Raw genomic sequence first — 288,358 nt, forward strand, 5'->3', positions numbered from 1 at the left:
TGGAATGACAATTATCGCAAGTAGCGATTACATTCAGAAATAGGATTTACTGTCTTTAAAGTTTGATTTATTGGAATCTAGTGTCATTTTAGAAAAAAAAAAATAGTGCTCAGTCAGCAAAATGCTTATAATACAAAAGAAAAAAAAATTATATATATATATATATATATATATATATATATATATATATATATATACACACACACACATCCCCTGTATATACTCGACTATAAGCCCTCGGTGCAGCGTCAAAGTCCTTGTCTTCCCTGCACGGCCAGGCTCTGCAGATACTTGAGCCATGCTGCAGGAAGTTGGAGAAGTCTCACGGGACTCAAAACTGCAAGACTTCACCAACTTCCTGCAGTAATTCCCCTCCTATGTGTCCTGTCAGTCTTGATTAGATTGGAAGCTCTGTAGAGCAGGGACTCTCTTTTACATATTTAGTGTACGGTGCTGTGTACATCTAGTAGCACTATAGAAATGATTAATAGTAGTAAAGTATGGGGGAGGGGCATGTTCTCACAAAGTGTTCCCCCGGCTTATACTTGAGTTAACAGGTTCCCCCTCTTTTTGGGGGGGAACACTTAACTCGGCTTCTACTCAAATAGGCTTATATTCAAGTATATACGGTGTGTGTGTGTGTATATATATATATATATATACATACATACACACACACACAGTTATTTGTTGACCCAAAGGAACCATCACTTTGCTTTCGTTGAATTAAAGCAAAGTTTTCACTTTAAATACAAAAGGCACAAAGGAATTAAAAAAAACAAAACAAAACTGATCACTGGTATTTTGGGCAACAGCAGCAGCATCATAATCATAAGAAACCCACCCACTGAATTTCCCAAATATTAAAACATCAATATAATCCAAAATAAATCATCCCCTACTCACAACTTTGCATTTTGCAATAGCAGAAGACATCACAAAGTTCTATTTTTCTTTGTTTAAAAACTGACTGCCTCATTTTTTTTTACAGCTTCTATTATAAAATAAAGTAGAAAAGAAACATAGCAAGAGGGCCTGCCCTAGGATAGGTCATTGTGAATCTAAACAAGAATATTTACAGAAAGTTGACAGAACAATTTATAAATACAATTTTATGTATACATGACAGCGTGTACAAAGAACAGTAACATTTTAATTTTCAACTTTGAAACTCCTCAGACTAGAAAGATTTACATTTCATATTTGGTCAAAGCATGGGAGCCATAGCAATCCAAAGTTCTGAAAACATTCTTTTTATTACATGCAAAAATAGATAGGTGTTGCCTCTGACAAATTGTTATAATATTTCCTATTTTATGTACTTTTAAGCACAGAACTGTAAAAAGTTCATAATTTATATTTTTCCTTCTATAACCAGTCTACAAACTACTGATTTAATTATGCTAGAATAAATTAACAGGTTGCAAAGGATTTCCCTCCTCTCTTTGGGGAAAAGTAAATAAGAAAAGAATAAAAAAAAGGATCTCCTTCTTTAAAAACATTTTTTTTGTTTGCATAAGTTTAAAATCCTGTAGACAGCAGGCAGATCATCTTGATTTTTGACAACAGGACTAAGCCTGGGTTTCACCCCCAACCTCTTAAACATACACCAAATCTTTGCTTTGAACACGTTTGTTTGTGTGCTGATTCTCTTCTTCATCTGACTGCTGGAGCTCCAAGTTCTCTGGATTATGATAGTCATATTCAATGGGCTTAGGGTAGTTGTAAGGGTAACCATTGTCATCAAAGAACCTGCGGAATGTGAACTCATAGAAAGCATGCTCTGGGTGCTTCCCATTTCTGTACCACCCATTTAGTGTGTCATTCACATTGTCCTCCTTATCTTCACTCCATAGCTTATCTGGATCCACAGGATCAAAGTTTGAGGTGTCCGTGGGGTGTGTTATCTTGGGTACATACACAGCTGGCTGCTGGCGGAGATCACTGGAGAAATCGATGCTTTTAAAAAAGGGGTGGGCTTTTATCTCATCTGCACCATTCTTCCCCAAGCGGTCATCAGGCCCTCGGCAGAGTTTAATAATGAGATCAGAGGCCTCAGGTGTAAGCTTTGATAGGGGTGGGATGTGAAGAGATGTTTGCCAATTAATAACCTTAAAAGACAAACAAGCGAAAGTTACATAAGAACATGAACACTCTGGAATCTGATTTTTCCCTGCTTTTCTTCAGTGGCTCAAAACTACTGTCTTTGCATAAAATAGTTTGTGAAATAAAATTTGTAATGTTACATACATATAACAAAAAGATTCTCCATTAGCGAATTGCAGAACTTTGCCCTCTAGGAAAGCCAAATATTCTATCTCAGGAGGGAAAAAAGCCTCAATTTATATAAGTACTACTCTTACAATTGTGCTCATCACATTCAATCATTGTCAAAAATATTGGATATTGATTTCTCCATTCCTCCCTTTGTTTATATTTGTAAGTTACACACATATTCATTTCTAGGCATACCCCTACAAACTAATTTCTTATACAAGTATAAAACTTTACTAGGCTAGTTTGCCCCTCAGAATGTACAAGTAAGAACCTGTGAAAAACCAGAGCAGACAAAAAAATAGATCCATGTACATTAATCTCCTGACCATACAGAACACATTCCTGGTCTTGTGCTATCTCTGCACCAAAGGCCCAGGCAGATGATTCCTGGTTCACACTCTCCCACCTTATGGGAGAGAGAGGATCCTGACTCCCAACCCCATATGCATATACACATCCTCTGGAAGGGATCCCCAGCCTGCAGTGATCACACGCTGAAGTCATCATTAAATGTCACTACACAAAATCATTTTTATCCTCTTTAGAAATCATATTTTAAATCATGTGCAGGAAACACTCAGCCTTAATTGTTTCAAAACACATCTTGATCATGTGTACAGTGCAAAGGGAAGTGTCCTAACAGAATCTGGACAGAGTAAGTTACTTATTAGAACAGGGTTAGGCAACCGCAGTCCTCAAGGGCCACAACCCAGTTGGGTTTTCAGGATTTCCACAATGAATGTGCAAGAGGAGATCTTGGAAGAAGAAAGTAGCAAACAAAAAAAAAAAAAGTCAGAATGATGATGGGGGCCATACCAGAGGTCCCACTGCAGAGCTGCCAGGTTACCTGGTTCCTGGAAGGAGACTTTTTGGCCAATCCTGGTTTTAAACTTTCATCCCACAGCAGCGTGGAATTTGTAGTCCCTCATTCACTGAAATCAGTGCCGCAGGTCCCATAGTGCATCAGGTTTAGGTTGACAGAAATCCAGGAGCAGCCTAAAATGTCCCTCCTGGAAATGGATAATTTGGAAGCTCTGTCATTGGTCCCTAGGCCTTGCAGTGAAGAAGAACACTGCGCTAAGTAAATTCTTCAAGTAGATTTCCTTTTGCCAACACTCAGGCTGGGAATGCAACAAAATTTGCCCACCCATCATGCTGGACATTTTTATTATTTCCAACCAACCGTAAGTAGGATACAATTATATAAAAGGTGTCTGTCCATCTGGGGGACAAAATAGCTCTCCAAAAATGAAACAGAATGGGATGAAACTTGGCACTGGGATAATACCAGTGAAGAGAAGTTGAGTTCAAAAGTGGACTAGATCAGTCTAGGGATTCCAGAAAAATAAGCTCCCCAAAAATTTCCAAATGCATTTCTATGACCATAACCATAACCATTAGCGAGGTGCTCTTTTCAAACTGCCTCTCTCCTGTTCTCAGCTCAACTCCCAACTGCCCTCCAATCTGAAACTACTCTCCCCCTCCCCAAATATACTCGCCCCTCAAAACTACTCGCTGAACAGCCCCATTCCCCAAAACTACCCCTCCTGCAACTGTCACCACATCCTTAAGTGACCCCATTCTCAAAACCAGCTCCTCACAACTATTCTTAACAACCCTGACAACTGCCCGAACTGACAACACTCCCCAAAACTGCCCCAACTTCTCTTAATCCTTCCTAAATTGTTCCCACTACCCCCAAACTGCTTCAATCTCCCTCCTTAACTACAGTGGAATGCAAATGTTTGGAATAGGTTGTTTGCAATGTGGAATTTCAGTATTATTGGCATTTGTTTCATTTCCATTTTTAAAAATGAGCACTTTTTAGTGTTATTCTTCTTCCTGCATGATGGTTCTGTAATGCGGTTTCAGTCATAAATGCATGTTACACATGTGAAACAGTGTAAAATGCAGGTACTGATCTACGTGTTGCAATTTCAGTGTGGCATATGATTAAAATAAAGGTATTTAAAATTAATTTTTTTTTTAATGTGGCAAGAAAATGGCCATCTGGGTGTGTATTACTGATGATTAGTATTTGGTAGGTCTGTCTTTACTCTTCAGATGGCCTTGCACTGCCCTGACATTGAATGAACCAAATGTATAAGATGGTGGCTATCAACTACTTGATCCAAGGCTGCAGCGAATGCCCGTCAGCTCTTTTATACAGGATGCCGTTTGGATATTTCCAGTGCTATTTCATGCCAAAAATTCTCGACTGGATTCAAGTCTGGTGACTGGGTTGGCCAATCAAGGGAATAGATATTCTTGAATTTCTTCTAGTCAATAACCGCTTATGCTTGATGGCATGAGGCATGGTTTTCCTGGCATATGTAGTCACCAAGAAGACATTTCTCTGTTGATGGAATCATACATCACATTGTATTCCTTGGTGTTTACCATGCTGTTGACAATTTGTAGACATCCCAACATCACTTGTAGATCTTATTTTTTTGTCTGGTAAGACGTTCCCTTCTTTGATTCCAGAAACCTTTGTATTCGATTATTTGAAAATTCCCATTGTGCGGAGCTTAAAGTATCTTTGGGGTTTGATTGGATTCCAGTTTGTCATTTTCAACTCAGATACGTGCATCTATTCAGAAAGTTTTTTTCAAATTACATCTGATTAGGCAACTGAAGCAGTTGTTGCCCACTAACTTTAGGTCTGTACTACAGTATGTGATCACTCCCTTGTTTGATTACTGTAACAAATTATACTCAGGGTTACCTCTAGGTAAAATCTGTCCTTTACAAATTGCTGAAAAAGATGCTGCTCGTTTGCTCACTGATAACTCTTGCTTGGGTCATATCACGCTAGTACTTAAGGAGTTGTACTGGTTACCCATCCAGTGGAGAATCAGGTTTAAAATCCTGCTGGTAATTTTTAAGGCTTTAAGTAATGATGTGCCAGTTTCTGTGGCTAGTTTTTTTGAAGTTATATCAGCCTGCTCGTGCACTGCGTTCTTCAGACAAACTTTTGCTTGATATTCCTTCCTTCCTTTTTTTTTTTATATTGAGGGTGTGAGGCAGTAGAAATTGTTGCCCTTTAATTTAAGGGGTATAACTTCACTTTTTCAGTTCCATAAACATTTGAAGGCTTTCCTTTTTGCCCAAGCTTTTACGGTGGTTTAAAGCTGGGTGTTTAAGCTCCATATTATTTTAGTGACAGTCAAGAATCTTATTGTGGGTGTGTGTGTCTTCTTCTAAAATTATATTATGTATGTTATGCTATGATCTGCCAAGAGCTGTAGAACCACGTGAAATAGAAAGAATTTTTAAATAAATATTGAGGAGAAAGAGGGTCCAAGAGGACTCCTACATCTCTCAAAGCAGAGTCTGCCCCCACTGGAACCTCTGTGGGGATCCAGCACCCCCCCCCCCCCCCCCCGTGTTATTTGGCTTCCTCCAAGGGCTGAGAAGCTACTCCTCCACCATCCTCCTCAAGTGGAAGGAATCCAGCCTTTGCGGCTCAGGCCTGTTTAACCAGCAGAACAAGATGCTAGAGCCAAACTGAGGTGAGATGGCAGACACCAGTCCTTAACCCCCAAGCCCCAATATGGGCTGTGCAGGCTCCTGCTGCAGAAATGTTGCAGCAGGACACACACTGCCTTCACTCAAAATGGCCGCCATTTCCACCAAAGACAACGCCAAAGGTCCCACTGTCCTTGAAGAGGGAGTCTCTACAGACATCCGAGTTCTCCCCCTGGGACAGTTTCCAGTCAGAACAATATTTCACAGGGGCACAGGGAACCACAAGCTGTACTGAGATGTTTGGCTCTTGCAGGTTGTGCAGTGCTGGCTGGCTGGCATGCTTGCCGGTGTGTTGGAGACCTACTGTTGTATGGACTTGACCACAGCTCTGGATTCCAGTGTTCTCGCTATACCCCCGCTTGCTCCTCTGGGTATGCTGTCATTAAGGTTGCAAAGGTGGCTTCTGTTATTTTATTTATTTACTTTTTTAACAGCTTAACTGTCTTTGCAGGGATAAGTTAAACAAGGCAAACCCATCCAATCTGACTAGAGCCACAGGGGCACACCCAAGAAAGTGCAAAAGGGGATGGGGGGGGGGACCTCCACCTCTTATGGCAGGGCCTCTTCAGATCATGCCATAAGCCTCACTCAATGGCACCCACAGGAAATGACTGGGTGTAGTGGAGACAAACTCCTCAACTGACCAGGTCTAGAAACCTAGGAGCTGGGTGTTAGGTTCAATCAAACTGTAATGCAAAGGCCTGTACTACTGACAGCTAGGCCAGGGACCAGGAGCACCAACCTGCACAACCTACCCTCTGCTGGAGGTAGAGAAATACTAGAACTTTCCTATGACCACCAGCAGGTTATACCGGTGATGTCAGTAGGAAAAATCAGTTTCTCTACCTCCCTCTACTGGCAGGAAGTAACACCACCTCAGTAGGGATGATGATTCAGCCTAGAACGATATGGAACTGCTGTTAAGATAAGTACTATTTAGTTTTATTCTATTTTACTGTTTTATACTGTTTGTGAATATGTTGTAAGCATTGCTAACCTCTCTGTCCTGTGCAGGCTTATTAATCTTGCAAAATTAAATAAAATTAAATTGGTGAGATTCTGAACAGTAGTGGTGGATAGGGTTAACTGCAGACGTGCTCCATTTTACTTATGGTAGGAGAGGATCAGCAGAGAAACCCAATACTAACATCTTCATCTGTTCTTTCATTAAAGTAAAAAACCAAAAAACCAAATTGAATTGTTTTCCCTGTCATTTGAATCAAGCAGAGATCACCTAAACTTTGTGGGCCTAAAAACAGATGCCATTCTTGCCTAAAGGCCTGAGTAAAACTGCTTCTGTCTGGGGGGAAGGGAAGGTGTAGAAATATACTATCACTTGCTCTCAGTGAAATACAGGCCAATGGCTCAGGTTAAGAGCTAGGCCTCTTAAAATCAAAAATCATCTCTGATACAAAATATATTTCACTGCAGCTCAAGCTGAAGTGAGTTCTCAGAGAGCTGGCAAGGGAGGGGGCATTTGCTCTTGTCAACAATGCTGGGACTGGCACCTGCGAGAAGTCATGAGCTAAGATGTTTTGATTAAAATTAAAACTCGTAGTGGGCCAGATGCAAGTAGAGGGAGGGGGAGCTGAGGAGGGCAAAATGACCTGTGACGTTATTTCTTTGCAGATGTTGTCCTAAACATAATTTGTTTAAACTTAGGGCTTGAGAATATGTGAAGTCATTCTTATCAACTGATAAGGGCCAAGAGCTCTGGTGAGAAAGCTAGGGTCCATTGGAATGAATAGGGTCACAATGGTATAAAAAGGGCAGTCAGAAGGGTATTAGATTCAGAAGACTCTAGAAGGCTGGAGAGAGACGTGTCATGAAGTGCTGTTCCACCATATGAATGCCTGAACTGCTTGCATTGTCTTTGGGTAAGATACCTTTAGATTGTAAGCTCCTTGGAGCAGGGACTGTCCTTTACGTCAATTTATGTTAATCTGTACAGCGCTGCGTAACCCTAGTAGCGCTCTAGAAATGTTAAGTAGTAGTAGTAGTAGTAGTAGATACAAATGCTAATAAATTATATTATTATATCTACTGACTACTGGGTTTCTTTCTAATCAGGGAACCTGCTACTGCCCAGACCGTGTAACACTGTCATGAGCAGACACAAGGTTGGGGTAATTAAGTATTTGGAGGGAACATGGAATCCTTTACAGGACAGTAGAAAACCTATGGCTTCTGCTGCGCAACAGAGGTGGCAGACCTAATTATTATTCAAAGGAGAGTAAAGAGTTGGAAAACAGAACGGGTGGTATGTGCAGGGAAGAGACTGTGCTTGGAAGGAATGGTGGAGGGGGGGGGGCAGAGATGAGAAGTGCAGAGTAGGGGTGTGTGCTGGTATGCATGAGATTAGAGTGGGTTTGTTGAACGTACGTTCAGTCAGGAATAAAATTATTCTCATTAATGATTTGATTTTTGAAGGAAAGTATGACGTGTTTTGTATAACAGAGTCATGTCATGGTTGTTGAAATCAGATTAAGTCATTATGAGACTGTTTACTGAAAGGTTTTGGGTGGGAATGGTCCTGTAAAGGTTATAAAAGAGGGGGAAGGGGAGGGGTAGTGATTAAAAAAAATCTTTAGGTTTCAGGTTGATTGTTGCTGAATCTACAGAGTTTGCAGATTTCCTGGTGGTTGAAATAACATCTTATGTACTTTGTCTTGTTTATTGTCCACCAGGAAAATTTCTTGTAGACTGTTCTTCATTCATAGAATTTTTGACTGCTTTAAATATTGACTTTCCTAAATTGTGCATTCTTGGGGACTTTAATTTGACTTTTACTTGTAGGCAGCAACATAGTTTGATTTGGTTAAATATTTTAAAAGATCATATGTTTAAACAAGTAGTGGACGGAGTAACCCACCAAGCTGGAAATATGTTAGATTTAATATTTTTATCTCAGAAACTGTTTTGATGCTTGGTGGCTACACCAGAAATTAAAGAAGTGAGATGGACAGATCATTATTTGCTCACTTTTAAAAAGACAAATCCCCTTTGTTCTCTATAATATTGGGAAGGACCCAGAAGGACAATGGCTCTGGGTTACTGGGCGCATAGATGTTGCTGAGCTCTCCCTTCTTAATATTTATGCTCCTACAGGACATAAGACTCAATTATTTCAGTTGCTCCTGCAACCTGTTGCCTCAGTTTGTGGGTACTTACATTATTGGAGGTGATATGAATTGTTGTTTAGATGGGTAGATCCAGCACTGGGGCCTGTTTACATCTGTTGGAGGGCAAGGACCTAGGAACAAGCTTGCAGGCTTGGAATCTTGCAGATGGTTGGAGGGCCTCTAATTCTGGAGTTCGGTATTATTCTTACTACTCTTCTAGACATCAAACTTACTCTAGGTTAGACTGTCTTTTTAGCCTGGCAGACCAGGATCCATATTTCGCCTATCTGCATTTCAGATCATGTTTTAGTGTCACAGTATTCAACATTGGATTGAGTGGACACCAGTTGCCAGCTTCTATGTATAGGGCACAGGTGGTTGTGTTACTGAAACCTGTTCATTGTTCTAGTTATAGGCCTATTGCCCTGTTGAAAGCTGATATGAAGTTGTTTGCTAAGATTCTAGCCTCCCGATGCGAGACCTTGTTGCCTGCATTAGTGGGTGCTGACCAAACAGGATTCATGAAGGGCCGGTTATTGGAAGACAATGTTTGTAGAGCCATTGATATAATAGATTATCTCCAGTGGACTAAGATCCCAGTGGCTGCAGTGGCCGTAGATGCAGAAAATGCTTTTGACCGCGTGGAATGGCCTTTTCTTTTCCAGATGGATGATAGGTTTGGGTGGTGGGTTAGGAGCCTCTATAGGAGGCTTAATAGCCAGATTGTAGTGAATGGAGATCAGTCTAATGATTTTTTTCTTGCGCAGGGGTGTGCAACAGGGCTGCCCCACATCTCCCTTCCTGTTTGTCCTAGCCTTCGGCTATGGCCATTTGCAGAAACTCGAACATCACCCCTATTTCGGTGGGTAACAGTGTTCACAAAATCTTGCTTTATGCTGATGATACTCTTCTGTTTCTCAGAGACCCTAAGGTATCTCTCCATCCTCTCTTAGCGGAGGTATCTCGCTTTGCCTTCCGCTCTGGTTTTAAAATGAATGCAGACAAGACTGAGGCTTTGTTGTTTAATACCACGGTTGAGGAATTAGGTTTCCCCTTCCCTTTTCAGTTGGCCCACAAGGGTTTTTGATACCTAGGCATTAAGTTGTCAGCTAAGGTGGAGGATTGGAATATGCTCAATTACGCTCCGTTGCTGGGAAACATACAGAGGAATTTGGAGCAGTGGGGTGGGATCGAGTGGCAGCAGTTAAAATGATGACCCTCCCCAAATTTCTTTTTGCTCAGTTGTCTATAGCACTTCCATGTGGCTTTTTTGCAAAGTGGAACCTAGTATTTCTCAAATTTTTATCGCAGGGGAAATGTTTCAAGGTAGGCTTGCATAGACTAATGCAACCTGTGGCACAAGGGGAGTTGGCCTCCTTAATTTAAAACTTTATTATCAAGCTGCAGCCCTTTGGGCCCTGTAAGACTATTCTGCTTGTCCAGTCCACCGTGGAGAAATTTCAGGTAGCGGAGGGAGGATGCCATCTGTTCCAGCAGCCCTTACGGAAGGAATGGCATATGTGCCAAAAAGATCTGGGGGCTTACTGGCCTGTTTCATCTGTATAGCAGGCTGCGGTAACATAGTCCCTTTTCTATGTTCTATTTTCAGACTTTGTTACAGATACTGGAATCTTTGGGTTTTGTCCAATGTACGGATTTGTTTGTACAGGGAGTGTTACTTTCCCATAAATAGCTTCAAGAGGTTTTAGCTTATAGAATTCCTTTTTCAGTATTTCTAATTAAGAGAGAGTCCTTGCAGGGGGCACGAGGTGTTAATAAATTTCCATTGTTTACTTTCTGAATTGAAAGTGACCCTCTTTAAAACTCAGCACAACAGGAAGTTACTTTCTAAGATATATGTTATTCTGCTCCCACTGCGATGTCCTGCTAGTTCATCTCATGTAGCTGTATGGGAAGCTTGGTTTGGGGAGGTTAAGGGAGAAGATTTCTGGCTCAGAGCACATTTATATAATACTAAATGTTCCCCGGTGGCTGCATATAAACAGATGCAATACCAGCTAACTCAGCATTTATACTGGACTCCTTTTCACCAGGCGAGACTCTCTCAGGGGGCTATTTGCTGGTGAGAATGTGGTATGTGTGGTGACTACAAGCATATGTGGTGGCACTGTCCTCATATTAAGTTATTTTGGGACACCATTTGAGGTTATGACACCGAGTGGACTGGCCTGAACTAGAGGGATAATGTAGAGATCTGTTTGCTGGGGGTACTCAACGCTGACCTTCCGTCTCTGGAGGCGGGTCACCTTGTGTAGATGTTGCTTTTGGCAGCTATGACGACACTGGTCCGCTTTTGGAAGGCGACTGTGGTCCCTTCCGTGTGAAGTTGGTTTGCAGTCTGTGGGGAGTTGAGGTGTTATGGTAAGATTTTGTTTGCTCGGAAAGGACAAAACACACCAATATGAACAGCGGTGGTAGCTCATGAGACCTGATAGGGATGTATTTCCTTCCCTCTTTTGCTGGTTTCTATTCTCCTTCCTTTTAGGTACCCTTTTCCTAGGTATGGCTAGTGGTTACTTCTTCTTGAAATGTAAGTTTTTTGTGGGTTGGGTGGGTGGGAGGAGCTGGGCAGCTTGTGGGGTGGAAAGATTGTGTATTTTTGCATAGTTGCATTTATATGATTACTAGTAAAAGAGGCCCGTTTCTGAGCAAATGAAACGGGTGCTAGCAAGGTTTTCGTCGGCAACACCCCCCCGCCAACCCCTTGGTTGTTGTGGCATTGCTCCGCCCTCAACATCATGACGTTTGACGCGAGGGCGGGGCCCGTAGCGATTTCCCACCCCCGGCCTCCCTGCCAACCCCATGGTTGTTCTGCCATTGCTCTGCCCTCGAAGGCGGGGCCTGTAGCGATTCCCCCCCCCCCGCCTCCCTCCCTGCCAACCCCTTCGTTGTTCTGCCTTTGCTCCTCCCTCGAGGGCGGGGCCCGGAGCGATTTTGGTGGCTTCACCACCACGACCCTTCGAACCTTTTTGAAGGAAGTCAGAGCGAGTTTTATATATATAGATATTTGTTTGGTTGGCTTTTTTTTTTCTATTGACTAATGAATAAAGATGACAGTTTAAAAAATATATATTTGCTCACTTTTGATCTTCATTTCCAATTAAATGATGAATTAATGAAGCGGGAAAGAGAGTGTGAAGGTACGACCCCAGTTTGATTTGTGTCTTTTAAGAGATGAATGGAAACAGATTCTCAATTAAAGATGATATGTTTGTTGATATGATTAATGATTGGAATACTTCTTTTACTTTGTAAAATATTTTTTTTGATGGATAAAATTGAGTTTATTTGACAGTTTCCCATGTTTTTGCCCATGTTTTATTTATATTGAATGAGATTTATGATTTTGATTGTTTTGTGTGTTGTGTTTTTGATATTATGTATGTTTTATACTGTAACCCGCTTTGATTTTAAAGCAGGATATAAAATTTAGAAAATAAAGCAAATGAATACCTAGTGTACCTGAATGTAACTCACCTTGAGCTACTACTGAAAAAGGTTTGAGCTAAACCCACATAAACAAAATAAAGCCAATGAAGAGAAAAAAATAATAAAAGGAGAAAGTATTTTCTCCTAATTCTAAAAACTGTTTAAGTACATTTCAAATCAGAGATAGAAAATATAAAGTTAATTCCTAGTACCACTGTTTTACACATGTCTTTTATGTACTTTTAACATATTAAAAGTTTTTCTGGATTACCTTTATTTGCGTTTCTAATGGTGTCTGTGCAAGAAAAGGAGGTTGTCCTACTAACATCTCATAAAGAATGACACCTACACTCCACCAGTCACAAAGCTGCGTATACCCTAAAACAAAAAGTTGAACATTGTTTTCAATGAAAAATGAACAGTATTTAGTAATTATTCTCTTGATTTTTAAGCGTACAATTCATATCATCTGCTACAAATCCCTTTCACTACCAAGTATGTCTTAAGCTGAGGTGCTGTGGACATGGTTCACAATATCAGTAATTCTCACAATTAATCCCCACACCTCTGTTGTGCAGGTCAAACATCACTCTTCTGACCAAGGGACAAGGAAGGCAGCACTTTTCTTGAGCCTTTCACAACATTAGTGTGTATGGTAATGTATTACTACAGAAAGGTATCTGGACCTCCTTCCTTCATGGAGATTTGTGAACACTAACTTTATAGCAATCAGTCCTGGAAAGCACAAACAAGGGGAGTATTGATTGGGCTGGCAGGACATCACTATCCCGAACCAACAGGTTCTCAATGTACTGTTCTCACATCAGTATCTGATAACCCTGCAGCTATTTTTTCTGCTGTCTGTGCTAGTATGGAGAAACTGCAAACATATACAAAAGAAATTTGCCTCTGTACCACCACACCTAATCATTCTATGCTCAATGCAAATGAAATTCCAAAAGCAAAGCCTCTCACAGGAATACTTAAAGAAAAAGAATGTCTGCTCGTGATGTTAAGTTGAAAAAGCTTTCACTCTATAACCAGGGCTGGAAATAACCTAACATTTAGGATTTGCTGTGTGCTGCCAAGAGAAGCAGCCAGTACTAGGGCTGTAAGGTGGGAGGGGTGATCTCAAGGGTCTAGCAGCAGTAATATCTGGGGCTGTAAGGTGGACATGTGCTGGCAAGGGCCAGTATGACAGCAGGGGTTCTACAGCTGGGAAAGTATAGCAATGGCAGCAGAACCCAGAAGGTGCAGGAAGAAAAGAGGAACTGGAGGGAGAAAAGCTTCAGGGAAAAGGAGAGCAAAATTAACACCACTCCTCCCCAAAACAAGTGTTAAAAAAAAAAAAAAAAGAAAGGCTATGAAATAGAAGCCAGGGGATAAACTAGGTTTGAAAAAAAATAAAAAAAAACCCCAAAAACCCAAACCATTTTCTATGTCCGTTAAGGAGTCAATACTATGTACAGTTTCCCACACTTTCAAACATTACACTTGCTTCATAATGGCACAATCTATTCACAAAGGTGAATGGGGTGAATGTGATGAGAAAAAGGAAATAAATACTAGACAAAAGTGCTGCTTTTAAAGAAAAACAAAACACAACAACAACTTTGGGGAAGGCCCAAAAATTGATAAGAGATACCTACAGCAGCATACAGATTCTGTGTCATGTTCAGGTTCTGAGATGAACTGAGGCAAAAAAACTTCACTTGAGACTTGGCACTTACTGCCTTTGAATTATGGTGCAAGTCATTAGAGCCACTGCTCAAGAATCAACTGAAGAGATCAAGACTTGGCTTGACTTCATCCTATTCTGAAAGTGAGGTGCCAGTAAGACTGAAGCTCTCTTTGATGATACCTAGCACTGTGGTTGGCCTCCCAGGCAGTGTGTCAAGCTTTCTAAATTACTAGCAAAGAAGGAAGAGCCTACCCTTTTGGGACCAAACCATTCTGAGTGACATCCTGGAACAGATTTCACAGTCACCAGCATTATGGTTTTCACCAAGGTGTATATAGTATACTTTGTGATAGCCCATAATAGGTATAGTTAATATGTACTTCGGAAGATTTTGAAGTTGCTGGTCTGCTTTTCTGACAAGGTGAGAAAACCTAACAAAAACAAAATGTTTTTCTTCAGTGTTTAGTGCATGCTAAAAACGCTAGTGTGCCTTTGTAAAAGAGGCCCTTAATGCAAAATGGTTAAAAGGAAAATAAGATTTGCCATTTTACAAATGATTAAGATTCGGCAACAAGGAAGGCACTCAGAAGGAACTCTAAATTCAGTAATTTAAGAAGTTTAAGGCAACTTCAAGACAACTAAGACTTAAAGAAGAAAGAGTTGTGTACAGAAATTCAAGAGCTGTACAAAATAGGAGGGGAAGCACAGATGTACACAAAGCAAGAGAAAGATATATCTAAGGATCTCAAGATTATTAACTACGTAAGAAAGCAGTGGCAAAAGTCAGAAGAATGCTAGTGTTCAAAAGAGAGAAATAAGTAGCAATGTGTCTGTAGAAATCAGTGGCAAAACATCTGGAAATGAATGCCTGTTTGTGGAAATCACAGGGAAATTTTATAAAGTTTTTCCACAAGTAAAATGTTTTAAATGCAGAAAATGGCTTATATAAAATAAGTGCTCAAATAATACAATAGGGGACCAACTGGTAATTCATGCAAAACTACTAATATTTGTTAATATGTGTCCCAGCTTGAGACCCATCCACTGGAATAGTGGAGGGCCGAGTTATATGACAAACTGCAGAAAAGCACTGACTAGGCCTGAAAAATCAGAAAATCTGATGATGGCCTTGTAGCTGAACGCCTGCAGAAGTAGGGCTGCTTGGTAAACCTTATTAGAATTTAGTGTGACATTCAAAAGCAGTGTAAAAGCCAAGATCAAGGAATTAATGGCTAAAATCCTAAAAAGTTTGGTTCAGAAAATGGAGTCTGCTGCAGTTAAGATGGCACCTAGAATCACAAGATATAAAACTGATCTCTCTATATTAGGAAAGATGTTTACAAGTCCGGAAATTTATGTTATTAAGAAATATCAGAAAGGAGGGGTAGGTGGGCACCTGACCTGCGGTTGAGTATGATTCACAGATGAAAAAAAAAAAAAAAAAAGGAAAAAAAAAGTGTCTCTCCATTGAATTGTATGGGCAGCAAAAACTATATAAGAAATGTAAATCTGGGTTGAAACCAGAGTCCTTCCCCAACGCCAGTCTGAGGGCGAAGCTACGATCGGTTGAACTGAGATCTGACTGATGTGTGTACCAGCTTGAAGTTTCAATTGGTGAGAATATTTCTATCACTACCCTTCTCTAGTCTGAGTTTCAATCTTTTGATTGTCTGTTTCTTTGAACAGTCTCACACAAATAGTATGCACACAAGTAAATTATCTTTTACTCATCTATACATTATGTGGGAAAATAAATGGCCAAAGATTCACCTAGACCCCAGAGGCCAGAAAGCCGAGGTCCTGGGGCTTAAATTTGAACTGCGCCTTCTGTCACCCCCTCTGTGCCTCCGTGTCAAAACTCTGCCCCCGTGGAGAGGGGTTCCCCAACACCCCAGAGGGGTTCCCTGGAGGTCTAGAGAGGGGTGATTTAAACATATTCTAAACCAGTTTGGACTTGGGCTATTTCTCCCACAGTGTGAAAAAAAGCAAAATTACTTAACAACGGACCTCAAAGCTTCCAAGTAAGGCTATTCCAACTTGAACAATTGCTCCCATAAAGAGAGTGCCTTTACTATATTTGGAGCAAATTGCCTGAGAGGATAGAAGGCAGCCGGCGGAAGTAGTTCAACGGCCGTTGACTACAAAAGAAGGACTGCAGCAGCCATGTGATATGGATACCATAACCTAGGATTTGAAGAGATAAATGGATTGGTATACCATTTGGTAGAGGGTTGTTATCTAGATATATTTTCAAATTCAGGCTTGCTTGGGGTTGTTAATTTGAATTGGATTACAAGAAGTTGTTTTTTGAGTAAAATATTGGGCACTTTTTCTCACAGTAGTTGAATGCATTTATTTAAATTTTTTTTTTTTTTTTGAAAAATTATTTCTCTCCATAAAGGGAGTTTTTTTTTTTACAATGGTCTGGTTTTTTTTGCCTGGTTTAATAAGATTATATGGACCAATAATATGATTTGCTCCAAATATAGTGAAGGCGCTCTCTTTATGGGAGCAATTATTCAATATTGTGTTCTATTCTGGTCGCTGTATCTCAAAAAAGATATAGTGGAATTAGAAAAGGTGCAGAGAAGGGCGACGAAATGATAAAGGGGATGGGACGACTTCCCTATGAGGAAAGGCTAAAGCAGCTAGGGCTCTTCAGCTTGGAGAAAAGGCAGTTGAGGGGGAGATATGATAGAGGTCTATAAAATAATGAGTGGAGTTGAACGGGTAGATGTGAAGTGTCTGTTTACGCTTTCCAAAAATACTAGGACTAGGGGCATGCAATGAAGCTGCAATGTAGTAAATTTAAAACGAATCGGAGAAAATGTTTCTTCACTCAACGTGTAATTAAACTCTGGAATTCGTTGCCAGAGAATGTGGTAAAGGCGGTTAACTTAGCGGAGTTTAAAAAAAGGTTTGGATGGCTTCCTAAAGGAAAAGTCCATAGACCGTTATTAAATGGACTTGGGGAAAATCCACTATTTCTGAGATAAGCAGTATAGAATGTCTTGTACTTTTTTGGGATCGTGCTAGGTATTTGTGATCTGGATTGGCCACTGTTGGAAACAGGATGCTGGGCTTGATGGACCTTTGGTCTTTCCCAGTATGGCAATACTTATGTACTTATGTAGCCTTACTTGGAAGCTTTGAGGTTTGTTGTTAAGTAATTTGCTTTTTTCACACTGTGGGAGAAATAGCTCAAGTCCAAACTGGCTTAGAATATTAGTTATAAAATAAGTGCACCATAATATTTCATGCGATCTGTGCTTAGGCATTCCTGGGGACATAGCTGAGAAGTGCATGTGTTATCAAAAGGAAAAAAAAAAATGAATGCATAACAAGTGGAGTACATGCTTATATTTATATCTGCTCTGGAGCAGATGCGTTCACTGGGTGTTGTTTTATGAGCCTATTTTATAAAGGCACACAAGGAGGGGAGTGCCAATTTTCTACTAGGATGCTTATGTCCAGAAGCATATACATAGCATAGGCATTTCAAAGAAGGGGATATAAAAATGATTCTGTGTGTGCATCACAAGACCTATGAAATAAGAATCCAGGACCTAAAGACACATCTGCAAGGAAAGTAGTAATAATACCTCAACAGAAAAGAGGTTCTATAAGAAGTCCTCATATGAAACTTCAAGGGTTTAGACTAAAATACATGGAAATACTTCTTCACAGACAGGATTGGTGATGAAAGCAGAAAGTTTTAGAATTCAAGAAAGTACAGAAGGTGCTTAGTTGAGAGAAAGTGAAAGTCAGACACTAAATATACTCTACACAGTGCTGCGACGGGAAGACTACATAGGTCTATCTGCCATTGTACTCTGTCTCTCTGTAAAACATTGCTATAATACTTATTTGCCATGCTCACAAATTTGACGTTTCCCCACTATTGCAAAAATTTAATTTGCTTCCAATCGAAAAACGCATTCTGTTCAAGTTACTTGTCCTCACTTTTAAAGCCCTTTGAATTGATCTCCTCCAGTATCTGGCAGATCTTACCATCCCTTATTACCTCGACTGTCCTCTCCACTCCATCAACGATCACAGGTTAGTCCTATCTAAACCAATCCAAAAAGTGCCCAGCTCGAATTTACTCATCACCACTCCTTTTTCTTCGCTAGCGCTTTCCAGTGGAGCTCTCTCTCTCAGCCTATTCGATCAGAATAGTCTTTTAAAATCGTCAAGAAAGCACTGAAAGCCTGGTTCTTCGAACAACCATACAACTCTATATATGAAGGTTAGGGTTTGGAATTAGATTCTCTGACTTTTTCCTCCATTACTATTATCTGCTCTTGTTTTATTTTGCCCCACCCCCTTTTCCTTCCCCCTACTCTCCCTCTCTTTGTCCTTGTTTCCTGCCCTACCGTTAGCTTGATTGAATGGATATGTCTATTGTGACTCTTTCCTATCAGAATTTTGTAGTTCCTCTTCCTACTTTTGATTGTGTGATTAGTTTTGTAAACAGCCCAGATCTGCAAGTCAGCTTGGGCAGTATAGCAAGTTTTATTAAACTATAAACTACTAAACTATCCAATTAGTTTACGATACAAGAGTATCTGTAACTCTGAACAAAAAAGTTATTTCATTACAAGAAACAAACTTTATTTTCATAAAGTGCAAGTCCAATATAGATTATTTTTACCTGTTCTTAGCAATACTTCTGGTGCAATATAGTTAGGAGTGCCAACTAGCGAGTGTGCCAAGCAACGTTGGTGCTGCCGCACTGCCCTTCGTTCCAGTGGCTTCAGTCGATCTCCACACCTGCAGTTGGCAGGGTCTCCCCACTCACTGCTGAAATCCATGCTGTCTTGGCGTGGGTGGTCACCTAAGAAACAACCACATTCATAAATCCATGTGAATTTACTAAACTGTCAAAGCTAACATGTGCTGCATTTAAATATTATTTTAAAATATCCCCCCGTTAAAACAAAAACATGTATCATTAATAAAATTTTCCATTTTCACAATTAGAAATGTGAATCTACTTTTCAGTATTTCTTGTATTATTTGTGGTTTAAGAGCTGTTGGTTTATCTCTAATTTTATAGCTGGTTTAGTGGCACCTGAAAGATTATGCACTATCACAGTGCATACACACCAGGGGTGTGCATGGCTATAAAAAACAAAGCAAAGCAAAATAAAAACCCAAAACCATTCCAAAAAGTTTGACTCTTGCTCATTTAAAACCAATTTCTAACGATTTTCATAATGTTTGTCTGACCTATTTGTTTGGTTGGATATACACTATGTATGCAAGAACTTAAGAAGCATACAATTGACAGTAAGCATATTAATTCATAAATATAAATGTACAAGTAATTTGCAAGCATTTTAAAAATTGTAGTGTGCGCTAAAAATTAGCGCATGCTAACGTCACACACCCACAGGAATATATGGGTGTCTCTAGCATTAGTGTGTGCTAAAAACACTAGTGCGCCAATAGCGCAGATTAGTAAACAGGGCTTTTGGTGTCCAAATGAATGCATTCTCATGAATACACATCCCCTAGTATACAACAATTAGTAAAAATAAAGACAAATAGTGAGAGGTGGGCTTTCACACAGCACCATCATGCCTTTATCAAACTACGCTGAGATTTTAAAAGTTAACATTAAAATCTTGTCTCTTATTTACAAAGGTGGAACCAGGCACTAAACAATATGTTTTTTTATTTAGAATTTATTCTTTGCTTTTTCATCTTTTCAAAACAACAGAATTTAGGAAGAATTCTACACAAAAGGGGTTGAGAATGTCTGTTCATCTGTCTGGGGACAAAATAACACTGCAAAAAAACAAAAACAAAAACCCAGAATGGGACAAAACTTGGCATAAAGGAAACATTGAATTTAGTTAAAAAAAAAAAAAAAAAAAAAAAGACAAATCAGATTTGTTTGGCACAACTTACCCTTTGGTAGAACCATGCTGTCTAGGATCTTTTAACCTAATAGATTCCAGGAAATCCATTGTTCATTTCCTTCAGGCTGGAAACCAATAGGTTACACGATCTGAGGCAAAACGGTTTTATCAAAGGTAAATCATGCCAAACGAATCTGACAATCTGGGTGACCAGAGAATTGGATCGAGGGCTTGCGCTAGTTGTAATCTACTTAGATTTCAGCAAAGTTTTGACATGGTTCCTCATAGAAGGCTCTTAAATAAACTAGACAGGTTGAAGTTAGGACACAAAGTGGTGAACTGGATTAGGAACTGGTTGATAGACAGAGAGACACCAGAGGGTGGTGGTTAATGGAATACACTTAGAGGAAAGAATGGTGAGTGGTGGAGTGCCTCAAGGATTGTTGCTGGGGCCAATTCTGTTCAATACATGTGTGAGTGACATTGACGAAAGGTTAGAAGGTAAAGTTTGCCTTTCTGTGGATGATACTGAATGGCCTAGTGGTTAGGCTGGTGGACTTTGGTCCTGGGGAACTGAGGAACTGAGTTCGATTCCCACTTCAGGCACAGGCAGCTCCTTGTGACTCTGGGCAAGTCACTTAACCCTCCATTGCCCCATGTAAGCCGCATTGAGCCTGCCATGAGTGGGAAAGTGCGGGGTACAAATGTAACAAAAATAACAAAAATAAAATAAAATACTAAGATTTACAACCGAGTGGACACCCCGGAGGGAGTGGAAAACATGAAAAAGGATCTGCAAAAGTCAGAAGAACAAATTTTAATTGCCAAGCATTAGACCAATACAAAGACTTGCAAATGCACTTAAGGAGGGAGAAATCCAAGGGAGCCATATGTGCTAGTAGGTGAGAGGCTGATATGAACAGACACAGAGACTTTGGACAGATAGAATCTCAGGATCTGAAGGCGACAAGATGGTGGCCGCCACAGCCAGAAGGATGCTAGGCTGTATAGAGAGTGGTGGAACCATCAGAAGAAAGAAGGTGTTAATGCCCATGTACAATCGCTGGTGAGGCCCCACATAGAGTATTGTGCTCAGTTTTGGAGACCTTATCTTGCAAAGGATGTAAAAAGGCTTGAAGCAGTCCAAAGGAAGGTAACAAAAATGGTATGGGGCTTGCACCAAAAGACATATGAGAAGAGACCGGAAGACCTGAACACGTATACCCTATAGGAAAGGAGGGACAGGGGAGATATGATTAAACCTCTGTGTACTTGAAAGGCATTAATTAATATAGAAACAAATATTTTCCAGAGAAGGAAAACGGTAAAACTAGAGGACATGAATTGAGGTTGCAGGGTGGTTGACTTAGGAGTAATACCAGGAAATTCTTTTTCATGGAGAAGTTGGTTGATGCCTGGAATGCCCTCCCAAGGAAGGTGGTGGAGAGATCTCTAATTAGAAAATGAATGGTATAAAAAACAAAACTTAAATGGCTGTTTGGTGTTTGAATGTTGAGTGGCACTTAGTTGGTGTGACAGAACAGTGCATTCTAAGCCTGTAAAATGTATTAGGTATTTCCTGAAGTGTATTCCTCTAGTTTGGCTGGCTGGTAGTGCATGTTTATGTTTTGAAACTGCTGCAGAACCAAGGCTGTTTTCTTTGTTTAAGCCTTTTGGAAAGGCAGTTTGCAGTATACTTTCAAAGATTGTTGTTTTGGGCTCTGATTGGCCCAGAGAGCTCAATTTCATTTGGATTTTACTGGCTTTTTTCCCCAATCTTAGCCAGGAAGAAAAGAGAGTAGGATCTCTTTGTTGAGGCTCTGTGAACAGTTATATATCTTGATCTTCCCAGGTACTTTTTAGAAAGTAAACAAATGTCTAGATAGTTTTATAATTGATACATATTTCAGTTAATTGTTATTGTTTGCTGATTGTACTTTTTCTGTTTATTGTTTAATATTTTAAAGGCAATATTCAGTTTATTGCCTCTGCTGTCTGGACTGATAAAGAATCCTGGCGGGTTTGTGAGCGCTTTCTGGGGAACTGTGGGATCACTGGGAGTGTGGCCTCCGGTAACCTAGAAATCACTGGTGATAATTTGAGAGTGGGAGACTCGCTCAGAGATTGTAAGCTCTTTGAGCAGGGACTGTCTTTCTTCTATGTTTGTGCAGCGCTGCGTATGCCTTGTAGCGCTATAGAAATGCTAAATAGTAGTAGTAGGTGGTTGTGACCCAGTTGGTTGGAGGAGGGTAATAGTGTAGAGCATAAGTGGCAGGTGCAGGCAGACCTGAGCTGTGCTGGGGATAGACCCTCTAAGTGGCCGCGGAGTAGCCAGGTGTTTCTGGCTATGAGGACCTAAGGCCGGTGCTGGGCAAGCTTGTATGGTCTGGGTCTTGTATATAGCAAACTGGTTTAGGATGGGCTGGAGGGGGCTTTGATGGAGAACTCCAGTAATTTGGAACAAGAGGACAGTGCCAGGCATGCAAATGACAAGATGGATTTGGATACGCTGGAGTGGGCTTCGATGGCAGCTTCAGTAGTTGGAACCTAAGGACAGGGCCAGGCGGACTGCTATGGTCTATGTCCAGAAATGCCATACAGACACAATGATAAAGTATTTTATATCGCATTCATTGTTGGTATAATCATAACTTGATAATGTTCGTGACTGTTGGGCACACTAGATGCACTGTTCAGGTCTTTATCTGTCGTTATTTACTATGTTACTATGAATTTGAAAATGTAACAAATTAGACTGGTGGGGGGGGGGGGGGGGGGGGGGTTCCCAGAGAAATATGCCTAATTTCCCCCAAAACTGCCTGATACATTTCTATAGGAGATGGAAACTCAGCTTCTGTAGCACAGAAACAGAATAAAATGGAGCAGTCAGAGGGCAGGGCAAGGCAGTTTAATAGGTGGAATTCCCCCATTTTCAAAAGTCCCAAACTGCCCCTAGTCTCACAACTGTCCCAAATTGCTTCGAAAGCCCAAAAACTACACCCCACAACTGCCCCACCTCCCAAAAAATATCCTCTGCATCTGCTGCTCCACCCCCTAAAACTACCTTCTGCAAACTGTCTTACTCCAAACAAAACACATCAAACCTACTTCCAACTGCCCCACCACCCCGTAAAGTGTTCCATCTAGCCAAACTACTCCTGCAACTGATAATACCCCCAACCAAATATATCCCAAGCAACTGCCCCACCCTCAAAACTAGTCCCCTAAAAAAACTTTGCACATACATTGTGACCAGATATTTAGGACTGATCCTATGAGAAGTGCTCAGGTTTAGGCTTATCAACTGTCTGGCTATTTCCCAGAAGTCATCAGAATTTTACATTAATGGCAAGAAGGTAGAAAAGGGTGTGAATCTGGACATTTTTCTGAGTGTAAATCCTCTATCTACAGTTCTCTAATTTCCCCTTCCCACCTCTCTCCCCAATACTCCATGTGAGTGAGATTGCCCTGCCTGCTTCTATTTTAACTAGCAGTAGAAAGTATAGATTGATCCAACCAATATGAATGCAGTGGGGGTGGAGAACTGGAAGGTAGCTTAGTCACAGAAGGGAGGTGGTGATCTGGAGGTTTTATGACAAGAGATGGCATGACGTCAAAAAGTTGAAGCCGTCTCCCCCATGCAGCCACCATATTGGTGTACCCAGTGCACTTTTTCTAGTGAAAAAGGTGCCGGTACTCAAATGCTAGGCCACCCTTCAGGGGTGGGGTAATCACTGAGGGACCCTCCCCACAATAGCCAGGCCACCTGCAACCAGTCCCAGAACCTATGACAAGGCAGAATTGGTGTGTAGAGACTGAGCTCTTTCATTAAAACTTGGGGACCATGGGTCAATTTTAGCAGCCAATGGAAAAGGTGCCGGTACTCAGTACCCCCAAGTACCCCCTCAAAAAAAGCCCTGGGTGTACCCTAAACAAACTATCAGCAGTCTCGGCTCTGCGTGAGCATCGGGGCCGAGTTGTAGGGACTCCCATGGCTCCAAAAACAAAGTCTGCTGTTCCAGAGCACCAGCACTCATGGTGGGACAGTGGCTCATGCCCCAGGACCCCCTCCCCTATACAGAGTGGTTAAAAAAAACCCATCAGGAAACAGGATATACTCACTGAAACAGAACAGTGTAGAAAAACGAGCACACAATACAGTGTGGTAACTACTGCTGTTTCTACCAGCTACAATAAAATTTTTATGCTGTCATGTTTGGAGAATTGGGCTTTGTTATCAAAATTAAAGCTGAATCCTGGAAAAACTAAATTTTTGTTGATTAGTCATTTGCACAGGCCACATTCTGAAGATGAGGTTTTAGTTAATGGTCTAAGATACAAATTGGAACACAAATTAAGGATTTGGGGGCTATACCTGGATAAAAACCTCACCTTTGAATACCATATGACTTTGTTAGTCTCTTAAAGTATTCAGGTTTCTTTGGAAGATGAGACGAGTAAGGTCTTGTTTTGAATTGAATGTTTTCAAATTAATTGTTCAGACATTAGTCTTAGGACATCTAGACTGTTGTAATGTTATTTATGCCAAATGTAATGCATCTATTCATCAGTTACTTCAGAATATGGTGGCAAGACATACTTAGATCCTCAAGGTTTGAAAGTGCTAAACCACTCTTAAGTAAATTACATTGGCTACAAGTGGCAGCCTGCTCAGTTTTCAAGCTAGGTCTCCTAGTATTTTTAATCTTATACGGGCAAGCACCTATATACATGTCATCCTTGATTAGTGGGCGTTTCCCATGAAGTAAAGCTGAGTTGGCGCTTATGACGACTATAGGGGACAGTCCTTGAGACAGCCTGTGGAGGTGAAAAGCATATTGGACGCTGTGTCCCTCATCTGTCAATACTTAAGATGAGTACTAAATAGTCTAATTGCTTTAAATCAAATTTAAGTCTGTTAAATCAGGTGTACCAATGAGGAGGTGGGTGCAGATTATCTTGCAATAATGTGAAGACACAGGCAAGAGGCATCACTAAGGTCACCAGGTTTTTTGAAAACCATCTTATAAAAAATATTTTGATTGAAGGTTCATTTGCATTACTAATGTTTAGGCAACTATAAGCTTGTTTATATTGATGATATAGTGGGAATTAAGGGACTATCCTTGAGTAGTGTGCATAAGAAGAATTAAGATATTGGTTCAAGACACTTTCTGTCCATTCAGTACCTCTTAACCTCAGGATATGATTTATAAGACCAAATATTTTCTGACTTTTTCATACTTTGTGGCAACCTGGTGCAATAAATTACCCAGGAACTTGTGTGTCAAAACTAATTACCCTAACTTTTTGCGAAAGGCTGAAAACTTGGCTATTTCATAAATTTTTAAGTTGTTAAGAACTAGTATTGCATAGCTGGTTAATGTTTGATTGTACCTAACTCTGGGGTATGCCCTACTGTAATTGTTAGCCACTTATTTCGGTATGAGCAACATATAAGGGAAAATTAGGTTCTTACCTTGGTAATTTTCTTTCCTTTAGTCATAGCAGATGAAGCCATTACGTATGGGTTATGTCCATCAACCAGCAGGGGAGATAGAGAGCATTCAAACTTTCACAGTGCCCTCTTGGCCAGCTAGCTCCACTGCCTCTTCAGTATTTGAAGCTTCCAAAGCAGTATGGCAAACCGCAATGGGAATCACAAGAGCTTTCCTCACAGCGAACGATGGCCCATCACAAGGGCATGAACTCATAAAGGAGGGAATGCACATCCTCCTGGAGGGAATAAACTCATCCTCCTTATTGTATAAGTGGAGGGGAACACACGCGCCTCCTGGAGGGAATCACACATCCTCCCAACACACTGGAGGGAATGAACTCATCCTCCTATTTATAGAACTGGAGGGGAACACACGCGCCTCCTGGAGAGAATCAACACATCCTCCAAAAAAAACATGCTGGAGGGAATGAACACATCCTCCTAAATTTAAACTGAACATGAATCTTGAAGATTGTTTTCTAACTTTCTCCCAAGGAAGGAACTTCAGGAAATTAGAACAGAACCTGAAAAACAGATTCACAGCATACAGACAATCATACAGGGAGGGCTCATGGCTTCATCTGCTATGACTAAAGGAAAGAAAATTACCAAGGTAAGAACCTAATTTTCCCTTCCTTGTCATCAAGCAGATGAAGCCATTACGTATGGGATGTAACAAAGCAATCCCTAGATAGGGTGGGAACAAGCCACACCACGCGCTAGCACTTGTGCTCCAAAACGCGCATCCCTCCTGGCAGCCACATCCAGCCTGTAATGTCGGGCAAAGGAGAGCTTAGAAGCCCATGTTGCTGCACTGCATATCTCTTGAAGAGAGAGTGCTCCAGTTTCAGCCCAAGAGGAAGAAATCGCTCTAGTAGAATGTGCCTTAAAGGCTACAGGCGGAACCTTGCCGGCCAGCAGATAAGCTGAAAAGATAGTTTCTTTGAGCCAACGGGCAATAGTGGCTTTAGACGCTGGAGACCCTCTGCGAGAACCGGATAGCAAAACAAACAGATGATCAGAAGTCCTGAAAGAGTTAGTAACTCGCAGATACTGCAGCAGAGTCCTGCGCACATCCAAAAGGTGCAGCTGCCCAAAAGATTCTGGAAACTCTTCCTCTGAAAAAGAGGGCAAGAAAATAGGCTGGTTTAGGTGAAAGGCTGAAACCACCTTAGGCATAAAGGAAGGCATGGTCCGAACCATGACTCCGGACTCTGAAAATTGCAGAAATGGGTCTCTACAGGACAGCGCCTGGAGCTCTGACACCCGTCTCGCCGAGGTAATGGCCACCAGAAAAACGGCCTTCAGTGTCAAATCTTTCTCCGATGCTCGCCGAAGCGGCTCAAAAGGAGATGCCTGCAGGGTTTTCAAAACTAGCCCCAGGTTCCAAGCTGGACAGGATGCACGCACTAGAGGTCGGAGCCGAAGCACCCCTCTAAGAAACCGTGCCACATCTGGGTGAGCAGCCAAAGACACGCCTTCCACCTTACCACGAAGGGAGGCCAACGCTGCCACCTGCACCCACAGGGAATTATAGGCCAAGCCTTTTTGTACACCTTCCTGCAAAAAGTCCAGAATCGGCGAGACAGGAGCCCGCATTGGAGCAATGGCTCTGGAAGCACACCAAGACTCAAACAGGCACCAAATCCTGGCATAAGCCACGGAAGTGGACCGCTTGCGGGCTTGCAGGAGAGTGGAAATAACTTTATTGGAATAACCTTTATCCCTCAATTGCGCCCTCTCAATAGCCATGCCGTAAGACCAAAGCGGCTGGCGTCCTCCATGGCTACCGGTCCCTGAGTCAACAGGTTCGGTACCAGAGGTAACGGCAGAGGAGCCTCCAGGAGCATCTGTCGGAGGTCTGCATACCAAGGTCTCCTTGGCCAATCCGGGGCGATGAGGACCACTTCTCCTGGGTGCAGCCGAATCCACAAGAGCAGGCGCCCTATCAAGGGCCATGGGGGAAACACATAAAGTAGACCCGGAGGCCAGGGTTGAGCCAAGGCATCCAACCCCGCCGAGCGAGGATCTCTCCGTCTGCTGAAGAAGCACGGGGCTTTGGTATTGGCACTTGTCGCCATTAGATCCATCACGGGCTTGCCCCATTTGGCACAGATCTGCAGGAAAACTTCGTCTGCCAGATTCCATTCTGCTGGATCGATCTGATGCCTGCTCAGATAATCGGCCTGCACATTGCTCTGACCTGCAATATGAGCTGCCGACAGACACTGAAGATGCAGCTCGGCCCAGTGGCAAATCAGTTCGGCCTGCGCGGCTAGTGCTCTGCACCTTGTTCCGCCTTGTCGATTTATATAGGCCACCGTTGTCGTGTTGTCCGACATCACTCTGACAGCCAATCCTTCCAGGGTCACTTGAAAGGCCAGAAGCGCCTGAAACACCGCTTTCAACTCTAGGCGGTTGATGGACCACTCCGACTCCTCGGGTGTCCATAGACCCTGGGCATGCTTCCCCTTGCAGTGTGCGCCCCAGCCCTTCAGGCTGGCATCTGTTACCACTAGGCACCAATCGGGGAGCGTCAGCGGCATTCCTCGCCGCAGCATGCTGTCCGAGAGCCACCACTCCATGCTGAGACGGGCCGCAGGGAGCCAAGTAAGTCTGCATTGGTAATCCTGAGAAATAGGAGACCATCTCCGGAGTAGGGAATACTGTAGAGGTCTCAGGTGCGCTCTCGCCCAGGGTACCACTTCCATCGTGGCTGTCATCGATCCCAGCAGCTGGACAATGTCCCAAGCTCGCGGGCGGGGCATCCTCAGGAGCAGACGGACCTGATTCTGAAGCTTGCACCGCCTTAGCTCGGGTAGGAACACATAGCCCGAGACTGTGTCGAACCTGGCCCCCAAAAACTCTAGAGATTGTGAAGGGGAAAGGTGACTTTTGGCCATATTGACGACCCAGCCTAGAGATTGCAGTACTGAGACCACTCTGGCTGTAGCTTGTAAGCTCTCTGTTGCAGAGTCTGCTCTGATGAGCCAGTCGTCTAGGTACGGGTGAACCCTGATACCTTCTCGCCTGAGAAAAGCAGCTACTACCATCATTACCTTCGAAAAGGTTCGGGGAGCTGTGGCGAGGCCAAAAGGCAAGGCCCTGAACTGGAAATGTTTTCCCAACACCGCAAACCTCAGAAACTTCTGGTGCGGGGGCCAAATCGGTGTGTGCAAGTAAGCTTCTTTCAGGTCTAGAGACGTGAGAAACTCTCCCGGCTGAACCGCCGCAATGACGGAGTGCAGGGATTCCATGTGGAAATGCCGCATTCTCAGGGACTTGTTCACTTCTTTTAAGTCCAGAATAGGGCGAAAGGACCCACCTTTTCGCGGCACCACAAAGTAGATGGAGTATCGGCTGCAGCCTTGCTCGGCGGGAGGCACCGGGGTCACTGCCCCTAACTGAATCAGACCGTGTAAAGTCTCCTCCACCGCCGCCCGTTTGACGGCAGAACCGCATCGGGACTCCACAAACACGTCTCTTACCGGGGCATTGAATTCTGTATCCATCTCTGATCAGGTCCAGAACCCACTGATCTGAGGAAATCTTGGCCCACTCCTCGACAAAGAGGGAAAGCCGTCCTCCGATGACAGGCATCGAGGAGAGGGCCGGCGCACCATCATTGAGAGGGTCGCCCCTGAACTCCTGGTCTTGAGCCACCGGCTGCGAAACGCTTGTCCGAGCGAAAGGAGTTCCTCTGCTGACCACGGGCACGTGAAGTGAACCCAGCAGAATGCCCCGGGCGGTACCTTCTAGCTTCACGGAAGCGAGGTCTGTACGAGGAGTGGACTGCCTGGCCCTTAGAGGAAGGCCTCTGCCTATCTTCAGGCAAGCGCTGGGGTTTTGGATCACCCACGCCTTTCACAATTTTCTCCAACTCCTCACCAAATAGGAGAAGTCCTTGAAAAGGCAACTTCACCAACCTTTGCTTAGAGGCCATGTCCGCTGCCCAGTGTCGCAGCCACAGACGACGGCGAGCCGCCACTGCTACTGCCATTTGTTTAGCCGAAGCTCTGACAAGGTCATAAAGGGCATCAGCCAGAAAGGACAAGGCCACCTCCATCCGCGGAGCCACATCCAAGAAGGGCTCCGCTCCATCTCCGGGCTGAGCCACTGCCTGTTGCAGCCATGTTAGGCAGGCTCTCACAGCATAACAGCTGCATGCAGACGCCCGAACAGTGAGACCTGCAATTTCAAAGGACCGTTTCAATGCTGTTTCCAGCCTATGGTCTTGAACATCCTTCAGGGCAACACCTCCTTCAACAGGGAGGGTAGTTCTCTTTGTCACCGCAGTGACTAGGGCATCCACTGTAGGCATTTGAAAACGAGCCATATGTCCCTCACGCAGAGGGTATAACTGCCCCATAGCCCTGGAAACTCTCAAAGGTCCCTCGGGGTCAGCCCACTGAGCCGAAACAAGCTCTAGGATGGAGTCATGCAAAGGGAAGGCCCGAGCAGCTTTCTTGGTACTAGCCATCCTGGGATTACCCGAGGAGGCCATGCCACTGTCAGGATCTTCAATCGAGAGGGCCTGCAGGGTATCTGAAATAAGCGCTGGCAGCTCATCACGGTGGAAAATCCTCACCGCGGAGGGATTATCCAGATCCTGTGGTAAATCCGCACCTGACTCTGGTTCCTCAGACCAAGAACGTCTGTCAGAGTTCTCCGAATCCTCACACCCCGACCACGGGGGGGGGGGGGGGGGGGGGGGGGGGGGGTGTGTGGCTCTTTTCATCATGTATGCTTTATGCAGCAAAAGCACAAAATCCGGGGAGAAAATCTCACCCTAGGCACCCAAATCCTGTCCGGTGCTAGCCACTCCTGAAATAACCTCATCTCGAGGTGCCCCACCTGGCTCAGGTCTCTCCATGTCCACGGAGGCCGCGCCATGCGGTGTAAGCAAAATGGTGCCCGCTGCCAGCTCAGAGCGGGAAGAAACATCGCTCGCCATGCTCGGGCCGGCTCCTACGCCAGTACAGCACGATTTACAGAGCCCTGCTGCTGATTTGCGCTTGCCACAAGTGGTACAGCGCTTTACATTGTCCGCAGCCATCGCCGAAAAACGGTGGTAAAATCCAAAATGGCGGTTTCGCGCCAAAATCGCCCCGATCGCGGGCCCACCCCGGAGGAGTTGGAAAACACTCTTACCTCAAAGGATCTAGTGTACAACTACGATCCTGCTGAAAATCAGGTCAAAAACCTCTGTTCCAGCGTCTCTGCGTTTAAAAACGCGACGCGACTTCTTCTTTTTTTTTTTTTTAAGCTGTGAGGAAAGCAGAGGTATTGAAGACTCCGGAGGCTCAGATGAGTGGGAAAGGCAGGGAAAGGGCGAACCTATATGCCTGCATCCACTGTTGGTGGGTAAGGACAGGTAAAGCAAGGCAATATGTCCACATCCACAGAGGTATGGGTAAGGCAGGGAAAGGGCTAACCTATGTGCCTTTAAAGTGAAGCTGCTATAGCCTCCAACACCCCGGTTAACAACTGGCAAGCCAGGAACCACCTCCCGGCAGATTTTTCTGGAGCTCGAACAAGCTGCAGCCACCCTGCTAGGGGAGATAGAGAATACTGAAGAGGCAGTGGAGCTAGCTGGCCAAGAGGGCACTGTGAAAGTTTGAGTGCTCTCTATCTCCCCTGCTGGTTGATGGACATAACCCATACGTAATGGCTTCATCTGCTTGATGACAAGGAAAAGCTATCTGTAATGTAATCTAATGTATTTCATATCATAATATTAATAATAATAATATCTACATATGGGAAGCTTTCAAATAAATAAAAAAGCTGTCAAATTAAAAAAAACAAAGAAACCAAAAAAAAAACCACACACTGGCAGTCAAACCTCATAAGTTTGCTATTGTTTTCAATAGTGTCTGCGAATGTTTGGAGTCACTAAATATGGCGGCAAGCTGAACTCACTGGCTTCAGCCCACAGAATGGGCCAGATAGGCTCATGCCATCTCCTGTCATAAAACCTCCTTGGTAGACGTGATGTCCCTGCATATGGTGGGGGTAGAAAACATATAAACCCCTTCCAAAAATGCCTCAATACTTCTCTAAGGAAGAAACAATTCCAATAGCTGTAGTATACATACTAGGGTTGGGCTGTCTGCCAATAATAGCATGCACTCTTCTTAGAGTGTGGGAAAAAAGAGCGCACTTTTTTTTTTTTTTTTTAAAGAATGTGTGCGCTCTTTCATGATAGCAGGCACATGCACGAACCATCATGCATGTGTGCGCTACTGGGGAATAGTGTGCTCTCTTTGCATATACCCTCGGATTCTATATAGCGCGCCTAGAGATCTGTGCCAAAATCCAAGCAGATTCTATAAAAATGTGTATAACAAGCCTAACAAGCTAATGGTTGCTAATAACAGCACTTAACAAGCAATAATGAGCATTAATTGGCACTATTAGAAGTTAGGCGTACACCTTGCTAAGCGTATTCTGTAACGAAGTGCGCCAAACTTCTAACGTGTGCTGGCAAAACGGGGTGTGGTTATGGGTTTAGAAATGGGTGTTCTGAAATTTATGCACGTACTGAATATGGCCCAGTGCGCTTAGCGAGTTTTGCACGCAAATCTTAATGTCAATTAGTGTTGCTTAACATCCAATTAACAGCTCTGATTAGCTTGTTAACCAACTAAGTAATGCACGTTGTTATAGAATACGGTTCGGTTTCCGCATGGAAATTAAGGCGTCATATACAGAATCCCGGAGTCAATCTGAAAACATGGTAGACCAGAATAGGACTGGCCTAGTGGTTAGGGTGGTGGACTTTGGTCCTGAGGAACTGAGTTCGATTCCCACTTCAGGCACAGGCAGCTCCTTGTGACTCTGGGCAAGTCACTTAACCCTCCATTGCCCCATGTAAGCCATATTGAGCCTGCCATGAGTGGGAAAGCGCGGGGTACAAATGTAACAAAACAAATACACAGAATTACAGTAATCTAAACATGAAGCTAAAGAAGTGTGGCAACCTGAATACAGTGAAGGGAAATCTAATAACGAAGAGTGGCAAAAACCAGCTCTAATAACTCCAGAAACTTGTTTCTTAAAAGATAAATGAGAATCAAACCAGACACCTACATATTTAAACTCTGTGACTGCAGGTGTAGGAATGCCAAAGAAAACTGGAATGACATCAGGTTGGGATACTGTGCCATTGATCCAACAACTAGTTGTCTTAGGCACTGTGCAGTGCAGGAACTTGCTTTTTGGGGAACCTGCCAGGTACTCGTAACCTGAATTGTCCATTGTAGGACAAAAGATACTGGACCTTTATGAAATATATTTATTTCCCCTTTAATGGTTAACACTTGGTTTACCGAAATGATGTGAACTATGATAAGTCTACAAATTTAGAAAGATACCTGCAGAAATACTAATCTAATACCATTAAAATACAATTTTCTAAAATAAGAACATAAGCGTTGCCATACTAGGCCAGACCAAAGGTCCATCAAGCCCAGTATCCTGTTCCCAAAAGTGGCCAATCCAGGTCACAAGTAACTGGTAAGATCCCAGAAGAGTAAAACAGATTTTATGCTGCTTATCCAAGACACAAGCAGTGGATTTTCCCCAAGCCCATCTTAATAATGGCTTATGGACTTTTCTTTTAGGAAATTATCCAAACCTTTTATAAAACCTAAGCTAACTGCTTTTACCACATTCTCTGGCAACAAATTCCAGAGTTTAATTACATGCTGAGTGAAGACATATTTTCTTCAGTTTATGTTAAAGTTACTACTTAGTAGCTTCATTTCATACCTTCTAGTCCTAGAATTTTTGGAAAGAGTAAATAAGCAATTTATCTCTACCAGTTCCACTCCACTAAGTATTTTATAGACTTCTATCATATCTCCCCTCAACCAACTCTAAAGAGCTGAACAGCCCTAGGCTCTTTAGCCTTTCCTCATAGGGAAATCGTTCCATTCCCTTTATCATTTTTGTTGCCCTTCTTTGTACCTATTCTAATTCCGTTATATCTCTTTTGAGATGCGGTGACCATAATTGCACACAGTATTCAAGGTGCGGTCACACCATGGAGCAATACAAAGGCAATATAACATTCTCATTGTTTTCCATTCCTTTCCTAATTAATTCCTAACATTCTATCTGCTTTCTTAGTCACTACAGCACACTGAGAAAAAGGTTTCAACTTATCATCAATGATGACACCTAGATCCTTTTCCTGGGCGGAAGCTTTCCACTCAAACCACCCTGTGAATCCTCTGCCTACAGAGAGTACATTAAAATAAGCCACATATCCCTAACCTGAAGGGACTTTCTTTAGATCCCAATCACTCCATTACTTTTATATAGGCATTAAACCTCTATTAATGGGTAAACTCACTGGATAGGTATTTTCTCTAGAAGTGCATCAACTGCATACATTTTTAGATCTGTAATTTTATTATGCACCTTTGTTGATCAGGATTCTGAATGGGCTTCAGTGCAGTGTAGTGCAAAGACCGCACTAATAGCTTTAATCAGTGGTTTTAAGGAGACTTGGACATGGGTGCTAACATGTTAATGCCCCATTTCTGTTTTTGATTTAGAAAACGCTACCCCCTACTGAGATTGTGTTTGGAGGGTCATATTATGGTTTCTTTGTGTCTCTTTATACACACGTGTCAGGGGCGTAGCCAGACAACAGATTTTGGGTGGGCCTAGGCAAGAATTGGGTGGGCACCAAGTTTTCTACCCCCCCCCCCCCCCCCACAAAAAAAAAATATCTGAGCTGGTGGGAAAACGCTTCTTTCCACCTTGGCAGCAGGCATGCACTGAAAACTGAACATGCGCAGGTGCCGGTGTCATGGAGAGTAGCGCTTTCGTTACCATCAAGGGAAAATCTTTAGCTAGCAAAGCTTGGGATTCCCTCCAGTTACCACTAAACATGTGCTACTGTTGGGTGGGCCTGAGCCATAAATGGGTGGGCCCTGGCCCACCCAAGCCTACCTGTGGCTACGCCACTGACATGCGTGCTGACGGATACTATTCACTTTTCTCCTGACGTATGCAACAGTCCCCCAAGTGCTATTCTGTGTCCTATTTACTGGCTATTGGATATCTAAGGCCTTATCGCCAGCCATTCCCAACCCAGTCCTTGGGGCATACCTAGTTCCATTGGGTTTTCAGGATATCCACAATGAATATTCATGAGTTAGATTTGCATGCAATGATGATTTGAGATGGATAACTCTTAGTAATCAAGTCAAGCTACTGCTGGAACATAACTGTCTCAGCTTATCCCAGAGAAACATTCCCATGAGTTAGCAGCACCCACTGTAGTCTAGAACACATCAGTCTAAGTTAAAAGGTTTATCATGAACATATACCAACTATCAGACTACTGCACTGGTTCCAACTGTTATCTTCTAAACATTTTTTCATTACTTGTACTTAACATTCCCTTAAGTTATCAGGCAATTTAATTTAAGCAAGCAGCTCTGTCATCTTTTTTTCTTACCGCTCTGGTAGTACTTGGAGTCATGGGTCCATCGGAAGCCTGTGCACAGACCAAAGTCCGTCAGTTTAATATGGCCATCGCGATCTATTAGAATGTTGTCAGGTTTGATGTCCCTATGAATAAAGCCCATTTTATGAACACTCTCAACAGCACAGGTCAATTCTGCTATGTAAAAGTGTGCCATGTCCTCTGGGAAGATGCCCATTCTGATCAACAAGCTCATCATGTCACCCCCAGGAATATAGTCCATTACAAAGTACAAGTTGTCTTTATCTTGGAATGAATAGTAAAGACGAACCACCCACTCATTGTCAGCCTCAGCAAGGATGTCTCGTTCAGCCTTCACATGAGCTACCTGATTACGCAGCAGCACATCTTTTTTCCTCAAGGTTTTTGTTGCATATAAAGCATTTGTATCCACTTTCCTTGCTAGGCACACTTCTCCAAAAGCCCCAATACCCAGGGTCTTAATCTTCACAAACATTGACTTATCCATTTTAGCCCTTCGGAGGCGAATGTAATTTGACTCTTTCTGGCACAACATCTTTCTCATTTGATCACGGGCTTCTTGGGATAACCCCACCTAAGGGAACAAATCCAACATTAAACTCTGAAAATCATCCTTCAGTTATTCTGGGTCAAGTTCACAAATTACTTGGCTTATACGAACAATAAAGACACCTAAATTGAACAGGGGACCAATATGCTAAATCAAATGCACTATTTTGGGAAAAAAACCAAACCAAATGTTCACCGAAATTTAAAATGTAAAATAAAATCTAAAAGGGAGTTGGTAAAATGTGTTAAAAAAAGAAAAATCACTCGGTAAAACAAATATGCAAGTTCAGGGTCAATTACAAGAATAAATTATTACAAATAAGAAAAGGACAGTGAAATTTAACTCAAAACTGGTTAGTATTTGTATTTAAATATAAATGAAGCATGAAAACTATCAATCTCATGCTAGTTATAATACAGGTATGCATGCAAAGTCCTTGGAAGGATTTCATGCTATTCTTATATAGTACTTTTGCTTCAAAGTTTTACTTGCCTAAACAGTAATGAAGGCTACACAGGTCAGCAAAGCTTCCAACACTTTAACAGTATAAATCCTCTGTTAGTGAAAGTGAAAAGGAAAAAGAAGAATGAGACTAAAAGAGTGGATCTAGACAGAATTACAGAATAAGAAGTCCTATTTACTTAACATGTCAAGATTAATAAAAGCTTCCAATTAACATAAAATATCTTTCAGTTTACAGCATGAAGAAATCCTGAAATGACAAGACTATGCATTTCCAAAGGATATTAAAGAAAAAAAATTCAAGGATAGGTATTAAACGCTTTAACACATTTTCATATTCATGCCTAGGATGTGCATTTTCAGAACTACGATTTGACAGAGAAGGCACTTTAATGGCAATACACACTTAATGTGTGCATTTTCTTTTGTTAAACAAAAACTGGAGGTGGTCTCCCAATTAATGTAAACAAATTTATAGACGATGGGGAGATCTCAATAAACTCAGCATGACTATCAGGCTCATTTTCAAAACACTTAGCCTCCCAAAGTTCCATAGAAACCTATGGAACTTAGCCTCCCAAAGTGCTTTGAAAATATGCCTATATGTCTGTATTTTTAGAGGAAAGGCCTCGAGAAGCCCCTAGCTTAACTCAGCTTCAGGGAACTCAGCTTCAGGGGCTGGACTTCTTCATCATTGGCCTAAAAACCTCTATTAGATCTGAACAATTGTGTATTCCAACACTTCACTTTCTTTGATTCATGCTGAGTTTATTGAGATCGTCTATAAATTTGTTTTCTTTTGTTAAGACTTCAACTTTTCTTTTTTTTAAATTCTGTTTCAAGAGTTCAACATGGGTCACCTATTGCAGGGTACAATTTTCTGGTAGCCAGCACATCACTGGCAACTAGAAATTCACATCTGATATGTGACTCCCTAGAGGTGACTCTGCATAAAAAGTGGCAATTAAATTTAATTTCCTAAAAAAAATCCAAAACCCTAGCTTAAAGATATAATAATTGTAATTTCTGATTATATTCTGTGAAAATGATTGGTAATGGCAGCATACGGAGATCAAAGCTAATAGGACGTCATCAGCCCTGCAGGTAGTGTACATACATGAACAAAGAGTCAAGCCCTCATTCTAAAAATGCAAAGTGGTCAACAAATATAGGATTTTAAATGAGTAGACTTGACTTGCTTGGTCTGGATATAAATGCAAGAGACATGGGAAAAGGAGTAGAAAGCAAAAAAAAAATGAGCATCAGAACATATTCCTGCAGTCCTAAGGAATGAACTTCTGATTCTGAATGTATCCTATCAGTTTTGATATTTACTGAGCAAATTGTAGAAGGGAAAGCCTAGAATGGCAGCACATTGTGAGAGACCCAAATTGAGAATATCTTAATAAAGTTCCTTAATTTAGAAGTAAGATATTCACATGTGCAAAATACAAATAATGCACAAAAAGAAATACAAGGTCTGTTCACCCAAATGAAACCACATCAAAATAACCGCTTCAGCTTTAAAGACACTAAAGGGAACATTTCTGAACATGCTGGATCTTCAGATTAGTAATTATTCTTATCCCATACAATCCTTCTCTTAAGGAATGCCTGTCTTTCTGGCATAACATCAGAAGCCTACCCAAAAGCTACATTAATTCTCATGTTTGAACAAGAATACACTTATTTTATGATATTTCTTTCACACAGGTAAATTAACAGAGAGATATTTCTTTTAGAGTTTCACTTTTATCAGTGCAGAATCACCTTAATCACTCTATCATTTCGGAGTTATTAGATAGGAGTGTTCTAGCCATATCATGTACTGTATTATAAAGACCTAAAATATTCCCAGTAGCTGCTAAAAGAACATGAAAACTCCAGAAATAGGAATTAATAAATACCAGCAGATTAAAGCAACATGCAATTGATGAAAACATTGCTTGTTTATGCAAACTCTTTCTATATAGTTGAAAATACACATTTCATTGACATGGTTCAAGCCATGATACAGGCCACTTCATCTATGATACATTCCACCCAATAGAACAGATATTGCAGACATACTTTACCCAAAAATATGCAAAGAGAGAAACTAATGCATGTAAGTAACCTAGAGAACTGTTATCCCAAATTTGATGGTGGAGCAATATTTATAATGCCCAAATTATGTGTCTATCATGAAAAAACAGCAGCAGCATCCTTAGTGAAACAGCTGATATATTAGGAAATGCACATGTTGCTGAATATTGTAAAGAGTATGTAGGCAGCCCTGGGGAACAGAAAGAAAAGAGGAGAGAAAGGGACTACAAATTTCAGCATGCCCCAAAGGAACCCTGGGGTAAGCAAGAATACCCCAGGTACAGGCAGGCAATCCCCAGGGAAGAACCCGAAATAGGAAACTACAACTCCCAGCATGCCCCAAGGGAACCGGGGGATAAGAGAAACTATGTGCATTCCCGGGAGTCACCAGAGGAGGGCCGCAGGGGAAGGAGTAAGGCTGATTCTCCAACCTGGTGGAAGAGGTGGTGGAACAAGTGGGTGGAGAAAGAAGGGACTCCAAAGAACTTTAATGAAGAAAAGGGTGAGCAGCTGGGAGAGGGGCGGGGTGAAGAGAATATGGATTGGGCTCCTGAGGAGAGAGAGGCAGAGAGTGAGCCTTGCCCTATGGAGTTGACTGAACCGGAGAACACCCGGGAAGAGCCGATGGACTTTTCAGCTCTGGCTCAGCGAAAGTCAAGGAGGTAGCGGGGCCAAGCCGGGTCAAGCGGGAGGAGGTCAGGTAAGAGAGAGTGACTGACCAAGAGGGTGTGACCCTAGGCTTTGAGCCCGCGCAGAGCCATATTGTGTTTTAAAGCTGGAATTGAAAGTGGACTGTGTTTGAAGGCCAGGCTGGGGTTTTAAAAGCCTGGCTAAACTGAACTGTATTTTGAAAGCCTGGCTAACCTGAACTGTGTTTTGAAAGCCCGGCTGTGTTTTGAAAGCCAGGCTAACCTGAACTGTGTTTTGAAAGCCTGGCTAACCTGAACTGTATTTTGAAAGCCTGGCTAACCTGAACTGTGTTTTGAAAGCCCGGCTGTGTTTTGAAAGCCAGGCTAACCTGAACTGTGTTTTGAAAGCCTGGCTAACCTGAACTGTGTTTGAAGGCCAGGCTGGGGTTTTAAAGCCTGGCTAAACTGAACTGTATTTTGGTAAGCCTACCTAAACTGAACCAGGGTTTTTTTTTTTTTTGCTGTTAGCTGCTCCTCTCGAGGAGAGGAAGAAAGAGGAAGCAGCTGCTGAAGCCTGGCCTGTGTACCAAACCGGCTTGAGTAAGGTACATGGTAACAGGGATTTGTTTGGGGTTTTGGATCTGTACTTGAGAGAAGGAGGGACGCCCTTCCTATGCAATAAACAGCTTTATTTTGAGTTGGAGGTGAGCACGGCTGGAGAGTGTTCTTTTGTTTGGGGAGCTGCAACCTCGGAGTGAAGGGGAGCAACTTTACAATATGTACAACAGTAGTAAAAGATTTTAACAAACTGAAAATATGGTTGCAATGCTCATTTGATGAGCCTCCTAGCAAAATATTTTAATGCTCTAGATGTAAAAGCCAATGTTGAAATCCCAAACAACTTATGCAACAGAATTCCGGCATTTTTGCAGATGTGCTACGAGGTGGCCTGACAACGTGGGAAAATAACATGCTAAAAGTAGCGCATTTTTTTTTGGAGACATGGCTGAGAGACGCTGCAGTTACAATCAACAGTTCGGCCACTTTGTATTGAACGAGCCCACCACCTGGGTGTCCGAAGATCTCCTGCAGACTGTCCCTAGATAACAGCACTTAATAAGTAATAATGAGCACTAAGTGGCACCGATTAGAATTTAGGCACACAACTCACTAAGCATATTCTGTAATGATGTGCGCCAAACTTCTAACACACAGAGGCAAAAGGGGCGTGGTTATGGGTGAGGAAATGGGCGTTTCATGGGTGTTCTAAAATTTTGGTGCCTAATTATCGAATATGGCCCAGTACACCTAAATCTACAAGCTGAGATTTACACTACGTTTTCGTTGGCGTAAATTGATGTGCGCAGGTATCAGCAATGAAATATCAACTAAACGTATTATATAACTGGTGCCTAAATCTAGGTGCTGATCATAGAATACACTTAGTCGGCACTGATTTCAGCGCCAATTTTTTAGTTTGTAGGCGCCATATATAGAATCTCCTCCATGGCGTACACTCCATCCTGGGGACAAGAATTATATCCATGGTTCTCAGTCAAGACTTGATTATTGGTTGCTATCTCCATTTTCTTTGGTTCAAGATCCTGGCACAGGCCCTTATAGCGTCTCTGATCATGCCTTGATTTTGTTTTCTTTGGAGCTGGGGCTTCCTGGCTATCGACCCCGTCAATGGAGATTTCCTTTTTGGCTCTATTGGGTAATGGAGTTTCAGGATTACCTTTTACATCAGTGGTCTATCAACTCCATAAATAGCCTCATAGAGACAATCCCGTTCTTTATTGGGAGCTTTTAGAAGAAGGCCCATGACAGGGAGATCTTGCGTCTTCAGCATCAGGTTACTACGGAACATATTCAATATGGTCATCGTCCTATCCCCAGCAGAAGAGTTCTCTGTTGGCTCTTCAGGCTGAATAAGCTTCTTCACATTCTCGCAGTTAAATCCCTGCAAATAGTTCAATCTGCATGGGAAAAAGTATGGCTAACCTGGCTCAGCAGATAAAGGGACTGTGCCTTATTTCTCAGGTTGATAAAGGGTGAGGACACTTGGTGCGCACAGATCACAAGATTGCAGCAGTTTCTTGCGTGTACTATCAACAGCTTTATGCTTCTCTGAAGGGAGATGCTTTAGAAAATGATGTTTATTTAGATGCCCAGACTCTGCCAATGCTTTTGGCAAGTTTTAAAGCTAAACTTAATGCCCAGACTATGACAGAAAGCAGGGTGCTTTATATAAGGCTCCAGATAACGATGGATTTCATTTTGAATTTTAGAAGATTTTGAACCATACAATTGTACCTACTTTGCAATCTTTATTTACACAATTTGTGTTCAATAGGGAATTACCCGATTCTTTACACCTTGCACAGAAAGGACCTGACTCAGACTTCTTCTTACAGGCCTATTTCTCTTTCGAGTGTTGAAGTCAAATTGTTTGCTAACATCTTGGCTAACCATTTCGTGTAGGCTCTACCATCTACAGTGACCGACTCACAGGTGGAGCGATTGCAGATGCCATCTCTGTTGGTCAGCTTTGACACGGAGAAGGCATTTGATTGCGTGAACTTGGATTTTTTTTTATTTGCGACTATGCGTAAAAATGGTCTGGCAGGGTTCTTTTTGGATGCAGTACAAGCTCTTTATGTGTCCCCTATGGTTGTTTTATGGGTCAATGGTGTATTTTCAGAGTCTTTTCCTATTCAACGGGGAACCCATCAGGGTTGTCTGCTTTCCCCCTTGTTGTTTGTTCTCTCTTTAGATCCCCCTTTTTTGGGAAATTTTGGATAATCCGGATATCCAGGGGGTCCAGATGGGTGCTCACGAATTTAAACTTTCCGCTTTTGCAGACGACATCTTGGTTCATTTAGGAGAGCCCCATCTTTCTTTATCTGCTCTTATGGATAGTTTTATTGGATATGGTGATTTCCCTGGTTTCAAATTGAAATTAGATAAATCTTTGGTGATGCCCACCGTAGCTACAGTTAGGGCCAGTTGGGAAGGCCCTTTCCTTTCTGGTGGGAGCTTCAGTCCTTTCGCTGTCTTGGTATGTGGTTGACCTCTAAGACCTCCTTACCATTCATGGCTGGGTCCATCTCTTTAATATGGTTTTATTTCCCAGGTGGCATTACATGCTACAATTGTTACCTTTAAAATTGTTGGAACAGGATTTTGCAGAGGCTTGTCTCTAAATTTTGTTGGCGTGGCAGGAAGCCGAAGACTATTTATTTACTTGCAAGGTTCTTGCCGTTATGGGGGCTTTGGGTTCCCTGATTAGCGGCATATAATTTGGATCGTTCGCTTCATTATTTGGGAGACTGGATTCTGGAGGAACCTACTTATAAACCTAGATATTACGAACAGGCTTACTATCACCCTTACCATCTTTATTCTTTGTTGCATAGCCCTCTATGTGCTTTGGCCAGATACCCACAACAGAGTGTTCTGTTAAGGTCTCTTATGAGAGGCATGGAAGGCCCTTGTTTTACTCTGGGGGGGGGGGGGGGGGGGGAGGAGCAATCCTTGATTATCTGACCCTTTTAGCTCCAGGGCACAATAACATTAACTTTCGTTGGTGGCCGGCTAAGGGGTTACTCTATTTACAACACATTTTGCAGCCTGGGGGGTCAGCTGGCACGTTGGGAGGATTTGCTTGTTGGAGGGATGGTAGAACAGCAGGACATCTTTGCTTATCACCAAATACAGCATTATGTTGCTACTTTAGATTGCACAGGATTGGCCATTTCTCTATGTTCTTGCTTGTTGGACTTCTTTGAGCCTTTGCAGGATGGTAGCTTATCTGTCTCCTCTCTTCATCGAGCCCAATGGGTGCTCTCTTCAGTTCCCGGCTTTCTGGAGCTGTGCTAAAGTTCAGCATTTCTGGATGGGTTTGTTATTTGGGGAAACTGTTTGGTTGTTCTCTTTCAGCAAAGCCACAGGTTTTACTTTTAACAGATATGAGGATTTTTGTATTCCCACTCGGTTCCAGGTCCTCTTGTTCCGGAAGGCAGGGATATTTGGTAAAAGGGTCATTTTGGGGTTGTGGCTCAGTGCCGAGGCTCCATATTTTTGGACATGAGGAGTCATTTTCATGCTTTGATGCTCCTTGAACAGCGGCATGCTAAATATTCCTTTAAACAGAAACAGCTTTTTTTGAAGAGTTGGAATGTTTATATACTGTCCTTGTCTCACAGAGTCCGAAGTTTAATCCTTAAAGTGTTTTGATATTTTTCTCATTTTCCTGATTAGACTGGCTTTTTCCTGCCTCTTGAAAGAGAGAGGGGTCCTTGTGTGGCGTGCGCCATGGGTTGGCCCATCCCCTCCCTTGTTTTCCTCTCTTCTTTCTTTTCTCCCAATTGCATTTTTCTTGCCAGCAGTTCTAGGGTGCTAGTAAGAGTCAAGGCACTTCAGAAATTTGTTTAGATTACATGGTTAGCTTACTATGAGATGTTTTGCTGAGGGGAAACAAAGTGGGAAGTATTGAGTTGAGGGTGGAAAGAGTTAAACATGTTGACTGTTTGATGATGGGAAATTTGTTGTTCTGCTGTATTTATTTTGTTTTGCTCTTTGTACTCATGCGCTTTTATCTTGTTGGCTGTATTTTCTCTACATTGACATCAATAAAAATTGTTGAACCATGGATGCATCTGCTGTGTTTAGAATTGTGGAATTTGAAGGGGATGACTTGCCAGATCAAACTGTCCTTCAAAACTGTCCTTCATGTCAGAGGATCTTGGAGAGGTTTTGTGACAGATATGACATCCTCACAGTCTGAGTGGCCTGAGCAAGTCCACTGTATGCGTAAGACATGCCAGGATGTTACATATACTATTTAGGTCTTCTGGCAAAAAAATAACTCCTTTGTATTTCTACCACTATGGACACTAGATTTACTTCGGTAGAAAGGCTTTTGCCCGAGTCATGTCTTGCACAGCTCCAAAGAATTCCAATCACAGTAGTTTACGACAAACCCTAGAAATTCCAGCAACTGGATGGTTGTGAGCACTGATTCTTCTGCTTCTCGCGATGTGCAATGTGCTCTTTACCAACTAATCATCCAAAGAAGGAGAAATGTTCACTCCTAGTCTGCTTAGATACACTACGACCACAAGGTATTTTGTGAATATCCAAGGAGCTGACAAGTCCAAAAGGCAGTATGTGATACAGGAAGAGGCGTTTCCCTAAGACAACTCAGATACATCCCCATAAATAAGTATTGCCATACTGGGGCAGACCAAAGGTCCATCAAGCCCATCATCCTGTTTCCAACAGTGGTCAATCCAGGTTACAAGTACCTGGCAGGATCCCAAAACAGTATATTTTATGCTGCTTATCCTAAAAATAAGCAGTGGATTTTCAAGTTCATTTTAATAATGGCTCATGGACTTTTCTTTTAGGAAGATAGCCAAACCTTTTTTAAACCCCACTAAGCTACTTCTTTACCACATTCTCTGGCAACAAATTCCAGAGTTCAATTACATGTTGAGTGAAAAACTATTTTCTGCAATTCATTTTAAATTTACTACTTTATAGCTTCATTGTGTGCCCCTAGTCCTAGACTACTTAGCTCCGGCTGCTGCATGCAGCATGGGCCATATTTAAGCAGCATATAAAGATTTCATTGAGGCAGGAGAGGTAAACCAAGTTGTAACAGGAAGTGTGGCTACTACTCAACTGATGGTACAGAATGTTTATTGCATCAGGAGATGTGGCTTAAGCAGGAACTTTAAGTGTGGTTTGACTCAACTGAACTAAAGAAATCTCTCCGAGTCAGTAGATGCATTCTGACTTGTTACATGTAGTGTGGCCCATACTCAACTGATGTACAAATATGTCACTGTATCAGGAGAAGTGTCTGAGCTGCAACAAGAAATACGGCTTGATACAACTGACTGACAGACGTGCGACCGAGTCAAGAGATGCATTCTGACTTGTAACATGTAGTGTGGCCCAAACTCAACAGACATACAGATATTTCATTTTTGTCATGACATCAAAGAAAATGATTTGGTAAGCTGAAGGACATCCACACAAATGCAGGAGCTAAGCAAAAAACAAATAGGGAGGGTGTCTGGACTGGTCTGGCAGGACTAAAGGAAAGAAAGTTATCAGGCAAGACAATTTTTCCTTCCTTTTTGTATATACCTTCACAGAAAATAAGTATCCTTCAAGTCCAGACAATATAACCAGTCAGATAAAGCGGTATAGCAGGTTTTGAATGAACGAATAATACTCCAGTCTCTTTCCAAAGAAGAGGAATTATGATGCCCATAACTTATTAAAAATTTGTTCAGGGCCCTTTAGTTTGGGATGGGATAGAATGGACCCCCCCCCCCCCCAATGTCTTTATGACTGGCAAATACTCTGCATAAGATCCCTGTCCTTATATTGGAATGGGTTTGATCGTGTTTGTGTCTAAGAAAACAGAGCGCCTAGGTATTTCTTGATACTGAGATCTAGAGCATGATGTTCCTGGTGGATAATTTGCTGGTGTTCTGAATAGGTGCACAATATTGTAGGCAGACAATCTTTAGAACCCACTGATAGGAGTTTATACCTACACCATGGATCTCCTCTGCCTTCCATTCTGGAACCTCCTAGACAAGGAGGCCAGGTTGGAAGTAGGCTTGAAAAGTGTCACTATTCTGCTTAATAAGGGTAGTGACCTCCTGCATGTAATCTCCAAAAAGATTATCTCCATGGCACATTAGCAAGCTTCTCTTGCATATCATATCCTAGATTTGAAGCCAGGTGCCAGGCAAGTCTCCAGGTGTCACTACCCCATTGCAGAAGCTCTCAATGCCATATCAAAAATATCATGTCACTCATACTGTGTATTTTCTACACTCCTACTTTGCCCAGCCTTCTCCCAAGGAAGAGCATCTTCAAATGTCCCAACACTATGCACGTTTCCCAAGCAGAAAGAGCAGCAGACCCATGTGATGAAATAAATCAAAATTTATTCAACAGAGACACATAAAAACAGCATACAACTTCCATCTAACTGTCCAACATGGCCATGTTTTGCTCTCTCAAAAGCTGCACAGGGGCTTAACATGAAACTAGTAGGAGCAATCCAATGTTTACCGTCTGATTTGTGCAAAGCAGCACACAGGTTAGAGCTCACCGACAGTGAGCTGTCTTTCCCAAGCAGCTGCAGCCTGACACGAAATCTGCTCACAGATGCATCTATGTCAAGCTGCAGCTGCCTGGAAAAGACCGTTCACTGTCACTGAGCTCTAAGCTATGTGCTGCTTTGCACTAGCCAGACAGGGAAAACATTGGATTGCTCTTGCTGGTTTTATATTAAGCCCCTGCAAAGCCCTTAAGAGGGTGAAACATAGTCATATTGGACAGTTAGAGGAAAGTTGTATGCTGTTTTTATGTATCTGCATTGAATAAATTTTGTTTTATTTCATTACATGGGTCTGCTCTTTTTTTTTTCTGCTAATCTGAATCTTGCAGACCACTTGCATGTTTGCTTTTTGGGAAAAATGTTTCACAAGCCCATACAGAGCTGGTAAGAAGCTATGTGGGAAGTGAGTGCAGCATTCTGAAAATACTTTTCCTCAAAAAATTCCAATGTCTGAGTTTCTCTACATAGACACCCTGAGGAATGAGTCTTAGAACTTTCGGCTCTTTTGACAGTGAATGTGATCACTGTGGAATGGTGAGAAAGTTGGAGATTTTTCTGAATCCAGGAGCTTTCTGCCCTCGATACATAAAGTCAACCTTATTACTAGGTGCTATTGGAGGGGGGGGGGGGGGGGGGGGGGTCTCCCATATTCTTATCTGCACATCCTTCAGGATTCTGTGAATAAGCACCATTACAGCTTCCTTGAGAGGGGACTAAGTTGAAGAATTGGAGATTATCTAATGTTTTTGTCTAATGAATGACCTCAGGAGATCACGTGATGCAGTGAGCAGGGAAGCAGCCTTGAGTTGCAGCTCCGGGATCCCCGGCCGAGGACACATCACATAAATATAATTTTACAGCGCGTTCCTCACTGGGGAGCCTAGCATAGCAGTGCTAGCTTAATGGACAAATTTATAGAAAAAACCTCCCCCGCGAAGGCCCAGAAATCAACGAGGAGAGAAAAAGTGAAGACGGGGAGCAGCAATTCCAAGATGGTGGATACCCCTGCAACTTCGACTCTGATCTTTTCTATCAACTGGCACAACTCATACCAGCTATGACCAAAGCGTTAGAGCCACGCTGGGAAGCACTCACCTCACAATTAGAGAGTTTTCAGATGGGAATGGATGGCCCGGGAATCCACACTGGAGATTTGGAAGCAAAAGTATCAGCACTTGAAGATGTGGGACTCTCAGAACAAATACCAGACCAAAATTTGATGGTAGGGCTCGAGACCTGGCTGGCGAGAGAACTGGCGTTGTCAGACTCGATAGGCCCGGTGGTGGTGGAGAGAGCGTACCACGTGGGATGGAAAATTGAAAACCAAAACCACCCTAGGGTAGTAATAACAAAAATTCTAAATTACAGGCACAAGATCGAAATATTTCAAGGTTTTCGTTTGACGAGAGAAAATTTACACTGTGAAGGCCAGAGAGTTTTGATTTTTCAAGACTTTTCACAGGCATTGCAGGAGCAGCGCCGTCAATTCCACCCACTTTGTTCTATACTTGTGAGGAAAATAGTTAAATTTATGCTCTCCTACCCTGCACTATTGAAAATCTTGATTCAGGGCAACTGGCATAGCTTTAAAACTGCAACAGAAGCGAAGGCCTTCCTCACGGAAGGGGGACACTTAGATATATCTGATGGCAGTTAAGTGTGTTGTAAGGGCCATAGTACGGGATGCAGAGAATAAGCACTAAACAGTGGCAGAAGACTGAGTGAGTAAACTAAAAAGTGGCTGTTCGGGACCGGGGTCCCTAGCATCATAGATCTCTCACCTTCACGAGTATTTATTTCTTTGATGCTCGTGAAAGTGGAGCAGGGAATCAAAAGGGAGGGGGGAGATTGGGGTGGATGGGGGATTGAGAAGGGGAGCGCACAATCAACGCAAGATCTGACCACCACTGACACACAGGAAAAGACCCAAAGGAGTGATTATTGCAAAGCCCCCGAGTCTATGGAAGGGGTAGATAACCTGAGCAGGGAGAGAGGTTCCCAGCACAAAAGAGCAATTATGCCCTGAAAGAAGAAAATAGTGGTGGCGCCCTTGTTGTGTTTCCTATGCCATTCCGAATAGCAACTTAGAATGTGGGAGGCATTTCGTCCCCAATTAAAAGATCTAAGATTCTCTCCGCCCTACATAGGCATAAATAGATACTGCCTGTTTGCAGGAAACCCGGCTCACAGATTTAGAGCATCAGAAATTAAGCAAAGCCTGGGTAGGGGAGGTTTTTGCAAACTCCCCCCACGGAGGATGAAGAGGGGGAGTTGCAGTGCTATTCAGGAAAGGCCTGCCATATAAAGCATCGTTGGTAACCAAAGGTCCAAAGGGTAGGTTTTTATTGTTGCAGGTTTGGTTGCAAGGGCTAGAATTCTATTTACTAGTGGTGTATGGCCCTAACAAACAAGACCCACAATTTTACCAATCACTCGCACAGATCGGCTTACTAACAGGAAGGAAGCCTTTAGTGCTGACGGGAGACTTTAACTTAGTAATGGACCCAGGGCTTGACTGCACTAACCCAATCACCCAGCACTATATGGGACACAGGGCTGACACGTTACCCCTAACAGTACAAACACTGAATTTAATTGATGCGTGGTGAGTGTTGCATCCTACTGAAAAAGGACTTCTACACAGATCCAGGGCTCACGGGAAACAAGCAAGACTAGACTACATATTTGTAACCCGGGCAATGTTTACTAAGATACACTCTGCAGTAATCGGACCGGAGGAGGTCTCCGATCATGCCATGGTGCGGATAGACATTGAAAATGTGGTGATGATATAGGAGGGATGAACTGGAGGTTCCCATCTTATATGCATGGAGATCCATCCTTTCAAAAATATTTACATGAGAAAAGGAACAATTACACGTTAAATAATACAAGCCATACAAATCAGCCATCGCTATTCTGGTCAGCCTCTAAGGCAGTATTGAGGGGGGACATCATTGCCTACATCGGTGCAAAAAAGAAAAGAATGGCAACTAGTATACTGCTCATGGAGACAACTGAAAAAAGCGAAACAAAGACATATCAGATGTCCCTCTCACATTAACGTTAGAGAACTTAAAATCCACGCAAATAGCGCTTAACACATTACTCCATGAAAAAGAGTCCCACCCACAATTTTACCGTAAATATAAATTATACAGATATGGGAACTGATCGGGGCGGCTACTAGCGCGTACTATAAAGAGCTGGGGAGGACACGAACGATAGATACATTAAAGGAAACTTCTGGTACATTAACAAATAAACCAGAGAAAAATGCACATACTTACTACATTTTTCACTTCCCTGTACACAAAAGAGGCAGGCCCTGACCAAGAAGCGCTGCCCGAGTATTTGCAACAGGCAGGACCTCCCAAACTAAACGTATAAGAGCTAGATGTTCTTAACGCCCCGCTGCAAAGGACAGAACTACAAAAGGCAATACAATCATTGAAGCTATATTTTGCTCCTGGACCAGATGGATTTTCAGGAGAGTATTATAAATTGTTGCCATCTGCAGTGTGGGGAGAGTTACTAGAATATTATGAGGATAGTAACATAGTAGATGACGGCAGAAAAAGACCTGCACGGTCCATCCAGTCTGCCCAACAAGATAAACTCATATGTGCTACTTTTTGTGTATACCTTACCTTGATTTGTACCTGTCCTTTTCAGGGCACAGACCGTATAAGTCTGCCCAGCACTATCCCCGACTCCCAACCACCAGCCCCGCCTCCCACCACCGGTTCTGGCACAGACCGTATAAGTCTGCCCAGCACCATCCCCGCCTCCCGCCACCAGCTCTGCCACCCAATCTCGGCTAAGCTCCTTAGGATCCATTCCTTCTGAACAGGATTCCTTTATGTTTATCCCACGCATGTTTGAATTCCGTTACCGTTTTCATTTCCACCACCTCCCGCGGGAGGGCATTTCAAGCATCCACTACTCTCTCTGTGAAAAAATACTTCCTGACATTTTTCTTGAGTCTGCCCCCCTTCAATCTCATTTCATGTCCTCTCGTTCTACCGTCTTCGCATCTCCAGAAAAGGTTTGTTTGCGAATTAATACCTTTCAAATATTTGAACGTCTGTATCATATCACCTTTCCTCCAGAGTATATATGTTCAGATCAGCAAGTCTCTCCTCATACGTCTTGTAATGCAAATCCCATACCATTCTCGTAGCTTTTCTTTGCACCGCTTCAATTCTTTTTACATTCTTAGCAAGATACGGCCTCCAAAACTGAACACAATACTCCAGGTGGGGCCTCACCAACGATTTATACAGGGGCATCAACATTCCCTTTCTTCTGCTGGTCACACCTCTCTCTATACAGCCTAACAATCTTCTAGCTACGGCCACCGCCTTGTCACACTGTTTTGTCGCCTTCAAATCCTCAGATACTATCACCCCAAGATCCCTCTCCCCGTCCGTACTTATCAGACTCTCCCCGCCTAATACATACGTCTCCCGTGGATTTCTATTCCCTAAGTGCATCACTTTGCATTTCTTGGCATTGAATTTTAATTGCACCAAACGTAATTCTGGAACTTGGTCTATCATTTGTCCCAACTTCATGGTATGATAGTTTCAATAACCGTAAACAACTTTATAGATTTTTTCGTAAATTGAAACTCAGAGCATATTTTGGTCAACAAGAAAAAATTGATATTCAGGAAGAATCCCAAACTTTTATGTCATCTCATCGTTTACCTTCTTCTTGGCTGCCTCCAGGGCCGCCTGATGTATTATTGGAAGCATTTCAACGGCTAGTTTTGCGGGATCTTGATAATATGGAGAATAAATTGAATTTTGTACCCCCAAATTTAACGACATTACAAAAGAAAGCTATTAAAGAATTAAAATCAGATACTAGCATTAAGATAATGCGGGCTGATAAAGGAGGAGGGGTAGTGATTCAGAATACTACTGACTATTATGTTGAGGCATTCCGACAGTTGTCGGATACAAAGTTTTACCAACAGCTAGACCATGATCCAGGACCGTCATTTCAACAGTTAGTTAATGATATGCTATTGCAGTCTGCTCAAGCTGGAACCATAACGAACAAAGAACATCGATATTTATTCAAACAATATCCTCGTACACCTTTTATATATTTTCTACCGAAAATTCACAAAACGCTACGACAACCTCCGGGCCGCCCTATAGTCTCTGGATGTGGATCTCTTAATGAGCCTCTCTCTCAGTATTTGGACTATTACATACAACCTAGGGTGCTTCAAACCCTTTCCTATCTCAGAGATTCGGCTCATTTATTACAGATTCTGCAAAATATTGAACCTATAGAGACTCCTGCTATACTGGTATCACTAGATGTTATATCTCTTTACACCAGTATTCCACATACTGATGCTTGTGATTTGGTGAATTTTCATCTGGAACAACTTGAAATATCTTTGGATAAAATGACTCTTCTAAATCAAATGGCAGAAATTGTCATTAAGAAAAATTTTTTTCGATTTGGTGATCAATTTTTTCTTCAGACACACGGCATTGCGATGGGTGCTACTGTTGCACCTACCATCGCATGCCTCTATATGTCAGATTTTGAGCAGAAATTTCTATATCCATCAAGATTTGTTTCTAATATCAAACTATGGAAGCGTTTTATTGACGATGTGATTCTTATTTGGACTGGTGATCTGAGTGAGCTTCATTGCTTTTTGTCCTATTTAAATTCAGTAGATAGGAATATTAAATTTGAATCATCTATTGGAGGGCAATCGATTAACTTTCTTGACATGACCATCCGGATGCAAGAGGGGCGTCTCATTACAGAAATATATCGTAAAATCACTGACTCTAATACGCTACTCCACTATCAAAGTTTTCACCCAGCAGCATCAAAAAATGGAATTCCAGTGGGCCAATTTTTGCGTGTAAAGAAATTATCCACATCGCAAGAAAGTTTTAGGAGTTCGGCTATGGATTTATACAGCAGATTTAAAGCTCGTGCATACCCCAATAGGATTATCAAAAAAGCTTTTAAGAGAGCAATGAATGCTGACCGTCAGTGGTTGGTCAATCCACCATCTAAACTATGTTATACAAATGACAGAATAGTATGTGTGCTGCCTTATTCTCGCCAAACGAATGAAATAAAAAATATTATTAACAAACATTGGTCTATGTTGACCACCCTTGGATTTGACCAAACACCTACATTTGCCTATATGCGTGATCATAATTTAGGGGAGATATTGTCATCTGTTAATCCAGGATTGTGGACTGTCCCTGTCCCAGAGACAAAAGGTCACAAAAGCTGTGGTAGATGTGTCTATTGCCAGCATGTCTGGCAAACGATGAAAGTCATCAATCCCTGGACGAACAAACCATTTTTTTTTAATAAATCTACGGATTGTAATTCGTCACAAGTGGTCTATGGGATAGTATGCCCATGTAATAAATGGTACATTGGGCACACCACAAGACGGATTAAACAGCGGATTGGGGAACATTTGAGTAATTTAAGAAACAGCAAACATGAAGCTCCACTTGTAGATCATTGGCTACAGGCACATCATGACATCAAAGATTTGAAATTTGTTGTACTTTTCCAGATTGTTTTACCTCTGGGTGGAGATGTCCCTCGTTTGTTGCTTCAGAAAGAGCAAGAATTTATTTTTCGTTGGCGAACAGTGACCCCTAGTGGCCTGAATAGAGAAATAGAATGGCAAGCTCTCATTTAATTCTTTTTCGTTGGCAAACAGTGACCTCTAGTGGCCTGAATAGAGAAATAGAATGGCAAGCTCTCATTTAATGCTTTTTCCCGCCGTTTGAAAACAGCTGATGCCTGACATTTATACTGCGCATGTGTGGGCGTTCTCGAGTAGGTTTGTGAACCGGACAGAGTGGGGCTCCTCCCTGGTATTGCTGAACAGTGAGTTACATTTTGAATTTTTCACTATAATGGAATACACTCTAAGTTTTAAGTTTTGTGAGATTGTTTTGCACTTATTTTAGATATGGTAAAATGCTAGGTTTTATAAAATCTTTAACCTGCATTTCAGATCAGTTCCCCTGAAGACGCCATTAGTCTGGCGAAACATGGCCCATGTAGGGAATTGAAACTGCTGAACTGTGACCTTTATGGTCTTACATCTTGCACAGAGGGATTTTTTTGAAAAAAGCATTGCAGTGGACAAGAACTTGGCAGGAAGAAGATTTTTTTCTGCACATCTCTACTTAAGTTAAGTAATTGCTATTTATATATTTTTTGAACATCAAGTTTATTATATTCTTTTGGACTTTGCCCATCTATTGAACAATACTATTAGGATGGAGGTAGGATGTGCTATGATGTAAGGGTGGTGTTCCTGCTAAGCCTGGATTATCAGTCCACAGCAATACACCAAAAACTGAGCACAACATACTGTATAAAAAAATTTTTCTATAATTTATTGGATTTTATTTTAAAAAATAATTATATATATATGAATAATGAGAGTGATAATTTTTGTTTAAAATTGTTTTGAAGGTTTCTGTTATATTTATTAATTGAATTTTAATTGCCAAACCTTAGACCATTCTTCTAGCTTCCGTAGGTCCTTTTTCATGTTTTCCACTCCCTCCGAGGTGTCCACTCTGTTACAGATCTTAGTATCATCCGCAAATAGGCAAACTTTACCTTCTAACCCTTTGGCAATGTCACTCACAAATATATTGAACAGAATCGGCCCAAGCACCGATCCTTGAGGCACTCCAATACTCACCTTTCCCTCCTCCGAGTGAATTCCATTCACCACCACCCTCTGGCGTCTGTCCGTCAACCAGTTCCTAATCCAGTTCACCACTTCGGGTCCTATCTTCAGCCCATCCAGTTTATTTAAGAGCCTCCTGTGGGGAACCGTGTCAAAAGCTTTGCTGAAATCTAAGTAGATTACGTCCATAGCTCGTCCCTGATTCAATTCTCCTGTCACCCAATCAAAGAATTCAATGAGATTCGTTTGGCACGATTTCCCTTTGGTAAAACCATGTTGTCTCAGATCTTGCAACTTATTGGCTTCCAGGAAATTCACTATCCTTTCCTTCAGCATCGCTTCCATTACTTTTCCAATAACCGAAGTGAGGCTTACCGGCCTGTAGTTTCCAGCTTCTTCCCTATCAACACTTTTGTGAAGAGGGACCACCTCCGCCGTTCTCCAATCCCTCAGAACCGCTCCTGTCTGCAAGGATATATTAAACAAATCTTTAAGAGGGCCCGCCAGAACCTCTCTGAGCTCCCTCAATATCCTAGGGTGGATCCCATCCGGTCCCGTGGCTTTGTCCACCTTTAGCTTTTCAAGCTGTTCATACACACTCTCTTCCGTGAACGGTGCTCTATCCACTTCAATCTCATTAGTACTTTTTCCAGTCCATCGTGGTCCTTTTCCAGGATTTTCTTCTGTGAAAACAGAAGTATCTATTTAGCAAATTTGCTTTTTCCTCATCATTATCCACATAGCGGTTTGCAGTATCTTTTAGTCTCACAATTCCCTTTTTAGTCATTCTCCTTTCACTTATATACCTGAAGAAATTTTTGTCACCCCTCCTTACATTTCTAGCCATTTGTTCTTCCGCTTGCGCGTTCGCCAGACGTATCTCTCTCTTGGCTTCTTTCAGTTTCATCCGGTATTCCTCCTCGTGTTCCTTTTCTTGAGTTTTTTTGTATTTCTGGAATGCCAACTCTTTAGCCTTTATTTTCTCAGCCACTTGCTTGGAGAACCATATCGGTTTCCTTTTTCTCCCCCCCCCCCCCAATGCTACTACTGCGTTAATAACATTAATACCTAAGCCAGGTAGACTTTGAGAACAGGCAGAGTCGTACAGACCTCAATGTAGACACCAAGATACTGGCAAAAATCTTATCACAGCGGCTGGCTCCAACTCTCCCCAGATTGATAGGAAAGGAACAGGTTGGCTTTGTCAGAGGCCGACACTCGTCAGCCGATTACTACTAGCTATGGCTAAGTGTCAAGTTGAAAGGAATCCCTCCCTATTGTTGAGTTTGGACGCGGAAAAGGCTTTTGATAGGGTCAACTGGGAATACTTGTTCCATATGTTAGCATACGTGGGATTTCGGGGATGGTACTGGGAAGCACTGCAGACTCTGTACAATCACCCAAAAGCCGCGCTAATAGTTAATGGTGTTAGAGAGAAAGAATTTGCCATTGGACGGGGAACGCGACAGGGGTGCCCACTATCACCTATGTTGTTTATACTCTCTCTGGAGCCCCTGTTGTGCCATCTATGCTTGCTGGAGGGGGTGACAGGAGTGGAAATAGAAAGGCAGCACATCAAAGTGTTGGCCTACGCAGATGATTTGCTAGTGACAATAACCGCCCCCCCGGTTCGGTGGCAGTATTGCTGGGGAGCAAGGAGACCTATAACCGTTTATCAGGGTTCAAACTGAATTTAAATAAGTCACAGGGTTTGTCAGTGGTGGCAGATGAACGATTGCAAAGGCAGAGGGAATTCCCTTTTGAATAGGCGAAAGATACATTAAAGTATTTGGGGGTACTTATTCCCGCAGATCTCACACAACTGTATACGCAAAACATACAATGTTTATTAAGAGAGAGACAAATAAAGACTGCGCGCATGGGAATCCCTACCAATAACTTTGAAAGGAAGAATAGCCCTATATAACATGTTCATCATACCAAGATGGTTATATGTGTTCCAGCTGCTGCCACTATTCTTGAAAAAAGAGGATGAGCAAAAGTTGAACAAAATCTCTAGAGAGGAAAGAGAGTACGCCTCCCACTGCAGGTGCTACAAATACCTGTGGAATATGGCGGGCAAGGATTAATAAGCATGAGAAATATAACAGTAGCAAGTGGTATGCGACACATTAATGACTGGTTTCGGTCCAAATCTGATTACTCTAACACCTTGTTGGAACTACAACTCTTGCCAAAAATGCATTTCAGTAACCTCTTACATGTCTCTGGAGGTGCGATACCAAAAATATTGAAATTATCGAGTATCATGCCTACCGCCAAGGCGATATGGAAATGGGTGTGTCGGCTGCACAGTTTTTCACCAAAGGTGACACCGTACTTGTCAATTTGCAATAACCCTGAGTTTCAACCTGGCTGCCTGTACCCAGCCTTCCGCAGATGGGAGAGGAAAGGAATGAGATACTTGTTACAGGTGGTGACACGAGAAGGACAACTTAAACCTTTCCAGGATTTGCAGTCTGAATTCTCTGTCCCCTCCAAAGACGTTTTTCATTATGCACAGCTGAGACATTATGTCAATACTCTACCATGGAGGGATTTGACAGAGGATGTCCAGACAGAACTCCTGACAGCTTACTCACTAGAGGCACAGCAGAAAGTATCTCTATCCTTTCACCAATCAACACATCCGGGACACGATACCAGAATTAAACTATTCAAGGATTCTACATGCATGGAAAGATGACATACCGCTAACACTGACACAAGAACAGCTGAGAAGTCACGTGTTGTCCATCCGTAAACACTCTGTTCGCTGCGCTGGGAAACTATATAAATTTGTTCTACGAGCATTTATTGCTCCTTGATGGGCGTTTCACATGGGAATGTCACCGTTGGGAACATGTCCAAAGTGTGGCGCGGAGGGGGCTACTTTGGGACACACGTTTTAAAGTTGCACAGGGATTGTAACGTTTTGGAAGAATATAATGTTCCAAGTGTCCGGGATGTGGAAGGTGAGATGGCATTGTGACTCCGCGATCCTGTTCGGGATCCTAGTTGTCAGCACACCTCTCCCAAAAGGATTTACAAATTTCATACAGAAAGCTACTCTCGTGGCAAAGCAAGTTATACTGGCTTAATTACCCCACGCCACAACAATGGAGAACATGGATGATTATACTTTCAAGGATGGAGCGGATGGGAGTGCGAGACTTTTCGTCAGCATGAGGGGCAAGCCTGGAACAATGCTGGCGCCCATTTTGGAACACATTGACTCCAATAGCAAGAAGCCGATTATTAAACAGATAAACTCCTAAACTAATGGTCAAGCAAGTGTAATAAGAACTGAAGTGGTGTGCACAGAAGAGATAGGGAAAGAGGGATTTAGTTGCACTGTAAGCAATAAAAGAAAAGTAAGAATTTGAAGATATGTATGCTGATATGATGCTACCAATAAAAATGATTTAAACATAAATGAATGGCCTCAGCTATTTCCTTCACAGTTGATGAAAACGCCACTGTTTGGAAAAATTTTTAGAACAAGGAATTTGAATAACTGGTTTAGTGGCTGGGTTGGGAGGTATGCAGTTAGGGCTTGCTGGTGTATGTAGCTGTTTTTTTTCTTTCTTGATGTGGGCTTGTTAATGAAGTATGGTAACTTTGAGGATTGTTATTTTAAATTTCTGTTTTTCTTATACTGAATTTATTTTCTCCGCCCTTGTTTCTATTTAAGGAACTTGGTAAAATTGAAATTATTAAAAATGGGGGAAGAGTGAGCTCCTCCAGTGGGGATTTTTTTTCATGAGGGGGAGACAGGTCTGATGGTATCCTATGAAGAGGGTTCAGCTAACTTACATTTGGCTCATAACCAGGAACACTCAAGCTCAGATCCCAAAACATACTGAAAAGGAGAAGCCTGGGTCTCTTCTTGTCTCGCCTACTGACACTGGTGACTTGGGCATTGAGATACAGAGGATCTCCGATAACTCAGTGACCCCCCTCCCCCCCCCCAAAAAAAAAATCAGTGGAGATTTACAGTGGTGTGACAGATAGCAGCGATCTCGAAGCCCTTTAATATCTGTGTTGATGCCTCCCTTACAGGCAGTGCTCGAGTCTCAAAGACCAGCTGTCTCTCTATATCGACAGACTATGTCAAAGCTGCAGCATCACAACAAGCAAATAAGTATTCAGTTCACTCATCAAATCTTCTCTTGAAATGCTCCTTGAAAGCTGCTATCAACAAAGATGTAGGGAATGCAGTTGGAATGGTCATGCCCTCCTGAATTACCTGGGGAGTATGCAAGTTTTATGTCCTTAGAGGCTGTTCATCACCTTCAATACTGAAACTGTCCTCACACTGGAGACACTTTGAGGAAACTGGAGACCTCTATGTCTTGGCACTGCACTCAGATGAGATGTGATCAATGTGATCCAGCCTCCGTTGACATTCAGCATCACAAGGCCTCAGTGTCAAAGTCTGGGGTGAATCCGGTCCCAGTGGTCTGTATCAAGACTTGATGTCAAAGGTAAACAGTGCACTCTTGATACCAATGCAGCCCCAGAGTCTGAAGCAATTCCAGGACCCATAGGGTCAATGGACTAGAGTTCTCAAAGCCCAAAATACGTTTGTGCTTCTTTTCTCAACCATGCACATCTGTGAACAGAATTTACATTGAGAGGAATTGTATTTGGGCTACAGGCACTGGAGGGCACCAGTTATGTGTATCCATAAAAAGGTGAGCTCTGGTGACATGCATCCAACTGACTCTTCATAAAGTTAAAGACAGAGGCAGGCTGGAGAATTTTTCCTATGTGGGCTCAGAAAGTGATGCCACACACGCTGTGAGGACTTGCTATGATGCTTGTCCTTGGAAATTACAAAACTATCAAAGTGTTTGTAATAAGTCAAATGACTAGGACAGACATAATGGAAGAAAAACAAAATATAAGGTAAGGTTACAATATATTTTCTGCACCTGCCTTCTTCTAGAAAGTGAAAGAGAGACGGTGTAATGTTGCTCACCTGTAACTGAACTGGAATTCTTTTCCTGATTATATTTGTTGTAAACACTTGGATTTTTTTTTTTAATTAGACAGGCGGTATATCAAGTTTAATAAATTGTAACGAGAGTTTTCTTTAGACAGTAGGATTGGATTGATCGGGCACAAAAATGGATGAATGTCACAAACCTCCCAGAGCTCAGAACTTAGTGCAAGGTTCTAAGGAAGCACAGCCTTCCCAGAGCACAACAGTTTCCTCAGCTCCTTAGTTTCATGGCTCAACAATGAATGCAATTTTCAGAGAGGTGGGAGGGACTCTGTGGCTGATCAATCCTGAAGTCTACAGAAAACAAAAGTATGAAACAATGCTTCTTCCAACAAGCAGGATAGAGTTAGGCACACAAATGGGTGACTCCCAAGCTTGGGGCTACTCAACTGTTTTATGTGATGTAATTTTTCAGAAGCAGGCTACACATTAAAAAGGTGTGAGCTGCAATATTACACAGAGATTGGCTAGCACAAGTCAACCAAATTTACTGCCTCCTCCTGTGGACAGGTCCAAACAATAATGAGTTGTAAATGTATAAAAAAAAAGGAAGACGCTTTACAAATCGTATCCAGGGAAGCAGATTTCAGAAAAGCCACAGTGGCTCTGATATGATGAGATCACTTTAGAGGTGACAGTAACACCAGCTTTTTTATAACTGGATGCATGACATCAGCCAATTTGCTGATGCATGACAATCAGCCAAAGTTCTTCTGGTGACTGGAATGTCAGTTTTGTTAGGGTCAAAGGATACAAACAGCTGTGTAAGCTTTCTGATGTATTCAGTTCTTTTGAGATAGTCCAGAGTCCAGAGTGTGGAGGACTCTCTCGTGTGGATTCTTATGAGGCTTGTTAACATGAAAAGGCAGAGATGACGGTATCCTGTCCACCCCCCCCCCCCCCCAATCCCAAGATATAACATATGGCCACTTGATTGTCTCAATTAAGACCGAGCGGTTTCAAGGAGGACTGACCCCTATGAAAGGGAGTTCATTCATAGGGTTTAAGTAAGTTTGACTTCTGAAAGTTGATTACAAAGCTCAGCCTCTTGCGCAGATGAACTGTTTAATTCTCAAGAGTAACACAAGATGCTGCTAGAAGCCAATCATCAGGGTAGGGAAAAACCAGAAGATCTTTTATCTGTCAAGAGGTGTGGTTGTAATTTCAAGTCATTTTGTAAGAATGCTAGGGGCTGATGCAAAGCCAAAAGGGAGGACTTTTGTACTGACAGTAGTTCTTACAGAGATATCATCTACAGAGGAAGTCTGAGTTTCTGCATCTTTGAAACTCGTGCATAGTCAGTTCTTCCTTCTTTAGCAACATCAGAAGGGATTGGAGGGTGAAGGTCTCAGATCCGGGATGGGATAAAAGGTTTCCACTCCTCAGGAATCAAAGAAGTTTTGGTTTCTTCCATGGTGAGAAACTAATTCTATGGCAGCACACTGCAGGAGATGGACCTCTTCCTGTGAAAATTTGAAGGGGGCCTTGGGAACACTGTATCATTTTAAAGGTTCAGTGGGTATCTATATAAGAAGCCACGGTCTGTATCCTGTCCTTACTCTGCTGAGGTCCCAGAAATCCAGTTATTTGCTCCCACTGGCATAGTAAGAAGTAAACGACCCCGCTACAGGTAGGGCAGGCAGTAACTGTTGAAGCACTGGCTGCAACAGGGGACTGCAGTAAAAAAGATTATTTCAGTTAAGCAAATATGGGGACCAATGCACATAGCTCACATAGGCAGCAGTATTGGGTTAGGACCAGTTAGGGTGTTCTTTTACACACAGTAATATGAAATTCAACAACCAACTGGAAAAGAACGTACCACATTTTTATGGAACACGCTTATAAAGTTACTTACCTGCAGCAGGTGTTCTCCAAAGGACAGCAGGATATGAATCCTCACAACACAGGCAACACCATTCGATGGAGCCTCATGCTGGGGCCAGTTCATCCTCATGTGCACCATTCCTTTTTTGGTTTCATACACATACACAAGGAATGTGCATTAGTTTGAAATGACATTTGACATGTAATTTTATGTTTTCTGCCCAAAATGCCGGGGGGGGGGGGGGGGGGGGGGGGGAGGGGGGGGTGAAATTTCAGATTTATTGTGTGTCATCGGTGTGCACTGTGAGTGCACCCTCTTTTCCCAAGAATGTGCACTACTGATACTGCTCCCATAAAGAGAAATTGAAAAACAAAACAAACAAAAAAAAAAAACAACGAAATGAAAGCTCTGGTGAGTAATATAGGAAATGATACAAAACCTTCATAAACAAACTAGATCCGAACCCAAGGGAATACCCGGAAGACCATATTTGGAATAACTTTACTCATCTACGCACCGAAATAATAGCTCACACACTCAGAAAATTCTCCTCCGCCCCACTGCCAACTAGACACCTGCCCCAACTACATAATGAACCCCCCTCCCCTCAATCAATACATCACAGAACTCACAGACCACAATTATCTATTCAAAAAAGGCCTATTCCCACAGGACAGAGGAAATATCCTACTAACTCCCATCCAAAAGACACACAAAAAAAAAAAGCAGCAGAAGACACCTCGAATTATAGACCAATAGCATCCATACCCCTAACAACCAAATTGACAGAACGCATAGTCACCAAACAACTAACAGAATACCTCACTGACTTCAACATACTGCACGAATCTCAATCTGGTTTCAGACCTCAGCACAGTACAGAAACAATACTAACCACACTCCTGACCAGATTCAAGCAGGAAATAGCAAGGGGTAAAAACATCCTCCTACTCCAAATTGACCTATAACTGCATTCGATATGGTCGACCACCACATACTACTGAGAATCCTCGACAAGATAGGAATTACAGGAAAAGTACTCTCCTGGATCAAGGGATTTCTGACATCCAGAACATACCAAGTCAAATCAAACTCAGATATATCTCCACCTTGGAAAGCGGAATGTGGAGTACCACAAGAATCACAGCTCTCACCTATATTATTCAACCTAATGACACCAATGGCTAAATCTCTATCCAAACAAGGCCTCAATCCATTTCTCTAAGCAGATGACATCACCATCTATATTCCCTTCAAACAGAACCCCACCAAGGAAATAATAAACAGTATGACCATCATGGAATCCTGGGCATCGGCATTCAAGTTAAAACTCAATAGAGATGAAACCCAATGTCTCATTCTCTCATCCCAAAACAATAATGTTCGCCCCTCGGCAATTAACGCCAACCTCAGACCACTTGAAAATCTTAGGCATAACAACTGACAGCACCCTAACGCTAGAAAGCCAAGCTAAGAACACAACAAGAAAATGTTCCACACTATGTGGAAGCTCAAACGTATAAAACCCTACTTTCCCAAGGATTCATTCTGCAACATGATCCAAACCATGGTGCTCACCCATGTAGACTACTGCAATAGTATTTACGTAGGCTGCAAAGATCAAATCATAAGAAAACTAGACAGCACAAAACACAGCTGCCAGTCTCATCTTCAGAAAAAACATGCTTTGAAAGTGCGAAACCCCTCCTAAGAAGCTTACATTGGCTTCCTATTAACGTTCACATAACATTCAAAATATGCACAATAGTCCACAGAATCATCTAAGGACTCGCACCAGATTACATGGCAGAACTTTTATCTACCATTAAGAAACGTGACGAGAACAGCAAGAACCTACTTAATCCTTCACTACCCCAATTGCAAAGGTATAAAATACAAATCTTCACATGCCACCATCCTCTCAATTATAGGCAAACTTTGGAACTCACTACCCTAAGACCTGAAACTCACAGAAAACTACCTACAATTCCAAAAAAAAAACTGAAAACATATCTTTTCAAGAAGTCTTTCCCCTCTGGATCTGCCAAATCCCACACCACCATACATCACGAAAAGTTCAGAAATGGAAAACAATAATATTAACCTCTCTCACAATATGCTAATATATCAACCTAAACGTTTTTTGTACTTCTGTATTATGTACTAGACGTCTACAAATCTAAATTTTGTAACAGTCTTTTTAGCAATATGTAAGCCACATTGAACCTGCCATACGGTGGGAAAATGTGGGATAGAAATGCAACAAATAAATAAATAAATAAATAAACCAAAACTTTTAATAAAGCAGCCTGGAACTAAAATTTTAATGGGAGTACAAAAAGTTGGATTCTAATCCACAGATTCTGAAGGATTGCCTGGCCAAACCTAGATATTGGTTAGCATTTACACCATCCATAGGACAGGTGTAAGTTGATTGCACCTTAAATGAAGGCACATTTTCTGCTACATGTGCTAGTATTCAATTAAGAAAATTAGGCTTTATAAAATAGAACTACCCTCATAACGGGATTTCTCCAGTCCAATTTCTGGTACCATAAAATGTTGGTGACTTTCAGCCTAGCCTGTATTAGTTGGTGGTAACAGCAGGTGCTAGGAAAGGTACTGCTATAATCATATACATTGCATGTGCTTATTTTTTACAATAAAAAGTTTAAATATACAAATACATTTGTCACATCCAAATTAATCTCGCTGTGAACATGGCATCAGGCAGTTATAGTAATATTGCAAGCCCAAACCACAGTATATAGGCTGGTATTTCAGCACTACAAGAGCATTAGAGGGCACAAAAATGCATTTCATTCAAAGAGCTACCATGTGAATCAAAATTTCAAGCTGTTTGTAGAAAAGCAAACAAGGACCAGTAAAACCAGGAACATTTCATGGATTGTGACATCTTCCCAAGAATTTCCTTATAAGACATTCTATAGATGCATATGTATACATCTGACCCACAGCTCAATAAGGGTTTCAATGTTGTTTAGCGCTATGCCCATATCAAAAATGCTTTGCAAATTTTGAATTGTGATATAAGGTATGCCCTTTTAAAGAGAATGATAAAAATCCAGAGATCAAGGGCACCAATTAAAAAGTAATTTTTGCCATTATTTTTCATTAGCAGATACCGAAAAGGACAATTTTCAAAGACACTTATAATAGGTGTATAAACTGATCATCCAAAAAACTGCCCTCCTTCAATATGACAAAAAGCATGCTTTTTTTTTTTTTTTTTTTCTTGCAAAGCCACATTTAGATTTGGTGTTCAAGGTCATTTATTTTAGCTCAGGAAGGAACACACACACAGAATACATTTTCAAATTTACACAGTTTTTTTTTCTCCAAGAAAGATGTAACCACATAAAAACATTTGCAAATGTCTACAGGAGCTTTGCAACACAAACACAAAATGGGTTTTTGGTGTTCCTCCACTTTTGGTACACTTTGTCTACAGTAGCTTTAGACCAGTTTTCAAAGTGACAGTACGTATTTACTTTGGCTTTCAAACTTACCATGGGAACAAAGTCTGCAGGTGAAAGACCCTTGTGGACTTCATCCCAATGCAGACAGCTTGAGAACTGTGCCTTAACCCAGGGCTTCAAAAACCTGGGTACACCACAGACGGGAAAATTAGGTTCTTACCTTGATAATTTTCTTTCCTTTAGTCACAGCAGATGAATCCATTAACTGGTGGGTTGTATCCGCCTACCAGCAGGTGGAGATAGAGAACACTGAAAGCACATGGTGTTCCAGGACGCCCAACCCCCTCTGCCTTCAGTATATGAAATTTCCAAAGTACAGTGAATAAAAAAGGCAATATAACAAACTTTCCTCACAGAGAACAAATGCCCCAGAACCGGGGCAATAACCAAAGGAGGGACGTTATCAACCTCCCGCAATAAAAACAGCATGTAGAAACTCTTGTCTTCACTCCTGATGAGGCACAATGTCTGTATGCAACATCTGTACAAAAAGTAAAGTCAGTCAGGAAGGGATCATGGATTCATCTGCTGTGACTAAAGGAAAGAAAATTATCAAGGTAAGAACCTAATTTTCCCTTCCTTGTCATCAACAGCAGATGAATCTATTAACTGATGGGATGTACAAAAGCACTCCCTAAGCAGGGTGTGAACAGGCAACTCCGCGAGCAAGCACTTGCGCACCAAAATTCGCATCCTGCCGCACTGCCACATCCAGCCAGTAATTCCGCATGAAAGAGAGCTGAGAAGCCCAGGTAGCTGCACGACAGGTCTCCTGAAGAGAAAAAAACACCCGTTTCAGCCCACGAAGAGGACATTGCCCTCGTAGAGTGCGCTTTAAACGCTTCAGGCGGCGACCGCACTGAAAGCAGATAAGCTGAAAAAATGAGTTCCTTAAGCCATCGGGCTATAGTGGCCTTAGACGCCGGAAACCCCCGTCGGGGACCTGCCAACAGAACAAACAAATGATCAGAATTCCTAAACTCATTTGACATTGTAGATACTGCCACAGAGCCCTGCGGACATCCAAAAGGCGTAATTGCCCAAAGGAGTCCGGAAACTCCTCCTTAGAGAAGGAAAGAAGAAAGATGAGCTGGTTGAGGTGAAAAGCTGAAACCACCTTAGGCAGAAAAGAAGGAACCGTACGGTTACCCCAGATTCCGGGAACTGCAGAAAAGGATCCCGACAAGAAAGAGCCTGAAGCTCAGACACTCTTCTAGCCAACGTCATTGCCACTAAAAAAAACTGTCTTGAGAGTCACATCCTTCTCAGAAGCCCATTTAAGAGGCTCAAACGGAGATCGCTGGAGCGCCTTCAACACGAGCCCCAGGTTCCAAGCCGGACAAGGCGACCGCAAAGGAGAACGGAGACGAAGCGCCCCTCTCAGAAAACGGAGAATATCCGGATGAGCAGCAAGGGACAATCCAGAGACCTTCTCCCGGAAGCAGGCCAACGCTGCCACTTGAACGTGAAGGGAATTGTAGGCCAGGCCCTTTTGTAGCCCGTCCTGCAAAAAGTCCAGCAAGAGTGAGACTGTCGCCAGAGTCGGCGAGATAGACTTTGGCGTACACCACGCCTCAAAAGTGCACCAGATCCGAGCATAAGTCGCAGATGTAGACCGTGTGTGAGCCTGCAAGAGCGTGGCAATAACCTTATTAGAATAGCCCTTGTCCCTCAATTGTGCCCTCTAAAGAGCCAGGCTGTAAGACCAAAGCGGCAAGGATCTTCCATAGTCACCGGACCCTGAACTAACAGGTTCGGAACCCGAGGCAAAGGAAGAGGCGTGTCCACCAGCACCTGCCGGAGATCCGAGTACCATGGACACCTTAGCCAATCCGGGGCGATGAGAATCACCAATCCTCGGTGCAGACGAATCCGAAGTAGAACTCGCCCTATCAAGGGCCAAGGAGGGAACATATACAGGAGGCCCGAGGGCCAAGGCTGAGCCAGAGAATTCAACCCCGCAGAGCGAGGATCTCTCCTTCTGCTGAAAAAGCAAGGGACTTTGGCGTTTACGCCATGAGATCCAAGCCTGGAGTCCCCCATTTGGCACAAATCTGAAGAAAAACTTCGCCTGCCAGTTCCCATTCCGCCGGGTCGATTTGATGTCTGCTGAGGAAATCGGCTTGCACGTTGCTCTGACCGGCTATGTGAGCTGCAGACAGCAGTTCTAGATGGCGCTCGGCCCAGTCGCAGATCTGAGATGCCTCCACAGCCAGGTCCCTGCACTGAGTGCCGCCCTGGCGATTGATGTAGGCCACTGCTGTCATGTTATCCGACAGAACTCGGACAGGAAGACCCTTTAGCGTCCTGTGGAAGGCCAGAAGAGCCTGAAATATCGCTCTCAGTTCCAAGCGACTGACGGACCATCCCGCTTCCGCGGTGGACCACAGACCCTGAGCATAGCATCCCTGACAATGAGCTCCCCAGCCCGAAAGGCTGACATCCGTTATCACCAGACACCAAAAAGGAAGAGCCAGTGGCATCCCCTGCCGCAGCCTGCTGTCGGAAAGCTACCATTCATACTGCACTGGGCCGCAGGAAGCCACCGTAGTCTGCGTTGGTATTCCTGGGAAATTGGAGACCATTGCTGAAGCAGAGCAAGCTGCAGAGGTCTCATCTGAGCTCTCGCCCAGGGAACCACCTCTATGGTGGCCGTCATCGATCCCAGAAGCTGAACAAAGTCCCAAGCTCGAGGGCAAAGCATCCGCAGGAGCACCTGAAGCTTGAGCCGCTTGCTGTCGGGAAGAAAAATGAACCCCGAAGCTGTGTCGAACCGGACCCCCAAATACTCGAGAGACTGAGAGGTAATCAGGTGACTTTTGGGCATATTGACTACCCAGCCCAGAACTGTAACCACTCTGGCAAGTCGACTCTCGTCTGCCAAATCCACTCTGATGAGCCAGTCGTCGAAATAAGTGTGAACTCTTGATACTCTCTCGCCTGGGAAAGGCAGCCACTACCACCATGACCTTGGAGAAAGTCCGAGGGGCAGTTGCCAGGCCGAAAGGCACAGCGCGAAACTGGAAATGTTGGCTCAATACCGCAAACCGGAGAAACCGCTGATGCGGCGGCCAGATGGGAATATGCAAGTATGCTTCCTTGAGGTCCAGAGACGTGAGAAACTCTCCTGGCTGTACCGCCGCAATGATGGAGCTCAGGGTTTCCATGCGGAAGTGTCGCACTCCTAAGGCCTCGATGACTCTGCGTAAGTCGAGGATAGGTCTGAACGACCTGCCTTTTCGAGGCACCACAAAATAGATTGAGTAGAGACCGCAGCCGTGTTCTGTGGGAGAAACCGGAACCACCGCTCAGAGCTTCAGCAACACCTGCAATGTCTCGTATACTGCCGCCCGCTTGATGGCAGTGCCGCATCGGGACTCCAAAAATGAGTCTCCTACTGGGACGGCAAATTCTAGCCTTCTCTGATCAGGTCTAGGACCCACTGATCCGAAGTAATCTTGGTCCACTGCTCGAAAAAGAGGGAGAGACGACCCCTTACTGTGGGAACCGACGAGTGGACCAGCGCCCCATCATTGTGGAGGACGCCCCTGAAGTCCTGAGCATTGCCCAGATGCCGCCGCCACGTGTAAAGGAGTTCCTCTGCTGGAAACAGGTATGTTGACCAAACCATGCAGAGCGCCCCCACGATAGCTGTGAGCTTCGCAAAAACGTGGCCTGGAAGAGGAGGGAAAAGAAGGACTTTTGGAAGAAGGCCTCGGCCTATCCTCAGGCAACCGTTGGGACTTAGAGTCCCCTAGGTCCTTAACAATCTTCTCCAAATCCTCCCCAAATAGAAGAAGGCCCCGAAAGTGTAACCTAGCCAGCCTTTGTTTAGAGGCCGTGTCAGCCGCCCAATGCCTGAGCCAAAGAAGGCGGCGGGCAGCAACCGCCACAGACATCTGCTTAGCCGAAGCTCTGACCAGATCATAAAGGGCATCAGCCAAAAAAGACAGGGCAGACTCCATACGTGGGCCAACCTCAGCGAGGGAGCCCGCTCCATCAGCGGGCTGCTCAACCGCCTGCTGCAACCAGGAAAGGCAGGCCCGGGCTGCATAGGAACTGCAAATAGCCGCCCATAAGGAAAGGCCCGAGATATCAAAGGACCGCTTCAGCGTGGATTCCAGCCACCGGTCCTGCATATCTTTCAAAGCGACCCCTCCCTCCATCGGGAGAGTAGTCTTTTTAGTCACAGCTGTGACTAAAGCATCCACTTTAGTCATCCCAAAGAGGGTCAACTGACTTTCCCTCAGGGGGTAAAGGTGACACATAGCCCTAGCCACCTTCAAGGGACCCTCAGGGTCAAACCATTGAGCTGAAATAAGCTCTTGGATGGAAGCGTGCACGGGAAAAGCCCGAGAAGGCTTCTTAGTGCTAGCCATCCTAGGATTAATAGAAGAGGTAGCGCCCTGATCAGGATCTTACTACTACTACTACTACTACTATTTAGCATTTCTATAGCGCTACAAGGCGTACTCAGTGCTGCACAAACATAGAAGAAAGACAGTCCCTGCTCAAAGAGCTTACAATCTAATAGACAAAAAAATAAATAAAGTAAGCAAATCAATTAATGTGAACGGGAAGGAAGAGAGGAGGGTAGGTGGAGGCGAGTGGTTACAAGTGGTTATGAGTCAAAAGCAATGTTAAAGAGGTGGGCTTTCAGTCTAGATTTAAAGGTGGCCAAGGATGGGGCAAGACATAGGGGCTCAGGAAGTTTATTCCAGGCGTAGGATGCAGCGAGACAGAAGGCGCGAAGTCTGGAGTTGGCAGTAGTGGAGAAGGGAACAGATAAGAAGGATTTATCCATGGAGCGGAGTGCACGGGAAGGGGTGTAGGGAAGGACGAGTGTGGAGAGATACTGGGGAGCAGCAGAGTAAGTACATTTATAGGTTAGTAGAAGAAGTTTGAACAGGATGCGAAAACGGATAGGGAGCCAGTGAAGGGTCTTGAGGAGAGGGGTAGTATGAGTAAAGCGACCCTGGCGGAAGACGAGACAAGCAGCAGAGTTTTGAACCGACTGGAGAGGGGAGAGGTGACTAAGTGGGAGGCCAGCAAGAAGCAGATTGCAGTAGTCTAAACGAGAGGTGACAAGGGTGTGGATGAGGGTTTTGGTAGAGTGCTCGGAAAGAAAGGGGCGGATTTTACGGATGTTGTAAAGAAAGAAACGACAGGTCTTGGCAATCTGCTGGATATGAGTAGAGAAGGAGAGAGAAGAGTCAAAGATGACCCCAAGGTTTCGAGCTGAGAAGACAGGGAGAATGAGAGAGCCATCAACAGAAACAGAAAACGGGGGGAGCAGGGAGGTGGGTTTGGGGGGGAAAATGAGAAGCTCGGTTTTGGTCATATTTAATTTCAGGTGGCGTTGAGACATCCAGACAGCAATGTCAGACAAGCACGCTGAAACTTTGGTTTGGATGCAAGGTGAGATATCAGGGGTAGAAAGGTAGATTTGGGAGTCATCAGCATAGAGATGGTAGGAAAAGCCATGGGATGAGATTAATGAACCAAGGGAAGAAGTGTAGATAGAAAAGAGGAGGGGACCAAGAACAGAACCCTGAGGTACGCCGACAGGCAGAGGGATAGAAGTAGAAGAGGATCCACCCTTCAATACAAAGGGCATGTAAGGCATCAGAAATGCTTCGTCGCGGTGGAAAATCTGAACCGCTTTAGGGTAATCCAACTCCTGTGGCAAGCAGCCACCCTTATCTGGATCATCAGTCCCGTAAGGGCCTGCCAGACCCCTCAGACTCCCCGAAACTAGACCACGGGGGAGAACAAGGTGAAGAGTCCCCCTCAGACAAGGTATTCACTCGTCTACGCTTAGAGTCAGCCAAAAGCTCGGAGGAAGAAATAAAGTCTCCAGCAGACGCTGGGCTATCAAGAACTGGAGGCAACCCAGTCCAAAAGGAATTGTCAGGAGCCTCAGGCAGTGCTCTTTTTAACATAAAAGCCTTATGCATCAGCAGCACAAATTCAAGGGAGAAAAACTCACCCTGTACATCCGCCCCCACATTGGGGGATGCGGAGGCAAAAGCTCCTCTAGAAATCTCGAAACAAGGCGTCCCCCTGCACACTCAGACCCCTCCGCAACCACGAGGGTCGAGTCACGCGGCACCTCCAAAATGGCGGCCGCTGGCAACTCCGGCGGACGGGAAGAATCACCGCCTGCCATGCTCGTGCCAGCATTAGCATCTAGGCAGCATGTGCTGCAAAGCCCCACTGCTAATCTGCGTTTCCCACAGTGGGAGCAGCGCTTAACCCCTTCAGCAGCAATCAAATACAGAAAACAAAATGGCGCCTTCTTGCCAAAACTTACTCCGCACAGAGCGCTGTCAGCGGGAACCTGCCCGGAGGAGCTCGGCACCACTCTCACCTCAGGAGACCGAGTCAAACGAGCAGCGGTCAAGCTGCACCGAACCAGGAGCTCAGGAGAAAGCCTCTCTCTGTTTTTGGCTTTTTTTTTTTTTTTTTTTTTTAACTGTGAGGAAAGTTAGAGGCAGGCAGCCACTGATGAACTCCGGGAGGAGGGGGAATGGGGTAAGGCAGGGACAGGGAAAACCAAGTATGCCTTTAAAGTGGGAACCACCAGCCACAACAGCCCCTGCTCTACTGGCAAAGCACAGGAGCCACCCCAGGCAGAAATCCAGGAGCTGAGAAGCGACGTCCACACCTGCTGGGAGATAGAGTTATACTGAAGGCAGAGGGGGTTGGGCGTCCTGGAACACCATGTGCTTTCAGTGTTCTCTATCTCCACCTGCTGGTAGGTGGATACAACCCATCAGTTAATGGATTCATTCATCTGCTGTTGAAGACAAGGAAAGTCAGGTTTTCAGGATACTGAGAATGAATATGAGTTCAAACGGTATGCGTTAGAGACTCAGTATATTTAAACCAATTTCATGCATATTCATTGTGGATATCCTGAAAACCCACCTGGCTGGGGGGTTCCCAGACAGGTTTGGGAAGGCCTGCCATACATAATCACAAAGTCCAAGAAAGACTTTTTGATAGTCTGCCCAAAGCCTGTTGACTTTCTCACCGTGAAGCACTTCCCTTTTTTTTTTAAACACCAAAGATAAAAATGAAGTTATTTACCTGTAATAGCTGTTCTCCAAGCACAGCAGGCTATCAGATCTCATAAGTGGCTGATGTCATCTAATGGAGCCTAGGCTTGAAAATTCATTACAGTTCTCAAGAGTGCTCTATTGAGCACGTGCGAGAGTTCCTTCTCATCAGCACTGCTGCATGAGGCCTCCTTAGTTCTGTTCTTAGCTATGAGAAAGAGAATATCCTTGGGAAGGGGTATCCAACTTTTCTTGGAGACCACTTCTTTCAGGTAAGCAGCTTTGCTTTGAGGACAACTAGTATTTGTGCAGGACATGGTAAAAACACACACAAAAACTAACTGTACTTAGGAGTTTTCAAGGGCTGAAAATTGATAGTCCATGCAAAAAGCACTTTAAAAAATCCTCACATGACCCTAAAGCCCTAAACAAAGGGATGGGGGTAGTAGCCTGCACAGAGCAGCAGTTATAATCCTAACCACTTGGGCAGTCTAAATGGAGCACACTGGTCATTATCTGAAATCATTTAATGTTTCTATGCTATGACTTGCAGAAAAACTGACCACTAAACCACTGGAAACAAGAACTGAGGTGGCCCCATGTGATGAATTACCACGTATACTCGGTAGACCATTCTGAATGTCTCCTAGCTTTGTGAGAACCTTCCATCTTGTGCTCTAGCAGATCCTGTCTCCCCCTTGTGTGGATTATCATCTTTGAATAATATGATATATCCATTTTGTCTCCTTACTGGCTGTACAAGTCAGACTGCACTAAGTTGCTGGTATATAATAATGCAGAATAGGTGAAGTTGCATTAAAAAACTAAAAGCTAAAGAGGATCCATGTACGTGGAGAACTCAATAGATCCCACAGGGCAGCAAACCGAGATAAAAGAAGTGGGAAAAGTAAACCAGGCTTGTCCAAAGAACTGGGACCAAACAAATAATAATAAAATCAACTGATGGTCTAATTTTACATTTAGGTTGAAAAACAGAAGGCTTGAAATAGCAACATAAAGTTGGTCTTAAAAAAGCCCATTGTGTCAAAACGTAAGGCACTGGAGTAAGCACTGATGCAATAGTGAGGCCTCACTATTGCATCAGTACTTACTCCAGTGCCTTACGTTTTGACACAACGGGCTTTTTTAAGACCAACTTTATGTTGCTATTTCAAGCCTTCTGTTTTTCAACCTAAATGTAAAATTAGACCATCAGTCTTTCCTTAAGACATAAGACTCCTGATGCAGGCCACCAGGCCGAAACACAACGCTGTGTCGAGTCATTTCTAAGGAAACATTAATAAACTGTGTTGATTTTATTATTAATTATTTGTTTGGTCCCAGTTCTTTGGACAAGCCTGGTTTACTTTTCCCACTTCTTTTATCTCTATTAAAAAACTAAATACATTCCTTTCATAACATATTTACCATTTACTAGCTTGCCTTTGTTCATGTCACATTCTGTGAAACCAAGACCTAAAGAAAGAAAAGGTCAAGTTTTTCCTCCAACACACATCTTCTAAGCACTTGCAAAATCCATCTATGTGAATTTCACTTACCTGCAAAATGTTAGGTTTCAGTTTTTTCTCGTCAGATTTTAGCCAGGACCATTGCATAAGGGATAAAACACTAAACTGATGACCTACATACCATTTTTGACCTGTAAAACCATATTTTAAGTTCATCTGGGTCTCCAGGTTATCTTTAACCAAGAGGAAGATAATATTCCAGAATCACTATTGGTAAGAATGAACATAATTAGATTTTCTATGGCTAGGCTGGTTCTGTACATACTGGTGAGAAAAATGCATGATAATAAAAGACACAAAAGAAACACTAAGAGGCATATTTTCAAAGCCTTCCATATTTTTTTAGCCTTCCAAAGTTCCATAGAAACCTATGGAACTTTGGAAGGCTTTGAAAATATGCCTCTATATATACCATACAGTCTCCTTTAAAATCTGAATGGTTTAAAGTGAGATCAGAAGAGTAATCAGAAATAAAGCATGGTTTAAAAATAAGAGGAAGAAAAGAGTTTTACCCGCATCATCTCGTTCTCTAGTTGTTTCTTCCGATGTAGTCGCTGATGGTGACACTTTAGGATATTTTCAACATGCTGCTCCATATAAAATTTGAAAGCTTGTGGGGAGTAGCTCTGAATGCGAGACTCCCTCCGTTCTTCATCTCTTTTGTTTCTTCTCAGAGGCACTGGTGAAGTTGTTATTTTTTTCCTCTCTTTGTCTGTGCCATCAATACATTCATAGTTCTTTTCATTCTCATCTTCCTTACTTGGAACTGAAGATGCACTAGCCTGATCCTCTTTACCACTTCTAACTGTAGATTCACACTGAGGAACAGATTGGTTCTGTTGTAGTAGGTGCTTTGGATAAGGTGGCGGAGGACCCTGATAACTTGGAGCCTCAGTTACAGGCGACATAATGGTCATATTTGTGGGGTTCCCATCAGTGAATGGGCCAGACTGCACAGCCTGAGCTGTTTGAGGCATCCAGGAAGGGTGGGTAGGTGCTAAAGCAGTCTGGAGCTCTGGCTTGAGTACCCGCATGCTTTTCACTGGCTGCTGAATTGGAGCTGGTGTAATAGCAGTCACTGTGGTAGCTGAAGACTGAGCATTATTAGTATGATTTTGCCACGGTCCAAGAGGGTTGTTGAAAGAATTTGACCTCACAGGAATGTTTGGTTGCCAGACAGGCATCTCATGTCCAATCACAGGGGCTGACTGAGGAAGAGCAGATGTCTGTGGCCAGGATGTTGGCACTGCAGGCATATTAACATTATACAGCTCCATGTTGTGACTGTTTCGGTTGGGCACCATCATGGCCTGGGGAAGGCTACCATTAGAATATGTGGAGGTAGAAGCAGGCCCTCCTGCTTGCATCTGTAAAGCTGTGGGGCTCTGCCTGTTAGTTGGGTTCATATGGTATGGAGACAGAGGTTGGCGACTCACTGCATTACTAGATACATTCTGATGAACCATGAAATCTGTTCCATTACTGCCATTCTGCAAGCTAGCTCTTCCAGATAAGCTAAATTTGTTGTTAGTAGAGCTTTGCATAATGATGGGCTGTCTACCCACAGGCACAGCAGTGATTGTCCTTTGCCCCTGCACACCAGGATTCATGGTAGGTGGATCTGGCCACGCTGGAACTGGAGAAATGCGGGAGATCATGTATTCCATGCTGCCTGAATAACGTTTGGTCTGAGAATTTGAGTCCCAGGAAGGAGGTGGAGGGGTTGTTCCTCTTGGTGGAGGAGTCTGCCCTCTGGTGGGTGGAGGAGGGGGAGTGACACTTCTTACTTGTAGAGGAGGAGGAGGAGGAGGTGGGTTCACTCTCTGCCCATTGCTAGAATGAGCCTGAGCAAATGCTGCAACTCCCGATCCTGATAGAGGCCGTCCCAGTTCTGTTTGAGAGTTTGGACTTTCTGAACGGAACACTGGCCCTTCTGGCAGTGGAGGGCCATGTCTAGGAGGAACAAGGGATTCTTTTGAACCTTTCCAGCTTTGTCTGCGGTTAACTGATATCTGTGTGTTCCCTGCTTTTAAAACAAAAACAGAAAAAAAAATTGTACTGATATTTAAACATTTTTATACCACCTATATGATTGCCATAAATGCAATTATCAAAAATGGTTCATAAAAAGAAGAAAAAAAAATTAAAATAGGACAGGTTCAATTAATCAGCTGGCCTGACAACACAAGTGTGTTTGATTACAAAACAGAAAGAAAAGACATTTTTTTGTGTACACTGAACATCTTGGGGGAACAAGATGTGAAAGGAAAAAGTACTGCATATATTACAGAAGTAACCTCAGTAGTAGGAACAGACAAAGAAACTCAGGAGGAAATCTGGATCTCAGTAAACTGAAGAATATCGTTTTTCTGAGGGAAAATATAAATGTATCTAAAATGCCAAACCTGTAGATGCTTTGTTTATACTATCTGAGGGAAATACATATGATACTTGCTTCTAGTTCTGTATTATCTACAGGATGACACTATCATCCTACATTCTTGCAGTGAGCTCAATATTTATTCTTACCATAAAAAGAGTTTGTGAATACTCCTAAAAAAAGTGTGGTGGCTCTGAATGTTCTCTGATAGCAGTTGATTACATATTTAGGTAATGTATCTACACAACAGAGGAAGCTTCCAGATCTTTCTGGAAAGGCAAAAGCTTCTTTCTTTACTGATCAGTCCTCACATGCCCTCCAATATAGCTTTGGCTTGGATGAGGTACTGCGGTGGGGGACCCTAATGGAGAGTTGCTGAGGACACTACAATTGTTCTGGCTTCCTCAGCTGTGGACACTTAAGATTATCATGATTCACTGGTACATGGGTTTCGGCCACCTTGTACACCTTTGACCACTGGAACAGAAGATTCATGCATCATGCTGCACATAGAATTGACTCATTCCAGCTATGCAGAGTATTAACCAAAGAGAGATAGTAGCCTAGGTTATCAAGTAGTGAGCTGAGAACCAGAGAAGCCAGGGTTCAAATCCCATTTCTCTCACCCCTGATGATCTTTAACCCTCTTATTAACTTGCATACAAACTTAGGCTCTCATATAAACGTGTTTGCAGTTATACACTTACACTCTCATTCCCTGTATTTTCCCATTTTTGCTGAGATTTGGCTGCTCTGTCATGAGGGGTATTTTTACTTCTATATAATTGAAAGGGGCCATGGTGGTTAGGCTGTACTGCTATTCAATCTCTTCCTCAGTCCATCGTTTTACCCCATTGTCTCTTTGATGAGACGACACCTCTCAGCTGCCTGATAAATCCATTTCATCCTTCATCACTGACTCCTGGCTTTCCTTCTTTGAATCATTTTCTCATTCCCTTATTGTAGATTAACTTTCATTCTGACAACGCCTCTGTCTCAAAACTCCTTGCCTTAACCTCGTCATTTGAGTTCCAGCTATACTCTGTCCCTTATCGGCAAGATTGCAGCCTTGACAGTCTTTTCTTCAACTGCTTTTTCAGACTTTTGCACATCTGTTTTTACTGACTTTTATACTGAACCATCCTCTCACAACAGTCTCATCCAATGACTACAGATGCATTTAGGAATCTCCAGGCATTGACCCTTACATTCTCTCCATTACTGTCTGTCACAATGCTCTTCTCTTCCACAGCCTTGTAATCTAATGAGGAAGTTTCTTCTGCTCTGGACAGCCTTACACCACCCCACCATCATTTTGAAAGGCATAAAATCATCAACTGTGGATCACATTCAATTTGCTTTCTATGCTTTAGTGTGTGTGTTTTGCAAACATTCTGTTCCTATGACAATTTCATAAATTTTGAAATGTGTTCTTTCCAGTCTGCTATTCCAAATCAATCGGTAAGCAAACCAACCCTGACCAATTCTTCACTGCGTTCACCTTTCTTCTCAAATTGCCTCTGCCTCCCACCTCCTCTTCGTTCTCAGCCCAGAATATGGACAACCTTTTCCATCACAACATTAGACCCGAGTTCTCTACCAGCCCCCTTGACCCCTTCACTCCTAACAACATTTCTTCATCTTCTGAAATCACAGAGGGCACTGCTCATCTTCTCTTCTGCTCCAAATTTACCACCCTTTTCTTTGACCTCATTCCCATCCAGCTTCTCAGGTTTTTAAATAGTTTTTTTTTTGAGGGGAGGGGTATTAGTTCCTCTCTTCCCCTCCTTTTTCTTCCCACTTATGTCCATGAGCTGTCATTTGCAACTACCTGGTGATTCTTATGTTGCATATGACCATCACTGTTTCTAGTCTGGTCCTTGCAGCAACAGTTCATAGGCTGGGAGGCATGTAACAAGGTTTTTTCCTGAATCTTGTATATTGGCTCTATATCCAATCACCAGATATCACTCTTAGCAAGTATAATGACTCCCACTATGGCCAAAAGCTACAGCATGCCCAGCCCCAGCCAACTGGGATACAGTGGGTATAATATGAAAATTTAACCAGGGATTCTCCAAAGCGCTACTACCAAGTTGCCTCTACCGCCTAGGTTCTGTCTCCACTGCAATCACCCTCTCAGTTTATCACCACCACTTTCCCCTACAACCAAGCTGTAGTCACCCCACTGATCAAAAACCCACACTGAATCCTGTCTTGCAATCATCCCAGCTCCATTCTCTATTAGAACTGCCTGAATATTTTATGCAACTGCAGTGCCTTAACTTTCTTGCACCTCACACTATACCAACATCTATCCTCTGCGTTTCTGAAGACCACGATGCCAAAGTGTCTAGTGACTTCTTTATGGAAGAAGGAACTGACTGAAAATAATAAGAAACAGCATAAGGAATGTCAAGTCAAATGCAAATCGTTGATAAGGAAGGCTAAGAGGGGCTTTGAAAAAAAGATTGCGTTGGAGGCAAAAAAACATAGTAAATTTTTTTTTTAAGTTTATTAAAAACAAGAAGCCGGCAAAAGAATTGGTTGGGCCGCTAGATGACCGAGGAGTAAAAGGGGCAATCAGGGAAGACAAAGTTATAGCAGTCAAAATCAAATCAATTCTTTGCTTCGGTCTTCACTGAGGAAGATTTGGGAGATACACCAGTGCCAGAAATGGTATTCAAAGCTGATGAGTCAGAGAAACTGAATGAAATCTCTATAAACCTGGAGGATGTAATGTTGTAATTTGACAAATTGAAGAGTAGCAAATCTCCTGGACCGGATGGTATTCATCACAGAATACTGACAGAATTGAAAAATAAACTTGCAGAACTATTGTTAGTAATATGTAATTTATCTTTAAAATCAAGCATAGTACCGGAAGATTGGAGGGTGGCCAATGCAACGCCGATTTAAAAAAAAAAAAAAAAAAAAAAAGGTTCCAGGGGAGATCTGGGAAATTATAGACTGGTAAGCACGACGTCGGTGCCAGGCAAAATGGTAGAGACTATTATAAAGAACAAAATAACAGAGCATACTCAAATACATGGATTAATGAGACAAAGTCAACATAGAAATGAAGTGAAGGGAAATCTTGCCTCATCAATCTAGTACATTTCTTTGAAGGGGTGAACAAACATGTGAATAAAGGTAAGCCGGTCAATATTGTATATCTGGATTTTTAAAAGGCATCTGACAAAGTAACATACTCTGCCACCCAATCTCCGCTAAGCTTCTGAGGATCCATTCCTTCTGAATAAGATACCTTTATGTTTATCCCACGCATTTTTGAATTCTGTTGCCTTTTTCATCTCCACCACCTCCCGCGGGAGGGCATTCCAAGTATCCACCACTCTTTCTCCATGAAAAAAATACTTCCTGACATTTTTCTTGAGTCTGCCCCCCCTTCAATCTCATTTCATGTCCTCTAGTTCTACCGCCTTCCCATCTACGTAAAAGGTTTGTTTGCGGATTAATACATTTCAAATATTTGAACGTCTGTATCATAGCACCCCTGTTTCTCCTTTCCTCCAGGGTCTACATGTTCAGGTCAGCAAGTCTCTCCTCATACGTCTTGTAACGCAAATCCCATACCATTTTTGTAGCTTTTCTTTGCACCGCTTCAATTCTTTTTACATCCTTAGCAAGATATGGCCTCCAAAACTGAACACAATACTCCAGGTATTAAATGTGCTGGCAACACAGTTGTCAAAACACAAGAGGCTTGTGAAAAATTGCAAGAGGACCTCATGGCCAGCTAGCTCCATCTGCCTCTTCAGTATTTGAAGCTTCCAAAGCAGTGTTACACCGCAAAGTAGCATAACATGAACTTTCCTTCTCAGCGGATGAACGCCCCAGAACAGGAGCAATAACACAAAGGAGGGACGAACTCAACCTCCTATAACAGAACAGAAATCCTGAAGACTGTTTTTCAACTTCTCCCAATGAGGGAACATATCTACAGGAAAAACTGAACATAAAACAACATCAATCACACAATGAATCACTAAGGGACGGCTATGTCATCTGCTATGACTAAAGGAAAGAAAATTACCAAGGTAAGAACCTAATTTTCCCTTCCTTGTCATCAAGCAGATGTATCCATTACGAATGGGATGTATCAAAGCAATCTCTAGATAGGGTGGGAACAAGCCACACCATGCGCCAGCACTTGTGCTCCAAAATGCACGTCTCTCCTGGCAGCCACGTCCAGCCTGTAATGTCGGGCAAAAGAGAGCTTAGAAGCCCATGTCGCTGCACTGCATATCTCTTGAAGAGAGAGTGCTCCAGTTTCAGCCTAAGAAGAGGAAATCGCTCTTGTGGAATGTGCCTTGAAGGCTTCAGGCGGAGGCCAGCCAGACAGCAGATAGGCTGAAAAAAATAGCTTCCTTGAGCCAACGGGCTATAGTGGCTTTAGACGCCGGAGACCCTCTGCGCGGACCTGATAACAGGACAAAAAGATGATCAGAGGTCCTAAAAGCATTTGACATGCGCAGATACTGCAACAGAGCCCTTCGCACATCAAGGAGTGCCATGAGTGGGAAAGCGCAGGGTACAAATGTAACAAACAAACAAAAAAAAAGGAGGTGCAATTGCCCAAAGGCTTCCGAAAACTCCTCTCTGGAAAAGGAAGGCAGGAAAATAAGCTGGTTTAGGTGAAACGCTGAAACCACCTAAGGCAGAAAGGAAGGCACCGTACGCACCATAACTCCAGACTCTGAGAATTGCAGAAAAGGGTCTTGACAGGACAGTGCCTGGAGCTCAGACACCCATCTTGCCGAAGTAATGGCCACCAAAAAGACCGTCTTTAGGGTCACATCCTTCTCTGACGCTCGCCTTAGCGGCTCGAAGGGCAAACACTGAAGGGCCTTTAAAACTAACCCCAGGTTCCAGGCCAGACACGGAGCCCGCATGGGAGGACGGAGCCAAAGCACCCCTCTAAGAAACCGTGCCACATCCGGATAAGCAGCCAGGGAGAGGCCAGCGACCTTCCCTCGAAAACATGCTAAGGCTTACACATGAACACGCAGGGAATTATAGGCAAGGCCTTTTTGTAAACCATCCTGCAAAAAGTCACGTATCGGCGAGACAGAAGCCCGCATAGGTGTAATCGCTTTAGCAGCACACCAAGCCTCAAACTGGTGCCAAATCCTGGCATACGCCACGGAAGTGGAACGCTTGCAGGCCTAAAGGAGAGTGGAGATGACCTTGTTGGAGTAGCCCTTGTCTCTCAATTGCGCACTCTCAATAGCCATGCCGTAAGACCAAAGCGGCAGGCGTCCTCCATGGTCACTGGTCCCTGTGACAACAGATTCGGTACCAGAGGCAAAGGAAGGAGAGCCTCTACCAGCATCTGCTGGAGGTCCGCATACCACGGCCTCCTGGGCCAATCTGGGGCAATGAGAACCACCTCTCCTTGATGTAGCCGAATCCGCAGGAGTACTTGCCCTATCAAGGGCCACGGAGGGAACACCTACAGGAGGCCCTGAGGCCAGGGTTGAGCCAAGGCATCCAACCCCGCCGGCGAGGATCTCTCAGTCTGCTGTAAAACACGGGAACGCTATGGGCGTCCCCCATTTGGCACATATCTGAAGGAACACTTAGTCTGCCAGTTCCCACTCCGCTGGGTCGATTTGATGCCTGCTCAGATAATCGGCTTGCACGTTGCTGACCTGCAATGTGAGCTGCTGACAGAAACTGCAGATGTAGCTCGGCCCAGTGGCAAATCTGCGCGGCCTGCGTGGCCAGTGCTCTGCACTGAGTGCTGCCTTGTTGATTTATGTAGGCCACTGCTGTCATATTGTCCGACAGAAGTCTGACAGCCAGTCCTTCCAGGGTCAAGTGAAAGGCCAGAAGCGCCTGGAATATCGCTTTCAACTCCAAGCGATTGATGGACCACCCCGTTTCCTCGGGTGTCCACAGACCCTGGGCATAGCTTCCCTGGCAATGTGCTCCCCAGCCCTTTAGGCTGGCATCCGTTACCACCAGGCACCAATCGGGAAGCACTAGCAGCATTCCTCGCCGCAGCATGCTGTCTGAGAGCCACCACGCTATACTAATTCGGGCCGTAGGGATCCATGTGAGTCTGCGTTTAATCCTGGGACATAAGAGACCATCGTTGAAGCAGGGCAATCTGCAGAGGTCTCATGTGCGCTCTTGCCCATGGCACCACTTCCAAGGTGGCCGCTATCGACCCCAACAGCTGGACAAAGTCCCAAGCTCGCGGGTGAGGCATCCTCAGGAGCAGACAGACCCGATTCTGAAGCTTGCATCGCCTTTGGTCGGGTAGAAACACAAACTCCGAGGCCGTGTTGAACCGGACCCCCAAATATTCTAGAGATTGAGAGGGGGTCAGGTGACTTTTGGGTATATTGACGACCCAGACCAGAGATTGAAGTACTGAGACCACTCTGGCTGTTACATGATGACTCTCTTCTGCAGAGTCTGCTCTGATGAGCCAGTCGTCGAGGTACGGGTGAACCCGGATACCCTCTCGCCTGAGAAAGGCAGCTACTACCACCATTACCTTGGAAAAGGTTCGGGGAGCTGTGGCGAGGCCAAAAGGCAAGGCCCGAAACTGGAAATAATTTCCCAACACCGCAAACCGGAGAAACTAGTGGTGCGGGGGACAAATAGGAACGTGCAAGTAAGCTTCTTTCAGGCCCAGAGACATGAGAAACTCTCCTGGCTGTACCGCCGCAATGACGGAGCGCAGGGTTTCCATGCGAAAATGCCGCACTCTTAGTGACTTGTTGACTTCCTTTGAGTCGAGGATGGGCCGAAAAGACCCTCCTTTTTGCAGCACCACAAAATAAAGGGAGTAACGAACGTAGCCGATCTCGGCGGGAGGCACAGGGACCACCGCCCTGAGGTGCAACAAACCTTGCAAGGTCTCCTCTACCACCGCCCGTTTGACGGCAGAGCCACATCGGGACTCCACAAACACGTCTCTCACCGGGGCATTGAATTCTAATCTGTAGCTATCTCTGATCAGGTTCAAAACCCACTGATCTGAGGGAATCTTGACCCATTCCTCGAGAAAGAGGGAAAGACGTTCTCCCACTGCAAGAATCAAAGAGTGGGCCGGCGCACCATCATTGAGAGGGTCGTCCATGAACTCCAGGCCTTGAGCCGGCCGCTGCGGAACGTTTGTCCGAGCGAAAGGAGTTCCTCTGCTGAAAGTGGGCACGTGAAGTAAACCCAGCAGAACGCCCCGGGCGGTACCTTCTAGCTTCACGGAAGCGAGGTCTGGAAGAGGAGGGAACCCCTGACCCTTGGAAGAAGGCCGTGGCCTATCCTCGGGTAAGCGCTGGGTTTAGCATCCCCCAGGCCCTTGACAATTTTCTCCAACTCCTCACCAAATAGGAGAAGGCCTTGAAAGGGCAACTTCACCAACCTTTGCTTAGAGGCCAGGTCAGATGCCCAATACCGTAGCCAGAGAAAGCAGCGATCGGCCACTGCCACAGCCATCTGTTTAGCCAAAGCTCTGACCAGATCATAGAGGGCATCAGACAAAAATGACAAGGCCGACTCCATCCGCGGTGCCACCTCCGCAAGGGGCTCCCGCTCCATCCCCGGGCTGTTCCACTGCCTGTTGCAACCAAGCGAGGCAGGCTCGAGCAGCATAACAACTGCACACAGATGCCCGTAAGGCTAGGCCTGAAATCTCAAAGGACCGTTTGATTGCTGATTCCAGACGTCGGTCCTGCATGTCCTTCAGGGCGACCCCTCCCTCTACTGGGAGGGTAGTCTTTTTCGTCACAGCTGTGACTAGGGCATCCACTTTAGGCACAGCCAAGCGTGCCAAGTGCTCCTCATTGAGAGGGTATAAGTAACCCATTGCCCTGGCAACTTTCAAATGCTCCTCAGGGTCAACCCATTGAGCCGAAATAAGCTCTTGGATGGAGTCATGCAAAGGAAAGGCTCGAACAGGCTTCTTAGTACTTGCCATACTCCAGAGGAGGCTTCGCCCATCACAGGATCTTCAATAGAGAGGGCCTGCAAGGTATCAGAAATAAGTGCTGGCAGCTCCTCGTGGTGAAAAATCCTAACCGCAGTGGGATCATCTGGATCCAGTGGCAATCCTACACCTTCCTCTGGCTCTTCGGACCACGAAGGCCTGCCAGACCCCTCAGAATCCCCACAGCCCGATCACGGGGGGGGGGGGGGGGGGGGGGGGGCGGGGGGGGCGGTTGCCACTCTCTGCGCTTGTCTTGCGGCCAACTGTCTGGGGAAAAACCGCCTGCCGGCAATCCCAGGCCGGTCTCCACCGGAGGGGAACCAGGTAGCAATGCAGAGACAGACATCTGCGGCAGCGCTCTTTTTAACATGAACGCTTTATGTAAAAGCAACACAAACTCAGGGGTGAAAGGCTCACCCTGGCCTCCCGGTTCCAATCCGAGGTAAGCAGCATCTCTGGTAGCCTACATCCAAGGCTCCCCTCCAGCCTCAGACCCCTCTGCTCCTGTGGGGGGGGTCGAGCCATGCGGCACATCCAAGATGGCGTCCGCTGCCAGCTCCACCGAGCGGGACGAAACATTGCTCACGATGCTCGGGCCGGCCCTGACATCTGAAGAGCACGATTTAAAGGGCCCCGCTGCAGATCTGCGCTTGCCACAACATGAGCAGCGCTCAACAACCTCTGCAGCCATCACCAAAAACGGTGGAAAATTTCAAAATGGCGGATTTGCGCCAAAAATGTCACGATCGTGGGCCCTCCCCGGAGGAGCTACAAGACTCTCTTACCTCACCAGACCGAGTCCCAGAGCTCCGGTCACGCTGCACAAACAGAAGGATGCCTCAGAATTGCAGCGCTAACAAGCGTGTTGCGTTTTTGTTTTTTTTTTGAACGCTGTGAGGAAAGTTTGAGGCAACAGTGAAAGAGGCAAATTTCCAACTCCGGAGGATGAGTAGTGTGGGAAAGGCAGGGAAAGGGCGAACCTATGTGCCTGCATCCACAGCGCGGGCAAAGACAGGGACAGGGCTTGCCTATTTGTCTACTTCCACATCGGGTTAGAGGCAACAGCTACAGAGGCACTCCGGAGGTTCAGGAGAGTGGGAAAGGCAGGGAAAGGACAAACCCATGTGCCTGCATCCACATAGAAGAGTGCGGAAAAGGCAGGGAAAGGGCGAACCTATGTGCCTTTAGCGTGGGCACCACCAGCCACAACACCCCTGCTACAACTGGCCAAAGCACAGGAGCCACCCCAGGCAGATTTCTGAAGGAGCTGAATAAGCTGCATCCACCCTGCTGGGGAGATAGAGAATACTGAGAGGCCGATGGATCTAGCTGGCCAAGAGGCACTATGGTTTTCAGTGCTCTATATCTCCCACTGCTGGTAGGTGGACACAACCCATTCATAATGGATTCATCTGCTTGATGACAAGGAACAGATGTTTGGATAAAGGAAGAACAAGATTCTTTTTCTGCACAGGGAGGACCTTGCCTATGTATCCAGGGCCATGGGAGAACCTAAAGCAATTGGTGTGAAATCCAGGATAACGTCTCTGGGAAATATCTGGTGGTAAAACTGGGAAGGTTAAGAGGAAATTCCCCTGAGTATCCATGCAAGCAATCACTTAAGAAGAGATTTGCCATTTTGTATCAGGACCCCAAGAAAAAAAGTGGACACCTGACCTTTCTGCAATGAGAAAGGAGCCCAAACTGGACCCAACCCTCCTAATATCATCTACACCTCAAAGCCTACACTGAGAGCAACAGGGAAACTTCCTTGACTGGTAACCGACCACTCAGCAAGAAGACTCCAAGCACTGACATGAAAAAGCATGCTCAAGAGCACACCTGCCCACAATAGGGTGGGGGTGGCTGCCTCAAATAAAGCAACTATTCTGGACTACATTCTAAGGGAAGTGATTCCCTGAATAGTAATTCATTAGCAGCCTCTGAAAAGGCCCCAGCCAAGAATCGGTATTGTGTGTGGTGGTGGTGGTGGTGGTGGTGGGGGGGGGAGGGGGGGGGGAGGTGAGGAGAGAGAGGAGGAACTACTAATATACCTCCCCACATAGGCTCTGAACTTTGGTCCCTAAACTTCCAGAGCTTCTCCAAAAGATAGTTGCCTAAGAGAAGAAAACAAAATGTACAGGGCCAAGATTGCAGAGACCACCACTCTGCTCCCAAGAAGCACCAACGTAAACAATGGCCTTGTCTTGAACCAAAAGTCCATATAAAAATCCTTAAGGGCCAAGCTGCATTCTACCAGAATAGTTTTCTGAGGGCAAGATGCACTAAACGAGCCTTTAACGAGCAAGTTTTTAACCCTGGCATGTACTAAAGCCCAATTTCCGACGACGGTAGCAGCAAACGAAAACGGAATGCAGATGAGCAAATTGTGCAGAAACCCTATTGAAATGAGATCCTATTGAAATGAGATGAACTAAGGTTTTCTGCTTGCCCTAACGCTGGAAAACTCCAGGAAAGCTAAAGCTGTACCTTTCGTTGGGGCTGCCCGGCTTCCAAAATAACGTGGAAAAAAAAAATCGGGAGGGGGCAAAAACGCTGGTCAGGAGCATCCTTTATGGAGAGCCTTGCCCCCCCCCCCCCGCCCGAGGTCGCCGCTGCTCCCCGTTCCCCCCTGCATTAAAATCGTGACTTTTTTAGGCAGCCCCAGCCCCCCTCTCTCTCTCCTTTTTTAGAAAAAACAGCTCCCGCCATCCTCCGCCCCCCCCCCCGAGGTCGTCGCCGCCGCTCTCCCCCTCCACCGGGCCCCCCTTCATGAAACCTGGCCCGTGCAGCGCCTCTCACCTCTGTGAAGGCGCTGCACGGGCAAGAACAGCTGATCGCCTCCTCCGACGTCCCTCCGTTCCTCCTAGGCCCGCCCTCGTCTGACGTAAGTAAACTACGTAGGTTACTTACGTCAGACGAGGGCGGGCCCAGGAGGAACAGACGGACGTCGGAGGAGGCGATCAGCTGTTCTTGCCAGTGCAGCGCCTTCACACAGTGGTGAGAGGCGCTGCATAGGCCGGGTTTCAGACGGAGGGGGGGGGGGGGGGGAGTAGCGGCAGCGAAGACCTCAGGGGGGGCGGCGAGGGCTGTTTTTTCTAAAAAAAGGAGGAAGAGAGGAAGGGAGGGAGGGAGGAGGGCCGGGGCTGCCTAAAAAAGTCACGATTTTAATGCAGGGGGGAGCGGGGAGCAGCGGTGACCTCGGGCGGAGCGGGGGGCAAGGCCGTCCATAAAGGTCGTGTGTTTTTGTTGTTTGTTTTTTTTTTACGTTTTTGGCATGCGCAGAGTAGCCAGCATAACACTTGACTGCTCTGCGCATGCTTTACGGGCCAATAATCGACGGTTTTAACGAAGGGTTAGAGAATGCAAGTGAGCTGCAACGAGCAGCTCATTTCCATTCCCTTTCCTTCGTGCATAGCCGTTGCGTACCGATTCGTTATGGAATTCGTTACGGAACGGCTCTAACGAGGACTTTTGTGCATCTTGGCCTTAGTCACAGCCTTCATTAAGGTGCCCACCTTGGAGAGGTAAAAAAAAAAAAAAACCCTTATTCAGATGCTCTCAAGGGAAGGTACAGAGTAGAGAGCTGCACGGGAACGGGGTTTGCGGGAATCCCGCGGAACCCGCGGGATTCCCGCAGGGACGGAAGCAGTTCTGCGGGGTTCCCGCGGGGACGGAAGCAGTCCCTGTGGGGTTCCCGTGGAAGTGTAAGCTACACCTGCACCAGCCTCTCATCTACAGAGTACCAAGTTCTTTGAGTGCTGTCTCCGCCTCCTCCTCCTCGCTTTAACAGCACAAATGTGGGAAGTCTTCCATTAAGGAGGTGGTAGAGACACAAATAATGATGGAATTCAAAAAGGCGTGGAATGAACACAGAGGATCTCTAATTAGAAAATGGAAGTTATAAAAAACCTAACCTTAAATGGCTGCATGTGTGTGCATGTGTGAAGTAATACTTAGATGGCGACTCTGGCTGTGATTAACTAGGGCCAATACCAGCCAGACTTGTATGGTCTGTGTCTAATATATGAAAGTTTGGTTTAGGATGGGCTGGAAAGGGCTTAGACAGCAACTTCAGTGGCTGGAACATAAGGACAGTCCTGGACAGATTTTTACGATCTGTGTCCCACAAATGAGAAGACGCATAGACTGCAGTGGGCTTCAACGACAACTACAGCAGTTGGAACATAAGGATAGGGCAAGATAGACTTCTATGGTCTATGTTCCAGAAACACAAAAGAAAGACCATAATCAAGTATATAATATCACACTCGTTAATTTAATCATGAATTGATAATGAGTGTGATTATTGGGCAGACAGGATGGACCATTCAGGTCTTTATTTGCTGTTACTTACTATGCTACAATTAATCCTCTTTGCTCCCGGGTTGATGAGCAGACCTCAGCTCTGACACAGGCATGAGCATCAGATGTCACCTGACCTAGTGGCGCGTGCATGTGGTGACCTCTCAGAGACAAATCTTACATGTGCACACCAGAGTGTTCCAAGTTTCACCTTCCATTCCTTCCTTGCCTACAGGGCTGTGGCTCAAATCCAGAGAGAGACTGAGGGAGCTGACTGGAATTTTCTTTTATGTACCATTAAATTCTTACAGTGATGGGTGGGGATGGGTTAAATTCTTGCGGGGACGGGTGGGGATGGGTAAGATTTCTGTCCCCGTGCAACTCTCTAGTACAGAGCCTGCTCATAAGCTTAATGCCCCAAAGAATCCAGTCCAGCGCCTCACATTCACCAACAATCATCTGCATAAGGGCACGATGAAACGGAAAGGCTTTGGAGGGCCTAAGCAGCCCCTCCAACATGGGATCTCCATTGGCGGCCTCTTTCAGCATCACAATAAAAAATATGGAGCGCCGTCACCTGGTTAAATCAGGGGGAGCAGTTCTTTCATGAGAAACAACCTAACCACCAGAGAATCATTTTCTTCCTCAGAGGACATCTTTCCCCCTGCAAATGCCATAAACCAACTGTTCTGTCCTCTGACAGCCTCGCACTAGTTTATAACATGATCCTAAAATGTGTGTAATGCTTTTACTGTTATTCTCAGTTCTAAGGATATCATTGCTGCAGTTTCTCACTGCAAAGATACATGAGCAATGCACTGTGGGTAATGTAGTTCACAGGCAGTGCAACCACACTTACTTGGCTGTGTAAGAACTGTTCCACTGGTTGTGAGGCTGCTCAGACCTCCTCTCGCTCTCTCTGCCAAGCCTCCTGCTATCATTTCCTGGTCATTCTCACTATTTCTGTCCTGGGAGGTCAGCCAGGTATGACCCTTCCCTCCAATCGAGAGCCGTCCTCTAGGACCACCCCTTGCTACCCGATGGCAGGCTCTGTCCCCATTGGTCTCTATCTGCTCCTCCCTGAGCCTGTGTGAAGCCTCAACACCTCTTTGTCCTTTCAGCCATGAGGCATTCCAACATCCAGCCAGAGACATGGAGCATCTTATTCCAGACAGCTCTGTCCTACTGAAACTCCCTATAACGAACCTGTTTTTTTTTAACCTTGAAAATATCTCCTCCCTAATAAGATATCGCACATTCCAGTCACCCAGCTTTGAACCATTTCTATCTGTTCAACTACCCTTCCCCCCCTGCAAGATATCTACCTCTCTTCAGATCTCCACCCCCAAAAGCTCTCAGATTAAGGAGTCGCTGTGTCCTGGAGCAGCATCTCTGAACATCTATCTGTGAGTAAATTATCTGTGATCTATTCAATAAAAGAGACTTCATAAAAATAATAGAGACTTCGGTTGATTGCTGTGCCAAGGTTATACTCCAAGATATTGGGGCCTTAAGTTATCAAGCCTCAAGAGTCTTGAACACCAACGATGGCCACCGTTTCATTCAACTGCATCAGGGTTAGTGGCAAAGTTGGAAAATTTGCCACTAACCCTGATGCAGTTGGACGAAACAGTGGCCAACATTGGTTTCTGGCATTTGCAGATGGCTCGGATACTATACTTCTCAAATGGACACTGAATTACAGAAATCTAAACAACTTAAAGCTAAGTAGATTACTTCACAATAACGATTGCTATTTTGATTAGATAAATTGACAGCATGTTTATAGGCAGAGGAAGGTTTTTTTTATGCCAATGATGAACAGTTGAGACAAAATATTGCATTGTAGCTTCCAAGGGAAGAGATCCCTGTAGCTCTTTGAGGCTTTTTCCTACCATGCCAAGCTATATATAATGTTATGTCATGATCTTTTTTGAGAACTTTATACATTTGAATGTTAGTAGGTAGTTATTAGTTCCCATCTCATTACAGTGTGTAGTTGATTCAAAGTAAGATGGTTACACAGCAGGAAACAATACAATATTGAAATCAAATTAACTCCTTTAATCAGTTCAAACAATGATATAATATTTAGTAGGTTATTAAAAATAAAATACCTGGTGGTTTCATCCCTGCACTGAGAGGTCTAGCAGCTCCAGGAACCATTTGCTCCCTATAAGGTTCCTGGTAGCTCATCTTACTAATATACTCAATGGCTGCCTCCAAACTACGGCTGTTGGTTTGACGGAGAGCTCGTACAACCATATCCTACGAGATAAAAATAAACAAATCAAACCATGTACTGCAATAGGCTCACAGTAGCAACAACAAAAAATTCCTTTTGCCTCATTGATCTACTACTACTATTTATTTCTAACACGCTAATAGACCTAAACAGCGTTATACACATTAGATGCAGTTACTTTTTCTATCCCTAGTGGGTTCACACTCTTGATCTGCTTAAATCTTTCACAAGATGGTTATATTGTACCTTGGGAAACGAGGGTAATGCTAAAGTGTCATTCCTTTCTTTAAAAGATTTCCAAAATCCATTCTTTTGGAACGTACCACCAGAGCTATATTCAATCTGCTCTATGAGTCTACATCTGTAAGACCTCTCTCCATTATATTCTGTTCAAAGTTCAGCTCGGTGACTTATTTACTACGAATATCTATTGGAAATCTGCTGGATACTTTTCCAAGTGATTCTGTTGTTGAAGACAGTCTGTTAGGCTTATTGACCATTGGTTTGATCCAGCACAGCCAATGCCTAAAACAGCTTTCCTCAATGCTTATGACAAATTCAAATCTAGTCTGAAAAACCCACTTTACAGCAATTGTTTGATATTTTTTTATTTTAAAGATTTTGTATACTGCTTTAGATGGTCATGGTTTTTAAAGCTACAGAAACGGTTTAAGACTATGAAATGAAATAAATCTGTTGTATGAGCAAGAACTGCCAGTCTGGGCTCTAGACTGGAAGTACACTTGTCAGTTTATCATAGAAAGAGTTTGGTAAGTAGTCATGCCTGGATCTACCTACACCGAATAAGAAAAAGCCAACTCATAACAACTTGAAGGAGATGTGATAAGGAGAAATTATGTCTTGCCTGATAAATTTTCTTTTCTTTAGTCAGTGACACTGTTCTGAACCAATGGGTTTTATCCCTTCCTATCAGCAGATTGAGATAAAGAAAACTACATTTTGCCAGTGACATCACCAGCACAAGCAGAGGTGCCCCCTGGAATAATCTACTAAGCCCCATCAACCACTGCAGCTGCAATGATAATCAAGTGAGCAAAACACCACAAAGTGGCACCAACTACCCTGCATATATCAGGATATAGCCATATCATGTTCACAAAATGACTTTTTTTTTTAAGCACTGAAAAGGAAGCGCAGAGCAGAATCCAGAACCATGGGCCGAGGTCTTCCAAGAGCGGGACTTCAGAACAGTGTCACTTACTAAAGAAAATAAAATCATCAGCTAAGACAATTCCTTTTCTTAGCATCAGTTCCATTGTTCTGAACCAATGAGATGTACCGAAGCAGGTCTATTAGGCGGGGGAAGACAAGGCCACAGAATGACAGCTCTGCAACAGTCCGAGTGGGCTCTCGCCAGCATGTACAATCTGTAGTGCTTAGCAAATGAATGAAGCGATGATCAAGTCACCGCCTTGCAGATATCCTCAGAAGATAACGTCCGGGCCGTCGCCCAAGAAGCGGTCCGAGCCCTAGTAGAGTGGGCTTTGAGCCACTGGATGAGTCTTGTTGATGCAAGCGGACTCAATAGCCACCTTACATTTTTGCAATGAGGGTCTTCAAGGTTGCCTGGCCCTTCTGAAGGCCATGGAAAAGTATAAAGAGGTGGTCCGCGAGATGAAAGTACTTTGTCTCCCGGAGGTACTTAAGCAGTGTCCTCCGGACATCCAGCTTGTGAAACCTCCAACTTTCCAGCGACAAGCCCTGCACTGCCATGGAAGGCAAAAAAAAAAACATTGATTCACAAGGAATGGAAGAGACGCCACCTCTGGAAGAAAGGATGGTACTGTGCGCAAGGATATGGAAACCTCCAAGGAGACAGAGAGATCACAACATGACAGGGCTTACAATTCAGAAACCCTCCTAACAGAGATGGCCATTAAAAACACAGTCTTGAGGGTCACATCCTTGCTGGAAGTCAAGTGCAGGGGCTAAAATGGAGCCTCAGACAGTGCCCAGAGGACCAGATTGAAGTCCCAAGAATATTAGGAAGGAGAAAGGGGTGAGGGCACAGATGAACCACCTCCTTTAGAAATCAAGTTTTCTCTAAGTAAAGAGAGAGAGATGCCCTTCCCCTTCTCCTGAAAGCTGCACAATGCAGCCACATGGACCCACAGGGAGCTCAAGGCCAGCCTCTATTCAAGGCCCTGCTGCAGAAAGCCCAAATCGGGAACCTGAGTCCTCTAGGGAGATAGAATAACCTTGAACCAGGATTCATACACACGACAGACCTTGACATAAGCCAGGGAGAGCAAAGCAGGTTAAAAAGCACTATAGGGGAAAACCTGCACTTTTCTAATCGCCCCCGTCTCAATGGCCATACCGTGAGTCAAAAGGGGTCTGCATCCTCCATCCCTACCAGCTCACTGGAGCAGACTGTCCACCAGATGCCAGAAATCCACATACTAAGGTATGCAAGGCCAATCTAACACCACCAGCAAGACCAAATGAGGATGCTCCACATTAGGAGTCACCGCACAGGAAAAGGACTGTTGACAATACGTTACAACCCTCTTCTCAATGTGAAGTCGCAGCCAAGAAAGCAAGTGGAATGTTAGAAATTATTAGGAAAGGAATGGAAAACAAAACTGAGGATGTTATAATGCCATGGTGCGACTGCACCTCGAATACTGTGTGCAGTTCTGGTTGCCGCATCTCAAAAAAAGATATACTGGAGTAGAAAAGGTACAGAGAAGGGCAACAATGATAAAGGGGATGGGATGACTTCCCTATGAGGAAAGGATAAAGCAGCTACGGCTCTTCAGCTTGGGGAAGGCGGCCGAGGGGAGATATGATAGAGGTCTATATAAAATACTGAGTAGAGTGGAACAATTAGATGTGAATCGCTTGTTTACTCTTTCGAAAAATACTAGGACTACGGGGCACTACTACCACTACTTATTTCTACAGCGCTACTAGACGTACGCAGCGCTGTACACTTGAACATGAAGAGACAGTCCCTGCTCAACAGAGCTTACAATCTAATTAGGACAGACAAACAGGACAAACAAGAGATAAGGGAATATTAAAGTGAGGATGATAAAATAAGGGTTCTGAACAAGAGAATAAGGGTTAGGAGTTAAAAGCAGCATAAAAAAGGTGGGCTTTTAGCTTAGATTTGAAGACGGCCAGAGATGGAGCGTGACGTACCAGCTCAGGAAGTCTATTCCAGGCATATGGTGCAGCAAGATAAAAGGAATGGAGTCTGGAGTTAGCGGTGGAGAAGGGTGCAGATAAGAGAGATTTATCCAGTGAATGGAGTTCCCGGGGAGGAATGTAGGGAGAGATGAGAGTGGAGAGGTACTGAGGAGCTGCAGAGTGAATGCACTTATAGGTTAATAAGGAGGAGTTTGAACTGTATGCGGAAACAGATAGGAAGCCAGTGAAGTGACTTGAGGAGAGGGCTAATATGAGCATAACGACACTGGCGGAATATTAGTCATGCAGCAGAATTTTGAACAAATTGAAGAGGAGAGAGATGGCTAAGTGGAAGACCTGTAAGAAGCAAGTTGCAATAGTCTAAGTGAGAGGTGATAAGAGTTTGGATGAGGGTTCTGGTAGTGTGCTCAGAAAGAAAAGGGCGAATTTTGGTGATATTATACAGAAAGAAACGACAGGTTTTAGCAATCTGCTGAATATGTGCAGAGAAGGAGAGGGAGGAGTCGAAGATGACCCCAAGGTTACGAGCTGATGAGACAGGAAGGATGAGAGTGTTAGCCACAGAAATAGAGAATGGGGGAAGAGGAGAGGTTGGTTTAGGGGGAAAGATAAGAAGCTCAGTCTTGGTCATGTTTAGTTTTAGATGGCGCTGAGACATCCAGGCGGCAATGTCAGACAGGCAGGCTGATACTTTGGCCTGGATTCCTGTTGAGATTTCTAGTGTGGAAAGGTAGATCTGTGAGTCATCAGCGTAAAGATGATACTGAAAACCATGGGATGAGATCAGAGTACCAAGGGAAGAAGTATAGATGGAGAAACGAAGAGGTCCCAGGACAGATCCCTGAGGTACACCAACTGACAGTGGGATAGAAGTAGAGGAAGATCCATTAGAGTATACACTAAAGGTACGCTGAGAGAGATAAGAAGAAAACCAGGAAAGAACAGAGCCCTGAAATCCAAGTGAGGACAGCGTATCAAGGAGTAGGCTGTGATCACCAGTGTCAAAAGCAGCAGATAGATCGAGAAGGATGAGGATATAGAGACCTTTGGGTCTGGCCAGGAACAGATCATTGGAGACTTTAGCAAGCGCTGTTTCAGTTGAATGACGGGGACGAAAGCCAGATTGAAGTGGATCAAGAATAGCTTGAGATAAAAGAAAGTCAAGGCAACGGCGGTGAACAGCATGGTCAAGTATCTTGGACAGGAAAGGAAGGAGGGAGATGGGGCGATAGTTGGAAGGACAGGTAGGGTCCAATGAAGGTTTTTTTAAGGAGTGGTGTGACTATGGCATGTTTGAAGGCATCAGGAACAGTCACAGTGGAAAGTGAAAGATTGAGGATATGACAGGTAAAAGGGATGACAGCAGGAGAGATAGTGTTAAGTAGATGGGTGGGAATAGGATCAGAGGAACAGGTAGTTAGTTTCGAGGAGGAAAGAAGATGTGTAGTTTCCTCTTCAGTGATTTCAGAAAAGGAAGAAAAGGAGGCAGGGGTTGGAGGGTTGAGAGAATGGACGTAATGGGGCGTAATCGAACGTCACCAGTCATCTATATGGCTGGCTATCTTCGGGGCCGGCTCCGCAAAGGGGCGGTGCCAACCGTATTATCGAAAAAGATGGCCGGCCATCTTTTCTTTCGATAATACGGTTGGGACCGGCTAAATCTCAACATTTAGGTCAAATGTTGAGATCGCCGGGTTTACAGATGGCCGGCTTCAAAAAAGTGGAAAAAAAATCCAAGTGCTCGTCAGGGACGTCCTAATCAAAACTATTTTTGCTCAGCTTTTTCAGTAGTACCAGTGGGATTTGAACCAGCCACTTCTGGATTACAAGATGTACTCTAACCACTTGGCCACAGCTCCACTTACTTGGATGTCCCTCCCTTTTTTTTTTGTTTTGTTACATTTGTACCCCACGCTTTCCCACTTATGGCAGGCTCAATGCGGCTTACATATTGTATACAGGTACTTATTTGTACCTGGGGCAATGGAGGGTTAAGTGACTTGCCCAGAGTCACAAGGAGCTGCCTGTGCCTGAAGTGGGAATCGAACTCGGTTCCTCAGGACCAGAGTCCACCACCCTAACCACTAGGCCACTCCTTTGATTATGCCCCTTCAGGTCTCTCTCAGCCAATCACAGACAGCTAAATGAGCTGTGATTGGCTGAGACAGACCTCTGTCTGTGACTGGCTGAGAGAGACCTGATGGGGCATAATCAAAAGGGAGGGACATCTAAGTGGAGCTGTGGCCAACTGGTTAGAGCACCGGTCTTGTAATCCAGAGGTGGCCGGTTCAAATCCCTCTGGTACTACTGAAAAAGCCGCGCAAAAATACTTTTGATTTAGGACGTCCCTGACGAGCACTTGGATTTTTTTTTTTGGGTGGGAGGGGATTGGTGACCACTGGGGGAGTAAGGGGAGGTCATCCCCGATTCCCTCCGGTGGCCATTTGGTCAGTTGGGGCTCCTTTTTGAAGCTTGGTCGTGAAAAAAAAAAGGGACCAAGTAAAGCCGGCGAAATGCTCGTCAAACCTGGCTTTTTTTTCCATTATCGGGCGAAGCCGGCCATCTCGTGAGCACGTCCCCGTCCCGCCTCCACCCTGCCTTCACTACCCTACCGACACGCCCCCTTGAAATTTCGCCGGCCAAAATCGGCTTTCGATTATACCAATTTGGCCGGTTTCAGGAGATCGCCGACGATCTCCAGATTTGTGTTGGAAGATCGCCGGCGATCTCTTTTGAAAATAAGCCTGATAGTGGTAGAGAAGAGATCTGAAACACTGGAGGACAGAGTAGAATGGTCAATAGCCTGAAGATTCCTAAATGTATTGGTTAAGATTGGACGGGACTGAGGAGGAGGGTGTTTAAGTGTGAAAGTTATCAGATGATGGTCAGAGAGGGCAAGAGTTGAGGCACAGAAACTGGAGAGTGAGCAGTTAGAGAAGAGGATAAGATCAAGACAGTGGCCATTCTGGTGAGTGGGGGCAGTGGAGCACAGTTGAAGATTGAAAGAGGATGTTAAAGCAAGAAACTGAGAAGTGTAAGAGTCAGAGGGATCATTAGCATGAATGTTAAAATCCCCAAGAATGAGGAAAGAAGGTTCAAGAAAGAAGGAAAGCCAGGCATCAAAGTCAGTGAGAAAGGAAGAAAGGGACTTATCAGGGGGTCGATAAATGACTGCTACTCAGAGGCAGAGGAGCAAATAGACGGATGGAGTGGACTTTGAAGGAAGAAAAATAGCGAGATTGAGGTTGAAATCTACAGGAAGGTGAAAGTAGTAGCCCGACACCACCTCCGCGGCCAACCGGGCGAGGAGTATGGGAGAAAAGATAACCTACATGGCATAGGGCCGCAACTGAAGCAGAGTCTTCAGGGTAAAGCCAGGTTTCAGTTAGGGCACGCAGATGGACAGTACGAGAGATGAAGAGCGACTATCTGCCTCCCCCCGTTTCTAGTTTAAAAGCTGCACTATCTCCTTTTTAAATGCCAATGCCAGCAGCCTGGTTCCACCCTGGTTAAGGTGGAGCCCATCCTTTCGGAATAGGCTCCCCCTTCCCCAGAATGTTGCCCAGTTCCTAACAAATCTAAAACCCTTCTCCCTGCACCATCGTCTTATCCACGCATTGAGACTCCGGAGCTCTGCCTGTCTCTTGGGCCCTGCGTGTGGAACGGGTAGCATTTCAGAAAATGCTACCCTAGAAATTCTGGATTTGAGCTTTCAACCTAAATTTAGATTCCAGAACCTCTCTCCCACATTTTCCTATGTCACTGGTACCCACATGTACCAAGACAGCCGACTCCTCCCCAACACTATCTAAAATCCTATCTAGGTGATGCGTGAGGTCCGCTACCTTCGCACCAGGCAGGCAAGTCACCAGGTGATCCTCACGTTCACCAGCCACCCAGCAATCTATATGCCTAATGATTGAATCACCAACTACAACAGCTGTCCTAACCCTTCCCTCCCGGGCAGCACTTGGGAGACATATCCTCGGTGCGAGAGAATAGTAGTACATCCCCTGGTGGGCAGGTCCTGGCTACAGGAGTACTTCCTACTTCACCAGGGTGATGCTCTCCTTCTAGGAGACCTCCATCCTCCAAGGTAGCACAGGGGCTACCAGACTGGAGGTGGGACTTCTCTACAACATCCCTTTAGGTCTCCTCTATGAACCTCTCTGTCTCCCTCAGCTCCACCAAGTCTGCTACTCTAGTCTCAAGAGAACGGACGCATTCTGTGAGAGCTAGGAGCTCTTTGCATCGGGCACACACATATGCCTTGCTACTTCAATGACAAGGTTGTATCCAGAATCACCCCCAACCTACAAATTGAAATCGACACAGGAGCAAAACCAGAACCTAACTGAATACCAGGAAAAGGTCGATCCTCACCTGACCGAGCTAGCCATAAAATCTTGCGTCGTAGCTAGATTTAAGGCTAATCCACGCCTGCACAGTTTGAAAATGAGAATCGACCAGCTTGACTCCTTCATAAACCACAGTAGGCACAGCAAAATAAAACTGCAAATCGTCGGCATTGAGATGATATCTGACCCCAATTAAAGAATAACGAGGACAAACAGGAACAGAAGTTGGAAGAATAGAGCTTGTGAATTAAATTAATTCTGTTTGAATAGAGTGAAAGCATATCTGCTTGATGAAATAATGTTTGAAGAAAAGATATTGCTAAAGAGTATTTTTGCTCTAACCAAGTGTGAAAGCACTGCTGCTATAAAGGTAGTGGGGTCATCTACAAACTGCTGGCAGCGGATATAGCACAACCATTGACAGACCTTTTCAATTCGGCGGTAGAAAGTGGGGAATTACCGACATCGCTAAAACTGGCTGACATAATGGTGTTTCTGAAGCCGTAAAAAGATCAGACTAAGCCGGAGTCGTATAGGCCCATATCCCTAATTAATTATGAAGCAAAACTCTTTGCGGGAATATTGGCTCATCGCTTAGCAGGGGTTTTACCAGAGTTCATAGCGAACCCTCAGGTGGGGTTTATCAAAGGGAGACAACCAGTTAAAAATATACGGAAGATCTTAGCATCGCTGGAGTGTGTACGCTACACGCAGCAGGACTCTCTGTTAATAAGTTGATGCCGAAAAGGCATTTAAAAAAAAAAAAATTTATTTGTACCCCGCGCTTTCCCACTCATGGCAGGCTCAATGCGGCTTAGGTACTTACTTGTACCTGGGGCAATGGAGGGTTAAGTGACAAGGGTGAAGTGGGATTTTCTATTCCAGACATTAAGAGCCTATGGGGTCAGAGAGTTTTTTGAGAAGGCAGTGCATACACTATATAATGGACCAGTGGCGAGGATATGGGTTAATGGTACCCACACGCCAACATTCCCGATTAGATCTTAGGGAATCCGGAGATAGAAGGGATCCGGATTGGGAAGGAGGACTTCAAAGTGTCGGCATTTGCTGATGATCTACTGGTGCATCTCTCAAACCCATGTCAGTCACTGAATGTCTTAATGGAATGTTTTAAAGAGTATGGGGCCTTTTCCGGATTTAAGTTAAACACCCAGAAGTCAGAGGGGCTACCTACCAACATAAGGCTACGAGATAGGTGGATAGGAGATTTTCCCCTAAGATGGGCAGTCAGGGAATTTGTATATCTGGGGGTTAGGCTGACAGCAGACACACAGAATATAGAAACTTTATTACAAGATACTGGAACGCAATTAAAGCAATGGCAGTATTTACCATTATCCCTGAGAGGAAGGTTAGCCCTTGTTCAGTATGATAATATTCCCTAAATGGCTATATGTGATGCGACAACTGCCCCTGTATATGCTACAAAAAGATTTGAGACGGCTGAAGTCAATGCTTTCCAGCTATTGCTGGGGGGGGGGGGGGGGGGGGTAAAGAACCAAAAATTAAATTAGAGAGACTCTATGGAGGGGGGAATATGGGAGGACTAGGCCTGCCAAATATGAGATGGTACAATTGGGTGTGCCTAATGAGACATTTGGTGGATTGGATTTTGGGTACAGAGGATTATACACCCTGGGATCTAGAGAGGGCGCTCTTTCAACCGCTGCATACTTGCTACATTTATCATATAAAAACACACCCAAGAGGTGGAAAAATCACACACCATTATACACAATGAGACGCATTTGGCAATATTTGATGTTGAGGTTGGGGAATAATCCACGTAATACAGCTATGCTGCCATTAATCGGGAATCTGAAATTTGGATCTGGGCTCTCACAGGGGAGAGTGACAGAATGGGCAAGACGGGGAATAGTATATATAGCAGATATGTTGTTGGAAACGGGGGAAATAAGAACTAGGGAGAGCTTGGAGAACATAGTGGGGAGAGATAAGGTGGATTGGTTTACATACCTACAGGTACAGAAGTTTGTGCACCACACTATAGGGGATAACTGCTATAGGGGAGTACATAGAATGGTGGCGAAGTTCTTTCTACCATCGGAGATTGGCCAGATTACAGTTTCAGGGATCTATAGAGCCTTAGGTGGACTTCATCCACATAGGACATATGAAGATATAGGGAGACGGTGGGCGGAAGAGCTATAGGTGGAAGTGCGGGAGGGCGTTGTGGCTCAAAGGTTGAGTGAGATCACTACATATGTACATAGTGCAAGACACAGAGAAAGTCAATTTAGAACTATTATAAGAGCATATCTTTCCCCTAAACAGGCGTGCTATGCGGGTCGCCTGGAGGCACCTACATGCATTAAATGTGAGGAACAGGAGGCGTTGTTGCAGCATATGCTGTACACATAGTGTACATTAGTGATGGATTTCTGGAACAAGATACAGAGATAGAGTGGGTCTATTTTAAAGAAAGAGATCCATCTAAGACCGCACGATATTGTTCTGGGAATGGAGAAGGGCAGGACAACACTTAGAAGGGTAGAATTCATATTCTTATACAAAGTTCTGCTTATGGGGAAGCAATGTATTTTGCAACATTGGGAGGATCCTCCCACATTTTAGGGTTGGAGGAATGCATTTCATGGGTTGATGATGTTGGAAGCGAGAGGGGCCCAGAATACAGCCAAGTGTAAGAAAGAATTCTGGGATCTATGGGAGCCATACATCCAGTCGTTGTCGGGAAGAGCTCGTAGTTTGATTCTGAACTCCATGTTGATGTAAGGTTAAGGGGGAGGGGGGTATAGGGAGGGGGATGGAGGGCTTAATAATAGTTAACAGGGGACTCGGATTAGGAAAAGGGAGGGGAGGGGGAGGGTAAGGTACGATATGGCAGTGAGGGCTATAAGAATCAAGGCCTCCACGGTACATGTCATGGTAGAGAGTATAGAGATGGGAGGGAAGAGAGGGGGGAGTATTCATGGTAGGAGAAGTGAGGCTTATAGAATAGAGGGTATCCTCATGCATGATAGCTCATATGGTATCATAATGTCCATAATAGAGGATATAATAATGAATAAAGCAGAGCAGCCATGATGTATGCAATAATGGATTGAATATAACATGCATGGTTAGATTAGGTAAGAATATGATCAGTCATGTTCTCAAGTCTCTGTTATTTTATACATATCAGGGATGGGGAGGTGGGAGAGATAGGGGGAGAGGGGGGTACGACCTTAACATTTTAGGGCATGTACTCTGTTAATTCTGCTCTATATTGAGAAGAGAGGCTGTCTGTAATACATATAGAGGTATGAAGGTATTGATGGTTTGTTCGCTATTAATTAGTGGAATTCAGAGGGCTTAGGGATTATGGGGGAGGGTAAGTAGGGGGGGGGGAACATACACATTGCCAATTTTGGGCAGGTTGGATGAAGTTATTGTTGTATTTGGTTTATGACTTGTTTGATGTTACCATTTGTATGCATGGGTTTTGTGGCAATAAAAAAAAAGATTTAAACCTAAAGGTAGTGGGGTCAGGCGTGTTTGATTTTTCCATCCCTTCCTGTCTCACCCATGCCAGGCACATTAGATATATGGATCATTCCATGTCAATTCAACCAAAATTAGGAAACCTCCCCCACCTCACCATTTCAGAAATTGTTAATCTACCAGAATGGAGGCCAATATATAAGATGACAAACTGCAAACTTTCAGACTTTTAGCTTCAACAGATTTCGAGATATTGGCTTTTCATCTGGGGGGGGGGGGTTAGCACAGTTCACAGTACCTTTTAGGTCTTAATAACTCTGCCATTTAGTATCCTACTGCTGTGAAATGTGCACCACTTACTCAGAATTGTGTGTAGATTTAGAAAATGCAACCCATTTTGAGCTGGAACACATGGTTTCTGAGATATTAATTGTCAAAAATTTTATTTATTGGTCCACTTGTATCCCACATTTTCCCAGCTTATGCGGGCTCAATGTGGCTAACAAAGTTACAAAAATTGGCAAGGTAAGAGAAGCTGATGGAAGGGAAAAGAGTGGATAAACTAACAAAATGGGAAAAGAATAAGGGTGTTAAACAGCAATGTTGACTTTGGGGTAGGCTTTGTTAAACAAATGAGTTTTAAGCAGTTTTTTAAAAGTTTGATGATCCGTTGACTCTTTCAAAAGTCTCGGCAAAGCATTCCAGGTTTGCGGACTGATGAATGAGAAGGAAGAGGCGTAGACTGTCTTATATTTTAGATGCCTGCATGAAGAATAGTGCAGATTAAGAGAAGTTTGAGATGTTACCAAGGAATTTCTCAACGGCAAATCGATCAAATCACACATGTACACAGGTGCTTCAGGATTTTATTCAATTTCGCGTAACAAAATGCAACTTTCAGCAAACCACTGTGTCAACAATATTAAAGGAAAAGCTTTTATATTTTATCTGTTAGTAGCACTGGTTAAAATGAGCAATATGTGTTAATTTTGTGCAGCTGAAAGTTGTAGTTTTCTTGAGAAGGAAATCATCCCCCGATGCCCCCTCCCCAACATAAGTCCACAGGGCATCAGATATTCAAGTTATGAGACTGTTTTCAGATCCTAGGATACCATATAAAATAAACAAGGGGAGGCTCACAGGACCCATGCAAGCCTAACAGAAAGTGTCAAATAGTTGGAAGTCCAGCAATTCACTTCAAATTGTAATCCAATAAGAAATAAAACCACCATTCATATGTTGAAACTCTAGTACAGAAGCTCTATCCAGCTGAGAAGAGAGTCAATCTGGCTGAGTCAGCAGGCAGTTGAGTTGCACTGTAACCTGCTCTTCTTATCACCCCTAAGGGCCGAGATGAAGTGACGTCATTGATGAGCACTTAGGGAATCTTCTTTCCATAGCCTAGCCTCCCGTAACAGAGCAAGAGCTTCACATCATGTAGTCACATTAATGGGCTTGTTGTTCATAGCGAATGACAGGCTAAATGGATAGTGCTCGATGTCGATTCCGGATAAAAAAAAACAAACCCAAAAAACAAAACACCCCTCCCCTTTCCAGGGCAACCTGAAATAAAAGGAGGAACAACTAAAACCCCACCTCGCTGAAGGCACCAGGAGCACAGCCCCCAGCCATCCCAGGGAGGGAGTGAGACGCTGTGACTGTCCCCGTCCTGGCGGGAGCCTTGCCGGGGGAAGCCATGCCAAAATCAGAATGAGGAGTCACACAAACTCCAATTTGCAAGCATCTCAGATCATCACCAACACCCTTTCGACGGATGTCACCCCAGCCCAATCCCCCCAAGAAGTGCGACAGGCATCCTCCGATGGCCTGAGAGGTATGGACCAGTGCTCCAGCATACTACCGCTCGGGTGGCGTGAAAGGCAGCGGTGCCATAACGACGCTCGGCCTGAAAGGGCTACTGTCTCTGCTGAAAGCAGGACTTCGAAGGGAACTGAAATGGCCAGGCCTGTAATGCTTATCCTTGTGAAAGCGGGACCGGGGCTAACCAACGCAGAATGAAGCAAATTGCTTAATCTGGGGTAAAACGCTGCTCCTTATACTCTCCCAGCTCCATAACTAATTTCTCCAAAACAGCCCCAGAGGCAATGACTGGCATGGAGGTTGCTCAGGGAACAATTGTTTACTCTTGGCAAAGGCCAGGGGATAGCATATGAAGGGACATCAGAGCACATTTAAAATAAACAGAAGGAAATATATACTTTTTTTTTTAACTCAACAAATAGCTAAGCTCCAGACAACATAGCTGAAGCAAAGAGGAAAAGCCGATTACGTAGTTTGGATAAATTTCTGGAAGAAAATCCAGAAACTGTTAAGGTAGACAAGAGGGAAGTCAACATCCTCGAGGCAATTAGTATGGAAACTTACTACCATGGACCCTGCTAGGTGCTTGTGACCTGGAGTGGTCACAGATGGAACAAGATAGTGATCTAGATGGACCCAGAGCCTGACTCACTAGGGCTCTATTTAGTTATGCAAAGACTGAAAGCCTACAGCTGAACCTTCCCCCTAAAAGTCCCTTCTCTGTCCCCTTAGGTTGCCATCCAATCCATAACAATCCGAGAGAGTACCTAGCAGAAGTATATTAATACAGAAATATGCTTAGTGCTCAAATGCAAGCGAGTACTCACGTGGGCAAAGCACAGGTATTTCCCCCCAAAATGCACTCATATAGCTATTTATTTGCATTGAGGCTTGTCGATCCCACAGAACAGTCACGTGGACCTTCTGGACCACCAACCTCGGCTGCTTCAGAAACTGCAGGAGACCTGAGGACTCTCCCAGGAGCCTGCTGGACCAAAAGGGGTCCACAAGCCCCTCCAGTCTTCCTTCACATAAGTGCTTGGACATATAACATACCAAATTCAGAGAAAGTGGGTAAGAACTACCCCTGCTCCCATAGTTATATCCTCAAAATGCCCAGCACCCATGGCTACGGGAATCACAGGCAAAAGGGGCCCCAAGGGAGCGCCAGTGCTTCAGCCTTGCCACGTGTCGTGGCTGGACAGATGGCACATGAAGGTAAGAGCACACAAGAAAAAAATCCCCACCGCTCCTACCAAAATGAGCAGAGGAAGCAGCATGATGCTCCCTGATATCGGGCCAAACAGCGGGCCTTCAGAGGTGTAGTGGACAAAGGGTCGGCACGGGAACAGCAGGAAAAAACGCCGGACGATGCTCACTGGCTCAACACTGGAAGCAGCATTGCTAGACACCGCCTGCACCGCCAGTGGAAAACTACTCACCCCTTTGGGGATCGGTACTGCAGATACTGTCGGTACTCTCACACCCCACCCAGTACAGTTGGGGTGCGATATCTGCTGTTAGTAATATATAACCTGTCGTTAAAATCGTCCATAGTACCTGAAGACTGGCCAATGGGATGCCTATTTTTAAAAAGGGTTCTAGGGGTGATCTGGGAAATTACAGATTGGTACACCTGCTGAGTTTAAAGAGGGTCTGGACAGATTCCTGAAGGAAAAGTCCATTGATCATTATTAAATTTGGGGTTTTTGCCAGGTTCTTGGGGCCTGGATTGGCCGCTGTCGGAGACAGAGTGCTGGGCTTGATGGACCTTTGGTCTTTTCCCAGCGTGGCAGTGCTTATGTGCTTAAAATGGTAGAAACTATACAAAAAAATAAAATAAAATAAAATAAAATTACAGAATACGTAGACAAACATGGTTTAATGGGACAGCTTCAGTATGGGTTCAGCCGAGGGAAGTCTTGCCTCATCAATTTGCTTCATTTCTTTGAAGGCGTGAAAAAACATGTGGATAAAGGTGAGCCTGTTGATGTAGTGTATCTAGATTTTCAGAAAGCTTTTGATAAAGTTACTCTTGAGAAACTTCTGAGAAAATTAAAGAGTCATGGGATAGGAGGCAAGGTTCTGGTGTGGATTAGGAATTGGTTATTGGACAGAAAACAGAGGGTAGGGTTAAATGATAATGTCTCTCAATGGAGGAGGGTGAACAGTGGAGTGCCACAGGGATCTGTATTGGGACCGGTGCTATTTCACATATTTAGAAATGATATGGAAATCGGAAGGAGTGAGGTGATCAAATTTGCAGATAACACAAAACTATTCAAGGTTGTTAAAACACATGCGGACTGTGAAACATTGCAGGAAGACCTTAGGAAATTGGAAGACTGGGCATCCAAATGGCAGATGAAGGAAAAATTATGTTCTTACCTGATAATCATACCAGACCAGTCCAGACTAATGGGTTGTGTCCATCTACCAGCGGAAGGAGACATAGTTCCAAGTAAACCGCCCCTTAAGGGTATCGTGCAGCCTGGAATGTTCAGTATTTTGAATAGCCAAGCAATGGTGCTCTGAAGTCTAGAAGAAAACACAATTAATACCAAACAGGCAAACTCTTGGAGCCAATATGCAGAAGCTCACTGCAACCTCCCCTCACAGTAAAGTAAGCGGGAGGGAATGGTGCATACTGAGCTTGCCTAAGCACATAGAGATCTACCCCTGAATCCGGGGAAAGAACTCTGTGATCCAAAGTAACAGGAGTCATACAGAGCTGGAACAACAAGTGGCAGGAGATTGAATAGAGAAGATGAAGTAGGCAGTGCTGTAGGACATCCCACCGTATTGAAGAGTCGTGGAACAGCCAGGGATACCTAAAGGAAACAACACTCTGACAGACTTTAGCCAGAGAGGGCATCTGGACTGGTCTGGTATGATTAAATGAAAGAAAATTATCAGATAAGAACATAATTTTTCCTTCATCTGCCATTTGGATGCCCAGTCTTCCAATTTCCTAAGATCTTCCTGCAATGTTTCACAGTCAGCATGTGTTTTAAGAACCTTGAATAGTTTTGTGTCCAAGATGGCGCCCGCTGCCAGCTCCATCGAGCGGGAAGCATGCTCGTACTGGCTCTACCGTCTAAACAGCATGATTTACAGAGCCCCGCTGCTGATCTGCGCTTGCCACAACGGGAACAGCGCTTAACTCCCTCAGCAGCCATCGACGAAAAATGGCAGAATAAAATTCAAAATGGCAGCTTCACGCCAAAATCACCCCGATCAAAACGCCGTCAATGGGCCCTCCCCGGAGGAGCTGAGTACCACCCTTACCTCAAAGGACCGAGTCCACGAGCTCCGGTCGCACTGCACAGTCAGGAAAAGCCTCAGAAATAGCAGCGCTGAAAAGCACGTTTTTTGTTTTTTTAACGCAGTGAGGAAAGTTGGAGGCAAACAGCTACACAGGCACGCCGGAGGCAGAAAAGGGTGGGAAAGGCAGGGAAAGGGCGAACCTATGTGCCTTTAAAGTGGACTCCACTTAGCCACAACACCCCTGCTACAACTGGCAAAAGCACAAAAGCCACCCCAGGCAGAATCTTCAAGGAGCTGAACAAGCTGCGTCCAATCCTGCTGGGAGATAGAGAAATACTGAGAGGCAGATGGAGCTAGCCGTCCTAGAGGCACTATGGTTTTCAGTGTTCTCTATCTCCCCCTGCTGGTAGGTGGACACAACCCATTCGTAATGGATTCATCTGCTGCTGATGACAAGGAAAGGAAGTTCTGTTGAAATCGAGAACGCTGAAAAGGAAAAGGATGGTCTACCTGGCCGATAACATCTAGTCTCTCGAAAACGAGGTTTTGAGGCTCCAGCCCCCTCAGACTTGGAGTCTCCCAAATCCTTGACAATCTTGTCCAACTCTTCTCCAAACAAGAGTTTGCCTTTAAACTTCAATGCGAAAAAATGCAAAGTGATGCACTTAGGGAGTAGAAACCCAAGAGAGACTTATGTGTTAGGCGGTGAGAGTCTGATAGGTACTGAGGGAGAGAAGGATCTTGGGGTGATAGTATCCGAGGATCTGAAGGCAACGAAACAGTGTGACAAGGCAGTGGCTGTAGTGAGAAGGTTGCTAGGCTGTATAGAGAGAGGTTTGATCAGTAGAAGAAAGGAAGTGTTGATGCCCCTGTACAAGTCGTTGGTCAGGCCCCACCTGGAGTATTGTGTTCAGTTTTGGAGGCTGTACCTTGCGAAGAATGCTAAAAAAATGGAAGCGGTGCAAAGAAAAGCTACGAGAATGGTACGGGATTTGCGTTCCAAGATGTATGAGGAGAGACTTGCTGACCTGAACATGTATACCCTGGAGGAAAGGAGGAACAGGGGTGATATGATACAGACGTTCAAATATTTGAAAGGTATTAATCCGCAAACAAATCTTTTCCGGAGATGGGAAGGCGGTAGAACGAGAGGACATGAAATGAGGTTGAAGGGGGGCAGCCTCAGGAAAGATGTCAGGAAGTATTTTTTCACGGAGAGGGTGGTGGATGCTTGGAATGCCCTCCCGCCGGAGGTGGTGGAGATGCAAATGGTAACGGAATTCAAACATGCGTGGGATATGCATAAAGGAATCCTGTGCAGAAGGAATGGATCCTCAGAAGCTTAGCCGAAATTGGGTGGCGGAGCAGGTGGGGGGGGGGGGGGGGGGGGGGACAGGGATTGGTGGTTGGGAGGCGAGGATGGTGGAGGGCAGACTTGTACGGTCTGTGCCGGGGCCGGTGGTGGGAGGTGGGACTGGTGGTTGGGAGGCGGGAAGTACTGCTGTGCAGACCTGTACGGTCTGTGCCCTGAACAAGGCAGGTACAAATCAAGGTAAGGTTTACACATATGTTTGTCTTGTTGGGCAGACTGGATGGACCGTGCAGGTCTTTTTCTGCCGTCATCTACTATGTTACTATGTAAAGGGTAACTTGGTAAGTCGCTGTTTAGATACCATATCTGCAGCTAAATGCCATAGCCAAAGCAACCTTCGAGAAATGACCGCCAAGGCCATACATTTTGCTGAAGATCGCTCTAGATCATATAAGGCGTCCGCCAGATATGCCAAAGCAGTGTCCATTCTAGGCACAACCGTCAATGAAAAGGCGCTAGCTCCTGTTCTACAGACTGCTGAAACCACTTCAAGAGAAGCTCGAGCCGCGTAAGAACTACAAACGGATGCCTTGAGTGTCAAAGTGGACACCTCAAAGGCACGAATGTGAGAGAAAATCCGCCAGGAAAGCAGAGAACTCAAACGCCCCACGGTAAAAACAATAGTGTAAAAGAAGTGGGAGAGCGACCAAGGATACCAGAAACTGGAGGATGTTCGATAATATACAATTTTATTAATAATTTGAAGACTCAAAGGCACACCAGAGTGGCTTCCAGACGTCTATCTTGCATGTCTTTCAATGCCACTCCCCCTTCCACAGGGAGGGTGGTTTTCTTAGTTACTGCCGCCACCAAGGCATCGACTCGGGGCAGCTCAAAATTCTCCGATAGACCTGCTTGTACTGGGTACAAACGAGAGATGGCTTTGGACACCTTAAGGGGCGCATCTGGATCAGACCATTGAGCAGAAATGATCTTTTGAATAGTTTCATGCATAGGAAAGGCCTTAACAGGTCTTCTAGTACTTTCCATGCAAACATTTACCTTCGCCGCCTCCTGCGCCTCAGGGTCCTCAATTGCAATATCTCTAAGGCCGAGAAAATAAGAGAGGACAGCTCCTCCCTATGAAAAATGTGCACCGCCGCGGGGTCATCCGGTTCCTCCGATATGATCTCCCCCTCCTGTACTTCCTCTGCAATCGAGGATCTCAACGATCCCGCAGAAAAACCCGGAAGGGAAGGGGCCACTGAAAGCGGGCCCACGGAGCCCCTATCAGACCCTGACTCTGTGCGTCTGAGCTTTTGAACCTGAGTTAAGGCCAGTGGACTAAGGCTTTGAACAGCACTATCCAATGCTAACTGAGAAGCACGCCCGTCACCTGTAACAGCAGAAGAGGGCAGGGAGCGTAATACCCATCTCGTCTATTATTCTGGTATACTTAACTTTTACCCTCTCTAACAATATTCTTTATTCCATTTACTGTGTAAGCCTCATTGAACCTGCTTTGAGTAGGAAAGTGTGGGATACAAAAACAAATAAGCCTGGTGCAAAAGCAAAACACAATCAGGAGAGAACACCTCCCCTGCAGGGGAAGGCTCCTCATCCCCTGCTGCCAAGCCTGCACCGTCCCTAGGTCCCTGAGAGGCTTTCTTACTGCCTTTCCCCTCAGCTCCCCTTGGAAATTTGGACGAGGGAGCCAGCACTGACTGCAGAGCTTTAGAAAACAGTACCATGGGCAAATCCAAGATGGCGCCCGTCTCATCGAACTCCAGAGGAAATGAACGCTGCATCACCCCCGAGAGCCGCAGTACAATCAGCACTACACCCCCCCCCCCCCCCCCCGCAGCAAACTGGCACTTCCTGCAGCGGGAGCAGCACTTAACTGCCTCTGCTGCCATATCAATAACAGAAGGGGGGGAGATAAGGAAATGAAGAATTAAAGGCAAAATCACTCAGCAAGGGCAGGATCAGCTCCGAGTACCGTCAATTACGCTGACTCTGGTCCAGCACACTGCAGCATCTCCTCAGATGGGAATACCCCTGCTGCACAAACAGTAGTATCTGCTTTTTTATTTTTGTGAGGAAGTTTAGAGCCAAAACAGAGGGAGACACTGCATTCCCAGGGTGAGGCAGGGACCTATAACACAGTATGCCTCCAAAGCGGATCAGAGACCACACACACCCCTGATCTCAACTGGCTAAGAGCCCAGGAGACCCCAAAAATCAGCAGAAAAGCCCCAGGAGCTGGGACAGATCCGCCCACCACCTGCTGGAGATAGAGCTATACTAAATGCTATGGGGGTTGTACTCTGGTATAGCTCACAGCAATTTGGTTTTCTATCTCCACCTGCTTGTAGACGGATACAACCCACTGGTTTCTGGATTCATCTGCTGCTGACGCTATGGAAAGCTGATTTGATTACTTAACAGACCATGGCATTAAAATCACTTGAATTTCAGCACAACTGAGAGCAGTGCTGATCTACCTTTGTCAATAAAGGATACAGTTAAAAGTATCAGCTCTACTATAACATTAATATGGTAATTGAAAAAAGTTAACCAACAGTATAAACAAAGATCTTTAAGCAGGCACTCACCTCATCAAACCCAGCAGCTTGTAGTTCTTGTAACATTTGCTGATTAATTTCAGGGGACACCCTGGATGAAGAACCTGTTTCATTGGCAAATGGCTGCAGTGAATTCCGAATTTCTTGCAAGGCTTTATGATAGGTTCCAAATTTGACACTGCGTCCTTGTCTGGGATCCTCAACTGTCATTTTCCCCAAACTGTGTTCAACTTTAGTTGCATCAGATGGCTTAGGTAAATTCCTTAAGCTCTCTCGGATTTCCAGCAACATCTGCTGGCTATTGCCAGCGTAGTTGCTGGCAGGAAAGGTTTTAGGCCTCATTTGTCTATAACCCTCAGGTTTTTCACCTCTCTTCATTAAAACATGTATTGATGGAACCTCTACTAAGGATTCCTCCCAAACAAACGTCAACAAGTGGACGACAGCTTCACAAGTCACTTATTAGCCAAAATATTCACTTAATCACCTGTGCTTCAAATATTGCTGTAGTTCTGAGCAGTCATGAAAATTATTCCATCTGCAATATACCAAAAAATCCAGGTTACAAATCAAAATTATTTGCAGGGGCAGACTGAAGCCAAACATATGACCTTATATTTTCATTTGCATTTCATTAAAATGCATACAATCTTAGAAATTACCCAATGTAAAACAACTTTTTATTTTTAGATTGCTAAGTTACATATAATGCCAAACCTGAAACCCCTTCACGAAGTTTTATTTTCTAGAGATAGGGTTGAATATAAATTTATCTAAATAACTTCTCATGCCCAAAATCATACAGGTTGCACAGAATTTCAGTATATATACAAATTTAAAATTTAGTCTCTGCAATAGTAACTAAGAATGGCCTATCAGAAAAATAAGAACTGCACTCAAAATATGCTAGAACAGAAGAATAGAGAGGCCAGATACTAGAAAATGGTAACAGAGAAAATACCAATGGGATTTTCTCTGTTACCACAAGAGTGGAGGAATGGCCTAGTGGTTAGAGCACCGGTCTTGCAATCCAGAGGTGGCCGGCTCAAATCCCACTGCTGCTCCTTGTGATCTTGGGCAAGTCACTTAACCCTCCATTGCCTCAGGTACAAACTTAGATTGTGAGCCCTCATGGGACAGAGAAATATTCAGTGTACCTGAGTGTAACTCACCTTGAGCTACTACTGAAAAAGGTGCGAGCAAAATCTAAATAAATAAAGCCAGGTGTGCTAAATGAGAGAACAGGATAAAAGATGCACATTATCTCTTTCAATTTCTAAGCAGCTATCCAAGGAAAAAGCACAATCTGAAGTGCCTGTACACAAATGCTAGAAGCCTAAAAAAATAAGATGGGAGACAGAGTATATAGCACTAAATGATGAGGTAGATATAACAGGCATCTCAGAGACTTAGTGGAAAGATATCAATGGGACAGTGTTAACAGGGTACAAACTGTAACACAAGCGAGAGGATCAAATTGTGTGGGAGGGGGGGGGGCGCTATATGTTAAAGAGGGAATTGAGTCAAATAAAATAAAGGGAAAGGAAATGGGACTTGATATACAGCCTTTCTGTAGTTTTTTGCAACTAAATTCAAAGCGGTTTACATAGTATACACAGGTACTTATTTATACCTTTGACAATGGAGGGTTAGGTGACTTGCCCAGAGTCGCAAGCAGCTGAATCGAACCCAGTTCCTTAGGACCAAAGTCCATGGCACTAACCACTAGGCAACTCCTGCACAGCAGTGTGGAATCATTATGGATAGAAATTCCATGTGCAAAGGGGAAGGAGTATTCTTGTAGGGCTGTACTACCGTCTGCTGGGACAGAACAAATAGACAGATGAAGAAATGTTTACAAAAAATAGGAAAACTGTTATTTGTTGTATGTTCTCCTGCATTGTATGCCACATAGAGCCCGCCTTGGTGGGAATATGTGGGATATAAATGTTCACAATAAATAAAATAAATAAATAAATGGGCGATTTAAAATACCCACATATTGACTGGATAAATGTTACATCAGGGAGTGACAGAGAGATAAAATTTCTAGATGTAATAAATGACTGCTTCTTCGAGAAACTGGTCCAGGAACCGGTAAGAGGGACAACCATTTTGGATCTGGTCCTTGGTGGCATGCAAGGCATGGTATGAGAGGTGGCAGTGTTGGGTCCCCTGGGAAACTGTGATCATAACATGACCAAGTTTAAGCTACTATCTGGGATGAACCTGCAAAGCAGCTGCATTTAATTCTTGAAAGGGTGCCTATAATAAAATGAGGAAAATGGTTAAATCAGGCGTGGATGTTATTCAAAAATACCATCTTGGAAGCCCAGACCATCTGCATTTGCAAAGGTAGAAAGAAGAGAAAATGACAGCCAGTATGGTTAAAAGATGAAGCAAAAGAGGCTATTACAGCCAAAAAAGATTGTCCTTCAAAGAATGGAAAAAGGTTCCAAATGAAGAAAATAAGAAGCAACATGAGCTGTGGCAAGTTAGATGCAAAGCATTAATAAAGATGGCTAAATCAGGATATGAAGAGAAACTTGTTGCAGAGGCTAAAACACACAGTAACAACTTTTTCAGGTACATCAGAAGCAGAAAGCCTGTGAGGGAATCCTTGGGACCGTTACATTACAAAAGGAGCAAAAGGGGCAATCAGGGAGGACAAGACCATAGCGGAGAAACTGAATTCTCTGCTTTGGTCTTTATGGAAGAAGAAGATGTAAGAGATCTGTGCATTTACCATGTAAATGAGTTTATCTTTTTGGGCAAACTGGATGGACCGTACAGATCTTTATCTACCGTCATTTACTATGTTTACTATATGTTAGACTAGCCGTTAAGCCCGTTAAAATGGGCGCGATTTCCAGCTACTCTCCTCGCCGCCGCTCCCTCCCCCCTCCGTGCCGGGCCCCCTGCACTGACCTGACAGCGCCTCTCACCTCCGTGTGGATCTGCTGCTGCCTGCAGCAGTTCCACACGGAGGTGAGAGGCACTGTCAGGTCAGTGCAGGGGGTCCAATACTGAGGGGGACGGGAGCGGCGGCGGGGATGGGGGGGGGACGTTGGAGGTTGGTGCGTGCGATGTTCGCTTCCAGTCTCCAGCGGCAGCATCCACAGTCCGACTCCGTTTCCCTCTCTTTTCCACCCTCTGATGTCATCACATCTAGACGCGAGGGCGGGACAGAGAGGGAAGTCTCTACTGCGCATTTGCAGGTGAGTCGGTCACTTGCCATTTATATGTTTGATCTGCCTGTACCAGAAATGGTTTTCAGAGGTGATGATGTGGAGGAACGGAAAGAAATCTCTGTGAACCTGGAAGATGTACTGAGCCAAATGGACAAATTAAAAAGTAGTAAATCACCTGGACGGGATGGCACACATCCAAGGGCACTCAAAGAAGTTAAGCATGAAATTGCTGATCTGCTGTTAGTAATATGTAACCTGTTAAAATCATCCATAGTACCTGAAGATGGAAGTATGGCTAATGTGACACCGATTTTTAAAAAGGTTTCCAGGGGTGATCCGGGAAATTACAGACCTGTAAGCTTGATGTCAGTGCCAGGTAAAATTGTGGAAACTATTATAAAGAATAAAATTATGGAACACAGACAAAAAGGGTTTAGTGGGACAGAGTCTGCATGGGTTCAGCATTGGGAAGTCACCTCACCAATTTGCTTCATTTCTTTATAGGCATCAATAAACACATGGATAAAGGTGAACTCTCAATGGAGGAGGATGAACAATGGAGTGGAAACAGGGATCATTACTGGGACTGGTGCTACTTAACATATTTATAAATAATATGGAAATCGAAACGATGAAGGAGGTGATTAAATTTGCAGATGATACAAAACTATTCAAGGTTGTTAAAACACGTGCAGACTGTGAAATATTGCAGGAAGACCTTAGGAAATTGGAAGACTGGGCATCCAAATGGCAGATGAAATTTAATGTGGACAAATGCAAGGTGATGCACATTGGAAAGAATAATCCAAATCACAGTTAACTGATGCTAGGGTCCACCTTGGGGGTCAGAGCTCAAGAAAAAGATCTGGGTGTCGTAGATAATACGCTGAAATGTTCTGCTCAGTGTGCGGCGGCAGCCAAAAAAGCAAACAGGATGCAAGGAATTATTAGGAAAGGGATGGTGAATATGACCGAAAATACTACAATGGTTTTGTATTGCTCCATGGTGCATCCGCACCTCAGTTCTGGTCACCGTATCTCAAAAAAGATATAGCGGAATTAGAAAAGGTTCAAAGAAGAGCAACTAAAATGATGGAACTTCTCTTGTATGAGGAAAGGCTAAAGAGGTTAGGGCTCTTCAGCCCGGAAAAGAGACAGATGAGGGGAGATTTGATTGAGTGGTGTAGAATAAGTAGAAGTAAATCGATTTTTTTTACTCATTCCAAAAGTACAAAGACTAGGGGAAACTCAAGGAAGTTACATGGAAATACTTTTAAAACAAATAGGAAATATTTTTTTCACTCAACAAATAGTTAAGCTCTGGAACACTTTGCCAGAGGATGTAGTAACAGCGGTTAGAGTATCTGGGTTTACAAAAAGGTTTGGACAAATTCCTGGAGGAAAAGTCCATACTCTGCTATTGAGATATACATGAGGAAGCAACTGCTTGCCCTGGGATTCGCAGTATGGAGTGTTGTCACGATTTGGATTTCTGCCAGGTAGTTGTGACCTGGCTTGGCCATTGTTTGGAAAACAAGATACTGGGCTAGATGGACCATTGGTCTGACACAGTATGGCTACTCTTATGTTCGCTATGTTTAAAGACTTATTTGTGTTCTAAAGCATATTCTTGAATTAGGAAGGTGCCTGAGGACAGGTTATCGTTTTGCAGTTGCTTGTGCCATGATAGGATAAGCGTGATCTGTTCTGAATTTAACATTTCCTGTCAGACACTGGCGTTCCTTTTCTACTGTTGATTTGAATTTTATTGTACATCGCTTTGATTTACGTGTTTAAAAAAGCGATTACAAAATTGTAATAAACATATTTGTGGTTTTTGAAGCAACTTTTCATTTTTCACTGTTTGTTTCTCTTGGGTCGGTGTCTCCAAATGGGTTTTGTGCATACCATAACAATAACAAAGTCTACTCTTAAGCCAGGATATGTTGAGTTTGCAGCTTGAAATCAAAACCTGCATTAGGCTCGATATTTTAATATTATAACCAAACAACATATTCTCTTATCTTACAAGCACTGTCCTGGCTCAGTCAGTAGAGCCCTCCAGGCACCCCTGGGGAATGTGTGCAGATCAGACCCCCCCCCCCCCCCAGTCTTTTCACTAACTCAAACATGTCAAGAAAGAAGAACCCTAACTATATTCTTGGTTCTTTTGAACAGAAATTTTGAAAATTCTGTGCACTTTTTAAAATTGAGCACTTTTTGTAAACTTTCTTTGTGCTAATTTCCCCCATCAGGCCTGACGCCCCCTCCCAACTTTCTCCTTAGTCTCAGCCCTCTCCAGCACTGTTGCCTACTTAGTTTGAACCTCTTCCTACGCCGATTTCCCTTTCTCTCTCTACCCCTTGCCCCTCCAGCTTTTTCCTCCTCCTCCTCTAACATGTTCTCTCTCTGGTTTCCTGCAAGACCCCATGACTGTTTATCTCTGCCCCCCTCCATTCTCTAACTCCTAGCAAGACCTCCAGATCTGTCCCCCAAGCTCACTCTCCCTACTTGCTTTCCTCCCTGTTCTGCTTTCACGTCCCCACCAGCTTATTCTGTACCCCTTCCAAGAAACTGCTCCCATTTCACTTTTTTAGGACAGCTAGGAGGTTTAACAGTCTAAGGGAGCAGAGAAGGAGGATACAGACTGATGAGCTGCCACTCTCCTTCACTCTGCCCTGCACTGCTAAGAACAGCTTGCTGTCCTTGTGTATTGGCTTAAAGCGTGCCTCAGATTTTCTTAGGATCTAGGAGCCAGCCTTGGAAAAGGAGAAATTAGATCTTACCTGCTAATTTGCTTTCCTTTAGTCCCTCTGGACCGGACCAGGATTGGACTGATGGGTTGTGCTTGCCTACCAGCAGATGGAGACTGAGAAAAAACTCTGACTCTAGAGAGCAAATAGGAGCCCTGGTCATGTGACCTTAGCCTCAGTATTTGAATAGCAAAGCAGGAAAGAAAGAAAGACCTTCTGTGCCGTATGGAATCCTAGCAGCCACAAAATTCCTCGGCAAAACCGAGTACTAGAGCTCACCAGCAACTCTCACCAGAGAAGTGGTATGACTCATTTGTATTAGAGCTCACCAACAACTCTCACCAGAGAAGTGGCATGGCCCATTCATATTAGAGCTCACCAGCAACTCTTACCAGAGAAGTGGTATGGCTCATTTGTATTAGAGCTCACCAGCAACTCTCACCAGAGAAGTGGTATGGCCCACGTAAGGTTTTATATATATATTCCATCAACTGAACTCACCAGCAACTCTCCCCAGAAAAGTGGTATGGCATATTTAAGGTTTTATATCTATATTCCAGCAACTGAGCTCACCAGCAACCACCAGAGAAGTGGTATGGATCTCGTAAAGTTTTATATACATAGCAGTATCTAAACATCTGGGGTTTTTTTTTGTTTATTTTCTAATCGTTCCACGAACTGTAAGGGAATGGATACACTTGCTACTGAATAAAGGAATCGAAAGAGTGGACAGAACCTGGGCGGGGCCTGGTCCGGTCCAGAGGGACTAAAAGAAAGCAAATTAGCAGGTAAGATCTAATTTCTCCTTCCTTAGCATCCCTCTGGACCGGACCAGGATTGGACTGATGGGAAGTACCAAAGCCGTAATCTGAAGGGAGGGACCCTACGAAAACCACATAGAAACATTCATACTGCATAGGCCGCCTCCTGGCAACAACTAACATGTAGTGTGGCTCAATGAGCAAAAGAATGAAGCTAAGAGTAGGTGGCCATCTTACCAATGCTCACCGAGAGCACCAAAAATCGCTGTAGTAAGAATAGGGCCCGCTTCTGAAATTGTGGGATATGTTGTAATACTGTGTGGAACTGCCCTCTCAGTGAGAAGACAAATAGAAGTTCTCATTTCCTCAATCCATCGAGATATAGCGGGGTTAGAAACAACCAAACCCATACGTGTACTGGCTAGAAGGACGAACAAATAAGAAAAACACCAATTGGGCAAGGTGAAAACGCAAAACTACAGCAGGCCGAAAAGAAGTAACCAACTGTAGGAGTACTCCACACACAGATCTACTCACTGCAATGGCTACTAGGAAACACTGCTTGAAGAGGAAAAACATTATAGAAAAAGGCTATGGCTACTAGGAAACAGTGGTTTAAGAGGAAAACCTGAAAGAAAACCGTGGTTTAGGTGAAGACCCTGAAAGCAAAAACAAGGGCTACCCGAAAAAACAGTGCTGTAAGAGAAAAAACCGTAAAGGATACCAGAAGAAAACAAGCCAAACAGAGGACCTACGTGAGCTCAAAGATTAAGATTGTGAGACTAAGATCCTTAAAGTAAACAAGAACTTCCAAAAGGACGAAGCTATATCGGGCCTCAGAAACAGGAAAAAAAAACTGCAGAAGAAAAGAGAGTAATCCTTTATGAAAACCAACAAAAAATGAATCAAGAACAAATAAGAGAGACGAGGCTCAACAACGCAACCGCCGCATAGAAATAACTACTGAAGCGTAAAAATGCATTCTTAAGTAAGAAAACTCACAAAAGAGTCAAACCATAAGACGAAATAAAGTATGGTATGGATGAAAGATGGAATATATATATATTTTTTTTTTCTAAAATATAAGACAACGCCTAGTGAGTTGACGGAACAAAGACCCCTGCTAAACGATGGCGTCTATCCCTGTCTCCGCCAAGAGTGTTGCTGCACGGAAGAAGCAAGAAATGTTTGTGAAGCTGAAGGCAAAAAAGAGATAGCCCGAAGAGTTGCAGTGAGGTAGCAACGCTGAAAGGATGAGCGTCCATTCACTTAAATGCAGGGTGAGACAACTAAGAAAAAATGACTTGTAACGATTCGACTGCCACCACATGGTCAGCTGAAAAGGCAGTTAAATGAATATCCACCCCTGACAAGAGCCTCACTGATTACAAACTCAAGAGTATACTGTTAGTTCTTCCGCGGTGGATGGCAGAACCCATTGCCATGGCAAAGACCAACATAACTCTCCCCGCCTTGTTTGTCCATAGGGGAACAAACTTCACCTGCAGGTAACCGAAATGCTGTGGTCCCCCAGAAAATACCATATACAAACCAGCTTCTGCCAAAAGGTATACTGCACGAAGCACCCCTATGACTGAACTAAAGTTCTTGTGATAAGTAGATGATACTTAAATATCGCGATTGATGACCCTGAGATTCCAAATAGGATGAAGGAAGAAGTCCTTCTTGGGAACTAGACCGGAAAATTGTACTCTGCAGAATATAGCGAGGAAATGGCCGAAGACTCAAGGTCCCCAAGAAAAATATAAAGCTGCAGAGGAGATGAAAGACTCTGCGCCAACCTGACTAAAGGGAGAACATTAGAGATATCTGAAGAGAGATCCAATAAGAGGCCTGGCTACATGCACCACCCAACCTAGAGACTGTAAGAAATGCACCACCCGGTGCATGACTTGAGAACTCTGCTGATAAGACTCTCTCCAATTAGCCCGTCATCTAGGTAAGGATGAAAAAACGAGGATCCCTTGTTTCATGAGCGGTGCTGCTACTACGACCGTAACTTAGGAGAAAGTGCGCATAGCTGCCACGAGACCGAAGAGCAGGGCACGAAACTAGGAATGCCAACCTAGAATCGTAAAGCGCCAGAATCTGCAATGAACCTGCCAAATAGGAACATAAAACTAAGCCTCTGACATATGCAAGGCCGTTAAATACTCCCCTCGCTGAACTGTCACCATGACTGACCGAGGAGTCCCCATACAAAAAATTGTGACCCAAGAGCACGATGAACATCCTATTAGATCTAAAATAGAATGGAAGAAAGAGTACTGCTGAAAATGCTTAAGCAAAACACTAGCCATTTTCTGGGGTCTGGGGAGAAGAGGAAGGGTGACCAAGGACACTACCTAAATAGGGCTGCAAACCCCCCCTATCCCTGTGGCGTCTCATAGCTGGTTAAACTCTGTCTATAGGTGTCCACCAGTTCTGGTAGCACGCTCTGAACAGGAAAATTTATTTATATATTTTTATTTATTGTTTTGTTTTTTTGAGTAGGTTCAACCATTTGCTCAGTATGGACATATGATTCACTGGCCTTTAATTCCCTGGATCTCCCCAATCCTCGTACCATGGTCATGTCTCCTCCCTCACGGACATGTACCAAACCCACACTCCTTAGAAATGAATGCTGGACTTTTGGTCTTTCACATTACAGCAATACTTATGTACCGAACACCTAAATGCACAAGAAGTAAGCAAGTTCCCTTCCAATTGAAAGGAAGCTCTGGAGTGAGGGCGCATAGAACGAAAATGGAAAAAGAAAAAGACAGACTTGTAAAATACTTTAACTGAAAAGGTGAATTAGTGCCACAGCCACTTGGAGAAGGCGGTGGAGACAAGACTGACCTCTAAGGAAGAGGAAGGGATAGGAGATGATATGTATAGGCATACTGAACCAACCCAGAAAAATTACAATTTGCCAATGGTGAACTGATAGTGAGAGGTTTCAAGACTGTTGGAAAAGAAGGGAAAAAACATGAATAAAGCATGCCTGCAGTTGAGTGATTTGGGAGCTTGATAGACTGGGCAGTCCCTCAGAAAATATGAGAGCTTATATATTCTTATGGCAACTAAAACAATATACTCTATGCCTATAGAGAAAATTTATTAAATTGTTAAAAGAACACTGTATAATACTACAGCCATTAAGAGAAATTCTTAAATGAAACAATAAGAGAGGAGTCACGAGTAAGTATAATAGGGCATGCCCTCTAAGGCAGCTGAGAAATTGGGTGCTTAATAGACAGGACTGTCCCTAACAAAATAAGAAAAGCTTATATATGCCCATGGCATGAGAACAACCCACTCTATGCCAATAGAGAAAATTCTTAAGGTCCTAAAACAATGAGGGAAATTCTTGAAAAGAACTAAGCTATTATAGAAAGATGCTTATCTTGTTGGGCAGACTGGATGGACCGTGCAGGTCTTTTACTGCCGTCATCTATGTTACTATGTGGAAAGTTTCAATCAATTGACCAGAACAGACAACGCAGATTGACCCAGATTGTCCCCCAATCAATGGCAATGACAAAAGAAGACCAGAGTTAATAGCGAAGATGTATATAGGAACTTACCCCAAAAAGAATTTCCTCCAAGTATTGCCTGCATATACGATGTGGATTTTTATCACAGATAAAGAGTGCACAGAGATGGAAAAAGTACACTTTGGAGCTGAAGTGCCTTTTAAAACTGACGCATTGCCTATAGGAGAAACAAAAAACCCCGACCGAGACAACGGAGGGTGACTGAAAATGGCCGCCGTTCGTGCCACTTGCCCCGAGGCAATCCCCGACAGCGCGCCTAACACCTCCGCAACAAGCGGAGTAGAGCGGGAAGGCCGAGAAATAAAAGCCTGCGAAATCGGCTCCGAGATACGGAGACAACACCGGCCCCGACGAAACTCCGAAAGAAAAGCAAAATTTATAAGCGCCGACTACGGCAACTGCGCGCTGCTGACAGTATTTTTTTTTTTTTACCTTTTTCGCAAAGCTCCGGCGCTGACAAATAAAAACATGGCTCCTCAACCTGGCAGGGCTCTGTCTGGCCTAGCCCCAACACTTCGCGCTACTTTTTTTTTTTTTTAAACGAGCTGGACATCGAAGAGGCCCTAAAGAAAACGCAAAACTCCGGCGCTGACCCAGTAGATGCGGTAGCCTCCTCTGCATGGCGGAGCTGTGTCTGACTGAGCAACAATGCTTCGCGCCATTTTCTCTTTTTTTTTTTTTTAAACAAGCTAGCTCCCGCTGCCCAAGCGTACAGAAACGGAGAAACAACTGCTGAGGAAGAAAATGTCGCGTCAAAAAACCCCAGACACCATTAAATTCTTGTCCTTTTTTTTTTTTTTTTTAACAGCTAAGCCTGCTCTTACAATTATGGTGCTCGTTAGCCATCTGAGTATTGTCTCCCTTTTTTTTTTTTTTTTTAAACAACTTGGTCGTTTAAAATGCTGGGGAAGGAAAAAAAAATACTTGTACTTTTAACTTTCCATAGTGGCTGCCTCTCCCAAAGACATACACCTTTCTAAACAAAGGGTAGCCCTTCCCAGCTACATATGGGAGATGGGGAGAAAGGGGGGGCGGGACCCGGGGACACCCGAGTTTAACACCCCCAGAGGCTGTAAAAGAAAGAAAGGAAAAGAAATCCCTACCTGACCAGCGTCTAACAGAGAATTCCTAGGCACAGAAGAAGAGGTAGCATTGTAGTTCTTATTATTAACCTGTAAAAGAGAAAGATAAAGAGAGAGACTAATGGGCTCGCTTCCTACCTGCTGAGACTGAGAAAATACTGAGGCTAAGGTCACATGACCAGGGCTCCTATTGGCTCTCTACTACTACTACTTAGCATTTCTATAGCGCTGCCAGGGTTACGCAGAGTCAGAGTTTTTTCTCAGTCTCCACCTGCTGGTAGGCAAGCACAACCCATCAGTCCAATCCTGGTCCGGTCTAGAGGGACGCTAAGGAAATTGGCATTTATAAGAATGCATAAAGAAAATTGCTTATTCATAATGTGCTTAAAGTGATTTGCAGCACACTACTTATTACAGTAGCAGGGAAGAAGTGTGTAAGAGACTACTGCTTTCCCGGTTGCCCACCCACCTGCAGCCTGACTGCTAGGGCAATGGGGGAAAGGCTAAAGATGCAGCTGCTGGGGGGGGGGGGGGGGGGTCATTCCATGTCAAGTGGTCTGGTGGTCCCTGCGAGATCATCATGGATTTCGATGAACTTTTCTGTGAACATTCATACATGTACCCAATGAACACTGGTAAAGTTTTACATTTGCTGATGCAATACTTGCTGAGATATACCTAATCTGTTTGACCCCATTCTGCAGCCTTCCATTATGGTATGACTCCGAGATTTCGGCAACTTTGAGACACTGTATCTCCGGCAATATTTTGTTGAAACAAAACTTGGCCACTTGTACAATGTTTTACGCTCTATTAAACAAAATAATAAAAAAATCTTCATGAGCGATTTCCATGAAGAAAACTTGGTCCGAAAATTTTGCGGCACAAAAAAATTGTAAAGTTTGGCTTTTTATATCTCTGGAATTAAAGGTGTGATAAACGTGAAACTTTGCACACAACAATGTATCAACACAAGGTTTTCAAATATAAAATTTCATTCTCCTAATATTTTCCATTAGTTCACAAATTGAGTGTAAAGTTGATTTTTGCAAAAACGCCAAAAAAGGGGTATTTTTAGCCCACTTTTACAAAAAAAAGACCTTTGGGAAACTCTTTTTAATCATTTTCATTAGAAAGAGCATATTTCAAACCCCTTAAAAAAGTAGGGTTGGTTTTTCATCGCTGGCCTATAATGCCCTAGAAATAGGGACAAAGTTGAGGACGTTGCTATCACAACATCATATACTTAAACATGCATTTTTCTATATTGTGTCGTTTTCATTCCATTTCTGCTGAAGTTTAAAGTGTATAATTCATTTTTTGTATGCTATATGAATCTGTTAGTCTACTAGCGGTGCTTCTACACTAATGACATTGGTTAAATATTCTATAAGTACCTTATTGATGCCGCGCATTAGCATGTTTCGGCTATAGGATTCTGTACTGTGCAGGTGTAGTATGTTTCTGTCATAAGAATCTTTATAACTTCTCTTTTTCAGATTCGCATTAATACACTTCATATTATTATTGCGATTTTGCTTAATATGCGAAAAATGAATGTCAAAGAGTCAACTGACAATCCCACTTTGCCCATTTGCGTTGTTGGAAAAAAATTGTCGTCAACTTGCCACCATGGTTCATTTTATTCTAAAGAAATTGGGCTGCATTATGTGCACAGCTTGTCCGTCAATGAAAAAATACTCATTACTCGGCGATTGGAGGTTGAGTTCACAGACAACGACCAAATCTGCCTGCATCACAAAGCGATGCATTTGGAAAAGTACGAAATGAAACAATTTCCTGGGCTGCTCCAGAGGGATGCTAAGGAACTCCTTTTATTTGCTTAAAAAATTTAGGACAATCCGAAAGTTTTTTGATCAAGAAATTTTTCATTTGTTAGTACAGTCCTTAATTCTTTCCCAGTTAGATTATTGCATTTCTGGTATTACTGAAGTATTCATCAAGAGAATACATACATATACATACCCTGATTGTAATCCCCACTGAATTGGTCAGTAGTTGCGGGATATAAAACAGTAGTAGTAATAATAATAGGCCCATTATATATAAAAGATGGTTGGGTTTGTTTGGGCTTTGCTTGTCTGTTAAACATTGGTTTATGGCACAGTGGTATGTGCAGTCTGCTAGTGAGAGAGATATCAACAGAGAAATAGCATTGCTGGCAGGTAGCCCCAGCCTCACCAATACAGGAAAGCAGTAAACCAGTGGAAGCAAGCCCAGGCCCCAACTGGCATTAGAGGACAGCAACAGGGGGCATAATGGATGAGAGGAGGTGGAATAAGGGGGACAGAGTCAGGCAGTTTACCTGTTTGAGTCCTCATAGTCTGTCATTTGTGATTAAAAAAATAAAAGTGAACAAAATTTTTATTTTTAAAAAGTTACATATGAAGAGAAGTAACCATATAGTCAAATGCATACAGAGCCATTTGTAACTACAGGATGGAGAGAGACTGAGTGCCATTTGCTTGCAAACTCTCCAAGCAACTTGGGGTGCTGCAGAGCGTAAAACGGGATCCTGAAGTCAGTTGTGGACCAAGCCAAGACTATCACTGGTTCTTGCTGCAGCACCAAAAAATATTCATCTAGTAAAGAGCTAAATGCTAAAACAGACTTGTCAGTCCACTTGGGACAGAAAGAACAGTATAATATGCAACCTGATTTGGTTGTACCACAGAAAAGCAGTATGTCAAACCCATGACCCTTACTCTTTAATACCATTTAATATTTTACATCTAGCATTACTATATATTTTTTAAAGAGTACTAGTGTCCATTGTAAACAAAATCGTGGCAATTTAAACCTGTTTGGGGGGTGGGGGAAGATGTTTGTATACAAAAAAAGGCAGAAGACCAGATATGAAGCATTGCTTTCAATGACAATTGTCAGTGCACAACCCCCGCCCCCCCCGGAGCTATCTGTCCTCTCTTTTAATAAATTTAAATTCGACTAAACACGAAAAAGGAGTGTGAAACTGACTGATTTCCAAAAAATGACACATTAACAAAAGATCCATTACATGCAGGAAGATGTCATGATTAATCAAAATATTTACATCCACAGAAAAGTGAAGAAACGTAGGCTGGAGAATATGCAAACAAAAATGGGGGTGGGGGGGGCAGATACTCTAGTTGATAGACACGGAGCACATGGAACCGGCCTTTGTGGAAAAAGCAGCAGCCCAGCTGCCAGGTTCCGTCCAGAATCACACACTCCTTTTCCACGTTTAGCAAAAGCCTTTTCTGCCCTCAATGACGCTTCAGCCTTTTATTTTCTCACTCTTGCCTCCTTAACAACCCACGTTCAGCTCCAAGCAGGCGCCAAGATCCTCTAGGCCAGAATGTGCAACTCTCTGCTTCGGGCCACCGTTACCACAGAGATTATGCCAGGGATTTCCAAATTATGAACAGAGATACCAAGACACACGCATTTGCCTGCCCTGAGTGCCCTCACACATCGAGCACCCCCCTTTTCACACGCATTCAAAGATCAGAAACCCTCCCCCCCCCTCTCTACCTAGCATCTCTCCCATTCTTCTCTCCACTCATGGCGCGGCACGGACCCTTCATTCCCAAACCACCTCTCCTACCTTTAAACTTGTCTTTAAAGTCACTAGCAGCAGCAAGAACAACAAACAACTTATACAGGTAGCCTGCGGCGGCCCCAGACCTTTCACTCTACCGCGTCCCACCCCGCCGGAAATAGGAAGTTGGGTCAGAGGGAATGAGACGCGGCGGAAGGGGGAGGGGGAAGAAGTTACGTCGAAGGGGGCGGGACGTGGCAAGGAAAAAGACGTTGCACAGAGGGGGAGGGGAAGAGGTTACGTCACAGGGGGGCGGGACGTGGCAAGGAAAAAGACGTTGCACGGAGGGGGAGGAGAAAGAAGTTACGTCACAGGGGGGGTAGATTTAATATTTGGAATTTGGCGTGTGTGTGGATGGATTTCAAAGACGCGTTTTGAATAGAGCGGTGCGGTGGCTGTGTTATTCCACTTTTAAAGGTATAATAGAAATAAAAGACTATAAAACATAGAAAGGAAAATAAGATGATACCTTTTTTTTATTGGACTAACATTACATTTTTTGATTAGCTTTTGAAGGTAGCCTTCTTTGGAAGAAGGTGGAGGTGAGGTTTAGAATGGAAAATATGCTGGATTGGAGTAGGGGGTTCGGCCCAGAGAGAGGAGAGGTGTCGGACCCGGGGACAGCAGGAAATGGAGTTGGCTGTTGCGGAGCGTTTGTTTCCTCTAGTTCGTTTCTTATCAGAGACTTTAATACATCGGGCTGGCTTTCGACTTCACCAGTAAAGGTAAAGAGCATGCTGTTTTTGTGATTTTTGAAAAAGAACAATTTAGTAAAGTATTTGCTGTGCGTCGTGAGGTATGGTTTACTTGTAGAAATGCCTTTTATAAAATTGTGTGGCTGTATACGTATGTATACGACACAAGAGTGTGTGTTTTTAAGAGGTTTAAGTAGGTGTTCTTGCCGAATCTACATTTGAGTTGAGCTGTTATATACCAATATGTAGTTGATCTCGCATAAAATTATACTTAAAGATGCATTTCTACGCAGCTGGGTGTTATTGTAGGAGCCTGTTGTATACAGTCAGTTAAACACATAACTCTTCATAAAATAGAAGTGGTTACTTTTTTTATTATTAGCACTCTGTTCTAAAATTACATTGGCATCCTATGTTAGGTCAATAAAGTTATCAAAACCAGTACATATCAACAGCCAGTACTTAATTTGTAGACAAAAACGAAGTGAAACTGGGAGTGGGGATAGGGTCAGAACTGAACTTACTCCTATATACACAATAAGAATTGCTTTGATAGTTCTGCGTGGACAGAAGATCTTATAGCCACAGAAGTGAAATAAGGTCATGGTGGCGTCTGGCCCTTCTGCGAGCTCTAGGAATGCCAACTGAGCATATCCCAGTATTTCCGCCTTGCTGTATACAGTGTAACGCCATATGCCCCTTCTTCAGTTTATTTTTGTCCATGTTTGCAGTCTTACCTGTGTCATCCTTAGTCCTTTCATACTTTATTTTATTCTCTTAACTTTATTTTTATCTTTTGTTAGTTACTGGTAAAAAAGGGCCGTTTCTGACACAAATGAAACAGGCGCTAGCAAGGTTTTCCTCGGAGTGTGTATGTTTGAGAGAGTGTGTGTGACAGAGAGAGTGTGTGTGTGTGTGTGTGTGACAGAGATACCTCCCCCCTCCTTCTCTGTGGTCTCAGGTCCCCCTCCCCCCCCAAGGTCGCCGCCGTTCCCTCTGTCCGACGTCAGCTCAGCTGCCATTTCCGTCCACTGCTGCTTCTCCTGTGGAGCAGCAGCGACCAGTACAAAAAAAAAAAAACAAATTAAACCTGCAAAAATGCTTTTAAAAAGGGAGCGGGGCACCGCAGGCAGCCATCGGCTGTCAGCTCTGGATCCGCTCCTGCTCTCACATCTCACATCACTGCCCCTGGAGTAGAACCCCGGAGGAGCGCAGCGACGTGAGAGGAGGAGCGGCTGCAGAGCTGACCGCCAATGCCTGATGGCTGCCTGCGGTGCCCTGCTTCCTTTTTTAAAGCATTTTTTCAGGTTTAAGTTGCTTTTTTTGTTTTTGTACCGGCCGCTGCTGCTCAACAGGAGAAGCAGCAGTGGCCGGAAATGGCAGCTGACATCGGACGGGGGGGTGGTGGAGGGTGTAGCAGTGGCTGCGGTGACCTCGGGGGGGGGGGGGGGGAGCGGTGGCACCGTGGGGGTTGGTGGAGGGGTGGGGTGGTGACCTCGGGGGGGGCATGGCGAAGGGCTGAAGCTGCTCCTCCAATGTTACGAATGCCACCAGAGACATTGGAACGTTGGGAGTGAAAGATGAACGTTCGATGAAGCTGCCTGGGGCCGGGCCCCCACTGCTGTTGCTTGGGTTCTCTGGATGATGTCATCCGAGGCTTCAGTCCCAGGCACAGCCAATCAGAATGGAGGCACGGGCCCAGGCAGCTTCATGTTCATGGTGCAAATTATTATATAGGGTTTGTTACATTTGTACCCCGCACTTTCCCACTCATAGAAGGTTCAATGTGGCTTACATAGTAGTAGGATTACAAAGTAAAGTGTAGAGAGTTCAGGCTAAGCTTAGCAGAGTAAAGGATATGCAGAGTAATGGAGATGTGTAGGTAGGTAATAATATGAGGAGAAGGGGTAAGGTGGTAGGAGGAGGTGCTAGTTTTACGCTAGATAGAGATAATCAGGGGATAAGGTCAGGGTAAGCATAGGGAACATTGGAGGAGACGTGGTCTGAATCATTGCCGTTGTTGCAGGATCAGGTAATGAATAGATGTATTCGTAGATTTAAGATGTGGCGTTTGGGTAAGCTTCCTTGAATAGATGGGTTACCGTAATTTAGTTGTCATTACTGAGTTTAATTTTGCAGATATTATTTTTGCAATGTCTACAACTAACCAGGATTCAAACAGTTCTGTAGGAGGAGTAAGCAATGACATAGTTTGATACAAAATCAAATTCAGCAAGGATCTAACTTTTCTCCCTTAAATCTAAATATTCCCAATAAATATAGCAGTTTCTTCAATGTCAATGCAAATTAAACCAGCTATAAGTCTAAAGCTGCTTTGTTTCCTAGGTCTGGCAATAGAAAATAAAACCTTGCAGAGCTTATCACAGTATAGCAGCCAAATACTTGAAAGGTATTAATATAGAAGCAAATATTTTCCAGAGAAGGGAAGATGGTAAAACTAGAGGATATGAATCAAGGTTGCAGATGAACACAGAGGATCTCTAATTAAAAAAATGAATAGTATGTAAAGTGGTGCTATGGCAACTCTGGCTGTAAAAACGAAGGCTGGTGCTGTGCTGGGATGTGTACTGTCTATGTCTTGCATATACAAAACCCACACGGATCTGCTTCACAAAAATTAAGAGGAAACTCACACAACACACGTGAAAATTCAAGGCCACTCTTTTTTGAAGGAGGAAAGGGATCTCATCCTACTGTGTCAACTGGGAACTGTATTTCTTAGCAGACCACAGTGGAAAAAGTAATCACCGATCCCAATAGAGATTTTAGAAATAAATTGAGGGTTTTTTTTCAAAAATTTTTGCAAATTAATAATGTATAAATCAATTATGTTCTGTATTCAGTTTCAAACTCAGTATCAAAATTGCTCTTGTGCTTCATAACAATTATACACGCTAAAGCCCCTTTTGGCAATGTCCCACAAAAAACGGGAACATCTGAATCCCGGTGTCCACGTAGCAGCAACAGTGTTAGAAATCTGCTCAGTCTGGTCCCAAAGGACCCGTTTCGCTGTAGCTTCTTCAGGAAACCAACTGTGAACAGGCTGCACGACTACAAAACAAAAAGGGCTTGTTAAAACCATAAGCACGTGAATCTTCGCGCATGTCCTGCATATAGCGATCCAGTTTAGGATAGGCTGGAGAGGGCTTCAGTAGAGACTCCAGTAACTTGGAACGTGAGGCGAGTGCTGGGTAGACATCTCTATGGTCTGTGTTTCGCAAATGGAGTCTGTCTGTGTTTTGCATTGTTATCAAGATGTGGTACTCTGCTAGCATTTCTGTGTAGAGATTTTGTATGAGTTCCATTTGTTCTGTTTTCTCACTTGGTGGTATATTAGTTTTAGGAATAGATGTAATATTTACAGTGCTGCCTTTTCATGGGTCAAGTTGTTGCTCTTTAAATCCTGAGAGATAGTTCTGTTATGGTATGGTAAGAATAGGCGTGTATTTTTGAACAAGTTTGTGCATAAGTTTTTTCAGTGGAGGGATTGTGTATTGGCCTTATTGGGGTGACATTAAAAATTTAATATAATTTTTGATTTGTCATAACATAGGGTTTTGGAACATTTTTGCAGGATCTTATGTGTTGAGATGGTTGCCTTTATAGCATACTTGTGTCCGATCAGGTTTAAATTATGAAACACTGCCTCTTGAGGGGTCTTTAATTACAGCTGAATCGTTTCTTGTTTATGTGGTCAAGTAAGCTCTGTCAAGCAGGGGCTGTCTCTTATATGTTCAGTGTACAGCGCTGTGTATTTCTAGTAGGGCTATAGAAATTAGTAGTAGTAGTAGTAGAAACAACTGAATTTAAAATATGTAACATGTCACCCCTAATACAGAAAGTCATTTTTAGGTGTATGTAGAGAATGACGTGGGCTATAGAAATTAGTAGTAGTAGAAACAACTGAATTTAAAATATTTAACCTGTCACCCCTAATCAGTGCTTTTTTTTGTGAGGAAAAAGGTACTGGTACTCATAATGGATGGGGTCACCACCTATGGCTCCACCCCTATGGTAACCACACCCACAGCAACCACCCCCCCTTATACCAGCCATGGCACATATAAACAGGTGGTATTGAAAATACTATATCAGTATAGGAGAAAAAAATAACTTGTGATTTTTTTTCATTATAAATTTCTGTAAGCTGTTACAGCTCCAGTATACCCAGTGCAAAATAAGACAGCAGATGTAAATTTTCAAATTGGACATATTCCGAACACTAAAATTAAAATAAAATGATTTTTCTACCTTTTGTTGTTTGGTGACTTTGTTTTTCTGATCATGTTGGTCCTAGTCTCTGATTCTGCTGCTCTCTATCTGTTCCCTTAACTCTGTTTCCAGGGCTTCCTTTCCATTTATTTATTTACTTTCCTTCTTTCTTCTTCATTTCTTGCCCTACATCCATAGGTAAAAGCTGGGTCCTCCGCAGACTTGGCTGGAGGAGATATAAAGTGGATCCAGCTTTTACCTATTTTCTCCATCCATGTGCAGTTTTCTCCTCTTTTCCCTTAGCCTCATCTGTCAGTATGCATCTCCTTCCTCTCTCTTCCCTCTTATCCATCCATGTCCAGCATTTTTCCTCTTCCCTCCCCTCCATCTATATGAATTTCCTTCCTCTCTCTCCCCTCCATCCGTGTGCATCTCCTTCCTCCTCGCCATCCGTGTCCAGCATTTCAACTCTCCCCCCTCCACTCCATCCGTGTGCATCTACTTCTTCTGTCTTCCCTCTTGTATATAGGGCACTCCCTTCTTGCCTCTAAAAGGAAGCTGAACAGAAGAGACTAAAAAAAGCAAGCCCTTCTGGCAAAGGAAAAACACTTGAGAGTTCGGTATGTCTCTTATAATAATGCTAAAATTTATTAGAGTAAATGGTTGCAATTAAAAATTATTTTGTCCCAGTATTACAGACAATTGAATTACTATTTATATCAGTCCAAATTTCAGTATAAGGAAAATAAAATCTGTCTCTCTGTCTCTCTCTCTTTGTTTTTCCTTCGGAAGCTGTCAGACTACTGGAGCTTAATTTTGTCCAATCACTTAATGCCTTATATTTTCTCTCTTACTTATCTGGTATTCTTCAACTCTGACCTATAAGGTCACCTTCACATAATTCTGTTTCTTTGGTATTTTTCTCAAATATTCATCAAACAGCCAGATACTTGTTAAAGTTTATATAGCCCATTAATAGGGCTAAGCAAGCCTGTCTATGGTTCTTGAGAAAACCAAGACACAAGCTAGCTAATTGCCCTACTAGGTCAAAAATAAGGGAATGTTACATTCAAAGCTGCCTGATCTGAAAAACCAAATACATCTCCCTCTTTATGGGCCCATGAAACAATAAGTGAAAAGAGGCCATAATTCAGTGAGGTTCTTCTCGAGTGGCATCTTATTCAGAATTGGCATGCAAAGCAACAAAAGGCAAAGGTTCATTCTATATCAGAGGTTTAGAAGGTGACGTAGAGGGAGCGTGGAGCACCATAACTTTACTAACTAATAACATTTTGCACTTAAAAAAAGGTAATAAGGCAAGAAGCAAAACAACAAAAATACATAGCAATAAGGCAAAAACCCAAAAGAGAGAGTAACAATGTTTTAAATCCAGATCCCAGAGCAGCCCACCAAGAGGAAAGCATATTCATAAAACTGGAAACAAAAGCATCTCCTGTAACAGCATATTTTATATTCTGTGCTAATTTATACAGGTCTCGTAATTTCTTTTCTATAAACAGACCAGTAGCAGTTAAAAATAAAACAGCACATAGCTTATTATGTGAACAGAAGCATTATCAAACATGAAACAACCAGTTACTTTAGTAATGTTAAAGCTGATTGTGCTAACTGAATAAAGGAATTTAACATATGAGTTTACACCTAGTAAGCAGAAAGGACTTAGTGTCAGAAGAAGAGAAACAAAGATCATAACTCAAAATGTAACTTAATTAAAGATTATACAAAAAGAGTAATATTCCTTCAATAAGACCAACAGTTTAAATGCTGAATTAGAGTTTAACAGTTCATCCAGTAAATGGAGCAGGTCTTAAATCACACAAATGAGTCCAACTAATGTTTCCTTCCAGCAATGCAGCTGTAGGTGTCACTGTTTGGATACTATACGGTCCCATATAGATTGGGTCTTGCCATGTGTTATGGGTGAAATTCTTCTTGTATACCAGCTGGTCAGGCAGATATTTGTAAATTTCTGGAAATGTAAATTTGCAGCCAGTACACCGTTGCAGTAGAGTTCACACAGTCAGGGTTTCACATGGGAGATAACATGATGCTTCTGAAAGGTGTCAACTTACAGTAAATGAGGGTGCTTTGAATTGAGCAGAGCAATGAGGACTTCATAGTAGTTTATAGGCATAAGGTCATAAAGGTCACATAGTTTCCAACAAGTGAAACAATCTACTTAATGTCTGCCCAGTTCCTTAATAAAATGCCATTAGCTCAATGCTGTTCTCAGGTTTTATACTTTATGCAATTTTAGTTATAGTTAATTTAGAATAAAATCAATTGCTATTCTGGTCTTAACCAAAACAGTAAAATTGATATACATATCCCTGTTCAAAGACGTCCACATATATTCACATTTCTCATTCTTTCTAGCTAACTTGTGATATCTTTTCTATACATGCTGTTATACTAGCATGCACTCCTTCTATGTGACTATTCACAGTATGTACTGTTAGTTCACACAACTTGCCTATTTTCAGCTCTCATTACAAATAGACCTTCTCATTTGTTTAAACATTTGTGTAACTTTCTACATAAAATTTTCCAAAACTGATTGGGAAATTGCTTCCAACTTCTTCACAAGGTTTCTCAACACAATTCAAAACATAATTTTAAATCTTTACCATTGCGGTTTTCTGGGTAATCAGGTCTGCTATAAACAAGCCTCTGCTTAAAAATCATTAGACAGGCACATGTCATTAATAGAATAAAAATTAGGGAAAAATAAAAATCACATCAGCATCCAATTTTCAACAGTGCAAAATTAGTGAAAACTAGTGGAATCATGCCCGTTTCCTCAACAATGAAACGGGCCCTAGGAAGGCTGTGACGGAAGCTTTTTTCTCTCTCTCCCTTGCCCTCCCCTCCATGTCCAGCGATTCTCCTCTTCCCTGCCCTCCTATCTTGTCCCGCGATTCTCTCCTTTACTATCCTCCCATCCCATCTATGTCCTATCAATTCTCCTCAGCCCTGCCCCTCCCCTCGATTTGTACCTGAACATTCTCTGGCTGGCTGGTGCTAGCTTCCGTTCCGTTCGTAACATCCCTCTTGACGTCAGCTCGCCTCCAGCGTTCCCTTCCCTCTCACTGTTCCGCACTCTGACGTCATTACGTCTTGACGCGAGGGCGGGACAGTGAGGGGGAATGGAACGCTGGAGGCTGGCTGACGTCAGGAGATGTTACGAACCTAGCCAGCCAGCCAGCCATGGAATGTTGGCGGTGCAAATTATTATATAGGATTAAGTTCTATACTTGTCCTAAGAAAACAAATTAATAGCTTTTGTAACAAATAAGATTAGGGCACCAAGTAATCAGTTAAGTGTACTGTTTCCCCATTTATACAAAACAAGGGTCAGAAAGGACACCCAATGTGGGAGAAAAGTTTTACATGCCAGGTGTTTACTAGGAGCATCTAAAATATATGTATAGTATTTAGAAGCATCCCTCTCTCTTGTTGCTGAAACAGTAAACAAAACAAAAAAAAATCTGCTTTAAATTCAGTTAATATAAAACAATAAATTGAGAAAGTTTGCACTCGGATAATGGTCCCAAATAGGAAATCTAACAATGTATCTCCTATGTAGTGACAGAGAAAACAATTTAAACAAATTAGGGCAAACTAGGCAGTTGCCTAGAAAAGTGCTGGATCAGCACAAAACATTTTCATTCAAGGTACATAAAAAATCTTAACTTCTTAAATCTAAACATTGATCTAGATTCACTTTTTCGGGGGGGGGGGGGGGCAATTTCTGTAGAATCTCAGATACCTGAGGTACAGTAACACATATACACACACACACACACATATATATATATATATATATATATATATATATATATATATATATCATGAGTGATGAACTAAACACATTAAAATACTTCAGTAGACAAACGTTTCCTTGCACAAATCACATTAGCAAAACAGAGGTCTCTACTATAATGACTAATTTGCAGATAAGAATCCGTTCCCTTCCAGTGCTGCTATTGCAAGAATTCATCAGGACTTCCGGAAAAGGGAAAGTATAAAAAGGAACAATATGCTGTTCAACTGTTTATAAATCACAAATAGAAAACAATAATAATGAGCAACGATAATAACACCCCCCCCCCCCACACACACACACACACACATACACTACCACCACCACCCTCTACCCTTCCAACCCCAACAATAGCCAACTTCTACTACCCCAAGGAATCCTAGTCTACCCTGTTAAAATGTCCAGGGGTACAAAATACAAACCATTCTGTATGCCCTAGTGGAAGAAAAATAAGCCCTATGAAGCACTGTTATGATTTTTTAATCTGTGGATAAAAAGTCATCAACAATCTCAGGATTCAGTCCAGCTCTCCTGTCTTCCACAGTCCTTCCTACAATAGAAAATGTCTTCTCAGAAGATGTACTGGTAGCAGGAATGTACAGGATCTCCCATTCAAATTTTTCCAGTTGTGGCCAGCACTTTTGTTTGTTTTACCAAAAAATGAAAACATTACCTGCATCACTCGAACATAACTGTCCAATTCATTAGCAGCCTTCAAAGTAGAGAATGACACGGGGACAAAGTTTGTCCCCATGGGCTGTGTCTCCATTCCCGCGGTTACCGTGAGTCCCCGTGTCATTTTCTAGTTGCACGTGAAGGCATTAATTGTCAAGAAGAGTAGCCAGCAGCCCTTCCTTAGGTCTCCAGTCCCTTAACAACCATGTCAAATTTATACCCTGAATGCATTGTCGTTTGCCTTCAATCTTGTCATTTTGGGATGAGCTACTCTTGATATCTCTGTACTCTGGTCCAGCATAATTCTTCTCTTTGTTGCCTCCCCTGGTCTAGCATATTCCCCTCCCCCCAGCTTCCAGCAAAAAAAAAAAAAAAGTGGTATAAAGGCACAAGAGTGTCTGTTTAAACTGCACTTGTAATGGCTGTGCTGGTCCCATGCTTTGCTGAGAGGTGGAACCAGCAGAGCCATCAGTGGTGCAAAATTTACTTAGCAACCTATAGGTGCTTTTTAGTTGCCCTAATCCAGTAATTTCTGTTGTACTTTTGCTGTCTGAATTTAATATTCATTTTTCCTTCTTTTCTAGGATGTCCTGTGAACACTGGGCGTGATGGACTAGGACAGATATCCCTGGAACTTTACCAGAAAAAAAACTTGTGTTGGCCTTTCTTAAATAAGTGCATCTCATGGGAGATGTGAATCTTCAAGGTCAATGTGGTGGACCTGGCCAGTGAGAAAGAGGAGCATATATACTGGGAAAACGTGGGGAGAAAACTTGGTGAAAAAAATCATCATTGTGGAAGTGATGAACAGGTATGAATACCTGCCACGAATACCAACACAGTTGGAGTGGACAGTGGTTTATTTTATTTTATTTACAAGTATTAACAAGCAATATATTATACAGAAAAATGCTCTAAAGATACTAATTATTATAAATGAAATAACGAAGAAAAGAAATACTGCAATAGCATATATCAAGCCCACAACAGAAAACTGAGAATAAATAAGCTGAGTTAACTAACAAAAAGTAAGAGATCATGTGATGTGCTTACAGTGAGAAGGTGCTCGACTTTGATTTTTCTTGAACCCTGTGAGAACATCAATTCATCTTCCTTTCAACGTACTATTTTTGTGAGAATTGGACCTGGATAATGTATGGACAAATGTGTGTTGTGAGACCAAGTGGATATGTTGACAAAATTCCCCCCAAAAAAGGATAAAGAGAAATCTTCTGACTCCAAGACGGAAAGTGATACCACTGGCCGCACTTATCACGGATGTTATGACTGCACTGGTAACAGAGTTGATGATAAAAGCCTTGAGCATTTGTTTTCTGTAGTGAAACACCATATCGCTGTAGAGGAAAAGAATGCAGTAGTTCTCAGTATAAGAGCACATCCGCTATATGAACAGATTGAAGACCACACTTACTTAGGGCCCTGTTTGCTCTGCAGACAGGCAGGCAGTATCTGTGAGAAATAAATTAGTTGCAAGGTATGTGGCTTTGGTATGTGTATTGCAAGATAGTGTCTTCAATAAAAAAAAAAAAATTAAAGAATAGTGCTGTGTGGTTTTTATTAATAGCAATCACTATTTTCTGGACCAGAACCGCTTACTAGTGTTGAGTATCTCAGAAGAAAGCACTTACTCTTTCTCACTTTTTCCTCTTTCTGTCAAAACCTTATATGAATGATGTTAAATCTGAGAATAAAATTATTCTTCAGAGAGACCTTTCAGACTCGCAGTGAAATTTCTTAGCTTTAAAAAAAATCTGAAGTCACAAAAGTAATTTTAATTTCAGATCAGTGTTCCTTAGTCAGAATTACTGATTCTTAATAAAATGATAAATGAAAAAGCAGGTGCATAGGTGCCGAAACACAGCAGCTGTGTCGAATCATTTGATGTTCCTTAAATAAAGACTATTTATCATATGTACATCTTCCTTGGTTCTTTGAAAGTGTCAGATTACCGTACTCCTTTCTCTGCTGAACTGCTTTGATATAGGGATCGAGTGTCCCGCCACTTTTTGTGGCTTTTTCTTGCTTGTCATTTGCGGGACCCAGACCATTAAAAGTTTTGCCCAGCACTATCCTTGGTTCCAGCTACTGAAGTTGCATTTTGAAGCCCTTTCCAGCCTATCCTAAACTGGCTTGCCATATACAGACACAAACCTACAAAGTCTGCCCAGCACTGGCTTTAGTTCTTCACAGCAGGAGTCACAGTCCAAGCGTCATTCACACATCCACCCACCTGTAGCCGTTTAAGGTTTTTTTTTTAAATTTTGTTTTATACTATCTATTTTTTAGATAGAGGTCCTCTGTGTTTATCCCACACCTTTTTGAATTCCATCACTGTTTTTGTCTCTACCACTTCCCTTGGGAGGGCATTCCAGGCATCAACCACCCCATCCATGAAAAAAAAAACTTCCTGACATTACTCCTAAGCCTACCATCCCTACAACTTCAGTTCATTCCTCTAGTTTTACCATTTCCCTTTCTCTGGAAGAGATTTGTACCTATATTAATACCTTTCCAAGTATTTAAATGTCTGAATCATATCTCCCCTGTCTCTTCTTTCCTCTAGGCTATACATATTAATGCAAACTGTAAAAACATCAGCACAAAGTGCAAGCTCAAAAAGAAAAAAAAAAACCAAAAGACGGTCACAGTACTATCAAGCTCATTTTCAAAGCACTTAGCCTCCCAAAGTTCCATAGAAACCTATGGAACTTAGCCTCCCAAAGTGCTTTGAAAATATGCCTCTATAACATCTAACCACAGGAAAGTACAAGCTATGAAAAAAATATGAAAAGACGCTCCTGGTGTTAAAACGAAGGACAGAAATACACCAAAAATACTTACAAAAGTTGTGCAGAACCAGCTCAAAATCCAAGCAGTATTCACAGTGCAACGTCTTCAAAAACAAAGCCTGCACTTTGGAAGGACGCCATTTAAACACTGTCGGTACTGACGCACTTCCGACAGCAGCATAACACATATTCATAAAATATCAAATGTAAATGTAACCAGTGCTGAGAGTAATTTCAAAGCTGAAGCACAAAAAAATATGTTAAAATGATCAGCCATGCTGAAAAAAGAGGATTTAAACAACAACTATACTGAAGGAATCCATATGTGTGTGAGTGACATGTATCGCTGTGTTAAATATGATGAAAGCACATGAAAACTAAAATAGACATTTCACAAAAGGATCCTTGTATTCCCATAAAAAACAAATAAAACTAAATAGACATATTCAGCTTTGAACGTTGCTTTCAGCACTGGCTACCTGAGGAAGCTGTTTCTGAGACTTGACTTTTTGAACAGAACTGTAAATTTTGTGGGACTTTACCTGAGTTTTTAGTTTTGTGCAGAGTGACACTTCTCTGGAGAAACAAACTATAGCCACATTTAGGTTTTGTCTTTATTTCTGTTTGATGTTTGACTGGTGAAGAGATTGGGTTTGGAGTATTTTGGTAGTATTGTAAGTTTATGGTGTGCTCAGGAAGAGAGTTGTGTGTGGGTGGGGAGATATTGGCTACCAGTTTGGATTGTATGATCTTTAGGGGGGGGGGGGGGGGTTGGCTTTGGGATGAGTGGGTTGTTGGAACAGATTGCATTCTGTTTACACATTCAGGGCTGGGTGCCCTGGCCCTGTAATTATGCTATTGCTCCACCTTGTGATTCCATATTCCTTGGGATTGCATTGACTGCACTTTTGCTGCCATGTAGCTTCCCAGAATGTAGGAGGTATTCCTCAGTGAAGCAAACTAAGATTCTTGCTACCTTGTGGTGGCAAGGGGCTGACATTGTATGATTTCGGGAAACCAGATTGTCATAACAGGATATGTCAAACTTCAGTGTAGTTGGGTTGGGGAGGTTCATGTCACTTCCTCGGGTGTCTGAAGAGGAGGGGTGGTAGTCTTAATAAAGAAGTCAAGTTATGGATGCAGGGGAGAGAGCTTTATTTGCTTGTGGTATATGGCTCACTCCTTATGATAGCACTTTTTACCCTTATCTGGTAAGACAAATGCTTCCTTATTTGGGCAAAGTGCTTCTGGTGGTTGGAGACATGAATCTGTTGATGGATCCTGATTTGGATTCTAAGACTTCAAGGGGGGGGGGGGGGGGGGGGGGGAAGCAGCAAGACCGGGGAGGGAAGGGGAGTGTTGTCTCATTTTTGTACCACCTTTGATTTGGTAGATGCATGGAGGTTGGTCCACCCTGCAGAGTTAGACTGTATTCATAGGTCACAGGCCCATGATTCTTTTTCCTGACTGGATTATATTTTTATCTCTACTAACCTGTTTCCCTTGATTTCAGAAGTCATGGTGGTGGGTCCTGATGGGGTCTCAGATCATTCTGTGGTGTGGGTGGATCTAGAAGCCCCAGTTAATTTTTCTGTTAAGCAGTGGAGTGTGGTAGCCGTGTTAGTCCACTCTTAAGGTTATCAATAGAAATCAAACAAAATAAAACATGGAAAAGAAAATAAGATGATACCTTTTTTTATTGGACATAACAATACATTTCTTGATTAGCTTTCGAAGGTTGCCCTTCGTCAGATCGGAAATAAGCAAATGTGCTAGCTGACAGTGTATATAAGTGAAAACATTCAAGCATTACTATGACTGTCTGACAGGGTGGGAGGATGGGGGTGGGTAGGAGGTATGCATGGGGACATCAAAGCATATCATTGATATTCTAACAGGATGGGTGTGGATAGGTGAGGGGTGGGGTGATCAACAGAGACATACAGCTTTATGGTTTATAATGGGCTAGGAACCCCAGATCCTTGTTAAGTCCTTTCTGTTGGGTGTTAAAATATTCAATCATTCTGACTTCAAAGGTCTTACGTTCTTGTATGGTTTTAAAGTTACCTTTCAGGATTCTCACTGTGAAGTCACTGGTACAGTGTCCTGGTCCTGTAAAATGCTGACCCACAGGCGTGGGAACCCTACTGGCACCAGTATTGTTCATGTGCCAGTAGGGCTCCCACGCCTGTGGGTCAGCATTTTACAGGACCAGGACACTGTACCAGTGACTTCACAGTGAGAATCCTGAAAGGTAACTTTAAAACCATACAAGAACGTAAGACCTTTGAAGTCAGAATGATTGAATATTTTAACACCCAACAGAAAGGACTTAACAAGGATCTGGGGTTCCTAGCCCATTATAAACCATAAAGCTGTATGTCTCTGTTGATCACCCCACCCCTCACCTATCCACACCCATCCTGTTAGAATATCAATGATATGCTTTGATGTCCCCATGCATACCTCCTACCCACCCCCATCCTCCCACCCTGTCAGACAGTCATAGTAATGCTTGAATGTTTTCACTTATATACACTGTCAGCTAGCACATTTGCTTATTTCCGATCTGACGAAGGGCAACCTTCGAAAGCTAATCAAGAAATGTATTAAGTTATGTCCAATAAAAAAAGGTATCATCTTATTTTCTTTTCCATGTTTTATTTTGTTTGCCTGCTTAACAGATAGAAATCAATCTCCAACCCCTATTATCTCACCCACAATAAGACCTTTCACACTTATCTTCTCCAAAGGGGATGATTTTGTTACCCATAATAACCAACATAAAAATCAGAGTTGTTTTGGAACACCACTGACATAGTGTTGGAAAGTGATATCATTGCCTACGTTGCTTCTCGATGTAGGCAATTGACTGCGAGCATACACAACTTGGAGCAGCAATTAAGGACAAAATAAGAGAGTGTATGTGGAGCAACCTTCTCCACAGACTAAAGACACTTATCATGCCATCCAAGTGTCCCTTAATTCATGGATCCATGAACAAATCAATAAAAGTTTAAGTGGAGGAGTGGCCTAGTGGTTAGAGCACTGGTCTTGCAATCCAGAGATGACCGGTTCAAATCCCACTGCTGCTCCTTGTGATCTTGGGCAAATCACTTCACCCTCCATTGCCTCAGGTACAAACTTAGATTGTGAGCCCTCCTGGGACAGAGAAATATCCAGTGTACCTGAATGTATCTCACCTTGAGCTATTTTGGAAAAGGTGTGAGCAAAATCCAAATAAAATAAATAAATAATATATTACAAATATCTTTTTCATTGACATGGCAATAAAGTTAGCAAAATGTTGACCCTTGTAGTTAAAATGGGGAGGGGGGAGGGGGGTAATAAGGCTTTCACTTTGGTTAAATATGCAACAGGAAAGGTGGTCAGTGATCATGAGACTATTCTTCATTTCTTCATGGACCACTTCCAGGAACTATATATATAGGATGGTCCCAAGTGGATCCCACTCTTGTATCTGCATTTTTAGCCCGGACAGGTCTTCCTCAATTGACGGAGGAAGTCCGTGAGGTTTTAAATGCCCCGGTGCAGGCTAAGGAGCTGCAGAAAGCCATTAAACAATTGAAACCATATTCAGCCCCAGGTACTGATGGTTTCTCAGGGGCCTATTACAAAATGTTGCAAGCACAGATTATTCCCGAGAGAAACGTTTTGCAACATGACTCAAACAATGGTATTAACACATGTCAATTACTGCAATGGAGTATATGCGTGTTGTAGGGAACAAATCCTAAGGAAACTACAGACTGCTCAGAATACGGCAGCCAGGCTTATCTATGGAAAATCTAATTTGAAAGCACAAAACCCCTCAGGGAAAAACTACACTGGCTACCAATCAAGGAACGTATCGCTTTCAAGATTTGTACCTTTGTTCACAGAATAATACATGGTCTAGTTCCGAGCTACAGTGGGGGAAATAAGTATTTGATCCCTTGCTGATTTTGTAAGTTTGCCCACTGACAAAGACATGAGCAGCCCATAATTGAAGGGTAGGTTATTGGTAACAGTGAGAGATAGCACATCACAAATTAAATCCGGAAAATCACATTGTGGAAAGTATATGAATTTATTTGCATTCTGCAGAGGGAAATAAGTATTTGATCCCCCACCAACCAGTAAGAGATCTGGCCCCTACAGACCAGGTAGATGCTCCAAATCAACTCGTTACCTGCATGACAGACAGCTGTCGGCAATGGTCACCTGTATGAAAGACACCTGTCCACAGACTCAGTGAATCAGTCAGACTCTAACCTCTACAAAATGGCCAAGAGCAAGGAGCTGTCTAAGGATGTCAGGGACAAGATCATACACCTGCACAAGGCTGGAATGGGCTACAAAACCATCAGTAAGACGCTGGGCGAGAAGGAGACAACTGTTGGTGCCATAGTAAGAAAATAGAAGAAGTACAAAATGACTGTCAATCGACAAAGATCTGGGGCTCCACGCAAAATCTCACCTCGTGGGGTATCCTTGATCATGAGGAAGGTTAGAAATCAGCCTACAACTACAAGGGGGGAACTTGTCAATGATCTCAAGGCAGCTGGGACCACTGTCACCACGAAAACCATTGGTAACACATTACGACATAACGGATTGCAATCCTGCAGTGCCCGCAAGGTCCCCCTGCTCCGGAAGGCACATGTGACGGCCCGTCTGAAGTTTGCCAGTGAACACCTGGATGATGCCGAGAGTGATTGGGAGAAGGTGCTGTGGTCAGATGAGACAAAAATTGAGCTCTTTGGCATGAACTCAACTCGCCGTGTTTGGAGGAAGAGAAATGCTGCCTATGACCCAAAGAACACCGTCCCCACTGTCAAGCATGGAGGTGGAAATGTTATGTTTTGGGGGTGTTTCTCTGCTAAGGGCACAGGACTACTTCACCGCATCAATGAGAGAATGGATGGGGCCATGTACCGTACAATTCTGAGTGACAACCTCCTTCCCTCCGCCAGGGCCTTAAAAATGGGTCGTGGCTGGGTCTTCCAGCACGACAATGACCCAAAACATACAGCCAAGGCAACAAAGGAGTGGCTCAGGAAGAAGCACATTAGGGTCATGGAGTGGCCTAGCCAGTCACCAGACCTTAATCCCATTGAAAACTTATGGAGGGAGCTGAAGCTGCGAGTTGCCAAGCGACAGCCCAGAACTCTTAATGATTTAGAGATGATCTGCAAAGAGGAGTGGACCAAAATTCCTCCTGACATGTGTGCAAACCTCATCATCAACTACAGAAGACGTCTGACCGCTGTGCTTGCCAACAAGAGTTTTGCCACCAAGTATTAGGTCTTGTTTGCCAGAGGGATTAAATACTTATTTCCCTCTGCAGAATGCAAATAAATTCATATACTTTCCACAATGTGATTTTCCGGATTTAATTTGTGATGTGCTATCTCTCACTGTTACCAATAACCTACCCTTCAATTATGGGCTGCTCATGTCTTTGTCAGTGGGCAAACTTACAAAATCAGCAAGGGATCAAATACTTATTTCCCCCACTGTATATGTCTGAACTAATCGACTTACCAATTAGAAACACAATTGAATCGGAACATACTTAACTCTTCACTTCCCAAGTTGTAAAAGCCTGAACCATAAATCAACATACGCGTCAAGTTTCTCTTACATACGCACACAGCTCTGTATTCTCTACCAAAACACCTGAAATCTACGAATAATCATCTAAAATTCTGAAAAAAAAACTAAAAACTCACCTGTTCAAGAAGTCATACCCCACAGTATCTGACATAAACACGGAATAATGAAATATGGCACTGTAATCAGGAAACGGACAGTTTTCAACCCTGACGCATGATCACACCCTAACATTTTGTCTGAATCACCCCAACCTATTTACCGATACTTCTTTACTGTACTTGTCACTGTAATAGTACCCCTATACTGTATTTGTTCACACCAGAGTCTAACCACTTCTCTGGAACTATATAAGCCACTTTGAGCCTACTAATAAGTGGGAAAAGGTGGGATACAAATGTAACAAATAAATTATTGGACCCCTTATGGCTTACCATCAGTTAGTGATAGAACCCGGTGCTTTTCCCATACATGATAGTGTTGCCTTTATCACTCTAATTCCCAAGCCTGGAAAGCCCTGAGAAGAAGCTGACTCATACAGACCTATCGTGGTTAGTGCAGTGGACTTTGATCCTGGGGAACTAGGTTTGATTCCCACTGCAGCTCCTTGTGACTGTGGGCAAGTCACTTAATCCTCCATTGTCCCAGGTACAAAATAAGTACCTGTATATATGTAAACCGCTTTGAATGTAGTTGCAAAATACCACAGAAAGGCGGTATATCAAGTCCCATTTCCCTATCTCTCTACTTAATGTAGACTTAAAACTCTTGGCTAGCATATAAGCAACGTGTTTAGCGGCCTACCTTCCTAAATTAATTGGGTCAGCCCAGATGGGCTTTGTTTAGGGTAGACAGTCTGTGCGGTATGTCTGGAAGATTTTAGTAGCAATATCCCATTGCTGTGCTATTGCAACCCCTATGAAACTTGTAAGCTTGGACACAGCTAAAGCCTTTGACCCAAGTACATTGATAGCATTTGTTTCATGTATTAGATCATATTGGGCTTACCAGGTGGTTTCTGCGGCTGTACATGCACTTTATCATAACCCACAAGGGCAAATACTCCTTAATGGGGATAGATCCATTTCCTTTCCTATAGATAGGGGGACCTGCCAGGGTTGTCCTTTATCCCCTCTTCTCTTTGTGTTGTCTTTAGAGCTGTTGCTACAAGTGGTTAATGTGGCAAAACATATATATGGATTAACACTCCAAGGCCAACAGATCAAAGCATTGGCCTATGCTGATGATCTTATGGTCCTTTCGACCCGTCCTCAAGAAGCCCTTCCTTCATTATTATCAGTGTTGAACCATTTTGGTAGTTTTTCTGGATTTTCTCATAGTTATACCAAATCCAAGACCTTGCCTCTGTGGGATGGAGCATGCCAGCATTGGAAGGGATCTTTCCCTCTTGTGTGGGAAGACAGTGGTTTGAGATACTTGGGTATTTGGTTACCTGCAGATCTTGCTGCTTTGTACTCTACCAAGTTGCTTGAAATCACTAGGCTGAGATTGCACCTCTGAAGAGAGCTTATACCCTATCTCTCTGGGGATGCATTCATCTTCCTGAGTTAATTGTGTCTCTGTGTGCTGGCTGCAGTGGATTGTCTGTGTGCTGTTTCCCGTTCCAGACTTCAGCCCAGTCCAGTCCGGATCTTTCGGCCTGCCAGACTTGCTTGTCTTGTTTGAGCCTGCACAGCACCCGTAGCTGCCTCGTGATTGCTGCAGCTTGAATCTCAGCTGCTGCTGGGCTTATTAGCCATTTGGAAACTCTCTGCTTTGCCTTTGCATCGCCTAAGGCCCTGGTTTGTTGGTGCTTGCTGCACTTCTGCCTAGTCCAGTTTATATGTATTCTTGCCTGATTCTAGTTTAGTCTTTGTGTAGCTTCTTGTACTGTATTGCTTGTTTCCCAGTCTTGTTTCTTGTTGTATGTCTTTGTCTAGTTCTTGGTTGCCTCTGTGTCTTGTTCAGTGGCTGCCTAGCAGCTTTCAGTTCTGTCTCTTGTCTACCAGTGTTTGTTCCCTGTTTCAGTGGCTGCTTGCAGCTTTCAGTTCTGTCCCTTGTCTGTCTGAGAGTCCTAGTCTAGTATTCTGCCTAGCCTCCCTGTGTGTTCTAGTCCCTGTGTGTATCCTGCTGGTATCCAGTTCCGGCCCTGTCCGGTAAGTCCTGCTGGCCACCTGCACTCAGGGGCTCAACTCCTGAGGAACGGTGGTCAAGCGCAGGTGAAGTCTAGCTGGCCCTGTCAGAGTTCTGCCTTATCCCTGTGTGGGGTGGTTTTGCCTGCCACTGCCGCTCCTTGGCAGTGGCCCAAGGGCTCACAAACCTAGTTCCTGCTTTGTGGAAACGTGACACCTGGCTGTGGCAAGTGGCATGTGTCACAGTAATGATTGGTTCAAATACATCTTTGGAGACGGGTTTGCTTCTGGGGGTGCACTTTAACCACATTTTGCATATGTCTTGCAGGTTACCACCGGGGTTGCTTGCATTCTACCATTTTTTCAGTCTTCTAGGGAGGTCTAGCGCTGGATCTGTCACAGATTTCACTTCTCTGCAGTTGTAACCCTCTATATATCTCTTTAGAATAACCCAGCATTTTCACTGGGGCAAGGCCGCAGCGTTTATAGAAGTTGGGCTGCTAAGAGACTATTATATCTTCCTCATGTGCTGACTGAGGAAGGAAAGCTGAAATCTTTTGAAATTTTACTACATAGTTATCGACTCCCTGTAACTCATTACTTTGCATATTTGCAATTACATCATTATATTTTGACTCTCCCTTGGACAGAACTTACATACAGGAGACTATACCTGAGGCCTTTACCTTAGGCTTCCAGCAACTGGTGCCACTTACTTTCCACCATCAATATTTGAAAGACACCATTCCAGATCTTAATTACAAAACTCTACCTTTGCAGTGGTCTCGAGATCTACACTGTGATTTGACCTGGACTATTTCGAACCTTTGTGTTGGGGATCCATCAATTTCCTGTGTTGATGGAGCTGAGAGAACTACAATATAAATTTGCACTATGTTTGCATATTTCCCCTCTTCACATTTGCTGAGCAGGGATTCTTCAACGAGATCACTGTCTTAAATGTGACAGGGTACCAGCGACTTTGGGACATATGTTTTGGCACTGCTTCCTTATTGCTCATCCCGACTGTGGTCGTGACTTCATTTTCGGACTCAATCTTGTCTTCCTGTGGTCAGCTTCAGAGGTGGCTCCAGTCTGTTTTCCTTGCATTGTTGCCTCTACTACCACTTCTGTGTTTCAAGCCTCACTCTGGTATTGTGGGCGTGCTAGGGTTAGCACTTCTGGCATGGTTGTTTGTTCTGTTCTTTGATTCTGAGTGGCTGTGTGGCTTCCCTCTACCCTTGTGGCCGTTTGACCCAGCCTTGTGTTCTGCCTAGTCTGCCTTGTTTAGAGTTCTGCCTAGTCTGCTTCTGCCTGGTTGTATGTGCCTTCTGCCATTGTGCATGGATTCCAGTTCAGCCTTGCAGCCCATTTGAGTGACTTTCCTCTAGCTTTACTTGGCTCTGCTCTTGTGTACCCCATTCCTGCCTGTGTGCTCATTGCATTTCTAGTCTGTTCCAGTCCTGCCTAGTCAAGCTTAGTTCCTGTGTACCCCGTTCCTGTCTGTGTGCTTATTGCACTTCTAGTCAGCAGCGGTCCAAGAGCTCACCATTTTCCCTGAGTCTGAGACAGTTTGCAAAGGCCCCTGGAAGCCGTGACACTCTTGTTTAGAAATCTTTGCTACAGGCTGTAGCCTTCTACTGGAACTGTACAGTTACTTATAATTCCCTGTTGCTTTTTGGTTCTTATGCTTAAACTGCTCCTGTACCTAAGGGATTTAAAAAGTTTTTTTTTTTTTTTTTTTGGAAAGCACTACTCTTTCTCCTCTGCTGGGTGAATTTGCAAGGACCTACAGTGCAACGTTGGCAATCATTGCTTCTCTATCAAACGCATCTGGAGCATCAAGGCGTTCATATATTAGATGATCAACAGAGTCATCTGTTTCAAGAGGTGTGGGAACTTTTCTGGTTATCCTTGACTTTGTGAGCACGTAGCTGTGTAGTACATTTTAGTGCAATCTGTTTTTCTTCTGGATTTTATCCTAGATTTCTAGGGGAGTGCACCCTGGGTTTGTGGGGGGGGGGGGGGGGGGGGGCAGAGGAGATGGGAAGCTATTTTACTTTTTTCAGTTTTATGAAATGAATGTTCCCATAATGTATTACAAGTTACTTATGTATTTCTGTTTGTATTGGAACAATAAACATGATTTTAAGCATATTAGATAGCAGCTATGGAAGCAGGTTCAGGCTGAACAGGAATTCAGTTCTCCAGCTGATGAGACTGTTGAAGCCATCCTGAAGTAGGGTTTATTTTGAATACTTTGAGAATTAATTACATTTTACTTTCCTTCTGAAAAACCCCCCCACATATATAGATGAAAAGAAAATGTTAGTCTTCTTCCTGGATCATGCACTCGTGAAAAAGAAATTATATCTAATGTTAGAATGCTGAGTGCTGATGTAAAAGCTATTTCCAGGCAGACCACTGCATGTCATTGGATTCTCAGGAACAATGAATTCTGCTGGTTCGTGCCTGTGGAACTGCAAGATGATTTAATAAGGTAGTGTCACAGGTGTGGAATGTGCTATCATTAACATGTAGAAAGCTAACTACGTAAAATGAACCATGGAGAAACTGTGAGGATATACAGATGCAAACAGAGGTGAGGAGGTATCAAAATAAGAATGCACAGATAAAATGAACAAACAAGGAGCCTACCTTTCTGAGCTAGAGCAACTGGTTGTATGGCTGGTGCAAGGGTCCTGGTAGGTACAGTAGTATTAGCTGAGAAGAGGCAATTACATATTAGTATGGTGCATAATGCTTTCCTCATCTTCTTTTCACTGTCTTCCTTCCTTCCATCCAGCATCTATCTTCGCTCTCTCTCTGCCATCCAGTGTCTGCCCTCTCTAATGTCCCCTCCATCCACTGCCCTCTCTCTCTGCCCCTTCCATCCACTGTCTGCCCTCTCTCTCCCTTCCATCCACATCTGCCCTCTATTTCTGCCCCTTCCGTCCACCATCTGCCCAAGTCTGCCATCTCTCTCTCCCCCTTCCATCAACATCTGCCCTTTCTCTCTGCCCCTTCAATCCGTCTGCCCTCCCTCTCCCATCCATCCAGGGTCTGCCCTCCCTCACGCGCCCCCCTTCCATCCAGGGTCTGTCCCCTCTCTCTCTCTGCCCCCTCTTTTCAGCCCCCAGCCAGTTCTCTCTTTTCTCTCACTAGTCCCGAGCTTCAGCCCCAGCCAGTTCTCCCTGTCCCCTTTAAAGCCCCCAGTTTTGTCAAATCAAGACATCCCATCGGTGCTAGTCAGTTTTGATGCCGAGAAGGCTTTTGATAGAGTGGTCTGGGACTTTTTGTTTGGGACACTAGAAGCCCTTGGGATAAGTAGGTTCTTTCAAGAGGCGATTCGGGCACTTTACTATCAACCACAAGCACAGATATGGGCCGATGGTATACTATCTCCCCCCCTTCTCTATATTTCGTGGCACCAGGCAAGGATGCCCACTATTGCCTTTATTATTCATTTTAACATTAGACCCCCTGATTAGAGATATTCAGCGGACACCAGAAATACAGGGGGTAAAAATAGGTGATAATATTTTCAAAATTGCAGCTTTTGCCAATGACTTGCTAGTTCATGTGACCAGGGCTTTTTTTGAGGGGGTACTTGGGGGTACTGAGTACCGGCACCTTTTCCATTGTCTGCTAAAATGGATCCATGGTCCCCAAGTTTTAATGAAAGAGCTCAGGCTCTACACACCAATTCTGCCTTGCCATAGATTATGTGACTGGTTGCAGGGGGCCTGGCTATTGTGGGGTGGGTTCCTCAGTGATTACCCCACCTCTGAAGGGTGACCTGGCATTTGAGTACCGACACCTTTTTTGCTAGCAAAAACGCACTGCATGTGACCCAACCCAACACCTCACTGCCTGCTCTTTTGGAATGTATGGTAGAGTATGGAGATTTTTCCAGCTTCAAATTAAATTTAGAGAAGTCTGAAGCATTACAAAGACAGGCGTGGCAAGAGGGGAATTGGCTAGAAAGGGTGCCATTAAAATGGGCAGATGAGTCTTTTCATTACTTAGGAGTGAGACTGTCCATGGATGTAGATAAATTATACCAACTAAATATAGAGAAGCTGTTACGGGATACAGGATCCTCTTTGGAGCAATGGAACCATCTGCCTTTGTCATTGATGGGCAGAATCAACTTATTTAAAATGATAATATTCCCAAGATGGCTTTACATTTTACAATTTATGACAATACACTTATTACGAAGAGATGTACGGAAATTGAATAGCGTATGTAGGAAATTCTTATGGGGGGGGGGGGGATCAAAGATGCGATTAGAATATCTGTATGATAACTGGGAGCAGGGAGGTTTGGGTTTCCCAAATCTTCGACGCTACAATCAAGCATGTTTACTGAGGCACCTTCGGGATTGGATACTTAATACAGAACAATTTACTCCAGTCAGTTGGGAACAGGCACTATATCGCCCTTGGCATTTAAACTTTCTAATACAGGCCCAATCACAAAGTTTACCGCCAACATGTAAGAAAAGTATTCTGTTACAACCTTTAAGACAGGTCTGGCGCTTTCTTATGACAGTTTGGAATCAAAACCCAAATATTAGCGATCAGCTTCCGCTCCGGGGGAATGGAGATTTTTCACCTGGACTGGAGGCTAGGTTAATTAAGAGATGGGCAGACATGGGAATCAGCCTAATGGAACACATAGTAAATGAGGAAGGAGGTTTGTATACATTTCAAGACCTAGGGCGGAGACTTTTTCTAACTAACACTTTACATGCAGACAATTACATCACTATTGGTACAGCTTAGATCAAGAGGCATTGGGCACAAAATTAGGACAAAAACTCAGAGAATTCTTAAAAGGGGATGCACATGGTCATGTTTCCATATCTAGTTTGCACCGGGCCCTGCTGTCGCTCTGTCCGCCCCGAAACTATGGAGCACTCATAGAGGCTTGGAGCAAAGACCTGGGATATGAATTGAAGGGAGTAAATTTTGCAAAATTGATAAAAGATATTCCCAGGCAAGTTAGCGGGGCAGAGCTACAGGAGAGCCAGTATAGGATATTACATAGGGGATACATGGCACAAACACAGGCAGCAAGAGCGGGCTGTGCACCGGATGCTCAGTGTGTAAAGTGTAGACGAGGGAGAAATACACTTCTGCATGCATTTTGGAGTTGTATCAAAGTGAAAATATTCTGGAAAAGAATCCATAATTACCTTGAGACTCTCATAGGCCACAGCTAATTCCCTCGTGGAGAGGGGTGTTATTAAACAAAGGGGGGGCCTATGAGCTATCAGACAAGAACATGGATCTATTACTGGGTAAGGCATACGCAGTGGGGAAAAATGTATACTGAGGCATTGTATGCAAGAGGAACCACCCACCATCTGGTTTTGGAGGAATAAATTTCATGAGTTGATGTTATGGGAAGCTAGAGCGGCACGCGGCACCCCAAAGAAAAGAAAAGCCTTTATTTCAATTTGGAACAGATATTTACACAGTATCTCACATAAAGCGAGAAGTGCAGTGCTCAATAATCTGCCCCTATTATAAGAGGAGCACAGTGCCAAAAGAAGCAAGACCAATATTTTACACTCTGGTAGTAATAGCATGTGCAGAGGTAGAGGTAACTAACCATGATGTGTAGAGAACAGTTTATGCGAGTAGAGGGGGAGGGGGTATAGGAGTGGGAAGGGTAATGTTCAATGCATAATAGAAGAACATGTGTATTATTAGGAGAACAATCCTTTGAAGGAGCACATTAAGAGGACCCACCAGTAAATATTGTTGGGATAATACACTGAGTAAAACACGAGTTATAAATATTGGAATTTCATATAAAAGTTTATTGTTAATAGTTCTGCAACTGCACAGTAATTATACACGTACACATTATAAATATAGGAGAAGACAAGAAGGAAGGGATAGGGGAGAAAAGTTTGGAAAACATTGATGATGGACGTTTCAGGTTTAGTAATGTGTACTAGACTTCGCTGTTATACGATTTATATTGACTGAGATGGAATTGTATACCATGTGACCTCATCAACAAAAAATTGTTGAAACATAAAGCCCCCAGTTTCAGCCCCTGCCCCTTTTCAGCCCCCTTATCCCAACTACCCTCCTTTTCAGCCCCCAGTTCCAGCCCCTTTCATCCACCACATGCCTTGCATCCCCCCTTTTCAGCCCCAGACCCATTCTCCCACCTGCCCCAGGCATGGACCCATTTTCCCTCCTGCCCCCTTGTCAGACCCCAGTTCCAGCTTCAGACCCCTTCTATCTGAGCACTCCCCTTCCCAGTCCCCTTCTCCCCTCTGAGCTCCCTCACCCCTTCTCCCCTCTGAGCACCCCTCTGAGCTCCCCCACCCCTCCCCAATTCCCTTCTCCCCTCTGAGAACCCCTCTGAGCTCCCCCAGCCCTCCCCAATCCCCTTCTCCCCTGTGAGCACCCCTCTGAGCTCCCCCACCCCTCCCCAATTTCCTTCTCCCCTCTGAGAACCCCTCTGAGCTCCCTCCCCAATCCCCTTCTCCCCTGTGAGTTCCCCCTCTCCCATCTGAGCCCCCCTCCCTTGAGAGCCGAAAGAGCCCTCTTCTCCTGCCACCACCCTACCTTTTTTTTAAAAATCCATGCAGCGATGCAGGCAGTGCGTCGCGTCTGCCCTGCGTGTGCTGTGAAAGAAGGAAATCGCCTCACTGACGTTGGGCCTTCCCTTGCTGTGTCCCGCCCTCGAGGAAATAGGAAGTTACCTCAGAAGAGGGCGGGACACAGCGAGGGAAGGCCCGACGCCAGCGAGGCGATCTTTTCCTATCACAGCACATGCAGGGCAGACGCGAGGCGCTGCCTGCGTCACTGCATGGATTTAAAAAAAAAAAGGTAGGGTGGTGGCAGGAGACGTGAGTGGAGCAGTATGGCGGGGCAGCACCGCAGCGGCGCCCTTGAAGGCAGGCGCCCCCCTGCGGTGCTTACCCCACTTACCATGTTGGCACGCCCCTGCATGGGTCAGTTTTAGCAGACAATGGAAAAGGTGCCAGTACTCAGTACCCCCAAGTACCCCCTCAAAAAAAGCCCTGGTTCCAACAGTCATATAAAAAACAAAACAAAAAAAACGGAAGTTCCTTGCAGTAGTTGAGCCATTTATCTCCCACCTAAACTGTATTCCATCATGTACAATTCTCAAATATGCAAGTCTCAAAAGTACAAGGCAAAAGCCCCCTCAATTCTTCCAGCAAGTGTGTATGAGTGTTATGAAACCAAACCATGATCTTGTAGTATTCTCCTTTGCTGCACTGGGTGCTCTCTCTCCCTCCATGCGCAATAGAAACCCCTGAGCATCTTCCACTGAATCAAATGCTTGTGTGGCACTATTAATTTGACATGTCTGTCAGGTTCTCAGGTTCAGAGCCCTGGGGGCCGGGCTCTGGAGCAAACGTGAGCCCTTGGGCTGCTGACGAGGAGCGACAGCAGCAGGCAAAACCCACCAACCAACGCTGGGCAAGCACACCGACACCGGCAGGGACTGCAGGCACCGCCCAGCGAGCCGGAACACGGGACTGGAATTCCCCGGACTGGAGGACACAGGACTGGAACACTGGACTGGAATCCCCGAACAGGAGGACACAGGACTGGAACACTGGACTGGAGCACACCGGACTGGTCCACACAGCTTCACCTGCACTTAGCTACTAAGCCCCCCAGAAGTTGAGCTCCTGGGTTCGAGTAGCCGGCAGGACTTACTGGATACCGGATGACACAGGGACCAGGACTGGAAACAGAAGTGCTCCTAAACCTAAACTGATCTACGTGCTCCCAAGCCCTAAACCAGCAGGAGTGTTCCTAACAGTAAACTGAAAAAAGGACTTCCTAAGCCCTTTACTAAACAGGAGCCCCTAAGCCCTGCTCAAGAAAGGGACTTCCTAAGCCCTAAACTAACAGAGCAGGGAACTAAACACAAAGCTAACACAGGTGCTACTAAGCACCAAGCTACAAGCAGAGCTCTACACTAATAAGCTAAACACAAAACTAACAAGCTACCTAAGCACTGCTCTAGCAAGCTAGATACAACTAACAAGGTGCTTCCCAAGCACTACTCTGGCAAGCAACCAGAAGAGCTCCTAGCACTAAAAGGGAAGACAGGGGAGCCACAAGGAAAAAGAAGGGAAGCTAACACATAAGCCAAAAGTGATTCTAAATCACCAAACACCAACAGCAAAGACTGCAATGCTCCCAATAGCACAAACACCAGAAGTACTTCTAACAGCAAACTCTGCAGTGTTCCTAACAACACCAAACCCTGAAGTACTTCTATCAGCAACAGAGCTTCCAAAGCCCTACACATAGCAATGCTTCCAAAACCAAGAGGGAAAAGCAGGGGAACCATAAGGGAAAAGCAGGAAAGCTAAACACACAGTCACCAGTGCACACTGCACTAACACTAACCTGGCCCTTAGCAAAAGCAAGCAGGGAAACTAGACACAAAGTCAGAAGTGCACACTGCACCACCCTACCTAAAGCAAACACCATTGTTGCAAAGGCTCTGAAGGAAACAACACCACTTCCTTATCAAGGCCCTCCCTGATGATGTCACACTCCCTAGACCTAGGCAAAAGCACACTGACCCAGAGAGGCCCAACCCACACCAATGCAACACTGTGAAGCACTTGAAGCCAGTACACCCAAAGAGAGGTAGAGCAACTCAGGCAACACACACACAGGTGCAGTATAGTGAAACAATTAGAGCCATGCTGCTGGAAGCTGCCAGCACAGAGAGACAGAGCCAGCTCAGACAGGACAGACAAAAGAAACAGAAGCCAGCTAAGAAGCTGACCCCCAGGAAAGAGGTAAGTTTGAGAGGGGTTCTGACCCCAATCATAACAATGTCTAGCGTGTTTGATATGGTTAGCCACAATATTCTATTGAACATCCTAGAATATTTTGGGATTGGAGGAAATGTATTGAATTGGATTACTGGCTTCCTAACCGCAAGAACATACCAAGTGACATCAAGATCGTCTACATCATCACCTTGGAAACCGGAATGTGGAGTGCCCCAGGAATTGCCACTTTCACCAACTCTCTTCAACTTAATGATGACACCATTGGCCAAGTCTTTATCCAACCAAGGCCTTAACCCATACATCTATGCAGATGATGTCACAATATACATCCCGTTTAAAAATGATTTAACAGAAATCGCATATAAAATCAATCACAGCTTCCAAATAATGAATTTATGGGCGGATTCATTCCAATTAAAGCTTAATGAAGAAAAGACACAAATGCCTTATCCTTTCATCGCAATATAACAAAATCAATTATTCTAATATTAATACCCCAAATCACATCCTTCCCATCTCGGACACCTTGAAACTCCTAGGAGTCTTACTCTAGAAAGTCATGTGAAAAATGTTACAAAGAAAATGTTCCATGCAATGTGGAAACTAAAAAGAATCAGACCTTTCTTCCCAAGGGAGGTATTCTGCAAACTGGTGCAATCATTGGTGTTAAGCCATTTGGACTATTGTAATTCCATTTATACCGGATGTAAAGTACAAATTATTAAGAAACTCCAAACAGCCCAAAACACTGCAGCCAGACTTATATTTGGAAAAGCAAAATACGAATGCGTTAAACCCCTCAGAGAAAAATTACACTGGCTTCCACTAAAAGATCGTATTACATTCAAGACCTGTACCCTGGTTCACAAAATCATTCATGGCGAAGCCTCGATATATATGTTGGATCTCATAGACTTACCAGCAAGAAACATAAAAAGTTAATCGCGCACATTCTTGAAACTCTATTATCCCAGCTGTAAGGGATTTAAATACATGTCGATATATGCATCTAGCTTTTCCTACATCTGTACACAACTTTGGAATGCATTACCGAATGCCATAAAAGCAACGTATGATTTGATACCCTTCCGGAAACTACTGAAGACTAAATTGTTTAAGGAGACTTATCAAAAGGATCCTTCATAAATGATCTGACATCTAAACTCAATTAGAACAAGTTAACAGTGAACTCTTCTATTTAATTACTTTAATTTCTTTTTCTTTAATGAATGTTATACATTATCCTTGATTTCAAAGTCATGAAATGTATTATATATCCATTTACTTCTAATGCACTTCATACTTTTCATACTTATTCTTAATTAATAATAATATGTATTTCTCACTCCGGAAATGGATACCGCCATTTCGGCATAATGTAAGCCACATTGAGCCTGCAAAGAGGTGAGAAAATGTGGGATACAAATGCAGTAAATAAATAAATAAAATAAATAAATTATGGGTAATCTTCAGGGTGGCAGGGTAGAGCAAGGCAAACAGAACCTTGAGCGAGTGTAATTTTGAGCATATGGGGGTAAATCATTTTCTCTTTGCCGCCATCCCTGCAGAGTAATCCTGAAAGCATTTCACAACATGATTTTCGAAGCTCAACACTTTACCCGCCCTCAGTTCTTGCAGAATTGCCTGCTTATGTACATAGTTTAGGACACGAAGCATAATCACCCGAGGTCTCACCTGCTCCTCCCTGCGGGGTCCCATCCAATGAGCTCTCTCTATCCACAATGGCTCAGAGGAGTCTGGGAGATGAAGTTCTTTAGAGAGCCATCTTTCTAAACACCCAACAAGCTCATTATCCCTAATGGATTCTGACAGACTGACTAGACAGAGATTATTTAGACAGGACCTGTTTTCTAGGTCGTCCACCTTCGCTTCAAGGGCAGCTAACTGATTCTTAATTGAGTTCTGCGACTCCTCCACTACAGCCACCCTGTCTTCCACCTCACTCGTACACGTCAAACACGCTGCATAGTCCAGCACCAGATCTTCTAACTGGGTATGTAGTCTCTCCAATTTCGTATCTATAGGCGTCAACCTGCGCTCCAGTAGATCTTCCAGTACCGAAGACATCTCCGCAGTGATTTCCGCAATCCACGTTGAAGACACAGTGTGTCCAGCTAGGCTAGAAGGCACCGCCATCTTGTCCTCTGCGAGCCTGCCTCGGATCTTTTCTTTATTTTTATGCACACTTCGCATTGCCATTCCTGCGCCACCACTCACCCGCCTGTCATTAAGGTGTTTATCTATGACTTCCCCTTCTTTGAAGTAGCTATCGTAGGGTTTAAGATATTATTTAGCTTGGGAGGATCCGCAGGGAGCCGGAGCAGTTCTCTTCAGCGACTTCCTCCAGACATGACGTCACGTGCTCGTCACGTGCTCTACCCTACTTTTCTTTTATATGGTACCTCTGTGTGGATAGTAACTTTAATTCTTAGCTCATTTATGATACAATAGATGTTTGCCTTGTTGCTATAAAAAGAAGCCTCACATTTCGTTACTACAATATGTCCTGCTCCAGTTTAAAACTCCCAGGTTGATTTCGTATTAGAATTTTTATGTCACTGAGTTTCAAGTATTGTTAACCTGTGGCACCACCTTGTGATTCTAATGATTATGACATATCAGAGGCAGAGCATGCCTGGTGGTGTTGAGTTCCAGTTACCATCTAATATAATATTTTGTAACTCTGCTTCCCTGGATGGATGGCTGGCTGGCTGGGTTCGTAACAGCATGCAGACGTCAGCTCACCTCCAGGATTCCTCATGTAAAGACGAATGATGTCAGAGGAGGGTGGGACACTGAGAGGGAAGGCTGGAGGCGATGTAAGCCCAGCCTGTCGCCGCTGCCACCTGAGGGAAGATGAATGACTTAAAGGCAGGGCGGCAGGAAGGACAGAGTCACTGGCCATGGATGGGAGGGCAGGGGAGGATCACTGGACATGGGAGGGGAGGGTAGAATCACTGGATACGGAGGGGAGGCCAGGATCGTGGGACACAGAGGGAAGAGCAGGGCAGAGAAGAATCGCTGGACACGGAGGGGAGGCCAGAATCGCTGGACACGGAGGGGAGGGCAGGGTAGAGGAGAATCACAGGACACAGAGGGGAGACCAGAATCATGGGACATGGAGCTGAGGGCAGGGCAGAGGAGAATCGCTGGACATGGAGGGGAGGCAGAATCGCGGTACACTGAGGGGATGGCAGGGTGGAGGTGAATCGCTGGACATGGAGGGGAGGCCAGAATCGCAGGACACAGAGGAGAGGGGAGGGGAGGGCAGGGCAGAGGAGAATTGCTGGACACGGAGGGGAAGCCAGAATTGCGGGACACGAAGGGCAGAGCAGAGGAGAATCGCTGGACATAAAGGGGAGGTCAGAATCATGGGACACGGAGGGGAGGGGAGGGAAGAATCGCTGGGCATGGAGGGGAGGGCTGGCTGGCTGGGTTCGTAACAGCATGCTGATGTCAGCTCACCTACAGGATTCCCTCTCAATGTCCCGCCCTCGCATAGACGAAATGATGTCAGAGGCGGGTGGGACACTGAGAGGGAAGGCTGGAGGCGACGCGAGCCCAGCCTGCTGCCGCTGCCACCTGAGGTAAGATGAACGACTTAAAGGCAGGGCGGCAGGAAGGACAGGGTCACTGGCCATTGAGGGGAGGGGAGGGGAGACGGCAGGGCAGAGGAGAATCGCTGGACATGGAGGGGAGGTCAGAATCGCGGGACACTGAGGGGACGGCAGGGCAGAGGAGAATCACTGGACATGGAGGGGAGGTCAGAATTGCGGGACATGGAGGGGAGGGATGAATTGCGGGACATGGAGGGGAGGGCAGGAGAGAGAGGAGAAATCGCATAGACGAGAGCCTTCCTAGGGCCCGTTTCATTTTTGACGAAACGACTTTGTTGCTTGCCTTCGCGTAAAGATGAAATGACGTCAGAAGAGGGTGGGACACTGAGAGGGACGGCAAGGGAAGGCTGGAGGCGACACTGCGAATGGAGGTAAGATGAGCGGCTTACAGGGAGGGCGGCAGGAAGGACAGAGTCACTGGCCATTGAGGGGAGGGGAGGGAAGGGGAGAATCGCCGGACATGGATGGGATGGGAGGGCAGGGCAGAGGAGAATCGCTGGACATGGAAGGGATGGGAGGAGAGGGGAGAATCGCGGGACATGGATGGGAGGGCAGGGCAGGAGAGAATCGCTGGACATGGAGGGGTGGGAGGCGAGGGGAGCATTGTGGTTCACAGATAGGAGGGCAGTGTAGAGGAGAATCACTGGACATGGAGGGGTGGGAATGCGAGGGGAGCATTGCGGGACACAGATGGGAGGGCAGTGTAGAGGAGAATCACTGGACATGGAGGGGAGGCCAGAATCGCTGGACACGAAGGGGACTGCAGGACAGAGGAGAATCGCTGGACATGGGGGGGAGGTCAGAATCGCGGGACACGGAGGGATGGCAGGGCAGAGGAGAATCACTGGACATGGAGGGGAGGCCAGAATCGCTGGACACGAAGGGGACTGCAGGGCAGAGGAGAATCGCTAGACATGGAAGGGAGGTCAGAATCATGGGACACGGAGGGGACGGCAGGGCAGAGGTGAATCGCGGGACATGGAGGGGAGGCCAGAATCGCAGGATACAAAGGGGATGGCAGGGCAGAAGAGAATCGCTGGACATTGAGGGGAGGGTACGGGAGAGAAGAGAAATCACTTAGACAAAAGCCTTCCTAGGGCCCATTTCATTTTTGGCAAAACGAGCTTTGTTGCTTGTCTAAAACAAAACAAACCTTCTTGTCAAGTCTGTATACAGACTAAAAACAATGTAATGGAATTTTATTTAAAATATGAATAAAATAATTAAAACAAAGAGGGGTCAATATTCACAGCATTTGCCGAGTAACATGAATTACCCAGACTTGTACCTTCTACTGTCGTTGACTGGGCCACCCATAGATTATCAAGATCATTATTAAAACAATGGCACTGAAAATCATTGTAGACTGTGTCAGTGCTATCCAGATAGCACCAGGGAGGTCTGGGGCCAAAGCCTGGGCACAGCTGGGAGCCCTCCAGAGACGGGGGGGGGGGGGGGGGGGGATATTCATTGCCGTTGTCCAGATAACTATCACCATTATCCAGATAACATCAACAGTCACCACCATACCCAGATATTCACAAATATCTGCCAGCTCTGAACATTTGGATATATGTTTAAATACTGCGGCCAGCAATTTAAAGGAGTGCCAACTACAGAGTTTAAATATAAACCTTCTAGTTTTGCTATGATCCTATGTATTTCTTGTGTACCATCTCTCATGGCAGAACAGCAATGTTGAGCATAGAGGTGGAAGTTGGATTTAAATGGAACATCCCTATGCACCGCTCTGTTTGTAAAATAAAAGGGTGAAGTACAGTGAACAAGTTACAGTGCATCATTGAGACATATGGAACTTTGTGATGGTGAAATTGCAACTAAAGATTGTGTAAGAAACTGAACTAGTAACTAGACTGCAATTACAACTGACATTGGTTTGTCATGTAATAACATCTTGACATTCAAGGATATCCAAGGATTTTGTGAGACAAATGATGTCATCGATTCTGCTATCAAGATAAGCATTGAGTTTATAACTATTAATGACAAGCAACAAAGCCCATTTCGTGAATAATGAAACGGGCCCTAGGAAGGCTCTCCTCTAAGTGATTTCTCCTCTCTCCCCTGCCCTCCCCTCCATGTCCAGCGATTCTTCCCTCCCCTCCCCTCCGTGTCCCATGATTCTGGCCTCCCCTCCGTGTCCAGTGATTCTACTCTGCCCTGCCCTCCCCTCTGTGTACCGCGATTCTGGCCTCTCCTCCATGTCCCGCGATTCTCCTCTGCCCTGCCCTCCCCTCCGTGTCCAGCGATTCTCCTCTGCCCTGCCCTCCCCTCCGTGCCCCATGATTCTGGCCTCCCCTCCGTGTCCAGCGATTCTCCTCTGCCCTGCTCTTCCCTCTGTGTCCTGTGATTCTGGCCTCCCCTCCGTGTCCAGCGATTCTCCTCTGCCCTGCTCTTCCCTCTGTGTCCTGTGATTCTGGCCTCCCCTCCACGTCCAGCGATTCTGGCCTCCCCTCCCATGTCCAGCGATCCTCCCCTCCCTTGCCCTCCCATCCATGGCCAGTGACTCTTTCGTTCCTGCCGCCCTGCCTTTAAGCAGTTCATCTTACCTTAGGTGGCAGTGGCAGCAGGCTGGGCTCGCGTCACCTCAAGCCTTCCCTTGCCTTCTCTCTCAGTGTCCCACCCTCCTCTGATGTCATCTCATCTTTACACAAGGGCGGGACACTAAGAGGGAAGGGAACGCTGGAGGCGAGCTGACGTCAGCATGCTGTTAAGAACCCAGGCAGCCATCCAGGGAAGCAGAGTTACAAATTATTATATAGATTTAACAGTGGATTGGTTGCATAGGATTGTTAGGTGGTTTTGGATGTATGAAGGAATGAATGGCATTTTATGAGGTGAACAAAAGGTTGTGATTTGAATGATATGTTTTAATAAGAGTTTTGTAAATTCAAGTTGGTATAATAAAGTTTTGTATATGGCATAGTTGCTGAGCATAGGCGGTCGGTGGCCCAACTGTTTGGGGAGGCTAAAGGGGGTGGGGCTAGGGGCGGGGTTAGGGGTGGGGTCAGGGTGGAGCTTAAATCCATAATTGTCTGATAACACACAGAAAAAAAATTAAAAAAAATAAAAGTCACAATTAATACCTTTTATTAAATTTAGATATTAGATATGTATCATATGTCAAAGAATAAAGTGGTTGCTCAAAGCATATACTAACCACAATTGCTCAACTGCAAAACACTATGCACAACTTTGTGCAAAGACACACTCAGAACCTTACTGTACCATAAATATTACACTGGGCAGAACCTAATACACCAATATACCAGTGGCGTACCAAGGGGGGTGGGGTGGGGCGGTCCGCCCCGGGTGCACGCTGCTGGGGGGGGGGGGGGTGCCGCACACCTGTCAGCTCTTCGTTTTCATGCTCCATTTGCCCCGGAACAGGTTACTTCCTGTTCCGGGGCAGAGGGAGCATGAAAACGAAGAGCAGGCAGGTGCGCGTGCACCTGGGGGGGGCGTCATGCTGTTCCGGGGGGGGGGCACTGCACTCGGGGGGCGGGGTACATCGGCGATCCCCCCCCGGGTGTCAGCCCGCTTAGGAACGCCACTGCAATATACCACCCATACGGAAAATGCAGACTGTCAACAATATGAAACAAGGGATCATAATATCACAATTCTCATGTAGAGCCACAAAACACCCTAATTCATGTTTAATGTGGGATAAAATGCCATAAATAAGTAAATAAAGATAAACTTTTAATGTTGAGCACCTGATTCTCAAAGTGGACATATTCCAAACACTATAATGAAAATAAAATGATCTTTTCTACCTTTGTTGTCTGGTGACTTTGTTTTTCTGATCATGCTGGCCCTGTATCTGATTCTGCTGCTATCTGTCCTCTTAACTCAGTTTCCAGGGCTTCCTTTCCATTTATTTCTTTACTTTCTGCCTTTCTTCTTCATTTCTTGCCTTACATCAGTAAGTAAAAGCTGGGTCCTCTGCAGACTTGACTGTCCAGTGGATCCAGCTTCTGCCTATTTTCTCCATCGATATGCAGGTTTTCTCCCTTTTCCCTCATCTCATCTCCTTCCTCTCTCTTCCCTCCCCTCCATCCATGTCCAGCATTTCTTCTCTCTCCCTTCCCCTCTATCCATGTGCATCTCCTTCCTCTGTCTTCCCTCCCCTCCATGCATGTCCAGAATTTATCCCCTTCATCCATGTGTATCTCCTTCCTGTCTTCCCTTCCCTCCATCCATGTCCAGCAATTCTCCTCTCTCCCTGCCCTTCCCTCCATCCATGTCCAGCAACCCTCTTCTCTCCCCTGCCCTCCATCCATCCATGTTCAGCAGCCCTCTTCTCTCCCCTGTCCTCCATCCACCCATGTCCAGCAACCCTCCTCTCCCCTCTAGCCATCCATGTCCAGCAACCCTCCTTTCTCCCCTGCCCTCCCCTCCATCCACCCATGTCCAGCAACCCTTTTCTCCCCTCTAGCCACCCACCCATGTCCAGCAACTCTACTCTCCCCTGCCCTCTATCCACCCATGTCCAGCAAACCTCCTCTCCCCTGCCCTCCATTCTGTCCCCTTTCCCCCTCCATCCATACCCAGCGCGATTCTCCTCTACCCTGCCTCCATCCATCTGGGCAAGCGGCGCCGTGGGTCTCCCCTTCCCTCCCCTTACTTCCTATCTGCCCCGCGCCGCCCTTTAAATCTTTAATTTACCTCGTCCCAGCGACGGCCGCATCTTTTCAGCCCGCCCTGCCCGTCTCTAGTCTTCTCTCCCTTCGTGACATGGTTCGTTCCGCAGAGTCCCACCTTCTGACATCATTTCCTCGAGGTCGGGACTCTGAGGGAACGAACCACATCACGAAGAGAGAGAAGACTAGAGACGGGCAGAGCGGGCTGAAATGACGCGGCCGTCACTGGGACAAGGTAAATTAAAGATTTAAAGGGCGGCACGGGGCAGATAGGAAGGAAGTGGAAGGGGAGGGAAGGGGAGACTCACGGCGCCACTCGCCTGCCCAGAAATTCGGACAAATGGGCGGGCGGCCAAAACCCCTCGGGTGCCGGCTGGGGAGAGTCTCCCCAAGCCTCTTATACCGGGCGCCTATGTTGCTGAGTAATGGTTACACTAAAGCTAGCCTAAAACTAGCAACTCCTCCTTTCTCCTCTACCCTCTCTCCCTTATAATATTACCTATCTATACATCCCCATTACTCTGCTAAGCTTAACCTGCTTTCTCTACACTATACTATGTAATCCTACTACTATGTAAGCCGCATTGAACCTGCTATAAGTGGGAAAGTGCGGGGTACAAATGTAACAAATAAATAAATAAAAATATGTGCAACTAAATTGGAATTAAGGAACCCAGATAAGAGTAGTCATTCTTTAATTAGAGATATCATAATTTTAGTTCCAGTTTGGATAGCCCTGTTTCTTAGAATTGTTTTGTTATTTGAATTTTAGGTTTTGTGGTTTTCTTTTACTTGCTATGTTTGTTGATGATTTATTTATTTATCATTAGGATTTATTGACCAGCTTTTTGAAGAAATTCACCCAACGTGGTGGTGTTCAGCAAGAATAAGCCAAATAGACAATAGACAATTATAGCAGTAAAAATATTCAAATAACACTACACGATTATGACATAGGGCTCCTTTACTAAGGCGCGCTGATTAACACACACTAAATGCTAAGAGGCCAATAGGAATAAAATGGGCTTCTTAGCATTTAGTGCGTGTTAATCATTAGCGAACCTTAGTAATATCAGTCCATAGTCTGTTACTTACATTGTCAACACAATTAATAGACATCATAGGGTATAAGTGGAGGTAGATCGTATAGCCAGAAAAGATAGGACAACAGAAGTTAGATAGAAAATAGGAGTGATTAACTTAAGGAAAAATTGCATGTAGAGTTAGAAAAGGTACATGAAAATGTTCTCAGCTACAGTAGGAGAGGATACAATTCATTTTGTATTGTAATCAGTGGTGTAGCTAGGGGGAGTGCCAGGGGAGCGGCCGCTCCCCCAAATGGAGTTCTGCTGGCGCTGGCACCTATATTTTTCTCAATGTGTTGCATTGAAAATCTGCACAAAAGAGAAACAGGTGGAAACACAACTTCAAGAGATCAATCCAGGACAAGAGGTGAGATGCTCCAAAACAAACTTTATTGAGGACCCAACACGGTCCGTGTTTCGGTTTAAAAAAAAACCTTCATCAGGGGTCAATCAGTAGTTGCACTGGAGATATACTGACAGACAAAGGAGCTCATAAAAATGTAGTCTCTTGAATAAAGAGTGTTGCCTCGTACCAACAGTTTCAATTCTCTTTTGTGTTGAACTTTTGTGGAAATTTTGGACCTTTTTTTACGGGCATTGAAAATCTGCGCCAGCGCTGGCAGAAGTCCGCTCTTGCTCCCCCCGTGCCATCAACCTGGCTCCGCTTCTGATTGTAATACTGTAAACTGCTCTAAGCCATTACAAGAAAAGTGCTGAAAAATGTAACTAAATAAATACAAATAATCAAATGGATTTTCACAGGCATCCAAATATCAGGACCTGGATAAGAGCTGCTGGTCAGGGCCATCCACATAGGTGGCTGGTGACTCAGTTATTTGGGAAGACTGAAACAGCGAGGGGGTTGCACTAAATTGCTTTCTTCTTTCGAGCCCTTCCCCTAAGATTCAGAAACTCACATAATCTCCTGCTTTCTTCTTTCTGTGCTTGAAGGGGTAAGAAAATTTGCTACGTGATTCAGAAACAAGCACATGCTAACTATTAATTAGAGAGATAATGAGCTTCTAAGCTCATATGCCCCTGTGCACTAACATGTTAACTTTCTCTCAGTTATATAGTTGTGAGAAAATTCATAGTACTGGCAAAGGCACTGCTATAGGGTGGCAAGTACCACTCCCAAAGATTTATTTATTTATTACATTTGTATCCCACATTTTCCCACCTGTTTGTAGGCTCAATGTGGCTTACATAGTACCGGAGAGGCCTTTGCAGGCTCCGGTGTGAACAAATACAGGGTGATGTTGTGGTAAGATCAAGTTCATGTGGTATAGCCACATTAGGGAATCGGAGAACGGAAGAGTTGTGTTATGTCCATTACGTGCTTTAGTTTGGTTGTGTTGCAGAGATTAGGCATTTAAGTTGGATCTGTAGGGTATGCCTTTTTAAACAGGTTGGTTTTTAGTGATTTCCGGAAGTTTAGGTGGTCGTACGTCATTTTATATTTAATTCTCTTTATTATTATTATTGTTTTATGACATTAACAAATGATCATAAAAATCAGAAATAACTGAAAATATAAAAATGAACAGAAATAAAATACACTTAAGAAAACTTTCAAATACATATTGTCCACAATATATGATCCAAGATTCAGGAAAATCTTAAACAAAGTACAAGAAAACTATAACCAATAAGTTATCTTAGAGTGGAGATGATAACTAGAGATACAATCAGACAGCTGCATTAATCTGGTTAACTATTACAGGTGGACTTCTCATACTTTCTTTAGCAATTACGAATTCTTGAAGTTTCTTGGATCTGTGAAGAGGAAATTATTTGTTTCATAGGAAACTAAACATTTGCATGGGAACTTAATAAAAAAAGGTTGCCCCAAGGGCTAGGACTCTCGGCTTAAGGGCCAAGAGTTCCTTCCTTCTCAACTGAGTATCCCTAGACAAATCTGGAAAAATATTTATCTTCCCTCCCATGAAAACGTCATTTATGTGGCGAAAATATAAACGCAATTGTCGTCTGTGGCCGTGCCCCCTCTCAGACTCACCTTATTTCCTGTGGTCAGCTTCTGAGCTGGCTTCTGTCTGTTCTTTGTGAGTTAGTCTGTCTCTGTGTGCTGGCTGCATTAGATTGTCTGTGTGATGTCACCCGTTCCAGATTTCAGCCCAGTCCTGTCCGGATCTTCCAGACTGCCGGACCTGCTTGTTTTGTTTGTACCTGCACAGCACCCTTAGTTGCCTGGTGATTGCAGCAACTAGACCTCAGCTGCTGCTGGGCTTATTAGCCATTTTGAAACTCTCTGCTTGGCCTTTGCATTGCGTCTAAGGCCCTGGTATGTTGGTGCTTTTGCACTTCAGCCTGAGTTTGTTTCCTTGCTTTAGTTCTTGCCTGAAGTCTTGCCTGTTCTAGTTAGTCTATGTTTAGTTTAGAGTATTGCTTGTTTCCTGTATTGCTTGTTTCCCAGTCTTGTGTCTTGTTTGTATGTCTTGCCTGGTTCTGGGTTTATCTGTGTTTGTTCCCTGCTTCAGTGGCTGCTTGCAGCTTTCAGTTCAGTCTTGTGTCTGGCTGTGTTTGTTCCCTGTTTCAGTGGCTGCTCGCAGCTTTCAGTCCTGTCCTTTAGCCTATCATTTCCCTGCCTTGCTGTCCCTGTGCTGCCTAGCTGTTAGCCAGTCCTGCCCTGTCCAGTAAGTCCTGCCGGCCACCTGAAGCCTTGAGCTCAACTCTTGGTGGAAAGTGGCCAGGTGCAGGTGAAGCCTAACTGTCAGAGATCTGCCCTGTCTCTAGCGTGGGGTGGTTTTGCCTGCCACTGCTGCTCCTCGACAGTGGCCCAAGGGCTCACAAACCCTGTTTCCAGCTTTGAAAACGTGACAACAATACATTAATTTTGTCCATTTCAAAAGTGAAGGAAACTAGCAAAGTAGCACGTTCTGACTCCACTGATGTTTCTAAGAACTCAGTAAGATTTAAAGATTCTCTAGGTAATCGTTCAGGTTCTCTCAATTTTCTTTTTATGTAAAATGTTTTTGTAACCGGTGGATAGTTCTCACTTGAAGGACCCAGAGTCGAACGTCATTTTAAAGGCTTTTGGTAATGCATTCCACAGTTGTGTGCTTATGTAGGAAAAACTAGATGTGTAAGTTGTTTCGTATTTAAGTCCTTTGCAGCTTGGGTAGTGCAGATTTAGATAAGATCGTGTTGATTCCGATGTATTTCTAATTGGTAAGTCAATCATACATAGTAACATAGTAAGTGACGGCAGATAAAGACCTGAACGGTCCATCCAGTCTGCCCAACAGTCACATTCATTATCAATTCAAGATTAAATCAACAATGAACGTGAGATTATATACTTGATCAAGATCTTTCTTCCCATCTGTACAGTGTCAACATCACCTTCAGTCAGGGCTTTTTTTCAAGTCTGTCATGTAACTCGGGGCTTCTCCTTGGATGATTTTGTGAACCAGGGTGCAGATTTTGAAGGCGATGCATTCTTTGATTGGGAGCCAGTGTAGTTTTTCATGGAAGGGTTTTGCGCTTTCAAATCATATTTTACCAAATATAAGCCTAGCTGCCGTGTTTTGAGTGGTCTGAAGTTTCTTTAAGGTTTGTTCTTTACATCCCGCATAAATTCCATTGCAGTAATCTAAGTGGCTTAGTACCATTGATTGTATCAGGTTGTGAAATGTTTCCCTCGGGAAGAATTGCTTCATGCGTTTGAGTTTCCACATTGAGTGGAACATTTTCTTTGTTGTGGATGCCACTTGGCTCTCTAGTGTTGTTACGGTCCATTGTAACGCCGAGGATTTTCACGCTGTCTGAGATAGGAAGGGTGTGATCTGGGGTGTTGATACTTGTGGGGATGTCCGCGCTGTGTTGGGATGAGAGGATGAGACAATGAGTCTTTTCTTTATTGAGTTTTAGTTGACATGCATTTGCCCATGAATCCATGATGTTCAGGCTGAGCTTGATTTCGTTTGTGATTTCTGTCAGTTTGGTTTTGTAAGGAATGTATATTGTGACATCATCTGCATATATGAAAGGGTTAAGGCCATGGTTGGATAAGGACTTGGCAAGTGGGGTCATCATTAAGTTGAATAGGATCGGTGATAGCGGCGATTCTTGTGGTACTCCACAGTCTACTTTCCACGGTGATGATATGTTTGAATTTGATTTTACTTGATATGTTCTTGTGGTTAGGAAGTCCTTGATCCAGTTAAATATGTTTCCACCAATCCTGAACTTATCTAGTAATATTTTTAATATATTATGGTTTACCATGTCGAATGCACTAGACATGTTGAATTGGAGGAGAAGGATGTTTTTGCCTGTTGCTATTTCCTGCTTGAATTTGGCTAGAAGAGTAATACTGTTTCCGTAATGTGGAGGGGGCGAAAGCCTGACTGTGATTCGTGTAATATTGAGAATTGTTTTTTGTAATCTGTAAGTTGTTTGGTTACCATACTTTCCATCAATTTGACCACCAACGGGATAGATGCTACTGGACAGTAGTTAGTGATTTTGTTTGTTTTTTTCTTGGGTGAGTAGGATATTGCCATTTTCCTTAGAGAAGAGGCCTTGCTGAAGCATGTAATTTAGGTGGGATGTGAGGTCTGCTATGAAGCGGTCAGGGGTGGATTTCATTAGGTAGCTGGGACAGGTATCTAGTTTACAGTGAGTGTTGGAAAACCTACTAATCGCCTGAGTAACTGTTTCGACGGTAAGGAGGGCGAAGTTTAACCAGGTCCGATCTGCCAGGTATTCTCCAATGGTTGGGTCCAATTCATTAAGGAAGTTTTCAATGTCAGTGTTGTTCTGAAGTAGCGTGTTGCGTAGGTTTACAATTTTTTCATTGAAGTACTTCGCAAGTTTATCTGCAGATAGGATGTCTGTATTCATGGTAGTGACCAAGTTGGTGTCTAGGAGTTTGATCACGAGTTGGTACAATTTCTTCATGTCTTTGTAATCTGTCCCTATTTTGGTTTTATAGTATTATCTTTTGGCCTGTCTTATTGCGTATTTGTATTTTGTTTGTATTTGTTTCCATGTGTTGAGTGTATGTTCATCTTTTGTTTGATTCCATGCTCGTTTGAGTTTCCTGGTTTGTGTTTTAAGTTCATCGTTGAACCATGGTGTTGAGTTATGCTTGCGTGGGGTTCTTGTTCGTAAGGGTGCAATTTCATCTAGTATGCTTTTGCATCTTTTGTCCCATTCTATGAGGTAGTATATGGAGTCTGTTTGTGTTGCCCATTCGTTATTGAATATTAGTTGCCAGAATGTTTTCGTGTTTACTTGACCTCTTGTGCTGTAGGATGTGTGTTCTAGTACTCGTTGTATACCCTTCTTCCTCCAGTGTAGGGATAAATTTAGTTTGTAGTGGTCGGTCCAAGGTGTCTCTGTCCATTTCGTATTTGTTATTGTTAGGTTCTGGTCTGTTGAGAGTTTGTGTGAGATGAGATCAAGTGTGTGCCCTTTGACATGGGTTTCTTGCATTTGTGGCCATTTGAGATCACATAAACGGAGAAATTCCTTACATTCTTGTGTGTTGATAGAGTTCAGGTCTTCTAAGTGAAGGTTGATATCTCTTAGTACTAGTGTATTGGAGTTGGTTACACATGTGTTTGAAATGAAGTCCATGAAGTTGGTCTGGCCTTTGTTCCAATTACCTGGAGGTCTGTAAAACAAGACACAATTCATTTATTTATTGCATTTGTATCCCACATTTTCCCATCTCTTTGCAGGCTCAATGTGGCTTACAATACATCATGAGTGGTGGAAATACATTAGAAAATAGAAAATAGACATCCAGTGTTACAGTAGGATCCTGGGCAACAAGACAATGAAAAAACATGATAGTAGTGTAACAAGAAGGATCTTGGGCAGGGCCTGCCTAGGGTCTCTGGCACCCCCCTGCAGCCTATCAGTTGGCGCCCCCCCTGCAGACTATCAGTTGGAGGTGGCGGCGGCGCCCCCCCCCCCCCCCCCCGTGAAAATGATCGCTCACCACTTGCCACACTGACAGGAATTGTCAGCAATATTCTTAGAAAGAAATTGCTATACATTGCAAAATAAGACAGCAGATGTAAATTCTCAAAGTGGACATATTCCAAACACTAAAATTGACTAGGCATACTTTATAGAATAAACCAAAATTCCCGTGCAGATTATAGAATATGCAGAGCACCTGTCTTCGCAACTAGGCATACTTTATAGAATAAACCAAAATGAAAATAAAATGATTTTTTTTCTACCTTTGTTGTCTGGTGACTTTCTTTTTCTGATCATGCTGGCCCAGTATCTGATTCTGCTGCTATCTGTCCTCTTAACTCCATTTCCAGGGTTTCCTTTCCATTTATTTCTTTCCTTTCCTCCTTTCTTCTTCATTTCTGGTCCTCAGCTTCTGCCTATTTTCTTCATCCATGTGCAGTTTTTCTCCTCTCTTCCTTTTCCCTCATTTCATCTCCTTTATCTCTCTTCCCTCCTCTCTATGTCCACCAATTTCTCCTCTCTCCCTGAGCCCTGCCCTCCCATCCATGCTCCTCTGTCCCCTACCCCCTCCATTCATCCTTTTCCAGCAATTCCCCTCTCTCCCTGAGCCCTGCCCTCCCAATCCATGCCCATCCATTCTCCTCTGTCACCTGCCCCCTCCATTCATCCCTATCCAGCAATTCCCCTCTCTCCCTGAGCCCTGCCCTGCAATCCATATCCATCCATGCCCATCTGTCCCCTCCATTCATCCCTATCCAGCAATTCCCCTCTCTCCCTGAGCCCTGCCCTCCCAATCCATGCCCATCCATGCTCCTCTGTCCCCTGCCCCCTCCATTCATCCTTTTCCAGCAATCCCCCTCTCTCCCTGAGCCCTGCCCTCCCAATCCATGCTCCTCTGTCCCCTGCCCCCTCCATTCATCCTTTTCCAGCAATTCCCCTCTCTCTCTGAGCCCTGCCCTCCCAATCCATGCCCATCCATGCTCCTCTGTCCCCTGCCCCCTCCATTCATCCTTTTCCAGCAATTCCCCTCTCTCCCTGAGCCCTGCCCTCCCAATCCATGCCCATCCATTCTCCTCTGTCACCTGCCCCCTCCATTCATCCATATCCAGCAATTCCCCTCTCTCCCTGAGCCCTGCCCTGCAATCCATATCCATCCATGCCCATCTGTCCCCTCCATTCATCCCTATCCAGCAATTCCCCTCTCTCCCTGAGCCCTGCCCTCCCAATCCATGCCCATCCATGCTCCTCTGTCCCCTGCCCCCTCAATTCATCCTTTTCCAGCAATCCCCCTCTCTCCCTGAGCCCTGCCCTCCCAATCCATGCTCCTCTGTCCCCTGCCCCCTCCATTCATCCTTTTCCAGCAATTCCCCTCTCTCCCTGAGCCCTGCCCTCCCAATCCATGCCCATCCATGCTCCTCTGTCCCCTGCCCCCTCCATTCATCCTTTTCCAGCAATTCCCCTCTCTCCCTGAGCCCTGCCCTCCCAATCCATGCTCCTCTGTCCCCTGCCCCCTCCATTCATCCTTTTCCAGCAAGTCCCCTCTCTCCCTTCCATGACCCCCCCTCGCATCCATGCTCCTCTCTCTCCCATGTCCCAGCCTGGCCCGCCGTCTTCTTCCCCCCCCCTTCGCATTCATGCTATTGTTTCTCCCCTGCCCTCCCGCTCCCATTGTTTAACTGCCCACCCTCTTCGCTCCCCCCAACATCCCTTTTCTTTTTTTTTTTTTAATTTACCTCCGTGGCGGTTCCGGCAGCGCAGCGTTAGGGAAGGAGGCGGCGCTCCCGACGTCTAGCCTTCCCTTCGCTGTGTTCCGCCTTCTTCCGACGTCATCCTTGACGTCAGAAGAAGGCGGAACACAGCGAAGGGAAGGCTAGAGACGTCAGGAGCGCCGCCTCCTTCCCTGACACTGCGCTGCCGGAACCGCCACCACAGAGGTAAATTTAAAAAGAAAAATAAAGAAAAGGAATGTTGCGGGAGCGCGAGCGAGGTGAGCATGGTGCGGCGGCGCCCCCCAGAGGGAAGCGCCCCCCTGCCATGCTTACCTCGCTTACCGGGTCAGCACGGCCCTGATCTTGGGCAACATGTTAATGAAAAAAATGTGATGGTAGTATAGCAAGCAGATAATGTAAGACAGTTCTGAATGTATATGGAGGAGTTGTGTACATTCACATTGGTTGATCTTTGTGGTATGCCTTGTTAAAGAGATGGGTCTTTAGTAGTTTTCGGAAGTTCGTTAATTCGTAGATTGTTTTAAAGTTGCGCGGCAGTGCATTCCAAAACTGTGTGCTCAGGTAAGTAAAGTTTGATGCGTGCATTAATCTGTATTTTAGACCTTTGCAGCTAGGGAAGTGCAGATCAAGGAATTTGCGGGATGATCTTTTGGCATTCCTGGGTGGTAAGTCTATCAGGTCTGACATGTAGGCTGGTGTATCTCCATGAATGATTTTGTGAACTAGGGAGCAAACATTGAACGTGATGCGTTCTTTGAGTGGGAGCCAGTGCAGCTTTTCTCGTAGGGGCTTAGAACTTTCATATTTTGTTTTGCCGAATATGAGTCTAGCTGCTGTGTTCTGGGCTGTCTGAAGTTTCTTGATTATCTGTTCTTTACAGCCGGCGTAGAGTGCGTTGCAGTAATCTAGATGACTGAGCACCATTGATTGTACCAGGTTTTGGAAAATGATCGCGTAGGGTTTTGTTGTGGATTCTGATTGAGGCAATTTCAAGTTGAGGTGTTATGGACTCGGCAGTGGTTTTGGTGTATATAACCCAAGGTATCTCATCCTAAAGCTGCAGGAGCAGATCTTAATCCTGACTGTGGGGTGCTCACTACAGGGAAAATGTACAGGAAGTGCTCCAACATGCCATACAGAGGCAGCCTCACTTGGTCACTCTCAGCCCTAACCTTAGCCCTAGCCCTCAGCCCACTCCCAGTCTCAGATCATCTGCCACTGCTACCGCTAACTCAGAGGGCAGTAAAGGAGTGAGAAGCTGTGGGAAACTCCCTCTTGCAAGCATAGCTAAAAGTTCTGCGGGTCCTGGTCCTACCTCCCTCTGAAGTCACTTCCTGTTTTTAAGGGTGGGACCAGGACCCACAGAGCCTTTTAGCTGCACATATAAGAGGAAAGGTCTTGTAACTTCTTTACTAACTTCCAAGTTAGTGGTAGTGGTGGCAGATGATCTGGGACTGTGGCTGATGTCAACTGAGTGAGGTGTGATGGGAAGCTCAAAAAGTTGTTTTGTGTAATGCTGATGGGCTTCTGAGTGGGGGTGGGCTCTGTCTACATTTCCCAGGTTAAAAAGTAAAGTTTTGTATTTCATTCATGGTGGGTTTTTGGGTGGAGATGTTAAAAAAAGTGTTTAATGCTAATGTGCTTCTGTGTGGGGGAGGGGGAAGGGAAGGGCAGGGCTGATGCCAGACTATGGGATAGGGGGTAGGGGAGAGGTCAGGGCTGATGCCAGGGTAAGGGGGTAGGGGATAAAGCCACATTGAGCCTGCAAATAAGTGGGAAAATGTGGGATACAAATGCAATAAATAAATTTAAAAAAAAATAATAATAATAAAGGGGTAGGGCTGCCACTAGTTACAGAGAGGGGTGGGGGTAGGAAAGGTTAGGGCTGATGCTGGGTTATATGGATGGAGGAGTAAAGAAGGGAAGGGTAGTACTGATGCTGAGCTATAGGGAGGGATGGGGGAGTAGGGAAGGGTAAGGCTGATTTTGGGCTTCAGGAATAGATTGGGGGGATAGGAAGGGTAGGGTAGGGTAGGGCTGATGCTGGGCTATGGGGATGGATGGGGGGTAGGAAAAGGTAGGGCTGATGTTAGGCTACAGGGATGAATGGAGGGGGGGGGGAGTCCTTTATTTTGTAATTGATCAAGATTGATCTGTGTTCTGCATGTGACTGAGGTGAGAGATTCTGCTGGCATGTGGTTAGTGTCAGGATCTATATCTCAGTCTGACTTGTCTGGCGCTGTTGTGTATATTCACTGCTTCCTTTTTAAAGATACTGTCATTGGTATTTGTGAGTTCAGAATCGTTGTTGTTTAGGTTTGCAGCATAGACTCTGAGAAGCTTCTTCGCAGGATTTAGTGTTACTTCACTAAGTATCTGGCAGTGAAGGAATTTTGTGTTGCTATTATTGAGGTGCTCCCAGAATTTGGATATATTTTTCCTATGGAAAGCTGTAAGAGGAAACGTTTTGTATGCTATAGATTCCACAATAGGTGGGAGAAAAAAAATCTTGATGTTGACAGTGTGATTTTGCTTATTTCATCAGTGAGAAATCTGGGCTTTGCTTCATGCAGTTTTTGATGTGTTGGTGTAGACAAAGGTTAACATTTGTGAAAAATGTAAATTTATTAACGTGTGTAAATGAATTGATATTGAAATGAAAGTAAATTCTGTCAAGAGCAGTTTATATTTCCCTTGCTTCCCTTTAAAAAAAATGTAAATAAATTATATTAGGGCTTTTTTTTAGTTCTGCCACAGACTGCAAATTTCAGTGTGCCATCAACATGAACATTTGCTATAAAGCAAAGTTTGAAGGATATGTGCCATTGCTATAATTATTTTGCAGGGTATTTTCATTATAATAGACTGGTCAAGTTTAAGTTATGGGATACTGTAACTATATATTAAAATGTCAGTGTTTCCATTAAGTATGTATGTGGTTTATGTTGATGCAGGACAGTTGGGCAGATTATTTATTTAGAAATCCGTCATCAAGTGTACTCTAAGGCATTATTTAGTACTATCCCAAGAAACATACCTATATACAGACCCCCTGATATTCAGTGTTAAACCCAGATATTCACTTCCAGCCATTTCCGGCGTCTGGCATAGAATATCCAGTTTCATTTTGACTGTGGCAACTTAACTGGTTAAGTCAACATTCAGTGCTAACCCATTAAGTGCTTAGCGATTAAAGATAGGCCTGCTATTTATGTGGCCTAATTTAACCGCTAAACATACTTGGTTTGGCACTGAATACCTGTGCCTATGTTGCACGATATAGCCAGTTAATGGCTAGCTGCTAAACGTGGATATTCAGCAGGAGATGACAGGTTATCTCCTGCTGAATAGCCATGGTTATGTGCTAAAATGCTATTTAACTGGCTAAGAGCTGTTCCTGGCTGGTTAAATAATTTTGAATATCAAGCCCATAGTGCCCACCCATATTAGCTCTGGGCCCACCCAAAATGTCAGGTCTGGCTACGCCACTGTCTGTCTCTCTCTTCTTCCTGGCTAAGACTGAGAACAAAACCGGTAATTTCTGGGTAACTTAAAACTCCAGGCCAATCAGAGCCCAGAACAACAACATTTGAAAAAGAGTAGTTACTTACCTGTAACAGGTGTTCTCCGAAGACAGCAGGCAATATATTCTCACAATTGGGTGACGTCACGTCGGCCCGGAGGACTTTCTAGCAAAGTCCACATCAAAATGAAAAAATGTCCCTCGTCGCGCGGGCGGATGCAGTGCGCATGCGCGTGTCCGTTTTCCCGCCCGCCGCGAGGACACATTCCTCAGTTAATTTTCAAGAAATAGAGGAATACAACTCCAAAGGGGAGATGGGAGGGTTGTGAGAATATATTGCCTGCTGTCTTCGGAGAACACCTGTTACAGGTAAGTAACTACTCTTTCTCCAAAGACAAGCAGGCCAATATTCTCACAATTGGGTATCCCTAGCCCCCAGGCTCACTCAACATAACAAAGAATGGTCAATTGGGCCTCGCAACGGCGAGGACATAAGAGAAATTGACCTGAAACAAAACACAACTAACTGAGAGTGCAGCCTGGAACAGAATAAAAATGGGCCTAGGGGGGGTGGAGTTGGATTCTAAACCCCAAACAGACTCTGCAGCACCGACTGCCCAAACCGACTGTTGCGTCGGCTATGCTGCTGAAGGCAGTAATGCGATGTGAATGTGTGGATAGAAGACCACGTCGCAGCTTTGCAAATCTCTTCTATGGTGGCTGACTTTAGATGAGCCAGTGACGCCGCCATGGCTCTAACCTTATGAGCCGTGACATGGCCGTCCAAAGTCAGCCCAGCATGGGCATAAGAGAAGGAAATGCAATCTGCTAGCCAATTAGAAATGGTGCGTTTTCCGACAGCAACTCCCCTCTTATTGGGATTAAAAGAAATAAACAGATGGGCGGACTGTCTGAAGGGGCGTGTCCGCTCCACGTAACAGGCCAGTGCTCTTTTACAGTCCAAAGTGTGCAACTTGCTTTCGCCCGGGCTCATGTGAGGAGGGGGAAAAAATGTTGGCAAGACAATTGACTGGTTCAGATGGAACTCCGACACCACCTTCGGTAAAAACTTTGGGTGCGTGCGGAGAATTACTCTGTCATGATGAAAGACAAGGAAAGGTGCATGAACTACTAGGGCCTGAAGCTCACTGACCCTACGAGCTGAAGTAACCGCCACCAAGAAAATGACCTTCAAGGTCAAGTACTTCAGATGACAGGAATCCAGTGGCTCGAAAGGAGTTGTCATCAGCTGGGTGAGAACGACGTTGAGATCCCATGGCACTGGAGGAGGTTTGACAGGGGGCTTTGTCAAAAACAAACCTCTCATGAAACGCATGACTAAAGGCTGTCCAGAGATAGGCAAACCATCTACATGTGAATGATAAGCACTGATTGCGCTAAGATGAACCTTGACCGAGTTGGTTTTAAGACCAGACTCGGATAAATGCAAAAGGTACTCAAGCAAGGTCCGTGCAGGACAAGAGAAAGGATCTAGACCCTTGCTATCATACCAGACGGCAAACCTCTTCCATTTAAAAGAATAACACTTATGTGTGGAATCTTTTCTGGAAGCAAACAAGACTCTGGAGACACCCTCAGAGAGACCAAAAGAGGCAACCTCTACGCTCGCAACATCCAGGCCGTGAGAGCTAGAGACCAGAGGTTGGGATGCAGAAGCGCCCCCTCGTTCTGAGTAATGAGGGTCGGAAAACAGTCCAATCTCCATGGCTCTTCTGAAGAAAGTTCCAGAAGAAGGGGAAACCTAATCTGACGGGGCCAAAAGGGCGCTATCAGAATCATGGTTCCCTGGTCTTGCTTGAGTTTCAGGAGAGTCTTCCCCACTAAAGGGATGGGAGGATACGCATATAGAAGTCCTGTCCCCCAAAAAAGGAGGAAGGCATCCGATGCTAGTCTGCCGTGGGCCTGAAGTCTGGAACAGAATTGAGGAATCTTGTGAGTGTCCTGGGAAGCAAAAAGATCTATCGATGGAGTGCCCCAAACTCGAAAGATCTTTTTGGCAATAGTCATGTTCAAGGACCACTCGTGAGGCTGCATAACTCTGCTCAGCCTGTCGGCCAGACTGTTGTTTACACCGGCTAGATAAGTGGCTTGGAGAAACATTCCGTTTTGATAGGTCCATAGCCACATCTGCACGGCCTCCTGACACAGAAGGCGAGATCCGGTACCCCCTTGCTTGTTGGTGTAATACATTGCCACCTGATTGTCTGTCTGAATGAGAACAATTTTGTTGGATAGCTGATCTCTGAAGGCCTTCAGGGCGTTCCAGATCACTCGCAATTCCAGGAGATTGATCTGGAGATGCCTCTCCTGAAGAGACCAAGCTCCTTGAGTGTGAAGCCCATCTATATGCGCTCCCCACCCGAGGAGGGATGCATCCGTCGTCAGCACTTTTTGAGGCTGAGGAATTTGGAATGGGCGTCCCAAGACCAGATTGGATCGAATGGTCCACCAATTGAGGGAGTTGCGAAAATTGATGGACAGCCGGATAACATCCTCTAGATTCCCTGTGGCTTGAAACCACTGAGAAGCTAGGGTCCATTGAGCAGATCTCATGTGTAAACGTGCCATGGGTGTCACATGAACTGTGGAGGCCATGTGGCCAAGCAATCTCAACATCTGCCGAGCTGTGATCTGCTGAGACGCTTGCACTTCGGAAACCAGAGACAGAAGTCTGTCCGCTCTGGGTCCTGGAAGATAAGCACAAGCTGTCTTTGTGCACAACAGAGCTCCTATGAATTCCAATTTCTGAGCTGGGACGAGATGGGACTTGGGATAATTGATGACAAACCCCAGCATCTCTAGCACCTGAATAGTCATCCGCATGGACTGCAAAGTTTCTTGCGGAGAGGTGTTCTTCACCAGCCAATCGTCCAGATAAGGGAACACATGCACTCCCAGTCTGCGTAGCGACGCTGCCACAACTGCCAGGCACTTTGTAAATACCCTGGGTGCAGACGCCAAGCCAAAAGGCAAAACACAGTATTGAAAGTGCTGTGATCCCAGCCGAAATCGAAGATACTTCCTGTGAGCTGGAAGTATCGATATGTGAGTGTAAGCGTCCTTCAAGTCCAGAGAGCATAGCCAATCGTTTTCTTGAATCATGGGAAGAAGGGTGCCCAGGGAAAGCATCCTGAACTTTTCTCGGACCAGGTATTTGTTCAGGGCCCTTAGGTCTAGGATGGGACGCATCCCCCCTGTTTTCTTTTCCACAAGGAAGTACCTGGAATAGAATCCCAGCCCTTCTTGCCCTGGTGGGACGGGCTCGACCGCATTGGCGCTGAGAAGGGCGGAGAGTTCCTCTGCAAGTACCTGCTTGTGATAGGAGCTGAAAGACTGAGCTCCTGGTGGGCAATTTGGAGGTTCGGAAATCAGATTGAGAGTGTACCCGGACCGGACTATTTGGAGAACCCACCGATCGGAGGTTAAGAGAGGCCACCTTTGGTGAAAAAATTTTAACCTCCCCCCGACCGGCAGATCGTTCGGTACAGGTACTTTGATTCCGGCTATGCTCTGCTGGAGCCAGTCAAAAACCCATCCCTGGTTTTTGCTGGGGAGCTGTAGGGGCCTGCTTCGGTGCCCGCTGCTGACGAGAGCAAGTGGGCTGGGGTCGCGCCTGAACCGGCTGACGGGAATAAGAAGTGTACTTGCGGTTTCTAGAAACGTAAGGAGCACTTCTTTTTCCCCTAAAAAACTTCCTAGGAGTGGAAGTGGATGCAGAAGGCGCCCGGCGGGAGAGAGAATCCATAGCGTTGTCACGCCGGTAGAGATGATCAATCATCTCTTCTACCTTCTCTCCGAAAAGGTGATCCCCCCGGCATGGGATATCTGCTATCTTCTGCTGAGTTCGTTCCTCCAGGTTAGAGGCACGCAGCCATGAGAGCCTGCGCATCGCTATACCTTGAGCAGAGAAGCGAGATACCACATCGCAAGTGTCAAAAACGCCCCTGGACAGGAACTTGCGACACGCCTTCTGCTGCCTGATCACTTGGCGAAAGGGCTCGGCTTTCTCCTGTGGGAGTGTGTCTACCAAACTCTCAAGTTGCCTCACAGAGTTCCGCAAATGAATACTCGTGTAGAGTTGGTACGACTGAATTTTGGCAGCGAGCAGACCAGCCTGATACGCCTTCCTCCCAAAAGAGTCCAAAGTTCTGTACTCCCGCCCCGGGGGCGCCGAGGAGAAGTTCCTAGAACTCTTGGCTCTTCTGAGAGCGGAATCCACCACCGCTGAATCATGAGACAATTGAGCCCGCATGAGACTGGGTTCCCCGTGGATCCGGTATTGGGACTCAACTTTTTTAGGGACGGTTGGGCAAGAAAAAGGCTTCTCCCAGTTCCTCAACATAAGTTCCTTGAGAGTCTCATGGAAAGGAACTGTGTCAGAAGATGTAGGTGGAGATGGATAGGCCAGAACCTCAAGCATTTTAGCTCTGGGCTCATCCACAATTTCCACAGGAAAGGGGATGGCCTCAGACATATCCCGAACAAAAGATGAGAAAGACAAGCTCTCAGGAGGAGACAGCTGTCTTTGTGGCGAGGGAGTAGAATCAGATGGGATGCCTTGAGAGTCCTCACCAGAGAACTCCCCATGCATCTCATCATCATCCTCTGATGAGGTATTGTCAGATGGGGCTAAAAGCTCAGACAGAGCCGCCCGGATCTGAGCCCGTCTCGACGAAGAGGCTTGACGGCCTCTATGATGATGTCGAGAAGTTGACGGTCCCCGAGACTCCGGAGAAGCTTCCTGCCCTGATGTCTCGGGAGAGTCAACCCGGGATGTCAAGGACACCGGCGCTGGAGGTGGCACCGGTGAGACAGACCTCACCACAGGCTGTAGGCCTGATGCAGAAACATCCGGCACCGGCAATGTCGACACCTCCGACGCCGTCGGCACCGGTGCCTCTGAAACCATCGACACCGGCACCGAGGCCACTGCTGCATCATTTCCATAAAGAATGGAAATAGGGCCTGCATACGCTCATCAAGAGCTGCTGCCGGAAGATGCTGAGGGGTCGGTTGAGGCATTGGAGGCAAAGTCTGCTGAGGTTGGGGAGTGGGGACTCGGCTGCCAGTGACCCCACGCGTCGGTACCTCGGTAATAGAGGGGGAGCGATCCTCTCGGCACCGACGCTTCTCGGGTATCGAATGTATCGATGACCCGGAGCTCCCAGTGCCGTGACGCGAAGGAGAACGACGACGGTGCCTCTTGGCCTTCGCCCGACGCCCGTCGTCGAGACTCCTCGGCACCGGAGAAGAGGACGTGGAATCCACACGTCTCTTTGGGGCCGGGTCCGATGCAGGACGGTCCCGGGGGGTCTGCAAAGCAGGAGGCGCCGAGGTGGGTGGAGACCCACTTGATGCATCACTGCTCCCAGCGTGCATCGGTCGAATGGCAGCCTGTCCCCGGTCTCCCGGTGCCGACGCTTCCTTCGACGTCGACCTCGACGACGCCGGCTTCGAAGGCATCGTCCTCGACGGCACCGACTTCACCGGCACCGACTTCAGTGGCGCCGATTTGGAGGGCGCCGACTTAGACGCCGCCGACGCCGCCGAAGCACCGGGCCCAAAAATCTTCTCCCTTTGGGCATCTCGGGAGAGCAGTGTCCGCTTTTTCATAGCGAGACACAGTTTGCAGCCCTCCGAGCGGTGGTCCGGCCCAAGGCACTGTAAACACCACGAGTGTGGGTCAGTGCCGGAGATGGCCCGATGACAGTGGGCACAAGGCTTGAAGCCGCTGGGCGTCTTCGATGACATATCGGGAAAAATTGTCCCTGCCAAATCAAAAGACGCGTTACTAAAAGGAGCATGCTGGACATGAGGAGAAGAAGGGGCGGTGGCGGACCAAAATGTGCCCCCTCACCTTGAGCTCTGGCCCCCTCCCACTTCGAGGTCTGGCTACGCCCCTGCTATGGAGCCATAAATGAATGCACTGTACAGAGATATATAGAAACTGCATGATTATGTGCCCTGCCAGAATGTGACATCACTAGTCCTGCTCCTTATAGGACAAATAGGGAGACTCCTATTTAGCAACAGAGCTGCCCCAGATTTCCACAGGAGAAATAAATAGGGAGCAGGCATTTGGGTCATTGCCTAGTCAGCAAATATTGCTAGAATCAGGTTTTGCAATAACAACATCAGTTTACCTCTGAGTCTGATGTTTGTCATGACGGAGATAGAGCAAAATTTAAGCCTAGCATCCTCCCTTAAGGAGGAAAGCATTGTCTATGAGCCCACAAGTAACACAGAAACGGGAATGTTGCCAATCAGAGCAGAGTGTTGTATCAGCCTCTGTTCCCCTGCAGGAGGGCAGTGCCATTGAGCCAGTCCCTCCTTTGGTAGTGGACACAGAGGACAGTTCCTGTTTAAGAATAGAGCCACTCCAGGCCTCCACTTGTGAAATCAACAGCGTATGGTCTGTTAATTTGTCTGCAGTGCAGATCGACAGTGTCCCAGAACAGGGGAACCACAGTGTAATGTTAGTAAAACATTCTGATTCTGAAAGAGAGGCAGAACAAAACCTAGAAACACCCAGAGTCAAGCCAGACATAACTGCTGACACCTCTTGCACTTAATCCCACAGAGGAAATTGAGGCTATTTCTATGAACTTATCAGAATGTGATGCCACTGAGCCAATCTCTTCTATAACTGAGGACAGTGAAGGGAGCTCCAGGTTAGAAACAGAGTCTCTCCAGCAGGCAGATGATCAAAAGCAAACGCCGGCGCTAGAGGCTGTTAGCGCCATACTAGCACCGGCATTTGCTACCGCCCCATGATCAGAGCCCTCGAGCGCGTGAAACAACGCGCTCGAGGGCTCTTAACACAAGTAGCATGCAAATGCATGCTAATCAGTGCTTAACGCATTCATTCCCAATGATCAGCATCCAGCGCACCAAAGATTGGGTCGCTGGCCGCGACAAACCCTACGCCAGCTCCGAGCTGGCGTTAGGGTTTGCAGATCATTGGGGAGGAATGGTGAGCCCTGTCCAGCATGCATTTGCATGCTGTCAGGCCCCCATTCCCCCCTACAGCAAACCTGCTAGAGAGGGCAGTTGAGGACGTCCAAAATTTGGACGTTTCTATGAGAAAGACGTCTTTCACATAGAAACATCCAATTTTGGACGTCCTCAACTGCCCCGTCGCTATACCTCCAACACCCCCCTTGAAATTTGGCCATCCCTGCAACAGGGCAGTTCAGGACGTCCATCTTCTGATTTAAAGATGGGCGTCCTTCTCTTTTCATTGATCTCCAGCCCAGACCTGTCAAGCAAGTGCGGGAGGATTGTGCTGAGCACATGCTCAGGCACAATTCTCCCGCACTTCTACCCCATAATCAGAGATATTTGCGGTGCTTAAATTTGCATGCATGATCTCTGATCATAGGTCTAATAGCGCCCTGCGCTGTCCCAGCGCTGTTTGGAACAGCGTGAGGCTTTTGATCATCTGCCTGTTAGTTTACTGTCTGCTTAGCAAATAGACAGCTCTTAGAGCAGGACTCTGGCTTTATAGAGATAACAGCAGCTTACCTTCCTAATTACCTGAACTTAGCTATTGGAAGATTGTAAAGCAGCAGGAGGTAGGGGAAGGGGAAGGGGGAGGTATGCCAATGCCTCTCTTGTCCATCAAGTTAGGGAAAGATTTCTAACCTAGGGCCAGATGCACTAAACCTAATGAACCAGCAACCTGGTTTTTAAACTAGTTCTAGCCCGTTTAGCGAGCAAGGAGTAAAACGCAGCATGCACAAAAGGGCTCTCTTCTATCACGGTAGTAGCTAACGAAAACGGAATGCAAAGCTATTATAATGAGCTAATTACTATACAAATGTGCTAGCAAGGCAATGCACAGCCGTTTTCCGACTGGATTCACAGAAGCAAACCCTACCTTCAGCGCTGAAATCTTAATGTGAGGTCTGGAGCTGTCGGTCCTGACAGTTCCACAGCCACCTTTGCCACTCTGCAGGAGGAGAAGGATACTGGAGCAAGGAGACATGACAGAGCAGGGAAGGCAGTGAAGTGTTTGGAGCCCAGAGAGATAAAAATGCCTGTTAAAGAGTGCCTTCCATGTGTGTGTAGCAAGCATTTCTGTTTAATCACCACTGTTCTCTCCCCCTAATGGAACAGTTTGCTGCCCCTCAAACACAGTAGTTTAAAAAACAAAAAAAAAGTTTTGCACGGCTCAGCTACAAATGCTACAAATACCCCACTCCGGAGCTCTCCTGTTTGTTCCGCCTCCTCGTGTTCCAGCAGCCAATCACAGCGAGTTCAGCTACAAATGCTACAAATCTTCCACGCTGGAGCTCTCCTGCTTGTTCTGCCTCCTCGTGTTCCAGCAGCTAATCACAGCGTGTTTAGCTTCTCTGGTGTCAGCTAAACTCGCTGTGATTGGCCAACTGGAGGAGTGATTTGCTGCCTCGTCTGTTTGCAGCACATTACAACAGTTCCCCAATGCTGTATGCTGCTCGGCATAGTTTTCAAGAACAATTTTCAAGGAAAAAAGATGTTTTATATGGCTTTCATACACGCAGCTTCTGTGAGTGTATGAAAGACGCTTTGAGCATGCGCAGATCAGCTGCGCTTAGCGATTGGCTGATCTGCGCATACTCAGCTGACCGACTGGCTCCCCCCCCCCCCCCAAAAAGGAAATCACATTCAAATGAGCTAACAGTGAGCAGCTCATTTGCATGCGATTTCCTTCATGCATGCCCAGCTTTCTCAGAATCGGTTCGCAGCAACGAGGATTGCTAAGGTAAGAGCTTTTTTGCGGGGGTTTTAGTGCATCTGTCCTCACTTGGATTTTGGAATTCTGCTCTCTCCTGGTTCTCTTCTTATCTCTCACAGCGTACTTTTAGTGTATACTCTGGTGGTTCCTCCTCTTCCTCTATCCCGCTGTCAGTGGGTGTACCTCAAGGATCTGTTCTAGGACCTCTCCTTTTCTCCATCTATACTTCCTCCCTTGGTGCTTTGATCTCATCACACAGCTTTCAGTATCACCTTTACGCTGATGACTCCCAGATCTACCTCTCCACACCAGTAATCTCGGCAGAAATCCAGTCCAAGGTATCTGCCTGCCTCTCTGACATTGCTACCTGGATGTTTCACCGTCACCTGAAACTCAATATGTCCAAAACTGAACTCCTTATCTTCCCTCCTAAACCAACCTCTCTCCTTCCCCCATTCTCTATTTCTGTTGACAACACACTCATTCTTCCTGTCTCATCTGCTCGCAACCGTGGGGTCATCTTCGACTCCTCCCTCTCCTTCTCGGCCCATATTCAACAGATTGCTAAAACCTGTCATTTCTTCCTTTATAACATCGCCAGAATTCGCCCTTTCCTTTCTGAACACACTATCAGAACCCTCAATCCACACTCTCATCACCTCTCGCGTAGACTACTACAACTTGCTTCTCTCAGGTCTTCCACTCAGCCATCTCTCTCTTCTTCAATCTGTTCAAAACTCTGCCGCAAGACTAATATTTCGCCAAAGTCGTTATGCCCATATCAGCCCTCTCCTGAAATCACTTCACTGGCTCCCTGTCCGTTTCCGTATACAATTCAAGCTCCTCTAGTTGACCTATAAGTGCATTCACTCTGCAGCCCCTCACTACCTCTCCACCCTCATCTCTCACCACACTCCTTCCCTAGAACTCCGTTCACTAGGCAAATCTCTCCTAATTGCACCCTTCTCCTCCATCGCTAACTCCAGACTCCGGTCCTTCTATCTCGCCGCACCTTATGCCTAGAATAGGCTTCCTGAGCCATTACGTCTAGCTCCATCCCTGGCTGCCTTCAAATCCAGGCTAAAGGCCTACCTGTTTGATGCTGCTTTCGACTCCTGACTTGTAACTTTTATCTTATCCTTATGTGTCCTTCTGTCTGTCCTTCCTGTATCCTTTTTGGTCCTGTCTGTTTGTCCTGATTTAGATTGTAAGCTCTTTTGAGCAGGGACTGTCTTCTTCATGTTCAATTGTAAAGTGCTGCATACGACTGGTAGCTCTATAGAAGTGATTTATAGTAGTAGTAGTAGATAGTGGCATAGATTCAGATGGGAAAGTTGTATTGTTAACTCAGATCCATTGATAGAAACTAACAAATCTCTCCATTTCTCACAAACTGTCTCTGTTTTGAATACAGAAAAATTCTTGTGATGTCATCCCAAAGAATTCTAAGAATCTGTCTACTGTAAGTAATAACAGTTTTCTAGAGCAGTGTGCACTATGTAACAATTCTTTATCCTATTCCACTAGAGCAGAGCTGAGATCATCCCCAAGAGGGTGTGTGTGTGTTTTTGCATGTGTAAAAGAATTTAAGCAGATTAAGGTTAAAGAAGCAGGACAAAACACACTTACCAGATTTACTGCTGAAAGACAAGATACTTCTAAAACAGTTATGGAAAATATGAAAAGTGCTCAAGTGAGACTGGATAAAGTTTTTCTCCAAGAGACTCACTTAAAGCGGGAACATGAGACATTTTTGAACCATCATCATTACCCACATGTCATTTGCGCCTCCGCTGTTGATGCGTCGAGGAAACGGGGGGTTGCAATTTTGTTACACTCTTCCCTGCAGACTCAGGTGGTGAAGATTAGGCGCGATCCTGCTGGTAGATTCCTGGTGCTGCAGGTATTATTGAATAACTTGCCTTTTTCTTTGGTGGCAGTTTATGCACCCAACAAATCTCAGAGGGAGTTTTTTGTCAAGCTTGGTAAGGTTGTTCAATCTGATCCTTATGGTAAATTGGTGCTGGGTGGCGATTTTAATGTGTATTTTGACCCAGCGTTGGATAAGTCTGGGGTGGTTTTGGGCACGGATGTAAAGAATTCAAAGTCGTTGGTTGAGCTAGCGCATTCATTGGGGGGGGGTGTGATGTGTGGAGATTACATCATCCTAGAGATAGGGACTATTCTTTCTATTCTCATTCTCATGATTCCTACTCTCTTATTGATCATTTGCTATTTGGTATTTCTATGATTCAGGGAAGTTGTCAGTTAGGTATTGGTCCCATTACTATCTCTGATCATGCCCCAACCTGGGTAAGGATTTCGTCCTTGGGTGAGGAAGTTAAGGATAGCAGGTGGACGTTAAATGTTTCTTTGCTGAAGGACGAAAAGCTCTTGGCTGCTTATTGAGCACATTTGATGGAATACCTTGAGGTTTTTCTTAAAACAGGCTAGCATTCAGGCTCGGGTTAGGCGAAAGGAAGTTGCAGATTGTGTTTCTCAGCTGTCTTGTTTGAAGGGCCTTCATAAGGCCTCTCATTCAATATCGGTCTTGAGGCAGATTCAAGCCTTGCGACTACGCTTGAATAATATTTATTCAGATCAATTGCTGTTTATCCGTGGTCAGCAGCCGCTGCATTACTTCAATCATAATAAACCAGGTTGTTTGTTGGCTCTAAGATTGAGGCAGCGAAGATTCGATCGTACTATTCTTAAGATTGGGGATGGTAATAAATCAGTGTTAAATAAGTCCGCTTTAATTAGGCAGCGTTTTCAGGCCTTTTATCAGACTTTATACTCGGCGGACTCCTCGAGTCATCAGGAGGCGATTGAGGCCTTTTTAGCTTCTCAGGACCTTCCTTCCTTAACTGACCAGCAAAGGTGTATGCTGGATGGTCCTGTTAAGGTGGATGAAGTTGTTAAGGTTATTAAGGACCTTCCTAGGGGAAAGGCCCCTGGCTTAGATGGCTTACCAAATGATTTTTATAGGTCTTTTAGGGGGGAGCTCACTCCCCTCTTGGTTGAAATTCTTAATGGAGTCCAGGAGGGGGAGGCGTTATCTCCTTCTATGATGGAAGCCTGGATAGCTGTCATTCCGAAGCCTGGTAAAGATAAGACGGAATGTGCCTCGTACCGCCCTATTTCCATTCTTAATTCTGATGTTAAAATCATAGCTAAGGTTCTAGCAAATCGTCTGGCCAAAGTTCTGCCTGATCTGGTTCATCCAGATCAGGTTAGGTTTGTTCCCCACAGACAAGCGAAAGATATTGTTTGTCGAATGGTCAATTTACTGCATGTGGCCACTACATTAAAAAGCCCTATGTGTCTTCTGGGATTGGATGCTGAGAAGGCGTTTGATCGTGTGCACTGGCCTTTTATGATAAGCATTATGGAGCGTCTGGGTTTTGGGTCAGGATTTAGGGATTGGACTCAGGCCCTTTATAACTCCCCTAAAGCATGTGTGCGAATTAATGGGGGTAATTCTCCTCTGTTTCCTTTGTATCGGGGGACTCGGCAGGGATGTCCTCTCTCGCCGATGTTATGTGCCTTGGTTATGGAACCTCTTGCTATTGCTATTCGTTCGAACCCTAATATCGCAGGTATAATGGTGGGCAGTTAGGAGTATGAGCTGGCAATGTTTGCTGCTGATATTTTGCTTTTGTTAACTAAGCCATTGCTCTCCGTGCCTACTTCAGCTTTTAGCAGATTATTCTGCCATTTCAGGGCTCAAGCTTAATATGACCAAGTCGGAAGCTATGGCAGTGGGTATCTTGAGCCCGATTTTACAGTCATTGCAACATGCTTTCTCTTTTAGGTGGGTAACCCGAGGTATTGTTTACGGCTAATTATCCTACCCTATTGCGGGAGTTATATAAAGATCTGGAGGCTTGGGGCTCCATTGAGTTATCCTGGTTTGGTTGGAGAGCAACATTGAAAATGAATGTTTTGCCGAGGTTGATGTATCTTTTCCAGGTGCTCCCTCTTCGTTTATCTCGCAATTTTCTCTCAGGGCTTCAGGATTGCCTCCTTCGTTTCATTTGGTCTAATAAGAGGCCGCGTCTTTCTAGGGCATTGCTTTATTGAGATCAGAAAAAGGGTGGTCTGGGTGTTCCGAATGTGTATTGGTATTATAAGGCCACACAAGCTCGAGCTGCTATTGAGTGGTTTCATGCGAGTCCACAGAAGAGGTGGATTGGATTGGAGCAGGTTTCGGTTGGCCTGAGTCCCTTGCGTTCGTTAGTGTGGCTCCCCAGAAGATTTCGTGTATTGGGGAGAGAAGTTTGTCCGTCTGTTTTGACAACTTTTTGTTATTGGGATGATCTGTTTGCTAAGCCTGAGTTGGTCCTTTCTAAGCTTACTCCATTAACAAATAATCCACTTTTCCAGCCTGGGGTTGAACCGGGGACATTTTCGCGTTGGTTTTCGGTGGGCTTGGAGACTTGGGGTCAGTTTGGGGTCAGATAGGCTAAAGATAGGACCCGAAGTGGTGAACTGGATTAGGAACTGGTTAACGGGCAGACGCCAGAGGGTGGTGGTAAATGGAGTTCGCTCAGAGGAGGGAAAGGTGAGTAGTGGAGTGCCTCAGGGATCGATGCTGGAGCCTATTCTATTCAATATATTTGTGAGTGACATTGCCGAAGGGTTACAAGGTAAAGTTTGCCTTTTTGCGGATGACACCAAGATTTGCAACAGAGTGGACACCCCAGAGGGAGTGGAAAACATGAAAAAAGATCTGCGGAAGCTGGAAGAATGGTCTAACGTTTGGCAATTAAAATTCAATGCAAAGAAATGCAAAGTGATGCATTTAGAGAGTAGAAATCCAAGGGAGACGTATGTGTTAGGCGGGGAGAGTCTGATAGGTACGGACGGGGAGAGGGATCTTGGGGTGATAGTATCTGAGGATTTGAAGGCAACGAAACAGTGTGACAAGGCGGTGGCCGTAGCTAGAAGGCTGTTTAGGCTGTATAGAGAGAGGTGTGACCAGCAGAAGAAAGGAGGTGTTGATGCCCCTGTACAAGTCGTTGGTGAGGCCCCACCTGGAGTATTGTGTTCAGTTTTGGAGGCTGTATCTTGCTAAGGATGATGAAATCATAGCCAAGTATCGATTCTTTCTGAGAGAATATCTTGATTTTAATTTGAATTCAGGGCCCTCTTTGGGCACTGTTTGGGACGCTTTAAAAGCAGTGACAAGGGGGGTTTTCTTAAATTGCGAGTACTTGGGCTAGGGTGAGGCAGCAGGAAGTTTCGGAGTGTATTTTGCAATTGTCTCAATTGGAGACTCTTCATAAGTCCTCTCCCTCGACCATGGGTTTGCGACAGATCCATTCTCTCAGGTTGAGATTGGATAGTATTTATTCAGATCAACTGCATTTTGCCCAGAGGCAACAAAAGCAGCTTCATTATTTTAATAATAACAAACCCAGTCGTTCAAAGAAGATTTGATCGTACTATCTTGAGGATTGGAGATAGTAACATAGTAACATAGTAGATGACGGCAGAAAAAGACCTGCATGGTCCATCCAGTCTGCCCAACAAGATAACTCATATTTGCTACTTTTTGTGTATACCCTACTTTGATTTGTACCTGTGCTCTTCAGGTCACAGACCGTATAAGTCTGGCCAGCACTATCCTCGCCTCCCAACCACCAGCCCTGCCTCCCAACCACCGGCTCTGGCACAGACCGTACAAGTCTGCCCAGCACTATCCCCGCCTCCCAACCGAATGCAATGCTGACCAAGTCATCTCTGATTTGGCAGCACTTTCAATCCTTCTACCAGTCTTTATATTCTGCTGACTCTACGATTAAGTCAGGGGCAATTGAGGCATTTTCGGCAGCTCAGAATGTTCCCTCTTTGTCAGAGGAACAAAGTAGGTTTTTAGATGGCGTTATTAAGCTGGAGGAAGTTGCTAAAGTTATAAAGGAGTTACATGTTGGGAAGGCCTCTGGTTTGGATGGTTTGCCAAATGACTTCTATAGGATTTTCAGAGGGGAGCTTGCCCCTATTTTGGTTGAGATTCTTAATGGTATTCGCAGTGGGGAGGGTTTTACCCCCTTCAATGATGGAGGCTTGGATAGCAGTGATTCCGAAGCCTGGGAAGGACAAGAGCGAGTGTGCTTCATACTGCCCCATCTCTATCCTTAACTCTGATGTTAAAATAATGGCTAAAGTTCTCGCGAATAGGTTAGCAAAGGTACTTCCGGATCTGATCCACCCTGATCAGGTAGGATTTGTTCCACAGAGGCAGGCTAAGGATAACATTTGTTGTATGGTCAACTTGCTTCACGTTACTAATAAAACGAAGGTCCCCTTGTGTCTCTTGGGGTTAGATGCCGAGAAGGTATTTGACTGGGTTCATTGGCCTTTTATGTTAAGTGTTATGGAACGCTTGGGTTTTGGGGTTGAGTTTCGGGGGTGGACTCAGGCTCTCTATACTTTACCTAAAGCCTGTGTCCAAATTAATATGGGTAACTCGCCTATGTTTCCTTTGTCTCGGGGTACGTGCCAGGGTTGCCTTCTGTCACCCATGCTCTTTGCTTTAGTTATGGAGCCTCTTGCTATTGCTATGCGCTCTAATATTAACATCTCTGGGGTGGTGGTAGGTGATCAGGAATATAAGTTGGCGTTGTTTGCTGACGATATTCTGCTTTCATTAACGAAGCCGCTACTTTCCTTGCCTGATCTAATTCAGCTGTTAGAGGAGTATTCTTTAGTTTCGGGGTTCAAGCTTAACATGACTAAATCAGAAGCCATGGCCATAGGAATTCCTAGCCCGATTTTAACCTCCTTAAAACAGGCTTTCCCCTTACTAAAAACCTTTCTGAATTATTTTCAGCTATTTATTTATTTATAGCATTTATATCCCACAATATTCCCACCCATGGGCAGGCCTAATGTGGCGTATAACAGTCTACAAAAGCATACAACAATTCAACAAACAAACATACAATGTCATAAGAGCGTAAGTGAGAGAGGGTAATAGCTAAGGAGGAAAAAGGGGAAAGAGTAGTGATGAGCAGTACGTCACTACGACAGTTGTAATTCAGAAGTAAGAGATGCCAGGTGGGTTTGGAGCAGAAGCTTTTCCAAAAAGAAAGGTCTTGAGATGCTTCTTGAAGGTCGGGTGATCAGGAGTAAGTTTGACCAAGTGAGGCAGCCCATTCCACAATTGAGCGCTAATATAGGAGAAGGTGGATGCATAGATGGTCTTATACTTGAGGCCACAAAATACTGGATAATGGAGATTTAAGTACGAGCGAGCTGATTTGTGAGAGTTCCTGGTTGATTAGGGTGTCCATATAAGCAGGGGCATCACCATAGATGATTTTGTCTTTTGCGGGAATTGTATAAAGACATGGAGGTTTGGGGTTCCATGGAGTTATCATGGTTTGGTAGGATTGCTACTTTGAAAATGAATGTGATGCTGCACTTGCTGTATCTTTTTCAGATTCTCCCTCTTTGCCTGTCTTGTGATTTTTTTTCTGGCCTGCAGAATCAATTGTTTCGCTTCATTTGGTCTAACAAACGGCCACAAATTTCTAGGAATGTGCTATATCATGACCAGAAAAAGAACGGCCTGTGTGTACCAAATGCATTTTGGTATTATAAAGCAGCTCAGGCTTTGGCCGCTGTTGAATGGTTTCATGCTAGCTACCAGAAGAGGTGGATTGGTTTGGAACAAGCTTCCGCTGGATCGTGTCCTTTGCATTCCGCTATGTGACTTCCTAGGAAATACCGTTCCTTACACAGAGATGTTTGTCCTACGATACTTACAACTTTCTACTATTGGGATAGTTTATTTGCTAAGCCAGATATGGTTCGCTCCAAACTGACGTCATTAACAAATAATCCTCTTTTTCCACCTGATCTCGAACCGGGGCCTTTTTCCCAGTGGTTCACTGTGGGTTTGGAGACCTGGGGTCAATTTTTTGACGAAGATGAGTTTATTCCGTTTGATACATTGGTTGCCGCATATGCAGTTTCACCAATGGACATTTTTGCATATACCCAGGTGAAGCACTTTCTTTCTGCAGTTGCAATAAAGGATAAGGTGATCAGAGAGGATTCTTTTTTGGAAGATCTGTGTGCTGAGTCTAGGAGAACGAGGGGTCTTATTACTTGCCTATATACTTATCAGCGCATGCAGGTGTGGCACCCTGTTGAGCTTCGTTTGCTGTGGCATCGGGAGCTGGGTGTGACATTGGATGATGATGACTGGAACAATGGAGTTGGCCTTATCGAGAATATCTATTTCTGTTCCTTTTAAAGAAAATATTGTAAAAGTCCTTTATAGGTGGTACTTAACTCCTGTACTTAACTCCTGTACATCATATGTTTCCAACGATATCCCCTCTGTGTTGGAGGAAGTGCGGGCAACAGGGTACTATGGGTCATCTCTGGTGGTCCTGTGTTAAGGCCCGGGCTTACTGGAAAGCCATTTAATATAGACTCCAAAGATGGCTCTCCAAGCCGATAAAGTGGTCCCCAGAATTTTTTCTTTTTCCAAAAAAAACCCACCTGGCCTAACTACATCTCAGTCCCTGTTGGTTAGGCATGCCATGTCAGCAGCGAGGGTTACTTTGGCTGCTCACTGGAAGTCTCCTCAGGTTCCCTCTGTGGTTCAATGGTTAAATAAGTTGTGGTACATCTGTGAAATGGAGAGGCTTTGGGCCAAAAGTCATAAAACTCTGTCTAAATGGGAAGCAATCTGGGGACCCTTTACATCACATTGTTTGTACTAAGAACTGGTGGTTGGAGGGGAGAGGAGAGGGATGGTGGTGGAGGGTTATGTTGTGGGGGTTTTTTTCCCCTTCTTGTCTGTCTCTTTTTCAAGGGGTGGGAGGGTGTATTGATTAATACTGTTATAAAACCTAGAAGTATTTTGTTAGTGAACTTACTACTTTTGAGAGATTACTAATTTGATTACCTGTTCTTGCTGTTTGTCAAAAAGTTTTATGTGGGGTTTGATCCTTGTAATGTACTAGCAAAAATTAATGGAGGTAATCTTTTTGCTTTTGTATTGTTTCTCCAAACTTAATAAAGGCTTCTTTAAATTAAAAAAAAAAGCAAGAAACCAGCAAAAGAATCAGTTGGACTGTTAGAAGACCGAGTGGTAAAAAGGGCACTCAGGGAAGACAAAACCGTAGCGGAGAGATTATATGAATTCTTTGCTTTGGTCTTCACCAAGGAAGATTTGGAAGAGATATCGGTGCCAGAAAAGGTATTCAAAGCTCATGAATTAGAGAAATTGAATGAAATCTCTATAAACATGGAAGATATAATGGCGCAATTTGACAAATTGAAGAGTAGCAAATCAGCTGGACCAGATGGTATTCATTTCAGAGTACTGACAGAATTGAAAAATGAACTTGCCAGAACTACTGTTAGTAATATGTAATTTATCTTTAAAATCAAGCATGGTACCGGAAGACTGGAGGGTGGCCAATAGAATGCTGATTTTAAAAAAAGGTTTCAGAGATGATCCGGGAAATTATAGACCGGTGAGTCTGATGTCGGTGCAGGGCAAAATGGTAGAGACTATTATAAAGAACCAAATTAGAGCTTATTCAAAAGCATGGATCAATGATCCAAAGCCAACATGGATTTAGTGAAAGGAAATCTTGCCTCACCAATCTACTACATTTCTTAGAAGGGGTGAACAAACAGGTGGATAAAGGCGAGCCAGTTGACATTGAGTATCTGGATTTTCAAAAGGCATTTGACAAAGTACCTCATGAAAGACTCCAGACAAGTTGGAGAGTCATGGGATAGGAGGTAGTGTTCTATTGTGGATTAAAAACTGGTTAAAAGATAGAAAACAGAGAGTAGGGTTAAATGGTCAGTATTCTCAATGGAGAAGGGTAGATAGTGGGGTTCCTAAGAGTCTGTGCTGGGAACGCTGCTTTTTAACATATTTATAAATGATCTAGAGATGGAAGTAACTAGTGAGGTAATTAAATTTGCTGACGACACAAAGTTATTCAAAGTTGTTAAATCGCAAGAGGATTGTGAAAAATTACAAGAGGACCGTATGAGACTGGGCATCCAAATGGCAGATGACGTTTAATGTGAGCAAATGCAAAGTGATGCATGTGGGAAAGAGGAACCCAAACTATAGCAACGTGATGCACGGTTCCACATTAGGAGTCACTGACCAGGAAAGGGATCTAAATGTCATCATTGATGATACATTGAAACCCTCTGCTCAGTGTGCAGCGATGGCTAAGAAAGCAAATAGAATGTTAGCTATTATTAGGAAAGGAATGGAAAACAAAAATGAGGACATTATAATGCCTTTGTATCGCTCCATGATGCGAGCACACCTCGAATACTGTGTTCAATTCTGGTCACTGCAACTAAAAAAAGTTATAGTGGAATTAGAAAAGTTACAGAGAAGGTCAACAAAAACTGATAAAGGGAATGGGATGACTTCCATATGAGGATAGGCTAAAGTGGATAGGGCTCTTCAGCTTGGAGAAAAGACAACTGAGGGGAGATATGATAGAGGTCTATAAAATAATGTGTGAAGTGAAACTGGTAGACGTGAATCCTTGTTTACTCTTTCCAAAAATACTAGGACTAGGGGGCACGCAATGAAGCTACAAAATAGTAAATTTAAAACAAATTGGAAAAAATATTTCTTCACTCAACATGTAATTAAACTCTGGAATTCATTGCCAGAGAATGTGGTAAAAGCAGTTAGCTTAGCGGGGTTTATAAAAGGTTTGGATAGCTTCCTAAAAGAAAAGTCCATAAGCCATTATTAAGATGGACTTGGGGAAAATCCACTGCTTATTTCTAGGATACCTCACAAAACGCAGTAGAAGTCATAAACGTATACAATCAGCATAGTATTACTTTAAGTAGGGAAGTCTCATAGGTCGCTGGGGTGCGGTTGCAATTTCTTGTCTGCCCCTGTTTCGCGACTATTATAATCATCGACTTAAAGTAATAATTAAGGAGGGTGGTAGGGTAAGTCGATGATTATAATAGTCGCGAAACAGGGGCAGACAAGAAATTGCAACCGCACCCTAGCGACCTATGAGACTTCCCTACTTAAAGTAATACTATGCTGATTGTATTTTTATGACTTCTACTGCGTTTTGTGAGGTATACATACCAAGTTACAGTAGAAGAGTGCCATTGCTAGCAGATAATATTTCTAGGATAAGCAGCATAAAATGTACTGTTTTGGGATCTTGCCAGGTACGTGTAACCTGGATTGGACACTGTTGGTAACAGGATGCTGGGTTTGATGGACCTTCGGTCTGTCCCAGTATAGCAACACTTACTGTATGTACTAATTTGAGTTTTTTAAACTTTCCAAAACACCCTATATTGTCATTTGGAGAAGTTCTACTACTACTACTATAAATCATTTGTAGCGCTACCAGTCGTACGCAGCGCTTCACAATTTAACATGAAGAAAGACAGTCCCTGCTCAAAAGAGCTTACAATCTGAATCAAGACAGACAGACAGGACAAATAAGGGATAAGGTAGGACAGACAGATAGGACATAAGGGGAAAGGGACAACTGAAGAGAGGAAGACAAGATAAAGGTTACAAGCAGGTGACAAATTAGGAATTAAAAGCAGCATCAAACAGGTAGGCTTTTAGCCCGGATTTGAAGGCAGCAAGGGATGGAGCTTGACGTAATGCCTCAGGGATTCTATTCCAGGCATAAGGTGTGGCAAGATAAAAGGAACGGAGTCTGGAGTTGGCGATGGAGGAGAAGAGTACAATTAGGAGAGATTTGCCTAGTGAACGGAGATCCTGGGAGGGAGTGTAGGGAGAGATGAGGGTGGAGAGGTAGTGAGGGGCAGCAGAGTGAATGCACTTATAGGTTAATAAGAGGAGCTTGAACTGTATATGCAAACGGACAGGGAGCCAGTGAAGAGACTTCAGAAGAAGGCTGATATGGGCATAGCAATTTTGGCAAAATATTAATCGAGCAGCAGAATTTTGAATAGATTGAAGTGGAGAGAGATGGCTGTGTGGAAGACCAGTGAGAAGCAAGTTGCAGTAGTCCAAGCGAGAAGTGATGAGAGTGTGGATGAGGGTTCTGGTAGCGTGCTCAGAAAAGAAAGGGCGAATTTTGGCGATATTATAGAGGAAGAAACGACAGGTTTTAGCAATCTGTTGAATATGTGCAGAGAAGGAGAGGGAGGAGTCGAAGATGACCCCAAGGTTACGAGCAGATGAGACAGGGAGAATGAGCGTGTTGTCGACAGAAATAGAGAGTGGGAGAAGGGGAGAGGTTGGTTTAGGTGGGAAGATAAGGAGCTCAGTTTTGGATATATTGAGCTTCAGGTGGCGGTGAGACATCCAGGCAGCAATGTCAGATAGGCAGGCAGATATCTTGGCCTGGATTTCTGGTGTGGAGAGGTAGATCTGGGAGTCATCAGCGTAAAGGTGATATTGAAAACCGTGAGCTGAGATCAGAGCACCAAGGGAGGAAGTATAGATGGAGAAAAGGAGAGGTTCTAGGACAGATCCTTGAGGTACACCCACTGAGGTGTACTTCTAGGATAAGCAGCATAAAATGTACTGTTTTGGGATCTTGCCAGGTACTTGTAACCTGGATTGGCCACTGTTGGTAACAGGATGCTGGGTTTGATGGACCTTCGGTCTGTCCCAGTATAGCAACACTTATGTACTTATGTACTAATTTGAGTTTTTTAAACTTTCCAAAACACCCTATATTGTCATTTGGAGAAGTTCTTAATAAATATTCCTAAGGAAATGTTGCCCCCTTTTGCAAAAGCTTATTTTATTTTCTTTAAAACTTTGCCTCAGAAGAGAAGGGACGCTTCCATGGGGGGGGGGGGGGGGGGGGCTGCTGCATTGGGGGGAATCTGGGGCCTGATAGCATGCAAATGCATGCTGAACAGGGATCACCATTCCTCCCCAATGGTCTGCAAACCCTAACACCAACTTCGAGCTGGTGTAGGGTTTGCCGCGGCCAGCGCGCCAATCTTTGGCGTGCTGGTTGCTGATCATTGGGGATGAATAGGTTTAGCATACATTTGCATGCTATTTGCACTAAGAGCCCTGTTTTGCATGCATTTGCATTCTAGTTGCATTAGAGCCCACGAGCGCATTATTTCATGTGCTCAGGGGCTCTGATCATGGGGCAGTAGCAAACGCAGGCGCTAGTATGGCGCTAACAGCCTCTAGCACCTGCGATTGCTTCTGATCATCGGCCCATTAGTCTCCCATTGTTATTGTTGTATGATTTTCTTTTTTCCTATTTAATCTCTTTTGCTTCAAGGGTGATTTTTTTCTTATCTTGGTTCTCCCCATTTTGTGGACTAAGTAGCACATATTTAAGTAGTTTAAAGTGCATTTAATGCTTTCTTTTCTTTTTGTATTTCTATTTTTGTTCTTTGCATTCAAGTATTTTTGTTTGTATATGACTGATAAATGCAATAAAAAAAAAGTGCCAGTGCACAAAAGACATTCACAGGCTGTGTTCTCTTTGTGGAACATAAGAACATAAGAATAGCCATACTGGGTCAGACCAATGATCCATCTAGCCCAGTATCCTGTTTCCAACAGTGGCCAATCCAGGTCACAAGTACCTGGCAGAAACCCAAATAGTAGCAGCATTCCATGCTACCAATCCAAGGGCAAGCAGTGGCTTCCCCATGTCTATTTCAATAGCAGACTATGGACTTTTCCTCCAGGAACTTGTCCAAACCTTTTTTAAACCTAGATATGATAACCGCTGTTACCACATCCTCCAACAATGAGTTCCAGAGCTTAACAAGTCATTGAGTGAAAAATATTTCCTCCTGTTTTAAAAGTATTTCCATGTAAATTCATTGATTGTCCCCCCCAGTCTTTGTACTTTTTGAAAAAGTATTAAATTGATTCATTTCTACACGTTCTACACAGGATTTTGTAGAGCTCAATCGTATCTCTCCTCAGCTGTCTTTTTTCCAAGCTGAAAAGCCCTAACCTCTTTAGCTTTTCCTCAGAGGAGTTCCATCCCCTTTATCATTTTGATCGCTCTTCTTTGAACCTTTTCTAATTCTGCTATATCTTTCTGTGACCTTGGATACACGACTGAGGGCTGTTTGCTGTGGTACAGGACGCCAATTATAGCTGGTAAGAAGTGGGTGCTACAGTGTCAGCTGTTTCCAGCAGGTGCCCAGTCCAAAGCCTTCAGCTCCTCAGTAGGCTCCTGGTTGTTTCCTCATAAATGCCTGGTTATGTATGGAACACATTTTTTAATATTTTTAGATCCAGCTCATTTAGAGGTTTTTTTTGTCTGCTAAAGTTGGAAATGTGTCTTCATGATTTAAAAAATATTGGACTAATTAGGGGTTTGTAAGTATATGTTTCTAGCTTGTGCTTGTTTATTTTTTCTTTATTCCAGTGGTATTGATTTGACTCCCCCTTGTTCCCATTGATGTGGACTTGAAGATATAGATTTATTCTTTGCTAATTATTTTTATTGGATTATACTGCTCTCTGTTTCCTGTTTGGTTGCTTTATGTAACAAAATAAAATTTTCAAATAATTTATAGAACAGCTGATTTTACCAATCAGAATCGAGTTCAGCATTCAGGCCCCAGGAACCATGGTTTTCAAAGTAAAAATCCAAAATTGTTCTTTGTAGTTTAATAATTGTTCTATATGACCACCCTCTCACTCTTCTTGGACAGAATCATTCACCCACCATCTTAAATCTTTCCAATCATGATGGTGTTCCTGCCAGTGAGATACCAATGACACCTGTAGATTCTTAGTGGTAATACGGAATTTATTCTCATTTAGTCTAACTTTAACAGGTCGGCTACTACGACCAAATATATAAGCTGACATGGACATTCAATTATGTATACGACATTAGCACTATTGCAAGTGGTGTTAAATTTAGACCTGAATGTATAACCTGTCTTGGGGTCATTCCAAATAGATCCAGTAATGGCCAAAGCACACCACTGACATCTTTCACATTGTTCATGAGTACCCTCTAATCTTAAAGAAGGGACTTCTGCATATCGTGGAATAGCTAAAATTCTCCAATAGTTCTTCCTTGTTTGTAAGCTATGACCGGAAACTCTAACACCTGGTGTAATTGTAGCAGGTGCCAATGGGATCTCAAAGATTGAACAATCAAATTTGCCATATTGGAGAATGGCAAAACACGTCGTTCTTTCTTGTGGAATAGGTTTCTTCTCTTGCAGTAATAGTTTGTGCTGGGCAAACCTTGCTCTCAAATAAGCTTGTGTTGTTAAATTTTGCTGAATTTTGCAAGTTGGCTTATGATGGAGCCAGGCAGCCAGCACACAAACATCTGTGGGGGATTTTCTCCTCCTCTCTCCCCCCTTTCCCCGGCCCCCACCTGCCCGCGAGTCCAGCATACCTCAGCTTCCTCATCATATCCTCCCTCAGGCCCATCCCCCCTCACCGCCATCTATCATTCTGAGCCAGGAAGACATGCACAGCGCTGGTAAACCATCCGGCAAGGTGGAAAACCTGACCTCCCACAAAAGGACGCATACCACTACCTCTGCCCGCTTCAGCCCTCCACCAAGGTCATCTTTAACTTTGATGAGTTCTACCAGGCTCACTACAGTGAGCAGCTGGAATGGGAACTTTTCATGAAGCATAAATGAGAGGAGCTGCAGAAACTCAAGTCGGTATAGATGACGGAGGTTTCAGCTGCAGTTCTGCTCTTTGCAGCCACCTGCATTCTCTTCAAGTGGAAGTCAAGCTCATAGTGTTGCTTGACACTTTAACACACATTGATGATGCCTTAGTACTGACTGATACTGATGGCCATGGAGCCTGGAGGGGATTGTTCTCTCCTGTTAATCTGATTTAAAAATATATATTGTTTTCACAATAAATAACATTAAATCACCGCCCATCTGTCAAACATTACTCTTCCAGCACCGCTAGTGGTAACAGGCTGCCTGGCCAACCAGGAGCCTTTTCTCTGCCAGATCCCACCCACGCATAAGCAGAAAGTTGCATCGGCGGTGCATGACACAGCAGAGAAAAGGCTTTGGGTCAGCCAGGCAGCATGTAACCGCTAGAGCTGCGGGAAGAGTAAGTTTTGCAGGATGGCCGATGAGGGAATGGATCATCTGGGAAGCTGAGAGAGGTATGGACTCACGGGGGAGCAGGAGATGATGCTGTGTTTGGTTGAAAACAGGAGACAGCATGAAGTAAAAAAAAAAGTTGAAGCTAATTAGGTTGGTCTGTTTCCCCTTCCCGCGCAGCTGTCTTCACCATAAACTCAAAACAAAAGCAAGTAAATCTATGAGCTGCTGCATTCACGTTGTTCTTTACTGTTGGTAGCATTTTAATTTAATTTCACTTATATTTTCAAACATGCCAGGTTGTGCAGCATATGGATGTACACAGAGGTCAGATGAAATATAATAATGGAATAACTTTATATATAGAGAAAGAGTAGTAATTTGTTATAAATCATACTTAGTGTGTCATTTGGAAGGGCTGGTTATAGGGACACCCTATCATTTGTTATATTTGTGCAGAGAGTTTTTCTCCTGGTAAAGGGCCACTAAAACAGATATTATGTTATAAGAATCAGTTGCTCAACATTCAAAGCTTCTATCTATTTTTTTAGTTACTTATTTATGACATTTATATCCCACATTAAACATGAATTAAGTTGAAACCTGGTAGCATTTAAAATCTTTTTTTCCCTGTGCCTAGATCTAAAGAGAAAGATGGTTTGTCGGAACTTGCTTCTTTTGTTTTGTTGGAATGCAGTGGTATGTTATTATAGAAAAGCACAATATTGTTTATTACTAGAGAGAGAGACTGAATAATGAGGGCAGAGCTACCTTTATACAGAAGTCCAGAGTTAGTCGATGTTAGTACTGCTAGATTTCTCAGCAGCTTTTGACACTGTGGATCATGATATCTTGCTAGCACGACTGACAGAAACAGGTATCGATGGAACAGTACTTGCCTGGTTCAGATCCTATCTATCAGACAGGCAACAATCCATAATGATTGACAGCAACTCATCACTACCATGGACACTGACCTGCAGGGTACCACAAGGATGGATACTGTCACCTATTCTGTTCAATATCTACCTCAAACTACTAGCTGAGCTGATTCGGTCAATGGACAGTCAGTTCTACATTTATGCGGATGATGTGCAGCTACTCATACCCATTGAACCTGACTTACCTACAGCCTTGAATAAACTGATCACTTATCTAACATCAATTCAAGAATGGGCTAAACGCAACAAACTTTGCCTGAACCCAAGTAAAACCGAGCTTCTCTGGGTCCCTAACACAAGTGGATACATACCTGACATCAAAATCCCTTTTGGGAAGTATGAACTCCCCCTCAAATCACAAGTCAGGAACCTTGGAATACAGTTAGATTCAACACTTACTCTAATTCCCCAAATCCAAACAACCTTCAAGAGCTGCTTCTACTATTTGCGACAGCTACGCTGCCTCTCTCCTTACATCGAGAAGGTAAATCTTATCCCAGTTGTGCATGCCATGGTAACATCAAGACTGGATTACTGCAATGCACTATACAATGGTCTGACTACAAAGGGCCTGCAATAACCAAAACAGCGAAGATGACTAATAAAAACAGAACCAAAAATATTTTTAATATATATTTTTTATTTTTGGTTCTGTTTTTATTAATCATCTTCGCTGTTTTGGTTATTATTGTTTTTTTGTGAAGACTGGTTTCTTCTGTTTTTTTTGCATTACAAAGGGCCTGCACCAGTTCCAGTTGATTCAGAATGCAGCAGCATGACTCATAGAAGGTTGCAAGCGACGTGACCACATCACACCATTTTTGCAAAAACTTCATTGGCTACCAGTACAATACAGGGTTAAATTTAAAACTCTATTCAAGGTCCTGAAAGGAAATGGCCCTGAGTACCTGAAGAATAGGATGATCCTCCACACACCACCAAGGACACTAAGGTCCTTCCAAGGACTTTCACTAACTACACCCTCTCCAAAGGACATTACACGATGTGATACCCGCAAGCGAGCCTTCTCCGGAGTAGCTCCCACACTCTGGAATGCATTACCTGAAAGGCTGCACTTAACACAAGACTACCTCTACTTCAGGAAGCAGGTGAAAGCTTGGCTCTTCAACCAAGCCTTTAATGGAAGAAGTAACTAACTTGTTAGTATCACTCACACACAAAAGGATTGACTCGGGCTGCACATACTGCAGCGGGACATGTTTATCCACTCTTACCCCAGCTGAAATAATATGTAACCATCTCTCTGACCTCACGTGCAACTTTCTTCAAATCAATCACCTTACTTTCAAATTCTTCCTACTTTCTTACTTATCTATATGTTACAACTTTGCCTTACCCTTCACTACCAATTATAATGTTCTAGTACATATTGTGTTGTCATTGCAAGTAGTATACCATGCCATACTTTGTATTGTTGTTCGAATATTTTTACTGTTCTAATTGCCTATTGCTCATGTTTGATCTATTCTTACTGTACATCGCCTTGAGTGAATTCCTTCAAAAAGGCAGTAAATAAATCCAAATAAATAAATGATTTTGGTCAAATGTAATGCACCAAATACTGAGCACAATTCATAAAATTAACATTATAAGTGGTAATAGCAAACTTTTATATGATTTTGGTTACAAATACTATTTAAGGTTTCTTTTAAAGTGTGGATTTATATAACTATAGAAACTGAAAGTTTTACAAAATCCATTAAATTATATTATTAATAATATCAAAACATAGGGTTGTGATGGCAACTGGATGGAATTCCAAATCTGTGTTGTTAGCAGAATGGATTGAAGAATTGTTGGCTGTGGATAGGTTATTTGAAGTTGAGGGGGGGGGGGGGGAGATCACGTGTTCAGACTGGTCAGATATTTTAAGGATACATAAACTGATAGTCCACACAGATTTTCACATTAAAGCCTTGGTGGAGTACTGCCATGCTCATGGGGTCCCTAGAGGATTAAGATGGAATAAAGAACCGCAATTTTTAGATGATAATGAGTTTGTAGCAAAATGGACTGAAGTGATCACACAATGCTCACTGGATTTAATGTTACTCACAACTGACAAATTACAGAAAGAATTACAAAAACAGCAGCAGGAACTGCAGAATAAATTGGAGGGGATTAAAGCTTCAATTTCCAGTGTAGCATATGAAACCTAATATCAGTAACATCTTCAGGTCATAGAAAAAATACAAAGTTGAAATACGGGCACAAAAAGTAGCTAAGTATAGAAGGGACGATGGAGACTATACCAAAGGCTATATATACCCTTAGATGGACATCAATCGAAGATCTAAATGATATCGTAGAATGAAAAAAGTAGGGTTTGTGAACACATCTAGTGACTCTTCTGGGGACAAAGTGGGAAGAAATGAAAAGGAAGGAGAAGGTTTGGAGAAGTCCTCCAGAAATGTGAAGTCGAATATAGCTCCCACACCAGGAACAGTGCCATCTGATTCTTTTTTATCATCCGCAAACAGCAATCCGTTACCAGCCCCAAATCAGATGCAACCGAGACCCAGTAGAAATCGCCGTCAACAATGGGATTTAAGAACATTGTCTTTAATTTATCATCTAAACACCTGACAGAAGATCAGATTGAAGTACTACATTCAGGTCTACCTTTTGTCCCGTCAACATGGTATAATGCCTTTGACAATCGGCTCCATTTATGTCGATTTTTCAGAAAATTAAAATTGAGATTATATTTTGACCAGCTGGATGTCACCATTGAGGAAGATACATCAGAAACATTCATGTCAACTCATCAAATACCTTCAATATGGACACCTCCAGGACCCCCTGATGTGATACTGGAAGTATTTCAACATCTAGTTTTGCGAGACTTGGCTCAAAGTGAACATTTACAGTACACATTTTAGAATTTAAAAAGAGTTCAAAGGCAAGCATTGTGAGAATTAGCGGCAGACGACAGCATAGTTATACAACATGCTGATAAAGGGAGTGGTATATATAGTCATTCAAGACACAGCGGACTACTGGAGGGAAGCTAATCGCCAATTGCAAGACCGCAAATTTTACACACCATTAGAACAGGATCCGGGGATGGCATTTCAAGCATGGATTAAATCTTTACTGATGACTGCAGTGGAAGAAGGGATATTATCTGTGACAGAATAACAATATTTATACAAACAGCATCCTAAACCACCAAATATTTATTTTGTGCCAAAAATTCATAAATCTTTACAGCACCCCCCAGGTAGACCTATAGTGTCCAGTAAAAGATCATTAAATGAACCATTATCACAATACAAGGATTTTTATCTCCAACCACGTGTAATTCAGACACCTTCTTTTATCCGGGATTCTACTCATCTGCTTCAAATTTTGTAGGACCCAGATCTTCAAGAGATACCAGTGCAGCTGGTAACTCTTGATGTAATATCATATACAAAGATCCTGCAAAATAAAGCATTACAGTTAATAGATCAACATCTACACCAATTAGATATATCAATGGAGAAAATCTGTTTACTTAATCACATGGCTCAGGTTGTTATTCAACAAAATTATTTTCAGTTTGAAGGAAAGTATTTTTTGCAAACTCAAGGAGTAGCGATGGGAGCGACAGTAGCTCCCACCGTCACCTGTCTATATATGTCTGATTTTGAGGAGATATTTTTATATCCATCTGTATATTATCCATATACATATTTATGGAAAAGATATATAGATGACATAATAATATGGACAGGAAATGATCAGTTATTACAACAATTCCTTGAATATTTCAACACATGTGATAATCATATTAAATTTGTTTCCACAATAGGGGAATCTTGTATTCAGTATCTGGATGTTGAGATTAAGTTGAAGTCAGACATTTTAAGAACGTCTGTGTTTAGAAAACTCAGGGACTCTAATACATTGCTGCTGCTCCTATCAAAGGCTTCTAGAAAATGGCTGCTGTGAACGTTAGCAGCAGTCTCGTGGTGATATTGCTAGAGGTCAGGTTTCCATACTGGTCATATCACAGTACTTATGTGCGCAATTTAGAGCATTCTATAAGTTTTGTGCATAAGTGTGTGACCCCATGGTTTCCCATGCTCTACCCATTCATGCCCCCTTGCAGTTATGTGCTAAAGCACTTAGGTGCTATTTTATATAACAGTGCCTAAGTGTAGTTACATGAGTAACTGGCTTATCCATGTTTTGTGCTCAACTGCTTGTGTTCCAAAGGTTAGGTGCTGATTTGGCACCTAACTCACTATATAGAATTAGGGGATACAGCTACAAATGCAGTTCCTTGCTCTCTGTGAGATAATCATCATCATTACAACCTTGAGTACTCTCAATCTTTTCAGCCAATTGTATTACAGGAAAGTATGCAATTTCTACTAATATTTCTTTTTAACCTTTTTTATTTGTTTTAAAATAATATCAGAATATGATTTTTTCTTCAACTTTCTTGTGCTTTATTTCATCTTTAGGGTTTTTTTTTTGTTTTTTTAAGAATGTGCTGAAAGTTAGGAAAGAGAATACTTCAAAGGCAAGATTTTCCTTGTAATTGGTAGGTATATAAATCACTCATGGTTAAGGGAGATCTCTAGTGTATTGGGTGTGCTGGTTTAATCAGTTTGCTCTTCTTTCTCAAAGCTTGGGTGTGGTGGGTGTGATGTTCTTAATTTTAGTCACATGCTCTTTGCTGGTTTGTTGTTACTTAAACAAGGTCATAATAATTGTTCTCCATCTTAAAAAAAAAATCAAAAAGAAAAATTGCTTATGCTGCACTAACCATCTTCCACAGAATAACAACTATAAATCCAAATAAATAAAATAAAATAAATAAATAAAACTGTTTTATTTATTAGGATTTATCTACTGCCTTTTTGAAGGAATTCATTCAAGGCAGTATACAGCAAAAATAAGTCAAACATAAACAATAGACAGTTACAGAAGTGAAAATATTCAAACAACAATACAAAGTATGGCATGGAGGGGCATAATCGAATGGGGCGCCCAAGTTTTCCTGAGGGCGTCCTCGCAGGACGTCCCTGCAAAGGGGCGGGGAAACCCGTATTATCGAAACAAGATGGGCGTCCATCTTTCATTTCAATAATACGGTTGGGGACACCCAAATCTCAACATTTAGGTCGACCATAGAGATGGTTGACATAAATGTTGAGATGGTCGACCTTAGAGATGGTCGTCCCCGGTTTTCAACCATAATAGAAACCGAGGACGCCCATCTCAAAAACGACCAAATCCAACTCATTTGGTCGTGGGAGGAGCCAGCATTCGTAGTGCACTGATCCCCTTGACATGCAAGGACACCAACCGAGCACCCTAGGGGGCACTGCAGTGGACTAACTGATACACTAACTGAACGGAAAAAGCTCTTCCCTGACTGATCCCTTAGCGATTTGGAAAAGAACGGGCATGCATGAAGGAAATCGCATGCAAATGAGTTGCTCACTGTTAGCTCATTTGCACACTATTTCCTTCCTAAGGAGGGAAAGCCAGTGCAGATTAGCCAGGCATTATGCGTGGCTGCTCTGCGCATGCCAAAGACGGCTTCATACATGCAGACAAGCTGCGTGTATAATAGCTGCCTACAACCTTAAATAAATTGCCATCTACAACCTTAGAAAAATACAAGTCCAGGTGAAAACAAACAAGTGCTCGTCAGGGACGTCTTTTTTTTTTTAAGAGTATGGGTGGATGTCCTTCGCTATGCCTCTGTCCCTGCAACGGCAGTTGAAGACGTCATCCTTCGCTATGCCTCCATCTCTGCAACGGCAGTTGAGGATGTCCAAAATATGATGTTTCTGTGAGAAGGATGTCCATGCCTAGATGTTTCTGGAATTCATTGCTAGAGAACGTGGTGAAGGCGGTTAGCTTGGCAGAGTTTAAAAAGGGGTTAGACGGTTTCCTAAAGGACAAGTCCATAAACCACTACTAAATGGACTTGGGAAAAATCCACAATTCCAGGAATAACATGTATAGAATGTTTGTATGTTTGGGAAGTTTGCCAGGTGTCCTGGGCCTGGATTGGCCGCTGTCGTGGACAGGATGCTGGGCTTGATGGACCTTTGGTCTTTTCCCAGTGTGGCATTACTTATGTACTTATATGTATTAAGGATGTCCATGCCTGCTATGCCTCCGACACCTCCTTTATTTATTTGGATTTTGGATCACAAGTAGCAGCAGTGGGATTTGAACTGGCCACCTCTGGATTGCAAGACCAGTGCTCTAACCACTAGGCCACGCCTCTATTCCATTCCTTTGAAATTTGGCCGTCCCTGTGGGGGTCAGTTCAGGATGTCCAAAATGTTTGAAAGAAGGACGTCCACGCCTTCGCTATGCCTCCGCTGACACACACATACCTTCTCCTCCCAGGAACCTGCATACTGCTGCGATGGACCTGAGTATAACATTTCAGGCTGGCAAAAAGTTTTTAGAGTTATTTTTTTCAGGGTGGGAGGGGGTTAGTCACCACTGGGGGAGTCAGGGGAGGTAATCCCCGATTCCCTCTGGTGGTCATCTGGTCAGTTCGTGCACCTTTTTGAGGCTTGGTCATGAAAAAAAATGGACCAAGTCGGCCAAATGCTCATCAGGGACGCCCTTCTTTTTTCCATTATCGGCCGAAGACGCCCATCTCATAAGCACGCCCTCGTCCCACCTTCGGAACGCTGCCGACACGCCCCCGGGAACTTTGGTCGTCCCTGCAACGGAAAGCAGTTGAGGACGCCCAAAATCGGCTTTCGATTATGCAGATTTGGGCGACCCTGAGAGGACGCCCATCTCCTGATTTGTGTCGGAAGATGGGCGCCCTTCTCTTTCGAAAATGCTCCTGATAGTATGCTACATTACTGCCAACACAATAAAACATTTTAGTAGACAGCATAGGGTGTAAGCAAAGATAGAACATATAAATAGACAAGATAGAGTAACAGGAGTAGGAAAATAAGGGACTAGTTAAAGAGAGTTGCAAATGAGGTCAGAAAAGTGTTTGAACATTATCTTGGCTAGGGTAGGAGTGGTAGGAGCTGGTGTCATTTACTTCTTCTGTTAAAGGCCTGGTTGAAGAGCCAAGCTTTCACCCACTTCCTGAAGTCGAGATAGTCTTGTGTTAAGCGAAGCCTTTCAGGGAGTGCATTCCAGAGTGTGAGGGCTACTCCAGAGAAGGCTTGGTTGTGGGTATCACACCTTTTGGAGAAGGTGTGATTATGGAAACTCCTTAGGAGGACCTTGAAGGTGTGTAGAGGGAGATCCTATTCTTTAAGTACTCTGAGCCATTTTCTTTAAGGGTCTTGACAGTTTTAAATTTGGCTCTGTATTGTACTGGTTGCCAGTGAAGTTCATGCAAAAATGGTGTGATGTGGTTATGTCACTTACAACCTTCTATTAGTCTTGCTGTAGCATTCTGAATCAATTGGAGCTGGTGCAAACCCTTCATAATCAGACCAGTGCAGAGCGCATTAAAATAGTCCAGTCTTGATGATATCTTGGCATGCACAACTGAGACTAGGCTTGCCTTCTCAATGTAAGGAGACAGGCAGCATAGTTGTCAAGTGAAAGAAACTGCTCTTGAAGGTTGCTTGGATTTGGGGGATCAGAGTAAGTATTGAATTGAGCTGTATTCTAAGGTTCTTGACTTGTGATTTGAGGGGGAGTTCATATTTCCTAAAAGAGATTTTGATGTCAGGTACGTCCCCCTCTTGTGTTAGGGACCCATAGAAGCTTAGTTTTACTTGGGTTCAGGCAATTTATTGTTTTTGGCCCATTCTTGAATTGATGTTAGACAGGTAGTCAGTTTATTCAGGGCTGTGAATAAGTCACATTTAGTGGGTATGAGTAGCTGCATGTTATCCGCATAGATGTAGAACCAAGTGTCCATTGACTGAATCAGCTTGACTAGTGGCTTGAGGTAGATATTGAATAGAATAGGTGACAGTATCGATCTTTGTGGTACCCCTCAGGTCAGTGTCCATGGTGGTGGTGAGGAGCTGCCGAACACTATGGACTGTTGACTGTCAGATAGGATCTGAACCAGGCAAGTACTGTTCCACTGTACTTTATTTATTTACTTCTAACATTGGCATTCACACTCCCATTCATCAGATCAATTCATGTATACTCTAATAAATCCCAAAACACAGTTAATTCCAATTGGCAAAACTTGGCCGTAGCTTTATTATTTTAACATTGCAGAACACACACAACACAAACACAATAATCTTCTCCAAAGCCCACAGCTAGATGGTTATGCACTAGCTGCTACCACTTAATTTTTTCCTTAATAACTTCCCCATCCACGACCTGTAGTGCCACAGGGTCATGCGCTGTCTCATGGCAGTACCACACAGGAGACTACCCTTGGAAAGGCTTGAATCAGCCTCCACTTTGAAAACTAGCCCCAAAATGTTTCTCCATGTGAACATAGGGTGACAGCCTTAGCTTATCACTGCTCCCCAGAGCTGCGGCCTGTTTGCCTTTAAAGTACTACTACTACTACTACTACTATTTAGCATTTCTATAGCGCTACAAGGCATACGCAGCGCTGCACAAACATAGAAGAAAGACAGTCCCTGCTCAAAGAGCTTACAATCTAATAGACAAAAAATAAATAAAGTAAGCAAATCAAATCAATTAATGTGAACGGGAAGGAAGAGAGAAGGGTAGGTGGAGGCGAGTGGTTACAAGTGGTTACGAGTCAAAAGCAATGTTAAAGAGGTGGGCTTTCAGTCTAGATTTAAAGGTGGCCAAGGATGGGGCAAGACGTAGGGGCTCAGGAAGTTTATTCCAGGCGTAGGGTGCAGCGAGACAGAAGGCGCGAAGTCTGTAGTTGGCAGTAGTGGAGAAGGGAACAGATAAGAAGGATTTATCCATGGAGCGGAGTGCACGGGAAGGGGTGTAGGGAAGGACGAGTGTGGAGAGATACTGGGGAGCAGCAGAGTGAATACATTTATAGGTTAGTAGAAGAAGTTTGAACAGGATGCGAAAACGGATAGGGAGCCAGTGAAGGGTCTTGAGGAGAGGAGTAGTATGAGTAAAGCGACCCTGGCGGAAGATGAGACGGGCAGCAGAGTTTTGAACCGACTGGAGAGGGGAGAGGTGATTAAGTGGGAGGCCAGCAAGAAGCAGATTGCAGTAGTCTAAACGAGAGGTGACAAGGGTGTGGATGAGGGTTTTGGTAGAGTGCTCGGAAAGAAAGGGGCGGATTTTACGGATGTTGTAAAGAAAGAAACGACAGGTCTTGGCGGTCTGCTGGATATGAGCAGAGAAGGAGAGAGAAGAGTCAAAGATGACCCCAAGGTTTCGAGCTGAGGAGACAGGGAGTAAGACAGGGAGTAAGCTTCCAACAAATCCTGAAGATCACTCAAAAATATGTCTAAACCTATGTCAGATAGATGCACCCCATCTGGGAGATATAACTCAGCTCAATCTCTTGAAAATAGATCATGAGATAAAACCATCCCATTTAGAGCAATAATAAAATGAGCCACTTTCACGTTTTCTCGAATGCTCAATTGCTTTAACTTTTTGTGCACCCTTCCACACCAACCTAGGTACAATATTAGACCAAACAAAGCAAGTAAATGGGAAATAACATGTTGCTACACACAAAGCCTGCTTTATCATTTGAATCAGTTTTACCCCTTTTATTGTACGCTGCGCAAATCATTACCCCCAACATAAATTAAAATCAGTTCAGGAGAAGAAAAACACATTGCTTGCAGGAACAGAGGCAGAAGCTGGTCCTATAACATCCAACGTAGACCAAGCCACCTAATTTTCACTCTAAGAGTGGCCAGTCCCAAACTGTATTCATATTTTGACTCTCTTGCTCTCTTCTCAGCCCAGTGAATATATGAATCCCCACCTATCCATACACAATGATCTACTGGCAAGGCATCTGAAACAGAAACTACAAAAGAATGAATTTGTAATCATTCTCCAACTTCCCAACTCTCACATAACTTTTGTAACAATTGGACCTCCACCAACCCAATTTCTTTAACTTATTCATCATCATCATTTATTTATTTACTATACCGTTACTTATTGCTATAGCAAAACAGAACGGTTTACATAAAAATAAAACATATAAAAACACATGTAATAACATCTAGGAAATCCAGTACTTGATAGGAAAGCACAGTAAACCAACCATACAAAAGTTAATAGCTAATAAATATTAACAAATACAAACTTAAAATATATAATAAAAAATGTAATTTAGCATCCGATTTATGTTGTTGATTTTTTTTAAACTTTTCTTTATCCTGCAACGTTGTCATATGCATTTTGAAAAAGATATGTCTTTAAATTTTTTCGAAAACCAATATATGTATCCTCTAATCTTAATAATTTCGGGAGACCGTTCCAAAGTGATGGCGATAAAAAAAAGAAAGCCGACTTTCATGTAGATTCCCATCGAGCCCTTATTAATGATGGAATTACTAACCTATTATCTGTAAGAGATCTAAGGGTACGTATCAGTGCATAATGAATAGTAAGATTAGCTAAATATGATGGAGTTAATAAGTGTAATGCTTTGTAAGTCAAGATATGAATCTCAAATTTTATTCTTGCTTCAATCGGAAGCCAGTGAAGCTGATATAAGAGCGGTGTAATTCTGTCATATTTTGATGCTCGACAAATAACACGTGCTGCCGTATTTTGTAGTAATTGTAGCCGTCTTCAATTTATCTTTGTAACACCCGCATAAATAACGTTACAGTAATCTAACCGTGAAATAATATAGGCATGCATTAACGTATGTTGCGAATCTTTATCCAATGCATTTCTGATGGAACGTAATCTCTGTAAATGGTAAAAAGATATCTTTATCACATCTGATATTTGCTGATCAAAGGATAAAGCAGAATCAAGAATAACTCCTAAATATTTAAATGATGGCACCGTAGGTAATTGCTTGCCAAATAGAGTAGGTATTTATGTAGGTATTGGTCCATGACCTGTTATCCAGGATGTGATTGTTTTATCTGGATTTAATACCAACTGTTGTTTTTAAGTCAACTGGCTACTTCAAGACAATTTTGAATAGGTGTTAAATCAATATTTTGCGGTTGTACGTAATGAATAAGAAGAAAATCATCAGCATAAGAGTAAGAACTAATACCTAAGTCTGAATTATAGCTACGTCATGCAAGGTTCCACGTTAGGAGTTACAGACCAAGAAAGGGATCTCTGGGTGTCATCATCGAAAATACACTGAAACCTCCTGCTCAGTGTGCTGCTGTGGCTAGGAAAGCGAATAGAATTTTGGGTATTATTAGGAAAGGTATGGAAAACAGGTGTGAGGATGTAAGCTCTTTTGAGCAGGGACTGTCTTTCTTCATGTTCAATTGTAAAGCACTGCGTACGACTGGTAGCACTATATAAGTGATTTATAGTAGTAGTAGTATGTTATAATGCCGTTGTATCGCTCCATGGTGCGACCGCACCTTGACTATTGTGTTCAATTCTGGTTGCCGCATCTCAAGAAAGATATAGTAGAATTGGAAAAGGTGCAGCGAAGGGTGACTAAAATGATAACGGGGATGGGACAACTTCCCTATGAAGAAAGATTAAGGAGGCTAGGGCTTTTCAGCTTGGAGAAGAGACGGCTGAGGGGAGACATGATAGAGGTATATAAAATAATGAGTGGAGTGGAACAGGTGGATGTGAAGCATCTGTTCACGCTTTCCAAAAATACTAGGACTAGGGGGCATGCGATGAAACTACAGTGTAGTAAATTTAAAACAAATTGGAGAAAAGTTTTCTTCACCCAACGCATAATTAAACTCTGGAATTCGTTGCCGGAGAATGTGGTGAAGGCGGTTAGCTTGGCAGAGTTTAAAAAGGGGTTAGACGGTTTCCTAAAGGACAAGTCCATAAACCACTACTAAATGGACTTGGAAAAATACACAATTCCAGGAATAACATGTATAGAATGTTTGTACGTTTGGGAAGCTTGCCAGGTGCCCTTGGCCTGGATTGGCCGCTGTCATGGACAGGATGCTGGGCTCGATGGACCCTTGGTCTTTTCCCAGCGTGGCATTACTTATGTACTAACATATAAGTTAAATAATACAGGCGACAAAACCGATCCTTGTGGTACCCCACAAGGAATAGTATGGGAGTTTGAAATAGATCGATTTTGAACAACTTTAAAAGAACGATTACTAAGAAAAGATGTAAACTAAGCAAGAACAGTACCAGAAATACCAACTTCTTTTAGGCGACTAAGTAATAGATCATGATTTATTAGATCAAACGCCGCAGAAAGATCAAGGGAAATGATCAGCGCAATAAAACCTTATTCCAATCTAGAATGTATTTCACTTAAAAGAGAGGTCAGGACCGTATCCGTACAACGTCCTTTCCTAAAACCTGATTGTCTTGGGTGTAACACATTTTTTGACTCTATGTATGACTGTAACTGTGTAAGAACTGTCATCTCCAAAATTTTAGCTAAAAATGGGAGATTTGAGACTGGTCGATAATTATTCGGAAGATATGGGTCCAGTGAAGATTTCTTTAGACTTGGTTTAACCATAAGCTTTCTTAAGAGCATTTGGAACCACTCCATCTTCAAAAGACTTTTAGTTATAATTCAGGGGTGTTTTACAAAGGCGCACTAGCATTTTTAGTGCATACTAAACGCTAGAGACACCTATATATTCCTATGGGTGTTTCTAGCATTTAGCACATGCTTATATTTAGCGTGTGCTAAAAACGCTAGCGCACCTTTGTAAAAGGACCCCTCAGAGACCCCCCCCTTTCTGAGCAGCGACAGAAGCTGCTCCAATACGAAATGAATGAGTACTGTAAACTTGAGGGTCCCTTCCTATTAAAACTAATCCTCTCCTCATTACTGCTGAAAACTGAAACCTTGTTAAAGGAGTAGAATCCTGATGAACCAAACAAAAAAGCCCACAAAAAAGCACATACTCTTCTGCTAATTGCACAGGACAAGCAACCAGTGAAGCAGCACCCTGTAATACAACCCAGCTTCCTTTAGTATATTGATCTGTTTTAGATTGTTGAATATACACACTTAGGGGTCATTTTACAAAGGCGTGCTAAAAATGGCTTGTGGTAGTGTAGGCGCGGGTTTTGGGTGTGCGCCGATCCATTTTGTAGCGCGTCTGTAAAAAAAGGCCTTTTTAATTTTTGTCGAAAATGGACATTCGGCAAAATCAAAATTGCCGCACGTCCATTTTGGGTCTGAGACCTTACTGCCAGCCATTGACCTAGCGATAAAGACTCTCGCGGTAACCGGGTGGTAATGACCTATGCGCGCCAAATGCCACTTGACGCGTGTCCGTTACGTGCACCAGAAAATAAAAAATATTTTTCAGACGCACATAGTGGACGTGTGACAGAAATGAAATTACCATAAGAGCCACATGGTAGTTGGGCGGTAACTCCAGTTTGGCGTGCGTTGGGTGCGCTTATGCAGCTTAGTAAAAGGACCCCTTAACTTTCCTTTATCCAATAAAATATCATTTAATAGCAACCCAGAAGCATATTTACTATGTTACTATATTGCTGTTATCCCGTTCCTGAGGGAGCTCAGCTCTAGTACCTGATGTTAGTAGTCGTAGTGGATACCTCAAGTTGAGTTTCAGAAAAAGGGTAAGCAATATATTTATTTATTTATTTATTTATTGCATTTGTATCCCACATTTTTCCACCTTTTTGCAGGCTCAATGTGGCTTACAATGTGTCGTTCTTGGTGGTATATAGATTACAAAATAGACACTTAGTGTTACATAAAGACCTTGAGTATCATAGTAGAAGTTTAAAACAAGCAGATATTATGAAAATATAAATGAACCACGTCCTCACAGCTCAAAGCTGCAAGGAGGAAAAGAAAACTAAAGTTTAGGATTTGCTTTTAGGTTGGAAAGTTAGCCACAAAAAGGTAAGCTGTTAATAAATATTATTTTTATTCATAGCTGTAGTTGGAACATAAAAAGTTCTTTTGAATGTAACAATTTATTTATAACAATTTCTTTTGAATAGGACAAATTTTTCTCCAAATTTAAACACACAAAACTTTGACAAAAGTAACAAATGCAGTGTTAGTTCAGCTGAACTTTACAAATGTGTTTTTTCCTCATTTACAGAAATTTGCACCCTCTGAACTCAACAGAATATCAGATAAGTATTGCTGTGTTGTTCTCTATAACTTTCAATTTTAACCAAATTTGTTCTAGAATTCAAACCCTCCCTTGGTTATAAGAATTGATCCTTTGTGTATGTCACATCCTGATACCTGGGGGCGCATTGGGCGTGCTTCAGGGGTGTCTGACGGTGGCCAGTGACTGGCGGAATGGAGGCGCGGGGTCCTTTGCTCATGGCGGTGCACTCTGCCAGGGGCATTACAGCACAGCTTCCTTTCTCCCGTGTGCACGTCTCCATAGTGCTGGGAGGGGGTTCTGCCCCCGTGTTTTTGACGACGTCGGCCCGTTGGACGCTTTTATTTGTCTGACTGATTTGACTTTGCTGCCTGACTTCACCCTTGCTGACTTCTGACCACGCCGCCTGCCTTGACCTAAGTTAACTACTGATCGCTACCTGCTGCCAGCCTTATTTCTCCCTGAGCTGTGCCTGTTTTCAGACACTGACATTTCCTGGCTGTGGACTAGTGCTGCTGGCTGCCTGAACCTGGGGGCTAAGCCTTCGGGGAATGGCAGTTGGTCGAGGTGAAGAACCTAGGGGTTTGTCGGCTGTCTTTGGTCCACTTGTACTAGGACTTAGGGCTCACTTCCTCCAGCTCCAAGGCTGGTCAGTACAGGTTGCTGAAGCCATGAGCTCCGCTGATAAACCTATAATTCCAGACCTCGCTTAGACGCTACAACAACAACAAAATCAATTACAACACTTCTTGGGAGTTCTGCAAGACATCTGTGCACAGTTAACAGCTCCGTAAGCATCCCCACCTATAGATCAGCCTCCTGCATTTCTGTCAGCTGCTCTAATGCACATACCAGATCACCCTCACTTTGACGGTAACTCCAGGGCTGTGCCAAGGGTCTGTGGTGCCTCCCTGCAGGAGATCAGTTGGCGTCCCCCCCGCAGACGAACAGTTGGCGCCCCCCTTCCCCTCCGTGAAAATAATCGCTGCCCTCCCGCTCCCATGTCCCAACTGCCCGCCCTCTTCTCCCCCCCCAAGATCCCTTTTAAATTTACCAGCGAAGGTGCACCACAGCGTCAGTGAAGGAGGCGGCGCTCCCGACGTCTCTACTAGTCTTCCCCCTTCGCTCAATGTCCCGCCTTCTTCTGACATCATTTCCTTGACGTCAGAAGAAGGCGGAACTCTGAGCGAAGGGGGAAGACTAGTAGAGACGTCGGGAGCGCCGCCTCCTTCACTGACGCTGTGGCGCGCCTTCGCTGCCGGACGGAGGTAAATTTAAAAGGGATCTTGGGGGGAGAAGAGGGCGGCCAGTTGGGACGCGTGAGGGCGAGGTAAGCATGGAACGGCGGGGCGCCCCCCAGAGGACGGCGCCCTCCTGCCGTGCTTACCTCGCTTACCGTGTTGGCACGGCCCTGGGTAACTCTCAAGCATGTAGAGGCTTCTTGAACCAGTGACAGGTGCACTTTGAATTGCAACCTGGAAACTTTTCTTCTGATCGAATCAAGATCACCTATGTGGAGGGGCATAATCGTATCCTGTCTCATATTGTAGTTCTTTTCTGCTCTATGATTTTAAATTGTAAACCACTCAGTCTTGCAAGTCAGCTTGGGTGGTATATCAAGCTTTTCTTAGATCCTAACCTATATGACCTCACGTAACACCAGGTGCTGGAATTATGGCACTGGCTGCTATCATGGCAATAATTGATGGAATGTGCATAAATCTGCAGGCGTTGCACAGCTGCTACATGTGTGTGAGCTGTTTTGTGTTAACAAACACACATCACTCCGAGGAAACACTTCAACTGTACACCATCACAATTGTGATGTGCTGTGACAGTGCTTCATATGAAGGTAATGGTTCAAAGCATTATGTAACAGCGACAATGGGAGTGCTGTGAGAATGACTCAGTAGCAATTGAATCCAGTTCTTAGCCATGAATTGAGAGCCATTATACCTTTCCAGGCAGATGTACCTTATGGTCCTCCTTGACTGGTGGTGGCCTAGGCTATACTATCACACGTCACATATGACAATTGACATGCAAGTGTCATTTTTTTTCCCCAAGAGATTTTTCCAAGAGATTTTATTGAACTTTCAAAGAATAAAAAATAGTAAAGTAAGTAACCAAGGTAGAAAGTACAAATACAATACAATAATATTATGCATAAGAGAAGGGATCGCAAAAATCATATACAGAGTTATTAAATCAAGTAACATAGTAACATAGTAGATGATGACAGAGAAAGACCTGTATGGTCTATCCAGTCTGCCCAATAAGATAAACTCATGTGTGCTACTTTATGTGCATACTTGACCTTGATTTGTATCTACCATTTTCAAGGACAGACCGTAGAAGTTTGCCCAGCACTAGCCCCGTCTCCCAACACCGGTACTGCCACCCAATCTCCACTAAGCTTCTGAGGATCCATTTCTTCTGAACAGAATTCCTTTATGTTTATCCCATGCATTTTTGAATTCCATTACCGTTTTCATCTCCAGCACCTCCATCAGGAGGGCATTCCAAGTATCTACCACTCTATCCGTGAAAAAATACTTCCTGACATTTTTCTTGAGTCTGCCCCCCTTCAACCTCATTTCATGTCCTCTAGTTCTACTGCCTTCCCATCTTTGGAAAAGGTTCGTTTGCGGATTAATACCTTTCAAATATTTGAATGTCTGTATCATATCACCCCTGTTTCTCCTTTCTTCCAGGGTATACATGTTCAGGTCAGCAAGTCTCTCCTCATATGTCTTTTAATGCAAATCCCATATCATTTTTGTAGCTTTTCTTTGCACCGTTTCAATTCTTTTTACATCCTTAGCAAGATACGACCTCCAAAACTGAACACAATACTCCAGGTGGGGCCTCACCAACGACTTGTACAGGGGCATCAACATCTCCTTTCTTCTGTTGGTCACACCTCTCTCTATACAGCCTAGCAACCTTCTGGCTATGGCCACCGCCTTGTCACACTTTCGTCGCCTTCACATCCTCAGATACTATCACCCTAAGATCCCTCTCCCCGTCTGTACATATCAGACTCTCAACTGCCTAATACATACGTCTCCCGTGGATTTCTACTCCCTAAGTGCATCACTTTGCATTGAATTTTAATTGCCAAACCTTAGACCATTCTTCTAGCTTCTGCAGATCCTTTTTCATGTTTTTCACTCCAGGGTGTCTACTCTGTTACAAATCTTGGTATCATCCACAAAAAAGGCAAACTTTACCTTCTAACCCTTCGTCAATGTCACTCACAAATATATTGAACAGAATCAGCCCCAGCACTGATCCCTGAGGCACTCCACTACTCACCTTTCCCTCATCCGGGTGAATTCCATTAACCACCAACCTCTGGCGTCTGTCCGTCAACCAGTTCCTAATCCAGTTCATCACGTTGGGGCCTATCTTCAGCCTGTCAAGTTTATTCAAGAGCCTCCTGTGGGGAACCGTGTCAAAAGCTTTGCTGAAATCTAAGTAGATTACGTCTATCGCATGTCTTTGATTCAATTCTCCGGTCACTCAGACAAAGAATTCAATGAGATTCATTTGGCACGATTTACCTTTGGTAAAACCATGTTGTCTCGGATCTTGGAACTTATTGTCTTCCAGGAAATTCACTATCCTTTCCTTCAGCATCGCTTCCATTACTTTTCCAATAACCGAAGTGAGGCTTACCGGCCTGTAGTTTCCAGCTTCTTCCCTATCACCACTTTTGTGAAGAGGGACCACATCCGCTCTTCTCCAATCCCACGGAACCTCTCCCATCTCCAAGGATTTATTAAACAAATCTTTAAGAGGACCCGCCAGAACCTCTCTGAGCTCCCTCAATATCCTGGGGTGGATCCCGTCCGGTCCCATGGCTTTGTCCACCTTTAGATTTTCAAGTTGTTCATACACACTCTCTTCTGTGAACTGTGCTATATGCGCTCCATTCTCATATGTACTTCTGCCAGTCAATTGTGGTCCTTCTCCAGGATTTTCTTCAGTGAAAATAGAACAAAAGTATCTGTCTAGCAAATTTGCTTTTTCTTCATCATTATCTACATAGCGGTTCGCAGCATCTTTCAGTCTACAATTCCCTTTATAGTCTTCCTCCTTTCACTAATATACCTGAAGAAATTTTTGTCACTCCTCCTTATATTTCTAGCCATTTGTTCTTCTGCTTGCGCTTTCGTCAGATGTATCGCTCTCTTAGCTTCTTTCAGTTTCATCCAATATTCCTCTCTGTGTCCCTCTTCTTGAGTTTTTCTATTTCATGAACGCCAACTCTTTAGCCTTTATTTTCTCAGCCACTTGCTTGGAGAACCATATCAGTTTCCTTTTTCTCTTGCTTTTATTTACTCTCCTTACATAAAGGTTTGTGGCCATATTTATGTCATGGAACCCAGGATGGTGAGCCCTTGGGCTGCAGCAGACAAGTCCTCTGGGGAGGCGCAAAGCAGAGGCAAACCAGGCACTGAATATAAACAGGATAATAGACATGGCAAATACAGCACACTCAAGACAAGCAACAAGCACCACCAGAAAAGGGAGATAGACCACTCAGGCGGGCCTCATGGCCGATCCAGAACCCACTCATAGAGAGTCCAAGCATATGGGCCTCACGGCCGAACTGGAACCGAATCATACCAGAGGGAAGGGAAAAGAAACAGAACGGAATCTCTTGAGTAAGTACTACTCAAGCAGTGTATACACACTGCACTAAACAGAGCCACAAAGAAGGGGTCAAAAAACCCTACACATATATACAAAGAAACTGAAGTGGAAGAAACAACCCCACTAGACTCACATGGTAGGAACCATGAGTAAAAGATAAGAAAACCACACAGGAAGGTAGCACTGGACTGGGCTTAGAACCCCAGATATCAGTGAATAGTCCTAACCAAGTCAAACAGATATCACACAGAGAGGTAGCTCAGGGCTGAGCTAGTAGTCACAGCAAACAGAAGAACCACCCACTCAAACAGAACCAAACAGACAGGATGCACAGGACTGTGCTAGTAGACGTAGAGGGGCATAATCGAACGGAAACGCCTATCTCCATGGGCGTTTATCTCCAAGAACGGGTCCGTGAAGGGGCGGGCCGAACCGTATTTTTGAAAAAATGGACGTTTTTGAGCTGGTTCGTTTGTTTTTTTTAGCGATAATGGAAACTAAAAACGTCCAGCTCAAAAACGTCCTAATCCGAGCCATTTGGTCGTGGGAGGGGCCACGATTCATAGTACACTTGCCCCCCTGATATACCAGGACACCAACTGGGCACCCTAGGTCAGTGCGGTGGACTTCAGAAAAAGCTCCCACATGCATAGCTCCCTTACCACGGGTGCTGAGCTCCCAACCCCCCTCCCCCAAATCCCACTACCCACAAATGTACAACACTACCATAGCTCTTAGGGGTGAAGGGGGCACCTACATATGGGTACAGTGGGTTTTGGAGGACTCCCATTTACCAGCACAAGTGTTACAGGTAGGGGGGGATGGGCCTGTGTCCGACTGGCTGAAGTGCACTGCGGTACCCACTAAAAGTGCTCCAGGGACCTGCATACACACAGGCCTCTAGGACTTGTTACTGCTGTATAACATTGGTACACCAGTTTACACCTGAAGACTAATCTCTCCGAAAACGTCCTTTATTGGAATAAGCACGTTTACTCACAGTTAACTGCAGATCAGAGATTGTGCCCCACCACTGGCAACGAGTCTCCCTGGTAGTGAGATTAGCAGGTCAGAGCCGGCAGAATGCTGTACAATGCCCTCTTTCAGCCACATTCAAGGTAAGAACTAAGTTCTCTAACGTGGCTAACACATGGAAGGGATCTAAAACTGGCTAACAAAAATGGCCACTACCGCATGGACTACAACAGGAAACACAACAGGGCACACTCTGACCCAGTAGGCAGGTGGAAAAGCACCATGGGAGAAGAGCCTACCAACTACCAACATCGTGAGACTGTAACACAAGCTAATGAAATCACGGAGCCCAATACCCTACACCCACCACAATGCAATGCTGATGTGACCCTGTAATGCACCCGAGAGCCACATCTGACCCTGGGAAAGGCTCTGAGAGGATCGAACATATTCTGCTGTCATGGAGGTGGGTACGGCATTTGAGGGTGGCATACAGGCTGGAAAAAAAGTTTGTAAAGTGGGTTTTTTTTGGTGGGAGGGGGTTAGTGACCACTGGGGGAGTCCAGGGAGGTCATCCTCAATTCCCTCCAGTGGTCATCTGGTCAGTTGGGGCACTTTTTTGGGACTTGTTCGTGAAAAAAAAGGGTCCAAAAAAAGTGACCCAAAATCGCGGTAAAAACGCCTTTTTTTCGATTATCAGCTAAAGATGCCCATCTCTCCTCGGCTGCTAACCACGCCCCAGTCCCGCCTCCGACAAGCCTCTGACATGCCCCTGTCAACTTTATTCGTTTCTGCGACAGAGTGCAGTTGGAAACGCCCAAAATCGGCTTTCGATTATACCGATTTGGGCGCCTTTGCCAGAAAAACGCCCATCTCCCAATTTGGGTCGCAATATAGGCGTTTTTCTCTTTCGATTATAAGCAGGATAGCTAAACAGAAGAAGCAATCCACTCAAACACAACCAGAAACCTCACAGAGAGAAAACTCAAACAGAAAGCATACAGGGAACTCTCAAAACAAGGCCACACAAAGGACCACTCAAGGCTATGCCATATAGAACTCAATGATAAGGGAAGCCACTCATAGGAATACACAAGGCTGGCCATGCATCACTCAAGGGTAAAGGGGAGCCAACTATAAGAATACACTCTAGGCTGTACCATACAGCACTCAGGGAAAACGGTAAAGGGAATCCACTCATAAGAATGCACAAGGCTGACCATACAGGACTCAAAAGTAAAGGGAAACCACTCATAAGAATACACAAGGCTGGCCACACAACACACAAGGTTAAAGGGAAGCTGCTTATAGGAATACACAAGGCTGTGCCGCACGGCACTCAAGGATAAGGGAAGCCGCTCATGAAGGAACACTCTAGGCTGTACCATACAGCACTCAAGGGAAAAGGGAAGCCACTCATAGGAACACTCTAGGCTGTACCATACAGCAAGCAAGGTAAAAAGGAAGCCACTCATAAGAATACACAAAGCTGTGCCACACAGCACTTAAGAGTAAAGGGAAGCCACTCATAAGAATACACAAGACTGTGCCACAGAGCCAAATAACAGACACTAGAGACAAAGGGAAAAGCAAGCAAACAGGGAAAGCTGCCTTTACATACACAAATCAGTTAAGGAGCAATGCTCACAAAAATCAGGAGATAGACCCAGCAGACCAAGAGTTAAAACAGGCTAAAGGGAAGATATGCTTCTAAAACATATCAGAAAGAAGCAGGGCTTACCCTGCAAAGGTTTAAAGCAAACAAAGTAAAAAAACAACAATGTTCTTACCAGAACTCAACCAAGAAAGGAAGGGAAAAGCAGGCAGAGACAGAGTACACCCAGCTGCACGGGAGCAAGGTAATCAGGGAAGCAGCTAGGCTGTGGAAGCAAAGTAATGAAGAAAAGCATCTGGGCTGGCAACAACCGACTCTCTGAACAGTGAAAGGTAACAAGGGAAACCACACAAGGAAACAAAACAGGTTTACGCTAGAGAGCCTAGAAACAAGAAAGGAATCTATTCAGGTTCAAACCAGAACCACACACAGAACAGGACTTTGATTGAGGAGCAAAGTTAACAGACAAGTAATCCATACAGGTTTAAACCAGAACAACACACACAAAAACAGAAGAGGGCTTTGCTTGAAAGCAAACCTGACAGGAAGGTAATCCATACAGTTTCAAACTAAAACTGCTCACACAGGGCTCAGGGCTGTGCCCAAAGACACAGATTAACAAGAAGACCAGTTCCCTCAGAATCAAACAACAAGAAAAAGGGAAATAGACCTGTTGCAAAGGTAATATAGGAAAGCTCCCTGGGTCCTTATAAAGGAGTAGGCTGATGATGTCACAAGTAGGAAATGAAGCAGGGAGACCAAAGCGAGGCTTGGCTTCAGGGACACCAAAGCGAGGCTTGGCTAACAGGAAGAACAACAACAGGAAAAAAGGCAGACTGAAGAGGTCACAGAGCTAGATACAGAGAAACAGTAGATCTGAACATAAGGGCAATTTATAGCTTCTTTCAGCCTGGACCACTGTCCTTCTACTTCTTGTATGTCCTCCCAGCCCATCAGCTCCTTCTTCAGGTATTTCCCCATGTTACTAAAGTCAGCATGCTTGAAATCCAGGACTTTGAGTTTTGAGTGGCTGTCCTCCAATTCAGCTGTTATGTCAAACCAAACTGTTTGATGGTCACTGCAGCCCAGGTGGGCACCCACTCGGACATTTGACAGACTAGCCCCATTTGTGACCTCCAGATCCAGTGTCGCTCCCTCCCTCGTGGGTTCCAACTCCATTTGTCTGAGCAGATCACTTTGAAAAGCATCCACGATCTCTACTTTTTTCTGATTCCGCAGATGGAATCTTCCAATCTACATCCGGCAGAATGAAATCTCCCAGCAACAGCACCTCTCTCTTCTTTCCCAACTTTTGAATATCTGTAAACAGATCTTTATCTAGTTCCTCTGATTGTGTCAGAGGTCTGTAGACAACACCCATGTGGACAGAGGTTCTATCATCTCTTTTTAAGGTGATCCATATCGCTTCTTCCTTTCCCCAGGCCCCTGTCATTTCAGTCACTGCAATATAAGTACATAAGTACATAAGTAGTGCCATACTGGGAAAGACCAAAGGTCCATCTAGCCCAGCATCCTGTCACCGACAGTGGCCAATCCAGGTCAAGGGCACCTGGCACGCTCCCCAAACGTAAAAACATTCCAGACAAGTTATACCTAAAAATGAGGAATTTTTCCAGTCCATTTAATAGCGGTCTATGGACTTGTCCTTTAGGAATCTATCTAACCCCTTTTTAAACTCCGTCAAGCTAACCGCCCGTACCACGTTCTCCGGCAATGAATTCCAGAGTCTAATTACACGTTGGGTGAAGAAAAATTTTCTCCGATTCGTTTTAAATTTACCACACTGTAGCTTCAACTCATGCCCTCTAGTCCTAGTATTTTTGGATAGCGTGAACAGTCGCTTCACATCCACCCGATCCATTCCACTCATTATTTTATACACTTCTATCATATCTCCCCTCAGCCGTCTCTTCTCCAAGCTGAAAAGCCCTAGCCTTCTCAGCCTCTCTTCATAGGAAAGTCGTCCCATCCCCACTATCATTTTCGTCGCCCTTCGCTGTACCTTTTCCAATTCTACTATATCTTTTTTGAGATACGGAGACCAGTACTGAACACAATACTCCAGGTGCGGTCGCACCATGGAGCGATACAACGGCATTATAACATCCGCACACCTGGACTCCATACCCTTCTTAATAACACCCAACATTCTATTCGCTTTCCTAGCCGCAGCAGCACACTGAGCAGAAGGTTTCAGCGTATCATCGACGACGACACCCAGATCCCTTTCTTGATCCGTAACTCCTAACGTGGAACCTTGCAAGACGTAGCTATAATTCGGGTTCCTCTTACCCACATGCATCACTTTGCACTTGTCAACATTGAACTTCATCTGCCACTTGCACGCCCATTCTCCCAGTCTCGCAAGGTCCTCCTGTAATCGTTCACATTCCTCCTGCGACTTGACGACCCTGAATAATTTTGTGTCATCGGCGAATTTAATTACCTCACTAGTTATTCCCATCTCTAGGTCATTTATAAATACATTAAAAAGCAACGGACCCAGCACAGACCCCTGCGGGACCCCACTAACCACCCTCCTCCACTGAGAATACTGGCCACGCAATCCTACTCTCTGCTTCCTATCCTTCAACCAGTTCTTAATCCATAATAATACCCTACCTCCGATTCCATGACTCTGCAATTTCTTCAGGAGTCTTTCGTGCGGCACTTTGTCAAACGCCTTCTGAAAATCCAGATATACAATATCAACCGGCTCCCCATTGTCCACATGTTTGCTTACCCCCTCAAAAAAATGCATTAGATTGGTGAGGCAAGACTTCCCTTCACTAAATCCGTGCTGACTTTGTCTCATCAGTCCATGTTTTTGTATATGCTCTGCAATTTTATTCTTAATAATAGCCTCCACCATCTTGCCCGGCACCGACGTCAGACTCACCGGTCTATAATTTCCCGGATCTCCTCTGGAACCTTTCTTAAAAATCGGAGTAACATTGGCTACCCTCCAGTCTTCCGGTATTACACTCGATTTTAGGGACAGATTGCATATTTCTAACAGTAGCTCCGCAAGTTCATTTTTTAGTTCTATTAATACTCTGGGATGAATACCATCAGGTCCCGGTGATTTACTACTCTTCAGCTTGCTGAACTGACCCATTACATCCTCCAAGGTTACAGAGAATTTGTTTAGTTTCTCCGACTCCCCCGCTTCAAATATTCTTTCCGGCACCGGTGTCCCCCCCAAATCCTCCTCGGTGAAGACCGAAGCAAAGAATTCATTTAATTTCTCCGCTACGGCTTTGTCCTCCTTGATCGCCCCTTTAACACCATTTTCGTCCAGCGGCCCAACCGACTCTTTGGCCGGTTTCCTGCTTTTAATGTATCTAAAAAAGTTTTTACTATGTATTTTTGCTTCCAACGCTAATTTCTTCTCAAAGTCCTTTTTTGCCCTCCTTATCTCCGCTTTGCATTTGGCTTGGCATTCCTTATGATCTATCCTGTTACTTTCAGTTGGTTCTCTTCTCCACTTTCTGAAGGATTGTTTTTTGGCTCTAATGATTTCCTTTATCTTACTGTTTAGCCACGCCGGCTGACGTTTAGTCTTTTTTCCCTTTTTTCTAATACGTGGAATATATTTGTCTTGAACCTCCAGGATGGTGTTTTTAAACAGCATCCACGCCTGATGCAAGTTTTTTACTCTGCGAGCTGCTCCTTTCAGTCTTTTTTTCACCATTTTTCTCATTTTGTCGTAATCACCCTTTCTATAGTTAAACGCTAGCGTACTTGATTTCCTAGTTTCACTTCCTTCAATGCCAATATCAAAACCGATCATATTATGATCACTGTTATCAAGCGGCCCTCGTATCGTTACCCCCTGCACTAGATCATGAGCACCACTAAGGACTAAGTCTAGTATTTTTCCTTCTCTTGTCGGCTCCTGAACTAGCTGTTCCATGAAGCTGTCCTTGATTTCATCAAGAAATCTTATGTCCCTTGCGTGTACAGATGTTACATTACCCCAGTCTATATGCGGGTAATTGAAATCCCCCATTATTATTGTGTTGCCCAGTTTGTTTGCGTCCCTGATTTCCTTTAACATTTCCGCATCCGTCTGTTCGTCCTGGCCAGGCGGACGGTAGTACACTCCTATCACTATCCTTTTCCCCTTTGCACATGGAATTTCAATCCACAGTGATTCCAAGGAGTGTTTTGCTTCCTGCAGAATTTTCAATCTATTTGATTCAAGGCTCTCGTTAATATACAATGCTACCCCTCCACCAATCCGATTCACCCTATCACTACGATATAATTTGTACCCCGGTATGACAGTGTCCCACTGGTTATCCTCCTTCCACCAGGTCTCAGAGATGCCTATTATATCTAATTTTTCATTTAGTGCAATATATTCTAACTCCCCCATCTTATTTCTTAGGCTCCTGGCATTCGCATATAGACATTTCAAACTATGTTTGTTGTTCCTAAGTACATCATGCTTAGTACTTGACAGTATTAATTGGCAATCTTTTGTCTGATTTTTATTGTTATTTAAAGATACCCGATCTACTACAATCTCTTTTGCAACCTCACTATCAGGATACTCTATCTTCCCTGTTATGGTGATATCTTTGAAAGATACCTTATCCCGAACCATGCTCTTTTGAGCGACTGTCGGCCTTCCCCCCATTTCTAGTTTAAAAGCTGCTCTATCTCCTTCTTAAACGCCGATGCCAGCAGCCTGGTCCCACTCTGGTTAAGATGGAGCCCATCCTTTCGGAATAGGCTCCCCCTTCCCCAGAATGTTGCCCAGTTCCTAACAAATCTAAAGCCCTCCTCCTATCATTTCTCACATACAGAGCTCCTCCTTCACCTTTACGACCATCTCTATCCTTCCTAAATAGATTATAGCCTGGTACATTTGCATCCCATTCGTGGGAACCATTAAGCCATGTCTCCATGATTGCAACAACGTCTAAGTCTGCCTCTAACATCAGGGATTGCAGACATGAACTTTATTGCTTAGACTGTGAGTATTTGTGGTCTATAAGTCCCAGTGAGTCAGCCAAGTGCTGTATCAAAAAAAAGTTCTCTAGGTGTGACTAGAAATGACACAGTCTGATCAAACAATTTTCAGTTGATTTAACTATCAAATTCCACTAGAACATAACATTCCTTAAGTAAATCTAAATATTCCCATTAATTATAGTTTCATCAATGGAGTGGAGGAGTAGCCTAGTGGTTAGTGCAGTGGACTTTGATCCTGGGGAACTGAGTTCAATTCCCACTGCAGCTCCTTGTGACTGGGCAAGTCACTTAACCCTCCTTTGCCTCTGGTACAAAATAAGTACCTGAATATATGTAAACCGCTTTGAATGTAGTTGCAAAAACCTCAGAAAGGTGGTATATCAAGTCCCATTGCCCTTTCCCTTAAAAAAAATGCAAATTTATACCCAGTTGGGATACTGAGTTTCTGTTTTTGCCTAGGATTAGCAGAACCTATCCACAAAGTTAGAATGCTACAGGACAAGAAGCAGTTAGAAAAGCCTATCCTCTATCAGAGCTAGACAGGAAAGGAAAGAGGGTATTTTTTGTTGTTGTTTTTGTCTTTTTGGGAGGGGGGCAGGGTTAGAAGACAAAGAAGTGCACCACAATACAGATTCACAGGACAAATTAATTAAGCAATAAGCATTACATTCAAGAGAATAGATATATCAGGTAGCTAAACCAAAAAGTTGAGAAATTAGAATAAAATAATCAGAAATCATTTAGCAGTATTTTGGTTCAGGTCCAGCACATGGAATGCTACAAACAAAGTGATCTGTCTCTCCCTATTCAGAGCCCAACCCACCTCCTGCTGTGCAGTGATTACCTCACAGTGAGTCAAGCCAAGTACTGTATCAAAAAAGTTCTCTACGTGTGACTAGAAATGATGCAGTCTGATCAAGCAATTTTCAGTTGATTTAACTATCAAATTCCACTAGAATATTACATTCCTTTAGTATATCTAAATATTCCCAATAATTATAGCAGTTTCATCAATGTAAAATGCACATTTATAACCGTTGAGAGACTGAGTTTTTGTTTTTGCCTAGGATTGGCAGAACCTTTCCACAAACTTAGAATGCTACAGGACAAGAAGCAGTGATAATGAGTATACATAATCATTAAGAAGGGACCATATCAAAGTCTTTTTATTTGTTGATTCAGTTAGACGTACTGAAGCTAATTCATATTTATGGTATAATAATACAGACTGCCCCCAAAAATGTTCATTTAATGAAGAGGGATTTTTCCAGTTTCTAGTATCATTTGCTGCACTATGGTAATTAATATATCAAATAATGCTTCTTGGTGTTCCGAAATAAAAATGTCAGAGGAATAGGATTTGACGATTATTAACGATAGAGGCATATTAATTTTAAATATACCACAAATACTTTTCCAAATGGAATGCCAGAAAGGTTGAATCTTCGCACATTCAAAAAGCAAATGTACTAGTGTTCCTATTTGTGTCTGGCAATGCCAACATAAATTCAAGGTGGCTAGTTTTGCATTGTGCATTTTTTGTGGAGTCCAAACAGCTCTTTGATATAAAAAGTACATGGACCTTATAAAATTTGCAGCAGATAATGGTCTTATAAGAAATTACCATAATTTGGATTGTGAAGGTTCAGACATCTTTTTATTAGAATCTCTTTCCCCAAATAGATTGTAGTGTAATACTGTGTTTATATTGATATGACAATAAATTCTTATATATAATTGAGGCCACATGACCATTATTTAACAGAGATGTAACAAATTGGTACATAGAGGGTTCATGACAGGTAACATTCTTCAGTATGTCAGACTTTTTCATACAGTGTGTTAATTGAAGCCAATGAAAATATTGCGTGGAAGGCAAGTGAAATTGTGATTGAAGTTCTTGAAAGGTTAGCAAATCATTTTTTACACTATTATATATATCTTTAACAGTCCAAATACCACAGTCAATCCATATTTTCTAAAAAATAGTATTATTATTAATAAGAAATTTAGTATATTTCATATATAGATATATATAAGGAGGAGAGCCTAGGTGAAACAAGGATATGATCTAAATTCTGTAAACAGGATCTAGTATTAGTGATGACAAGATTATTTTTCTCTAAAAAAGTGAGTGAAGTAGAGATAAGTAAGCATAAAGGAGTAGGAGACATTAGGAGTTGCTCAAGTTGGAGCCAGACCAGAGAATATTCTTTATCAGAGGAGAACCAGTAACATCCTTGTTGTGTTATAAATGATTTATGATACAATACAAAATCAGGAAATAATACCCCAAACTTTTCCTTAGGGGCGTTTAGTTTATTCAGAGAGATTCTGGCTGGTTTGGATTTCCAGAGAAAAGAAACTAATAGTTTTTCTATTTGCTTATAGAAAGAGGTATGAAAGAGGATAGGAATCATGCCGAGTATAAAGTTTATTTTTAGGGAGACCATCATTTTAATAGTTTCAAGTCTTCCCCACCAAGAAATATGGACATGGTACCAATTTAGGAGAAGGTCCTTAAGAAACTTTATAATATTATCGCCATTGTGTTTTATAGTGTCTTGTATTGTGCAATGAAAATTAATACCGAGATATTTAATTTTTTAGAAGACCAAACCAAATCATATGGATCAGGGGCGTAGCCAGATACCCAATTTTGGGTGGACCTGGGCCCAAGATTGGTGGGCAGAAGAACTCTGCCTTGACACACAAGTGATTTGGTCTCTCCCTCTCTCGCCTGCATGCCATGTGGTCTCTCAAACATCCCCCTCCCCCAAATACCTTTTAAATAGCAGATTTTCACCGGCAGCGAGCAGCAACTAATACACACTGTTCATGTTGGCCCCACAGCCTTCCCTCTGATGCAACTTCTTGTTTCCACATAGGCGGGACTACATCAGAGGGAAGGATGTGGGGCCGGTGAAACCACTATGTATCAGTCGCTGCTCGCTGCAGGCAAAGATCTGCTATTTACATGCTATGCAGAAGGGACGGTTGTTGGGAGTTTTTGGCTGGTGGGGCTTGGGGATCTCTGCCAGCCACATCATAGGTGTGCTGATACTGGGTGGGTGGGTGGGTGGGCCTGGGCCCATCTGGGCCCACCCTTGGCTATGCTACTGATATGGATGTATTAAATCAGGAACAGTGAGTATATTTAAGGGAAGGACCTCCGCTTTGGATTGATTAATTTTGTAACCAGAAAATGCCAAGAAAGTGTGTATAAGGGAGAAAAGTGAAGGTAGAGAAGTTAAAGGATTAGAAATATATATTAATATATCATCTGCATAAGCAGAAGCCTTGAAATGTGTATTTTGATAAGTTATTCCTGTAATATTAACCTGAGAGTTTATAACAATTAGAAGTGGCTCTAAAGCCAAATTAAATAAATAGGGGGAGAGAGGGTGCCCTTGGCGTGTACCTCTTTGGAGAATAAGATAATCTGAGAAGTGATTATTAGCAATAATTCTAGCTGTAGGATTAGTGTAGATTACCTTAATTTTATGTATAAATTCTAAAGGTGCTCCAAACTATTTAATAACTGAAAATAGATAAGGCCATTCTACTCTGTTGAAAGCCTTTTCAGCATCTAGTGACATGGCAATAATAGGGTATTCCTGAGATTTGGCTATTTGTAATAGATGAAATAATAATCTAGAATTGTCTGTGATTATCCTGTTTGGCATAAAGCCAACTTGATTAGGAGATATAACATTACCCATAATTTTATTCAATCTGTTTGCTAAAGTTTTGGCATAAAGTTTATAATCTGAATTAAGAATAGAAATAGTTCTATAATTTTGAACTAGTTGGGAGTCCTTAGGTTTGGGAATAACTGTGACAATAGCTTCTGTGAAACGACTAGTTGAAGCGTTTGCAGGTTCTATCAAGTTGAATAGTTTTACAAGAATTGGGGAGAGAGAATTTTTAAACATTTTATAAAATTCAATTGGGGTGCCATCTGGGCCAGGAGTCTTATTGGAGGGAAGATCTTTCAAGGCTTGTGCAATATTGTCTAAATCAAATAGTTTTAAGAGAGTTTTATTGTCATCATCTGACCATTGTGGACATTCAAGTGGGGTGAGAAAATCTGTGATGTTATTAAGAACTCCATTCGAATCAGAAGTATACAGGGTGTTATAAAATTGGTGAAATGATCTCAATATTTCAGGAGATGAGGTAACAATATTGTTTTTATTATTTCTGATGGATAGAATCTGAACTTTAGTTCATTTACATTTAAGATAGTTAACTAACATCCTGCCACTTTTGTTTCCTTCAGTGTAATATCTTGTTTTAATTTGGAAGATTTCCTGTGCAGCTATTTCACTAGCCAATTTATTATAAGTATACTTGAGTTGTTATATTATATTTAAGAGGCTTTTATCCTGAAGGGAAAGATAGTTATTTTCACATTCTTTAATTTGTTTATCTAGATCTTGTAACGATGCATTTTGCTCTTTTCTTTTAAAAGCAGCAATTGAGATCATTTCACCCCTTAAGGTTGCTTTAAAAGCTTCCCATACAGTAAGTGGGGAAAGTGTATCATCCATATTACATTGAAAATTTTCTGAGATAAAATTAATACAATATTTAATTTTATCATCTTATAGGAGAATGGAGTTGAGTCTGGATTAAAGAACATATATTCAAGGAAATGGGAGCGTGATCAGAGGTAACTATTGGATATATAAGAGCTTCTGCTACTAAGGGAAGGAAATTAGCCGAAAGTAAAAAGCAGTCTATTCTAGAGAAGCTATTGTGAGGTCAGGAGAAGTGTGTATATTCCCTTGCATCAGGATGTTTAATTCTTCAAGGGTCAACTAAATTGAATTGAGATATTAAGGAGTGTACAGTTGTAGTGGCTCTAGATACTTATTTAGGAGCAAGAGAATGTTTAACTAGCCATATGTCAAGAGGGAGATTAAAGTCACCTGAAATAATTAGGGGTATCGCATTGAAAGAGGAAAGGGAGCGAAAAAGGGAAACAAAAGTCTGGCGAGTCAATATTAGGTGCATAAATATTTACTAGTAGTAGTTGCTGAGAGGAAATCTCCACTCTAACAATTAACCAGTTTCCTACAGTTTCTGCCGTATGTTCAAGTGTTTTAATCTGAAGATCTTTATGTAGAAGTATTGACACACCATTTTTTCTGCCAACCGAAGGCGCATCAATAGAATGTGAGATCCAATTATAAGGGGAGATTAACTTAGCTAAATTAGCAACATGCGTTTCCTGAAGAAATATAATAGAAGGCTTAAATCTTTTGAGATGTGTAAGCATTTTTTTTACATTTAACAGGGTGTTTTAAACCATTTACATTCCACAAAACAACATTTAGGAGCTGCATTGGAAGAAATATTAGCCATTAAGGAGGTTGGTAAATGTTGAAAATAATATTCCTTAATAATATCATCCCACTTAAAAGATAAGTAAAAAAAAAAAAGACCGTCTCCCATGCATAATGGAATCTAACAACATAGAGAGCTAAACAGAGAGAAGCTCAGTCAAAGAGATAAATTACACTAAACAGTGCTGGTGACTGTGACAATAACACGGACCTCTAACAATCAAATCCTGCCAGTCAAAAACATTAAATCAATTCTTGTATATACCAGAATAACTAACAGCAAATATTATGAGAATATGCATGCAAGTAATATAAGTGTTGTGAAATAATGAGGAAATTGGCTTCTTATAAAGTTATATATCTCAAAGTACATATGAAGTAATATATGAATTGCACTATCATTAAATGAGGATTAATAATAAGCAACAAATTTATGATGTTCAAACACTTAAATCTTGCATTAAAAGGAGAAGAAAAAAAGAGTCAAACTATTAAGACATGCCATGAGATTGAAGCTGATCGAAATAAGCCTGTAGTTGCTCCGGAGAGTCGAATGACTTAGTAGTATTATGAAGGGTGATAGTCATACGGGCTGGATACTGCAGACCAAATTGGGCGCCGAGAGATTTGAGCGTCAGCCACATTTCTAGGAAAGCCTTTCTTTTCCTTGCGGTGGTTTTAGCGAGGTCAGGAACTATAAGTACTGTCATACCATCGATATGTAGAATTGGGTATGAGCGAGCTGAAGTTGAAATCTGGAGAGCTTGATGAAAGCACAACAACTTCGTCACTATAGGCCTTAGATGATGCTGATTAAGTCTCTTATGTGACGGCACGCGATGAGCGCGTTCAAACTCCAGTGGAGGATCGAAAGTAATATGAAGCACAGAGGGGATCCATTTAGTAAGAAATTCCAGCATATTCGATCCTTCTAGACCCTCCTTAAGGCCCAGAATTCTGATATTATTTCTTCTGGATCTGTTAGCTAAGTCCTCGGTTTCGGTTCCAACTTTTTAAATTGTGCTGCTGTAGAGTCTTACAGTCGGGAAATCTGTAAAGCCACCTGATCAGAGCGTTTCTCCAATTCCTCTACTCTAATTTGAAATGTGGATAGTGAGGTGATAATGCTGGCAATTTCCATTTTAAGCTTGCAAGTGGTTTCATAATGCCGCGAGGAAAGATCCCGAAGTGCCCGGAGTTTTTCTAAGGCCGAGTCAGGGCGCTGAAACAGACTTTCCTGGTGCCATTTTATCCAGTCGAAGGATCTAGTTTTCCACTCTTAGATCCTAATGCTGTGGGAGTACAGGGATCTAATTTGGATGATTTCGAGCTTGACATCAGGTAGGAGAGAGAGGATGAAAAAGATTTTAAAAATCTTGGATATTACGTTATTCCAGCCGATTTTCTAGTCACATAGGCAGGAAATGAAAAATCATATGTCCATATCTGTCAAGAGCTCACCAGTGCCCCACGCAAGTGTCAATTTTCCATTCCCTGGCCAGTGCTACAGTGAGGAAGCCATCCCCCTAAATATATACTGACTTCCAACAATACACGTAAGCCACTAATGTCAGCTACATTCCCCATTAGCAGGTCACTTCTGTTCTTCTTGTGTTCTGTAGCAGACAGGAGCCTTACAGCTATTTCTCTGGTGCCCACTGTCTTTACCTAGCCAAGGGTCCCTTTTAGGAAAGGGCAGTGGGACTACTGGGCAGATAGTCAGTGCCAAAACACCTCTAATATCATCCGCATGCAGGTGCCCTGCCATAGTTCTCCACTTGACGCAAACCGTTTTCCATGGTGGAAACATTCCAATTAAGTTGTAGCGAAGGGGGGGGGGGGGGGCAGGCATGACCAGTGGTAATCGGGCAACACATAGCCATTGCTGTACGCTGCCAGATAAACACAGGAGTGGCACTTGGGGGCTTCACTGCCTGCCAAATAGGTGGAGAGATGGGGCTCATGCAGTAATGGCTACACGCTATTTTTCTGATTGGCACACTACCATTACTGACACCAGTGGAACAATTACCTTTTTCCCAGCAAGGGAACAAACACCCTATGCGCAGGCCATTCCCACACATGGACACTACCACAAACCACTTTTTCCCACAACCTGGTGATAGGGCCTCGCCCACAGAGCATTCATTCCCATCACACAGCACCTCCAGTCCACCAGTTCCTTTACAAAAAGTGACTGACTACTTGCCTACATGGACACATTAATGCATGGCAATAGAGGTCATTGCCATGTGCCAATGACACACACACTCCCAAATGCAGTAAAATCAGTAGTGCAGGTTATATATGGAGTCCAACTGAGGTAGCGCAACTCTGCCTTGCCATGTGCTATTGCCAAGACGCACTGATTTCGGCAACAGCGCACACATCAAAATCCACACTACATGTGCCTGTGCTATTTTTACTAATGCACCTTAGTAAAAGGGGCCCCCAAGTCAGGTTAGAATGCAAAACTTGTATAACTATAGAAGTCTTCCAGACTATGGCTATCTTGTTCAGTCGCTGTGCAAAGGAGCGCGCCTTTGGCTTGCACCTTAGGTGATGTGCCAAGTGGCAGTGCGCCACTGGGCGCAGGGTTTAAACAACATCACATGTGACATCATCAAGAGGGCAGAGCGAATAGAGGGGGGGGGATGAATTAGATTGGAGGGGGAGGAATAGATAAGGGGGGGGGGTGAGAGTAAATGATAAAATGTATTGTCCTTGTGGCTGTATTTCTTTTGTTTGTTTTATTGTTGCATTGGACAATAAAGATATTTCAAATAAAAAAAAGAGGACAGAGTGAATTCCCATGCCCCCTGCACAGCACAATAGTTGGAAGCCCCCAGTGGGTGGAGAAGTTAACAAGAAGCTATGCGCAAGCTTCTGCAGATGGAAGCAGCAATGGAACCAGCTTCAGCAGCAAAAGGCTGAGCTTTCCCACGTCACTGAACTATGTTTATGTTTAATTACAAACTTGCTATAACGCCTTTTCTGAAAGTACAGGTCAAAGGTGGTGCAGAATACAATAAAAACATAATTAAAAGAATGAAATTGGAACTCTGTCAATGCAATAGGAAAGAATCCATTCACAGAAGAAAACAACCATACCAAAAACTTACGAACACACAAGACAACTGACTCACGAAGAACTTCTCTTCCTACCTAGGTCTCGAAAGTATATACAGAAAAAAATGGGTTTTTAATAGGGGTTTAAACTTTTTCAGTGATAAATCCTTATGAAGAGGTGTAGGTAAAGCACTCCACCATGAGGGAATGATAAAAAAGAAAGCTGGTTGGCTTGTGAATTCAAGGTGCACCTGGGATAGTGGAAGGAGAATTAAACATTGTTCATGAATAGACGAAAAGACAGAAGAAGAAGAAGAAATCTAATCAGAAAAATAAGAAGGAATACCTTCATAAAGTGCTCAATGAGTTAGGGTAAGCACCTTAAATTGAAAACAAAACTGAACTGGAAGCCAGTGCAGTTTTTAAGAATGGGAGTAATAGGATCGAATTTCGATGCTCTGCAAAGAAATGTGGCTGCTGTGGTTTGCAATAATTGTAGACACTTGATCTGATATAGAGAAACACTGACATAGACAATGTTTCAATAATATAATCAGGAAAAAAAATAAGAGCAATCACAAGAGTATGTAGGATCTCAAAATCAAACAAATAACAGACTATGTGGAGTTGTCTGAGGACTAGAAAGCCCATCTGCATCACCGAGGACACACGATCCTTGAAGGATAACCTTGAGTCCAAGGGGTAGAGCTGGGTTGCTCCTGACTGGTCTCACTTGCCTTTTGTGATAAATAGGAAGAACTTCTCTTTCACCTTCAAGTTCAGCTTAGCTAGCCTAGGAGAACACTGTTTGGTAATACCTAGCTACCCATCAGAGAGGCAGCTCCCCTTTGAGGCTGCTGAGACCCTTTTGGCTCCTGCAACCCCTTTGCCACTGGCAGTCTCCTCTAAATTTTCCTACTGGAGAATCTCTCTCTCTCTTTGGAACAACTTAAGCAGGGAATATTTCTTTTTCAAAAGCAGGAAGAGACAGCCCCTGGCCAGGGATGGATAGGTCCACTCTCCATTGCTTCATACTCCTAACAGGTCACTTTAGGAGCAAGGACTTTAAACAATAGCTTTTTCTGAAGTACTACCTACCTTGGGAAAGGGAGAGAAAAGATTGCAAAGTTTCAATAGCTGGCTCAAAGCCTGGTGTCACAATGAAGGTTTTAGGTGCATAGGAGGATGGGGCAATACATGGAAAAACAAAAGACTATATTGTAATGATGGGCTGCATCTCACTGTGGCAGGAAAAAATCCTTGGGGAGAAATGTAGACAATATGCTTGTAGGCATTTAACTAGATGGCGGCAGTGGCATATGGAGTCAGGTCACTTCAAATGATCACTCCCAGCTAAAGCTAAAGGCAAGATGTGACAGTAGAAAAGAAAGCAATTCAAACAACTATCTTCACAAATCACTTCTTATCAACACAGCAGAAAGTGATACTAAACAAAAAACTAAACAGAATATAAAAATGCCACTGAAATGTGATGGAAAGCGATGACCACAAATGCTCGCAGTCTAAGCAACAAAGTTCATGACCTGCAAGCCCTGATGTTAGAGGCAGACTTAGGCGTTGTTGCAATCATGGAGACATGGCTCTATGATTCCCATGAATGGGATGCAAACATACCAGGCTATAATCTATTTAGGAAGGATAGAGATGGTCGTAAAGGTGGAGGAGTAGCTCTGTATGTGAGAAACGATATTGCAGTGACTGAAATGACAGGGGCCTGGGGAAAGGAAGAAGTGATATGGATCACCTTAAAAAGAGATGATGGAACCTCTGTCCACATGGGTGTTGTCTACAGACCTCCGACACAATCAGAGGAACTAGATAAAGTTCTGGTCACAGATATCCATAAGTTGGGGAAAAAAAGAGAGGTGCTGTTGCTGGGAGATTTCAATCTGCCAGATGTGGATTGGAAAGTTCCATCTGTGGAATCGGAAAGATCATGGATGCTTTTCAAAGTGCTTTACTCAGACAAATGGTGATGGAACCCACGAGAGAGGGAGCGATGTTGGATCTGATGCTCACAAATGGAGAAAGTCTTACCAGGAGGTCTTACCAAGTCAAAATGAAAAATGAACTGTCCTCCTCCTGGAAAGCTCAATCAGGTGTTCCACAAGGATCCTCCATCTCTTTGATCCTATTTAACATTGTGATGGTCCCATTAGCTAAAACACTCGCAAACCAAGGCCTCAGCTCTACGTTGGCGATGTGACCACCTATATGCCCTTTGAAAACAACATCAAAAACATCTCAGAGAAAATCAAAGGAAGACTAAACACATTAGAAAATTGGGCCACTGCATTCAAGCTTAAGCTCAACAGTGACAAGACCCAATTCCTGGCAATTAACAGCACCCCACAAACAAACAACACTACCCAGCATAACCATAGACGGGACCACATACCCCCTCACAAAAAATCTAAAACTCCTGACGGAAAATTGACCTTCGAGCCCCAAGTGGTAATGAACTCATTCCACACAGTGTGGAAGCTAAGGAGAATCAGAAACAACTTTCCTGCAAAAGTATTCTGACTTGTAGTACAATCCACAGTTCTCACACATCTCGACTAGTTCAACGCAATCTACGCCGGCTGCAAAGAGGAAGTCACCAAGCAACACAGCAGCCAGACTCATCTTCAGAAAAACTAGATACAAAAAGGTCACCCCTTTACTTCAAGCACTCCATTGGCTCCCAATCAAAGCCCGCATAACCTGCAAGCTATGTACCATGGTCTGGCTCATAATCCACGGTGAATCGCCCACATACTTATTAGACATAATCATTGTATGATATCTCTTTTTGTAACTGTATGTCTGGAATATATGAATGTACCTACTCTCGATCTTTTATTTCTTTTCCATGATACAATGGAGTTTCTTTCTGCTTCATTTTGTTTGATATTGTAAACTGCTTTGTTATATTAATAGGAAAGCAGTATAGTAAATAAAATAAACCATAAGAGTGACTTACCAGTTGAGCAGAATTCCTGGGGGGAGAGAGGAGAGATACTGAGGATCTGCAGAATGAATGCATTTGTAAGTCAAGAGGAGTGTGTTCAGATAGGGATCCAATAAAGTGGCTTGGAAAAGGGTTATGTCAGTTTAGTGACACTGGTGGAAGATAAATCATGCAGTAGAATTTTAAACGGATTAAGGGGGAGACAAGTTTTATTGGGAGGCTTGTGAGAAGCAAGTTGCAGTAATCTAAGCAATTAGAGTGTAAATAAGGGTTTTAGTAGTGTGCCCAGAAAGGAAGGGAAAAAGTTTGGTGATATAGAGAAAGAAACGACAAGTTTTAGCAGTCTGTTGGACTATGTACAGAGAAAGAGAGAGGAGTCAAAATGACCCCAAGGTAAGTAGCTGATGAGATAGGGAGGGTGAGAGTGTTATCCACAAAGATAGTGAATGGGGGAAGAGGAGAGGTGGATTTAGGGAGAAAGATGAGCTCAATCTTGGGCATGTTTTGTTTCAGATGGCGGTGATTTGTCCAGGCATTTATTTGTTCTAATATTTAAACAATGCAGGCATGAGCATATAATATTCAAAATCGCTGAATCAAGTCTTTTTTTATTTATGGAGAAAAGCTCTCAGAAACTAAAGGACTGTAACCTTTAGTGAGACACGGTTAGACATTCAAAACCAGTGTTTAATTTCTACCATTGGGCTTAAAAACTCCGTTTTTTTTCTTTTAATATATATATGCACTTTCATAAGTTCAACCATATAAACTTTTGTGAACTATATTATCTCTTCTGATAAACAGAAAAAAAGCCAGCACTTAACTCTCAAGCATTCTACGGGGCCACCGTTTCACCCCCTTGAGGCTTCTTCAGGAACTAGTGCTTATGTATCAAGTCACCAGATAATATCTAGGAAGAGAAAAAATATCTTTCTTATTTGAACAAAATAAACTTCAAAGCAGATACCATTTAAATTTCAGCTGAAATAATTCTCTGGAATACCTACAGGTTCTCTCATCTCTTTTCTCTCAAAAACAAATAACTTTTGGTCTTTAAATCCCAAACTGTCATCAAATAATTTCAGGAGCAAAAACAGATGTAATAGCTTCTAAATATACTTGTGGCAAAGATCTTTAATAAAACACATGCCAGTCTATGATGTTATTTAAACCTAAAGGCTCCAAACTTTTAAGACGATGAATCCATTTCACTTCACAACGCTGCAGCAACTGAGAAAACAGAAGGCTATTTTTTAAATGCACAGGATGATAACTAGAATTATGCAGAAAAGTGTTCCTGTCAGTGTTAGTTTGAAATCCGTCTGTTCACGCTTTCCAAAAATACTAGGACTAGGGGGCATGCGATGAAACTACAGTGTAGTAAATTTAAAACAAATAGGAGAAAAAATTTCTTCATCCAACATGTAATTAAACTCTGGAATTCGTTGCCGGAGAATGTAGTGAAGGCGGTTAGCTTGGCAGAGTTTAAAAAGGGGTTGGTTGGTTTCCTAAAGGACAAGTCCATAGACCGCTACTAAATGGGAAAAATCCACAATTTCAGGAATAACTTATATAAAATGTTTGTACGTTTTGGTAGCTTGCCATGTGCCCTTGACCTGGATTGGCCGCTGTCGGGGACAAGATGCTAGGCTCGATGGACTTTTGGTCTTTTTCCAGTATGGCATTACTTATGTACTTATGTTCTACCTCTTAACACACTGAAGGAGGTGAGGAAACTATCTGACCCTACACTATCTGACCCTACTCTACAAAGATGCTACAAGCTCATCTAGAAGTCTGTGCACTCAGCGAATTTCCCATACCAGATCTCCAAGCTGTAGAACACCCTCCCCAAGGCTAAGATCCATAACACCTTATATGAACTTTTGGAAACATCTCAAGACCTACCTGTTCAAAATGTTCTTACCCTCTGACAACAACTAAATAACCTACATTTACACAACATGTTCAGCCGTCCCACATAACCTATCTTCCCACCATGTCCACTCTCCTCTCTATCTTCTACTCCCCCATCTTTCCTGTTAAAATGTAAATCACTATCTCCACTCTGTATCAAAAATGTAACTTCCTCTTTCAACTAACATTGTAAGCCACATTGAGCTAAACATGTTTGGAGAATGTGGGGTATAAGTACTACTATAAATAAAAAATAAATAAATAAAATAAATGTCCGAGTGGGTGCCCACCTGGGCAGCAGTGACCATCAAACAGTTTGGTTTGATATAACAGCTGAAGTGGAGGGCAGCCACTCAAAACTCAAAGTCCTGGATTTTAAGCATGCTGACTTTAGTAAAATGGGGGAATACCTGAGGAAGGAGCTGATGGGTTGAGAGGACATATGAGAAGTGGAAGGGCAGTGGTCCAGGCTGAAAGAAGCTATAAATTTGGCTACAAACCTTTATGTAAGGAGAATAAATAAAAGCAAGAGAAAAAGGAAACCGATATGGTTCTCCAAGCAAGTGGCTGAGAAAATAAAGGCTAAAGAGTTGACATTCGTGAAATATAGAAAAACTCAAGAAAATGAACACAGAGAGGAATACTGTATGAAACTGAAAGAAGCCAAGAAAAAGTTACGTCTGGCTAAAGTGCAAGCGGAAGAACAAAATGGCTAGAAATGTAAGGAGGGGCGAGAAAAATTTCTTCAGGTATATTAGTGAAAGGAGGAAGACTAAAAATGGAATTGTGAGACTTAACCGAGATTGGATAGCAGAGCCGGTAGTGGGAGGCGGGGCTGGAGGTTGGGAGGCGGGGATAGTGCTGGGCAGACTTATACGGTCTGTGCCAGAGCCGGTGGTGGGAGGCAGGGATAGTGCTGGGCAGATTTATACGGTCTGTGCCAGAGCCGGAGTTGGGAGGCAGGACTGGAGGTTGGGAGGCAGGGATAGTGCTGGGCAGACTTATACGGTCTGTGCCAGAGCCGGTGGTTGGGAGGCGGGGCTGGTGGTTGGGAGGCGGGGATAGTGCTGGGCAGACTTATACGGTCTGTGCCCTGAAGAGCACAGGTACAGATCAAAGTAGGGTATACACAAAAAGTAGCACACATGAGTTGTCTTCTTGGGCAGACTGGATGGACCATGCAGGTCTTTTTTCTGCCGTCATCTACTATGTTACTATGAAAGATGCTGCGAACCGCTATGTGGATAATGATGAAGAAAAAGTAAATGTGCTAAACAAATACTTCTGTTTTCACTGAAGAAAATCCTGGAGAAGGACCACGATTGACTGGCAAAAGTACATATGAGAATGGAGCGGATATAACACCTTTCACGGAAGAGAGTGTTTATGAACAACTTGAAAATCTAAAGGTGGACAAAGTCATGGGACTGGACAGGATCCATCCTAGAATATTGAGGGAGCTCAGAGAGGTTCTGGTGGGTCCTCTTAAAGATTTGTTTAATAAATCCTTGGAGACGGGGAGGTTCCGTGGGCTTGGAGAACAGCGGATGTGGTCCCTCTTCACAAAAGTGGTGATAGGGAAGAAGCTGGAAACTACAGGCTGGTAAGCCTCACTTCGGTTATTGGAAAAGTAATGGAAGCGATGCTGAAGGAAAAGATAGTGAATTTCCTGAAAGCCAATAAGTTGCAAGATCTGAGACAACATAGTTTTACCAAAGGTAAATCGTGTCAAACGAATCTCATTGAATTCTTTGACTGGGTGACCAGAGAATTTAATCAAGGATATGCGATAGATGTAATCTACTTAGATTTCAGCAAAGCCTTTGACACGGTTCCTCACAGGAGGCTCTTGAATAAACTTGACAGGCTGAAGACATAGGCGCCGACTCCGTGGGTGCTGTGGGTGCTTGAGCACCCCTAATATTTACAAACCTGCCCTCCTTGCTTTCCTGCCGCTCAGCCAGCTTAAAACTCATTTTATCTGACTGAACGGCAGTGAAAGGAGCAGAGTACAGGCTCCGTCTTCAGCAGCTTTCTCCTTCCCTCTCAGCTGCTGTCCCGCCCTCATTTCCTGTTTACGCAAGGGGGGATGCTAAGGGAAGGAGAAAGCTGCTGAAGACAGAGCCTTTACTCTGCTCCTTTCACTTCCATTCAGTCAGGTAAAATGAGTTTTTTGTTGTTGTTGTTTTTTTTTCGTTCTGAATCACCAGTTCTTTTAATATAAAGGTCTACAAATTATGCTTGCAAGGCATTAACAGTGATTTACAGGTTATCTGTAATTTGCTGTAAATTGATGCATTTCATTTGCTGTTACACAAGTAGAGTGTCAGGTTCTCAGGTTCAGAGCCCGCGGGGCTGGGCTCTGGAGCAAACGTGAGCCCTTGGGCTGCTGACGAGGAGCGACAGCAGCAGGCAAAACCCACCAACCAACGCTGGGCAAGCACACCGACACCGGCAGGGACTGCAGGCACCGCCCAGCGAGCCGGAACACATGGACTGGAACACTGGACTGGAATTCCCCGGACTGGAGGACACAGAACTGGACCCCCCGGACTGGAACACTGGACTGGAATCCCCCAGACTGGAGGACACAGGACTGGAACACACAGCTTCACCTGCACTTAGCTACTAAGCCCCCCAGGAGTTGAGCTCCTGGGTTCGAGTAGCCGGCAGGACTTACTGGATACCGGATGACACAGGGACCAGGACTGGAAACAGAAGTGCTCCTAAACCTAAACTGATCTACGTGCTCCCAAGCCCTAAACCAGCAGGAGTGTTCCTAACAGTAAACTGACAAAAGGACTTCCTAAGCCCTATACTAAACAGGAGCTCCTAAGCCCTGCTCAAGAAAGGGACTTCCTAAGCCCTAAACTAACAGAGCAGGGAACTAAACACAAAGCTAACACAGGTGCAACTAAGCACCAAGCTACAAGCAGAGCTCTACACTAATAAGCTAAACACAAAACTACCAAGCTACCTAAGCACTGCTCTAGCAAGCTAGATACAACTAACAAGGTGCTTCCTAAGCACTACTCTGGCAAGCAACCAGAAGAGCTCCTAGCACTAAAAGGGAAGACAGGGGAGCCACAAGGAAAAAGCAGGGAAGCTAACACATAAGCCAAAAGTGCTTCTAAAGCACCAAACACCAACAGCAAAGACTGCAATGCTCCCAATAGTACAAACACCAGAAGTACTTCTAACAGCAAACTCTGCAGTGTTCCTAACAACACCAAACCCTGAAGTACTTCTATCAGCAACAGAGCTTCCAAAGCCCTACACACAGCAATGCTTCCAAAACCAAGAGGGAAAAGCAGGGGAACCATAATGGAAAAGCAGGAAAGCTAAACACACAAACACCAGTGCACACTGCACTAACACTAACCTGGCCCTAAGCAAAAGCAAGCAGGGAAACTAGACACAAAGTCAGAAGTGCACACTGCACCACCCTACCTAAAGCAAACACCACTGTTGCAAAGGCCCTGAAGGAAACAACACCACTTCCTTATCAAGTCCCTCCCTGATGATGTCACACTCCCTAGACCTAGGCAAAAGCACACTGACCCAGAGAGGCCCAACCCACACCAATGCAACACCATGAAGCACTTGAAGCCAGTACACCCAAAGAGAGGTAGAGCTAACTCAGTCCACCCACACTGCTGTAGTAAAGTAAAACAATTAACCCCATGCTGCTGGAAGCTGCCAGCACAGAGAGACAGAGCCAGCTCAGAAAGGACAGAGAAAAGAAACAGAAGCCAGCTAAGAAGCTGACCCCCAGGAAAGAGGTAAGTTTGAGAGGGGTTCTGACCCCAATCATAACATAGAGAATATTGAAAAATTTGCCCTAAACTGTCAAACCTAACATAGTAGCTGTGCAGCTTGACTTTAACCACTGGCTGTATGGGAATCTGTGAAATACTTGTTATGCTGTAATTTTACATACTCAATTTTCAAATCAACACAGCAAAGAGACAAACATGGTTTATTCTTCTGTATGCCAGGGGGGTCAACAATTTGCATCCTAGGAGAGTTGGAAGCCAGTCATTAAATCTTATGTTAACACATTTATCCAGCCTTTCACCATGCTGCTTATCTGCTGTGCTTGTTCTGACAGAAACTGACCTCATATTGAAAGTTACAGTGGACCGACAATAGAAAATCTGATAATATAGCAGGTGTATTCGATCTTAAAGCCTTCCCAATTAGACTATCAACTTTATTCTTCAGTGTGGCACTCTTTTAGAGATACACCACACAGAATTTGTGGAATTAATTGCAGTTAATTCCTAGGTCAACTGTGCTCACTTTCAGTCTTCTAGGGCCACCAGTGAGTTGAATTTCCAGCACATATCTCAGCTGTCACTGCTCTTCTGAGCAACAGGTAAAATGAGTTTTAAGAGGTAGGGCAACCACATGTATCCTGAACTGTCTTATAATGTTTTTCTGTTATATTACAATCATGTTTCTTTCATTGTCATGTAACCCAAAATCCTTCTGTAATACCAAATGTCTTTTCTCTTCTTATTTCCAGTATTCATGATGTATTGTAAGCCACATTGAGCCTGCAAAGAGGTGGGAAAATGTGGGATACAAATGCAATAAATAAATAAGAGGGGAGAAATCCCTGAACATGGATGCAGGGCGGGAAAATGGGAGAAATCTCTTAACATGGAGGCAGGGGGCAGGGAAGAAGGGAGAAATCGTTGAACATGGATGCAGGGGAGGGAACACAGGAGGAGATGCACATGGATGGAGGGGAGAGAGGAAAATGCTAGACATGGATGGAGGGGAGGGAAGAGAGGAAGTGAGATGAACATGGATGGAGGGGTGGAGAGAGGAAAAATGGTGGATATGGATGGAGGAGAGAGAAGAGAGAGGAAGGAGTTGCATATGGATGGAGGGGAGTGAAGAAAGAGGAAGGAGATGCATACTGACAGAGATGAGGGAAAGGTAAAAGAGGAGAAAAAACTACACATGGATGGAGAAAATAGACGCTGGATGGAAAGAGGGAAGAGAGGGGGCAGACACTGGATGGAAAGGAGAGAAAGAGGGGTCAGATGCTGGATGGAAAGGAGGAAGAGAGGGGGCAGATGCTGGAAAGAGAGAGGGGTAGACGCTGGATGAAAAGGGGGGAAAGTTAAAGATTGAGGAAAGAAGAAACAAGAGACTGGGACCAACACAATTAGAAACAATAAAAGGCCAGACCACAAAGGTAGGAAAAAATGAATTTTATTTTTAGTTTAGGATAAAGTAGTGTGGTACCTGTGTTAATAAATACAGAAAATGGAAGTAATGTTTACTGGACTAATTTTAATACATTTTTGACTAATGTTTGGAGACCAAACCCTCCTTTCTTGTGTCAGAACAGAATACCATAACAGCAGTATACTGTCCTGACCTGAGGAAAGAGGTTTTGGCCTTTGAAAGCTAATTGAAAAATGTATTTAGTCCACTAAAATGATTATCATATTTTCCATTTTTTGTTTTATTTGTATTTGTTAGCCTATAGTATAGTGATTGAAATATGTCAGTTTTTGAAATTTGCATCTCTTTATATTTGCACAGTACAGGGGGACTGAGGGGTGGGACTGTTGAGGGAAGAAGTCCTGGTGCAGGTTGCAGGCAGCCTATGAGTGGCGCTGCCACTGCCCAGGTGAAGACCGTAGTAGACAGAATTTTAAGGTATTGAGGCAGGGGACGCATGCACTGCCTGTAAAAAAAAAAAAAAAAAAAATTCAGCACCCCCAATCATTTTGCCTCCTATGGCTGAAGATAGGACCCAGCATGGTGAACTGGATTAGGAACTGGTTGACTTACAGACGCCAGAGGGTGGTGGTTAATGGGATTCGCTCGGATGAGGGAAAGGTGAGTAGCGGAGTGCCTCAGGGATTGGTGCTGGGGCTGATTCTGTTCAGGAACCTGCAACTTTTAGTACTAGAGGACAAATAGATCTGAAGGAATTCTGGCTACAGATTTATGACAACGATTGGTCAACTAGTACGGATTCCATTCACTACCTTTCAGTCTGGAATACAAGATGTAGTAGTGTACTAGACATATTAGCACCTATATGAACTAGAACATCAAAAAGATCAAATTTGACACCATGGTTCAATGAAGAACTAAAAAAACTAAAGACGCAAACCAGGAAATTGGAACGTATGTGGAAAAGAAGAAAAAGCAAACACACACTCAAAGTATGGAAACAAGCTCAAAGAAAATATAAATATGCAATTAGACAGGCTAGGTCTTTTTACAAATCTAAAATTGGTAATGACTACTCAGACCTGAAGAAATTATTCCATGTTGTCAATAAATTACTTGATACCAACCCAATTACCATAACTAGTACAGATATTCCATCTGCTGAGAATCTTGCTAGATATTTCAATGAAAAAATTTTAAAATTACACAACACGCTTCCCAAGCAAAACTCATAACTGAACAATTTTTTACTGCCCTTGAGGACACATCGGGTGCTTATCCGGCGGATCATACCTGGTCAAACTTTATTCCTCTCACCATTGAATCAGTCACCCAGGCAGTTCTTAGGTTCTCCAACTCCTATTGCAAATTAGACATTTGTCCCAATTACTTACTCAAATCTGCCCCTTTTCATTACTTGATAGACCTAACAGACCATCTAAACTTTATGCTTCAACAAGGTTTATTCCCTGAGGACCAAGGCAACATTCTTCTCACCCCAATACCTAAGGATACCAAGAAAATGGCCAATGATATTACAAATTGCTGACCTGTTGCTTCTATTCCTTTAGTGGTTAAATTAATGGAAAGCATGGTTACTAAACAACTTACGGACTACCTAGACAAATTTCTATACTACATTTTTATTTTTGTTACATTTGTACCTAGACAAATTTCTATACTACATTTTTATTTTTGTTACATTTGTACCCCGCGCTTTCCCACTCATGGCAGGCTCAATGCGGCTTACATATTGTATACAGGTACTTATTTGTACCTGGGGCAATAGAGGGTTAAGTGACTTGCCCAGAGTCACAAGGAGCTGCCTGTGCCTGAAGTGGGAATTGAACTCAGTTCCTCAGGACCAAAGTCCACCACCCTAACCACTAGGTCACTCCTCCACTACATGACTCGCAATCTGGATTTCGCTCCCGATATAGTACTGAAACTGTCTTAGTCACTCTTCTTGCCAAATTTAAGCAAGAAATAGCTGTAGGTAAAAGTATTATTCTGCTCCAATTTGATATGTCCAGCGCATTTGATATGGTCAACCACGACATTCTATTAAATCTTCTTGATCACTTTGGGATTGGCGGAAATATTCTCAGGTGGATTAAAGGCTTCTTATCCTTTAGATCATATCAAGTAAAATCGAATTCAACAATATCATCTTCATGGAAAACAGTTTGTGGTGTCCCTCAGGGTTCACCACTATCACCAACACTTTTCAACATAATGATGATTCCACTGGCTAAATCTTTATCCAATTTAGGCCTTAACCCGTTTATTTATGCTGATGATGTAACAATTTACATACCTTTTAGTCACGACTTGTCAGAAATCAACAATATAATTAAGATCGGTTTGAACACAATGGATGCATGGGCCAATTCATTCCAACTAAAACTAAACACTGAAACAACTCACTGTCTCATCCTTTCATCTCAACACAATAAGTTTAAACCTACAACCTTATACATCCCCAATCACTCACGCCCCATCTCGGATAACCTAAAACTACTCGGTGCCATAATTGATCGCAACTTGACACTTGAAAGCCAAGTTAATTCCACTTCAAGGAAAATGTTCCACTCAATGTGGAGACTTAAATGAATAAAACCATTCTTTCCACGAGATGTATTTCGTAACCAGTGGCGTAGGAAGGGGGGGGGGGGCGGGAGGGGCGGTCTGCCCTGGGTGCACGTGCTCGGGGGGTGCCGGCCCCACTGGTTCCCTGCTCCCTGTGCCCCGGAACAGGTTACTTCCTGTTCCGGGGCAGAGAGAGCAGGGAACCAGCGGGGCTGAAGCAGCTCCGAGTGACGTGCACTCGGGGCGGATCGGCCCTCCCGCAGGTAAGAATGCGGTCCGGGGGGGAGGGGGGTTGTGCTCTTGGGGGGGGGGGTGCCGCGGGGGGGGGGGTGTCACGCTGTACTGCACCCGGGGGGGGGGGGTGCGCAGCGGCGACCCGCCCTGGGTGCCATTAGCCCTCGCTAGGGCACTGTTCGTAACTTGATACAATCAATGGTTTTAAGTCACTTGGATTACTACAACGGAATTTATGCAGGATGTAAAGAGCAACTAACTAAGAAACTTCAAACTGCTCAGAACACTGCAACCAGATTGATTTTTGGAAAATCAAAATTCAAAAGTGCCAAACCCTTCCGTGCAAAATTGCATTGGCTCCCCACCAAGGAATGTATTACCTTCAAGGTTTGCACTCTGGTCCACAAGATTCTCTAACTTACTTAAACCTGCATTATCCTGTCTGCAACGGGCTTAGATACAAATCAACTTATGCTTCCAGCTTCTCTTACAAAAGTACACAACTATGGAACACCCTGCCCAAAATTCTGAAATCTATCCACAACCATCTTATTTTCAGGAAATCATTGAAAACCATCTTATTTACGAAAGCCTACCCTTCGGAGCCAAATTAACATCCTACTAAATGCGACTGTTTTTACCCTTTTATCACCTCCCCTCCTATTTCGCTGTTGTTTTATACTTATGCTACTTTATGCTCCTACTTTATATTGTATTTGTATAAGCCACATTGAGCCTGCAACTAAGTGGAAAAATGTGGGGTATAAATAAATATATATATATATATATTTGTGAGCGACATTGCTGAAAGATTAGAAGGTTGAAAGTTTGCCTTTTTGCGGATGATACCAAGATTTGTAACAGAGTAGACACCCCGGAGGGCGTGAAAAACATGAAAATGTATCTGCAGAAGCTAGAAGAATGGTCTAATGTTTGGCAATTAAAATTCAATACAAAGTGATGCACTTAGGGAGTAGAAATCCATGGGAGACATATGTGTTAGGCGGTGAGAGTCTGATATGTACAGGCAGGGAGAAGGATCTCGGGGTGATGGTATCTGAGGATCTGAAGGCGACGAAACAGCGTGACAAGGCGGTGGCCATAGCCAGAAAGTTGCTAGGCTGTATAGAGAGAGGTGTGACCAGCAGAAGAAAGGAGGTGTTGATGCCCCTGTACAAGTCGTTGGTGAGGCCCCACCTGGAGTATTGTGTTCAGTTTTGGAGGCTGTATCTTGCTAAGGATTTAAAAAGAATTGAGGCAGTGCAAAGGAAAGCTACAAAAATGGTATGGGATTTGCGTTGCAAACCGTATGAGGAGAGACTTGCTGACCTGAACATGTATACCCTGGAAGAAAGGAGAAACAGGGGTGATATGATACAGACGTTCAAATATTTGAAAGGTATTAATCCGCAAACAAATCTTTTCTGGAGATAGGAAGGCAGTAGAACTAGAGGACATGAAATAAGGTTGAAGGGGGGCAGACTCAAGAAAAATGTCAGGAAGTATTTTTTCAAAGAGAGAGTGGTGGATACTTTGAATGCCCTCCCGCGGGAGGTGGTGGAGATGAAAACGGTATCGGAATTCTAAATGTGTGGGATAAACATAAAGGAATCCTGCTCAGAAGGAATGGATCCTCAGAAGCTTAGCGGTGATTGGGTGGCAGCACCGGTGGTTGGGAGGTGGGGCAAGTACTGGGCAGACTTCTACGGTCTATGCCCCGAAAATGGCAAGGATAAATCAAGGTCAGGTATACATATAAAGTAGCACATATGAGTTTATCTTGTTGGGCAGACTGGATGGACCGTACAGGTCTTTATCTGCCATCATCTACTATGTTCTTCATTAAATTATGTAGTGAAATATATTTATAAAGTGGGTGTGTGGGGAGACAAGCCTGTCCTGCAAGGTGCTTTAGCTACTAAGAGTCACAGGCACAGCAATAACATGAGGAGGAGGAGGGAGGGAAAGAGAAAAGGACGCTCTGCCCCTTTTACCTCCACTGCCTACCCCTGGACAATTGCCACAATCTCTCCCTGCTCCAGGCTACACAAATCACTTAATATTTCACAATTAAATATTTGCCAAGTGTTGAAACACAGATATAATATAAAAGAATCTGCTTGAAAGGCATCACCTAATATTTCTCAATTAATATTTGCCAAGTGTTGTAACACAGATATAGTATAAAAGAGTCTGCTTGAAAGACAGCCGTCGATATTCATCCTTTAGAGAGGGAGTGCAAATGACCATGGCTGACCGGTATTTTGATGAGAAAGACCATGCAATGTTGTATCACAAATACATGTTCCCTCCACCTGAAAGTATTCTGAAGATGATCTACTCCTACCTGAAAGAAAAGGTGAGAGGACAGGACTGACAGATAAATATCAGTTATATTTAATGCTGAAAAAGTGCTGGGCTTAAGTTTTTCAAATGATTTACTTGTTTAGAGGTTATGAGTATTGAAACCTACAAGCACTTGTTTGCATTTTGAAAAGATGATGTGATGCATTTTATTTTTTGTGAGCACAATGTTTAAAGAGATTTTTTTTGCCAGGTAACAAAGTTTCCATGGATAAAATCTGTTCCTCTCACAGCACATGTGCCTTCAGCTGGATTAAAAGGACATTTCTCTGATATTTAATATGTCTCCCCAGGTCATTAGTAAGGGAAGGGACATCCTCTAGCTATTCTTCAGGGTTTCCTTTGGGACCAGGACAATTATCTATTGAAACTGATTTTAAAAGTCTGGATATGATCTAAATTCCTCAACCATGCAAATAGCCACCTGTGAGGATCTTTCTTACTGTGAAAGAAACAAAAACGTAAGGGGTGTATACACCAGCTATGTTCTATTTCATTTTTTTTTGGCAAATTTTGTTTCATTTGAAGTGGGTTTTTTGGTTTTGTTTAATTTTTAATATACATTGAGAATAATGTGTTTGCAAACTGAGGGGGTCTTTTACTAAAGTTTAGCTTGAATTATCTGCAGCAGGGCCCATTTTATTCCTGTAGACCCTGTTGCAGATAACTCGAGCTAAGCTTTAGTAAAAGTGTTTCTAACACTTCTCCAAAGTGTTAGAAATGAAATAGAAATTAAAAAAAAGAATTTTCATTTTTTAAAATGTTGAAATGAAACAAGCCTGCGTTGCTGTGTTTTTCATTTTGTTTCAAAATGAATGCATGTGCTTATAAAGGATACCAATTGCAAACAGATTCAGTTTTACTTCTTCTAAGCATATCAGCGTGCCAGTAAAATTAGTAAGCTATGTAACTTCCTTACCAGTAGTTTCAGACCTTGGATAGTCCTGCTCTGTTCACGTATACATGGAAAATAGTTTGGAGATAATACCATTAATCAAACTTACAGTTCTAAAATTGGTGTAAAACATTTAGAAAAAAACAAAAAGTAATCCATAAGAGATTAAACTTATCCTCTTACAATGTAAAGTAACAAATTACTAACAAAAGAAAATGGAAGGAAAAGCCTCAAAATAGCTCAAACACAGTTTTTAAAAAGCTAAGGCGATCAAAAACAGACCTTGCTTCATCATAGGCAAAAACTTGACCATGGGAAAAAAGGCTACAGTACATTCTAAAAGCAGAATATGTCTTATCTTAGAACCAATGTGTAGCTCCCAAAAATGTATCTTCAGACTTCCACCAGATACGTTTTGGGAGCTACATGCTCATTCACAACTCTTACAAAAAAATCAACATTTACTGTGTGAAAAGGTCATTCAGCTTCAATGTTTCTCTGGCTGTTGAACACCTGATGCCGATACTCCCGACGGGGACCTGTTTCGCCCACCGGCATTGTCAAGAGAGGTATCTTTGGCACAAAATTGGGACTAAGAGAGAATGAACACAATTTTGTGCTGCTGACGATACCTCCCTTGATAAAGCTGATGGGCAAAACGGGTCCCCGTTGGGAGTATCGGCATCACGTGTTCAACAGCCGGAGAAACATTGAACTTAAGTGACCTTTTCACACAGTAAATGTTGATTTTTTTTGTAAGAGTTGTGAATGAGTAAGTTGACAACGTATCAGGGAAGAGCGTCTACAGTCTAAAGTTTATATTGTAGGCACGTACATAGTTAACGTGTGTACATGGTTAATGCACTTTTAAAATGTTAACGTGCCTATAACACTGCTTAGTAAACATGGCCCTAAGTATTTTTTAGCTTGTATTCTTTTGCTTGTTTTAGTTGTAGCTTTGGTGGTGTTTGCTGTATGAATGATCACTCTGAACTATTTTATTTTGGCATTCTTTTCTGATTTTCTCATTGTTTTTAGAATTGTAAACTGCCTAGACCCATCTTTTGGAATTCTGGCAGGTTATCAAGTACCTAATAAACATAAACATATTGTAAACCGCCTATATGGCTTACCCTAGGGCAGTATTTCAAGTATATAATAAACTTGAAACTTGAAAACTAGTCTTCTAATTTCATGGTAACAACTTCAAATAATCCCCGAGATATGTGTCCAGGATTTTCCTCAAAATAAAAAAAGCATTCAACAGGTGTTTCATCGTCAAAATATCTAATGATAAATGTATGCTGAACTACATTGGACATTTCTTATACTGAATTAACACTAATAGAAAAGCACTTAGGGGGAGTGGAGGAGTAGCTTTGCTAGTTACTCCAAATGTCACCATGTAATTACTGATATTTGAAGAACCAAACATTTTATTATCACCTCTAAAAGGGAAGATGGAAACAAACAAAACAATTATCATGACGCCTTAGTGCAATACTTTTTACTAGTAATTTATTTCTTCTTTAAACTACTCTGTCAGCTTCTAATTAACCTGTTTTACTTCTCTGCTTCAAATTCTTCACATTTCTTAAGACCATGTAAATTTCCATGCTCCTGAACTCTTTTCGTTTAATTCTTCCAATCATGAAAACAAGTTCACCTGCAAACAATCTACAAGGTACACAAAATACAACACTTTTGCTAACAGAATATGCCAGCCAAATATATGGTTGCTTTTCTTTCTTTAGTAATTCTCTTTCAAAAAGGTTTTTCATTAAAAGTCTAGCAGAATTTGAATATTGTCTTTTGGTCTTACTGAAATCAGCATGTAAATTCTGCTTGACACCATTTTATGTAGTGAAGTTTTTAGTAACATCAGGGTATTTAAATTCATTAACTATTTCATATACCCCTTCGCAGGTTCTGAGATCTTTACAAGATCATAGATTAGTAGTCCCACTTTTACAAAATGCTAGGCTAAATTCAACCAGATCCTGAGCTTTTTTTTTTTTTATTTAGTGCCCTGGCTGTGGAATCAACTTCCAAATTATGTTTGTTGAGAGGAAACTTTTAATAAGTTTAAAATTTTATAGATGTTATATTTTTTATGTAAAAACTTTTTATTGAAATAAGCAAATAAACAGTGATATTAAATACACAACAGGTATCATATGTAGATAACAACCAATACTTCCAGCTTGCAACAGCCAATGAAAGAAATGAACCCATGTAGGGAGCTTTGACTCTTATAGCCCCCCACACTAAACGCAGATATCCAAAACCCCAATAACCCACCTAACCCAACCCCCCCCATACCCCTTAATGCCCCATCCAGGAAGTCCACTCGCTATCCCAACTCCCCCATCCCACTCCATAAAAGAAACTCCAAAATCCCTAGGGTACACCGATAGATGTTATTTTTTTAAAGAGGTGTTTAATGTGGATTGTGATATTAATGAATGGGTATATTAACATCTGTGTGAAAGATAAACCTTAGGCACAAAAAAGTGCAAAGAGCCTTCAAAGAATGGGACAAAGATCTTTATTGGCACTGTATACATCAATCACACAAAGACCCGACATGGGCTGTGTTTCGCGCAAAGTATCTGCCTCAGGGATCTACATTAAAAATCATAAAAATACATATTGCATAATGTTACATAAAACGAACTAAAAAGTACAATAAGCAAAACTTATAAAATTTTAACAGATACACAAATGAAAAAATGCGTAACAGAGCTGATGTGGACACACATGTAATAACCACATAAAATTTGTTTTAATTGGTCACCCATTCAACCACAGTGTGTATAAGTGAACTGAGACTTCTAGGTATGTATTACAATGGTGGAATGCATAAAGATGAAGCTTAAAATGTAATGAATTTCATGCGTTGTGAAATATATATTATAATAGTGAGACACATAAGTAGTGAAGCATGACATATAGGACTAGAGTCTATATATGGTGCCTAAAATATCCACGGGGAAATAAACGTATTCTATACATTTTAGGTGCAGTATATAGAATACGCTTATTCCAACTGCAGTGCCTAAATCTACACGCGTTCATTTACACCAATAAAAACCTGGTGTAAATCCATGCGTGAAGATTTAGGCACACTGACCCGTATTCTGTAATAACGCGTGGAAATTTTGGAATGCCCACAAAACGTCCATAAACATGCCCCTTTTCAGCTACATGTGTTTATTTTGAACTGTGCACTTTGCAATTTAGGCACAGTTCTTTATAGAATACGCTTAGCGATTTCCATGCATAAATTGTAATTATTGCCAATTAGCGCTTGTTATTGCTTGTTAAGTGCTTTTAAAAATGCTGATTATCTTGTTCTGCCAATTAAGTTACGCGCTTATCTCCGAATGAATCTAGGCGCCATATATAGAATCTGGGGGATAATGGATTACATGTGTAGAGAAATATAAGATGTTGAAACACCAAGTTGTAAAACAACCACCACTTAACCAGAGTGTGTGCACATGAAATGTGTTGTGAAAATAGATATGACATTGAATAATCAATAATGAATGATGATACCCTATATTTTCCGTAATTAAAAATTACCTGATGAAGGTACCAGAAAGACATGCTTATCCTTAGAAAACCATGAGATAAATACCATGAGCACATATTCAAACATTTACTAACTGTATCATATTGATAAATTAATTTGTGAACGTGGAAATATGCTGTGGTAAATAACCTATACAACCTATATATATATAGACTAAAACCAGATTAAGTTTGATTATCACAAGAACAATCTTCATTCATTCAGTGTTCCTTGTTAGACAATTTAAAGAATACTAGAATACAACAAAATCCCATATATCCAATAATTGAAATGTAATCTCAAAATAATCCAAACATCTTGGATAGCATTGCAGTAGACACCATATTGCCTACATGACATACTTAAATTGTAAATTATACGTTTGCTTACCTTACATTATGCAAAATAATAATCATTGAGCAAGTGTACTTTGGCTCATTATTGTTTTTCCCAGAGTTCCAGGTATGACTCCTAAAGTTTTCCTCAGAAATATTTCCTTAATTATTACTTTGAAAGGAGTGAAGCCTGTGAAAACTGGGATTGCTTTAATCAGTGGGATTTGAATTAGAGGCTTAAGTATATGTATTGTTAAATAACTTCTGGCTTTTAAAAGAGAGAGAATGTAATCAGATGTATTATTTCTAACTAAAATCTGGACAATAAGTATGTTCTTAATGAAATGAATTGACTATACATTGTATTTGGTCTTGAAGAAGCCAACCAGATGTGGAATAATGAATTAGATGAGTAATATCTGGGGATAATCAGGTTAATACCATGTTTTCTTTTTTCTGTTTACTGTTTAATTTATCTCCTTGTCTTATTTCACTCTCCCTATTTTTCTTCACTTTGTGGTCTAAGAAAGAGAAAGATTGTATATAATCCATACATCTAGTTGGGATTGTTTTCTTCTTATATTGTATTAATGTGCAGTCATCTCTGTATTACTGTTTGCAAGTGATCCTTGTAAAATGAAAAATTATAAATAAATGATTTAAAAAAAATAAAAAACATAAAATAAAGCTGTACTTTGTTTAAAGGAGATAGAGACCTCAGAAACCAATTGGATAACAATCCTTGGTTACACCCGGCTAAGATTTTAGCCAATGTTTCGTTGCTATCATCGGGCTCAAAAACTCCTTTTTTTTTCTGTGCCATCATTTACTGTGCATCAAACAAAAAGCTTTTTATTTATTTTTTAAAATTCTTTAACGGTGATACAAAGTGCCAAAATTGCTTATTGCATTATTGAAACAGCACTTATCTTAATGCTCAACGGGGCCACCGTTTCACCCGTCTTATGGCTTCCTCAGGAACTCATGCTGCTTGATTTCAACCATAATATATCTAAAAAAGATAAAAAGTCTTCTTAATTCATCCAAATCGCTTATAGCTTACACAGCTTGGATAATAACCCTCCGATTCACATACTTCCAGTGACAAAAGTTTCCTTCAAAATGGTGCTGATACGTCACACGCCAACTTGGTCATTTAAATAGGGACGCCAATATAAGGTCTTAAACAAAGAAAGCTTAATTATCCATTCTATTCTTCTTGAACTAGTTTAATAAAAAATATGCCAGTCAATCGAATTATTGACCCTTAAGAGAAAAACTACACTGGCTTCCACTAAGAGAGCGCATTACGTTCAAAGTCTGCACTCTGGTTCATAAGATCATACACGGTGAAGTTCCGGGATATATGTCAGACCTTATAGCCCTACCAACTAGGAACTTTACTAAATCATCACGCACATTCCTGAACCTTCACTACCCCAGCTGCAAAGGACTGAAATATAAATTAACATATGCATCCAGTTTCTCCTATATAAGCACGCAAATATGGAACGAATTACCTAAATCCACATGACATAAATAATTTCTGTAAATTATTGAAAACTAACCTATTCAAAAAAGCATACTACAATAATCCATCCTAAATACCAGTTAACAAAATTTACACTGAATCTTCACTAAACGTAATTCTGTACTTCCCGATTGTCCATACTAATTTAACAAGATTGAAGCTTAATATTCCTGATTGTTCAAGTGAATCTATCATGATTGAAGTTAATCCAATACCTTTTATTTCTGATTACGAAAATGTACTTTCTTTATCTGTATACCTAATCCACTCTGTCTCCTTCACCTTAAATATGTATTTCTCTTCCAGAATTGGTGATCACCATTACTGAAAAATGTAAGCCACATTGAGCCTGCAAATAGGTGGGGAAATGTGGGATACAAACAAACAAATAAATAAATAAATAAATGTAGTCCTGCTGGTTCTAAAGACTGTATCGATGTATATAGGTCTTTCCTATCACTCTATGGAGTTCTTAATTAATTTATTTTATTACTGTTTGATGTGTTTTATTGTATTGAATTGTCAAACTGCTGTGGTCTACTTAAGCGGTATAGCAAATTTTAAATAAACATAAGATTAACTGGGTAGGAGTGGGTTCTACTCAGTTAACTCTCACTGACCAGATCCCCAAATGATAGCAGTACATAACTGGGTAGTGCTGCTGAACATCATGTCTGACCATAGTGTCACTATCCAGTTAATGCTGGGGTATTCTGGGTACAGAGCTAGAAGTTATCCAGGCACCACAGATATTCAGTACCACTGCCTAGATAAGTATCTGAGGGGCCCTTTTACTAAAGGGTTGCCGCACGTTAACCCAGAACTACCGCCGGCCCAACGCGGCTGCCGGAGGTAGTTCCACTTTGAGCATGCGCCATTTCCGGCACCATGGAAAATAATTCCATAATTTCTAGCATGGCACTAAGCTGGCATTAATTAGGCAGTGCTGCACACTGGTTGGTTACCACTTGGTTACCGCAGGAGTACTTACCGCATGGCCATATCTTTTTTAGGAGCCTTTTACAGCACAGCCTTTTTTACCACAGCTAGGTAAAAGGACCCCTGAGCAAGGAGCACTGCATAAATGACAGTCCTAACTAACCTGGGACAGGGACAGAGCCCACGAGGACAGGGACAAACTTTGTTCCCTTGTCATTTTCTACTTTGAAGCCTCTTAATGAACTGGACTGTTATTTATGTTTGAGTGATATTTTGATTTTTTGGAAAAACAAGCAAACATGCTGGCCACAACTAACAAAATTGGCATGGGGGATCCTGTACATCCTGCTACCAGCACATCTTCTAAGAAGACATCTTTTATTGCAGGAGGGACTGTGGAAGACACGAGAGCTAGACTGAATCCTGAGATTGTTGATGACTTCTTATTCACGCACAGATTAAAAAATCATAACAGTGCTTCACAGGGCATATTTCTTCCCTCTAGGGCATACAGAATGGTTTGTATTTTGTACCCCTGGACATTTTAACAGGGTGGATTAGGATTCCTTGGGGTAATAGAAATCTGCTATTGTTGGGGCTGGAAGGGTAGAGGGTGGTGGTGAGGAGGGTTATTATAGCTGCTCACTGATATTATTGTTTTCTATTTGTAATTTATACACAATAGTTGCACAGCATATTGTTCCTTTTTATACTTTAATAAAAAGATTTAAATATAAAATTATAATTGTTCGAGGCTTCTGCAGATGAGAACAGAACCAATGAAATGGGGTGGGGATGGGGACAGAACCTGTGGGGACGAGGCGAGGATGGTGACAGGGCTGGCGGGCACGGAGACAGGGCTGGTGGGGCCGGGGTGGGGACGAGACAAACTTTGTCCCAGTGTCATTCTCTACCAGATAGTCAGTGCTGATAGCCAGATATGACCCAGCATTGAATATGTGGGGTCTAAATCAGCACAGAGCAACCAGAGTTTTAAGCAATACTGACTGCCACAGGCTTAATATTGACCAGATAATTTATTACCCAGGATATAGGATCACTACTTACAGTTACCATCTTTGATAATTTGCATTTCAAGTTTGCAGGTTTCATTGGACCATGTAATAAATCATCCCGGGATTCCACTTCTTCTGTTAATGTTGACGTTGAAGATGATGTCTGGGAAGATGGTCCAGGCTTATTAAATATTTATCCAAGAACATTTCAGTTTTATTAATGAATTCAATCAAGCAACTTTATTTTTCATTTTATCCCCGCTACAAAAGATCCAATATTTAAAGAATTTACGGTCCAAACTTGGGGTTCTGTTACTAAGCTGTGCTAAAACGTGGACTTAGGGCTCTGCTTACTAAGCTGTGCTAAGAGCGCACTAGCATTTTTAGCATACACTAAATGCCAAAGACACCCATATATTCCTATGGGTTTCTCTAGCATTTATAGCACATGTTAACTCTAGAGCACGCTAACAACGCTAGTGCGCCTTTGTAAACAGGGCCCTTAGTACACCCTTGCACAGGTTTTTTCCATGCACTAAGGCCATTTTTACCAGAGATATAAAATGACCTTTTTCTTTTTTGTATTAAAGGCCATGCACTAATGTTGTCATTAGTGTGTGACCATTAAAAAGAAAATTAATATGTGTTCATTTACCACCACCCATTTTGCAGGCTGTAAGGGCTTATGCACTATTCCTGTGCTAGCGTTAACATACGGTAATATATGTAGTGTAGGAATGCTCATTCTCTGCCCCCAGACATGCCCCTTAAAAACAACAATATTTTTAGCATGCAGTTAGCATGCACACCTTTGACACTCACTGCAGGGTACCTGAGTGCATTCCACAGTACGCCATTTTAAGTTGCATTAGGCGTGTTAGCACCTAACACAGCTTAGTAAGCGGTCCTTTTACCAAGCTGCAGTAAAAAGGGCCCTGTGCTAGGGGGGGGGGGCCCTTTTTACCACAGTGGGTAAAAGACCCCCAGACATATATGGCCATGTGGTAAGAGAACTCTTACTGCGTGGCCATGCGGCACGGAGCCCTTACCGCAACCCATTGAGGTGCCGATAAGGGCTCCCACGGTAACCCGGTGGTAACTGGGCTGCGTGTGGCGATGCCAGATTACCGCCAGGTTACAGCCATGTAAGCCATTTTCCAGGGGTTTTCTTTTTCCCCCAGAAATGGCGCACGCTTAGGGTAGAACTACCGCTGGCAGTACCCTATAAACTTAATTGCACCTATGTAGCAAGATTGAAGCATGAAACCAGTAAAACATAATAAACCTAAAAATAATATGTCTTATAATAAGCTTAAAATTAATATCTTATAATAAACTGAACCTAAAAGTAATATGTCGTATAATAAAAGAAATTATGTATTGGTATGGAACTTTTCATGCAGGACAAAAGCTTGTCCTGTAGGCCTTCAGTTATATATTTTGGCAAGGTATTTCAGCAACGGCTTACATATTGTTCAATGGGTTACACAGAGGAGCATAATCGAACGTCGCCGGTGATCTATTTTGGCACGGCGCAACAGCTGGCCGGAACCGTATTATTGAAAAAGATGGCCGGCCATCTTTTTTTTCGATAATACGGTTTAGCCTGGCCAAATGCCAGAGTTCGCTGGGTTTGAGATGGCCGGTTTTGTTTTTCAGCGATAATGGAAAAAAATGCCGGCGATCTCAAACCCGGCAACATCCAAGGCATTTGGTCGTGGGAAGCGCCAGCATTTGTAGTGCACTGGTCCCCCTGACATACCAGGACAGCAACCAGGCACCCTAGGGGGCACTTCTAAAAATTTTAAAAAATATACAAATACCTCCCAGGTGCATAGCTCCCTTACCTTGGGTGCTGAGCCCCCCAAATCCCCCCCCCCCCAAAACCCACTACCCACAACTCTACACCACTACCATTGTCCTTATGGGTGAAGGGGGGCACCTACATGTGGGTACAGTGGGTTTTGGGAGGGTTTGAAGCAGGGGCGTATCTGGACTCGGGCAGTAGGGGGGGCCAGAGCGTCGTGAAAATAAAAGACCAAGTAAACCCAGCGAAATACTGATTAATGCCGCTTTTTTTCCCATTATCCGCAAAAGCCGGCCATCTGGTAGCCACGCTCATGCCCGCCCATATCCTGTCTTCACTACACTGCCGACACGCCCCCTTGAACTTTCGCCAGCTTGGTGACGGGAAAGCGGCGATGTTGTCAAAAAAGCAGCTTTCGATTATATGGATTTGGCCACTTTTGAGAGATCGCTGGCCATCTCCCGATTTATGTCGGAAGATGCCCGGCGATCACTTTCGAAAATAAGCCTGATATTATCCTAAAAGCAGTCTTACACAACAGCATTCATGTCATGTTTTCATATTCATCACTAATGTTACAGTCTTATGTCATCAGAGTCCAGCTTCAGCATTGCGGTTATAATAAATATAATTAATCCAGTCAACATTTTTATTAATTGTCACCCACCAGAAATAGACTCAAATCCTGCAGCAATTTGGTTGCGGGCCTTATACTCATCAGGCACCCCCCCCCCCTGGCACACCTATAGCGTCCAGGTAAACTGCTTCATCAAAGGACCTGGGAATTTCCCTCTTTTTCTTGATCTTTTCACGGCTGGGGGAGGGCCTGTCTACATGCTGTGGTGCAATAGCGATAGGGATTATCAATTGGACTAGGGCACACTGTCGTTGCCATTTATGGGGTAGGGCCAGATATAGGGTTCTATTCCCGCAATACCACCACATGTCTGCTCGAGAGCATGTGAAATCAGAAAAATCCAGATTGCCACTAGATGTGATGGTGATGTTGCATTATGATAGATTTCCCACCCAATAGGGATTGGTAACCCTTTTTCTGCAGATGCAGGTTTGGAATTTGGTTCCTGGTATAGGTGGCTTGAATCTTGGGGGTACCTTCTGGCTGCCTTTGGGTGTCTCTGGAAACAAAAAACTGAGGGATAGACAGGATTGATCATTAGTTTTGGTACCTTGGAGTAATTTTAACATGCATACAGCTCCATTATAATCATTAAGAAAATGTAAGGGAAAAGGTACAACTAATGGTTATGGGTGAGCAAAAGCACATACATAGCAATCAGTGACATTCAGACTATTAGTAGTATATCGTACCCAGTCTAACCACAGATTTGTATCACTGTAGCCTATCTCTATAGGCAAAAGTTTCGCTGAGAACAGTGATATTTAGAATTTTAATTGGGACTTTAGTTTCTTCAGAGGCTTTTAGGCACCAAGGGGTTCTTACAATCTACTCCAGGTATTAAGGGGCTGGTTGTAGGTTTAGCCTTTGAGGGTTCAATGGTCAGGATCCTAAAGCGGGCCATAGGGTCTGTATTAGTGGCGTCTATTCCAATAACATAGCTACAATTCATTTCTCTGTCTCTATCGGCCTTGTCATGATCAATCCGGTGGGTGGGCAACTGGTGTGTCTTCTGATAATCAAAGGGCATCTACTATGGTGTGTCAGGGAGAAATAATGGTGGTAAGCCAGGGAGAACTGATGGTGGTGTTGTACCTGTGCTCCAAGAAAATATTGGTGTTATGGCACCTGTGCACCAGGAGGATGAGTTTTCTATCCTGATAAGTTTAAATGGTTCAACGATTCTATTTCCCCTCTTTCGGAGGAAGTATAGGGACCAAGTCCCTCCCAGTGTCTCTCTTGTGACTAACCAGAACGTTACTAGTTCCCCAGTATTGGGTCGAGGCAATGATATGTTTCCCTGTGCTATTCGTATGGTGGTGCTTCTGCAGTCACTGCTACCTCTCCCAATGAGCAGTAGCAGCTGTAGCAAAAACAACAAAAACAAGCATGGGGCCGCAGCCTTCAGGCTGTCAGCTGTGCCAGTCCTCTGCCTTGGAACGGGGAAGTTGACATCATTGGGAAGCAGGGAACTGGCAGAGTCGGACAGCACATGCCTGAAGGCTGCGGATCCGCACTTGTTGCGGATCCGCACTTGTTTAAGTGAGTTTCATTAAAAATGGATAGGGAACCTTACTGTGAGAATCCAAAATTATGTTCTTCATTGATTTTATGCAACCAAATAAAATGAATGAAATGAAGATTATTGGGATCCAAAAATGAATGCAATGGTAACTTAATCAAAAATAAACTGAAACCAAAACTTTCTCTGTTTGTTATAGGATTCCAGCAACTCCCTCTACTTTTATTTTGGGTTACAAAGGAAAGAAATGTCTACAACCCCCTCCCCCCCCAACTATTTCTTCTAAGACTAAACTTACCAGGAGAGACTTCAGACCATAGGCTTATGCTCTCTGTTTGTCTTTTGGTGGCAGAAAAGAGGCAAAAGCCAGATTTTCCCGATCAACTGTTGTTCTTTATAATCTTACTGGTCAATATTCAGCTGTGGGTTGAACAAATCCTGGATATTCAATACCAGAGTATTCGTGACCCCTGGCATTGAAAATCCGGATATGTGCATTTACCTGGAAGTTAACCAGACACCATACAATATTGAGAACAGTGCCCATAAGAATATTAGAATAGCCATACTGGGTCAAACCAATGTTCTATCTAGCCCAGTATATTGCTTCCAATAATAGCCAATCCAGGTCACATTTACCTAGCAGAAACCCAAATAGTGTAACAAAGAGAGGGAACTAAGTACAGAAAAAGACCAAGCAAAAAAAAAAAAAAAACCAGCACAAAGGGCCTTTAAAAACAAAAGGGAACACAGTTCTTTCATTAAAAAATCCTTTAATAGTGAACTTTGATTGAAGAAAGACCCGACACATAGTAACATAGTAGATGACGGCAGAAAAAGACCTGCACGGTCCATCCAGTCTGCCCAACAAGATAACTCATATTTGCTGCTTTTTATGTATACCCTACTTTGATTTGTACCTGTGCTCTTCAGGGCACAGACCGTATAAGTCTGCCCAGCACTATCCCTGCCTCCCAACCACCAGCCCCACCTCCCAACCACCGGCTCTGGCACAGGCACAGACCGTATAAGTCTGCCCAGCACTATCCTCACCTCCCAACCACCAGCCCTGCCTCCCAACCACCGGCTCTGGCACAGACCGTACAAGTCTGTCCAGCACTATCCCCGCCTCCCAACCACCAGTCCCGCTTCCCACCACCGGCTCTGGCACAGACCGTATAAGTCTGCCCAGCCCTATCCCCGCCTCCCAACCACCAGCCCCACCTCCCGATCTTGACTAAGCTCCTGAGGATCCATTCCTTCGGCACAGGATTCCATTATGCTTATCCCACACATGTTTGAATTCCGTTACCGTTTCATTTCCACCACCTCCCGCGGGAGGGCATTCCAAGCATCCAACTACTCTCTCCGTGAAAAAATACTGCCTGACATTTTTCTTGAGTCTGTCCCCCTTCAATCTCATTTCATGTCCTCTCGTTCTACACCTTCCCATCTCCGGAAAAGGTTCGTTTGCGGAATTAATACCTTTCAAATATTTGAACGTCTGTATCATATCACCCCTGTTTCTCCTTTCCTCCAGAGTATACATGTTTAGTTCAGCAAGTCTCTCCTCATACGTCTTGTAACGCAAATCCCATACCATTCTCGTAGCTTTTCTTTGCACCGCTTCAATTCTTTTACATCCTTAACAAGATACAGCCTCCAAAACTGAACACAATACTCCAGGTGGGGCCTCACCAACGACTTATACAGGGGCATCAACACCCCCTTTCTTCTGCTGGTCAACACCTCTCTTTATACAGCCTAAACACCTTCTAGCTACGGCCACCGCCTTGTCACACTGTTTCGACGCCTTCAAATCCTCAGATACTATCACCCCAAGATCTCTCTCTCCGCCCGTACTTATCAGACTCTCCCCACCTAACACATATGTCTCCCGTGGATTTCTACTTCCTAAGTGCATCACTTTGCATTTCTTTGCATTGAATATTAATTGCCAAACCTTTTTACCATTCTTCTAGCTTCCGTAGGTCCTTTTTCATGTTTTCCACTCCGTCCGGGGTGTCCACTCTGTTACAGATCTTAGTATCATCCGCAAATAGGCAAACTTTACCTTCTAACCCTTCGGCAATGTCACTCACAAATATATTGAACAGAATCGGCCCCAGCACCGATCCTTGAGGCACTCCACTACTTACCTTTCGCTCCTCCGATGCGAATTCCATTCACCACCACCCTCTGGCGACTGTCCGTCAACCAGTTCCTAATCCAGTTCACCACTTCGGGTCCTATCTTCAGCCCATCCAGTTTATTTAAGAGCCTCCTGTGGGGAACCGTGTCAAAAGCTTTGCTGAAATCTAAGTAGATTACGTCCATAGCTCGTCCCTGATTCAATTCTCCTGTCACCCAATCAAAGAACTCAATGAGGTTCATTTGGTACGATTTCCCTTTGGTAAATCCATGTTGTCTCGGATCTTGCAACTTATTGGCTTCCAGGAAATTCACTATCCTTTCCTTCAGCATCGCTTCCATTACTTTTCCAATAACCGAAGTGAGGCTTACCGGCCTGTAGTTTCCAGCTTCTTCCCTATCACCACTTTTGTGAAGAGGGGACCACATCCGCCGATCTCCAATCCCTCGGAACTCTCCCGTCTCCAAGGATTTATTAACAAATCTTTAAGAGGACCCGTCAGAACCTCTCTGAGCTCCCTCAATAATCCTAGGGTGGATCCATCCGGTTCCATGGCTTTGTCCACCTTTAGCTTTTCAAGTTGTTCATACACCACTCTCTTCCGTGAACGGTGCTCTATCCACTTCAATCTCATTTGTACTTTTTGCAGTCCATCGCGGTCCTTCTCCAGGATTTTCTTCTGTGAAAACAGAACAGAAGTATCTATTTAGCAAATTTGCTTTTTCTCATCATTATCCACATAGCGGTTCGCAGTATCTTTAGTCTCACAATCCCTTTTTAGTCATTCTCCTTTCACTAATATACCTGAAGAAAATTTTGCAGCCCCTCCTTACATTTCTAGCCATTTGTTCTTCTGATTGCGCTTTTCGCCAGACATATCTCTCTCTTGGTTTCTTTCAGTTTCATCCGGGTATTCCTCCTCGTGTTCCCTTTTCTTGAGTTTTTTTGTATTTCTGGAATGCCAACTCTTTAGCCTTTATTTTCTCAGCCACTTGCTTGGAGAACCATATCGGTTTCCTTTTTCTCTTGCTTTATTACTTTCCTTACATAAAGGTTCGTGGCCCTATTTATAGCTTCTTTCAGCCTGGACCACTGTCCTTCCACTTCTTGTATTTCCTCCCATCCCATCAGCTCCTTCCTCAGGTATTCCCCCATTTTACTAAAGTCAGCATGTTTGAATCCAGGACTTTGAGTTTTGAGTGGCCACCCTCCTCTTCAGCCGTCATATCAAACCAAACCGTTGATGGTCACTGCTGCCCAGGTGGGCACCCACTCGGACATTTGACACATTATCCCCATTTGTGAGTACCAGATCTAGCGTCACTCCCTCCCTCGTGGGTTCTGACACCATTTGTCTGAGCAAAGCACTTTGAAAAGCATCCACGATCTCTCTACTTCTTTCCGATTCCGCAGACGGAACCGTCCAATCTACATCCGGCAGATTGAAATCTCCCAACAACAGCACCTCTCTTTTCTTCCCCAACTTTTGAATATCAGCGATCAGATCTTTATCTAGGTCCTCCAATTGTGTCGGAGGTCTGTAGACACCACCCACATGGACAGAGGTTCTATCCTCTCTTTTTAAGGTGATCCATATCGCTTCTTCCTTTCCCCAGTTCCCTGTCATTTCAGTCACTGTGATATCATTTCTCACATACAGAGCTATCTCCTCCACCTTTAACGCCCCCTCTCTATCCTTCCTAAAAAGATTATAGCCTGGTATGTTTGCATCCCATTCATGGGAACCATTGAGCCATGTCTCTGTGACTGCAACTATGTCCAAGTCTGCCTCCAAGATTAGGGCATGAAGGTCATGAACTTTATTGCTTAGACTGCGAGCATTTGTGGTCATCACTTTCCATCTACATTTCCATCTACATGGGCCGTGTTTCGGTGCTACCGCACCTGCGTCAGGGGTCACACCAATGACAAAGGAGGCTTCAACAGACTAATTTCAAAAGGCTGATGCTTTCCAAACGTTTTGTGATATATTCCTCCGATTGAAATGACGTGCAAAGCTCTCACACAGCAACAGTGTAAGTCTCCATTGAGCACCAATATACCTGCTACTGGAAAATGGAACAAGCTGGACTGTAACACATTCCTACACAAAACACTACATGCTAGCAGTATCTGTCACCTGAGTCACATATGCAGAACACGGACAGACCCTCATGTGATACAAAATAGGGAACCACAAAAAACATGACCAGAAAAATGAAATTTAGATCTCTTCAAGAAAGCCAGACTCTGTAAGCAGTGCAAATACTGGTAAAAGAGAAACAGAAATGTATTTTCTCCTGTACTCTGCAAAATACAATACGAAAAAAATGTACATTTCACAAAGCAGGCACATCTTAGGATGTAGAAATCCATGGGAGACATATGTGTTAAGCGGGGAGAGTCTGATATGCACGGACGGGGAGAGGGATCTTGGGGTGATAGTAGCTGAGGATCTGAAGGCGACGAAACAGTGTGACAAGGCGGTGGCCGTAGCTAGAAGGTTGCTAGGATGTATAGAGAGAGGTGTGACCAGCAGAAGAAAAGAGGTGTTGATGCCCCTGTACAAGTTGTTGGTGAGGCCACACCTGGAGTATTGTGTTCAGTTTTGGAGGCTGTATCTTGCTAAGGATGTAAAAAGAATTGAAGCGGTGCAAAGAAAAACTATGAAAATGTTATGGTATTTGCGTTACAAGACGTATGAGGAGAGACTTGCGCACCTGAACATGTATACCCTGGAGGAGAGGAGAAACAGGGGTGATATGATACAAACGTTCAAATATTTGAAAGGTATAAATCCGCAAATGAACCTTTTCCGGAGATGGGAAGGCGGTAAAATGAGAGGATATGAAATGAGATTGAAGGGGGGCAGACTCAAGAAAAATGTCAGGAAGTATTTTTTCACGGAGAGAGTGGTGGATGCTTGGAATGCCCTCCCGTGGGAGGTGGTGGAGATGAAAACGGTAATGGAATTCAAAAATGCGTGGGATAAACATACAGGAATCCTGTTCGGAAGGAAGGGATCCTCAGAAGCTTAGCCGAGATTGGGTGGCAGAGCCGGTGGGGGGGAGGAGGGGCTGGTGGTTGGGAGGTGAGCCTTGTTCTGGGCAGACTTCTACGGTCTGTGCCCTGAAAATGGCAGAAACAAATCAAGGTCAGGTATACACATAAAGTAGTACATATGAGTTTAAATTGTTGGGCAGACTAGATGGACCGTGCAGGTCTTTTTCTGCCGTCATCTACTATGTTACTACTATGTTTTAAAAAGCATTAAATAAAAAGAATGTTTTGTTTTCTACCTTTGTTGTCTGAGCATTCTATTTTTCTAGTTGGGCTGGTCCCAGTCTCGTTTCCACTTTTCATGTGTCAGTCTTCTCCTAAATTCTTTTCCAGGTTGGCTTTTCCATTTCTTTGCTCTTCTCTGGTCTTCTTCCTGTCCTTCTCTGCATCTGTCTGACACTGATCTTTCATTTTATGAATTTTTTCCCCACTTTTAGTCCTTAGTATCCATCTACCTACTGGCTTTGACCATCTCCCTCTCATTCCCTTTACAGCACTCCTTCATTAGTCCCCAATTCCCATCCTCTGTACTCACTCTCTTTGCCATCATCTACCCTCCACTGCATCTCACCACCCTATCGGTCACAGCTCCATCCATGTCTCCTTCCCTCCCTTGCCTCCAAGATCACTCTTCTGTCTGTTACCCTATACCCATGCCCAATAGCTTCTCTTTCACCATCTTTTTAACCCCTTTCTACCCTAACTCAACTCACTTCAGAAATTCATCCCCTTCTCCTATACCCCTCACCAGTACCCCAATCCCTTTTTAATGCCTCTTATCCTCTTTCCAGTCTTTCAGGTCATTCACATTATTTCTCAACCTTTCCCCACATCATCCCCTTTTCTTGCCATTCTTCTCATATCCCTATTTTCATATCCTGCTTCTTCCCCTCTCCCACTCCCCAGTTACATCCATCTCCTGCTCCTTCCCTCTGCCCCACCTCTCTGTCCCATCCATCTACTGCTTCTTCCCTCTGCTCACCACCCCTCCCAGTCCCATCCATCTCCCGCTCCTTCCCTCTGCCCCAACCTCTCCCATTCCCATCAATCTTCTGTTCCTTCCCTCTGCCCAGATCCAGCATCTCCTCATTCCTCCCCTTGTCCCCCCTCCAAAGGTCTGGTATCTCCTCCTTGTTTCCCTTGCCTCCTTCCAAGCCCATCAAGTCTGACATCAAGAAGGTTGAAGAAAAGAGGAGACGGGATGATGACATCAAAAAGTTGAAGCCAATTAAGTTAGTCTATGTTTCCCCCTTCCCCGCGCAGCCATCATCTAGTACATTCAAAACAAAGCAAGCAAACCTATGAGCTGCCACATCCTTGTTGTCATTCTTTATTGTTGGTAGCATTTTTATTTAATCTCACTTATTTTCATGTTGGCTTGTGCAGCATATGGATGTACTACTACTACTACTTATCACTTCTATAGCGCTACAAGGCATACGCAGCGCTGTACACCATACCCAAAAAGACAGTCCATTCTCAAAGAGCTCACAATCTAAATAAGACAGGTAACAAAACAACTAGAGGTAAGGGAATTAAAGAGGAGGGGAGAAAAGGCACAGGGCAAGTGAGCAGTGGTTAGGAGTCAAAAGCAGCGTCAAAGAGGTGGGCTTTTAGCTTGGACTTGAAAACGGCCAAAGATGGGGCTAGACGTACATGCTCGGGAAGTCTATTCCAGGCGTGAGGTGCAGCAAGATAAAAGGAACGGAGTCTGGAATTAGCAGTAGAGGAGAAGGGGACAGGTAAGAGAGATTTGTCAACAGAACGGAGTGCTCGAGGGGGGGTGTAGGGAGAGACAAGAGTGGAGAGGTACTTGGGAGCAGCAGAGTGAATACACTTATAGGTCAGTAAGAGAAGTTTGAATTGAATGCGGAAATGGATAGAGAGCCAGTGAAGTGACTTCAGGAGAGGGCTAATGTGAGCATAGCGATTTTGGCGGAAAATGAGTCGTGCAGCAGAGTTTTGGACTGATTGAAGAGGAGAGAGATGGCTAAGTGAGAAGCAGGTTGCAATAGTCTAGGTGAGAGGTAATAAGAGTGTGGATGAGGGTTCTGGTAGAGTGCTCAGAGATGAAGGGACGGATTTTGCTGATGTTAAAGAGAAAGAAACGACAGGTTTTGGCAATCTGCTGAATGTGAGCAGAGAAGGAGAGAGAGGAGTAGAAGATGACCCCAAGGTTACGAGCTGATGAGACAGGGAGAATGAGAGTGCTATCCACAGAAATAGAGAAAGGGGGGAGAGGAGAGGTGGGTTTAGGGGGAAAGATGAGAAGCTCAGTCTTGGCCATGATAAGCTTCAGATGACGTTGAGACATCCAGGCAGCGATATCAGACAGGCAGGCTGAAACATTGGTCTGGATGCTGGTTGAGATTTCGGGGGTAGAGAGGTAGATCTGGGAGTCATCAGCGTAGAGATGGTATTGAAAGACATGGGATGATATCAGAGAGCCAAGAGAGGAAGTGTAAATGGAGAACAGGAGAGGACCAAGAACAGAACCCTGAGGTACTCCGATTGGTAGTAGGATAGAAGTGGAAGAGGAACCACCAGAGTGTACACTAAAGGTGCGAAGTGAGAGGTAGGAGGAGAACCAGGAAAGAACAGAGCCCTGGAATCCTAGAGAAGACAGTGTATTAAGGAGTAGGCTGTGATCAACAGTGTCAAAGCGATAGATCGAGAAGGATGAGGATAGAATAGAGACCTTTGGATTTGGCCAGTAACAGGTCGTTGGAAACTTTTGTAAGTGCAGTTTCAGTTGAATGAAGAGGGCGAAAGCCAGACTGGAGTGGGTCAAGAACGGCATGAGATGAAGAAAGTCAAGACAGCAGCAATGAACAGCGCGTTCAAGTATCTTGGAGAGGAAAGGGAAGGAGGGAGATGGGGTCGATAGTTGGAAGGACATGTAGGTCAAGTGAGGGCTTTCTTAAGTAGTGGTGTGACCACAGCATGTTTGAAGGCATCAGGAACGGTCGCAGTGGGAAAGTGAAAGATTGAGGATATGACAGATAAAAGGGGTAAGAGTAGGAGAGATGGTGTTAAGAAGGTGGGTAGGAATGGAGATCAGAGGAACAGGTAGTTCATTTAGAGGAGGAGAGAAGGTGTGTTTCCTCATCAGTGACTTCGGGAAGGAGGAAAAGGACGGAGGGGTTGGGGAGGATAAGGGAACGGACAAGGGAAGGGACAAGGGGATGTGGGTGGCTTGGTTGAGAATTCAAGGTTTATCTTCTGAACCTTGTCATGGAAGAACTCAGCTAGGGTCCTGAGAGATAGTGAGGGGGAGTTGGAGATGGAGGCACCTTGAGGAGAGAGTTCAGTGTGGCGGAAGAGAAGTCGAGGGTTTGAGCTGAGAGAATTAGTCAGCTGGATGTAATAGTCTTGTTGGCAAGTAAAAGAGCAGATTGGAAGGAGGTCAGCATGAACTTGAAGTGTATGAAGTCAGCAAGGGCACGAGATTTCAGCCAGAGGCGTTTGGCAGAGCAGGCACAGGATCGTAGGTAGCGGATTTTAGAGGTTAGCCAAGGCTGGGGTTTGGTACGCCTTATAGGACGGGGTATGAGAGGTGCAAAAGTGTCTAAAGCAGAGGACAGAATAGTATTGTAGAAGGAGACAGGTTCATTGACAGATTTGGATGGTGCAGTGGTAGAGAAGAGGTTCAAGACATAGGAGGATAGGATAGTAGGGTCAATGGCCTGGAGATTCCTAGATAAATTGGTTAAGATTGGACGGGATTGGGCAGGAGGAAGTTTAAGTGTGAAGGTTATTAGATGATGGTCAGAGAGGGGAAGATCTGAGGCAAAGGAATTGAAGGGAGAGCAGTTATAAGAGAAGAGAAGATCAAGACAATGACCATTCTGGTGAGTAGGGGAAGTGGAGCATAGTTGGAGATTGAAGGCAAGAACTGGGAGACGTAAGAGTTGGAGGGATCATTAGCATGAATGTTAAAGTCGCCAAGGATGAGGGAGGGGAAAGAAGGATCATGAAAGAAGGAAAGCCAAGCGTCAAAGTCGCTGAGAAAGGATGAAAGGGACTTATCAAGGGGACAATAAATAACTGCTATTCGAAGAGGCAAAGGAGAGAATAGGCGGATGGAGTGGATTTCAAAGGAAGAAAAGCAGAGAGTTTGAGGTGGCAGAAGAGATTGAAATTTGGAAGAGGGTGAGACTAATAGTCCAACACCACCACCGCAGCCAGTAGGGCGAGGAGTATGGGAGAAGAGATAACCACCATGGCAGAGGGCAGCGACTGAAGCAGAGTCTTCAGGACAGAGCCAAGTTTCTGTTATGGCGAGCAGATGGAGGCTACGAGAGATAAAGGGTCATGGATATAGGAAATTTGTTGCAGATGGAGCGGGCATTCCATAGGGCGCATAAGAAGGGCAGAGAAGAGGAGGGGAGGGAGGAATAGAGATGAAATTGGAGAGGTCGCGGTGCGACCTGCACAAATAGGTTGAGGGTTGGTGAGGGGGACCAGGATTGTGATTGATGTCTCCAGCGGAGAGAAGAAGGAGTAAGAGAGTGCGGAGGAGAGTAGGAGAGGAGTGGCGATGAAGGCAGCGAAGGCGAGATGAACTCAGATAGAATGGGGAGGGTACAATGGAAGGGATGAAATGTTGAAGGCAGGAAGGGAGGAAGTGGACAAGAGAGATGGTGAGGGAATAAAATCAACGAAAGGGCAATGTATAACTGTAGTGCACAGTGGCTTCGGGTGGAGGAGTAGATTAGGAAGGGACAGTACCTAGGAAGAGAATGTGAAATGGAGCCATATGTAGTGATTCAGGTAGACCCAGGGGCTAGGTAACAGTCACAATCAAAGGTGAGGCAGTGGGCTGCCGGCTGGAGCAGAGGAATAATACAATGTGATGCTGTAGAACAAAGGTGAGGCAGTAGGCTGGAGCTGAAGCTGAGGCTGGAACAGATGAGCAGAGGCTGCAGGACTGGAGTTTAAGCAGGACTGGAGTCTAGGCTGCAGGACTGGAGTTTAAGCAGGACTGGAGTCTAAGCTGCAGGCTTAACAGAAGAACGTACACAGAGGAAGTATTGGTTTCAATCGATTAGAGTACTAATTTGTTCTACATTTTAAATCAGTGTCATTTGGAGGGGCTGTTGTAAAGGGCCACCAAGTGACCAAAAACAGATATCAAATGCAGATTGATTCTATGGCCCCAATGGAAGAGAGTTTAATTCTATTTCCATTAAATTTCAATATATTCCATCTTTATAACACTAGGCTTCCCAAAGGCAGATTACAGGAACAGATGAACAGTTAAGATCAAGAAAACAGGATATTCTCACTGAAATTTCTACATCTGTATGTATAGAACAATGCAGAAAAATGAGCACAAAATACAGAGATAACTGCTTGTTTCTACCAGCTTCCCACATCTAGATTTAAATATCATGAAATAAAAATTGAACATCACTAAAAGCTGATTTAGTGATGTTCAATTTTTATTTCATGGTATTTAAATCTAGATATGGGAAGCTTTCAAATAAATTAAAAAGCTATCAAATAAGTAAAAGGAAAACAACATCTTTGTCCTCCACCTTTGAAGGGCACTGCTAATGCTTAGCCAACTGTCATAGCTTTAGACTTTTTTACAGTAGGACCACACATTTATTTTTAATAATCTTTTGCTACTGCTTTAGCACACAAAACAGCATGGAATGGCCCTGGACCCGTCTTACCTTACCGCCTACAGCCAAGCCAGCCGTTAAAGAAGAAAGAAGAAACAGCTCAGAGCTCACATCCATCAGCCTCCACACAGCCAAGGCCAAGCGCCACCGCCGAACAGTTGGGCTACAGCAGTGCAGCCTGCCCTGCATCGATCACACACCGGGCGATGAGGACCGTGCGCTGAGAGGACCCTGGCCTGGGCCCTGCGTGCCCCCCACATTGCTGCTTGAAGCTAGGAGCAGGAGGAGAAGACTGTTGTTAAAACAGCTCACAACGACCGCTGCGGCTCCGGCAGAGCAGCTCTCTGGATGACTTTCTCCTTCTCGTGGTTTCAAGCACTTCTGCCGGCAGCACAGTGTGGGGACGGGAGACGGGGAATGTGAGGACACTGGACAGCTCACAGCAGCAGGCAACGATGACCGGACGACGATCCTGTTCTAACCGATAGTGGCACTCCACTATTCACCCTCCTCCATTGAGAAAAATGGCCATTTAATCTACCCTCTGTTTTCTGTCCAGTACCAATTCACAGTCCACAAAAGAACATTGCCTCTTATCCCATGATTTTTAAAATGTTCTCAGGAGTCTCTCATGAGGAACTTTGTCAAAGACTTCTGAAAATCTAGATACACTACATCAATTACTTAAATACTAACAATACCATTATATTGATCTATACAAAACCAAACTTTTATCGCCTGACTGCTTAACCTCTTGCTTTAATGATCAAGCACTACCACTTTAAACCTTATGCCAAATAGAGTCTCTCTATAGCCAATGACCTAATGTATGTTACAACCCAATTTATTACTCAGGAACCTTCTTGCAATACCGCATCGCGTTCAAGATCTGCGCATTGTGCACAAAATCATCTATGGAGAAGCCCTTTCCTATATGGACACTCTCATTAACCTAGCCGCCCAGGAATTCCCGATGGTCGGCCCGCTCGTACCTCAATCTCCACTACCCGGCTCCTTGTGGCCTCAAATATAAGACCATCATTGGTTCTTCTTTCCTTATCTCAGCACTCAATTGTGGAACGGGCTGCCTCGAGAGGTTAAATTCACCTCCTGATCACCCGACCTTTAAGAAGCAACTCAAGACCTTCCTTTTTGGCAGAGCATATGCCGTGGGCCCTTCAGGTGCCATGCCCTTTTAACCCACGGCTCTCTCTGTGATAATTTATCACCTCCCCTCTCTTGCTTTCCTCCTCAGTATTTTTTTCTCCCTCTTGTGACCTTGTGTTTTGTACTATTGCTTACATATTAACTATTGTACGCCACATTGAGCCTGCCCTTGGGTGGGAATACTGTGGGATATAAAATGTCATAAATAAATAAATAATGTATTCTTCTTTACCATGTATGTATGCACATGGTGTATATATATATACATATATATATATATATATATATATATATACCATGATCTGTTCCATATATATTATGTTCCACTGTATGTACCATGAATGTATGCACATTAACGCATTACCATCTGTAATCATGTTAACCGGAAATGGCAACCGCCATTACGGCAAATGTAAGCCACATTGAGCCTGCAAATTGGTGGGAAAATGTGGGATACAATGCTACAAATAAATAAATTGGCTCATCTTTATCCACATGTTTATTCACACCTTCAAAGAAATGCACCAGTTATCTTGGTGCATAAAGTTAGGACAACCTTTTTGTTGTCCTAACTTTATGCAGTACCGAGGGGGTCTTTTACTAAGTGGTCGGTAAGCCCAATGCAGACTTTCTGCTCGCTAAACTGGAAGTACCGCTGGGCTACTGCAGCAGCCTGGCGGTAGTTCCCACCCCCAGCACGTGCCATTTCCAGCTCTACAAAAATATTTTTTATTTTTGTAGTGTCAGTGTTTACCCGCAGTAATCGGTTACCCGCTCGGTTAGAGTGGGAGCCTTTACTGCCACCTCAATGGGTAAGTGCTCCCCCCCACCCCGACATAGACATGGTGCAAGTGCTTCACTTGCGCACGGCCATTTCTTTAAAAAAAGGCAGCCTTTTACCCACTGTGGTAAAAGGGGGCCTCAGCACACATCAAAACATGCACAGATGCCAGCACAGGTTCCCTTTTGCCGCAGCTTAGTAAAGGACCCCTTAGTTGGTTAGTGGACTGATTATCACTGCTGGCTGAACCGAAGCTCTGCTCCACTCCTGGGCACACCTAACTTAGCCTGGTAGGGAATGGCCAGTTAGCAGAGATATTCAGTGACACTACCTGGTTAGGTTCTGCTGAATATTTGTGGCTGGCCAGCTCAGCAGGGTTTCAGGAGCCTTTCCTGCCTGGTTAACTACTACTACTACTACTATTTAGCATTTCTATAGCGCTACAAGGCATACGCAGCGCTGCACAAACATAGAAGAAAGACAGTCCCTGCTCAAAGAGCTTACAATCTAATAGACAAAAAATAAATAAAGTAACCTGAGGGTAATACTGCAGCCAATACATTACTTGATAGGCCAATTTTTGATCTTGGCCAATATGTTTATTGATAGTCACACTGAATTGTGGCCTGTTTCCTAAAGTATGTTCTCTTTTCTTCCTCAGATAGATGAACCATTTGATTTAGCACTGGATGTTGGCTGTGGACCAGAAACAGCACTTATCCACTAGCTCCTCATTTTGAGAAAGTTGTGGGTGTTGACAACAGTGAAGCTCAAATCAATGTGCCAAACAGTTGTCTATGCAGCCAAAACTATCCTTTTGGTATGTTGTGCTAAAGAGCTATCATTAAGTGACTGTTATCACTGTTATCTACAAGGCACCATCAATATGCATAGCAGTGAAAAAAAGAAGGAAGTTGCAGACTAAGAGGCAAGGATTTTGTGTATTTAGTTCCTGAGTCCCCGGCCCATGTGAGAGGGAATTCTAAAGGCTTTTATGGTTCTGTGCAGTGAGAGTTCTCCACCTGGGTCCCCAGGAGTAGGGAGAGAAATCTTCTTAAAGACCAGCCAGCCTCCTAGTATCTTTCAGTCTTTGCTTTAAAGCACTAAGAGGCGTATTTTCGATAGGTTACTATGGAACTTTGTAAGTCTAAGTGCTTTGAAAGTGAGCCTCTTAGTAAGCCACTCAAAAGGAAATTAATGTCAACTCTACAGAATTATAATTAAAAATATATGGGTCATTATTTAGTGGCATTTACCTAGATATATAATGCCCCTGAATATGTTTACAGGCTGCCTTGGTACTTTCCTAATACTGTCAGGGCAGTCCCACAGGTGGATAGGGCAGAGTGGCCAATTATCTGATCTGGATAGTGGCAATATTCAGAACTTAGGACAGAAAAAGGCTGGGACCATATAGTCCTCCCCCTCCCACCCCCGGGAAGCTTCCCTCACAAATTAAGTGAGCTGCAGCCTTTTCCCTGTCTATTATACTGCTCTTAGTCACAGTCTGATGATATGGGTTACCCTCATTCACCCACCAAGAATCACTGTAGTATGATTGGTTCTTAGGAATTCATGTTCTCCAACATATTTAAACTCTGGATCTCCCATTCTACCTCGCCATCAGATAGGTCTCACTTGTGAGCTCCTGAGTGTTATGCCTAATACTAATCTTTGGTATCTGACTCTTGCCTACCTTCTACTTTCAAACCTGCTCTGCCAGCCCTGACCTTAGCCTGTTACTGACCACTCTTCTGCTGATTGGTGTTTCTGTTCTCCAAGACTGCCCTGTTGGGCCTGTTCTTGTGCTCATCCTGCCTCCTTTCATCTTGTGACTCGGTCTACTCTGCCTCTGTGGGGGTCAGATATGCTGTGGCAGTCACAGGCAATATTCAGAGGGCACTATCCACTTAAGTACCGATGAATATTGGCGAATGGCCAACTCAGTGAGGTTTAAATACTTTTGAACATCGGGCCCATAATAAATGCATAAGAATAGACACTGGGATCGTCTCTTGAAGTCATTCTCACAGTTTTCTTCCTCTCAAGTTTCTAGGTTATCTTTTAGCAGGATCCCTCTCAGCAATAATCCAGTTCCTCCTCTTGGACCTGAAATAAGACTTCACCTCTACTCAAGGGGAATTCCTATCTGTTTTTTCCCCCAAAACAAATGCAGTGAGCTCTGTGACAGATAACCCAAGATAATAGTGAATCCTATAAGTTAGTAAATGACCCTATGGTAAAGCTTAAAAAAACTGTGTTCCTATTCTATTTCATTTTTGATCAATTAAATCTTTATTAGACCATATATAACACGGTTATGTTTATTGTGAAAACTTGATATACCACCTTATCTGGCAAGCAGGTCAAGGTGGTTTACAAAACAAAATACTAAGAAGTAAAGAAAGGAGCACCAGATTGTACAAATAGGACAGAGACAATCAGCCATACTGATGAGAGAGACATAAGGAAGGTGACATCAAGGGATTTCACCAGGAGAGAAGCATATGGACAGGGGAACATATGGGCATATGCCTAAAAATTGACTCAAAAATCATTGATGCAGTGCTCTGGTCTTGCAAACAGACAGACCAGATGCTAAAGACAAGAACCAACTTACACAGACACCACATTAAATACCTCAATGCTAACCAGGGTGATCTGTCTGTGGAAAAGCACTTTGAAAGACCACAGCACTGCATCAATAACTTTATAGTTAGAATATTAGAAGGAAATTTTAAGACAAGCCGGGAATGTAAGAGCTTTGAAGTTAAAATGATGAAATATTTTGACATGCACCAGACAGAACTTAATGATCTGGGTTTCATATCACATAAACCATAAAATAATACTGCTTTGTCACCCTTTGATCATCTGTCCATCTTTCCTTGTTTCTTAGCCTTCCACCACTCACCTGTATACAGATCTTTGTTTTCTGTTCATTAGAAATACAAGCTTCTTGATTAATCTAGTATCTCCCACTGTAGTATCGCCTTTGTGGAAGCTCTCCCATTTCAAGATGCGTCGGTGGACCTGGTGACAGCTTCCGTGGCTGCCCACTGGTTTGATGTAGACAAGTTCCTAAAAGAAGCTAGTCGAGTTTTAAAACCTAATGGCTGTTTGGCAGTGCATTGTTTCAATGAAAACCTGGAATTACACTATGAAAATGGCCCTTCTGAAAAACTGACAGAGATTTTTCAAGAGGTAAGAGTTGAAATGAAACATCTTCAACATGTTTTTTTTGTAGAAACATTTCACTAAGTGATAGCCCCTATTGAGGAGGATGGATCTGCTTGCATGCATAGGTTTGTAATATGTAACACATGCACATGGTGGGGATTTCACATTACCGAGTAATGCCATTCCTTTTCTGCAAGCTCAGGTTTTTAAAATGGATGCTCTGGCAGTACATGCTGGTGAATACATGTGAACTACTACATGTCTTCATACATATTTTACAAAATGCTCCATGTTTGCCAGACACAGCAAACAGAAAGGAACTATCCAGATGCAAACTATCCAAATGATATGGTGGCTGCTTAAGACTTCTTCCTCTAACCTGTGCTTTTCGTCTGCTTTCCTTGAGATTTACAAGTGATTTTGCACTGGCAATTTATACACCTCTTGCCTATAGAGAGTTTGATCGTGACCTCTGAGGCAGGCGGGTTGTTCCACCGAGATACAGCCAGTGTCAGGTCTGAATAAAGTGTGATTAAGCAACATCTCCTGTGGGGGTTCGTCTTTCAGCCAACCTCTACTTTCTCCTGTCTGTGCCATGTTTGGCAGACCCTTTTGTAAAATACTGGGGATACATCAACATCCTGAACTGCACATGCTATTTGTAGGAATGTGCATTATTTTTTATAAGTCTTAATTAAGTAGGACTTATTTCGTGCCTTTATGAAGAAATTCACTATAGGTGGTGTACAGCAATTATAGCCTGGACATAGGCAAAAAATAGTGACAACTGCAAAACATACAAATTTATTTTATTTATTTTAGTTACATTTGTACCCCGCGCTTTCCTACTCATGGCAGGCTCAATGCGGCTTACATGGGGCAATGTTATAGCATAGTATGCTACTTACAATGTCAACACAATACATTAAACATCTTAACAGACAGTAAAGGGGACATTGCAGAGTTGGAAAATAATAAGGATGATTAACTTGAGAAAAAATTGCACATACAGTCAGTAAACGTGCATATAATTAATTTCGGCTAGAGTACATGGGTAAGCAAGTATGTGCAGCTGATGTTAGTCCATGTGTATGTGACTAGCTAGTTAGTTGCTTCTTCCATTAAAAGCTGGGGAGTAGAGCCAGGCTTTCACCTACTCCCTGAAACAGAGATAATCATGTGCTAGATAAAGCATTTCTATGTGTAGGGGCAACTCCTGAGAAGGCTTGTTGGCACGTGTGATTTCCTTTGGAGAAGGTATGGCTAGGGATGCTCCTTAGGAAGACCTTGGAGATCTTGTTTCTCTTGTACAAACATTTTGTAATAAATGGAGCAATTTAGTTTATTTATTTATTTAGTTATTGCATTTGTATCCCACATTTTCCCACCTATTTGCAGGCTCAATGTGGCTTACAGAGGTCTGTTATGCCATACCAGGATGTCAGATACAATTATTGATGCAGAGAGATTAAGAATGGAAAGAAGTATTAATAAAATAGGTATAGAAAGATGATATTCGGATTAGAGTGGATTGGTGATGTGGTATAGTTAAGCTATGGGGTCTCTTTGTAGGCCTTATTGAAGAGGTACGTCTTCAGGGATTTGCGAAAGTTGGATATTTCATCGATTGCTTTCAGGTTAGCTGGAAGTGCGTTCCACAACTGCGTACTCATATAGAAGGAGGAAGTCGCGTGAACAAGTTTGTATTTTAGACCTTTACAACTGGGGAAGTGTAGATTAAGAAATTTTCGTGATGATCGTTTGGCATTTCTGGGAGGCAGGTCCACGAGGTTTAGCATGTAGGACGGGGCATCTCCGTGGATGATTTTGTGTACTATCGTGCAGATTTTGAACGTGGTCCATTCCTTAAGTGGGAGCCAGTGGAGTTTCTCTCTTAAGGGTTTTGCACTTTCATATTTTGGTTTTCCAAATATGAGTCTGGCAGTGGTGTTTTGGGCTGTTTGTAGTTTCTTAATGGTCTGTTCTTTTCATTGCAGTAATCCAGGTGACTTATTACCATTGATTGTATCAGGATACGTGGAGGGGCATAATTGAACGAAAACGTCTATCTCCATGGGCGTTTATCTCCGAGAACGGGTCCGTGAAGGGGTGGACCGAACTGTATTTTCGAAAAAAATAGACGTCCATGTTTTATTCGACAATTTGTGAGCTGGGCGTTTTTGTTTTTCAGTGATAATGGAAAATGAAAGCGCCCAGCTCAAAAACGAATAAATGCAAGGCATTTGTTCGTGGGAGGGGCCAGGAGTCGTAGTGCACTGGTCCCCCTCAGATGCCAGGACACCAACCGGGCACCCTAGGGGGCACTTTTACAAAAACAAAAAAAAAGGTAAAAGAGCTCCCAGGTGCATAGCACCCTTCCCTTGTGTGTTGAGCCCCCCAAATCCCCCTCAAAACCCACTGCCCACAAGTCTACACCATTACTATAGCCCTAAGGGGTGAAGGGGGGGCACCTACATGTGGGTACAGTGGGTTTGGGGGGGGGTTGGACGACTAAGCATTAAGCAGCACAATTGTAACAGGTAGGGGGGGATGGGCCTGGGTCCACCTGCCTGAAGTCCACTGCACCCCCTAACAACTGCTCCAGGGACCTGCATACTGCTGCCAGGGAGGTGGGTATGACATTTGAGGGTGAAAATAAAAAGTTGTGAAACATCATTTTTTGTGGTGGGAGGGGGTTAGTGACCACTGGGGGAGTCAGGGGAGGTCATCCCCGATTCCCTCTGGGGGTAATCTGGTCATTTAGGGCACTTTTTGGGGCCTTATTTGTGAAAAAACAGGGTCCAGGAAAAGTGCCTAAATTCTAGCTACAAACGCATACTTTTTTTCCATTATCGACGAAAGGCGCCCATCTCTGTTCGGGTGATAACCACGCCTCAGTCCCGCCTTCACCACGCCTCCGACACGCCCCCGTCAACTTTGTACACTTCCGCGATGGAGTGCAGTTGAAAACGTCCAAGTTCGGCTTTCGATTATACCACGTTATTCGTTTTTGGGAGATAAACACCTATCTCCCGATTTAGGTCGCAATATAGGCGTTTTTGTCTTTCAATTATAAGCTGGATAGTAACATAGTAGATGACGGCAGAAAAAGATCTGCACGGTTCATCCAGTCTGCCCAACAAGACAACTCATGTGTGCTACATTTTGTGTATACCCTACTTTGATTTGTACCTATGCTCTTCAGGGCACAGACCGTATAAGTCTGCCCAGCACTATCCCCGCCTCCAACCACCGGCTCTGGCACAGACTGTATAAGTCTGCCCAGCACTATCCTCGCCTCCCACCACCGGCTCTGGCACAGACTGTATAAGTCTGCCCAGCACTATCCCTGTCTCCCACCACCGGCTCTGGCACAGACCGTATAAGTCTGGCCAGCACTATCCCCGCCTCCCACCACTGGCTCTGGCACAGACCGTATAAGTCTGCCCAGCACTATCCCTGCCTCCCAAACTCCAGTCCCACCTCCCACCACTGGCTCTGGCACAGACCGTATAAGTCTGCCCCGCACTATCGCCGCCTCCCAACCTCCAGCCCCGCCTCCCACTACCGGCTCTGCTATCCAATCTCGGTTAAGCTCCTGAGGATCCATTCCTTCTGAACAGGATTCCTTTATGTTTATCCCACGCATGTTTGAATTCCGTTACCGTTTTCATCTCCACCACTTCCCGCGGGAGGGCATTCCAAGCATCCACCACTCTCTCCGTGAAGAAATACTTCCTGACATTTTTCTTGAGTCTGCCCCCCTTCAATCTCATTTCATGTCCTCTCATTCTACCACCTTCGTATCTCCAGAAAAGGTTCGTTTGCGGATTAATACCTTTCAAATATTTGAGCGTCTGTATCATATCACCCCTGTTTCTCCTTTCCTCCAGGGTATATATGTTCAGGTCAGCAAGTCTCTCCTCATATGTCTTGTTACGCAAATCCCATACCATTCTCGTAGCTTTTCTTTGCACCGCTTCGATTCTTTTTACATCCTTAGCAAGATACGGCCTCCAAAACTGAACACAATACTCCAGATGGGGCCTCACCGACTTATACAGGGGCATCAACACTCCCTTTCTTCTGCTGGTCACACCTCTCTCTATACAGCCCAACAACCTTCTAGATACAGCCACCGCCTTGTCACACTGTTTCGTCGCCTTCAAATCCTCAGATACTATCACCCCAAGATTCCTCTCGGGATCTCGGGAAGAAAGGTTTTACTCTTTTGAGTTTCCACATGGAGTGGAACATCTTTTTCGTAGTGTTCTTCACGTGAGTTTCTAGTGTGAGTTATCGATCAATGGTGACTCCAAGAATTTTCAGGTTGTTTGAGACAGGAAGAGAAAAGTTTGGAGTGGTTATGGTGGTGAAGTTGTTTGTATTATGCTGTGAGGTGAGTACAAGACATTGTGTTTTCTCAGCATTCAGTTTTAATTGGAATGCATCTGCCCGGGAGTGCATGATTTGGAGGATTTGGAGGCTTTGGTTGATCTTGTTGGTGATTTCGTCTAGATCATGTTTAAACCGGATATAGATCGTGACATCGTCTGCATATATGTAGGGGTTGAGGTTTTGATTAGCTAGTAATTTAGCTAAGGGTATCATCATCAGGTTGAAGAGGGTGGGTGAAAGGGGGGATCCTTGGGGGACTCCACATTCGGGTGTCCATGGGTCTGATGTGTCCGCGTTCGTTGTTACTTGATATGATCTTGTGGTCAGGAATCCTTTGAACCAGTTCAGAACTTTACTGCCAACTCTGAAGTATTCTAGTATGTGTAATAGTATTTCATGATTGACCATGTCAAAGGTACTGGACATATCAAATTGTAAGAGGAGTATGTTGTTGCCAGTGGCAATTGATTGTTTGAATGAGTTCATTACAGACACTAGAACCGTTTCTGTACTGTGATTCGACCGGAATCCTGATTGGGACTTGTGTAGAATTGAGTGTTTATCTAGGTAGTCGGTGAGTTGTTTCATCACCAAGCCTTCCATGAGTTTGGTTATAAGCGGAATTGATGCTACTGGGCGATAATTGGTTAAGTCCATTGTATTTTTCTTAGCAACTTTGGGTAGCGGGGTAAGAAGGATGTTTCCTTTATCAGTGGGGAATAGGCCATTTTTTAGCATGTAATTTAGGTGATTCGTGAGGTCTGTTGTGAATTGTTGAGGGGCAGATCTGATAAGGCTAGAGGGGCAGATGTCTAATTTGCATTGGGACTTGGCATATTTTTCAAGCAATTGTGAGATTTCGTTGGGTGAGAGCATTTCAAAGTTAGTCCATGATCGGTCTGCTGGGTATTCCCCAGGTATTGGGTCTAGACATTCAAGGAGGTTGTTGGGTAGCAGGAGTCGCAACTTCATAATTTTTTCTTTGAAGTAGTTTGCTAGATTAGTAGCAGATGGGGTGTTTGTGATGTTGGAAGTGACCGGTGTAGTATTTAGTAGTTTGTTTACGAGTGAGAAGAGTTTGTGTGTATCCTTGTAGTTTGGTCCAATTTTGGTTTTGTAAAATGTTCTTTTAGTTTTTCTGATGGTATATTTGTATTTTCTGAGTAGTTGTTTCCAGTCTTTGAGTGTGGATTCGTCTTTTTTCTTGTTCCACACTCGTTCTAGTCTTCTGACCTGTGTTTTTAGTTCTTTTAGTTCTTCATTAAACCATGGTATAGAGTTATTTCTGTGTGAGGTTCTGGTTTTAATCAGTGCAATACTGTCTAGTACCGTTCTGCATCTGTTATCCCATTCGCTAAGAAATAGGAAGGAATCTGTTAGAGCTGTCCATTTGTCGTTGTAGAATTGTTGCCAAAATATTAGTGGGTCTATTTTGCCTCTTGTAGTATAGGTTTGTTGTTTTTGTTGGGTATTTTTTGTTTTCCAGTGAAGGGAGAGGTTTGCTCTGTAGTGATCCGACCATGGTGTGGCTGTCCATTTTGTGTTTATTAGTGTGAGATTTGGTTCTGATGAGAATTTGTAGGTGATGATATCTAGCGTGTGCCCTTTGTTGTGGGTGGGCTACATGTTTGGCCAGTGGAGTTCCCATAGTTGAAGGAAGTCCTTGCACTCGCATACGTTGCTTAGGTTGGTGTCTTCAAGGTGAAGGTTGATGTCGCCTGCTATGAGAAGGTTTTGGGAGGAAACACAGGTGTTTGAAATGAAATCCATAAAGTGCGTTTGGGATTCTTGCCAGTTGTTTGGTGGTCTGTAAAACAGGATAAGGTCTAAGTGGTCATAGAGGGTTGGATGACTGATTCTGACTGAGGCTATTTCAAGTTGGGGAAGAATGGATTCGGCTACTGTTGTGACTGTGAATTGGGAGCTGTATATTATAGCTATTCCTCCTCCTCTTTTTCCGTTCCTGGTCCAGTGGGTAATTTTGTATCCTGGAGGGCACAGCTCTAGGATTATGGGATCTTTGGGGTCGTGGATCCAAGTTTCATTAATAAGTAGGAAATCAAGATTGTCAGTTGTGATCCAGTCGGTTATTGTTATGGTTTTGTTAACTACCGATCTGGCGTTTATATAGCCAATTTGAATTAGTTGGTGGGGTTCCATTGGGTTCGAGGTTGTAATGATTTCTATCAACTGTCTGTCTTCTTGGAGTATGGGTTTGTTGGTTCCCTTCTTTCCTTTCTGTTGATAGTGTCCGTGAGTAGTGGATTTACCGTGTGATTTTTTGTTTTTTTGTATAATTGTGTTGTGATTGGATTGTATGTAAGGTTTTTGTACTGTGGGAATATTACCGTCTGTGAGAGGGGATGTGAGTGCATGGTGGATTAGTGACAGGCAGTAGATGATGATTTATCTATTTATAATTTATCCTGGGCTTCAAAATTTAGGATAAAACTAAATCTGGAAAAGACTAACTTTTTAGTACTAACTACTTTGCTAGATCATGATCCCTGCAACTGTTTTATCATTGACTGTAGTACTTATCCCCTGTAAACCACTCTTAGAGTACTAGAGGTTATTATAGATCGACACCTAACCTTTGAACCTCAGGTGGCCATTGTCATCACCAAATCTTTTAAATTACTTTGGTGACTGAAGCGTAAACCCTTCTTCTCAACTCATATTTTAGACTACTTGTCCAGTCTCTTGTTTTGTCCCAGTTTGACTATTGTATTTATTTTATTTGTTACATTTGTATCCCACATTTTCCCACCTATTTGCAGGCTCAATGTGGCTTACATAGTACCGTAGCGGTGTTCGTCGGTTCCAGTCTGAACAAATACAAAGTGTACATAAGGACAAGGTGTGGTTGTGGTAGAGTGGGGATCGTATATAGTAGATACATTGGGGGAACATTAGGTAGGAAGAGGGAGAGTTGGGATGAATCCATTGCTTCTTGGTGTTGTTGTGTAGTTGGTGTGGTTGTTCTTATGTTGGGTCGGTGGGGCATGCTTTTTGGAACAGGTTTGTTTTTAGTTTTTTCTGGAACTTTAGGTGGTCGTACGTTGTTTTTATTATTTTTGGTAGTGCGTTCCATAGTTGTGCACTTAAGTAGGAGAAGCTGGATGCATATGTTGATTTGTATTTGAGTCTTTTGTTGTTTGGGTAGTGGAGATTCAGGTATGTTCGACTGATCTTGTTGTGTTTCTGGTTGGTAGGTCTATGAGGTCTTTCATGTATCCAGAGGCTTCGCAGTAGATAATTTTATGGACCAGGGAGCAGATTTTGAAATTCTATCTACATTGGTTGCAAAGAATGTGTGTTGAAGAAGTTGCAAACTGTGGCTAGACCTGTCCTTCATGTGCCACTCTTTGGCAGGACCACTCCACTGCTGATTTAATTACACTGGCTTCCCATTATAGCCAGGATTATTTTCAAACTCTGTGCTCTTATTTGTCAGATATTATAGGTTACTGCCCATTACTCTTCCTTCTCGCAATGCCACCTTTGGTGCATGAGACTGCTTGTGTCTTCATTTCCCTACCTGTAAGAAAGTAGCATATAAGTCAGTCTAATCTGTCACGTTTACTTACCAGAGTACCAAGTAGTGGAATTCCTTGCTGAAAATTATAAAATCACAGTATGATTGTTTAGTTTTCCTCAAATGTTTGAAATCTTTCCTTTTCCTGTTATTTGATAATAATGCCTAGTTTATTCTGCCTGGTTGAGTTTGTTTTGCTTGAACTCCCCTTCCTTTCTCTTCTGTTTGTTTTACCCTCAGTTTTTATGTATCAGTGGTTCTCTACATTTCTTCTCCTTTGGGCTTATATATTCTATTTTATATTGTGCTGATTCTTCTTGCTTGTTAGCCACATTGAACTTGAATTTGTAAGAGAAAATGTGGGATATAAATGTCATAAACAAATAAATCTGCGTCAGCCCAGGAATTGGCATTTTGCAACCAAAATATAAAAAAAAGTTTTGCCAGAGTCTTCTGGAGCATGTAGCGCGCACCGCGCATGCGCGGACCAATTTCCCGCCCGTCATGTGAGCACATTCCCTCAGTTTTCTTTTTTCCGTGTTGAGGTGCGGTTGTTTTTTTTTTTTTTATCTCCACTCCTCTCAGGCCCAGGAAAAGAGTCTTTGCAAATTTTTTGCTATTTTGTTCTAATTTCTCTTTATTTTACTTTATTGTCAGTTTTCAAAAAAAGAAAAAAAAAAGAAATCCTGTAGTGTCTTTCACATTTCTTCACTTTTTAAAGTTTCCTTTGTTTTTCGACACGGCCGGCTTAGGCCGCGCGGTCGGGTTATTCCCTTTTTTTTGTGCCCTTTTTTCTTTTAACAGGCACAATCATGTCTTTTGATTTCACTGAAGCTGTTTTTCCTTCCATGTCATCGAAGACACCCAGCGGCTTGAAACGTTGTACTCGGTGCAACCAGACCATCTCAGGTACCGATACCCACGCCTGGTGTATCCAGTGCCTTGGGCCTGACCATAGCCCAGCTGCTTGTAGTCTGTGGTGAGGTCCCTGACTTCGGTGCTGCCTGCAGCATTGGTGTCGACTGCCACCCAGGTCGACTCCCCATCGACATCAGTGGAGGAAGCTTCACTGTAGTCCAGGCGGGCGTTGACTTCTCGGCACCGCCATTGAGGACGTTGCTCCTCAGCGTCGAGGCAGGCTCAGTTTTGGACTGCTCTAAGGGATGTCTTGTCCGATACTGAAGATGAGCGTTCGTGGGAGGAAGAGGAAGATCCCAGGTACTTTTCTTCTGACAAGTCCTATGGGATTCCTTCTGAACCTTTTCCACTGGAGAGTCTATCCTTTACCTCCTTTGTCCGGGAAATGGCTACAGCTATTCCCTTCCCTATGGAGGTTGAGGATGAGCCCAGGGCTGAGATGCTCGAGGTCCTGGATTATCCTTCTCCACCTAGAGAGGCTGCAATGGCTCCTTTGCATAATGTACTGAAGGAAGTGCTTATGCGAAACTGGTCGTTCCCTCTGTCTAATCCCGTGATCCAGAAAAAAGCTGAATCCCAACATCGGATCCACGGTGAACCTGGATTGATGAGGTCTCAGCTACCTCACAATTCCGTGGTGGCGGACTCCATCCTCATAAGAGCCAAGAGCACTACGGACTATGCCTCGGGGCCCCCAGGCAGAGAATCTACAACCTTGGACTCTTTTGGGAGGAAGACTTATCAGGCCGCTATGCTCGCTGCCAAGATCCAGACATACCAGCTCTTCACGAGTGTCCACTTGCGGAACTCGGTGAGGCAACTGTCCAGCTTGGTTGATGCACTCCCTCTGGAGCAGGCCGAGCCTTTTTGCCAGGTGGTCAGGCAGCAGAAGGCGTGTCAAAAATTCCTGGCAGGGGTACGTTCGACACTCTTGTTGTAGCATCCAGGATTGCTGCCCAAGGTATAGTGATGCGCAGACTCTCATGGCTGCGTGTCTCTGACCTGGATCATTCGGTCCAGTAGAGGATGGCGGATGTTCCTTGCCGGGGGGATAACCTTTTTGGTGAGAAAGTAGAGGATTAGTTGACCAGCTCAAGAAGCACAATGATGCTATGGATTCTCTTTCCCACCGGGCGTCTTCTGCTACTACCTCCTCATCTAGGTGGTTTTTTGGAGGGGTGCTCCCTATTCCTATGCTAGGTGTCGGTACACTTCTGTTTCTCGGCAGCCTGCCCAGGCTCAGTCCCAGCGTGCTCGTCTCGTCAACAGTGTGCACCTAAGGCCATTGCGGCTCCCCAGCAAAAACAAGGGACAGGCTTTTGACTGGCTCCAGTTCAGCATAGCCTCAATAAACGTGTCCGTACCGGATGACTTGCCGGTTGGGGGGAGGTTAATGTTTTTTCACCAAAGGTGGCCTCTTATAACCTCCTACCAGTGGGTTCTTGAAATAGTCCGGTTAGGATACACCCTCAATCTGGAATCCAAGCCTCCAAATTGCCCACTGGGAGCTCAGTCCTACAGCTCCCAGCACAAGCAGGTACTTGCAGAGGAACTCTCTGTCCTTCTACAGGCCCAAGTGGTCGAACCCGTTCCACTAGGGGATGAAAAGCTGGGATTTTATTCCAGGTACTTCCTTGTGCAAAAGAAAACAGGTAGGATGTGTCCCATTCTAGACCTAAGGGCCCTGAACAAATTTCTTATTTGAGAAAAGTTCAGGATGGTTTCCCTGGGCACCC

General features: G+C 43.6%; 2 protein-coding genes and 2 long non-coding RNA genes across 5 annotated transcripts in view; 3 read left to right on the forward strand and 1 right to left on the reverse strand.

Moving 5' to 3' along the window:
- Positions 1–573: 573 nt before the first annotated feature.
- Positions 574–124,391, reverse strand: LATS1 (large tumor suppressor kinase 1). Of its 2 annotated transcripts, none has more exons than XM_030198059.1 (8): positions 124,291–124,391; positions 109,364–109,871; positions 89,203–89,353; positions 72,950–74,460; positions 34,904–35,486; positions 18,716–18,898; positions 12,652–12,758; positions 574–2,111 (listed from the first exon to the last, which is right to left on the reverse strand). In XM_030198059.1, the coding sequence occupies exons 2-8, from the start codon at positions 109,709–109,711 to the stop codon at positions 1,599–1,601; spliced, it is 3,396 nt and encodes a 1,131-aa protein (XP_030053919.1). In that variant the 5' UTR covers positions 109,712–109,871; positions 124,291–124,391; the 3' UTR covers positions 574–1,598. The 2 variants fall into 2 exon arrangements, with proteins under 2 accessions (XP_030053919.1, XP_030053918.1); XM_030198058.1 differs by having other exon boundaries at positions 72,950–74,463.
- LOC115466663 lies at positions 44,283–52,703 on the forward strand. The gene is made up of 3 exons (XR_003941576.1): positions 44,283–44,296; positions 48,006–48,010; positions 52,552–52,703. It is a non-coding gene; the product is annotated as an uncharacterized LOC115466663 (long non-coding RNA).
- A 219-nt stretch (positions 124,392–124,610) lies between the features above and the next one.
- On the forward strand, positions 124,611–135,438 carry LOC115466664. Its single transcript, XR_003941577.1, has 3 exons — positions 124,611–124,701; positions 124,792–125,009; positions 134,316–135,438. It is a non-coding gene; the product is annotated as an uncharacterized LOC115466664 (long non-coding RNA).
- Positions 135,439–185,515: 50,077 nt separating this feature from the next.
- Positions 185,516–288,358, forward strand: part of LOC115464618 (putative methyltransferase DDB_G0268948) — a 145,557-nt gene continuing 42,714 nt past the window's right edge. Inside the window, 6 exon segments of the mRNA XM_030194980.1 lie at positions 185,516–185,677; positions 249,358–249,534; positions 275,250–275,292; positions 275,295–275,366; positions 275,369–275,408; positions 277,576–277,792. Coding sequence (XP_030050840.1) covers positions 185,516–185,677; positions 249,358–249,534; positions 275,250–275,292; positions 275,295–275,366; positions 275,369–275,408; positions 277,576–277,792 — 711 coding nt within the window.

Source organism: Microcaecilia unicolor, chromosome 3, assembly GCF_901765095.1.
Source record: "Microcaecilia unicolor chromosome 3, aMicUni1.1, whole genome shotgun sequence".
Lineage (NCBI taxonomy): Eukaryota > Metazoa > Chordata > Amphibia > Gymnophiona > Siphonopidae > Microcaecilia > Microcaecilia unicolor.

What these genes read in the sequence shown, in the direction of transcription:
- LATS1 (XM_030198058.1), bottom strand. Translation starts at nt 109,711, where the DNA reads ATGAAGAGAGGTGAAAAACCTGAGGGTTATAGACAAATGAGGCCTAAA. An exon ending in TAGAGAACGAGATGATGCGG is followed by an intron (nt 35,487 to 72,949) that starts GTAAAACTCTTT and finishes TTGTTCCCTTAG; the next exon opens with GTGGGGTTATCCCAAGAAGC. An exon ending in CTCCAAGTACTACCAGAGCG is followed by an intron (nt 18,899 to 34,903) that starts GTAAGAAAAAAA and finishes GTTGTTTCTTAG; the next exon opens with GTGACCACCCACGCCAAGAC.